Source organism: Phocoena phocoena, chromosome 20 (genome assembly GCF_963924675.1).
Source record: "Phocoena phocoena chromosome 20, mPhoPho1.1, whole genome shotgun sequence".
In the NCBI taxonomy this organism is placed as follows: Eukaryota; Metazoa; Chordata; class Mammalia; order Artiodactyla; family Phocoenidae; genus Phocoena; species Phocoena phocoena.
In genome coordinates this window covers 47,198,596-47,483,489 of record NC_089238.1, presented here as the reverse complement: position 1 = coordinate 47,483,489, position 284,894 = coordinate 47,198,596, and the positions used below count along the sequence as shown (strand labels likewise).

The 284,894-nt window shown below is 46.2% G+C and overlaps 8 protein-coding genes and 2 pseudogenes across 11 annotated transcripts; 7 read left to right on the top strand and 3 right to left on the bottom strand.

The window, feature by feature from the left end:
• The first annotated feature begins 2,588 nt into the window (after positions 1–2,588).
• Positions 2,589–22,964, top strand: TMEM231 (transmembrane protein 231). Its single transcript, XM_065899286.1, has 7 exons — positions 2,589–2,813; positions 2,914–3,083; positions 17,018–17,146; positions 17,467–17,610; positions 20,525–20,606; positions 22,317–22,422; positions 22,784–22,964. Exons 1-7 carry the CDS (start codon positions 2,675–2,677, stop codon positions 22,962–22,964), a joined length of 951 nt encoding a protein of 316 aa, XP_065755358.1. The 5' UTR covers positions 2,589–2,674.
• LOC136140832 (coiled-coil-helix-coiled-coil-helix domain-containing protein 2 pseudogene) lies at positions 5,224–8,709 on the top strand (annotated as a pseudogene).
• A 14,960-nt stretch (positions 22,965–37,924) lies between the features above and the next one.
• Positions 37,925–42,346, top strand: CHST6 (carbohydrate sulfotransferase 6). Its single transcript, XM_065899493.1, has 3 exons — positions 37,925–37,950; positions 40,241–40,316; positions 41,143–42,346. Exon 3 carries the CDS (start codon positions 41,159–41,161, stop codon positions 42,344–42,346), a length of 1,188 nt encoding a protein of 395 aa, XP_065755565.1. The 5' UTR covers positions 37,925–37,950; positions 40,241–40,316; positions 41,143–41,158.
• Positions 42,347–51,451: 9,105 nt separating this feature from the next.
• TMEM170A (transmembrane protein 170A) lies at positions 51,452–68,060 on the top strand. Of its 2 annotated transcripts, none has more exons than XM_065899516.1 (3): positions 51,452–51,739; positions 64,802–64,972; positions 67,394–68,060. In XM_065899516.1, the coding sequence occupies exons 1-3, from the start codon at positions 51,607–51,609 to the stop codon at positions 67,522–67,524; spliced, it is 435 nt and encodes a 144-aa protein (XP_065755588.1). In that variant the 5' UTR covers positions 51,452–51,606; the 3' UTR covers positions 67,525–68,060. The 2 variants fall into 2 exon arrangements, with proteins under 2 accessions (XP_065755588.1, XP_065755589.1); XM_065899517.1 differs by having other exon boundaries at positions 51,607–51,739; positions 64,802–64,903; positions 67,394–67,524.
• Positions 68,061–74,905: 6,845 nt separating this feature from the next.
• Positions 74,906–76,687, bottom strand: LOC136140329 (tigger transposable element-derived protein 1). Its single transcript, XM_065898399.1, has one exon. The coding sequence runs from the start codon at positions 76,685–76,687 to the stop codon at positions 74,906–74,908; it is 1,782 nt and encodes a 593-aa protein (XP_065754471.1).
• A 450-nt stretch (positions 76,688–77,137) lies between these two features.
• On the top strand, positions 77,138–213,835 carry CFDP1 (craniofacial development protein 1). Of its 2 annotated transcripts, XM_065898479.1 has the most exons (7): positions 77,138–77,378; positions 85,204–85,321; positions 87,077–87,296; positions 87,615–87,742; positions 104,730–104,849; positions 202,113–202,271; positions 213,521–213,835. In XM_065898479.1, the coding sequence occupies exons 1-7, from the start codon at positions 77,315–77,317 to the stop codon at positions 213,609–213,611; spliced, it is 900 nt and encodes a 299-aa protein (XP_065754551.1). In that variant the 5' UTR covers positions 77,138–77,314; the 3' UTR covers positions 213,612–213,835. The 2 variants fall into 2 exon arrangements, with proteins under 2 accessions (XP_065754551.1, XP_065754552.1); XM_065898480.1 differs by lacking the exon at positions 104,730–104,849 and having other exon boundaries at positions 77,315–77,378; positions 213,521–213,611.
• Positions 202,687–205,610, top strand: LOC136140831 (cytochrome c pseudogene; annotated as a pseudogene).
• Positions 213,836–244,209: 30,374 nt separating the features above from the next.
• Positions 244,210–266,492, top strand: BCAR1 (BCAR1 scaffold protein, Cas family member). 2 transcript variants are annotated; one of them, XM_065898541.1, is made up of 8 exons: positions 244,210–244,320; positions 253,870–254,388; positions 254,428–254,481; positions 259,669–259,830; positions 260,008–260,124; positions 261,003–262,100; positions 262,916–263,005; positions 265,980–266,492. In XM_065898541.1, the coding sequence occupies exons 1-8, from the start codon at positions 244,309–244,311 to the stop codon at positions 266,490–266,492; spliced, it is 2,565 nt and encodes an 854-aa protein (XP_065754613.1). In that variant the 5' UTR covers positions 244,210–244,308. The 2 variants fall into 2 exon arrangements, with proteins under 2 accessions (XP_065754613.1, XP_065754612.1); XM_065898540.1 differs by having other exon boundaries at positions 244,309–244,320; positions 253,870–254,481.
• Positions 266,493–267,906: 1,414 nt separating this feature from the next.
• Positions 267,907–271,643, bottom strand: LOC136140328 (chymotrypsinogen B-like). The gene is made up of 7 exons (XM_065898398.1): positions 271,592–271,643; positions 270,739–270,842; positions 270,570–270,649; positions 270,111–270,189; positions 269,521–269,701; positions 268,529–268,662; positions 267,907–268,068 (listed from the first exon to the last, which is right to left on the bottom strand). Exons 1-7 carry the CDS (start codon positions 271,641–271,643, stop codon positions 267,907–267,909), a joined length of 792 nt encoding a protein of 263 aa, XP_065754470.1.
• Positions 271,644–272,158: 515 nt separating this feature from the next.
• Positions 272,159–275,245, bottom strand: LOC136140538 (chymotrypsinogen 2). The gene is made up of 7 exons (XM_065898684.1): positions 275,194–275,245; positions 274,325–274,428; positions 274,124–274,203; positions 273,703–273,781; positions 273,184–273,364; positions 272,972–273,105; positions 272,159–272,320 (listed from the first exon to the last, which is right to left on the bottom strand). Exons 1-7 carry the CDS (start codon positions 275,243–275,245, stop codon positions 272,159–272,161), a joined length of 792 nt encoding a protein of 263 aa, XP_065754756.1.
• Between the last annotated feature and the right edge of the window lie 9,649 nt (positions 275,246–284,894).

The window sequence follows — 284,894 nt, the reverse complement described above, 5'->3', positions numbered from 1 at the left end:
GCGAGCGGGGGCTACTCTTGGTTGCTGTGCGCGGGCTTGTCATTGCTGTGGCTTCTCTTGCAGAGTACAGGCTCTAGAGTGCAGGCTCAGTAGTTGTGGCGCAGGGGCTTTTTTTCTCTGTGGCGTGTGGGATCTTCCCGGACCAGGACTCGAACCTGTGTCCCCTGCATTGGCAGGCAGATTCTTAACCACTGCGCCACCAGGGAAGCCGTAAAATATGATTAAAATGCATAGTTTTTAGAGAACGACTTTCTTTGTCCTTGGAGGTAAATTGCATAAAACACGAGAAAATTATGGAAATGGAAACTGAGACGTCAGTTCTTAGTCAAGAATGTGTGAAAATGACAAAATATAGACAAATCTTTAGCATTTAAAAAAAATTTAATATTCTGTCAAGAATTGAAATAAAACCACAAAAAGTAGTTTCCTCAAATCAGGGGAACAAAGAGTAAATATTAGTATCTGTTATTATTAAACACTTTTGCAAAGCTCATGGCATCTCAGAGGAGGCTGAAGCACTTCATACACCCAAATTCTTAGTAGTCACCTCCGTTTCAGCAGTGACTAAGCTGACACCAGCTACAGCATGTGTTTCCTTCTGAAAGAAGGAGCTTTGGAGGCAAACACCTCCTTCCTCACAGCACAGCCACCCTCAGGAAGCAACATCAGAACCATCTATTCTAAATTTTATTTTAATGGGTTTTTTTTAATATTTATTTTTTTATCTTGGCTGCACTGGGTCTTAGTTGCGGCACTCAGGATCTTCCTTGTAGCATCTTTAGTTGTGGCATGCAGGATCATTAGTTGCGGCATGTGGACTTCTTAGTTGCGGTGTGTGGGCTTCTTAGTTGTGGCATGTGAACTCTTAGTTGCAGCATGCACACGGGATCTAGTTCCCCGACCAGGGATTGAACCCCAGCCACCGATCTAGTTCCCCGACCAGGGATTGAACCCCAGCCACCGGCATTGGGAGTGCAGTCTTAACCTCTGGACCACTAGGGAAGTCTCCTGGTTATTTAAATAAATGAAAGACATTCACTTAAAGCATAAGTACAGTATAATGGCAGAATCATAACATAGATTTAAGCCTAACAGTTGTTGTATTTAAGAGCTGTGTTGCCACCCCAGAAAAGCTTTAAAGCAAAAATGAGTGGTAATGGACCAGATATGTCAAAAAAATGACTTATGGCTGATTACATTGTCATCTTGGACTGTGGTAAGGGCCCTGGATAGTTTCCCCTTATGGGACATCTTGACCTCTTTCTGTGTTGTTAGGATCTCGGCTGTTCTCTTCATCGGAAACCCACTTCTAGGTTATGGTGACTAAACTTATCATGGTGATCATTTTGAAATGTATAGAAATATTGAAACACTACGTTGTGTAACAGGAACTTACATAGTGTTGTAGGTCAATTATACTTCAAAAACAAACTCATAAAAAAGAGATCAGATTTGTGGTTATCAGAGGCAAGGTGGAGGGAGGGGGGAATTGGATGAAGGAAGTCAAAAGGTACAAACTTACAGTTATAAGATAAATAAGTACTAGGGATGTAATGTACAACATGATAAATATAATTAGCACTGCTCTATGTTATATATGAAAGAGTAAATCCTAGGAGTTCTTATCAGAAGGAAAAAATTTTTTTCTATTTAATTTTTAATCTATATGAGATAAGCAATATTCACTAAACTTATTGTGTAACCATTTCATGATGTAACTCAAATCATTATGCTGTACACCATAAACTTATACAGTGCTGTATGTCAATTAAACCTCAATAAAACTAGAAGGAAAAAAATCCTTCTAGGTTGCCTTCAAAATAGGAGCATCTACTACTGGACTCCATTCTGAGCACAAACCTCACACTATCTCTTGGAACTGCAATGTGATCCTTTTGGTGAAGAACTTGGCTATTGACCATGTTAAAAAAAAATTCCTTCTGCCATGTTCGAAATACTAGGGGGCGGGTGGAGTGGGGGGAAAGCATTCAATTAAGTGATACTCCAACATTATCTTTGGAGAGGAGCATAGCTTCCCCTAAAACAGGTAGCCAAGCTTGTGCCCAATTAAGGTAACAAAGTATAGTAGAGCTATATACTAATTATCCTTTCTCTCTCTTGAAGAGCAGGGAGATTTGTGTCCTGTTTCTGTCCGGCTATGGAATATAATGAAAGCGATAGAAAGTTTGGAGACAAAGAGCCATGGTTTGGTCTTGGCGCAGGATCAGGTCCAGGACCACGGCCACATTCATGTTCTCTGTGTTTTCCTCCAATGTAGGGTGTGCTGTGACTGGTTGGACTTAAGTACACAATGAACCATATTGGGGATTAACAGATGACACATATGCAAGTATTTACTTTAAGTCAACATTTATGAAAATCTTATTTTACAAAAATGTTAACACAGCCGATGGCTACGACTTTGGTACACATAAACAGTCCGCCTTTGGGAAAGCGCAAGTAATGCGTAAATCGACGACTACACTTCAGTTGCGGGCACCGTCCCGTTAGCCCCACCCCTACCGAAGCCCGTCTCCTTGCTATTGGTTCCTTTCCCTACCCCGTCGGTTGCCGTGGAGACCAAGGCTATGGCAACCAGGAGAAGCCAAAGTTTGTCGAATCTCTGGAACCGCCGAGGAATCCCGAGCTCTTGGCCCGACTCACCGCTGCCCTCATGGCTCTCTACGAGCTCTTCTCTCACCCAGTGGAGCGGGGCTACCGCGCGGGGCTCTGCTCTAAGGCCGCACTGTTCCTGATGCTGTCCGCCGCGCTCACGTACATCCCGCCGCTGCTGGTGGCCTTCCGGAGCCACGGTGAGCCTGCCCCCCGGCCGATGCGCGACGCGGCTCTCCGCGGCGACCGCGCCGGCTTCCCTGACCTCGGCCCCTCCGCCTCCCGCCCTTTTTACCTCAGGGTTTTGGCTGAAACGAAGCAGCTATGAGGAGCAGCCGACCGTGCGCTTCCAGCACCAGGTGCTGCTCGTGGCCTTGCTAGGACCCGAGCACGGTGGTTTCCTAGCCTGGAGCACGTTTCCCGCCTTCAACCGGCTGCAGGGGGATCACCTGCGCGTCCCGCTCGTTTCGGTGCGTGGTTCCCGCCTGGGCCCAGCCGCCCGCCGGTACTGGGCTGCGGTGGGGATGGGGGAAGGGGTGGGAGGGCGCGCCGCGGCCGGAGCCCCGGCCCCTGTGTCCGGGGGAGCCCGGCTTGGGTCTGAGGGAGTCACGAACCCACGGGAAGTTCTGTGCACAAGTTCACTGACCCGAGCTTATGTTTATTTTCCTGGGGAGCAAATTTGTTGTTTCATTCGACTTCTCCAAGCCGTCCGCCACCCCAATAAAGTTAGCTACAGCTGTCAGCGTCTGTGACCTATACAGAGGTTAGAAGCCTGGGGGGCAACCTATGTCCGACCCTGTCATTTCCGTGGGCCTGCCCCTTCCTAATGGAAGGGTGGTCGCGAAAGTTGCCTTATGAGTCGTGAAGGCCGAGTGGTGTTCTAGTTAACTACCCCGTCGTGCAGCTGCAGTAGTGCATCAGCACTCGGTAGGAACGGAAAGGTCAGGCATTTTTAGGCAGACTGACACGCGGAAGCCAACGTGCTGGTTGGTTAAGCAACCTCCGTAGAATGTGCTGCTGGCCCAGGCCCGCCTCCCTGGGCTCGCCTCCTTAGATGCCGCTCCATCCTGCCGCTGTCTGGGATGAAAATGAAGCATTTTACTGTCTGTAATCTAGTATCTGGTTCACGATAAGTGAGGGCTTCCTATACAATCACCCCCTTTACACTCATTTTCTGAAAACATTTTCCTTTAGAAGTAGGAAAATTCTGGATTTCCTTCTTCCAAAGTTGAATCTCTTTAGACATCTCTGAGATGATTGGCCTACAGTCAAATTTGTGCAGTGGAAAAAAAAATTGACTTTTTGCCCAGCAACTAAACAAAGTGACAAAAATTTTAAAATCTGATTGGTCATATGAATAACCGCAAACAAAATATGATTCCCATTATTTTTATGATTACTTTAAATTTCCTTTTTTTCCCTGACTATAAAAATGCATACTCATTGTAAAATATTAAAGACTTACAGGTATGTATAATGACGTAAAATTAAAGGCTCAGTTTGGTACATGTATCGATACTTGTTAGTTAACCTTCGTTTTAAGGTCTGCAAAGTATTTCATGATATGGAAAACTGCAGTGGATTTAACAGTTGCCTGTTGGTGGATTTTTGATTTGCTTTTACTTTTTCACTAGTAGAATACTGCAGTGAACAAGACTTTGAATAAGTCATACATCTTTAGACATCAGATTGTGAGGAATTGGAATAGAAGCTGTTTGTTGAAATTGTATAAATACATAGAAAACTAAGCAAGCAAATAAAATAATTATTAACTCCAGAAAAATAAAAGTAAGGAAAAGCAATCAGTTATGAATAGGATTTACATATCATAATTTGGTGAACACTGAATGTTAACTAACCAGAATAAGACTTTAACGCTACTGGGGGGATGGGAAGGTGGCGGTGCTGGCTGGAAGGGAGGGGGAAAGAAAACTAAATTATCCCTCCTTGTGGGAAGACAATAGAGGATGCCTGAAATGGAAGTTGAGAAGTACCAGCCAATGCCAAGGTTGTGTAAAGACATGGAGATACATTTCTAAATAATAAGGTAAATGAGGCAAAATTAGTTGCCCTGTGGGTGGAAGCCTGCAGGTTTTTGTAACAAACATTGTTGAACACTTTGATTCTTTAAATGATCAGGTCTTTTAAATTTATTTAAAAATAGAAGTTGAGTAGAGACAAATTTATTTTCGCAGCTCCTCCCTAATCGTGACATATTGCCCATTTTTATTCTCATTTGAGATTATAATGCCTCTGGGGAAGGGTGACTGCGGGTGAGAGGCCAGTATCGAGGTACGTTTCCTTTTCCCTGTAAACCCACTGTACTTCTGTTCCACCTGTGTTTCCTTTCCAAAAGTGGAAACAAAGGTGGTTGTTCTTGTTTGTGTTACAAACACACAAAAAATTAACTTGTTAGTTTTACTTTAGGTTAGCATTCCTTGTCTTTTAAATTTTTGGTAGAAATTTTTTCTTTACATTTGTATATTCCTATCTGTCATACTTTCTGGTTACTTGAGTCTAAGAAATAATCATGAAAACTTAAAATAATCATGAAAACAAGGATACAGCATTAGGTTTCATTCATGTGTTCTTTTCACTTGTTCATCCACCATGACCTGGGTTGGCTTCCCAGTTGGATTGCTAGTTAGCCTCTTATCTCTGTAACCAGAAACCACTCCCTTGAGAGCACTGCCCACCAACCCCCTACTTCTGGTGTGTGTGTGTTGCGATTTTGTGAAGCCAAGACTACCTCTTGTTTTTATGGTGTCCAGAGCTATCAATCCTCTTTAATACTGGGCAGTTTTACACTGTAAAACATAAAGCCAAAGCTCCTTTTTCTTAGTCTTTTTTTTCTCTCCATTCTAAGCCTCTATAAGTAATTTATGACCTTGTCTACAGTCTTTCTCAGTAAATTATTTGCTTCCTTGCTGGCTGAGCTCTTGGTTTGAGAATAGTTTAAAATCATGAGATACAAATAAATAGTTAGAAGATATAAAGGAAGTACAGAAAAAAAGTAAGCAAAAATTCTAGGAGAAAAAGGATAATATCAATACAAGGGAAAGAGGTCTACCAGATATTAAACTATACCTTAAAGCTCTAATAAGTAAAGTAGTGTGGTTTGGGGAATTATATAAAAAGTATGGAAATGGACCCTAATATGACAAAGGTGGCATTTTAAATCACTGCATAAAGATGGAGCTAGTCCTCAGAGACTGTACAGCAGAATTAAAGTCCAGATAGATCAAAATTAAATTTAAAATCATAGAAGTACTGAAACAAATGAGTGAAAGCTTTTTTGTTTGTTTGTTTTGTTTTTTGGTTTTTTTTGCGGTATGCGGGCCTCTCACTGTTGTGGCCTCTCCCGTTGCGGAGCACAGGCTCTGGACGCGCAGGCTCAGCGGCCATGGCTCACGGGCCCAGCCGCTCCGTGGCATGTGGGATCTTCCCGGCCCGGGGCACGAACCCGTGTCCCCTGCATCGGTAGGCGGACTCTCAACCACTGCCCCACCAGGGAAGCCCCCAAGAGTGAAAGCTTTTAAATCTCTGAGTATGACGTAAAATTTAGAAGGCATAAAAGAAACTTTTTTGATAAATGCAAGTATAAAATTTAAAAAATTATTGGCCTGGTGAAAACCATAAGCAAAGCCAAAACACAAATGACAACAAGGAAAAAAGTTTTACTATTTGTATCACTTGTAAAGGGCTAATTTTCCTAACAAAGTGCCTACAGATCTATAATTAAAAGACCAACTACCTAGTAAAAAAATGGGCAAAGAATATGCACAGTTTATAGAAGACAAAACACACTGTGAACTAAAAAAACACATGCACAGCCTAAAAGTTGAGTTATGTTTTATTAGGCAGACATACTGAGGACTTCAAGCCTAGGAGGCAGCATCTCTAGTAACCCTGAGAAAACTGCTCCAAGGAGGTGAGGTAGGATATACAGGAGTTTTGCAACAAAGGGCAGGTAGTAGGAACAAAAGATTACTGTTAGTACAAGAAAACTAGATCTCAAGTTAAGGAATTTAGCACTTTGCTATGTATGGGAAGATGCTAGAGATTTGGCTCACTGAAATCATTCCTTTGATATGCACCTCAGCGGTCTGGGGCCAGTATCCTGTGTTTTCACATCCTGAATTTCCTCAGGGTGCACCGTGGGGAGTGGCTGCAGTCTGATGGCTGCTAGATGGCAGGTATTCTTTGTTTCTGTCCTGAGTTCCCTCAGGGCTCGCCAGCTCACCATCAGCGTGGGTGTAATCGCTAATGACTGTGACATCCTTTGTTTACTGATGTGGCAGGCAGTATTCTATTTCTCAACACATAACTCTTAAACATATGAAATCGTGCTTGTAATTAGATGCAAATTAAGAATAATTGAGATATCATTTTTATCTATCAAATAGGCAAAAATTGAAGTTTCGTAGCACGGTGAGCAAGATGTAGGGAATTGTGCATACACTCCTGTATATCTCTGGTGGGAGTGTAGATTGATAAAACCTCTTTAAGGACCATATTTGTTTGTCCATATATGTCAAAATTACCAATTCATGTGCCTGCTTCTACTTATAGTAAGGTATCCTAAGGTTTGTGCACACATGTGAAATGACATATGTAAAAAGTTGCTCATTGCAGCATTGTCTGTAGCATCAAAAGATGGTAAACAGGGCTTCCCTGGTGGTCCAGTGGTTAAGCATCCGCCTGCCAATGAAGGGGACACGGGTTCAAGCCCTGGTCTGGGAAGATCCCACATACCGCGGAGCAACTAAGCCCGTGCGCCACAACTACTGAGCCTGCTTTCTAGAGCCCACGAGCCACAACTACTGAGCCCGAGTGCCACAGCTACTGAAGCCCACACGCCCAGAGCCCGTGCTCTGCAACAAGAGAAGCCACTGCAATGAGAAGCCCAAGCACCACAGCAAAGAGCAACCCCCGCTCGCCACAACTAGAGAAAAACCCACGCGCAGCAACGAAGACCCAGCGCAGCGAACAATAAATAAATAAAATACATTTTTAAAAAAATGGTAAACAACCTATGTAGCAATAGAAGACTCATTTAGAAAGTTGTTCTATCTACCTAGTGGAATGTTACATAGCTTTTTTTTTTTTAATGAAGTTGGATTTATATCTATTGATGTGGAATTACCTCCAAGAGAAATTGATAAGTGTAAAAAACAAAAATTGTATATAATATGCTTCCATTTGTATAAAAATAGAAAAAAAACCCCAAAATATACGAATGTGTGTATTTACATACACACACATGCATGCTTCAGCTATCTCTGGAAGAATTCAAAGGAAACTGACAACATTGATTGCTCTGGGGAAGGAGCTAGGTGGCTGAGGTTAAGGTGGGAGAGAAATTTTTCACTACGTAGCCTTTTGTACCATTATAATTTTGTAACATGGGAATGTAATACATATTCAAGATTTTAAAATTACAGTGACAACAATTTTAAAAGGAAAAATTTAGAAAGCGCCATGTAAAACAAAAGCAAACCAAAAAAACAGTAAAATTTTAAAAGCAGGTAAGTATATAAAATGCCACTTTGGAAAATAGTTGTCAGTTCCTCAAAAAGTTAAGCATAGAGTTATCCTCGCTCTTCTAGTCCCCGCTTTGCCGCGCATTTAAGATTCCTCGTGGAAGCTGAAGCCGCGCTTTCAGCGTGGCCCCTCCAGCCAGCCGGGCCCTTCAGATGAGAACCGTGCCCAGGCCAGCGCCCGCAGCTCAGCCACCAGCAGCGGCTCCACCATCTGCTGTTGGCTCCCCTGCTGCTGCTCCCCGGCAGCCAGGTCTGATGGCCCAGGTGGCAACCACTGCAGCCAGCGTCGGCCACACTCTGGGTCATGCCCTCCCTGGTGGCTTCAGTAAGAGGAAGTAATGCTGAGATCTCAAGGCCTGACGTCACTTACTGGGAGCCTCAGGGAACCCAGCCGGCACAGCAGCAGCAGAATGGCCCATGCTTTTTTCAGGTGAAATAGTTTTTGGAGTGTGCACTGAACCAGGGTGACCTTAAGCTTTGTGAAGGTTTCAGTGAGGTGCTAAAACAATGCAAATTGGTGAATGGGTTAGCTTCATCTAGAAGTTCCAACTGAAGACATGAAAAATCATCTCTCATGACCATGTTGATTTAGCATTAAAAATATAATTAATAGTGCAGATAAAAAATGTGAAGCCACCAGTTAAGCCTCTCCTCGATCATTAATAGCTTTTGTGCTTCAGAATTGCAGTGGAAGAGGGTATTCTCACCATGTAGAAGCTCATGAGATGGTATTGAGTTTGGGGCTGGGCGGATGTTTGGCCTCTTAAACAAGCTTTTGTTTGTGAATTAATTAGAATAAAGTGATTTTCTTTCCAAAAAAAAGAAAAAAAATAGAGTTATCATGTGTTCCAGCATCCCTACTCCTAGGCATATGTGTACCCCCCAAAATTGAGGACACATGTCTACACAGAAACTTGTGCACAAATGTTCATAGCAGCCTCATTCATAAGAGCAATAACAATTCAAAAAAAAAGTCCAAACAACCCAAACGTCCATCAATGAGTGAATGGATAACAAAATATGTTATATCCGTACAATAGAATATTACCCAACCATAAAAAGGAATGGAGTCATGATATGTGCTACAACATGGATGAACCTTTTTGCTAAGTAAAAGAATCCAACCACAAAACAGCACATGTTGTATGATTCCATTTAGATGAAATGTCCAGAATAGACAAATCTGTAGAGACAGAAGGTAGATTAGGGATTCCAGGAACTTGGGGAATTAACTGGTGGAGAGGAGAGATGGGTAGTGACTGCTAATGGGGATGGGTATATGGTTTCTTTGGGGGCTGATGGAAATGTTTTGAAATTGGAATCAGTGGTGATAGTCACACAACGTTGTGAATATACTAAAATCTACTGAATTGTAGCAAAAGCGTGAATTTTATGGTATGTGAATTATGTCTAAATTTTTTAAAAAGCACGTTGGTGATATCCTGGTGATATGCTCACAAGCCGTAGTAATAAAAATTGCTATTGGGAATTTCCAGGTTAGGACTTCGCGCTTTCACTGACTAGATCCCTGGTCTGGGAACTAAGATTCCGCAAGCTCCACAGCACGGTCAAATAAATGAATAAAATTGAAATTGCTATTGATTTACCATGCCTCTGGCATACGCTAAGCATTTCATCATTAGATAATACATTTAAATTCCTGTATGTGATACTTGGCCTTTAACAATCACTTAGTAAAGAGTTAGCCATTGATTTTTTACATATATTATCTCTTTAAGCCTCACAGTAACCTTGTGAGGTAGAGGTTATACCCCCATTTTACAGACGAAGAGAACAAGACTCATAGCTAAGTGACAGTTTCTAGCTCTCAGCTAAGCAGTCAGGTCTACAGCTCAAGGGTTTCTTGGGGATTTTTTAAGATTTATTTTTATTTATTTAGGCTGCTCCGGGTCTTAGTCGTGACACACAGGATCTTTTTTTTAGTTGAGGCATTCATGCAGGATCATGTTCCCCCACCAGGGATTAAACCCTGGCCCCCTGCGTTGGGAGCGCAGAGTCTTACCCACTGGACCACCAGGGAAGTCCCCAAGGTTTCTTGGTTTGTATCTTATACTCTTAACCCTAGTGCGGCAAAATACTCTTCTAACTCTAAACATAAAGCTAGACTGACTACGACCTGTCCAAGAAACTGCCCAGAGAGCCAAGGAAGCAGTGGTTTTAGGTCAAAGTTTGACCAAATGAGGGCTTCCCTGGTGGCGCAGTGGTTGGGAGTCCGCCTGCCGATGCAGGGGACACGGGTTCGTGTCCTGTTCCAGGAGGATCCCACATGCCGCGGAGCGGCTAGGCCCGTGAGCCATGGCCGCTGAGCCTGCTCGTCCGGAGCCTGTGCTCCGCAGCGGGAGAGGCCACGGCAGTGAGAGGCCCGCGTACCACAAAAAAAAAAAAAAAAAAGTTTGACCAAATGCTTGGAGGTGGCTTTGCAGTTGCTAATTTGGGAAACTGCCTTAGAAGTCAGAAACGGCCTTGTTTCTGCTTTAGTCAGCTCACCTTGGACAGCGTCTCTAAAGTCCCTATGCTTTCAATGCTTTAAAAGTCAAGTTTCTTGTTTCTAATGAAAGAAGAAAAAAAGCACAGAGTGACCTTTTTCCTCAATGAGCCTGACTTGGTTCTTTAAGCATGTGTGACCCAGAGAATATGGGGGCTGAAGACTACAAGAGGATGCAAGAAGATGAGCGGAGAGTACTGTGTGTCCAAGACATGTTTTTTCACCTCTCCGAAATCAGAGTGTGTCTGCCTGTCAGTGGTATCTTTTTTGTTTTGTTTTGTTTTTTACTCGGGCCTCTCACTGCTGTGGCCTCTCCCGCTGCGGAGCACAGGCTCCGGATGCACAGGCTCAGCGGCCATGGCTCACGGGCCCAGTCGCTCCGCGGCACGTGGGATCCTCCTTGACCTGGGCACGACCCGCGTCCCCTGCACCGGCAGGCGGACTCCCAACCACTGCACCACTAGGGAAGCCCTGTCAGTGGCATCTTACAATAGCTGTTGGCCAGAAGACAGGCTTGGCTAGTCCTCATTGACTACGTATGAAAACTCAAAAGTACCAGCACCAAAGCTTGCAGAAGGGACATCAGCAACTTGAAAGAAAACCCCAGAGACAATAATAAAACATTTTAACCCTAAGAACCAAGTGATAAGCAGGTAAGGGAAGGTTCAAGAGGCACTTAATAGTAGGATAAGTCCACAGAATTTTAAAGCCTGCTTATGAACCCAGACCAGTGAATTTTAGTTCCCTTTGTGAATGTTTTTTAAATGCTGTATAAAACCACCAGTGTGCTTCATGGCACAAAGGACAAACTTACATAGAAAAGTATGGATAATACTGAGTCAAAAAATGATACAAAGAGTCATGATGTAAAGAAGTTTTAAGAATCCCTGGATCAATTTATTTTGCATATATTTTTCTATGTGCATAAATAGGATATCTGATATTAATATGCCTCAGTCTAAAAGCTCTTTCAATAAGTATAACATAAATACCCTTAGTGATTAGAAAGCATTGTGTCATAGTTTAATTGGAAATATTTTTGCTTTCTTACTGGTATAGAAAATATTGGTACATTTTATAATTAATGATATCTTAGATTAATTGAAATACAGGTAGCAAGGATTTTATATGTCTAGGAGACATGGAGTGGTATACTGTTCCTACTTTGCTGGAGACCCAAAGACTGGTGTCAAAGAGTACTATCAGGGCTTCCCTGGTGGCGCAGTGGTTGAGAGTCCGCCTGGCGATGCAGGGGACACGGGTTCGTGCCCCGGTCCGGGAAGATCCCACATGACGCGGAGCGGCTGGGCCCGTGAGCCATGGCCACTGAGCCTGCGCGTCCGGAACCTATGCTCCGCAACGGGAGAGGCCACAACAGTGAGAGGTCCACGTACCACCAAAAACAAAAAGAGTACTATCAGCTTAAAAAGAAAAAAAGGGAAACCCCAATGATGACAAGTATATGGTAAAGTGGACACTGGTATAAACTAGGAAATTAACCTTCAGTAAAAGAATATGACTCTAGGGAATTCCCTGGTGGTCCAGTGGTTAGGACTCTGTGCTTTCACTGCCAGGAGCTGGGTTTGATTCCTGGTCAGGGAACTAATACCCTGCAAGCCACGTGGCACAGCAAAAAAAAAAAAAGAAAAAGAAAAAAAAGAGTATGACTAGAGAATAAAAGATATGAAAACAAACAGGAGCCAAATAAAATTCCAGCAAACTATCAAATACTGTAGAATCCCTGATGAGAAAAATGTTGCAAGTCAAGGCACTGTGGAAACAATGGCACTAGTGAAATTTACAGCTACTCTTACTGTCAGATGCTGTGCTGGTTATTAGGTCTTGTCTCAGCTCCAAACCTACCCTCCTATACTCTCCTTTGTGATGCTCATGCTGAGATACTGAAAACCACATTTTCCTCTGCCTACTGGCTCCCTGTTAGATTCTGCCAGTAGGAGGCATGGTGAGCCTTGTTCTGGGAGTGGCAGAAGACCAGAAATTGCAACCAGGTTGAAGAACCATTGCTGGGGTGATGCAAACAGCAAGGAGTACATCTTTCTTCCTGCCTTATTGACTCCCTCATGGGTTCTTCATCCCAGCTCCAAAGGTACCAGTACCAGCTGACAGCACTCCCTTTTTGAGGTCTGAGTTCTAGCTCCTTGAGGTAACGCCAGCCTCTTCCTTTTCTTCTCCGGCCCTAGGTAGTTATCCTGCAAAAAGTGTTCCCTGTTTGCTTTTTTAGTCCACTAATGCCTGTGTTATTAATTATCCCCTATACTACATTCCCCTGTTAAAATAACTGTTTATTTTCATTTCTTCCTTCCTTATTGGACCCTGATTGATACAGGTGGACTGATGGGCATTGACTAAATCCAACGATGCCTGTATTTATCCTATCTAGTATGTTAGAATTGATTTCACACATATCTGTAAAGGATTACCTGTTTTAACTCAAGAAATCTTTGAAATTAGGGTTCTTATGGGCTATTATAGAATCAGGAGTCAGTTAACTTAAGTTCTAGCCCCAGTTCTGTCATTGGATTCCATACCCTCTCTTGGTCTCAAAGTAATTATATAAAGAGGATGACAGTACCTACCTATCTAACTATTGCTAATTATTACTAGTAATAATACTTCTCTCCTGGGGTATGCAGAGGGACGAGACAGGATGAACTGTGGATATAAAAATTGCTCCAAATTGCACATATACCTTGTAGAAATAAGGTGATGGTGTGATTTATGAATTCTCTTAGCCAGACACACCCATTGGATTTTAGTTACTAATCCTAAACTTGTGTTAAAGAAGTATTAGCTCATTGAGGGGACTTCCCTGGTGGCGCAGAGGTTAAGAATCCACCTGCCAATGCAGGGGAAATGGGTTCAAGTACGGGTCCGGGAACATCCCACAGGCCTCGGAGCAACTAAGCCTGTGTGCCACAACTACTGAAGCCTGCACGCCTAGAGCCCGTATTCCGCAATGAGAAGCCCACGGACCACAACAAAGAGTAGCCCCTGCTCGCTGCAACTATGTGCAGCAACAAAGACCCAACACAGCCAAAAATAAACAAATAAATATTTTTAAAATGTTAAAAAAAAAAGTATTAGCTCATTGAACACCTGCCTTTGTAGCTGTTGCATTTTGTGTTAAGCTTGGTTTGAAGTAAATGGAATTAGCTAATTGATTCCATCAGTGGTCCAAGTGATAGCACAGCGATGTAACTCACCTTGCCAGCCCCAAGGGAGCGAGAGTCTTACTTGGTGACAGGTCCTCTGTGGGAGATGCACCATTTGCACCATCACTCATCCCCATGGGCCTGTCTGGGCCCTCATCTTCCACGGTCTCCAGCTCATGCACTCGGCCTCATCTCACTCCGTTAAACACTGACCCGCTCACCCAGGGTATGTGTGCTTTATCAGCTTGGCTCACTCTTCCCCAAGACATTTATGTGTCTTATCACCTCACTTCACCTGACTTCTCGGACAGTCAGGTATTCCTGAATACTTTGTGTAAAAATTTTTGTTCTGTCCTGGTCATTCTCTAATTTTAGTTTGCTTCATTTTTCTTTGTGACACTTAGCACTACCTGTTAGCACATACCTGTTTGTTGATTTACTTTCTGCCTCCCTGGCTGGGAATGTAAGCTCCGTTAGGGTGGGGACTTTGTCCATTTTGTTTGCCATTATATTCCCAGAACCTGAAGCAATGCCTGGCACATAGTAGGCCCTCAGAAAATATTTGACAGGTTGGGACTTCCCTTGTGGTCCAGTGGTTAAGACTCCATGTTCCCAGTGTAGGGGGCCTGGGTTTGATCCCTGAACAGTGAACTAGATCCTGCGTGCCGCAACTAAAAAAAGATCTCACGTGCCGTAACTAAGACCCAGCACAGCCAAATAAATAAACGTTTTAAAAAAAAAAAAGGAAAAGAAAATATTTGACAGGTTAATGAATGGATTTAACAAGTAGACACCAATTATGGTGCTGTGCTGGATCTCTGTCCTCTGTGAACATGGCGTAAAAGTGTGCTGGCTTCTTGCAAAAAGATCTTTCTTAACCGACATCTTCTTCTTGAGTTTAAGTCTGGACATTTTAGTCCTGGAAAGAGGATCAGATTTGAAGTCAAAGATGTGGTTTCATATCCTGTCTTTACCAATAGTAGCCGTACTCCATAAATCCCTTAATCTCTCTGAGCCTTGGTTTTCTCATATATACAATGGGGATAGTACTTGCTCTGCTTACCTTCGCCTTATTGTAAAGGTCAAATGAAACGTGTTTCTCTCCCTCTCAGACTGTGTTAGAGTCTGGATTCTTCTGGCATTTCCCTCCTGGTCACTCTCCTCTCTTGCAAGTTGTTGATCTTTGTCTTCCTATCCAACCCTAAAGATCCAGAAAAGCCATGGATCCACTACAGAGAGTTAACCTGATTTGTCTTCCAAATCTTCCCAGATACCAACTGAAAAAAATTCACAGGAAGACAAGCCTGTGAATTCACAAACTCTTTTCCATCCTACTCATAATTGCTAATACATAATTGCCTCGGTAACCTGATCGTCAGCCATGGTAACAGATATCCCTCGCCTACACCGGCAAAGCTGATGTAACAGGACAGAGAAAATAGTATCCAACAGAACAGAGAGGGTAGGTTTCTCTATAACAAGGCCTAGGATAAGGACATTATTGTCTAGAAGGAAAGAAATGATTGAAAGGTTCTGAAAACTGAGATATCTCCATCTCAAACGACCTTACTAGCCTGAAAAAGAACAAAGAATCTCTTCCCCCACATAAAGGTATGGTGGAAAACCAAATGAATCAGTACATGGGGAATTCAGATGGGAATGCTGATACCCCACAGCACAATCCTTCTGGGAACCTACAGTGGAAAAGGATCAGTTGTAGTAACAAGATCCCGAGTTGTGGCAAGGAATCATGTCACCAGTGATCACATTTCAGTGAGTCTTTCCTGCTAGTCATTTTAGGGTCACTTTAGGGTCACTATGAGGTGAGACTGGATTCTGGTGTTTTTTAAGGATCTGTGATTTGTGTTTTTCCCTCCTTGGATCTCTGTTTTCCCTACTTTTTTTTTTTTTTAGTATTTATTTATTTATTTTTGGCTGCGTCGGGTCTTAGTTGCGGCACTGGGGCTTCTCTCTAGTTGTGGCGTGTGGGCTCAGGAGTTGCGGCCCGAGGACTTAGTTGCCCCATGGCATGTGGGATCTTAGTTTCCCAACCAGGGATCAAACCCACGTCCCCTGCATTGGAAGGCGGATTCTTAACCACTGGACCACCAGGGAGGTCCCTTCCCTACTTTCATGGCCATAATTTATAAAGTACCTGTGTAGTTTTAATGCCTCACTGATTTTACTTAGCTTTCTTTTTCATTGTATTCATTGGTACTAAAAGATGCACTAGGCTATAAAGCCCTGACATCAGTCCAACACTGAGAATCTGAATCAAAGCACTGTGGTTAAAGAATATATAAATAGAGCTTGGTGTTTTTCTGCTGAGTCTGTTTGGGGAATGCATAATGATTAGGATTCTTTCTTTTCTGTTTTAAAAAGTTGACTTCTAGAGAAGTAGAAGTCTGCTTTGATATGCTATTTAAATGTTCCATACAAACTCAGGCATGTTTCTAAAAAGGAAAGAAAACACCAGCAATAAAACCAAAAAAGCAAATGAGGCAACTGAAAAAGAAAAATGCATCCAGATGTTTACACTGTTGTTACTGCCACTTCCAGGTCTTCTTCAGTTTGGCCCTAGAACATTTGAGAAGCCCAAGTATGCAGTTTAGGGGCCATGCATATGTGTCTCTTTCACCACGATTGATCCACTTATACCTATGTATTTTTCTCTTTTCTTTTTTTTCTTTTTTTTTAAAAAATAAATTTATTTATTTATTGGCTGCGTTTGGTCTTCATTGCTGTGTGCGGGCTTTCTCTAGTTGCGGCAAGCGGGGGCTACTCTTTGTTGTGGTGTGCGGGCTTCTCATTGCGGTGGCTTCTCTTTGTTGCAGAGCACAGGCTCTAGGCACGCGGGCTGCAGTAGTTGCGGCACGCGGGCTCAGTAGTTGTGGCTCGTGGGCTCAAGAACGCAGTCTCAGTAGTTGTGGTGCACGGGCTTAGTTGCTCTGCGGCATGTGGGATCTTCCCGGTCCAGGGCTCAAACCCATGTCCCCTGCATTGACAGGTGGATTTTTAACCACTGCGCCACCAGGGAAGTCCCTTTTTCTCTTTTCTTCCGGTGAGGAAGATAATGCCTCTGTGTGGCAGAGCTCTGAGTCACTGTGTACGTCCAACAGTGAGATGGATTCCTCCCAGACTTATTAAGGAGCGGGGTCACTGGCCTCTTTTGGCTTTCCTAGACTAGAGAAGAAGACAGGAACCAGGATGGGAAAATGGACATGTTACATTTTAAACTGGAGCTTCCCCTGCAGTCCACGGAGCACGTTTTTGGTGTGCAGGTCATCTTGACTTTCTCCTACCAACTGCACGTGAGTCCTCTCCCTTTTGTCTTTCAATAGAACAGAGCCCCCTTTCTGATTTCTGGGAAAACCCACACTGCAGAAGACTTTTCAGAGGTGTCGTTTGGGATTTCATTGCAGAAGTTAAATTTGAATGTTTTTCATTGAGGTCACATTAATTTACATGAGCTATTAATAGGTCAGAGGGTTCTGGGCAGAGTGCTTCCTGCATGGCTGAGTGAGGCATAGGAGGGATGGCTAGGCTTCAACCACAGACAGGCGACACTTAGAACCCAGAGCCCCTTGGATCTGGCCGAAATTGATACTGTCTCTCCTTCTAATGATTTCAGAGGATGTCGACATTCGTGATGCAGAGCATGGCGTTCTTCCAATCCTCCTTCGCTGTTCCGGGGTCCCAATTATATGTGAACGGAGACCTGAGGCTGCAGCAGAAGCAGCCCCTAAGCCATGGTGGCCTAGATGTTCGGTACAACGTAAGGATATTGCTTACTGTCCATCTCTTTTCTTTCTGTATGTTACTGTTGTGTGTGTGTGTGTGTGTGTGTGTGTGTGTGTGTGTGTGTGTGTGTTGGGGTGTTTTTTTTGGCCGCACCACGCGGCATGTGAGATCTTAGTTCCTGGACCAGGGATCGAGCCCGTGCCCCCTGCATTGGAAGCGTGGTGTCTTAACCACTGGACTGCCAGGGAAGTCCTTGTATGTTACTGTTTGTCAAGTTCTTTGAAGAGGGAGAAAGGAACGTTGGAAATAGCATGTCTTTGTGGGTAGCATAGAAAAGGATTTCTGAGGAATTCTTACCATGAGTTATTTTAAAATATGGAGACAGATACCCCTGTATTTACATGTAAGAAGAGAGGAAAAGAATAGTCTTTGTCTTCAAGAATTGAATTGCTTATAGTTTTTGGGTGTGTGCATGCGTGGGCACACACACACAGTGTATTTATTTCAGTTGATCTTTTTCAGTTCATGTAAAACATTTGAAAAATAATACTGGGACTTCCCTGGTGGGGCAGTGGTTGAGAGTCCGCCTGCCAATGCAGGGGACATGGGTTTGAGCCCTGGTCCAGGAAGATCCCACATGCCGCGGAGCCACTAAGCCCGTGCACCACAACTACTGAGCCTGCACTCTAGAGCCCGCGAGCCACAACTACTGAGCCTGAGTGCCACAGCTACTGAAGCCCGTGCTCCACAACAAGAGAAGCCAGCGCAGTGAGAAGCCTGCACACCGCAACGAAGAGTAGCCCCTGCTCGTGGCAACTAGAGAAAGCCCGCGCGCAGTAACAAAGACCCAATGCAGCCTAAATAAATAAATTTATTTTAAAAAAAGAAGAAGAAAAGAAAAAGAATACTCACCACCATTTGTTAAGCATATAACATGCCAGCCTGAGTTAAGAGGTTTAAATGTGTTATCTCATTTAATCATTACAGCAACCTCATGAGATGCCTTCTCTTCCAGCTTCCCTGCTCTCCAGCCGCTGGTCTTGTCATTGTCCCCCTATGCTCCTTTCTAGGTTGCTTATCCTATTGCCCCATTCTGGTCCCTGTTCAAAGCTCCTGAGCACAGTCCTTCCCTGGCACTCCTTCCAAAGAACATTTACCTGTCCCTCCATCATTCCTCACCCACGTTTACTCCCCTTACCTCCACCTGAAATATGAAAGAGAGGTTTTCAGTTTGTTCATTTGCCATCTCCCTCAGTGGTAAAAGCGCTGCCGTCTTCTGTCTTCTCTCACCCCAGCGCTTGAAACAGTGCCTGCCGCATTGTAAGCACTCAGAGTGGATGTGGGAATGAACTCTCATCTCACACATGAGGAAACTGGAGCTTACAGGGATTGATTAATTTTCCCAAAGTCCCACAGCTTGAAAGTAACGGAGCCACGAGTTGTCTCTCTGAGGCCAGAACTCATGCATCTGATCACTTTTTACTAACCTTTACATTATCACAGGGAGGCCCATATAAGTTGGGCTGGGCTACTTTTTTAGTATTTATTTATTTGGCTGCACTGGGTCTTAGTTGCAGCACAAGGGATCTTTGTTGCCACGTGTGGGATCTTTGGTGTGGTATGCAGGATCTTTTTTTCAGTTGCAGCATGCGGGATCTAGTTCCCTGACCAGAACCCAGGTCCCCTGTGTTGGGAGCACGGAGTCTTAACCACTGGACCACCAGGGAAGTCCCTGGCTGGGCTACTTTAGAAAACGAATATGAGATGTTATCATTTGTTATAGGCATAAGCCAGGACTGTTCCAGATAAATTGGGATTCGTGGTCACCTAGCTGTAATCAACATACATTTTGTTTTGTTTTGTTTTAATTAATTTATTTTTGGCTGCTTTGGGTCTTTGTTGCTGCACGTGGGCTTTCTCTAGTTGCGGTGAGTGGGGGCTACTCTTTGTTGCGGTACGCAGGCTTCTCATTGCTGTGGCTTCTCTTGTTGCGGAGCACGGGCTCTAGGCACGCGGGCTTCAGTAGTTGTGGCTCGCAGGCTCTAGAGTGCAGGCTCAGTAGTTGTGGCACACAGGCTTAGTTGCTCCACGGTGTGTGGGATCTTCCTGAACCAGGGCTCGAACCTATGTCCCTTGCATTGGCAGGTGGATTCTTAACCACTGCGCCACCAAGGAAGTCCCAACATGCGTATTTTAAAAAGGAGGAGACTATCAGATATAAACTTAATGTAGCACTTTTTATTTGAAGGTTTGTATATTACATTACGTCCACAGGAATATATTAGAGGGCAGATCTTTCTTTTCTTCAAAGGATTATGTGCTTACTGTTTGCGCTTTATCCTATTTCCATCTCTGTATTTCAAAGAGATCAATTAGAATCCAGGCAAGAGCAAGAAAAAGACAAAGGAGTTGAAAATGTGGTCTCTTAAAAAAAATTAATAGAAAGGGGTATTTTATAGCTTTTAACGTGTAGAAGGTGTAAAAGGTGGATATCGACCCCTTGTTTCCATCCCTGCAAAAAGAAAGACTGAGAGTAAATGACTTAAATTGTTGCAAAGGAGTTCTTTCATCCTTCAAGAAAAGATTATCAATACTGGAATGGGCCACCAAGCACAAGAGGGTTGTCTCTGAGGTCAGCCTGGGTGGGCAGGAGGGTAGAAAAACAAGAGGGGAGGGCTTCCCTGGTGGCGCAGTGGTTGAGAGTCCGCCTGCCGATGCAGGGGACACGGGTTCGTGCCCCGGTCCGGGAAGATCCCACATGCCGCGGAGCGGCTGGGCCCGTGAGCCATGGCCGCTGAGCCTGCGCGTCCGGAGCCTGTACTCCGCAACGGGAGAGGCCACAACAGTGAGAGGCCCGCGTACCGAAAAAAAAAAAAAAAAAAACACCAGGAAAAACAAGAGGGGAAGCCGCTTGGGTGCTCACATCACATCCTCCTGTCGAATCCCAGGTATCTGTAATCAACGGGACCAGCCCTTTTGCCCATGACTACGACCTCACCCACATTGTTGCTGCCTATCAGGAAAGGAACGGTGAGTCATGGGGAGAGTTCATTCAGCTGCTTCTCAAGGACTTTGCAGGTTAATGGCGTTATTGGAGAGAAACAGAATTAGAGCCCATGTCATATGAAAGTATCAAAACCAGTGAATGCTTGGGACTTCCCTGGTGACGCAGTGGTTAAGGATCCGCCTGCAAATGCAGGGGACACGGGTTTGAGCCCTGATCTGGGAAGATCCCACATGCGGCGGAGCAACTAAGCCCGTGCGCCACAACTACTGAGCCTGTGCTCTAGAGCCTGCAAGCCACAACTACTGAGCCTGCGTGCCACAACTACTGAAGCTCTCGCGCCTAGAGCCCATGCTCCGCAACAAGAGAAGCCACCACAATGAGAAGCCCACACACCACAACGGAGAATATTCCCTGCTTGCTGCAACTAGAGAGCGCCCTTGCACAGCAATGAAGACCCAATACAGCCATAAATAAATAAATACATTTATTTATTAAAAACAGTGAATGCTCAGTTATGGAAGGTGAACAGGTTGCTCAGGGTTTGTCCTTCTTCTCCTGATCTAAAGACCCACACGCTAACCATCCCCTCTACTGCTCCTATTGTCTGGCAGGTTAGTGCCAATTAACTGCCATATGTATCCCACCACTGACTTGATGGGTTTATATGTATAGATATGTGAGTTCCTCCCCACACCATACCTGTAAAAGAAGCCAAAGACAAGTTGCTGTCCATAGTTTTCAGATGGAAATAGGGACTGTGCATGACGCACCCCATGTCAGCAGCTGCAGTAGGAGAAAGCACCCAAGGTTCTAGCTGGAAGGCCGAGGGTATCCATCCCTTTCAAGAGGTGGGCTCTCAGGCTGTCCCTGAGTGTGTGCTTGACTCAGCACATCTGGCTGGTTGGTGGTCTGAGGTTTTCTCTAAAGGCATCTAAAGCATTACTTGGCAACCAGACATCATAGATACTATACAGAGACATTTAACAAGTGAGGGGACTGCAATTCCAGTATTTCTTTCTGATTTTATGTAATACTCTAGCAGCGTTATTCCAAAAATAAAGAATTTTAGAACGCAAAAACGTTTATCTACAAATCAACTTTTCTTTCTTAATTCCTTCCAGTCTTTGTACATGTGTAGATTTTTTTATACAGTTTCTATCATAGTTTATTATTTATTTATTTTGGCTGCACTGGGTCTTAGTTGCTGCATGCAGGATCTTTTTTTTTTTTTTAGTTGCAGCATGTGGACTTCTTAGTTGCGGCATGCATGTGGGATCTAGTTCCCTGACCAGGGATCTAACCCTGGCCCCCTGCATTGGGAGCACAAAGTCCTCCCCACTGGACCACAAGGGAAGTCCCAGCTCCTATCATAGTTTAGAGACACTTTATGATCTGACTTCTCTTTTGTACTTCGTAATATAAATATTTTCCCACACTGCTACAAAGTTCTAATTGGTTTTCTTTTCAGAGGTAGCATAGTATTCTTTTGCTTAGCCCTTCAACAATTGTAGAACACATAGACTGTTTCCAAGTTTTTAACTTATTTTAACAAGTATTTTAACAAATAATATGTGAGCAACTTTGAACATTCAGTTTCTCTTTCCTTTTGAATTATTTCTTTGCTATGAGTTCTGAAGTGCAGAATTTGCCCGAGAGGTCAGAGTATTTTTATAGCCCCCAATATTTTATTGCCGAAGAGAGTGTTCGTGGATTAACTCCCCATTTTGTTGCAGTAACCACCATCCTGACTGACCCCAACCCCATCTGGCTGGTGGGAAGGGCTGCAGAAGCTCCATTTGTTATTAATGCTGTCATCCGATACCCCATGGAAGTCATCTCATATCCTTTCTGTTAAAGGGCCAACAGTAGCTGGGTTTCAAAAAAGGAAGGGATTCCTCAGTTGTCCCAGGAAGGAACAGATGTGGGAAGCCTCAGACTGGAAATTGCTGCATTTGTAGCCCCCATGCAAATGACTGTCTGTTTGCAGTTCATACAGGAAAAAATATTCATTTCCTGTTCATATTTCTTCTTGAGTAATTCTTCTAGATCAGAATCATCCATATTTATGTCTTAATAATCTTTTATTATCTCTTTTATCTTAAGGGTATTTGAAACATTTTTGCCATTTTCTGTCTAAACTAACCCTTTGGTTTAACATTTCCTTAGAAAATGTCATCTGTGATTCCTTAACTGTTTGTACTTATCTACCAGGATTCTGGGAAATGATAAAGTTTGCTTGGATCCAGTATGTCAGTATCCTACTTATCTTCCTCTGGGTATTTGAAAGAATCAAAAGATTTGTGTTTCAAAATCAGGTGGTGACCACAATCCCTGTAACAGCAGTGCCCCAGGGAGAACTGTATAAGGAGCATTTATCTTAAGAAGACCCTGTCTGAAAACTGTAAGCTACCTCACTATTATAGTCTTCTGAGGACTGTCATCTTAACGAGATTTCTGAAAAGAGCCTGTGGACACTTGCCCACGTGTGTGCTTTTCCTATCAGAGACAAAGAACATTCCTTTCTAATTTCCCTCTACACAAATTCTATATTTTCTACGCGCCTACAAAAATAATCACGGACTAGGTTGTGGAAATGTTTCTGAGGGTTCCTGAAGGCTATAATTTGCTTTTGTTTTTTGTCTCTGACTTGAATTTCAGGAGAAAACTACAGTCAGTTCAGAGAGCTTGGAAAGAGTCCCATCTCTGGTCAAGCAAAGACTTTTCCTCTCTTGAACTGAGAAACATGCTATGTATTTCTTCCCCCTATTGTAAACCACGTTTTACTCTTTTCAGGGCTCTCTGGTGATAGATATGCAAATCATCAGCACTTTCCACTCCTGGGCATCTAAATTTCCCATTCAGAACTGATTTCCAGCACTGAGAGGCCTTTAACTGGAGATCTGGAGAGTGAGAAAGGGAGCGCTCCAGAGCACATGTGTGCACGTGCGGGAGGGTGGGCGACTTGAGGACACTAGGACCATCCATCCACCTGCCCCGAGTCTAACAGACAGTCATCTGTCGGTAGCTCAGCTGAACAGCCCTTTATCCCTGCCCTGCTGTGGCTGGCTCTTTGCCCTCTGTCTGGGCCCCTGGAATAGCAGGCTGCAGTCAGAAGTGCTGTTCCTTTCACAAGCCCCTCAGCAACAGTGGGGGAAGTAAGGAGTGTAACAACAGGTTCTTTCTCTTTGGCCCTCACCCAACACCCTGGACACTTGCCACTCCTTCTCCTTGACAGCCCTCCCCCTTCTTGAAAAGGACATGGGTGACAGAGGAGCTGTTGTTGGTATTGGCTCCCACTGCCTGACAACCACAGAGTTTACTTGGAGGGCTAGCGGGAAGCCCAGCTACTTGTGTTTCCCTCGACTAAGGAGCAGGGTGCCCATCAGAGTGGGCCGCTTTGGAGAGGACACACAAGGAGCAGGGAGGGGATAAAGAGGATGCTAGCCCAGGCAGCCCAATCCGGGCCTGGCCTTTAGCAGAATGACACGCAGTCCAGCCAGATTACCCTCAGGACTAAGTGAGTGTCTGCCGAAGAGACCGCTGGAACGGGCCTCTGTTGCAGAGAATTCTCCATTCTCGCCCTAAGGACGCCTGGACCTGCTTTATGATACCGAGATATCACTGGCACTGGAAGGACACGCCCTCTATGATCCACGCTTCACTCCCATCCACACACACACTCCTGAGTGCATGCCTCAGTTTACCCTGGAGACTCAGTTTTTATTTCCCAAGCACCTTTTCATTCAGACTGACTAAAATAAGAGTTTTGGAAACAAACCTGTTTTGAAGTATCCAAGCACCAAAATATCCTAATACTGACCCCTCTGCTTTTTCTTTTAATATTTTGGGCTGTTTATATGCCTAAAGTTTTTTTCTTGAGATTTAAATAAATGTTTCTGGTTTGAATCACCAAAAGGTAATGAGTATGGAAAGATAGCTGAAGATGTGTATAAACATGGCTTTGCATTTTATTACATTATTTTCATGCAAAATGTGTATAAAGAACCATGATGTTTTGTAACTTTATAATTAAAATGTTCAAACTGGAAGGTTGCATGTGGCTCTTCAGAGGGAGAGTATTTGGAAAGGGGAGGATGGGGAGGGCAGAGGTTGTGCACACTTCTTGGGGTTACTCACCAGCAGCCTTGCTTTGCCAGGGCTCTGCCCAAAAACCTTGGAGCTTTTGTTAGCTCTTCGCAAAACTCTTGTGGCCCTGCCCAAAGTAAATGCGAATTTTTGGTGAAATCCACATGGCGTGTGGAAACCACAGGCTGGAAAATTACAACTGCGTCTGGTGAATATTAGATTATTTACAGATCAGATGTTGGTAGCTTCTGAACCTGAATCACACCATATAGCTGAAAGAGGGGAAAAATGGAAATATACAGGATATTATCAATTGGACTGTAACCCATCACTACATCATGGTTTGAGATAATTAATATTTGGCAGGGGGGAATCCCTTATTTTGCCAAATGATTTTCCAGTTTCTGTTTGAATCAGGTTAGGTCCCATCATGTAAGATTGATAAAGCAATTAATAAAGCTTTCTTCCTTTCTCTTCATGTTCATGCTTTGTAAAAGAAGTTTTGGTTCTTTGTGACCACATAAGTTCTAAATGCCTATTGGGGGAAATGTGTAATTACAGAAACCTAAAGAAAATAAGTTGTCTGTAAATTGCTCCCTAGAAGTTATCACTGTTGGCTTTCTGATACACATCTTTTTACTCTTTTGTTTCTAATATTTTTTGCTATCATAAACAACACATCTATGAACCTTGCTTATAAATCCTTTTTGCTAGTTTATTTTCTTTAGATCCTAGAAAGAAATTATGAATTCAAAAGCTTATGATGTTCTCAGGATTTTTTTTAATATATTTACTTTATGTATTTATTTTTGGCTGCGTTAGGTCTTTGTTGCTGTGCGGGTCTCCTTGTGGCGAGCGGGGGTACTCTTCATTGCGGTGCTCGGGCTTCTCATTGCGGTGGCTTCTCTTGTTGCGGAGCACGGGCTCTAGGTGCGCGGACTTCAGTAGTTGTGGCTTGCCGGCTCTAGAGTACAGGCTCAGTAGTTGTGGCCCAGGGGCTTAGTTGCTCCGCAGCATGTGGGCTCTTCCCTGACCAGGGCTTGAACTCATGTCCCCTGCATTGGCAGGCGGATTCTTAACTACTGCACCACCAGGGAAGCCCGTTCATAAGGATTTTAATTCATCTTGCCAAACCGCATCCTGGAAAGAATGCACTAATTTATACTTCCAGCGGCAGAGATTTCTTTTAGATCCCACAGCTGATTACAAGAGGTCAGAATTCTCTTTCAGGTGCTTTGACTCTGCTCCGTTATTTGTAGGAGGAAATAGCATATTTATTTATTGAAACACACCCTGTATTTATCGGGACCTGCTATCAAGCTGAGGCTAGAGCAGGGAGGGGACAGAAAGAGGGGCACAGCCAGCTGCAGGCCTAGCTCCTGAGGGCCACCTGGTCTCCCGGCCCCCAGCTCGGCTACTACCCGGGGAGGCTGCGCGGATCCGCCTGGCATCAAGATGCCTGGGGCTTGGTTTAGGGCTGAGGCTGGGGGCTTGGGAAGCGGTTTGGATTCCAAGTCCTTTCGCTGTGAGGATGCCACCGAGAAGGAGGAGGGGCAAAATTAAGATTCGATTTCCTTCACAAGGGCCTTTTGTGTTCCCAGTAGCCTCCCTTCTCTGGGGATTGGAGGGGGAAGACAACTTTTTGGTCAATTAGTGGGATGAGAGCTGACTCTGCGAGCGCCCTCTGACATCCTTGGCCAAGCCGGGCGCCCCCGGCAGCCCCCCGGGCCCACCTGTGCCCTCCTTCCCCGGGGCTCGCCCGCCCCCGCCGCTGGACGGCCGCCCCTCCCCCGAGGCGTGGCCCCTCCGCCCGAGGTGGGCAGGGTAGCCGGGGCTGGGGGCCAACCGGCTTTTTCCTTCCTTCCCTCCCGCTCCGGCTCCCGCCCGCCGGCTCCGGGACCGCAGCCACGTCTGAAAGCGCCTCATTGTGCGCGCTCCGCTTGGGCCGGCAGCGCAGAGCAGCGCCGCGGGCCTCCGGCGGCCGCCCAGGTAGCGCGGGGCGCGGGGCCGGGCACCCAGGGGGCTCCGGGGCAGGAGGGCCCGAGTCTGTTTCTTGTCCTTACCCTGGGACTGCTCCGCCGACATCGCATTCTTACGACACCTCTCTTTTTTCAGGGGGAATCCTGCCCTGTTTGCTGGTTCCCGCCGCCTTGGGTCTCCAGGTGCCTCCAATATCTTGGTATCCGCTTCGCAAGTCCATGCCTCTTGGAGCCCTCTCCCTGGTGTCACTGGGTGCCCCTTCATAGCCTTGGGACCCTGCGGAACAAATCAGTCGCAGCGGACTCTCCCGGAGAGGAGACAGAGCGGCTGTGGAGAGGAGCTTGGAAAAGACGTCCAGGAGCCTTTGCTGAGACTGGGACCAGAGGCGTCTGCCTCCCGCCGCGCCAGTCGGACTGGGACGCCTCGCTTGGGGTACGTTGGTTCGTCCTCTCTCCGCTCGGGATGCCCACACCCTGCGCGGCCTGGGCCTAAGCCAGTGTGGCACAGCTGGGAAGGCCCTGATCTTGCAGCCGGGTCGGCTGTGCGAGTTGGGGCTGAGGGTGGTGGTTGTGGTTTTATCAGAACGTGAAAAGAGCATCGCCGCCCCGAGTGCGGGTTGGAAAGTGTCTTCCTGGGGCTTCAGCTGCCCAGGAGATCACTGCTTGGGGATCCCTTGTCTCTTGAAATTTGAGTTTCAAAGGGTATGGCTTTAATCTAGAAAATTCTCCGAGGGCTTTTTCCAGGGAACTCTGGAGGAAAAGCAGCTCGGTGAGTGAATTTGGAACCAGATCCAGCTGAATGTGAGTCTGGCGGCCCCTGCTTCTCGCTGCTGGATCTTGGGCAGCAATAGAGACCTCTCTCGGCCTCAGCGTAGGTGCCCAGCAAATGTTAACTGTCTTTCGTCTTCCCTCTTGTACGGGAGGCATGAGGATGGGAAAACTGAGGCCTCAAGAGCAGAAAGGACTTGGCTGAGGTGAAGCCATGAGCGAGTGAGCCAAGTACCGGAGCATAAGAGCATGCTACTCAGGGAGCGTTGGCTATGCTAAGGGTTGGATTGTTCCATTTACTCCTCCTGGACCCGTGTGGTAGGCGCTGTTAGAGCCTCGTTTACAAAGGAGCCAACTGAAGCACAGAGAGGTTAGGAGTGACCTGCTCAAAGTCACACACCTCGCTGGTGGTAGAGCGAGATTTTAACCCAATCTGGCTTCAGGAGCCAGGCTTTTAGCCATTATTCACTGTCTTCTGTTTTGTAGGTAATGCCCCTGCCTAGGCTTGCCACTTTCTGCGGCTAGGGTGCTAGGGTCACTTGGACCTGGTTAGGCTATTGTCCCTGAGCTTTGCTTATGAAAAGGCTTTCCCTTGGATTCACAGAATATAGTTGTGACCCAGGATTTGGGAGATTCCTGAACAAATACTTATAAGTGTACTATGTGCCAGACATTGTTCTGAGTGCTTTATAAATATTAATTCATTTACTCTTCAAATCAAGCCCATGAGTTAGGTTATATTATTTCCCCTATTTATAGATTTTTAAAAAGAGGCACAGAGAGGTTAAGTCACTTGCCCAAGATCACACAGTAAGTGATCAAGTGGAGTTCACACTCTTAGCCCCTGTGCTGCTCCTACGCCCTCTAATGAGATAGGGTCCCACTTCTAGTCTAGTAAGGGGAGTTAGGTACAGAAATGCATGAGCAAGAGTATTCTGGGTGGTGATAGTAGCATTAACAATGATTTCCCCATATCACCTAATACTCAGTCCACATTAAAATTTCTCTGATTACCTCACAGATATCTTTTTGCACTGGGTTTGTTCGAATCAGAATCCAAACAAGGTCCACATGTTGTCTTTGGCTGTTTTGTGTTTTGAGTTGTTTTCTTCTAAAACAGTCCCCTCCTTTTTTCATTTTATGTCATTGATTTATAAGAATGATTTACTTTTTAAAAATAAATGAATCAAAATAAGAGATTAAAAAATAAACCAGAGGACACTCCAGACTATCCCTGTATATATAAGAGAGCTCAGTCCACACCTGGGGGAACACAAAGGAATGTGCAAAACATGCACCCTCTACACCCATTCCCTGTGTGTGTTACTGCAGAGAAGAGGTGGGTGCCCCAGGCTTTAGGGTACTTCAGCCATCAGGTGCTGTGATTTAGACCAACTTAGGTGCTGTGTAAGGTGTGCTTTGAGAATCCCCAAAGCTCAGAGCCAGGGAAAAGGGATTTTATGCGTTGATATCTGCTCATCTGCTCTGAAATGCCCCCGGGGTGGCTCTGAGCCAAGGAGGCTTGAGGCTCCTTTCCCAGACTAATTTGATTTCATTTCCCAATAGATTCTTGCAGGCAGTTCTGTTTTCTCCAGCAGCATCCGGGTGTGCAACTGTAGCCTCCCTGCCTCTGGCTGATGCCACACAGCTGCTCCTCGGGGCAGGCGCAGAGACGGCAGATGTGGCCAGGGCTTAGGGCCAGGCACGTCTCCTGCCACAGCCTGGCTCAGCCCACAGCCCTGAGGCTGAGTGTGGGCTAGGGGCCCTTGACAAGCCCCTCAGGTAGTTCCTTCCCATGCCCCTCTCCTCTGGCCACCTGGGTACTCAGGTCAGGTGGGAGATGGTTTGCAGGCACCTCTCTCCCTGCAATGAAAGCTGAAGTAGGCAAACTCCACCCATGCCTCCTTGAACCAATGAAATAGAAGTGATAATTTATGATTGACAAAGTAATAAAAGTCTCTTGGAGACCACCTGGAAAATGCAGCAAAGCAATGACAAGAAAAAAAATTACCTGTAATCTGGCCATAAAAAGATAGCCACTGATATTCAGCATGCATCCTTCTGGATTTCTTTCTATACATAGTCATGACTTTTGTTTTTTAATAACAGCTTTATTGAGATATAATTCACATACTTTAAAGTTCACCCTTTTAAAGTTTCCAATTCATTGGTTTACAGTAGATTCAGTGTTGTGCGTTAATCACCTCAAGGTTCATCCATGTTGTAGCACATATCAGTATTCTTTTTATTGCCAGATAATATTCAATTATATGGGTACACCCCATTTTGTTTATCCATTCGTCGATTGATGGACGTGTAGGATGTTTCCACTTAGGGGCTATTATGATTAATGCTGCTGTGAAAGTTCATGAAGAAGTTTTTGTGTGGATATATGTTTTCAGTTCTCTTGGATTTATGGTACTGTAGAGTGGAATCACTGGATCACATGGTAGCTCTATGATTATCTGAGGGACTACCTGTTTTCCACAGCAACTGCACCATTTTACATTCCCACCAGCAGCATATGAGGGCTCCAGTTCTACCATGTTCTCAGTAATGCTTGCTATTATTCGTCTTTTCTCTTATAGTCAACCTAGTGGATGGGTATCTCATTGTAGTTTTTTTTTTTTTTTTGCGGAACGCGGGCCTCTCACTGTTGTGGCCTCTCCTGTTGCAGAGCGCAGGCTCCAGACGCGCAGGCTCAGCGGCCATGGCTCACGGGCCCAGCCGCTCCGTGGCATGTGGGATCTTCCCGGACCGGGGCACGAACCCGTGTCCCCTGCGCAGGCAGGCGGACTCTCAACCACTGCGCCACCAGGAAGCCCATCCTTTCAGTTTCTTGATGGTGTTCTTTGATGTTCATGTATTTTTAACACAATTGGATGTTTTGTTGTGTTTTTTCCACTTGATATTATATAGTGAAGTGCTCTAAAGTTAGACAGTTGGGGTTCATATTCTGACTTTGCTGCTGTGTGGGTCCTTTAGGCAAGTTCATAAATCTTTCTAAGCCTCAGTTTCCTCTTCTGTAAAATAGGGATGAGCATCAGATGCACTTCATAGGGTTGTTGTGGGGTAATCCTGATTTCATAATCAGAAGATGGGTGGGAAAGGCTTGGCATATAGGAAGCCCTCAACAGGTAGTATTAACTGGTGTTCCATGTTTCCCACTCCACTGTAGACACCCATCTTTCTCCTCCTCTCTCTCCCCTTTTCTCCCTTACTGCTTTTCCCTTGTCTCTTGCTTTTCTTTTCTCTTTCCCTCTTCGTCTCTCCTCCTCTTTCTTGCCCTCCTTGTCAGCCTTCTCCGTAACAGATGCCTTGGCCTCCACTAGAGCTGGTTTGTCTACAGGGATGGCCCTTGACGCCTAGAGTCCACGCATCCCTCATCCGGAATCTCTTTTCTTTAGCCTTTGGGATTCCTGAACAGGGATGGACTCCAGCTGATGCCAAAATGAGATAGATCTGAGCCAGGGATTTGTACCTAGTATTACCTTTCACTCCCTTAGATTCTGTGCCAGGGCTGGGAGAGGCTGGTGACCAGAGGAGCTGCTGAGTCAAGGGCAGGCAGAGCAGAGCTACAAGTGAGTGCTGCCCAGAGAGCTGGATCCCTGGGCTCCCGCTCGGGCCCTGCTGTGGCAAAGCCTCCCCTGTCCTGTAGCTCAGTGTTCCCATCTGCACATCAGGTAGGACAATAGCACCTTCCTGTGTCTCTCAGGCCAAGAATTAGTCAGGGATGGTTAGAAGCTATCGAAACTTTAAGATGCTCAGCAGAAAGAAATACGGGACAAGTGGGGAGTTACTCCCTTTGGATTTGGATAACAGAGGATATCAATTGGATATCAATTCAGCAAATATTTATTTTTATTTTGTTTATTTATTTATTTATTTTTGGCTGCACTGGGTCTTCACTGCTGCGCGTGAGCTTTCTCCAGTTGCAGGGAGCGGGGGCTACTCTTCCGCTGTGGTGCGCGGGCTTCTCATTGTGGTGGCTTCTCTTGTGGCAGAGCACCGGCTCTAGGTGTACGGCCTCAGTAGTTGTGGCTTGTGGGCTGTAGAGCGCAGACTCAGCAGTTGTGACACACGGGCTTAGTTGCTCCATGGCATGTGGGATCTTCCTGGACCAGGGCTCAAGCCCATGTCCCCTGCATTGGCAGGCGGATTCTTAACCATTGCGCCACCAGGGAAGCCCCAGCAAATACTTATTAGTATCATCGACTCACTCATGCTTTGGGACAATCCCTGACATGACACTTAACTATTTTATCAGGCAGGATTCTTTTTTTTTTTTTTCTGGTACGCAGGCCTCTCACTGTTGTGGCCTCTCCCGTTGCGGAGCACAGGCTCCGGACGCCCAGGCTCAGTGGCCATGGCTCACGGGCCCAGCCGCTCCATGGCATGTGGGATCTTCCCGGACTGGGACACAAACCCGTGTCCCCTGCATCAGCAGGCGGACTCTCAACCACCGCTCCACCAGGGAAGCCACGTCAGGCAGGATTCTTAACTTTTTTTTTTTAAAGCAATCCAGTGATTTTAATGTTAGGTTGTTTTTTGTTTGGAAAAAATAAGAGGTTACTTTACAGTCTCTGCTTCCTGAAGTGTGGCGTCAGCCTTAAATAGCTGGGTCTTTTTTTTTATTTTTTTTTTTATTTTTGTGGCTATGGTGGATCTTCATTGCTGCACACAGGCTTTCTCTAGTTGCGGTGAGCAGGGGCTACTCTTCGTTGCGGTGCGCGGGCTTCTCATTGTGGTGGCTTCTCTTGTTGCGGAGCACAGGCTCTAGGCACGTGGGCTTCAGTAGTTGTGGTGCATGGGTTCAGTTGCTCCGCGGCATGTGGGATCTTCCCGGACCAGGGCTCGAACCCATGTCCCCTGCATTGGCAGGCGGATTCTTAACCACCGCGCCACCAGGGAAGCTCCTGGATCATTTTTTTTTTTAATTGATCCCATTCTTTGAAAGCCTTATAGTTTGTAGGCACTGAATTTATGACTATACAGCTAGTGTTTCTGAAAGGACAGGAATTAAAAAGCTGCAGTGACCTCCCACCAGTGCAGGACCAGTTCCATATTCTCCCATGTGCCAATGGGCAACATGTCTTAGTGGCCTGAATACACAGGATCCCAGCTCTCTACTATGGGAGACCTAATCTTGCTGGTCTTGGATACAAAACAAGGTCTCCAGGCCTTTTGATAAAATTAATTAGCATTTCTCTCTGCCTTATCTTGTTCATTGAGATTTTACAGGCTATCATATTGGCCATTATTATAGAAAGCAGGACAGAGTGCTTTTCCTTCCTCTCAGTCCCTTTTCCTTCCCTCCAAATTACTGTATTTACGGAAACAATATGCTTCAGTAAGTAGGACACTTTCCTCTTTTTTTTTTTTTGGCTGCGTGACTTGTGGAATCTTAGTTCCATGACGAGGGGTTGAACCCGGAACCCAGGCCCTCGGTAATGAAAGCACCCAGTCCTAACCACTGGACCACCAGGGAAGTCCCGACACTTTTCCTCTTCACGTACTTCTTACTGAACCAAATCTGTTTCACATTCCTTGAGGCAGGTATTGTTTCTCTAATTATAATTTTACACAAATGATGTTCTATGTATAGTGAGGGCGAGGGAATAAAAGAGGTTTGGGGAAATTCAAGGAGCAGTTCTGGGTAGATTGTATAGAATAGGGCAAGTGCAAGTTGAAAATCCTCGGCTGTGGCCCTGTCAGCAGTGTCTAGCTGTGTGAGATCCAGGAAAGCATGTATCACTAGGTTTTGCTTTCTTTAACAGAAAATCTGCAATGAATGGGACTGGGTTCAATGGGATGATTTCTTTCTTTTCTTTTTCTTGAGACACTGTATGTACAGCCTGTTTGGCCTTCCTTCAGACCCTTGAACATGAAATGCTTCTTCTCAGAGCCTTTAGAGATGCTGCTTCATCTAACTGACTACTCCCAAACCCTTCTGTCTGTCCGTTCCTCACACAGCCCTTCCCATGGTTACTCATCCATCAGCAAGTACTTCCTAAGGAAAGATTTCCCTACTCGCCCTTAGCTATGGGCTCCCATAGCACTGTCCTTCCCCTTCGTTACACTTATTATGCTTGTGGTTAAATGATCACTTGTTTCATGGTGACCTTCTCAGCTAGAAATTAAGCTGAAGGCAGTGGCCACATGTCGATATTTAGTTTCATACTTTGCACATAATAGTCATGTAATAAATGTTTACAGAATGAAGTAGTATATGTAAATACACTAAAGAATTTCATATAAAATTTCAGGACATTTACAGATTTTCTAGTATCTATATACTTTACTTTTTCTTTTTCTTTTAGGTCCTATATATATATTTTTTTCTTTTTTTTTAAAATTTTGGCCATGCCAGGTCTTGGTTATAGCACGTGGGCTCTTAGTTGCAGCATGCAGACTCTTGGTCGCAGCATGCATGCAGGATCTAGTTCCCCAACCAGGGATCGAACCTGGGCCCCTTGCATTGGGAGCACAGAGTCTTACCCACTGGACCACCAGGGAAGTCCCGTAGGTCCCATATACTTTAAAATTATTTATTTATTTATTTATTTTTATTAAAGTACAGTTGATTTACAATGTTTCAGGTATACAGCAAAGTGATTCAATTATATATATATTATATATATTCAGTTATATATATATATAGTAGGTTATTGCAAGATATTCCCCGTGCTATACAGTAGGTCCTTGTTATTTATCTATTTTATATATAGTAGTGTGTATCTGTTAATCCCAAATTCCTAATTTATCCCCCCCCTTCCCCCTGGTAACTCTAAGTTTATTTTCTATGTCTGTGAGTCTATTTCTGTTTTGTAAATAAGTCCATTTGTATAATTTTTTTAGATTCCACATATAAGTGATATCATATGGTATTTGTCTTTCTCTGTCTGACTTACTTAGTATAATAATCTCTAGGCCCATCCATGTTGCTGCAAATAGCATTATTTTATTCTTTTTTATAGCTGGGTAATAGTCCATTGCATATATGTACCACATCTTCTGTATCCATTCATCTGTTGATGAGCATTTAGGTTGCTTCCATGTCTTGGCTAATGTAAATTATGCTGCTGTGAACACTGGGGTGGATGTATCTTTTTGAATCAGAGTTGTTGTCTTTTCGGATATATGCTCAGGAGTGGGACTGCTGGATCATATGGTAGCTCTATATTTAGTTTTTTGAGAAACCTCCATACTGTTCTCCATAGTGGCTGTACCAATTTACATTCCCACCAACAGTGTAGAAGCTTCCGAAAAGGAGAAAACTCCACACCCTCTCCAGCATTTATTATTTGTAGACTTTTTGATGATGGCCATTTTGACTGGTGTGAGGTGGTACCTCACTGTAGTTTTGAGCTGCATTTCTCTAATAATTAGTAACGTTGAGCATCTTTTCACGTGCCTGTTGGCCATCTGTATGTCTTCTTTGGAGAAATGTCTATTTTAGGTCTTCTGCCCATTTTTTGATTGGATTGTTTTGTTTTTTTTTTTGATATTGAGCTGTTTATACATTTTGGAAATTAATCCCTTGTCAATTGCATTGTTTGCAAATATTTTCTCCCATTCTGTAGGTTGTCTTTTCGTTTGTTTTTTTTTTTTTAACATCTTTATTGGAGTATAATTGCTTTACAATGGTGTGTTAGTTTCTGCTTTATAACAAAGTGAATAAGCTATACATATACATATATCCCCCTATCTCCTCCCTCTTGCGTCTCCCTCCTGTCTTTTTGTTTTATGATTTTCTTTGCTGAGCAAAAGCTTTTAAATTCAATTAGGTCCCATTTGTTTATTTTTGCTTTTGCTTGCAATACTCTAGGAGACAGATTTTTAAAAATTGCTGCAATTTACATCAGAGTGTTCTGCATATTTTTTTTCTAGGAGTTTTTTTTTTATAATTTATTTTTTGGCTGCATTGGGTCTTTGTTGCTGCGCACAGGCTTTCTCTAGTTGCAGCGGGCAGGGGCTACTCTCCGTTGTGGTGGGTAGGCTTCTCATTGCAATGGCTTTCTTGTGGTGGAGCACGGGCTCTGGGCACGCAGGCTTCAGTAGTTGTGGCTCTTGGGCTCCAGAGTACAGGCTCAGTAGTTGTGGCGCACGGACTTAGTTGCTCCGCAGCATGTGGGATCTTCCCGAACCACGTATCAAACCCGTGTCCCCTGCATTGGCAGGAGGATTCTTAACCACTGTGCCACCAGGGAAGTCCTTTTCTAGGAGTTTTATAGTATTCAGTGTGACATTTAGGTCTTTAATCCATTTTGAGTTTATTTTTGTATATGGTGTTAGAGGTTTCTTAACTTTTTATTGAAATATACATGCAGAAAAGAGCACAGTTCACATAAAAGTGACTTTTCACAAGTTGAACATGCTCATGTACTTAGTACCTCCATCAAGAAACAGGGCATAACCAGCCCCTAGAAGCTCTCTCTGCCCATGCTCCCTTACAGTTCTACCCTCAACCCATCCCACCAAGGGGATCCACTATCTAATCAGAACTCTTGGTTGTAAGTGACAGAAACTCAACTCATGCTGGCTTAAGCAAAAATGGAGTATTTTCCCCAACTGAAAAGTACATGGGTAAATCTTGGCACAGCTGGATCTGGTGCCGTCAGCTTGCTCATGGGCTCCCAGTCTTTCTTTTCTCTGCTCGTTTCTCTCCTGTTTTGGCTTTATACCCAGGCAATTTCCCTCTTCCCTTCAGATCTGCAAAAATCCTGGGATTAGACTTGGGGCTGATGTCCGTTCCTAAGCCAGTCGCTGTGGCAGGGAGATAGTGTGTGGAATATACAGATGAACCAGGCTTGAGACACAGGACTCCCTAAGAACCAGGGGGTGGTGGGTCAGCCCTACCCAAACCACACATGCTTTATGTGGGTGAGGGGTGGTTCCTCAAAGAAAAATCTAGAGGCTGTTACCAAAAGAAGGGGAAATAGGTTCTGAATGAACACAGACAGCCCTGTCCAATGCACCTGTGCAGTACCGAGCCCACACTAGGTACCTGAGAACAGATGCTCCCTTGCAAAAACCCACCATCCCAACCCTCAAGTTGCTCACAGGCAAGAAGGAGAGGCAAAGTGTCACACAGGGCAGAACGGTGTGTGCCTGGAGAGAGGCAGGGATGAGGTGTCTTCAGAGATGCTGAGATGACTTCTGGTGGGACTCAGGGCTGGGTACTCACGGTGGAGGGGTAGGAGAGCATGGAGCTTGCTGGAGGAACAGTAGTGATTCCAGATTATCTGAAATATAAGATGCTGGCTGGGAATAATGGGAAGTGAAGTTGGATAGCTGAAGGTTGCTGAGTAGGAGAATGGCACGATCAAATGATCAAATGTGGGGACTTCCCTGGCGGTCCAGTGGTTAAGACCCCACGCTTCCACTGCAAGGGGCATGGGTTCGATCCCGGGTTGGGGAACTAACTGCATGCCAAGCGGCTGGCTGAAAAAAAAAAAAAAAAAAGGATTTATTGTGAAATATCTTTTCCCAGCTATTTCACTCCCCTCCCAGGGGAAGCTAATATGGTCACTGTCTTGTATAAACTTCCAGGGATACCTAATGCTTATTCAAGCTCTGTGTATTATAAATGCTTTATGACAAAAAATCTTCAGTGACTTGAGAAAGACAGCTCTGTAAGGTGGTCCTGGTTATCAGGGTAGGAAGAGGAATTTTATATTCCTTCCGTGGCCTCTTGCACTTTACTCCTACCCGTCTCCCTTGAAATATATAATTAATTTAAACATCATCATCATCACCGTCAAAGACTTTGCAGAAATTGGAGACAGGGCTGCCTCTGAGGTGGGCTTGGGGGGAGGCAAAGGGGACAGAGAACATCACTTCCTGTTGACTGAATGGCCCTTTGCTCTCTGATGTGGGGCTGTGTCTGCCGGTGGATGGGGCCCCTTTTCTAATTTTGACAAATAAAACCTGAGCCCACGACTCCCTCGCCTGTACCTTTCAAATTTTATGCCGCCTCTTTGTATCACCTTTTCCAAAAATTAGACATATAAATAATATAGACCCACAAAAAATTAAAAAGAAAAGAATTCATATCAGAGGCAGATGGCCCTTCCAGGATAGGGGACTTCATTGAGCAAAGGCTTAGGAGAGGGGCCACCCAGAGCCCCACGCTGGGGGTCTGGCACTTGGATTTAAACCCCTGCCCTGCCCATTACCAGCTGCATATTCATGTCTCTGAGCCCCACTACCTCAACTAAAACAGACAGGGATAGTTTCTACCTCCTTAGGGATTTGGGGAGAATAAAATTCAATCATGAAGATGAAGTACCCATCACAGTGCCTGCCTGACATGTTCTTTGTAACTTGAACCCTGGGGCAGTTGGTGGGTGCGCTGAATATAAGGCACGTTCTCAGAAAACTCCCAGCTGAGACCTGGACTTCTCTGGACACTCTGCGTGGGTAGGATGTTTCCATCCCTTTTCTAGCTCTGGAGTTCCAATCACAGGATCAGATAACAGTTCCCGTATTGTGTGAGTCACTTAAGAAGACCCCTGGCATCCCTGGAGTGCACGTAACAAGCACCTTGGCCTGGGATCAAGATCCTCCTTACCCAGGGGAGGGCAGGGCTGGCTTGGGCAGCTGTGTTTGGGCCCAGGAATCAGGATCCTGTGTTCTGCAGGGATCTCCCAGGGATGGGAGAGGCCAGCAGTCTATGACAGAAAGTGCCAGGAACTTAGAAGTCCTGGGTTGGGGTCCCAGCTTCCCTGCTGTCTCTCCAAGCCTTGGGCCCTTCGTTAAAAAACTGAGATCATAATGCCCACCTCAGGGGCCGTTGAGTTAAATCACCTAGCACTTGAGGTAATTTATGTCAGCAAATATGTGTTCGAGTTTCCTCCCTCTCGTGCACCCTGTTCTCAGGAAGCACACCCTCGAGGAGAGGAGGTGACGTGTGCAGAGCAGGTGGGTGGCTGCTGTCCTCGTCTTCAATGTGATCCAGGAGTGGGCGAGGTATCCAGGAGGCAGTTCTGGACTCAGCAGGTGACAGAGCTGTTGGGCATCCTCCACCCGGTCCTGCAGCCTCCTGATAAAGGGAAGAGGTAGATATGGGCTCTGCTCACGGTTTAGATGCCAGCTTCCCTCAGTGGTGAGGTGGACAGTGAAAGTGGCTTGGTGGGGAGCAAAAGGAAAGAGGAAAGAAACTTCCAGGTCCTTCCCTTCCAAATTGGCTCATCCTTGAGATCATTGCAGGAGCAGCAATGCAAAGAAGAGAAAACTCTGGGGCCTCGGGGTGTGGGAGCTGGGCTCAGTGTTCCTTTCACTCTGTGGGACACTTATTTTTATTTTTATTTATTTTAACATCTTTATTAGAGTATAATTGCTTTACAATGGCGTGTCAGTTTCTGCTTTATAACAAAGTGAATCAGTTGTACATATACATATATCCCCATATCTCTTCCCTCTTGCGTCTCCCTCCCACCCTCCCTATCCCACCCCTCTAGGTGGTCACAAACCACCTAGCTGATTCCCTGTGCTATGCGGCTGCTTCCCACTAGCTATCTATTTTACGTTTGGTAGTGTATATATGTCCATGCCACTCTCTCATTTCATCCCAGCTTACCTTCCCCCTCCCCGTGTCCTCAAGTCCATTCTCTCGTCTGCGTCTTTATTCCTGTCCTGCCCCTAGGTTCTTCTGACCATTTTCTTTTTTTTAGATTCCATATATATGTGTTAGCATATGGTATTTGTTTTTCTCTTTCTGACTTACTTCACTCTGTATGACAGTCTCTAGGTCCTTCCACCTCACTACAAATAACTCAGTTTCATTCCACACTTTCTTTTTAAATTAAGTTTTATTGAAGTATAGTTGATTTACAATGTTGTGTTAGTTTCTGCTGTACAGCAAAGTGAATCAGTTATACGTATACATATATCCACTCTTTTTTAGATTCGATTTCCGTATAGGTCACTACAGAATATTGAGTAGAGTTCCCTGTGCTATACAGTAGGTCCTTGTTAGTTATCTACTTTTTTTTTTTTTTTGCGGTACTCGGGCCTCTCACTGTTGTGGTCTCTCCCGTTGCGGAGCACAGGCTCCAGACTCGCAGGCTCAGCGGCCATGGCTCATGGGCCCAGCCGCTCCGCGGCATGTGGCATCTTCCCGGACCAGGGCACGAACCCATGTCCCCTGCATTGGCAGGCGGACTCTCAACCACTGCGCCACCAGGGAAGCCCTAGTTATCTACTTTATATATAGTGTGTATACGTCAATCCCAATCTCCCAATTTATCCCTCCCCCCCGGGAGGGGTGACATTCTTCAGTTCCACTGAAGGACTCAGGGGTGGTTGGGGGCTACAGGGGGCCTGGGAGAAGCTGGGATTCCAAGCGTAGGTGACCTCAGGGGTCTTATCTGGGTGGAGACTTCCCATGGTTCCTCCTCTCCAGACACAGCTGAATGCTACAACAGTAACATGGGGCGTGTATGGCACTTTACCAAGCCCTTTCCTAGTATGTCTTTGTAGCAGCATCTCTCACAAGAACCCTAAGGTCAAATGTTATCATCCCCGTTTTACAGAGGAAGATATTGAGTCTTGGAGTAGTTAAGTCATTTGCCCCAGGGTTCACAGCTTCTGAGTGGCATCAGAGGAACTCAAACCCAGCAGGAGAGACGGTTATTTCACTCCCATCTGGAAAAATGTATCCAGCTGCCTGCTGGTCTGGGCCCAGCTCCAGCCAGGGGCAGGACAGCTACACTCCCACCCGTGGGGAACTTTCTGTCAGTCTGGGAAGGCAGAGCCCTCCCAGTGTGCAGGGCCATCTCCTCCTGTGGGACTCTGACCCAGCTTCCCTCCTGCTTTCCCAGGCCCTGAAAAACCTCCAGGCATCTCCCATGAATCTGTGACCGAGGTGGGCAGCTCTCCCAGCAGCCCTGGACAGCAGTGAGTAACCTCAGCATGGAAAGGGGTCTGACTCTGCCCTCATCTCTCCCTTTCTCTGTCTCCATCCTACCTCTCCCTTAACTGGTTTCTTCTGCAAACTTACACGAATCCAGAAAGATATCCTCCCTTGGGAATCCTGCAGCACTTCACTCTCCATGGGTGAGAGCAACAGTTGCTGTTCTTTGTCTATATGTTTATTTTTAATAACAGAAGTTGTATCTGCTTGTTTAAAAAGTCAAACAATGCAGAAGCACACTACGTAGAAAGTGCAAGTTTCCAGTTATGAGAAATGCCCCACCCCTCCATGCTCATCCCAATACTCCAGAGCCAGAATTAATCCCCTTTTTACAGATGGGTAAACTGAGTTACAGAGAGGTGAAGCGTTTGGTCCAAGATCATAGGCTAGGAAGTGGCGGAGCCAGGGAGGGTTCTGCCAAATCACCCATCAAGCTATTTAGCTAAACTACCTACAACTTTTCCCCTAAAAGGAATTTTAAGTGAAAAGCAGGAATTCTGTTTTAAATATATTTCCCCCTCTGGATAGAAAGAAAAGGGGGCGTGGGTAGAGAAAGAGAGAAAAGGGAAGAAACACTGCCCCATAGTATTGTGCAACTGGCCTTTAGCTCTGCAAAGGCTGGATCATGGCTCATGTCTTAAAGTCACATTCCCGGAAGGGCGCCCAACTGAGATGGCCGTGGCCTTGGGAGGCCTCCACAGGTGGGGTGGTCAAGTCCCGGGGCTGCTCCCTGGCAGCACCAGACAGGAGTTGAGGTGTGGGATGGGTGAGCGGGTCGCGGTCCCTGACGGCTGCACTCTCCCTCCGCAGGCCCCCGGCCGGCGGCATGTGGCTGCGGCGCATCTCCAGCACCGCGGTGACCGCGCTCCTGCTGGCGCAGACTGGCCTCCTGCTCTTCCTAGTCTCCCGGCCCAGGCCGCCGTCCCCGGTGGGTGGCGAGGAGAGGGTGCACGTGCTGGTACTCTCCTCGTGGCGCTCGGGCTCGTCCTTCGTGGGCCAGCTCTTCAGCCAGCACCCCAATGTCTTCTATCTGATGGAGCCTGCGTGGCACGTGTGGGCCGCTTTGTCGCAGGGCAGCGCGGTGGCGCTACACATGGCGGTGCGCGATCTGGTGCGCTCCGTCTTCCTGTGCGACATGGACGTGTTCGACGCCTACCTGCCGTGGCGGCGCAACCTGTCGGACCTCTTCCAGTGGGCAGAGAGCCGCGCGCTGTGCTCGCCGCCCGCCTGCAGCGCCTTCCCGCGCGGCGCCATCAGCAGCGAGGCAGTGTGCAAGCCGCTGTGCGCGCGACGGCCCTTCGGCCTGGCCCAGGAGGCCTGCCGCTCCTACAGCCACGTGGTGCTCAAGGAGGTGCGCTTCTTCAACCTGCAGGTGCTCTATCCGCTGCTCAACGACCCGGCGCTCAACCTGCGCATCGTGCACCTGGTGCGCGACCCGCGGGCTGTGCTGCGCTCGCGCGAGCGGACGGCCAAGGCACTGGCCCGTGACAACGGCATCGTGCTGGGTACCAACGGCAAGTGGGTGGAGGCCGACCCGGACCTGCGTGTGGTGCGCGAGGTGTGCCGCAGCCACGTGCGCATCGCCGAGGCCGCCATGCGCAAGCCACCGCCCTCCCTGCGCGGCCGCTACCGCCTGGTGCGCTTCGAGGACCTGGCACGGGCGCCTCTGCCCGAGATCCGCGCGCTCTACGCCTTTGCAGGCCTGAGCCTCACGCCACAGCTCGAGGCCTGGATCCACAACATCACCCACGGGGTTGGGCCAGGCGCCCGCCGTGAGGCCTTCAAGACTACGTCCAGGGACGCGCTCAACGTCTCGCAGGCCTGGCGCCACACGCTGCCCTTTGCCAAGATCCGCCGCGTGCAGGAGCTGTGTGCGGGCGCACTGCAGCTGCTGGGCTACCGGCCAGTGTTCTCTGAGGACGAGCAGCGCGACCTCGCCCTGGACCTCATGCTGCCGCGCGGCCCGAGCAGCTTTAGCTGGGCATCTTCCACTGCTGAGCGCTCCGGGCCGTAGCAGAGGCCCCCAGCTGTGGCTGGCGGTTGCCAGGAGACTCACGCGTGGTGGGGAAGGAGCTGGGGCGCACGAGGCCGGGAGTTTGGGAGGTCCCCCACGTAGTAGGAAAGGACCAAGTCCGCAGACTATGTTTCTTTCTCCCCACTTCTTGTTTTTCCTTTGACTCCTCTTTAGGAGCTGGATTCTCGCCACACACACCCTTCATGGAAAGCAGACTCGTGCCCCCACTTCCTCTGGGCGCAGGGAATAAGTTCAGATGACTTGGCTACTACTCCAGCACTTTCTTTCCCCTTAAGTCTCTGTTAGGATGCCTCATCCTGCAGCTGAGAAGGCTATCCCGGCCCTGCCTGGGAGTGGAGGGACACTGTGGTGAGCTGGTCCCTGAAGTCGGTACATCTCCCCCTACACACACCCCGTGCCTCTGGCACCACACACCACCAAAGCCAGTGCTTTTATATTCACCTGTATCTTCAGTAAGAAATCAGCCAAGGTGCCTCTATCTTGTGGTCTCCCCTTAGTCTCTCTCTACCCCAATCTCCTGGGAGCCCACATGCCCCCATCACCTGTCCAGGGAAGGTGAACTTTGATTTGTCCTGACAGGAAAGATCCTACCCACAGAAATAAACATAATTCACCTGTATGATACAGATTAGAGTTTACAGCCTGTAAAGTTTGACAAGCAAAACGCAAAAGCGAAGGGACTTGTCCAAGGCCACACGATGAGAAGGAGGATGAAGGGAGGAGGGGGGGTTTGCTCCGGGCCCGCAGTGGGGAGGAGAGAGTGAGTCAGGCTTGCAGAGGCCTGTCTCCTGGACAAAGAAGGGTCAGGTGTTCCCATCTTATTTGCTCAAGGGATCAGCCAGCAGCCATGGCTAGGGCCGCAGCTGCGAGGTGAGATGTGGGAAGTGGTGAGCTCTGGGTCCAGGGTGCCTCCTAGATAAGCCTGGAGGGAGGCGGTGAGGGGGAAAAGTGGAGAGAGAGAAGGCTGAGCAGGCCAGGGCAGCAAGCCAGGCAGAGCGTGTGGCAGAGCAAAAGGTTGGCAGCAAGATCAGTGCCTGGAGGGCAAGTCACGGGGTGAATGTAACTAGATAAAGCTTGCCAGGAGCTTGGAAGAAAAAAGGCTCTGGAGTGGTTGTCTTCCTGTGGTCCTTATGTGCCAGGCCCTGGAGAAGAGCAAAGTACGATTCCTAGCTGTGAGCCACAACACCTGGCTCTGGTGGCAAAGCGTCTTATTAAATGGATGCTGGATTTTAAAAAAGGAGGGGTGGGTAGGGGGTTGCCGGATGTGTCGAGGGCTAGTCCTGAGCTCAGGAAATGAAAGCCAGCCATGCTTTAAAAATGTTTAAAAGAAAGGGGGAAAACAGGTCACAGTACCTCTAGGAAGGACGGAGAAGCAGATTTGAGTCCACATGAATAGAATACCCCAAATCACACTGGGATACAGAGTTGGTCTGGGGACTGACAGTTGCCACCAGAACTCCTGTGCCCATTACCTCTGGAAGTGAGGGAGCTGCCCTCATCATTGTCATCAGTCACTGGAAGGGATCCTGGAGGTCTGGCTTCTGATTCTCAGCCTGGGTGTGGCCTTGGATTGGTGGGACCTGGATGGTAGACCCACATCCTCGCTGCAAAGCAGCAGGTCGAGGGCAATATGGCACTTTCCATTTCTTTTCTTGCAGGGAGCAGAGGTATACTGACCTTGAAGCTGAAGCTTCAGGATGCCTCAGTTGGGTATCCGTCAAGCTGTAGAAACTTCAGGCCCCATAAAGCCCCCATCTGCCCCTGCTCACAGTAGCATGGAGAAGGTATTTAAAACCCAGAATTTATTAATGGAGACTTTGGCTTAGAAAAACTAAGGTCACATAGCTTAATATATGGGGTGGAACTCAAACTCATATCTTTGGCTTCAATACTTACGATTCTAACAAGGAAACTGAACTGGGGATGCAGCAGAGGACTCCATCACAGGCTTGGAAAGCCAGATCATTACCCAGAGACGTGGGTCTCTGGGTCAGGGAGTGGTCCTGGCATTTTGTTTGTTTGTTTCCAGTTTTATTGAGAAAGAATTAACATACATCACTGTATAAGTTTAAGGTGTACAACATGATGGTTTGATTTACATGTATTGTGAAATGATTACAACACTAGGTTTAGTTAACATCAGTCATCTCATTTAGATACAATAAAAAGAAAAGAAAAACACAATTAAAAAATTTTTAGGGCTTCCCTGGTAGCACAGTGGTTGAGAGTCCGCCTGCCGATGCAGGGGATGCGGGTTCGTGCCCTGGTCTAGGAGGATCCCACGTGCTGCGGAGCGGCTGGGCCCGTAAGCCATGGCCGCTGAGCCTACGCGTCCGGAGCCTGTGCTCCGCAACGAGAGAGGCCACAACAGTGAGAGGCCCGCGTCCGGCAAAAAAAAAAAAAATTTAAGTTTATAACTGTTATAAGAGATGAAGATTTAATACCTCCATCTCACCTCATCTTCTCTCCAAACTTTTATTATACTTTTAATTATATAATTGACCTACAGTACTGCATTAGTTCCAGGTGCACAACATAGTTACTTGATGTTTCTATATGTTACAAAATGATCACCACCATCCTGGCATTTGTCTGCAGACATGTCAAGGACCAGAATGATGAATGGTGGGCAGTTGGCTGGGACAGTGGGGCCACTGGGGATAAAAGCAGCCTGCTGGCCCTGCCTGGAAGGAACGCATTGTTAGGTGGAGGAGTCGGCTAGGAAGTCTCCAGCAATGTGGTATGTTCAGGCAAAGAAGGTTGAGCAAGAGGTTCATGGAGCCAGAGGTTAAGAACAGGGAGACACTGATCCCTGGTGGGGTTCAGGAAGGCATTTGGGGTGGGGCTTAGAGCCCAGCCTGATAGTAGCATCCCACAAGTTTCATTTGCCCCTGCTTGGGTCACCAATGACACAATTAACGGCCTTTGTTATGTGACTCATCCGTTCTCACCTGTCTCCCAAGGTTCCATGATAGCGATGACTGGCTCTTGGATGTGGCTCCCTGCATATGGGGCCCTCTGGGCAAGTCTCTGCATGAGCTACAGGGCGCAGCAGGTTCCGAGCAAGCCTCTAGGTGTACCCACATCAGGTTTCAGGACAAAGATAGGCAGTGCCAGTCCAGTGTTTCAATGAGTCAGTCCAGGGCTAAGCCCTGGGGACATAGTCACAGCCCTTGCTCTTGTGGGGAGTGCAGATGTTAAATAAATAGTCCTACAGATAAATATGCAACCGTAAGTGTCGCTTGTGCTCTGAGAATAAATAAGAATGGGTAGAGGGTGACCTACTTTAGTATGGAGAGTCAGGAAAACATTTTCAAAAAGGAAACGTTTGGTTTGAATAGATAGGGACTTCCCTGGTGGTCCAGTGGGTAAGACTCTGCGCTCCCATGCAGGGTGTCCGGGTTCAATCCCTGGTTGGGTAATTAGATCCCTCATGCATGCCACAATTAAAGATCCTGTGTGCCACAACTAAGACCCTGCACAGCCTAAATAAATAAATATTTTTAAAAATACGTAGGAGTTAATTGAACATAGGATGAAGAGGCAGAGAGAGACTGAGGGATTGGTCTCTTTGGAATCAAGGTTCCTTGGCAAAAGAATCAGTCCTGGGAATCCAAGCTCATGGGATGGGAGAGGCCCCAGGACGTGGCTGAGTTTGTGTGTCTGTGGTAAAGAGTACTAGAAGTAGAACCGCTGGATCAAAGAGCATCCATGTTTTAAATATGGAATTGCCAAATTACTCTAAACATGGAGTACTGACTTATGTTCTCTGGAATGGTGTCAGGAAGGCCCTTGTCACCCTTTTCTATTGACCCCCTTCCCATCATCTGTACAGGGTAAATCATTTTCATTTTTACCTACCTGATGGAATATTATGCAGCAGTAAAATGAAATGAACTATCAAACCATGAAAAGACATTCAGGAGGGAACCTGAGTGAAAGAAGCCAACCTGAAGAAGCTACATTTAGTATGATTCCAACTATATGACATTCTGGAAAAGGCAAAACTATTCAGACAGTAAAAAGATTAGTGGTTGTGAGAAATGGAATATATCCTGCCATATCAGTAAACAAAGGATGTCACAGCCACCAGCGATTGCAACAAAGCTGGTGAGCCCTGAGGGAACTCAGGAAGGAAAGAATACCTGCCATCTAGCAGCCCTCAGACTGCAGCCACTCCCCATGGTGCACCCTGAGGAAACCCAGGATGTGAAAATACAGGATACTGGCCCCAGATAGCTGAGGTGCATATCAAAGGAATTATTTCAGTGAGCCCAGGCTCTTTCATCTTCCCATACATAGAAAAGCGCTAAATTCCTTAACTTGACATATCTGGTTTCCCAATTAACAGTAATCTTTTGATGTTCCCAACTACCTGCCCCTTGTTGCAAAACTCCTATGTATTCTAGCTCCACTCACCTCCTCGGAGCAGTTTCTCAGAGCTATCTGAAATGCTGTCTCCTGGGTTGCAGTCCTCATTTTGCCCCAAATAAAACTTAACTTGCAGCTCTCACATTGTGTAGTTTTTTTTTTTTTTTTGAGGTACGCGGGCCTCTCACTGTTGTGGCCTCTCCCGTTGCGGAGCACAGGCTCCGGACATGCAGGCCCAGCGGCCATGGCTCACGGGCCCAGCTGCTCCGTGGCACATGGGATCCTCCTGGACCGGGGCACGAACCTGCGTCCCCTGCATCGGCAGGTGGACTCTCAACCACTGCGCCACCAGGGAAGCCCTGTGCATTTTTTGTAAGTCAACAGTTGCCAGAGGTTGTGGGTGGAGGGGAGGGATAAATAGATGGAGCATAGAGGATTTTTAGGGCAGTGAAAATGCGCTCTATGGTGCTCTAATGATGGATATATGCCATGGATGACATGTACATATAATGATGGATATACATTTGTCCAAACCCATGGAATGTGCAACACCAGAACTGAACTCTAAGGTAAACTATGGACTTTGGCCGATTATGATGTGTCATTGTAGGTTCATCCTTGGTAACAAATGTACCATTCTGGCGGGAGATGTTAATGGAGGACGCTGTGAACTGTGTGAGTGCAGAAGGTATATGAGAAATCTCTGTAGTTGCCTCTCAATTTTGTTGTAAACCCAAAGCTTCTCTAAAAAATAAAGTTTTTAAAAAACAAAACAAAACTAGAGCAAAAGCCTTAGTAGCCTCAGGAGGGTATAGGAATGCTGCTGAAATGGGAGGAGTTGGCCAAGAACAGAGCCCACCACAGCCCGGACTTTGAATTTTCCCAGGGTGGCAAGCCCTTAGAGCCAGCTGAGTATTTTCTCTCTTGAGGTTAAATCTGGAGAACCTGGTTGACCATGCAAATCTGGTGCTGTCCTGATCCCAGTCTTCAGATCCTCCACATCTCCATTCATTCATTCAACACACATTATGGATTGAGCCCCAGCCAGTTGGTTTTTTTTTTACTTTTTTTTTTTTTTTTTTGCGGTACGCGGGCCTCTCACTGTTGTGGCCTCTCCCGTTGCGGAGCACAGGCTCTGGACGCGCAGGCCCAGCGGCCATGGCTCACGGGCCCAGCCGCTCCGCGGCATGTGGGATCTTCCTGGACCGGGGCACGAACCCGTGTCCCCTGTGTCGGCAGGCACTCTCAACCACTGCACCACCAGGAAAGCCCCAACCAGTTTTAAAGGGAAGGATCATGGGGATTAGGAATGTCTGCGTGCAGGGGTGTGAGTTGCAATTTTTAATGGCGTGATCAGTGTAGGTCTCATTGTGAAAGTGACACTTGAGCAAAGTCTTGAAGGAGGTAAAGCAGTTAATTTAGGGATAACTATGGGTAAATTGTACTGTAGAAAGAAATAGGTAATACAAAAATCCTAAGGAGGGAACATATCTGGAATATTGGAAGAACAGCAAGGGGCTACTGAGTCTGGTGTTGTAGGCCAAAGGAAGAATTCTAGGAGATGGGGAGAGAGGGGGTCAGATTATGTATGACCTTGCAGGCCTTGTGAGGACTTTGGCCTTTATTTGGAGTGAGATGAAGGGTGTCCAAAGCCACTTTTGTTCTATGGCCCTCCTTAGTTGAATAAATAAATATAATGTTATATATATGTGACATAATATATAATATTTATAATGTCATAGCTATTAAAAAAAATAGAACAAGTACCCAAAATATTTCATTATCATTTTACTGCCTTTGTTAATATCCTGAATTAGTATATTGTTAGTTTTGCAAGTTTTTGAACTGGATTTAAATTGAATCACAGTGTGGGCTTCTTTTTTCTGCAACTTAGATTTTCCCCTCAAGTTTACATTCCTGGGATTCATCATGTTGTTGCTTGCAGCTTTACGTCATTTCTTTCCACTACTGGATAGTATTTTATTGAAAATAATACAATTTTATTTATCCATCTCAATGAATACTTGGCTTGTTTTCAGTTATGTACTGTTACGGTGCTACTAGGAACAATCTTGTCTGTATCTCCTCGTATGAATGCTATAGGATATTTACCTGGGAGTGAAATTGCCGGATCATGAACATCTTCATTCAACATTATTCCAGATGGTTATATCTTTTTACACCTCCAGAGTTCCAGCTACCGTGCAACCTCAGTAACAATTGGATTCTCAGACTTTTAAATTTTTGGCTGTTGGGTGGTTGACAAATGATACCTCATTGTGATTCATTTTGTGTTTCACTGATTAATGAGGTTAAGCATGTTTTCCTGGGTTTTTTGGCCATTTGTATTTCTCTTTGAAGTACCTCTTCAGGTCTTTTGTCTCTTCATCATTTGCTTATTGATTTTTAGGAGTGCTAAATGCTATTCCTATGTCAGTTATATGTATTGCAAATATCTTCTTCCAGTTTGTGGCTTGTGTTTATACTTTCTTTGTGGTAACTCTTGAATAATACAAGGTCTTAATTTAAAGTAATTAAATTTATCCATCCTTTCCTTTATGGTCTTCGCTTTTTGTATCTAGTTTAAGAACTCTTTCACCATCATGAGACATGAGGATATTCAACATTGCCGTCTAAAAGATTTATAGTTCTGCATCTCACTATAAGTGAAACAAGGAGGGTGTGGATGTCTAAAAAACAAACAAAAACACCTAGTTTTTGTTTGCTTTATATTTGCTTCATAATTTTCTTGCAGGTTTGTGTCTTTGCTGGAGTTTGTATTGTTTTTCAGTGTTTTCCCATTGAGAGAAGAAACAGGTACCTTCTCCACCGTGTCCCTAAAATTTTGAGATTAACGATTTTGTCTATAGCTGAAATCAATTCCATTATTTTTCCTGAGGATACTCTTTCTTCTGTTCTAATCTGGTTAGGTGGCTGCTAAGACTTGCACAGAAGTCAATCTAACATTCCTGGTTAAATCCACCATTCCTTATACTGCCCATTTTTTCTTTCTTAGTCATCACTCTTTTACTTCGCTGGAGTACATACTCAGCTTCCTTAGAAAGGGCACATGTGGGACTTCCCTGGTGGCGCAGTGGATAAGACTCCACGCTCCCAATGCAGGAGGCCCGGGTTTGATCCCTGGTCAGGGAACTAGATCCCACATGCACACCGCAACTAAGAGTTCACATTGCCACAACTAAGGAGCCAGCAAGCTGCAACTAAGGAGCCCACCTGCTGCAACTAAGACTCAGCACAACCGAATAAATAAATAAATATATATATATTTTAAAAAAGGGCACATGAAACATACATTCTCTGAGTCCTGCAAGTCTAAATGGCTTTTCAGAAATTTCTCAATTCACAATTGGACTCAGGATAGAATTCTAAATTAAAAACAATGTTTCCTAATGTGATACATTATTGATGGTTATATAAGCTTAAAATAATTGGTTTTTCCACTTCTTATACAATCTGCTGGTCTGGGAAATGTACCAAAAGACAGCATTGTTAAATATTTCATGACTTTTTGAAATACTTACTATTTTTGTTTTAGAAAAGTTTCTTGGTTGATGCAAAATCCCAGTTGTAGGGTTAGAGAACTGGCATTAGAAAGCTTCCAAAACAAAGGCTTTCAAAAGGGAACTCTAATAAACAATGTTGCTAATGTTCTTGAATTAAAAGGAAATATTACATATTTTGTGCACGATGCTTTTTTTAAAAAAATAAATTTATTTATTTTTGGCTGTATTGGGTCTTCGTTGCTGCGTGGGGGGCTTTCTCTAGTTGTAGCGAGCGGGGGCTACTCCTGTGGTGCATGGACTTCTCATTAAGGTGGTTTCTCTTGTTGCAGAGCATGGGCTATAGGTGTGAGGGCTTCAGTAGTTGACACGCGGGCTTAGTAGTTGTGGCTCGCGGGCTCTAGAGTGCAGGCTCAGTAGTTGTGGCACACAGGCTTAGTTGCTCTGCAGCATGTGGGATCTTCCCGGACCAGGGCACGAACCCGTGTCTCCTGCATCGGCAGGCGGACTCTCAACAACTGCGCCACCAGGGAAGCCCCCACGATGCTTTTTAATTAATTATTTTTTAATTGAAATATAGTTGACCTACAATATTATGTCAGTTTCAGGTGTACTACATAGTTATTTGACATTTGCTTACGTTACAAAATGATCACCACTGTAAGTCTAGTAACCATCTGTCCCCAGTTATTACAATATTATTGACCATATTCCTTATGTCCTATACAATGTTTTTAAATTTAAAGTGAAGTTTTCCCCCAAAATCATTTCCTTCCAAATATTGAAGGTATTGCTGCATTGTCTTCCAGCTTCTTTCACCTGACTGCTGAACCATCTGATTCTCATTACCAGATGCATATGTATGTACGTATTTATCTTCCTACCTACTACCTACCTACCTACCTGTCTACTTGCATACCTACCGCTGTCTACCTATCTACCCACCCACCCACTCACCCACCCATCTCTCCCTCCCTATCTATACCTAATTTCCTTTACTTTCCTATAGGTGGCGCTGCAGAGGAGGGCAGAGCAGAGCGCGCCGCACTGTAGCAGGAGAGACTTCCCCAGTAGGGGGCGTAGGCCATAGGTGCTGGATCTCGGAAAGCCGTACGCAACGTCAGGGGCGGGAACAACTCTCGCCCCGCCCCTGCCATCTGAGGCGCCCTATGATTGGAGGGAGGAGCCATCACTTGGCAGTGCCGTTGGGGTGGAGGAAGAGGGCTTCGGCCGAAGGTGACGCTGAGGCGACGGAGGTGCGGAGAGCAGAGTGGGCCGTGAGTGAGGGTGAGCCACGGCAGCACTTCAGGCGCTCTCCCCCACCTCTCTGCGGTGAATGGCGGCGGGATGGAGCACGAGGGGAGCGGCGACAGCGGGGGATCGGCTGGGCTCCTGCAGCAGATCCTCAGCCTGAAGCTCGTGCCGCGCGTGGGCAACGGGACCTTGTGCCCTAACTCCACTTCTCTCTGCTCCTTCCCAGGTACCGGCCCCGCCCCGCGCCTGCGCACTGCGTGCCACTCCGCGGCCCCCCGGCTGCGCGGCGGCACCCCTAACGCAGCGAGCCGACTGGCATCCCGCGGTCCCGCCCGCTGGGGGCTGTTTTCCTCTTGGAAGAAGGTTCCCTCTCCCACGGCCGAGAGCTGGGGGCCTTAACCCCTCCCCTCGTCGCTTCCTTGCGGGCCCCTCGGGCCAGGCCACCCCGAGCCCGCGCTGGGGACCCGTCAGTGAAGGGAGCTCAGTCACCGCCCGAACTGATCTTGCTCTTAGGAGTTTCCAGACGCCCCAGGTTCAGACATGAACTCGGCAGAGCCCTGTAGGCGGCCGTCCCTTGTTTGGGGCACTGGAGGCGGTCATCCCCGCCCAGCCCCTTTCGTCCGCGCGGGCCTCTCGGCTATCCCAGCTCGGACAGCGCATGGTCCCGGCCGGGCTGAGGGCCGTCAGTCAGAACTCACACACCCTTTGTTTCTAGCGTAGCCCAACCCCTTTACGCGGGGAGGTGGTCTGCCGATCGCTACCGCCCAAGTTCAAATCCACCCCCTCCACCAGCGTCTCTTTCTAGGAATCATTTTCTGAGACCTGTTGCCGAGCCTCCCACTCATGCGTTCGAGGTCTTTGATGCAGCTTCTGTCTGACTCTTACCCACACTGGCGATTCTGCTGGGCCTGAGAGCAGAGTTTTTAAAAATTAGAAATCGAGATAGAAAGCTGTCGTGCTCAGAAAACTGAGAGGAGGAGAAAGTACTTGGGAAGGCCGAAAATAAAGCCTTTGACGGGAGAGCACGGTTGTGTGTTGGCCCTTTAAAGGCAAGAAGGCTGAGATAGGGGTGATTGAAGGGTGAGGTTGGGCTCTCCCGCAAAGCTGGCAGATACTTTGACTCAGTAAACAATGAGAGAACCGGCCTGAGACCTGCAAAGGAAGGAGGGTTGGGTTACTGACTGCAGTTGTAAACAAGGCACCTGTGATTTCTCTTTCGCTGGGCAGCGACTGCCAGGCGCCATTCAGCAGACACCAGGGACTTGATATGTATTACCTTCCTAGTATTTTCCCGGACAGGTTTGTGAAATAGTTAATAAGATAACCGTGTTGGGGCAGATGCAGATGTTAGCTTGAAATCATGCCTAAAACGATAATCTGGCAAAAGGTATCAAAAGTTACTAAGATCACATTTGACAGTGACAACAGAAATATATGGCATTCTGACGACACTGTCCAAAAAATGAAATGTTCATGCAGTCTGGAGGCAGTACTGAACTGGATCGGTCTGTTTTCATTGTTTCCTTACTTTCCCCACAATTCTTTATTTGGAAAATTTTCAAACCTACTGAAAAATTGAAATGATAGTATAACCAATATCTATATGCCCTTTACTTAGATTCATTATTAACATTTTGATTCTTTCGCTTCCTCTCTAAATATATATATGCATACACATAACGTTTTTACTTTCTGCGAGCCTTTTGAAAGGAAGTTACAGAAGTGACGATGCTTGACTCCTAATATTTCAGCACGTATCATTTAAAATGAAGACATTTTCTGCCACAACAAAAAAAAACACATCACACCCAAGAAATTAACATTGATAGAATATTATCTAATGTATTGGCCTTATTTAGATTTTCCCAATTTTCCCAGTTGTTCAAATAATGCCATTTTTAGCTTTTTTCCTTTATTTATTTATTTATTTTTTAATTTTGGTTGCGCCGGATCTTCATTGCAGTATGTGGGACTTCTTAGTTGCGGCATACAAACTCTTAGTTGCGGCATGCATGTGGGATCTAGTTCCCTGACCAGGGATCAAACCTGGGCCCTCTGCATTAAGAGCATGGAGTCTTACCCACTGGACCACCAGAGAAGTCCCTCCTTTGTTTTTTTAAAAATTCCAGGATCTAATCAAGGGTCCCACATTGCATTAAGTTGTCATGTCTCTTTAATCTTGTTGAATCTAGAACAGTTCCTCCATCCTTGTTTCAGTTTCTTGAGACAGACATTTTTTTTTTAAGTCCAGGCTAATTGTTTCATAGAATGTTCCATAATCTAAATTATCTCATTTTTTCTTCATGATTAGATTCAGATTAAATATTTTTGTTCAGAACGCTGCCTACACAGGTGATGTTGCCCACTTCCCAGGGCACCTCACCAGGAGACATTTAGTGTCAGTTTGTACCTTTATTGATAACACTAGGTTTAATCATTTGGTGAAGATGGTGTTTATCAGATCTGTCCACTGTAAGGGTACCTTAATCCTTTTGTAATAAATCATGTGAGGTGATAGTTTGAAACTGAATATTCTGTTCAATCTGTTTTGCTTTTAGTTGCCTTTTCCTTCTCTAAGAAAAGATTGAGATAAGTGGATTTGGAACAATAGTTTTAACATGTCACAGTAGAGAATCTGTAGCTAAGTGAATTGTTTTGCTTTCAGCAATTGTTCTGAAATATTCAACTGCAGTATGTATTTGAGTTTATGGGAACTTCTTTGAATATATAACTTGGGGGTGGTGATCACCGGGGATCATTCATTTAGCAGGTATACGTTGGTCAAGTGCAGGCTCTGGGCTGGGGGTATAAACATGCATGAGATAAAGACCTTGACCACAGCAAGCTGATCAGAATGGGATGGGTAAACACAGTGGGTAAACACACAACCTCCCTGCTGTATCTCTTCTTTAGCTGGAATGGACAGTAAGTACGTGAACTGTAATCCCTTTGGAGGCACCAAGGCCTGCTGACAGTGAATGTCGTTCACTGTCCTGATTCTGGAATTGTTTCTATTTTGGCCCCACAGAAAAGGTTCCTTGCATTTTATGCCAACTCGATATGGCAGAATCATTGCTCTGAAATAGTCTGTGGTTTATCACTGTCAGGAAGCTTTGAATTGATTGTTTTTTAAACCTGCATTTGCAATTTAGCTATTTAGATTTCTGCCTAACCCTCCTTATTGCAAGTTGTTCAGATTTCTTTTGTTGTTGTTGTCATTTTTAACAAATCTGAGTGCTATGAAAGGCAGAATTTTTTTTTCCTGTATCAGGAATAACATTTACTTTCTGAAGGTATGAATTTCATTATACCTTCAGCGTCAAAGTGTATCTTCTGATAAACTAAAACCCACTAATGTTTTGGTTGTGCCGTTGCTGGAATCAAGAATAGGTCACGGGCTTCCCTGGTGGCACAGTGGTTAAGAATCCGTCTGCCAATGCAGGGGACACGGGTTCGAGCCCTGGCCTGGGAAGATCCCACATGCCACAGAGCAACTAGAGCTCGTGTGCCACAACTGTGAAGCCCACGCACCTAGAGCCTGAGAAGCCCGCGCACCGCAACGAAGAGTAGCCCCTGCTCGCTGCAACCAGAGAAAGCCCTCACACAGCAACAAAGACCCAACTCAGCCAAAAATAAAAAAAAATACAAAATAAATAAATTTAAAAAAAAAAAAAAAAAAAAAAAAAAAAAAAGAATAGGTCACACTTGGATCAGTCATTTACTCATTCAGTCAACAAGTATTTACTCCGTGTCTATTGTGTGTCTGTTGTTTTCTAGGCACCAAGTAAAGGTGTGTTAGTAAACAAAAGAACTTTCATTCTAAAGGGGAGAGAGAAGACAAAATTTAAAAGTATGGAAAAGACTAACATAACATTGTGAAGCAACTATACTCCAATAACTTTTTTTTTTTAAAGTATGGAAAGGAACAGATGGTGGTGAGTGTAAGACAGGATAGGGGGATAGTAAGTGGCAGGTGTTGTGTGTCAAGTGGAATGCTGTTTTACTTAAGGTCACAAGGAAGCCCTCTATGATGGTGCCATTGGAGAAGAAATCTGAAGGGAATGAGGAACAAGCCACGCAGCTGTTGGGAGAAGAGCCTCGTGGGCGAGGGGCAGCAGGTTCAGAGGCCCTGGGACCAGAGCTTGTTAAGCAACATGAAGGAGGCCAGTGCAGTGGGTGGAACGGGGTGGGCAAGGCAGGGAGAGGAAGTGAGGTCATATCCCAGAAAGCCGTGTTAGAGGGTTTTGAGCAGAGGAAGGATGATCTGACTTACTTTTTTTTTTTTAAGTATACAATTTAATGAATTTTTGCAGTTTGCAACCATCACAAAAAGCAACTTTAGAATATTTTCATCACCCCAACAAGAAACCTTGTTCCCATTAGCACTGACTTTCTGTCTTTGTGTCGAGAATAGGTGGAAGACCAGATCAGGACAGATAAGATCTAGCCAGGCTAGGCCCAAGAGACCATTGGGATTGAGACAGGCCAGAGGGGCACACAGAAACAAGGGATGAGTGGGCAGCTAGGCAGTGGCCTCAGGAGAGAGGTGGCAGCCCACTGCTGGTAGTCCTGGTGGGTAAGTTAGCATTGTTTGGAGAGGAAGGGTGTCTAGGAAAACTCGCTGTTTTCCTTTTCTCTCACACTGCTGCTACACTCACAGCACTTCTGGAGCCGGATGTGTGGTTTTTTCCGTGCATCAAGCAATTCTGGGACACCAGTTGGGTGTCCTACAATTCAACTCAGTTCTGACACTGTCTACCTGGAGTTAGCATCCAATCCCACAGGTTAAAGGCTCAGTTCCACAAGCCTGCCCCAACCCCCAACTTCAGATGCCAGTCAGAAGTCCAGGTTGTCACATGTGCTTCTGACCAACTGAGCTTCCCGTGTCCTCCTCGTTCAGTTATTTTGCTAGAGCAGCTCATAGAATTCAGGAAAACAGTTTACTTATTAGGTTACTGGTATATTACCAAGGATATTAAAGGTTGGAAATGAACACCAGATAAAGAGGTACATAGGGTGAAGTCTGGAAGGGTCCCCGAGCAGAGGCGCTTCTGTCCCTTTGGAGCTGGGGTGGGCCACCCTCCCAGCACATAGATGTTTTCACCAACCCAGAAGCTCTCTGAACTCTGTACTTTTGGAATTTTTATGGAGGCTTCATCACTTAGGCATGACCAATTAATAACTCCCTCTAGCCTCTGTCCCCTCTCCAGAGAATGGAGGGTGGTGCTGAAAGTTCCAAGCTTATAATCATGGCTTGGTCTTTCTGGTAACCATCCAGGAGCCCACCAAGAGTTGCCTCATGAGAACAAAAGACACCTGGAAATTCCAAGGGATTTAGGAGCTCTGCATCAGGAACCAGGGTCAAAGACTAAGTATTAGAACAAAAGATTTTCCTAGCACCATTATCTACAAGGGTTTTAGGAGCTCTGTGTCAGGAATCAGGAGTAGAGACCAGTATATATATATTAGTATTTCACAAGGAGACAGATGGATCCCCTGGCAGGCAGGTGGGGTTGGGTAAGAGAGGGGTCTCACAGTGGGCAGTGTGGACAGATGCAGGCTGATGGGCAGTTAGCATCTAGGCAGTCCAGCATCGAGTTGCAGGACTGAGCAGGACTGCAGTTCCCAGGACCGAGGCAGTTTACTTAGCACCCTGGCATCAGAGGCACTGGCTGTGCCCATACAGTTGTTTGACCTGGAACATAAGGCAGAGTGGGGCCAGCTGAAAGGATGGCTGGGTGCCAAGCCTCACGATTCCCACTTCCATTTCTGCTGGTTGGAGCCAGGTTGGTCTTGAGGCCTGGCTTGGAAACGAGGTGACTCAGCTGTGGAGGCTAGAGGGCCGGGGAGCCAGCCGTTACAAACCCCTTTTGTTAACACAGGACTCACCTAGAGGATTCTGAAATCTGTGTGGCTTTTCTCTTTAACTCAAATATCTGTCTGAAAAATATTCTTAAAGATACACACACCCTGTGGGCAGGGATCTTTGTCTTTTTTAAAATTTTTGTTTTTGTTGTTCACTGATGTGCCCGGCATATGGAATGGTCTCAGTAAGTATTATATTTGCTGAATGAATGAACTCTCAGTGCTTGTATTAGTTTGCTATTGCTACTGAAACAATTTATGACAAATTTAGTGGCTTAACACAGCACAGATTTATCATCCTACGGTCCCGGAGGTCAGAAGTCCAAAATGGGTCAGCAGAGCTGCCTTCCTTCTGAAGGCTCTAGGGAGAATTTGTTTTCATGTCTTTTCCAGCTTCTAGAAGTCACCTGCATCCTTTGGCCTATGGCTCCTTCCTCTATCTTTAAAGCCAGCAGCATAGCATCTTCAAATCTCTCTGACTCTGACCCTCTTACAAGAACCCTTGATTACATTAGGCCCAACTGTAAAATCCAGGCTAACCCCCACCATCCCAAGATGCTTAATCTAATCACACCTGCACACTCCTTTTTGTTATGTAAGGTCACATTTTCATAGGCTCTGGGGTTGAGGATGTGGGCATCTTTGGGGCCTCTTCTGCCACCAGTGCTTCATCTGATTTCCCCTTATAATTTTTTTTTTTATGAAACCACCTCGATGACAGTTTCTCTTTTTTAAAATTTATTTATTTATTTATTTTTGGCTGTGTTGGGTCTTCGTTGCTACGTGCGGGCTTTCTCTAGTTGCGGCAAGGGGGGACTGCTTTTCATTGCGGTGCGTGGGCTTCTCATCGCGGTGGCTTCTCTTGTGCGCTCTAGGTGCATGGGCTCAGTAGTTGTGGCACACGGGCTTAGTTGCTCTGTGGCATGTGTGATCTTCCCAGACCAGGGCTGGAACCTGTGTCCCCTGCATTGGCAGGCAGATTCTTTTTTTTTGTTGTTGTTGTTGTTGTTGTACGCGGGCCTCTCACTGTTGTGGCCTCTGCCGTTGCGGAGCACAGGCTCCGGGCGCGCAGGCTCAGCAGCCACGGCTCACGGGCCCAGCCGCTCCGCGGCATGTGGGATCTTCCCGGACCGGGGCACGAACCCGTGTCCCCTGCATCGGCAGGTGGACTCTCAACCACTGCGCCACTAGGGAAGTCGCTCTCCTTATAATCTTTTATTTCAGATTAATATCCTGATTTATTCTTCAGCATAGGGAAATGATGTGACTTTAGCTGCCAGAGTAAACAAAGCTGAAGATAATGCACTTTATTTGAAACAGTGAACAAGGAAATACTGTAAGATATGTAGACAAAGATTTTAGACTGTGTGTTGACCCAGGGGAATGAAAAGTACTATATGATAATCAATAAATAGCTATTAAATAGATGGCAAATTAAGGCGCAGTAGATTAAAGGGAAATCACTTAGTTTTTTTAAAATGTTTTATTAATTGAGGTTTGCCTTAGCTGTTACAGTCCTGTAATAAACCCATCCATCTGAAAAGTGTTTTATAAATTGTACTACTCATCTAATGTAATATAGCCTTTTTTTCCTACTTTGAGTGACTTAAGTGATGCGATATAACATATGTAGGCAGCGCGCTAGCTGATGGATGTAGCTCAGGGTTATAGGAAGGTGCATACTGCTTCTCCTTCTCAGAGACTCAGGGAGGAGCTGGCCTGCTGTGCCAGATCTTGTTTGCAAACAGATTCCTTTCAGCTTTCAGGAAAATCGAGATGTGAGTTGATAGCCCAGCAGGCCTCCTTGGGCAGGTGCTGTGCTCCAGAGAAGTGGGAACAAGTGAGCGTTGATATCTGCTAGGGCTGCTAGAACAAAATACCACAGACTGAGCAGCTTAAACAACAGAAGTGTATTTTCTCACAGTTCTGGAGACTGGAAGTCCAAGATGAGGGTGCCGGCATGGTCAGGTTGTGGTGAGGGCCCTCTTGGGCCACCTTATTGATATGTCCTCACATGATGGGGAGAGAAAGAGAACAAGAGAGAGAGAGACATCTCTCTTCCTCTTATAAGGCCACAGTCCTGTCAGATTAGGGCTGCCGCACATGAATCCAGTCCATAGCAGTTGAGTAGAACACCCGAGTGTCCAGACCTACATTGAAGTTACCAACTTAGTGTGTCTCTGGCAGATCAAGGCCTCACCTGCCAGTTCACTGCCCCGATGGTTCTGTGGCAGCCAGTAAGAAGCCAAGCTCCAGCAGTGCCTTGAGTTGCTGCGGAAAGCAGTGCTTGTCTCTTAAATTTGGGGCGCTCCAGCAGAAGCCCCGTGACGGCAAGGCCCAGGAGTGGTCTCACGTCATTGGTGGCAGACAGCAGCCAGGACGGCAGCTGCTCTGGGGTCTTGGAGGCAGGTTTGTATCCTGTTTGTCCGCCCCTGGGTAGTTCTTATAGAGTTCTGTGCATACTGGGTGGTGTAATGGAGTTCAGAGTCTCTTAAGTGATTTGGGGAGGAGCTGGGAAGGACTGTGGGATTGAAGACGGGGTTACTGCTTTAGCAGGGAACTGCATGACGCTGTCCTGTGGCTTGGGGATGAGCTGGCAGTGGGTGGTACACAAGGGGGCCTTGGGCGGGGGAGGCCAGGGTTCAACAGCAGCGGCCCAGGCAGGAGGGATTTATCAGGGAGGGGCAGTACCTGAACACCAGACTCTGCAACCTCTGGAGCTGCTGCCAAGAAGAGAGGGCAAGTCTCCTGGGCCATGGAAGCAAGAAGGGCTGGTGCCAGAGGCTAGAAAGGAGCTTGCAGTGGTATCTGGTAGAGTAAGTCCCCTACGTAAGAACGAGTTCTGTTCCGAGAGCACGTTCTTCTTAAGTCTAATTTGTTCATAAGTCCAACAAAGTTAGCCTAGGTACCCAACTAACACAATTGGCTATGTAGTACCGTACTGTAATAGTTTTATAATAGTTTTCACACAAATAATACATAAAAAACAAACACAATAAAGACAACATTTCTAATCTTACAGTACAGTACCTTGAAAAGTACAGTAGTCCAGTACAACAGCTGGCATCCAGGGGCTGGCATCGAGGGAACAGGCAAGAAGAGTTACTGACTGCAGGAGGGAGAGGAGGTGGGAGATGGTAGAGCTGAAGGATCGTCAGCAACAGGAGACGGAGGGCAAGCTGCAGTTTCACTCACGCCTGACGTTGATGGAATGCATGTTCGCATCTTTGAAAGTTCGCAACTTGAAGGTTCTTGTGTAGGGGACTAACTGTACAGGTTTGTTCCTGAAGACGATGGGGACCCAAACCCTGAGGACTGAGAGCCCCGCCCACAATTTCTGATAGATGCTATTGACTGGGAAGGGCTTTTTTGTTTGTGTGTGTGATTTTTTTTGGTGGAGGAAGAGCAGTAGTTAGTATACATATATTTTTTTACATGTTATACATATATGTTTATGTTATATATATTTAAGCTTGGGACATTACTGTTTAATCACTTTATACTCCACATTGCATGATTTAGACTTGGTTTAACAATTTGCCAAACACCATCAAACAAAATAGACAAGATTTGACAGTATTGTAAAATTATTCTGAAGGTGTATCTTGTTCAGCAGAAAGGAAAAGAAAACTTATACCAGTGGTTTGAAACCTTTTGTAGCTATCTGATAATTTGTCACCAGAATGGAAGTACAAAAACATCCTCAGTCGTTTGTTATTTTTAATAAGCATTGAGCCCTAGATGAGGTGTCCCTGATTTTTTTATTGAGAGCATTCCATCCAAAACAAGAGCGAGGGACTTCCCTGGTGGCCTAGCAGTTAAGACTGCGCTCCCAATGCAGGGGGCCTGGGTTCGATCCCTGGTCAGGGAACTAGATCCCACATACTGCAACTAAGAGTTTGCATGCCGCAACTAAAGATCCCGCATGCCGCAACAAAAATCCCTCATGCTGCAACTAAGACCTGGAGCAGCCAAATAAATAAATATTAAAAAGGAAAAAAAGGGACTTCCCTGGTGGCACAGTGGTTGAGAATCCGCCTGCCAATGCAGGGGACACAGGTTCGAGCCCTGGTCCGGGAAGATCCCACATGCCGCAGAGCAACTAAGCCCATGCGCCACAACTACTGAGCCTGCGCTCTAGAGCCCAGGAGCCACAACTACTCTAGCCACATGCCTAGAGCCCTTGCTCCGCAGCAAGAGAAGCCACTGCGATAAGAAGGCCGCGCACCGCAACAAAGAGTAGCCCCACTCACCACAACTAAAGAAAGCCCGTGTGCAGCAACAAAGACCCAACGCAGCCAAAAAAATTAATTAATTAATTTTAAAAAACCAACAACAACCAGGAGCGAGACATCCTAATCTTGGTATATGTATAATATGGTATTAACCGAAACTTTGACTTAATATGTGCAGAGAATTAGTGCAGTCATCAGTGAGAGTGTGGAGGGTGCCCGGTGGGGATTTGGCCCCCCATCTAATCACCCCTGGCTCCCTAACTCCTCCTCCCCCTGCTCCCAACAAGAGTAAAAATAAAAAGAAATTGATTTGGGAAAAACCACACACTACAGTGTGCTTACAACTCAAATGCAACTTCAAGAAAAGCCCCTGGCCCTCCCCTTTGCCACTCTCCCTTCTCCCCCAGCTCACTGATGCTCCTCACTGGTCGCTCTCCCCCCCCACCCCCCGTTTTTTGGCTGTGCCCCATGGCATGTGGGATCTTAGTTCCCTGACCAGGGATTGATCGTGCACCCCCTGCATTGGGAACGAGGAGTCTTATTCACTGCACCACCAGAGAATTCCCAAGCTTTAAAAAAATTTTTTTTTAATTTTATTATTTATTTTTGGCCGCATTGGGTCTTTGTTGCTGTGCGCGGGCTTTTTCTAGTCACGGCGAACAGGGCTACTCTTCATTGTGGTGTTCAGGCTTCTCTCTCACTGCGGTGGCTTCTCTTGTTGAGGAGCACGGGCTCTAGGCACGAGGGCTTCAGTAGTTGTGGCACACAGGCTCAGTAGTTGTGGCTCGCGGGCTTAGTTGCTCCGCGGGATGTGGGATCTTCCCGGACCAGGGTTCAAACCCGTGTCCCCTGCATTGGCAGGCAGATTCTTAACCACTGCGCCACCAGGGAAGCCCCCGCTTTGTTTGTTTTATCAAAGTAAAAAGTGAATGGTCATAAACCCTATTCCCCAGAAATGACAGTTTTCTATATCTTAATATATATAAGAGGTGGCACAGAGGATGAGGGCATTGCTTCCAGCATGGGTCAACCCAGCCTATCCTATTCCCCAGAAATAACAATTTTCTATATCTTAATAAATATAAGAGGTGCACAGAGGATGAGGGCATTGCTTCCAGCATGGGTCAACCTGGGCTCTGCCTCGTGCTGCAGTGTGGGCTCCAGCAAGTTTCCTCACCTCCCTCTGCTTCTGTTTCCTCAACCAAGAGTCAGAGATATTAATATGTGCTTCATAGAGCTACTTTGAGAATTACGTGAGTTAATATTTGTCAAGCACTTAAAACAGTGCCTGTGTATGTTATAAATATTTATTAAATAAACATATGTCCAGACTCTTTTGAGTAGACAGAAGCATTTACACGCATTTGTTTCTTTTGTTTTTTGTTTTCACAAAAACAGGATCTTATTCTGCGTATTATTCTGAAGCTTAAGCTTTTTTACTTCGCACTGTGGGTTCGCGCTTACCCCCTCAGTATGTAAAGAGCTGCCCCTATTTTTGTTGATTGTGTAACGTTTCATTATGCGGATGCACCATAACAGGTTTCACAAGTCCTCCATTGACAGACATGCAGTTGGTGTCTAGTTTTTGCCAGTACAGACAGGGCTGCCAGGAACCTCGTGACCTTGTCCTTGCCCTTGTGTATTCCTGGAAGTAAAATCACTGTGGCAAAGGGTATGCACAGTTGACTGTTTTGGAGACACACTTCCAGTTTACCCTCCAGAGATGGCTTTCTAGTTTGTGTTCCTACTGGGAGTGTAAGATGCCACCTGTGAAGTACTGTGCTGACAACCCTTTACTGCTCAAAAAACCTTTGATGGTACCTTGTAGGGCTTACATGTTGAAGTCCTTAGTTTGGCCTTCAAAGCCCCCCGTAATGTGACCCCACCTATCTTTGCATCCTAACTACTGTTACTCTTATAAACCCTTTGCTTCAGGCAGGTCAGCGGTTTTTAACCAGGGTAATTATGCCCACAGGGGACGTGTGACAATGTCAGGATATTGTGGTTGCCACAACGGGAGAGAGCGCTACCAGCATCCAGAGGGTAGAGGCCAGGGGTGTTGCTCCACATCCTACAGCTGACAGCCTCCCACAACAAAGAGTTAAATGGTCCAGACGTCAATAGTGCTGTGGTGCAGAAACCCCAGTTGAGCTGTTGACTGATCTTTAAAATTGCCTGGTATTTACCTGCCTCAAGTGCAGGGATGGACAACAGATTTCATCTAGTGTGACACCTTCATTATATCCATATATGGGTAAAGAGCTCTCTTGAGAATTCTGAAGCCATGCCTGGGCCCACTGGGGGAAAATGTTATGTCTGCTAAATCGTAAAGTCATGAGGGCAGGATGGTATCTCCTCCTGTTTTTGTATTTTCCAAGATATCGCATGCATAGGTTTGTATACATAGTTGTTGGACAAATATCTTAATGTTTCCTGAGTTACTGTCATCCTAAGAGGGATAGAGGTTCTCTGAAGGAACCAGCTCCTCTTCTAACCTGCCCTCTCACTTGCCATTTGTCTTTAAGCGAAACATTTACATATTCTGGTATTTATTTCATGTCTTAAAGAGCTTTGATACCCTAATAGGAGGTGAGGGGTTGATATTTACTGCATTGTCTTGAAAATGATTGTTGAATGAATGTAATTGTATATAGAGCTTTTCCATTTGAGATGACTGAATAATCAAGAAGGCAGGGACGGTCATCAGGCATTGACTGCATAGCACCCAGTCAGTGGTACTTACATTTGTCCTTATGGGAGGGAAATCATTTAAGTGAATTTTCAAATCTGGGTGAACCTTTTCTTCAGTGTTTGGGAGTACAGGTAGCTTGTCAGGGGTTGGCCAACCTTTTCTGTAAAGGGCCAGATTGTAAATATTTTAGGCTTTGCAGGTCATATGGTCTCTGTCACTGTTTCAGCCCTGCTCTTGTAGCTTGAAAACAGCCATAGGCAAGACTTAAATGAATGGGCATGGCTGTGTTCCAGTAAGAGTTTATGTACACAGACAGGAGGTGGCCATAGTTTACTTATCCCTCGCAAACCATCAATGTTTGGATATTTGACTGATGAACCCCCATTGCAACTGAATGGTTTTGAAAAGGAAATAGCTGGGCATAGTGACTACCCCTTTGTAATGATTGCACTGGGAAAGGCAGTGATGTACGACCTTTCTTTGCTTTCCCTTGTAGAGATGTGGTATGGTGTGTTCCTGTGGGCACTGGTGTCCTCTCTCTTCTTTCATGTCCCTGCTGGATTACTGGCTCTCTTCACCCTCAGACATCACAAATATGGTAGGTTCATGTCTGTAAGCATCCTGTTGATGGGCATCGTGGGACCAATTACTGCTGGAATCTTGACAAGTATGTTAGACATTAAAATACAGTCAAAATGTTTCATTTGACTAGTTAGTTAATTTTAGGAACCAGTTTAGAAGCATGTCTCAATGAGATGAAGAAGAAAGAGTGATCTTTAACCACAGATCCTGTTTTTTTTCTCACCCCAGTCCCCCCTTATTTGGCTAACATCTTTGACTTACTGAGCCAGATTTTGTCTCGCTGGCTTCAGGGAAGTCATGTTAAGCTTTGTGAGATAGATCTTGTGAAATAGGTCACTAGCAAAAGAAGATATTTGTCTTTTTGGAAGCTGCTGCTCCTTTCTCTTCAGCTGTCACTTCACTGATTTGTGACCTTGCAAGCTGGTTAACAGAGCACTTCCACTCATCCAGGTGTAGTTATTTTAAGGATGGAAGAATAATTCTAATGACAAGAATTATTGTTTAGAAAAGTACCTGGTTGTTTTTTCCTCTCAGGACTTTCTGAATAAGAATTGGAGTAACATTCATAATTATAAATTATTTTTACCTGTCTGGTGTTTTTTTGGGGGGAAGGGTGGCTTTTGCTCATGTCAAGGGGATGAGAAGAAGTTTAAATCATTTTTAAGCTCATAATGAAATATAAATAATATGTATATTCTATATAAATTAAAAATTATAAGAAAGCAAAATTAAAAATCCTCCATTACTGCATTCCTAAGTGGTATCACAGTTTGCATTTTGGTATATGCTTTCAGACTTTTTTGTAGGTATACATGTAAACATAAATTTTTTTCACTGTGAATTTAAACCTTGAGCTTCAAGCAGAATTCTCCCTCTCTTTGACTTGAGGGATTTTTTGGGGACAGGGTGGCCTAGTTTCTCTGTGTTCCACAGATGATGAAACCTTTGTGATAACACGGGGGAGGAGGCCAGTTTTCTCCTGTTTGCATTAAGGAGTTTCCATAACGGGCCTTAAAAAATATTTTTAACTGTATCACCTACTGCTATCTTTAGAGACCCTCTGCGCCAGTTTCCTTGCAGGATTACTGGCCCCCAGGACCTGTTTCAGATTTCTCTTCAGTAAAATAGGGATGCTGTGTGATGACTAAATGAAAAAATGTGAATATAAAATACTTAACCAGAATATCTACCATAAAGTAATTGTGCAGTAAATGTCGTGTTCATGTCCTTCTTCGACTCTAGTGCATACAATCTGTTCCCTTCCCATTTTGCTGCTCCTTCTGGTTTGCTTTTTCCTGTCTTCCCTTAATCATCCAAATCCCACTTTGGGACCCAGTTCAACTTCTTTAAGCTTCTTCTGACTCAACCTACTTTTTTTGGAGACAAATTACAAAGAGGCCCAATGGAACATGTGCCTTTCAGATGTTAGGAGCACAGTGTTTGTGCATTGCCTCTGGCGGTGGGCATTTCAAAGTCACAAATGTTCCTGGCAACCAACACAGATATTGACTAGTATTGTTCTTTCTTCTCCTTAAAATATGTCAGTATAATGTCACATCACATTTGTAAAAGGTGTAGACACTTGATTGAAACACTATATTTCATCTTGCATTATTCAAAATCTACTTCATGTTTGTGTTTCTGTCTTGTGTCTCCAGCTAGCTTCTGTGACCAAGGAGAATTCTGTTTGGAGCATTTTGAGGTGGGGCGGGGGGCGGCAGGGCGGTCATCTGAGATGTTTGGATCTGTTATTTTCAAACTATTGAAATCTTGACTTTCTTTGTACAATGCTGAGTCCCTGTGAGCAAATCAGGGTACCTGAGTAGAGAGAGAGATGTTTGCTTTGTTTTGTTTACTCAATTTCTAGGAAGTTACAGTGACTAACATAATAAAAAAGATTAATGATTTGGGTAACAGAAAGGACTCCCCAAGTATCCCTCACCTCTTGCCCTTTGAATGAATAGCAACTTGATAGGCTTAGGGTCCCCCTCTTTTCCTTTTCCCACCCCTTTCTCCATCCATTTCTTGAGGGGAAATCTGAGTATAGTACACAGTAGAGTGGGGTTTCCCTGTGGCTGCTCCTGAAATATTTCTTGCTCAGTCCCACAGGGAAGATTCTTTGTCATTTATTGCCAAGAGTTTGTTAGGTACCTGTTAAATGCATGAGGAATAAGAGATGTTTTTGAGTTTGTAATCAGGTTATGTGGAAATCACCATCTTTGTGATTTCAGCTATGACTTCCAGGTGGTTTTATTCAGTAAATCTAAGAGACTCAGTTTAAAGGAGTCACTTTTCAACACCTAAAAACACTTGTCAGTGATTTGCAAACCATATAAGGAATACTTAAAACCTAGTCAGCAAAAAGAATAGACAAAACAAAACATTTCTGTAATGTCTAAATTTTAATGTAAAAAATTTAGAACATTCTACTGGTAGAATTTTAAGTGCTGTATTTTCCTGGTTATATTAACCTTTTTTAAAAAAATATTCTTGAATTTTTGAACAGGTGCAGCAATTGCTGGAGTGTACCGAGCAGCAGGAAAGGAAATGATTCCATTTGAAGCCCTCACCTTGGGCACTGGACAGACATTTTGTGTAGTGGTGGTCTCCTTTTTACGGATTTTAGCTACTCTATAGCACATACCCTTGTGCTATGATGGTGAACCTAAGTTTCATAGAATCCTCAAAAAGAATACAGTATGGAATGTGTTTTCTTAGTTCTTCAAACGGGAAGCAACTTGGATGGAAAGGTATATGAAGAACAACATTTCAGTCCTTTCTTCAATTTGAAGCTCCAGGAATTAAAGATCTTTTTGGACTCATTGTTCTCAACCAAAACAAATCAACTCTCTTTTCTTTCTTTCTTTTTTTTACATATTTAATTCAGGCAGTTTTACGGGTGTACCTTTACGCAAGCCAGGTCAGCAGTGCTTCTGGGTTGGCATCCTTCACACTGAAATTTATAATGTTCTGTGAGAAAATGCAACGTTGCATATTTCAGAGAAATTATGGATCATATTAGTTTATTTCTGAGCAGAATATACTATACTAAAATCTAACTTGATCTAATCTTGATTAAAATTTGGCAAACTCATCTCTTGCTACATCTTCATGACAGTAAGTGCCAAGTAGGTTTTGGTTGAATGTCGTGTTGAGAACAAATTTGGTGAAATCTGTTGCACACAAAAAAATCTATAACTCAAGTAGTGGCTTCGATTCCTTTGTTTAAAGAAAAAGGAGCTAACTACTGAATGATGTGACATTTTTATGGATAACTATCTTGACCTCTGATTATTTAATATATTTTAAGAGATGTGAATTTGTTTTTTGGTACATTTTATCAAAATAAGCTAGATAATTGAGACTTTTTCCCCTAAAGCTCCTGTACCACCTCTTCCTATTACTTTTATTCTATTGTTTTTATTTAGTTTAATTGGAAACATACTCTATTAAAGAGTTGGGAGTTGAAAATTTTCACCCAGATTGTTTAGGACACTCTTTGAACATTGAGGCACACGCACAAAAAGATACTTTAAGCGTTCTGTTACTGTTTTTCTTAGTGACTTTGGTTTACTCATGGCTCTTGAAAAATTGTATAAGTGCAGCTTAAACTAGAGTTAGTGGTTATGGATTTCCTAGTCTTAATGTGGTTACCTAGTGGTGGGTCTTCAGCTCACGTTCACAGTATTGGGTATCACTCCCAGAAAGTGCCTAAAGTTTAATTTTCAGATATGCCTTCCACTGTGCCCTTTACATTTTCCTTCAAGAGAATTTATATCCTTAAAGAGAATTAAATATCAGAGTTTTTTAAAACCCAATTTTAGCTATTTTAATTTTTCTTCTAATGCCTAACTTACTTTTTCATTTAAAGGCCTGAAAACTGTAACCTTCAAAAGAAAAAGGATTGCAAAAATTATCTAACTTTATCCTTACCACCTAAACTGTTCTGTATGAAATGCAATCGATGTTATCTGTTTTCAAAATAGTTTCTGGTAATTAAATCTGACATTTTTAAAGGAAAGTTTTCATTGTGAGTGTAAGGCTAACTGCCCATGAGGTCGTGTGCAATTCTATTTGATTTAAAGCAATATGCAGTCTGGCTTCTGATTAAAAACAGCCAGGAGGACCAATTTACCAGGGATAGTCAAAGGGAAAAATTACAAAGGATCACAAAAAGTAACTGGACATTTTCTTTTAACTAATCGGCCATTAGACCACTTATCAAAATTATAGTCTTATATACACATAGACTAGGTGGAAAATTACAGGAGTTGGAATGTAGGCAAATGTCTTTACAAATTCCCCAACAAGATTACTCTCCAATGCTCAAATCTTTCTTTCAAGCAAATTTTTAAGTCTTTAGTTGAAGACTCCATTTTTCAGTTCAGTGAGCTGGATTTGGAAAAGTAGCCCTTCAGTTTAAGAAATTTGTTGTAGGAAATGATTTTAATTATCTCTATTGAAGGATGCCTCTTAGCATTCTCACCTAAAACATTCCTTTGGATAGAATTTCACAAATTGAACATGGGCCAGTGGTCAGTGGGCTCCTCCCCCTAAATGCTAATTTTTGAACATACTGATCCATGATTTATTTGGTTTATTTTTCTTTTAGAGTCAAGACACAAAAATTAATGCATTTTGAAAGTTGTGTTTGTTTTCATCTGTTTTTTGTTTTATTATCCACTCTTTTTAAAAACTTCAAATATAAAAGGTATCTTCAAATTATTGAATGTTTCATTCATCCCAGTATGTGAACATTCTCCTGTGAATAAGTGTATATAGACTTTATATAGCTTGAGCTTTGTGGCTTGAAATGTTTTCAGGGAGAAACTATTTGAATGATAAGGAATGTCTATTCCTCCTTAGAGTTTATTTTTCTTTTTAATTTCTCATCTCAAATACACAATTAGTTGGGGGTGGTTGCCCAGATGAAAAAATATTGGCATTTGTGTTGAACATTTTAATCTTATCACATATAGCTTCTGAGAAGTTTTGCCAACTACTGACTTTCCTAGAGACATGTGCAACCACCCCTCCCTTAGCTGTGCATCCGCTTTTCCTTTTTTTTAATGAGTGGGAAGGAGGCAGCCCCAACCATAAAAAGCTGATTTCTGGATTCTTTAATATTGAGGTTTTAGGGTAAAGGCGTTTCATGTAAACTTAAATCCATATACAAATGAGTAATGAATATTCCAAGATAAAGATGTCTCTTTGTGCTGTTAACTCATTTTTTTTTCAGCAAAACATTACCTAGGAAATGTCTAAGCTAGGTGAGAAAAAGTTCATGCAAATAATTATCTTTAAGCCCTTATGTTTTCTAAGTCTTTAAATTGTATGTTAGCTTTTGATTCCAAAAGCTGCTCTGGTTTGAATTAAGTTCTTATTACAACTGCAGTGCATACCAACCTTCCCTAGGAGACCATTTCCTGGAATGTGAAGTCCTGGTGCCATTAGCTATCCACATGCAGAAGGTTCTGTGTACGTGCATTTCTTTTTTGTGCACTCTGTCAGGCTGGTTGTGGCTAAAATGAGCTCAGCTTTTTGTATTAGATTATTTCACCAAATGCTACAGTCAAAATGATCTAATCTTTGTACCATAGAAAATTATTTAAATTTTATTTTTCTACTGACATTTCTAATTCTGGTATATATGTTTATCAATAAAGAGTTACTTTTAATTCTGTGAACTAGAACTGTTATTTCTTTTTCAGTGGCCAATGAGTTTAATCTTTTGTAATAAGGTTTTCCAACTTAATTTTTTTTTTAGTACTTAACATATATGCTTAACTGTATTTCTTTTATGTTCAACTCACTAGTTTATGGTAAAATTTTTGTCCAAAGATCTGATTAAACTGTACTTACATGTGAACTTGAGTCTTATTAACTCCACTTTGTGAGCTATATATTACCATCAAGAAGCTTTTGTATGATTACACACTGGGATGGCTGAAAGCTGATATAGTTTGTGAAAAACATGTATTATTTCAGTAGTAAGTCCACATGAAGAGAGGCTCCGAGGTTGGTTTAGTATTCTGTGACATCATAAATCTTTTTCTGCTTTGCCATTTTCAGTAAATTGGATTGTCTGATTTGGGTAGCTTACCCCCTGTTCACAAGATAACTGCTGCAGTTCCAGGCATTGCAGACAGACATACAATATCTGGTAGGAAACTACCCATTCATTCTCTCTCTAATTTTTTTTTAAATTGAGGTGTAACATACAGTAAGGTGCACAAATCTTAAATGTATAGCTTGATGAATTTTTATGTATTTATACTCTTAATGCGAAGTGGTAGCACTTCGATCAAGATACAGGTTTCTAGTACCCCTGAAGGATACATGCAGAGTTCAGCCAGAAGCCCCCAAGATACGTATCCAGGACCAAACAGAGGAGGACCTTTTCTAAAAAGGTGATAACCCAAGACAGTGGAAAGAGACTATGGTGGATGAGGGGCTAAAGATGCTGAGTTTGGCAGGAAGGACCCCATAAATTATTACCAAGACAACATGGTAATAGTGAACCAGGAAACTTGTAGGGAGTTGGGATTTGTACTGTGGCCAGCTGGAGAGATTTGTCTAAAGGCATTGCTCAGTTCCAGCCTATTTCTATTGATATTTTGTGGGATTATGTGCCCAGTGTTGCCAGATTCTCCAGTTTTTCAAAGGAAATTGGAAATTAGCTTATTTGAAATCTCTTAATTTTTAAGTGCTGGTATATTGGGAGTTCCCCAAACCAACAAACAATTCTTGGACACCAGCAGTGTGTCCAACAATTCAACTCAATTCTGACACTACCCAGAGATAGCACCAGATTCTACAGGTTAAGGGCTCAATCTTACAAGACCGACTCCCACTGCACCCCCTGATTCGAGATGCCAGTTGCAAGTCCAGGCTGTTACCTGTGCTTCTCACCGACTGGCTATAAATTGGGTTCAATTAATTTGTTAAAGTGGCTTACAGAACTCAAACATTTTCCATACTAGATCACTGGTTTATCATGAGGATGTAATTCAGGAACAGCCGGATGGAAGAGATGCACAGGGCAAGGTATGAGGAAGGTGAGTGGAGCTTCCATGCCCCCTCCAAGGGTGCCACTCTCCCCGAATTTCCACGTGTTCACTAACTGGGAAGCTCTCAACCCTGTCCTTTTGGGGTTTTACGGAGACTTCATCACATATGCATGATTCGTTAAATCACTGGCCATTGGGAACTGATTCAACTTGTCGCCCCTCTCCCCTCTCCCGAGAGGTGGGGCAGGGGAGGGCTGTGTGGGGATGTGGGGACTGAAAGTTCCAATCCTCTAATCACACGGTAAGTTGTCCTGGCAACCAGCTCCATCCTTAGGTGCTTCTAAAAGTCATTCATACAACACAAGACACCTTTACCACTCTCAACACTTAGGAAATTCCAGGGGTTTTGGGAGCTGTGAGCCAGGAACTGTGGGTGAAGGCCAAATATATATGAGAAACACATTTTGGTCATCTGAATGACCAAAATGTATATGAAATGTATATTTCTGTGAAATCATAATATCACATCTGGCCGCTAATTTAACTTCATATAAAATGCTTTTCAGGTCAAACAATGCATGTCTTTATGCTGGATTTGGCCTGCTAACCAATTTTTTGACCTCTTTACTAAACTATTTGACACAACAGAAAATAGTTCCCTGGTTACCCATAAAGTGGTCAGAAACTTTGTAAATTTGAACAAATGTATGGAGTGCTAGTAATCTGTAAAGAGGAGAGTGGGAGAAGTAGGATAATGGAGGAGAAAGTCTGCTGAAGAACTCTGGGGTATCCTTTTCCCCATACTCAGCCCCCAGGGATGGGGCAAAAGGCTACATCCCAGTTTGTCACTGTAGGGTTTATTTATGCTGTCCAAGGAAAATGAGGCTAAGAATGGTGAAGTCCCAAATACTGGGTCCTAATTTCACATCTATTTTTCTGTTATTCTCACATAAGATTTACTGAAGTGGGTCATAGACCTAAATGTAAGAACTAAAACTATAAAACTCTTAGAAGAACACAGGAGTAAATTTTGTGTTGGGTTAGGCAAAGCCTACTTAGATACAACCCCCAAAGCAAGAGGGACATTAGACTAAAACTAGATAAACTGGACTTCATCAAAATTAAAACTTTTTATGCTTCAAAGGATGCCATCAAGAAAGTGAAAAGACACCTACAGGAGGAAATATTTTCAAATCATATACTTTATAAGAGACTTGCGTTTATAATATATAAAGAATTCTCTCTTAGAACTCAATAATAGAAAGACAACCCAATTTAAAAATCGGCAGAGGGGGACTTCCTTGGTGATCCAGTGGCTAGGATTCTGCACTTCCAATGCAGTGGGCGCGGGTTCAATCCCTGGTTGGGGAGCTAAGATCCCACGTGCCTCGCTGCCAAAAAACCAAAACATAAAACAGAAGCAATATTGTAACAAAGTCAATAAAGACTTTAAAAATGGTCCACATCAAAAAAGTCTTTAAAAAAATGGGCAAAGGACTTGAGTAGACATTTTTCCAAAACAACACATACCATGAACATATACCATGACCAATAAAGACATGAATAGATGCTTAACATCATTAGTCATCAGGGACGTGCAAATCAAAACTATAATGAAATGTCATTTCACACCCACTAGTATGGTTATAATCAAAAAGATAGAGTGCTGGCAAGGCTATGGAGAAATTGGAGACTTCAGAAATTGCTGGTGAGGGTATGAAATGGTTGCTTGGGGAAACAGTTTGACAGTTTCTTGAAAGGTAAAGCATAGAGTTACTATGTGGTCCAGCAGTTCCACAGGTATATACCTAAGACGAATGAACTTTGAAAATGTGCTAAGTGAAAGAAGACAGTCACAAAAGACCACATCTTGTATAATTCCATTTATATGAAATGTCTAGAATAAGAAAATAGAGACAGAAAGATTAGCCTAAAGCTGGGGATTGGGGAGAAATGGGGAGTGACTGCTAATTGGTCAGAGGTTCCTTCTTGGGGTGATGAAAATCTTCCAAAATTGACTGTGGTGATGGTTGCGCACGTCTGTGAATATACTAAAATGATTGAACTATGCACTTTAAATGAGTAAATTTTGTGGTGTGGGAACTATGTTGTAATCAGACTGTTTTAAAAAGCTTGTTGGCATAAAGCCACCATAATGTCCTTTTAATCACAGACATGTTTCATCTATTCCTTGATTTAGATAACACTAGACTGGGTGACACAGACCCTAGTCCAGAGTATCAACAGGGAGCAATTATCAGCTGAAAAAACCCAAACCTGAACAAATAGGATGTTAGTCAATGATATCTCATTTGCATCTGATTACTGCCTCTCAGAGTTGGATTATAATTAACATTTTTTAATCCGACCAAATGACAAGGATTATATATGGTTGTATTTCCATATGGATTAACTTGACTTGAAGGAAGGACTGGTGTGGATGATGTCTGAATTCCAGAATAGAGCTGATCCTTGTCGTTCGCAGTACTTATAACTGTAAGGTCACCGTGCACACTCAGTTAGCAGAAATACAGGGTTGAGTTCCTGTGGGTCTCTGGTTGTACCATTTTCGTCAACTGATCAGTACATAACCCTGCTTTATGTGTGTTTCTGTTCAAAGACACTGAATTTAATATCTCTTTCTTACAAATAATGATACGCAGTGTTTATAATGAAACAATTATTTCAGTGACGGCATGTTTGTGTAATGTACAAAACAGATTGTACTACTTTGACTCTCCCCCTCAGTCATACAGACACACACTACACATATAGTACTCATGTACAGTAAATGCATACAGTACTGTAAACACATACCATATAGTGTGCAGTAATGCAAATAAAGTCCTGAAAAAATGAAAGATGAAGCGTTTAAAGTTTTATAAAAATGTTAACTAAAATCTTACTGTTGATAGAGCTGCAGGCTGTGTGATGGTACAGTGCACAGTGTGGTTAAACCTCTCGACCTTGGCTTGCCCCACAAAAAGCAAGGGAGAGGTTGGTGGAACTCATTCTGCAGAAGAGGAAGAGGGTGGCAGGTTGACATCCGTCAGTTCAACCTCAGAGGTTTGGCTCTCACCACTTGTTGATGGAGTCGGCAATTTTCCCCCCCAAACTGGCTCCAAAAATTGGGTCAACCCCGTCTGCCTGGCTTTTTGCCTCAAATCTTTAAGCATCTCGGCATAGGGGGCAAATGCACAGGAGGCTAAGCGCTTAAATTTGAGGCTGCGATCAAGCATAGGGTCACACTCTTCCATGTCACTGAAAATTGTTTCCAAGGCAGAGTTCCATTCTGATATTTTGGCCGCTGTAAGAGGGACAATTCCTGGACTCTTAGGCTGACTTTCATCAACATCTTCATCATCACTGACTCCAACGCCTTGTTTTGCCATCTCGTCCAAGTCTTCGTTGGTGGGTTCTACTGCCTTCTCTGCCAAAATTTCCTCCACATCTTCTTCTCTCATGTCATCAAAGCCTTCTCCACTTATTTGCCATGCGATATGCATTATGTTTTTGACACTGTTCTTTATACTTTCTGTAACACCTTCAAAGCCTTCAAAATTTTCTACACAGTCCGGCCAAACATTTTTCCAACAATTATTGATAGTAGCCTGCTTGATGTTGTCCCATGCTGTGCCAACATAATCAATAACGTTGCGTATAGTGACTGACTTCCAATAGTCCATCATGGTAGTCTCCTTGTTGGCTTTGAGAGCCTCAAAAGCCTTGCTATAAAGCTCCCTAGTATAGTGCGCCTTGAAGGCTTTTATTATGCCCTGATCCAGGGGTTGGATGAGAGACGTAGTATTTGGGGGCATGAAAAGAACTTCTACGTTGGGGTGGGCATTTTTGAGTTCTTCACAGCAATGGACTGGGGCATTATCCAAAATTAACAAAATCTTGAAGGCAAGGTTTCTGCCCTGGAGATAGTATTCAACTTCTGGTATGAAGCAGCTGTGGAACCAATCAGAAGTCATCCATGCTTTTTTGTTCCACCTCCAATGGACCGGCATATGATTCACGCTTTTCCCTTTAAGTGCTTGTGAACTTGGAGCTCTGTACACCATTAGGGGTTTGCACTTAAAGTCGCCCTTGGCATTGGCGCACAAAAGCAGGGTTGCATAATCCTGGAATGATTTAAAGCCAGGGGCTTTGGAGGCCATTTGCGTTATATAGGTTCTTTTGCCAACGTCTTTGTAAAATAGGCCAGTCTCATCAGCATTGAAAACCTGCTCTTCCACGTACCCCTTTTCCTGAATAACACTTAGCAGGTATTTTTTAAATTCTTCCGCAGCCTCCTGATCTGCAGAACTTGCCTCACCTGCAAGCTTAACATTACTCACACCATATCGCCTTTTGAAACGTGCAAGCCAGCCAGCGCTAGCCGAGAAGGGTTTCACGTTTTTCTGACCCTGGGTAACGTGACCGTAAATTTCTTTGGCTTTCAGCCTCACAACAATGCTGTCCACCACACCTTTTTTATCGGTTGTCATCTCATGGATCCACAAATTGAGCCGCTTTTCCATCTTTTCCATAGCTTCCTCACGCACTATAGATGTCACTTTAGCACTCTCCGGAGCAGCCTCACGTACAGATCGGCGAATTTCCTTTTCCTTTTTCTTGATGTACCGGATTGTTGACTCATTAACGTTGAACTCACGGCCAACAGCACTACAACTCATGCCTGAACGAAGCTTATCCAACACACGTATTTTCTCCATAAGGCACATCACAGCCTTCTTGCGCTTAGGAACACTAGGCAGCACCGCAGCACTACGCTCAGGGGTCATTTTAAACAGCGAAATCACCAACAAAAAGAACAAAAAATGCAGAAAAACGCGGCACTAAACAGATTGCGAAGAGGACACTTATTTAGAGTACGAGAGCCGAAGCAAGATAGCGGATCATCTGCCTCCAACGTCGGTACAAGCCACCACTGGTTGACTCAAAACTTTCACTCTCTGCGCATGTCCGCGAATAACCCCAGAAAGCACCGCGAATATTGATTTTTGGGGTGACAGTAAATTTTAACAAGTAAGAGAATACAAAAATACCAACCGGTGAATAACGAAGGTCACCTGTATTCCCGTGGACAAAACAAATTTCGTTTAAGCATATTTACTAAATCAAAGCGTCTGGTAGCACTGGGGACTACAAGTTCCAGCATGCACCGCTTCAGCACGGAGCCCGTGTTCCGCCAACCGCCACAGCAGCGTCAAGCCCGGGGCTTTGGCCCGGAAGTGTCGCATTTTGATTACGGAGCACTCTTTGCGCCTTTGCGTACGCTGCGGGGGCCACCCCAGCTACCGCCACCCCAGCTACCGCCGCCCCTGCAGCAGCTCTATCTATGGTCTCTCCCTAGAGCTTTGCCGTTGGGGGTAGCTGCTGCGGCTGTGTTCGCCCCGCGCGGCAGCGACATGGAGGAATTCGACTCCGAAGACTTCTCCACCTCGGAGGAGGACGAAGACTACGTGCCATCCGGTGAGCGATTCCACCTGAGGCGAGGGGCGGCTTGTCCCGCCCCGCGCCTCACGTGAGGGGCGCTTTGCCCGGCGTTCGTGGGCCCGGTGGCCCAGTAGCCGCGTGGCGCGGGCCTCAAGCGTCCCCGCCCCGCGCCCTCGCCCGCCTGCTTGCACCGTGCGGGCCCCGTGGCCCAGGAAGTGTGCACGGGGACGTCTCTCGCAGCTGCTCCTCACGGCCTGGCTTCGGCCGCCGCCGCCTCTCGGAGCGCGGGAACCGGCACGTGAACTCCGCTCCGCCTCTGGTGAAGCTGGCGGTGGTCGGTCATCGCGTACCCTTACCAGCCCTGAAATCTTCTGAAAGGCAGTCTTATCGCCAGGCCTTCCGTCCCCAGAGAATTGCTAGCTAGCATCACGTTCCAGATAGGTCTCTTCACTTGCTGTTCTCAAAAGGGATCTGGTTGTTAAAAAGTTCACATAATGATGCCCTTTGCCTCTTTGCAACGTCTATACCCATTGCTCTCTGATCAGACCTTGGATTTTTTGTTTTTGTATAGGCTTCTAAAACCGAACCGGGCCAAAGTAAATGTCACCCAAACCTACCCCTTCCGCCCTCCTGCACCTTCCGCAGGCTTCCCCATCTCATTAGAAGTATCTGCCCGTACAGTAGCTCAGGTTAAAAACAAAACAAAACCTTGGGAGTTGTCCTTATTCTCACTGTTTTGGTCTAACCAATCATTAAGTTCTGTTTGCGTCTGCGTAGAAGGTTAATTTCTGATCAGTTCCTCACCAATCTCGCTCTTACTGAACTACCATTAACACTAAGACTCGCCATAGCTTCCCAGTTGGTTTCCTGGGTTCCATTCTTGTCCATCAACGTTGGTCTTCGGTATCGGCCAGTGTGATCATTTGAAAACTAGTTTTCATTTTAATCAGAGTTATGCATGCGCCTGTTTCAAAATAGTCAAATATTTTTGAAAGGCTTATTTTTGAAACAACCGTTTCCATCACCCCTCATACCTGTCAGTCCTCCCCAGAAGAAACTTTTTTTTTTTTTTTTTTAATTTATTTATTATTTATTTTTGGCTGTGTTCGGTCTTCGATTCTGTGCGAGGGCTTTCTCTAGTTGCGGCAAGCGGGGGCCCCTCTTCATCGCGATGCGCGGGCCTCTCACTACCGCGGCCTCTCTTGTTGCGGAGCACAGGCTCCAGACGTGCAGGCTCAGTAGTTGTGGCTCACGGGCCTAGTTGCTCCGCGGCATGTGGGATCTTCCCAGACCAGGGCTCGAACCCGTGTCCCCTGCATTGGCAGGCAGATTCTCAACCACTGCGCCACCAAGGAAGCCCATGAAACTGTTTTCTATGTTTAAAATTTGGTACTTCCATTGTCTGTTGACTTAACCCATCCATGTTAGGTGTTATTTTAACACCCTCTTTAGTCTCACCGTTTCACCTTCAGACCCTCCCCAACTCCCCAGCCTGCCAATGTTCCTATGTGAAATTTGGGTTAGACTGGTATTATTTCCTTTTTTTGTAATTACTTTGTGGACATCTTGTTCAGGCCTGACCATGTGGTATATACAGTTAGTTATTGCTTTTCCTGCACTAGTTTTCTGTGGAGTTAATAATTGCCATTTTGTTGTTGTTGCTTAGTCTATGTACTTACTACTGATTTGATCTGGAACTTTCAAAATTGTCTAAATCATCTCCCAAGATATTTAGATTCATTAGATAATCTTTCACTTTTTGAAGTCCATCTTTGCCGTCTGACCTGCTCCAATTTGTCTTGGTTTTTGAAACCTAAGATTTTCCATCATCACCACCACTCTGGATGTTCCTTTTACCTCCATTTTCTCTTGGATTCCCTGTTCCTTGGGTCCCATGATGTCTTCTTTCTTGGTGTGTTTCACCAAAATGAGGATAAATCCTCAAATAACTTCTTGAGGAAAGATGCATTTTTTTAGAAACTTCTTTTTTTTGAGACCTCGACTATCTAAAAATAGTGAAATATTGACCCCCAGGCATGATTACTAATTTGGTATAGAATTCTGTGTTCTGTAATAGTAATTCTGCATTCTATAATAATAATTTTCTATCTGAATTTTAAAGATATTCCTCCATTATTTTCTAAGTTTCCAGTGTTTTTATTAAAAAGTCTCTTGTCAGTAACTTTTCCTCATTTATATAAAATTTGTCTCTGGAAGTTGATAGAATTGTCTCTTTGTTTCTGATATTTTCTGATATTTCACAGTGATATACTGTACCTTGGTATGAGTCTGTTTTCATCTGTTCTGCTGGGCCTTCTGGAACTTTTTTTTTTTTTTTTTTTGGCTGCGTTGGGTCTTCGTTGCCTTGCGGGTGCTACTCTTTGTTGCGGAGCACAGGCCCTGCACGCAGCCTTCAGTAGTTGCGGCATATGGGCTCAATAGTTGTGGCTTGAGGGCTCTAGAGCACAGGCTCAGTAGTTGTGGCACCCCGGCTTAGTTGCTCTGCGGCATGTGGGATCTTCCGAGGCCAGGGATCGCACCTGTGTCCCCTGCGTTGGCAGGGGGATTCTCAACCACTGCGCCACCAGGGAAGTCACTTCTGGAACTTTTTAAATTTGGGGGGACAGTTTTCTCCATTTCATTTTTTTGGAATCATCATTATTTATGTGTTGAATCTTATGTTAGACCTTATGGACTGGTTCTATTTTCCTGTACTTTTTTTTTTTTGATAAACTTTAAAAAATTTTTTATTTATTTATGTATGTATGAAGTATGTATGTAAGTATGTATTTATTTAGCTGTGCCGGGTCTTAGCTACAGCACATGGGATCTTCGTCTCCGGGTGTGGGATCTTTTAGTTGTGGCATGTGGAATCTTTCAGTTGCAGCATGCGGAGTCTTTAGTTGCGGCATGTGTGATTTAGTTCCCTGACCAGGGATCGAACCCAGGCCCCCTCCATTGGGAGTGGGGAGTCTTAGCCACTGGACCACCAGGGAAGTCCCTTCCTCTATTTTTATTCTCTATTTTCTAACCCTTTGATTTCTGTTTCACTTTATGGGAATATTTCAGTATTTTACCATCTAACTCCTCTGTTGAGTTTTTTTTGTCTTTACATTTTTCCCCCAGAGTTTTATGGCTTTTATTAACACAAGTGCAGTGTGTACACGAGCTGTCTGTTCATTTTCTTTGCTGTGCAGCCTGGCATTGGGATTGGTGACTCAGATGGCCAGGTGGGCGGCTCTTTCCACAGTGACTTTGGGGTTCTTGGAGGAGATATTGGGAGTAGTCTCAGCACCGTAGGATTTGTTGCCCATCAGCAGCACTTCAAGCTCTTTGACCTAGTGGACCAGGAACTTCCAGAAGCCACTGGGCAGCATGTGCTTTGTTTTCTTGTATCAGTGTTGAATCTGGCCCTTGGATATTTTTAATTTTGAATAACTTTTTTGTTTTTTCACAAATTTTAAATAGCATCATGTTCTTGTTTCATGTGTGCAGTATCTTATTGCTCTGTGGATATTATTAATGCTTTAAGGCCTCTTCCCTTCTCAGCTGGCCCACACTCTGTGGAGCGTGTTTCTCCCATGACTGCTCTCACTTTCCAAGACGACGCCATGCCCTGGGACTGCTCTTGCCTTTAGAGACGGTCCGCATTCTCTCTATGGAATGTGTATCTCTCTAAATAAATCCACTTCTTACCTATCAAATAATAATAATGCTTTAAATTTTTTTACTTTTAACTTATGCATGGTAAAATTCATTCTTCATTATACTGTTCTGTGGATTTTTGACAAATGCTTAGAGTTATGTAACTGCCGCTAAAATTAACAGTTCCAAGGCCACCTTTACCCTCCCCTCCCCCCCCGAATTAGATCATATTGTCTGTGTATAGAAACAGTTTTATTTCCTCTTTTCCAATAAGCATACCTTTTATTTCTTTTGCTTGCCTTATTGTACTTAGTATAGACTTCCAAAGTAATATTGAATAGGACAGGTGAGAGTGGATATCCTTTACTTGTTCCCAGTCTTAAGGAGAAAGCATCACTGTTTTCACCACTTGGTATAATGTTAGCTATAGGTTTTTCATAGATGCCTTTTGTGTGTGTTTTAAGCACTTTACATTGTCTAACTCATTACTAACTCAATCACATAACGTTATCAAGTATGTGCTATTGTGCTCTCCATTTCACACATGAAGAAACTGAGGAACCCAAAGTCACTCAGCTAGATAGTAGCTGGGCTGGGATTTGAATCCTGGCAGTCTGCATATACTGCCCCTAATGTGTTTTATTAGGTTAAAGAAATTCCCTCTATTCTTAATCTGCTGAGAGGTGAATTTTGTCAAATGCTTTTTCTCCATCTGTTGATGTGTGGTTTTTCTTCTTTTATCTGTTAATGTGATGAATTACAGTGATTGATTTAAAATTTTTGAACAGCCTTTTATTTCTGGAATAAAACTTACTTGGTCCTGATGTATTATTCTTTTTCTACATTACTGAATTTTGTTGAGGAGTTTTGCATCTGTTTATGAGGGATGTTGGTCTGTAGTTTTCTTGTAATTTCCTTGCCTGGCTTTGGTATCAAATAATGCTAGCCTGATAGAATGAGGAAACAATCTCTTTCCTCTAAGGTGATTTTATTCACCCTGTACATATGTGTTGGGCATTATTATGTTAGACACTTTCTCAGATTTTTTTGGTGATTCAGTTTGACTCATATTTAAATTAAGCATGGGAGACTGAAAAGGTGATGGAAGCTCTGAGTCTTTGGAGTTTCAATTAAAAAAAGATTTGTTCATTTTGTGCTTTTTTTGTCTATAGGGTTGTTATTCTGTTTCTTACTCTTAGAGTAACTGCATGATTTTTGTGGTTGTTTGTGTAATTTAAAATTTGCTTTTTTCTTATCAGTGAGATTGAGCATCTTTTTTCATGTTTAAGATCCAGAGCCATATGCATCTCTTTGTCTCAACTGTCTACAACATTCACCCATTTTTATGAAGAAAAATAGCTATATATTATTACAAAAGCAGTGCATGAACTTTGTAGAAAATTAGAAAATGCAGGCAATTAAACATAAAAAATCAGAATCATTCCATTCCTACCACCCAGAGATTATCAGTATTGGTCCCTTAGTGAAACCCACTCTGATCTTTTTTCTATACCCGGGTGTAGTTATTTGTATTTTTCCCCAACCAGAAATCATAGTTTTTTCATGTTACTTTGTAACCTGCTCTTTTCAGTGAACATTCTGTCCCTGTCCATTTCAGTAAACTTTCAGCTCATTTAATATACAAACCATATTCAGGTTTTCCTTGTTGACTCAAAAATGGCTTTAGCTTTTTTGTTTAAATCACCGTTGAGTTCAGGACTACATGTATCATTCAGTTGTTCTATCCCTTAAATCTGTTTAAATCTAGCACACTCCTGTTTCTGTGACTTAGATTGGCTTAGGAGATCAGGCTGTATGTCCTGCAGAATGTCTCACCTTCTGATTTTGTCTGGTTGCTCCCTCATGGTATTAGGTTGTTCCTTCGTCCCTTGAATTTTCATTAAATTGGAAGTTAGATCTAAATACTTGGTGGATTCAAATGAAATAATTTTAGCTAAAATAAATTATAGATGACTTGAGTGTTTCATAATGCATAACATCAGAAAACACAAAATACCTGGTTAATTCCCATGGTTGTGACTTCTGGATCAGAATGATGAGAGTTTGGTCCTTCTGTTTTGTAATGATTTTTTCTTAGAATTGGAAAGTATTCTGTGTGGTAGTATACTTAATCGTTAAAACTTAAATTGTTTTTTAACATTACTTGATAATCCTTGCCTAAATTACTACTATCATTTGAGTGTGAGAGTGATGGTTTTCTAATTTTGTGGTTCTTCTACATTTATTGGTTGATGTTCTTCTGAAAGTGTAGCTTTTCCTCATTAGTGGGGCAGGATAAATGTTTAATTCATTTCCCTTAATTTCCAATTTTCAAAATAGGGAGTAATCTTAATAGTAACCTAAAATGGTGCAAATAATTTTTTAAATTAATTAATTAATTTATTTTTGGCTGTTGGGTCTTCGTTGCTGCGCATGGGCTTTCTCTAGTTGCGTCCAGCGGGGGCTATTCTTCACTGACGTGTGCAGGCTTCTCATTGTGGTGGCTTCTCTTGTTGAGGAGCACGGGCTCTAGGTGCACGGGCTTCAGTAGTTGTGGCACGTGGGCTCAGTAGTTGTGGCTCGCGGGCTGTAGAGTGCAGGCTCAGTAGTTGTGGTGCACGGGCTTAGTTGCTCCGCGGCATGTGGGATCTTCCTGCCAGGGCTCGAACCCGTGTTCCCTGCATTGGCAGGCGGATTCTTAACCACTGCGCCACCAGGGAAGCCCTGGTACAAATAATTTTTTCTGTCTTTTAAAAAAATATATCATAAAGGTGTCACAGTTTTTTATCGATTCAGTGTGTTTCAGTCTAACAGTTATTCGTTTTAATGGTCAGGTCATCACTTTTGGCCACTAAAAGTTCTTTCAAGCTGGATCTTATATCCTTTTAACGTGACCCATTATTCTTAAATAACTACCTGGCTTTCTGGCACAGCAAAATGCCCCCATTTCACCTTGTGCTTTCCTTCCCTCAGACCTGAAATTAGCTGGCCTTTTCAGGGAGCCATTTTTGTTTTGAGTCATATCAAAGAATACAATCTGAACTTTAAAGAAATGCTCGTTGCTACTAGAGTGACATTGCTTCTATGCCATTTAAGTGAACAGAGCTAGAAAATATTTATCTTAAAAAGAGTTAAGAGTTCTGAATTTTAAGTTCAGTTTTAACATTTGTTTTCACTTAATTTATTTGGTTTTATAATTGTGTGTCATTTCTTACTCTGAAGTTCTGGATTCCTAACAAGATTAGTATAATTACTTAACTTTCTTTTACCTATAATAAAAGGAACAGTTTCAAAATACCAACACCAATGTTACTACTAGGAATAGAACTTTTTTGGTCTTTAGAATGCATCTTGCTAAGGATGAACAGTCAAAATACTGTTTCTAAAGTTCTTGGAGGGGCTTCCCTAGTGGCGCAGTGGTTGAGAATCCGCCTGCCAATGCAGGGGACACGGGTTCGATCCCTGGTCTGGGAAGATGCCGCAGAGCAACTAAGCCCATGTGCCACAACTACTGAGCCTGTGCTCTAGAGCCTGTGAGCCACAACTACTGAGCCTGCAAGCTGCAACTACTGAAGCCTGTGTGGCTAGAGCCCGTGCTCTGCAACAAGAGAAGCCACCGCGATGAGAAGCCCGAGCACCGCAACGAAGCGTAGCCCCCGCTCACTGCAACTAGAGAAAGCCTGCACATAGCAACGAAGACCCAACACAGCCAAAAATAAATAAATAAATTCATTAAAAATAAATAAATAAATAAAATCCTTGGAGTAAATCCTTTCTTTGTGGCTTGTGTTATCAGTTTGGTTATGTTTGTTTATTTAAACTTTGCTCAATTTAAGAGATTTTTGGAATTCTGTGGAGCAATAAACACTGAGAACTCTTGCTTCTGCTGCCCCTGCTTACCACACTGTCTTCTGCCTTGACCCTTACAGATAGCGATTTTCATTAGTTTTCATGGTGTGTGGAGCGTAGCAGAAATTGCAAGCATTAAATATAAGTGGGGTGCGTTAAGGAGGGAAATATGGACTGCCCTGGAGGCCTAGAATAGGAGAACTTAGCCTAGTCTTCAGGAATAGGGAAGACGTCCCTCAGGAAATGCTATTTTAGTCTGGTGAAGAACAGAGGAAAGTACTACATTTTTTTCTTAATGAAAATGTCTCATCTTGGTGTGAAAACCTTTATTCCTGTCTGTCTGACCAACCCTGTTATGTGATTTCAGGTGGAGAGTATAGTGAAGATGATGTAAATGAATTAGTGAAGGAAGATGAAGTGGATGGTGAAGAGCAGACACAGAAAACCAAAGAGAGAAAAAGAAAGTCTCAGAGCATTCCGACCAGGTGATGCTGCCCTCAAGGCCCTTAGAAGTCAGGGGCTGTTGTCATAACCTTCCAGATTGCTGGGATTGGTCTCATGATAGATTTCTTACTGCCATGGTTTCTAACCTTTTTCTCATTGAGGGAAATATTTGGTGACATTTTAGGATTAAATTCTTATTCTCTGGCAAGCTTTAAAATTTTTTGAGCTTTAATTTAAAAAAGTTAATAGGTAATATGTGCACCTGGTTTAAAATTGAAAACCCGGGAATTCCCTGGCAGTCCAGGGGTTAGAACTCTGCCTTTCCAATGCCAGGGCCTGGGTTCAATCCCTGGTCAGGGAACTAAGATCCCACAAGCTGCGTGGTTCGACCAAAAGAAAAGAAAAAAGCAATTGCTACAAAAAATATGTACCCCATCTCTAGCCCTTGTTGCTTTGTCTCAGAAGAATTATGTTACCAGAGATAATTCTGTGTATGTACGATCATATATATATGTATTTCCTACTTTTTCTTTTTTTGGCCATGCGGCTCGCGGGATCTTACTTGACCTGACCAGGGATCGAACCCCCGCCCCCTGCAGTGGAAGCATGGGAAGTCCTAACAACTGGACCGCCAGGGAATTCCCTACTCTTAAAAAAAAAAAAAAAAATGAATAGCGTACTCTGCATATCATTTCTCACTTTCCTTATTTCACATCTTGGAGATGATACTATGGCAGTATATTTAGCTATACCTTTTTCTTTTCAGCGTAGTGTTACATTACTGGACAGACCTTACTTTATTTAAACATTCCTTTATTGAGAGACCTTTAGATTGTCCTCATCTTTACTACATCAAATAAGACTGCAGTGAATATTCTTCTTATGTGTCTTTGTACACATGTATATTTGTAAATTAGATCTGTAGAAGTAGAATTGTTTGACCCAGTGTTATATGTAGTTAAAAAAAAATTATAAGTATAGACAAATTACCTTCTATAAGCCTGGTACTGAATTGCACTCCCACCAAAAATTATGAAAATTCTGACAAGTTATTTAACTCAAAAAGGGAGTCTTTCAATACAAGTCTTTAATTCTCTTTGATTGGTGTTTCTGTCTTCCTGGACATTGAAGCAAAAATCAGATTGTAGAAAGAGAATTTTGAGAATTAGGTGATTCACTTGAAGTCAGAATAGTCTTAAGAAGCAGTTTACTCTTTTAAGTCTTGGACCCAGTTCTTTTATCCTTGGCTTTTGTATATTCCAGCTTTCATATCTTCAGAAGATGGGAAGGAACATGGATTCCCCATTCCCCACCCCCTCAGAACTCTGGGAAGAAACAGTGCAAATAAATCTGAGGCTCTCTTCAATCTCTGTTCCCCACATGGAGTGACTTTTTTTTTTTTTTTTTTTTTTTTTCATGGAGTGACTTTTAAAAAGTCAAAAATACCAGGAATATGTATGTTATTAGAACCTCTTTCTGAACAGATTGATTCTGTGAGGTGATTTTGGGTATTTTCTTGGTGAAAACAGCTGGTCCTAACTTAGAAGTAGAACACTGTATTTTGATTCTAAATGCTTTGGGAAAATGCTAACTGTAAGAGCTCAGTTCTTTTTTTCTTCCACAAAATCTCAGCTTACCTCTCCCACTTCCCCTATCAGGTGTGTTAACCAGTAGTCCCCAGATTTAAAAGTTTTCTGATACTTGCAACATTATGTTTGGAATTCAGGAAGGGATAACTGAAATTATTTTGCCTGTTTGTCTTGTCTTTCCTTTTCCTTGTGACTGTTGGTGATTAGGAAGAGAAAACAAGGTGGCCTCTCATTAGAAGAAGAGGACGAGGAGGATGCCAATGAGGAATCTGGAGGAAGTAGTAGTGAGGAAGAAGATGCAGCTGCAGAGCCAGAAAAAGGCATTGAGTCAGAGGATGCAAAGAAAAAGAAGGAAGATGAACTATGGGCCAGCTTCCTCAATGACGTAGGACCAAAATCAAAAGTGCCTCTGCGTACACAAGTTAAAGTAAGTTAATAGATGAATGGGATGAATGCTTTGCCAGAAATGCCGGAAGTTCCCCAGATAGATTTTTTAAATTTGGAAACTGAGATTTGAGGCTTACAACAGAAATCAGACTAGATGCCTTTTAATAGTAACTCTACTAAGTGAAAAGCAAAGCATTCCCTATGGTAGGAAACACAAGCCTTTCTAATTAAATAAAATTTCAATAAGCATTTAGCTGTTTAGAGATGAAATATTTAAGGATAGCTGGAAACAACATGTTTGGATGGATCTTTTAGTTTTCATCCTTATATGAAACTGATGACACTTCTTTTTTCATAGAGAGGAGAGGAGGCTGAAGAGACAAGTTCAAGTAAATTGTTGGTCAAAGCAGAAGAGCTAGAGAAACCTAAAGAAACAGAAAAAGTTAAAATTACCAAGGTGTTTGATTTTGCTGGTGAAGAAGTCAGGTAAGATGACATTCACAAACTTCAAAACTAGTACTTTTAAAAAGGAGCATCTTTCTAAATGGTGTTAGACATCTGTCCTCATTCCAACCCATCTTAATATTGTGGAAGATTTATATTTGAACTCAAGGAAAATAGTGGTTCCATTGATTATCAGGGAATATGAGAAAGGTCCTGTTACATATGGTAATGTAGTTGGGGGCACTATGAAGTGGTTGGCTGAACAGAAACAAGAAAATGTAAGAGTTAAGTATTTGGTTTCACTTACTCATGCCTTGCTTTGTGACTGGCTATTTCTCCCTTTATTACTTCCCTTAACTTTGGTGTATAAGCCCCAGTGAAACCTTTGAAATCAGGTGAGAATTGAAAGTACCTGGAGAGAAATTTGATTCTGATATTATTTCCTCATCTTAATATTATTTTTTTAATTGATTCATAGGTTTGTTACTAGTTTAGAAAAACATTATAGGCTTAATACTCTTGGCCGTTCTAGATGAGAGCCACATGACTGGAATTTCTTTTTCCCCATTTATTTAAAATTTTAATATGAAAACAGCAGATCTGTAATTTAGAGCTGGACAAGAACAGATGAAGTGCCTGCCAGTCAATTTTATAGATGGTCACATTTATTTTCCTTGACAGTAATTAATTAGACTTGTTTATTCTCTGTAAATATAATTTCCCCTAAAGTTGATACTCTTAAAAATAATTTCCAGTTTCCAACAATTATTTCATCTAGTGAAAATATATCTAAGAAAAAAGTTGGGTATTATTTGTTTGTTTTTAACATTTATTTATTTATTATTATTATTTTTTACATCTTTATTGGAGTATAATTGCTTTACAATGGTGTGTTAGTTTCTGCTTTATAACAAAGTGAATCAGTTATACATATACATATGTTCCCATATCTCTTCCCTCTTGCGTCTCCCTCCCTCCCACCCTCCCTATCCCACCCCTCCAGGCGGTCACAAAGCACCAAGCTGATCTCCCTGTGCTATTTATTTATTTATTTGGCTGTGCTGGGTTTTAGTTGCGGCATGCGGGATCCTCATTGCAGCGTGCGGGATCTTTGGTTGCAGTGTGTGGGAACTTTAGTTGCGGCATGTGGGATCTAGTTCCCTGTCCAGGGATCGAACCTGGGCCCCCTGCACTGGGAGCACGGAGTCTTAACTGCTGGATCACCAGGGAAGTCCCGGCATTATTAGTTTTATAAATGATGTGAAGCAAACTTTTTATTATTGTTATTATTTGTTGTTGTTGGTGGTGGCTTTTTTTATTTTTATTTTTTTATTGGAGTAGAGTTGATTTACAGTGTTGTGTTACTTTCTGCTCTACAGCACAGTGAATCGGTTATAGATACACATATTTCCACTTTTAGTCTTTTAGTATTACTTTTTAATCTCCCCCAATTTTTTTTTTCTGAAAAATTTTACACTTACAAAAATGTTGTGGGCTTCCCTGGTGGCGCAGTGGTTGAGAGTCTGCCTGCCGATGCAGGGGGCATGGGTTCGTGCCCCGGTCCGGGAGGATCCCGCATGCCGCGGAGCGGCTGGGCCCGTGGGCCATGGCCACTGGGCCTGTGCGTCCGGAGCCTGTGCTCCGCAATGGGAGAGGCCACAGCAGTGAGAGGCCCGCGTATCACAAAAAAAAAAAAAAAAAAAAAAAAAAAAAAATGTTGCAAGAATAGGGCTTCCCTGGTGGTGCAGTGGTTGAGAGTCTGCCAGCTGATGCAGGGGACACGGGTTCATGCCCCAGTCTGGGAGCATCCCGTGTGCCGCGGAGCGGCTGGGCCCGTGAGCCATGGCCGCTGTGCCTGTGCGTCCGCAGCCTGTGCTCCACAACAGGAGAGGCCACAGCAGTGAGAGCCCCGCATACCGCCCAAAAAAAAAAAAAAAAAAAAAAATGCTGCAAGAATAGTATTACACTGAACACCCATATACCTATCATACTGATTCACCACTTGTAAATGTTTTGCCCCTCTCTCCACCATGTTTCCGTATTTCTCTCTTTTTGTTTTGGCTGAACCATTTGAGAATTGTAGACATCATGACACTTCACTCTTTTTTTCTTTTTTTTTTTTTTTTTTTTTTTTGGGTTCGCGGGCCTCTCACTGCTGTGGCCTCTCTCGCTGCGGGGCACAGGCTTCAGACGTGCAGGCCCAGCGGCCGTGGCTCACGGGCCCAGCCGCTCCGCGGCATGCAGGATCCTCCTGGACCAGGACACGAACCCGTGTCCACTGCTTCGGCAGGCGGACTCTCAACCACTGCGCAACCAGGGAAGCCCAACACTTCACTCTTAAATACTTCATAACTGTTTCCTAAGAACAAGGATCTTCTCCTTTGTGACACGATATAACTCTCATATTCGGTAGATTACGCATTAATGCAGATTGTTATCTAAATTCTCTGTAGTGAAGGACCCTGATTTTAAATTTTCAACCTGTTGCAGACCAATACTTTTGTAAAACACAATAAATAGGAATTATTAGAAAAGTAAATTAAGAAGAGATACAAAATAGAAGACGCAAACTTAAAAAAAAATTTATTTAGGCTGTGGCGGCTCATGGGATCTTTGTTGTGGCATGCTGGCTCTTAGTTGTGGCATGCGGACTTCTTAGTTGGCAGTATGCATGTGGGATCTAGTTCCCTGACCAGGGGTCGAACCCAGGACCCCTGCATTGGGAGTGTGAAGTCTTACCCACTGGACCACCAGGGAAGTCCCCAAGCTCAAATTTTTAACAATAAGATTTAACAGACAGACGTAAAATTACATTTCAATAAATACAGTCAAAATGAGCACAAAATAAGAAAAGGAAAAGAATTACATAACTATCCTTTTTTGGAGAGGGGGCAGCAGGCACACCCTGTGACTTGCAGGATCTTAGTTCCGCAACCAGGGATTGAACCTGAGCCCCAGCACTGAAAGTGCTGAGTCCTAGCCACTGGACTGCCAGGAAATTCCCTATAACTATACATGTTGATCATTGAAAGTGTGAGTGTAAGTGATTAATAGAAGGAATCACCTTTTAATTCTATAATTGAAGCAAAAAACTAAAAGTATCAATTCCCAGTACTTAATATCTAGACACATACTTTGAATAAGTGCTGTTTATATTAATTTTTAAAGCTTTTAATGGGTCAAAATAGCTTATATCTTTCTTGTTAATTAATCTTAGTGGGATTGGTGACAGCCCTACTCCTGGAGGATGATGTATATGTAAATTATTTCTGTGTTGGTGCTCTTCCTCTTCTTTTTAATTTTTTAAAATAATACTCATAAACCCATCTCAAAGGGCTGTTTTTGTACCTCTTTTATTTATTTATTTAAATTTATTTGTTTATTTATTTATTGGCTGCATTGGGTCTTCGTTGCTGTGTGTGGGCTTTCTCTAGTTGCAGCAAGAGGGGGCTACTCTTCGTTGCAGCTCGCAGGCTTCTCATTGTGGTGGCTTCTCTTGTTGCCGAGCATGGGCTCTAGGCGTGCGGGCTTCAGTAGTTGTGGCATGTGGTCTCAATAGTGGTGGCTCATGGGCTCTAGAGCACAGGCTCAGTAGTTGTGGCACACGGGCTTAGCTGCTCTGTGGCATGTGGGATCTTCACAGACCTGGGCTCAAACCCGTGTCCCCTCCATTGGCAGGCAGATTCTTAACCACTGCGCCACCAGGGAAGTCCTGTACCTCTTTTTAATTTATTTTTCTAATAAATTCTTTCTGTTGCGTTTTACAAAAGTATTGGTCTGCACCAGGTTGGAGTTTTTAAATCATGGTCCTTCACTACAGATAATTTAGACAATGATCTGCAATAATGTGAAAGTAATGAGGATGGAAGTGTGGATTTTAAAGCAGTTTCATTAAGTTCAGGATTTTCATTTTTACTTTTTCCAAACGAAGCCAGTACTAATTACATTTTCTTTTTTTTTTCCTTCCAGTTTTATTGAGAAATAATTGACATACAGCACTGTATAAGTTTAAGGTGTACAGCAAAATGATTTGACCTAGGTACCTCATGAAATGATTAGTAGTAACTGTATTTTCAGAGTTCATCTTCAGTGCTTCATAAGTAGTCAGTTCCAGTAATTTATCCTGTCAAGTTATAATTAAATTTAAGTTATATTGGGCTTCCCTGGTGGCGCAGTGGTTGAGAGTCTGCCTGCCGATGCAGGGGACATGGGTTCGTGCCCCAGTCTGGGAAGATCCCACATGCCGTGGAGCGGCTGGGCCCATGAGCCATGGCCACTGAGCCTGTGCGTCTGGAGCCTGTGCGTCCGGAGCCTGTGCTCTGCAACGGGAGAGGCCACAACAGTAAGAGGCCCGCATACCGCAAAAAAAAAAAAAAAAAAGTTATATTTCAGTGGGAAAAAGGAATTCTGGATGCATGAATTTCCTATGTGTGGTTTTTTTTTTTTATGGAAAATATAATTCAAAACATTCTGTGAAACATGTTAACCTATAGGAACTGTTCTTCAGGCTTTTAACTTGCATTTTTACTCTTAGAGTTTATTTGTTTCTGAAAAATATGTTGAATTACTTCCTTGTGTGAAAGTACTAAGATTTTTAAAAACACCAAACTGGGAATTCCCTGGCAGTCCAGTGGTTAGGACTCCACAGTTTCACTGCTGGGCCTGGGTTCAATTCCTGGTTGGGGAATTAAGATCCCACAAGTTGCTCAGCATGGACAAAAAAATACCGAACAAAGCAGGCAAATAAGCATTTCTTACTTGTCCAATTGAGATCTTTAAAATTGGAGACCATATGGTTATTGTTTTTCTTTTAGAAGTACTAAGTTTATTCTGTAGTTCATCATTCTCAAGGCACTTTCTTCTTCATAATCATTGTACTTCAGCATGCATTATAACATATGCATATTTATGATCAACTTTCAGTTTATCAAAAATAGTCATTTAAATTTAATACATTAGCTTTACATAGTGCACAGTTTTTACTACTGTACTAAGAACAGTGGGGGGTTTTTTATGTAGTAAGAGTTTTCTCAATGAAGGAAGCAGTGTATTAATTTATGTTCTAGCACAGACTCCTTAATGTAAACTGTTTCCCTGTCTTGCAGCTGTGCCATTGGAACATATTCTTCCAAACACTTAAACTTCACATCTCATCTGTTGACATGTGATCCTACTTTTATTACACAGATCAGTGTCAGTTAATGTTTGTCAGCAAAAAACTGATAAAAAAGAATCTTTATATCACCCTCATGATTAAATCACATATACTAAAATAATTTTCATATTAGCAATAATCTGTCGTTCTTCAAATTGCATTGAAGAAACACTTTGCTAACTTTGTTAATAGTTTCTGCGTCATAAGCCAGATCCTGAATACTTTAAGCCATGGTGTCATTGGAAAGTTGTACTTGAACTACCTTCTTTGTCAAGATTTCCAAGCAGACACCTTTGATATAGTCTTTTACTAATGTCCTGGGAGTGGTATATGTTTTTCTTAGTTAGCAACCAAAAGTACTCCTTTCTCAGAAGGCCACAGTGCTAATGTAGGGAATTTTGTATCTGTTTTTATTGACTTTTTAGTTCAGTACTCTTTCTTTCAAATAATTCTTTTGATTTTGCACTTATTTCTTCATGTTTTATATGTAAATGCTGCAGAAGTTTTGGTGGATTTGTTGCTTTATTAGCCAAAACATCTCTGCAGAGAACTCACTGGTTTTAGTGCTGAGTGTATGAGGGCTCATAGAGTAAAAGTGGTTTGACCTTGATTGTCCTTCATTTCTTCGGAGTCACTTCCATTATCATCATGTGGTTTACTACTACTGATACATTCAGGAAACGTGGGTTTTTTTTGCAGAAGCATACAGTGTGGGTTGTTTTGCCATCAGTAAATGAGGATTAAAAAATAATACCAAATTTACTTTCTTAATTTAGTTATTAAACTATAAATTTTAAAAGTCACACTTGGTCAAAAATTAAAATGATTGTAAAAATTTATAAAAAGAAATGCTTAAATTTTATCACATTTTGGGGTTTTAATTGATAAAATAACCCTAAACTTTCATACACACTAATGTGGTCTTACTGCACAAGACTAATATCACATGTGACCACCTTGCAAGTTTGACGGTACCTGAATTGGTCTATGTTCTGTTTAATGCAGTGAGTCCATCATTCATGTCTTGAATATTGTGACATTGTCAAATTGCTAAGCAAGTTGCTAAATACTTATTCAAAATTTTTGTACCTATCTTGTCTTAGACCAATAACAGGTTTCGCAGGCCACATTTTTGGTAGCTACAGTTCTACGCAAATCTTTCCCTAGTTATTCTAAAATGTTCTTTTTTTTTAAATAAATTTTTTAATTTTAATTTTGGCTGCATTGGGTCTTCATTGGCTGTGCGTGGGCTTTCTCTGGTTGTAGCGAGTGGGGGCTACTCTTCATTGAGGTCCGCGGGCTTCTCATTGCAGTGGCCTCTCCTGTTGTGGACCATGGGCTCTAGGTGTGCAGGCCTCAGTAGTTGTGGCACGCAGGCTCAGCAGTTGTGGCATGCGAGCTCTAGAGAGCAGGCTCAGTAGTTGTGACGCACGGGCTTAGTTGCTCTGTGGCATGTGGGATCTTCCCAGACCAGCGCTCAAACCCATGTCCCCTGCATTGGCAGGCAGATTCTTAACTACTGTGCCACCAGGGAAGTCCCTGCATTTAGTCTTTTAAAAAAAATTTTTTTTAATGGCCTTTATTATGTTGAGGTAGGTTCCCTCTATGCCCACTTTCTGGAGAGTGTTTATCATAAATGGGTGTTGAATTTTGTCAAAAGCTTTTTCTGCATCTATTGAGATGACCATATGGTTTTATTCATCAATTTGATAATATGGTGTATCACATTGATTGATTTGTGTATGTTGAAGAATCCTTGCGTCCCTGGGATAAATCTCACTTGATCATGATGTATGATCCTTTTAATGTGTTGTTGGATTCTGTTTTGCTAGTATTTTGTTGAGGATTTTTGCATCCATATTCATCAGTGATATTGCTCTGTAATTTTCTGTTTTTGTAGTATCTTTGTCTGGTTTTGGTATCAGGGTGATGGTGACCTCATAGAATGTGTTTGGGAGTGTTCCTTCCTCTGCAGTTTTTTGGAAGAGTTTGAGAAGGATGGGTGTTAACTCTTCTCTAAATGTTGGATAGAATTCACCTGTGAAGCCGTCTGGTCCTGGACTTGTGTTTGTTGGAAGATTTTTAATCACAGTTTCAATTTCAGTACTTGTGATTGGTCTGTTCATATTTTCTATTTCTTCCTGGTTCAGTCTTGGAAGGTTATACCTTTCTAAGAATTTGGCCATTTTTTCCAGTTGTCCATTTTAGTAGCCTAGAATTGCTTGTAGTAGTGTCTTAGGATGCTTTGTATTTCTGCAGTGTCTGTTGTAACTTCTCCTTTTTCATTTCTAATTTTATTGATTTGAGCCCTCTCCCTCTTTTTCTTGATGAGTCTGGCTAAGGGTTTATCAATTTTGTTTATCTTCTCAAAGAACCAGCTTTTAGTTTTATTGATCTTTGCTATTGTTTTCTTTGTTTCTATTTCATTTATTTCTGCTCTGATCTTTATGATTTCTTCCCTTCTGCTAACTTTGGGTTTTGTTTGTTCTTCTTTCTCTAGTTCCTTTAGGTGTAAGGTTAGATTGTTTATTTGAGATTTTTCTTGTTTCTTGAGGTAGGCTTGTATAGCTATAAACTTCCCTCTTAGAAATGCTTTTGCTGTATCACATAGGGTTTGGATCGTTGTGTTTTCATTGTCATTTGTCTCTAGGTATTTTTTTATTTCCTCTTTGATTTCTTCAGTGATCTCTTGTTTATTTAGTAACGTATTGTTTAACCTCCATGTGTTTGTGTTTTTTACGTTTTTTCCCCCTGTAATTCATTTCTAATCTCATAGTGTTGTGGTCAGAAAAGATGCTTGATATGATTTCAATTTTCTTAAATTTACTGAGGCTTGATTTGTGACCCAAGATGTGATCTGTCCTGGAGAATGTTCCGTACGCACATGAGAAGAAAATGTAATATGCTGTTTTTGGATGGAATGTCCTATAAATATCAATTAAATCTATCTGGTCTGTTGTGTCATTTAAAGCTTCTGTTTCCTTATTTATTTTCATTTGGGATGATCTGTCCATTGGTGTAAGTGATGTGTTAAAGTCCCCCAGTATTATTGTGTTACTGTCAATTTCCTCTTTTACAGCTGTTAGCAGTTGCCTTATGTATTGAGGTGCTCCTATGTTGGGTGCATATATATTTATAATTGTTATATCTTCTTCTTGGATTGATCCCTTGATCATTATGTAGTGTCCTTCCTTGTGTCTTGTAACATTCTTTATTTTAAAGTCTATTTTATCTAATACGAGTATTGCTACTCCAGCTTTCTTTTGATTTCCCTTTGCATGGAATATCTTTTTCCATCCCGTCACTTTCAGTCTGTACGTGCCCCTAGGTCTGAAGTGGGTCTCTTGTAGACAGCATATAGATGGGTCTTATTTTTGTATCCATTCAGTAAGCCTGTGTCTTTTGGTTGGAGCATTTAATCTATTCACGTTTAAGGTAATTATCGATATGTATGTTCCTATGACCATTTTCTTAATTGTTTTGGGTTTGTTTTTGTAGGTCCTTTTCTTCTCTTGTGTTTCCCACTTAGAGAAGTTCCTTTAACATTTGTTGTAGAGCTGGTTTGGTGGTGCTGAATTCTCTTAGCTTTTGCTTGTCTCTAAAGCTTTTGATTTCTCCATCGAATCTGAATGAGATCCTTACTGGGTAGAGTAATCTTGGTTGTAGTTTCTTCCCTTTCATCACTTTAAGTATATCATGCCACTCCCTTCTGGCTTGTAGAGTTTCTGCTGAGAAATCAGCTGTTAACCTTCTGGGAGTTCCCTTATATGTTATTTGTTTTTTTTCCCTTGCTGCTTTCAATAATTTTTCTTTGTCTTTAACTTTTGCCAATTTGATTATTATGTGTCTCGGCATTTTTCTCCTTGGATTTATCCTGTATGGGACTCGATGCGCTTCCTGGACTTGGGTGGCTATTTCCTTTCCCATGTTAGGGAAGTTTTTGACTATAATCTCTTCAAATATTTTCTCGGGTCCTTTCTCTCTTCTCCTTCTGGGACCCCTATAATGTGAATGTTGTTGCGTTTAATGTTGTCCCAGAGGTCTCTTAGGCTGTCTTCATTTCTTTTCATTCTTTTTTCTTTATTTTCTGCAGCTGTGAATTCCACCATTCTGTCTTCCAAGTCATTTATCCGTTCTTCTGCCTCAGTTATTCTGCTATTGAGTCCTTCTAGTATAGTTTTCTTTTCAGTTATTGTATTGCTCATCTCTGTTTGTTCTTTAATTCTTCTAGGTCTTTGTTAAACATTTCTTGCATCTTCTCGATCTTTGCCTACATTCTTTTTCCAAGGTCCTGGATCATCTTCACTATCAGTATTCTGAATTCTTTTTCTGGAACGTTGCCTATCTCCATTTCATTTAGTTGTTTTTCTGGGGTTTTGTCTTGTTCCTTCATCTGGTACATAGCCCTCTGCCTTTTCATCTTGTCTGTCTTTCTGTGAATGTGGTTTTTGTTCCACAGGCTGCAGGATTGTAGTTCTGCTTGCTTCTGCTGTCTGCCCTCTGGTGGATGAGGCTATCTAAGAGGCTTGTGTAAGTGTCCTGATGGGAGGGACCGGTGGTGGGTAGAGCTGACTCTGCATTTAGTCATTTAGTCTTAAGAGTCCCTCTGTGTTGTAGAGTGTCTCTCAGTTTGGGTTGTTGCATTGTTTCCTCATGGTTAACTTCATATTAATCACTTTAGACAAAAATACTACATTGATGATGTTTTGTCCTCGTCACTACATCACATCATTAACACTGATTATTGGTGGCAGTAAGTTAGACTACTTAGGCAATATGAGTCAGAATTCTCCATTGCAAAGACACCCTTTTCCCATATAATCATTTTAGGGATCCATTAAATAAATCTTGATGATGTGAATTAAGAATGTATTTTGCTGGGCTTCCCTGGTGGCGCAGTGGTTAAGAATCCGCCTGCCAATGCAGGGGACGTGGGTTCGAGCCCTGGTCTGGGAAGATCCCACATGCTGCGGAGCATCTAGGCCTGTAAGCTACAACTACTGCGCCTGAGCTCTAGAGCCTTCGAGCCACAGCTACTGAAGCCCACGTGCCTAGAGCCCCTGCTCCGCAACAAGAGAAGCCACCGCAATGAGAAGCCCGCGCACAGCAAGGAAGACCCAACGCAGCCATAAGTAAATAAATTAATTAATTAATTTTAAAAAATAAAAGGGGGCTTCCCTGGTGGTGCAGTGGTTGAGAGTCCGCCTGCCGATGCAGGGGACTCGGGTTCGTGCCCTGATCCGGGAAGATCCCACATGCTGCGGAGCAGCTGGGCCCGTGAGCCATGGCCGCTGAGCCTGCGCGTCTGGACCCTGTGCTCCGCAGCGGGTGAGGCCACAACAGTGAGAGCCCCGTGTACCTCAAGAAACAAACAAACAAACAAACGAAAACAGAAAATAAAAGGGAAATCTCTTTAAAAAAAGAATGTGTTTTGCTGCCAGAAATCATACTGGGAAGTATTGAGCTATCCAAGAGAGGTTAGTAGAACACTGATAGTGAACTGAAGTCCTACAAAAATAATACAGAAAGTGTTTAATATACCGTTGGGAATATAGGTTTTAAATTTTTGGAAATTTTTCTTGGCTCGCATTATTTCCTCTGTGTCATATAGGATATCTAAGAAAGATTTATTATAACTTTACCATTGACTTTACATAGAGAGTAATAAGAAAAGCTGGTGAATAACTGTTGTTATGATAAATCTTTAAATTTCCTGATCAAATTAAATTTTGTGGATTTATTAATATTTATAAATATAGTTGACTGACACAAATTTTCTATTTTTCCTTTTTAAATTTTTTTCTCTTTCATTTTTTTAAAGCAAATGGATGATTGTTTTAAATACTGGATGAGTATTCAGAGAACCTGCTGTTTCTATCATTTGTCAGAAGAGGGCAGCACCATGTCTATCAAAAAAACAGCAGTTGAATAAAGAACTTTTTTTCCATAAATATACACACTCACGCACATATGTTTTATACTCAAAAGTAATATATGCTTATTACTTTAAACACATACGTGCAGAGATGTATAACATGACAAGTGAAAGTTCTATGTAACGCCTTCTCCCTAAAAAAAACCCAAAAATTCTGTTAATAATTGTCATGTTGGCAGGATTTTTTTAAGAAGTTCAATTATTTATACTTAAATTTAAGTATTATAAGGAGCCCTCATGTAGGAACTTGGAGGGCCTGAATTTTGACAATAAGATGCAAAGTTGAAATTGGATTTTGAGCATATCTTTTAATCTCTTGATGTCATTATTCTGCTTTTCCTTTTTGTCTTTGTATCAAGTTAAGAAATGTGAGAAAGAGCTACTGATGACTGGGAGGAATTTGTAAGTATAAGTATAAGGTAGTGTTAGCACAGTTAGTCTTTTGGGGTTTTTTCTAATTATGTTTTAATTGTTAAATTTAGGATTTTTACCTTTTTGTTTCGGTTTTCTCCCACTTGAAAAATGTATAACTTATTAACCTTGGTGAATGAGGAAATACAGTATTTTTTATCCTTCCCTATCATATAACCAGCTGAGCCAGTTAGCTCAGAATTTCCTAAATGATTCACCTTTTGGAAGAGGCCAGTCATGGAAAGTTTCTGCCTAAATAAAGACTTTTCAGGAAGTTCTGATTAAGTGAAAATGAAGTTAAGATGGAATTCCTTCTGCTAGCACTTGAATTAACTGTTGCTAATGATGGGCCTTTTCCTGTCAGGATTCCCTCTTGTACATTAGGAGTGGTCTATAATTTAGCTGTTCTCCTACTTAAAGATATTTTGATAGCAAATCCCCCCACCAACCCCACCCCGTCTGCATCTAGGTCAACGCCTGACTTGCAGGATCTTAGTTGCCTGAACAGGGATTGAACCCAGGCCCCGGCAGTGAAAGCACCGAGTCCTAACCACTGGACCGCCAGGGAATTCCTGCAAATCTGTTCTTATTGCTTGTTAAAAGTGGAGTTCTTCTAGGCGTATTTTCAATATACAGTAATCTGCTTATTTTTACTTTGTGTCATTTATCAAAGTCCCTGAGAGAAATACTCCAGTTTAAAGAACTTGTTTCCTAGTGAATATGAATAAGACTTTTTTTAAAAAAATTAATTAATTAATTTATTTTATTTTTGGCTGCATTGGGTCTTCGTTGCTGCACGTAGGCTTCCTCTGGTCGCAGCGAGCAGGGGCTACTCTTGGTTGTGGCGCGCAGGTTTCTCACTGTGGTGGCTTCTCTTGTTGCGGAGCAGGGCTCTAGGGGCGCGGGCTTCAGTAATTGGGGCTCGTAGGCTCTAGAGCGCAGGCTCAGTAGTTGTGGCAGACGGGCTTAGTTGCTCCACGGCATGTGGGATCTTCTCGGACCAGGGCTTGAACCCGTGTCCCCTGCATTGGCAGGAGGATTCTTAACCACTGCGCCACCAGGGAAGTCCATGAATAAGACTTTGGCAGTAAGAAATTAATAGAGATATTCCCACAACTTATACTTTTTTCCATGCTTCCTTTATGCCACTTACTATATATCATGTTTTGTTATGATTTGTTTTCATGGTTGGCTGTCCTGATGGACTGTGAGCCAGTCAGGGCAGAGACAATGTCATATCTTTTTATATGTCTCATGTTCAACACAGTGCTTGCATCTAGGTCGCTTTTCAGAAAATGTCCACTGAATTGTCTTAGGTTGCTGGTAGAAAAGTTTTGTTGGTACTGTGGTAAAACAAGTAAACAAAACATACTTCGCAGAAAGTCTTCTTTTACTTTCCCTATGACTTGGGCTACTTGATCTTTATCTTCTCTCATCACCTGCATTCTAAAGTTTCATAATGACGTACCTTTTTGTAGATCTTTTTTTTTTTTTTTTCCGGTATGTGGGCCTCTCACTGTTGTGGCTTCTTCCGTTAGCGGAGCACAGGCTCCGGACGCGCAGGTTCAGTGGCCATGGCTCACGGGCCCAGCCGCTCTGTGGCATGTGGGATCCTCCCAGACCGGGGCACGAACCCTTGTCCCCTGCATTGGCAAGCGAACTCTCAACCACTGCGCCACCAGGGAAGCCCTGTAGATCTTTTTAAATTGCTGGCTCATGGGAGTTCCTCGGTGGCCTAGTGGTTAGGATTCAGCACTGTCACTGCTGTGGCCTGCATTTGATCCCTGGTCGGGGAACTGAGATCCCGCAAGCTGCGTGGTACGGCTAAAATAATTTTAAAAATAAATAAATAAAATAAATTGCTGGGTCACATATCCTGTGGAACACTCATATTGTGGAAACTTCTAGGAAATTTTTCTTTTTGTTCATAACTTCCCATGTTTTCTTATTCTGAAATTCCTGTTAGTTAAATTGATGTAATAGTAAGGCTCTGCTAGGCTATGCTGGGGTAACAAATAAACCCAGAAAGTCTGTAGCATAACACATATTTATTTCTTACTGGTACACAGTCCAACACAGGTTGGGTAGCCCTACATCTTACAACTCAGCCGTCTGAAACACGTAGGAAACACATAGCCCTTGAGATTGCTGTGGCAAAGGAAGAGTGAATAGATACATCTTCATTTAATTTGTCCGTTTTGAGAATGAGACTTCGGCCCTGCCATCTGAGTCTGGAACTTATGTGATTTTCATTTCTCCAACGAGTAATGAGTTCTGGGTTGGGTAGGGGTCAGTAGCCTGTGGTATAAGGTAGAGAAGGGGAACTGGGACCTAGACGCTCCTGATACAAACTTTCAACTAGTTTTAGCCCCACTCCTCTCCCCAACCTTCAAAGTTTCCTGGTATCTCCATTTACTGAGCCTTTCTAGGATACTGCTTGCTTGTTGGCCATTTCACGTGGCTACCAGCTTGAGAGATTAGAGCAAACAAAGACCTAAGTCAACTTTTACTTGTGTGTTTGCTTTCTACCTTCAAAAATTTTGATTGACATCTTTCTCCTATTATACCTGTTCTTATCCTTGTGTAGTTCTGCCTTTGTAAATTTGTTTACCACTGTTTGGCAGGGTTTTGGTAGGGAGTAGAGTTCAAACCACCATTTCCAAGTGGAAGTTTCCACTTGTTCTTCACAAGCCATCTCAGTTCTGCTCCAGATTCTACCCAGGGCAAGGAGATTTAAAGCAACTTTCTAGGCCAGTACTCTGGGACTCTGCATTAAGCCTCAGGTTTGGATGTAGGTTTATGTTGGTTGTCTCTATAGCAGCTTAAAACAGTTGTTTTATTGTAATTTCTCCTAGTTCTGGGGTGGCTGGACTCAGCTAGATGGTTCTTGTGCAGAACCTCTCATGCAGTTGTAGTTAGTGGCTGGGTCTGGGGCCATCTTGAAAGTTTATTTACTCCCATGTCTGGTGCCTGGGCCAGGAAGAAACACCTGGGGTCTGGAACGGGCTCCTTAGGTATCTCTCTCTCAGTGGTATTCCCATGTATTCTCTCCAGCATGGTGGCTTCGGGGCAGCCAGGCTTCTTGTGTGGTAACTTGGGGTTTCAGAGGTACATTCTTGAGAGAGAGCCACCTGGAAGCTCTATCACCTTTTCTCAGTGAGCTTTTTAAGTCATGTAGTGCCCCTTCCACTGAATCTTGTGAGTCGAGGCAGCCGCAAAGGCCCACCCAGTTTCAAGGGGGGTGACATATACTCTCCCTTTCACTGGGGTAGTGTCAGGTTCTGGAAGAGCATGGAGGTTGGGAAATTTGTGGCAACCATCTTTGGGAAATAGAATTTACTGAAGGGCTCTCTGTAGCATTGCTACTTAATCTCTAGATGAGAAAAAGTAACTTAACCCCTTAGATATCAGTGTTCTCACTCATGAAATGTAAATGTGTTAGCGGCTACTACAGGAATGCTACAGACCATCCCAAAACACAGTGGTGTACACCAATAAGAATTTATTTGTTGAACATGTGTTTCTGGATATCTGGGGTTCAGCTAATCTAGGCTGGTCTCCAAGCTGCTTGTTGGGTTCAGATCTGCAGCATGTGTTTTTCAGCCATCTTAGACCAGCAGCTCCCTGAGGCATACTGTTCTTATGGCTAAAGGGAGGAACTCAAGGGGCAAGTGAAACAGCACAAATACATTTAAAGCTTCTTTTCCTGTCAAATCAGCTAACATCTCATTGACTGTTGAAGCAAGTCATGTATCCAAGCTCAGCATCGGTAGGGTAGGGGACTATCTTCTTGGTCCACAGGGAAGGTGTGAATATTTGCTGAATGGTGGTCTAATCTATCATATAAATTCTTCCTCTTGTTTTTGACTCTTAGTACTGAGAGGTTTACTTAGGAGAATAGAGGGACACACAAATTAAGCCCAATACAGAGTAGGACCAGATTTGGGGGGGACCTTGATTTGGGGGGTTCAGCAGTTTCTATTTGATCCTCTGAGTAATAGTGAGCCATCATAAGAACTTGAGTAGGGGAGTAACAGATTGTTCGTTTGTTTGTTTGAAGTCATCCTTCAGGATTAAGGTAGTCTTTGCCAGTGAAGATTCTTAATGTAAAACTCTCAGCCTCTTATTTTGTGCCACTTGTGTGGGTGACACAGTACTGAGTGCAGGAGTGAGATGGTTCTTAAAGAGAAATTTTGGTTTTGGTCCTAAGAAGCGTAGAAGGAAGAAGAGAAAAGATAGAGACTTCTATTCCTGCAAATCTGGAATTTATAGGATTCATCTGTCATTATGCTGAATGACCTGTTTGAACACTCGTGATAACACAGTGACCATAATCTTGGACCCTCTGACAGACAGATTGTCATTTAAACAAAATTCCTCAAATGTTTTTATTGACTTGGCAAACCCAGGCTGGCATTAGGCATTTCCCTTCTTTATCTGAAATTTCAGGCACCATTAATACTTTTATTTGTTGCTTTAGGACTCAGTTTTTTTGTTTTTTTGTTTTTTTTTTTTTTGGAGAATTACGTTTTATTTGACGGGCTTGATGAGGACTTAAGCCTGGAAGACAACCTCTCAGATGACTCTGAGGGACTGCTCTGAAGAGGTCAGGGAGGAACCAGGATATATAGAAGTTTTTGCAAACCAGGTAGTAGGAACCTCAAAAGATTATTGTTAATTAAAGAAAAACAGGGACTTCCCTGGAGAGGACTTAGTTTTTTTTTTTTGCGGTACGCGGGCCTCTCACTGTTGTGGCCTCTCCCGTTGCGGAGCACAGCCTCCGGACGTGCAGGCTCAGAAGCCATGGCTCACGGGCCCAGCCGCTCCGCGGCATGTGGGATCTTCCCAGACAGGGGCACGAACCCATGTCCCCTGCATCGGCAGGCGGACTCTCAACCACTGCACCACCAGGGAAGCCTGGAACTTAGTTTTATTGAGGGCATTTTTTCCAGTTTTGAAACTGGACAGGATTCTCAATCGTGTTGCTTTCTTCCACCCTTAAATCACTGCCTGTTTGGCCGGTTTTAAGGAATTTTGTTTCATGTTTGGGCAGTTAGGTATAGAGCAGGAGCCTTCTTTAGAGTATTCCCAATTGTTTATACTGTTGCTTTTCTCCTTGAAATAATGCCAGTGTTTTTCTCCCAAATACTCCATCTCCCCATTCCAACTTTTACTTAAGTGTGAGCGCTCATCTGCGTGTGAGGTGCAGTGGAAGAGCCCTTTTCAGCCTTCACATCGGTGACCCACGTGGACTGTGATTCAGTGGTGACTGTCATGCTGACAGAAGTAACGGAGGGGACTTGAGAGACATCAGACTTACATATGCTGTTGTTTCATTTGTTAAATTAATAAGGGGAAAATGTCTTTATCTAGAACTGTTACAGTACACTTTAATCATAAAGCTCAGCAGCCAGAATTTACAGAAAGCCCAGTGGGTTTTTCCTTGTTGTTATTTATACCCTTTTCTTAGATTTTGTTTCTTTCTTTTCATTCCTCTTGTAAAGTTGGTGTCTCCTTCCTTGGTACAGGGTGACTAAGGAAGTGGATGCTACATCTAAAGAAGCCAAATCCTTCTTCAAGCAAAATGAGAAAGAAAAACCCCAGGCTAATGTCCCTTCAGCTCTGCCATCACTTCCTGCCGGATCAGGGTGAGTAGTCTAGTCTCAGGTCCAGGTGTACCTGGCACGTTGGAGAAGCTGTTTTCGGTACAAGGACACCCTTTACCTGTAGCTCTCGTGACTCCTTTCCTGAGAGAAGGAATTCTGCTGCTGTTGTGCCTTTGCTGAAATATTTACCAAAACGGGGGAGGCAGAGGAAAATTAGCCACAGGCTTCTTGTTTGATTCTGAAAAAAGTCCTGATATACAGTGTTGGCCACAGAGCTGAACACATAGTAGACTTTACATTTAAAAAATAATTTTTTTAAAGCATGACATTTATTTATTTTTGGTTGCGTTGGGTCTTCGTTGCTTTCTCTAGTTGCGGCGAGCGGGGGCTACTCTTCGTTGCGGTGCTCGGGGCTTCTCATCGCTGTGGCTTCTCTTGTTGGGGAGCATGGGCTGTAGGCACCTGGGCTTCAGTAGTTATGGCACATGGGCTCTGTAGTTGTGGCTTGCGGGCTCTAGAGCTCAGGCTCAGTAGTTGTGGTGCATGGGCTTAGTTGCTCTGCAGCATGTGGGATCCTCCCAGACCAGGGCTTGAACCCGTGTCCCCTGCTTTGGCAGGCGGATTCTTAACCACTGTGCCACCAGGGAAGTCCCTAAAAAATAATTTTTGAATGAAAATATCAGCAGATTATCAGAACTTGTAATAAAGATTTGGGTTGAGTACTTGCTTCCACCCCCAAAGACCTCATAGGAACAGAAAAAGGTCAAAGCTGACTTGCAAATAATTTTGTTAACACATCATCAAGAACTTAATAGTTTTTCTCCCTTCATATTTTCCATACTACATGGGTTATTTTATTTTTAGCTGAAGACTAGAATTGTTTCTTTGGAGGAAATAAAAATTCCTTTCTTCTTAACCTGTATGTAAGATGGAAACATCACAGTTAGTATGAGGAACCAGGGCACTAGCCTACAGAGAAGTGAACATGGACCACACCCATTGTAACACTGATCACCTGCTGATTCCTGAGGGGGAGCTCTCTGTCCTTGAGGTGTTTGGGGTAGAACAAGTCATCTATAGGGGCTTCGCTGATCCTTAAGTCAGTTTGTTGCTTCATCCTTTCCTCCCAAAACAGTGAAGTTTTGTTTTGTGTTTTTACATTAAAAAAAAAAAATCATTGGTTTTCCTGTCAGGTTCTGAGCTTTTATAGGACAGGCCTTTCTCATCTTTGCAGCCCTGGCTCCAAACAACACTGTGTTACACTGGTGTGCATTTACCCAAAAGCAAACCCTGAGACAAAGGTTTGAATGCAAGTCATTAGTGTGGGAGGTGACTCCAGGAAACCTGAGCAGGGAAGTGAAAAGGTGTGGGAAGGTAGCCAGTGCAGGGTGTATTTTCCAGCCGCTGCTGGTGGTGGCTGCTAATCAGTCCTGCTGGTGGACTTGGCAAGGGCAAGGAGGCTGGGATATTTATCCTCCAACTCCCATCTGTGCTGGCTCAGCTGCTTCCACGGCGCTCAGGCCATGAGCTGCGGGTGTTTGCAGTGACGCTGCTCTCAGGGTGTCATGGCAGTGAGTGCAGGGATGTGTGGATGGCCTGTGTCCACATCTGCTTCATACTTTTTATCTGCTTAATCCAAGCATTTCTCTCCCACTGGAGCAACTAGGTGGCAGAAGTCATGTAGTAGTTACACAGGAACCTGAGAAGGAAAAGGATTTGAGTGCTTGCTACCACAGTGGAAATTAGGTAAACACCGAGGAAGGCATCTGTGAGAGGAACAGAGTAATGTGAACAGAGTTCTCCAGACTGACGCTCTTAATACTCTAGGCCAGTACATTTCAAGCTGTGGTTTGCAATCATCATTTAAGAGAAATGAAATAGAATACGTGTCATAGTACATCATGTGGTAAGAATAAATATTGTTTTCACAAAATTTTTATTTCAGTGTGGGTTTTGTTTGTTTGTTTGTTTTCGGTTGTGCCCGCGGCTTGCAACATCTTAGTTCCCTGACCAGGGATCGAACCCGGGCCCCCAGCAGTGAAAGCACCGAGTCCTAACCACGGGACTGCCAGGGAATTCCCTATTTCAGTTATAAAAGTGCTTGTACAGGGTGATGAAATAAACTATATTTTTTATGAGGGCTGAGATAAAAAATATGAGGCTCTTGGCTGAAGCAACATGCTTTTAGCCTTCTAATCATTATATTGTTTGAAAGGGATTTTCTTCATACCAATGACTTTCAAACTTTATTGACTGCAACTCACAATAAGGAATACATTTTACATCATGACTTAGTATACCCATAAATATAGGTATGTTAAAAAGTGAAATAAAAATTTGGTGAAATTATATTTACCTTTACTATGTATGGTGAACTCTTCTCTTTTATTTCCATTATTATGTAATTATTATGTATAGTATGTGTCATTTAAAAAAATGTTATGACCCATTGATTTCACAATCTGTTACAACCTGAAATTGACAAATACTGCTCTAGATTACTTACAGAAGTAGCCTTCTGCAGGCTTGTCTTTGGGTTACCAGGCTTGTATCTGGTATTATTAAACAGTGTCTCTTGGCATTTATTGGAAGTGTTACTGTAAATTAAGTACTAGATAGAAATAAAGGCAGCATTTCTTCTGCCTTAGGTTTCTAGCATAGTTAGTTTCAACTAGCATAATTTTTACTTCTAGCTTCCTTGGGTGTTTCTTAAAATAATCCCTATTAATGCTTAGAGATTCTACTTGGAAGCAATGTGTTTCAGAAAACACTGTTACCGTAGTTATGAAGATAACCAGAGGAGGGAGAAGTGGTAGCTTGGCAAGGTCACCTTGTTGAAGTCACTAAGTCACTCATGGAAATCTCACTGTATTCTGTATTCATGCCTTCTTTTCTTAGAAAGAGCTAATAGCCTTTAGAAGATAAGAAATCTGCTATGATGATATCTGTATTAGGGGAACCCAGCAGGAAACAGATGGCATCCTCAAATTAGGATACCTTGAGGAGAGTTTAATAACTCACAAAATAATGAAAAACCACAGGGAGAGGGACAGTATGGTATCTCTGGGCCTAGTAATAATGAGGCTCCATCACCAACCTGAAGGGACAAGACAGGGAGCAGTTTATGGCAGTGAAGATAGGGAGGGCCTCCTGTCAGGAGCTGAGAACTTCACTTGAGTGATGGACCATCTAGGGGGAAGCCAGGGGAATAAATATCCAAGTATTCCATTCCTCCTTCCATCCCATCTCTTGCTAGGGCACTCCATTGGCCACTGAGGCTTATGAAAGAAAAAAATTATTCTGGTACTTGTTAAAATGGTAAGGAAGACTTATTCAGGATTATTGCAGTAGTTGTTAATGACTATCACAATGGGGGGAAAGATCAGACTTAACTTTGAATACAGCAAAGACAGCTGGGGATTTATAGCTAGGGAACAGAATTGGGGGTGAGAGGATGATCAGTGGATGGAACAGTGCTAAGGGGAGACATGAGAAGTAGGGAGATTCTTTTTTTTTTTTTTTTTGCAGTACGCGGGCCTCTCACTGCTATGGCCTCTCCCGTTGCGGAGCGCAGGCTCAGCGGCCATGGCTCACAGGCCCAGCCGCTCCGCGACATGTGGGATCCTCCCAGACCGGGGCACGAACCCGCATCCCCTGCATCGGCAGGCAGACTCTCAACCACTGCGCCACCAGAGATTCTTGCTGAACTGACCTAACAGGGTTCTTGCTGAAGATAGGCCAAGGACTTATACATCAGAGGTGGCAAATGAAGAACTTGATCATATGTTAAGAGTGATCAGATATGAGTGGGCAGTTCTGTTTAAACTGATTTAGCAGGATTCTTGCTGAACTGAGCTATGCAAGCCCATCAAGGATGGGGCCAAGATTGAGGCTTAGGCGAGAAGAGGTCTCAAAGGAGCCTAAGGTTGGATAAAGAAGAGAGTCTTTTGTCCGTACAGGACAGCATTTGGGGCAGAGAGCAGCGTGGAGGACATAGAGGGTATCTAGAGGGGTCAACCAATGACATACCTTTTAGTAGATTAATGAACTACTGACTCCATTATAAAGGGGTAAAGTGAAATTTGAGCAAAATCAGTTTCTTTGAAAGCTATAATGGAACATAACAGATTACAAGGATATGTCTGCCTCAGTAAAAAAGTCCTCACAGTTTGTACATGCAAATGGGGACACATTTAGTTGTGATACATGTACCTTGAATTTCTGAATAAATCCAGAAGATGACCTTCAAGGTTGGCATGATCATTTTTCTGAAATTCATCTCAAAAAGCTTCGACAGTTGTAATTATGCTTGGGAAAAGACAGGCTCAAGAGGAATTCATTTGATCTGGGGTGTCTAAGTGTACACATTTTATCAGTGCAGACATTAGTATGTGCTGCAGGCTGCACACGTGGTATGCAAAGTTTTCAGGGGAAGAATCTACAGGAAATATCTAATTTATTAAAAGAAAATTATTTTAATGCAGTAAAATATTTTTTCCACAGACTTTTTTCATTTTTGGAGTTGCTTCAGTTTATAGAAATTGCCCAGCAGAAACACTTTGTTTATTTTTCCTCTCTCTAAACAGATTTAAGCAATACAGGAAAACCAGAGCAGGAGAGTAAAACATCCTGTCCCATGTCCTTTGCTAGCAAATAAGAATCACAGGAGGGCTTCCCTGGTGGCGCAGTTGTTGAGAGTCTGCCTGCCGATGCAGGGGACGTGGTTCGTGCCCCCGTCTGGGAAGACCCCACATGCCGCAGAGCGGCTAGGCCCATGAGCCATGGCCACTGAGCCTGCGCGTCCGGAGCCTGTGCTCCGCAACGGGAGAGGCCACAACAGTGAGAGGCCTGCGTACCGCAAAAAAAAAAAAAAAAAAAAAAAAAATCACAGGAGCAAATGTTTGTAACTGACAGTGCATTTCCGCCACATGTTTAAAATAGCACACTGCTTTGGCTATAAAAAGCCAAAGTTTATGCTTTGCGGATGGAGTAAACAAAACACCCAATTTCATTAGCGGCCGGAGTCAGAAATGCCAAGAAACTACGATTGGTAGAAAAAAGCACCGTGCTCAGCATAATGTGTCTGAATTCCTGTAGTTCTGTTAGTCTAAGCTCTCGATCCACTTCTCACCCGCCACTCCCCTCCAGCCATTGCTACCAATACTGTTGGCCACTTGAATCCAGCTTCTACGAGTGTTTGTGGGGGTCTGGCTGGTACATTTACTGCTTGCCTTCAACCCAACATTTATTACTTACTTTATTCCAACAGTGGGTGGCCGTTAGTTCCGTTCAAGTTTATAATCCTACCCATAAGCGTTAACTTGTTTAATGAAGGGCTTACTATTTAGTTGCCTCCTTATAGATTGAGAGTGACCTAAAGCAATAAAACCTAAGGGTGAAAAACATCATTTTCCCATGTAATTTTGTCTTGTCTTCTCGGTCTATTGAGCAAAAAAAAAAGAGGCTTTATTGTTGAGTCTCAGACAACATCTTGGGTGGTGTCAGTTTAGCAATGTTTGCCCCAAAGATAGAAGAGATAGAATTCCTTACAGTGTCACACTGAAGGTAGAAGACCTGTTGGTACTCAGTGTATTTGAGCAATCAGTCCCCAGGACCTTTAATTTGTACAACAGAGTCTTGCTGTCTGAGCAGTTGATCTGATGTCTCCCAAGCTCCTCGGACATGAGTTAATATGACTTTGTTGGCTTTTAAGTTTCAATATATAGTCTTTTTTATACAGAGATCATTGAGCATTTCACTTAAAGTAACAGAAACCGGGGCTTCCCTGGTGGCGCAATGGTTAAGAATCTGCCTGCTAATGCAGGGGACGCGGGTTCGAGTCTTGGGCCGGGAAGATCCCACATGCCGCAGAGCAGCTAAGCCCGTATGCCACAACTACTGAGCCTGTGCTCTAGAGCCCGCGAGCCATAACTACTGAAGCCCACATGCCTAGGGCCCGTGCTCCACAACAAGAGGAGCCACTGCAATGAGAAGCCCACCTACCGCAACGAAGAGTAGCCCCCGCTCGCTGCAACTAGAGAAAGCCCACGCACAGCATTGAAGACCCAAGGCAGCCCAAAATAACTGAATAAATTCATTTAAAAAATAAAAATAAAAACACTGACGAGTATTGCATACACAGCAGCCCTTAAAAAAAAAAATGTAACAAAAACCGATATAGCCACAGTACTGGGTGGAAATGTTTCTTTTTCTTTTTTGGGTTCGTGGGCCTCTCACTGTTGTGGCCTCTCCCATTGCGGAGCACAGGCTCCGGACGCGCAGGCTCAGCGGCCATGGCTCACGGACCCAGCTGTCATAATTAATGTTAGAAGTAAGGAGAGGGAGTTAAGCCTTTTGATTTGTTCCCACAGCCAGCTCTAAGTTTTCTACTTTAGTGAGATTTCCTGTTTGATGATAATTTGGGGTTTTAGTTTAGTTGACTCAGGGCTGGCCCTGTCCTTATTTTGTTACTGTTCATAAGTAGATGTTCATGAGTCTCATTAACTTTTTTTTTTTAAGAGATACACTTATTTATTTATTTTTTGGCTGCATTGTGTTGGGTCTTCATTGATGCGCATGGGCTTTTTCCCTAGTTGTGGCGAACGGGGGCTACTCTTCATTGCAGAGCACAGGCTCTAGGTGCACGGGCTTGGTAGTTGTGGCTCACGGGCTCTAGAGCACTGGCTCAGTAGTTGTGGCACACAGGCTTAGTTGCTCTTCCCGGACCAGGGCTCGAACCTGCGTCCCCTGCATTGGCAGGCGGATTCTTAACCACTGCGCCACCAGGGAAGTCCTCCTCAAAGAGTAACTTTGTTACTCTTAGCGAATGTGGTGCTGCCAGTAGGAGGTGTTCAGAAACGTGTGGTGAGATATTTTGGTGTCACATGACTTGAGACCATTGGTACTTAGTGGGTGGGTTTCAGGAATACTAAATATCCTGCAGTGCTTAGGACAGTTTGTACAGCGAATTTGCTTTTCCAGAATGCTAGCTTTGTGACATGCTGTTTTAAGGGAGCTGGGGTCCTTCAGTTTCCAGTTTGAGACTCTGCTCCAGGTTAGACATTCACAAACTGGAAGTTGATGGATCAGATCTGTCCTTGGATGTTTTTATTCGGTCAGTATTTAAAAATCAGGAGAGTTGACATAAACTCTGGATTACTGGTTTTTCTTCAGAAATGAGAAGTTGTGCCGCTGCCCTCCCTCTTTCCTTAGAGCAGTAAGGAGCTGGAGCAGAGTAGGTGGGTTGTGTCTGTTCCTGTCCCTGCTCCTCATTTATGCTACCCGCTTGCTTCCTGTAGTCAGGTGTTTCTCACATGCTAGAATGCCATGTTTCCCTTTAATGACCAGGTTAATTTCCTTTTGGAACCAGTTTGTTCTCTAGATTAAGTATGACATACTGTCTTCTCATGCTGTAGGTTAAATGTTTCTATATCCATTTTAAAAGAATAGTTTCTGTTTATTGACAGTTTGCCAAATTTAAGGCACAGTGCTAAGTGTTTTACATGTATTATTTCATTTATTCCACATCAACATTTCAAGAGTTCAGGAAACTGAGGCTCAGGGAGGGGCCCTTAATTTGTTAGAATTGTATAGCTGATGGATGGTGGAGCCTGGATTCCAGTCCAGTTCTATTTGAGACCAAAGTCTGGGCTCTCAGCCCCTGCGCCTTACAACCACTCTTTCTTACCCTCCTAATTGGCCTTTTTTGTTAAAAGTATCTCTTCAGCTTTATAACCTATGAAGGACTTTCTGAAAGCTATTTTGTGTTTTGTTATTTTTGAAGGAAGTGAGATGACTATTTACTCCCATTTCCTTTGTAAGCCTTTCCCTCATTAACCATGACTAGTCTGGGTTTCCTGTACTATATATTTTTTTTCTTTTTCTTTTTTTTTTGCGGTACGCGGGACTCTCACTGCTGTGGCCTCTCCGGTTGCGGAGAACAGGCTCCGGACACGCAGGCTCAGCAGCCATGGCTCACGGGCCCAGCCGCTCCGCGGCATGTGGGATCTTCCCGGACTGGGGCATGAACCCGTGTCCCCTGCATCGGCAGGAGGACTCTCAACCACTGTGCCACCAGGGAAGCCCTCCTGTACTATATTTTAATCTCATCCTTATCTCATGAAATTGAAGGAGCTAGCACATTTTAAAATTTTTTTTTACTTTTTAAGAAATTAATTTATTCGAGTTGAGATATTTTTGAAATATAAAAATTGGTTGTGTTTTGAAAAGGTATAATTCTTGTAGACATTCTGTGGTTAAAAATTTGACTCTGCTTTTTAAAAATGGTCGTCTGTGTTTTGCACTTGAGAGTTGTGAAAAATAAAGTTTCTGTGGGAAGGTGACCTCTGGTTTCCTGATCATGGGAGGGAGGTGGTTGTCTGGCGCTTGGCAGCTCGGGACTAGGTTCCTGGGCCACCTGCCCGCCCCGGGTTGGGGGAAGGGGACCTCGTCTCCCACCTGTCCAGGTGCTGAGAGCGGACTCCCACCGAGCTGGGTGGCACCTGAATAGACGCGTCTCACTTGTCATTCTGATTGAAAGCACAGCAGAAGCACCAGGATGCTCCCTCCTCATTTGTGAAGGTCATAACTGAATCCTCCTTTGGCGCCCACCAGGGAACAGATAGCAACGGGCAGCTCTTCCAAGCTCAAACTTGGGTACTTCTGTCTGCCGCAGCAAGTCGGGGAAGCCCAGGGACTCTTAAGAGCAGAGTAAAATTACTGGCATCCTCACTGTAGCCCTGCCCTCCACCAGTCTGGATAATTAAGGCTGAATGGCTAAATTTATTTCATTTTTCCAGAATAACTGTATATGTAGCTGTGAGAAAATGAGGCTCAGATTTAAACTCCTTAATAACTTGTCCCAGAATGACTAACAGGGAGCCTTAAATAAATGTTGATTTGTGAAGAAGGTTAAAAAAGTAGCAAAGTCCAAAAATAGCACATTTAAAAAATGAGTTCGAGGTGTGTTTGTACTTTGATAATCTGCCAGCAGTCAACAGTGAAGCTGTGGACAACATGTGATACTGGGGAGTAATGGCTGTTACCATTTCTATCTGGTAATGGACTCTTTTTTTTTTTTTAAGCCCTCTTTTTTTTTTTTTTAACATCTTTATTGGAGTATGGTAATGGACTCTTACTGAGGTCTGAATTCTACGTTGTAGAAAGCTTATGTGAGGGTGTTGCTAGGGGACTCAAATAGGAAATATCCTTGCCCAGCTTGTTTTAAGGTCATTTCTTCTAGCAGCCATTTGTTCCAGAATAGGACTAGCTAGAAATAGCTTTTAAGAGGAAATGATTGATTCTGGCAGTCTCAGTGGTACTGCTGTTACTTTACTTATCAGCTCCAGAATGATGCTGTGTGTTGGGGCAAGAAAACCCTGTACTGACTTTCACCTTCATGTTCTTCCATGGATGCTTATACTCTGCCTCATTTGCTTTTAACTTATTCTTTTTATTCTTTTTATTTTTTTACTTTTGGCCGTGTTGGTCTTTGTTGCTGTGTGCGGGCTTTCTCTAGTTGCGACCAGCAGGGGCTACTCTTTGTTGCGGTGTGCAGGCTTCTCATTGCAGTGGCTTCTCTTGTTGCAGAGCACAGGCTCTAGGCACGTAGGCTTCAGTAGTTGGGGCACATGGGCTCAGTAGTTGTGGCTCGTGGGCTCTAGAGCACAGGCTCTGTAGTTATGGTGCATGAGCTTAGTTGCTCCGCGGCATGTGGGATCTTCCTGGACCAGAGCTCGAACCCGTGTCCCCTGCATCAGGGAAGTCCCTTAAATTATTCTTCAATTGTTGTTGTGTTGTTTTTTTTTCTCGGTACACGGGCCTCTCACTGTTGTGGCCTCTCCTGTTGCGGAGCACAGGCTCCGGACGTGCAGGCTTAGCGACCATGGCTCACGGGCGCAGCCGCCCCGCGGCATGTGGGATCTTCCCGGACCGGGGCACGAACTTGCATCCCCTGCATCAGCAGGTGGACTCTCAACCACTGCACCACCAGGGAAGCCCTCAATTGTTTTTTAAGTATACCTCTACAGTTGTTGCAGGTACAGAGTAAGTGGATTTGAAATTGAAATTAAATAATTCTTTAAAGATTTCCCCATGAATACTTGGAATATTTTCAATTTATTAAAGGTGATCTCATCTCATTTATTCTTTTTTTAAAAATGAATTATTTTTGGCTGTGTTGGGTCTTTGTTGCTGTACGGGGGCTTCCTCTAGTTGCAGCGAGTGGGGGCTACTCTTGTTTGCAGTGCACAGGCTTCTCACTGTGGTGGCTTCTCTTGTTGCGGAGCACGGGCTCTAGGTGCACAGGCTTCAGTAGTTGTGGCTGGCGGGCTCAGTAGTTGCAGTGCACGGGCTTTGCTCCGCGGCATGTGGGATCTTCCCAGACCAGGGCTCGAGCCCGTGTCCCCCTGCATTGTCAGTCGGATTCTTTTTTTTTTTTTTTTTTGCGGTACGTGGGTCTCTCACTGCTGTGGCCTCTGCTGTTGCGGCACACAGGCTCCGGACGCGCAGGCTCAGCGGCCATGGCTCACGGGCCTAGCCACTCCGTGGCACTTGGGATCTTCCTGGACCGGGGCATGAACCCGTGTCCCCTGCATTGGCAGGTGGACTCTCAACCACTGCGCCACCAGGGAAGCCCCTCATTCACATTCTTGATTTGAAGAGATTGTTCCAGGCCGAGCTAGAAAGTGAAAGAATTATGAATGGAGAGATTAGTGATTATTCCCCGCCCCCGCCCCCCCCTCCGCTTTTTTTGGAGACTCTTTGACATTTGGATCAAGCAATGTAGGCGTCTAAATGAGATCCCAAACATAGAAGAGCTTTCAAAGTAAGAACATTTTTCATTTGCAGTCACCAGGATGGGATTGAATACCTACAGCAAATACTATGAATCTAGGAAATGTCCCTTGTGGTTTTCAGTGTTGCCCAGAGTTGAACAAATTCTAGTCTTTTTAGAAAATCCTATGAGGAGTTGAACTTTATTACACAGAGCAGCCTTCTTTTTTCCTTTGCCCTTACCCTTGAGTTAAAGTGCCAACAAGTTTCAACAATCTGTGAGTTTAAGAGCCAGGTGCCTGTATGTGTTATAAAATTTTAAACTTTTATTTTGCTATATTCCTGTACCCTTGGTTGTGCCAACTTTTTCTTGGTGTGAAATAGGTCTCAGGAAAGTACTTTGGGTGCTTCTTGGTAGTGTAGGGAAGAATGGAAAGAATAGGTAGCTGAAGCTATAACTTTCATAAAGTTTACTCAGTACGATAATAGGAAATCGATTTGGAAATATGGAGACATATTTGGATATGGAGACATTCATTTAAGGAGAAGATTGTGATGCTCTAGAAATGAAGTGGAAATATTTTGGTTATAACACGAATTTATTGATTTACTTTGAGTGCTTTAGCTTCTTTTAGGGTACACTAGAGGGCAGAGTCTCCCTGAAAAGATAGCTTGTCTTTGGCAAGATCCCAGGAACACGAAGCATCCCTAAGATTTGGTATATAAGTGCTATACATTTTTCTCTAATTAGATTATTCTCTTGGTATGAGATTTCTGTGTGTTATACAATTTCTACATCTTTCTTTTATTAGAATTTGTTTTGTTTTAAACTTTACCATTGTGCTTAGAAAGTGGAAGATGATTTTTCTTCTCTCATTTTTTCCCTTGAGATCTAAAAGCTTTTACCGTTGTTGTTTGAATTACAAATAAGAAAGTAAAAAATGACCTATAGTCCTAACACTTAAATTTTTTTCAGAAAGAAGGAAGTGAAATTTCCTTGCTACCTGCCTGTTCTTTCATTCCCAGCCCCAGAGGCTAATAATTTTAGCTGGTTATCAGTTATGTTCCAGTCCTTCCCTTACTATGCTAGTATATTGTAATCATATAACATTAAAACAAAAATCGACTCACTCTTCTCCATTAATCTGCAACGTGTATTTTTGCTTAAACAGTCTATCTTAGGCATCTTTCCAGGTCCAGTATAAACGTCTACATTTTTTTATGCCTGCATGATATTCTGTTGTGTGAACATTCTATAATTTGAATAACCATTCCCTTATTGGTGAACATTTAGTTTTCCAAATTTTACAGTTATGAATAGTTCCGTAATAATCCTTGCACATATATTTTTTTATGTTCTCATGCTGTTATTTCTGGAGGACAGAATCTTAGAAGTGGGATTGCTGGCTCATCAACTGTGTGCACCTTAAATCATAATAAATGCTGCCAAATAGACAAGAAAAATTTGAAATCTCTCCAGTGTTAACATGAGAGGGAGGGCCCATTTCTGCACGCCATTACTAGTATTCGGGGTTTCTCCACAATCATTATGTTAACTGAGTCTTCATAACCTGCTGGTTTGCATTGTGGCTTAAAATTTCCCCTCCTTTGAAAACCTTTACCGAAAACTTTTTTTTCAAGAATTAATCTATTGCTACATTTTTGTGCATTTGGCAAATGTTAAAGAACTAATTAAGGTTTGGGTATCACCTATAGGTAGTCTCCATATTGTATCAAATCATGAAAGTTAATTATTTCTCAGTTATTTAAGAGTTCAGGTAAAAATCTGAGTTTTATAAACACACTGAGAGCAATCGTGAGCCAATTTAGAGACTGTATATTATAGATTCTTTAAAATGCTGTGTGTTATTTCTCTCTGTATGTCCATAGTGTTGGAAGTTACTACCCCCCAATTTTTAAATTTAATTTAATTTTTTTTTTTTTCGCGGTACGCGGGCCTCTCACTGCTGCGGCCTCTCCTTTCGCGGAGCACAGGCTCCAGACGCGCAGGCCCAGCGGCCACGGCTCATGGGCCCAGCCGCTCCGTGGCACGTCGGATCCTCCCGGACCGGGGCACGAACCCGCGTTCCCTGCATCGGCAGGCGGACTTGCAACCACTGTGCCACCAGGGAAGCCCTGTTTTTAAAACATCTTGATTGGAGTATAATTGCTTTACAATTGTGTGTTAGTTTCTGACTTATAACGAAGTGAATCAGCTGTACATATACATATATCCCCATATCCGAAATGTTTTAATGTCAGTAAAGCATGTCATTTGTCCTAAGTATAGCAGTCAGTGATTCTTATGTTCTGATCACGTTTTTTGTGTGTTTTTTTAACATCTTTATTGGAGTATAATTGCTTTACAATGGTTTGTTAGTTTCTGCTTTATAAGAAAGTGAATCAGTTATACATATACATGTTTTCCCGTATCTCTTCCCTCTTGCGTCTCCCTCCCTCCCACCCTCCCTATCCCACCCCTCTAGGTGGTCACAAACCACCTAGCTGATCTCCCTGTGCTATGCGGCTACTTCCCACTAGTTATCTATTTTACGTTTGGTAGTGTATATATGTCCATGACACTCTCTCACTCACTTTATCACAGCTTCCCCCTCCCTATATCCTCAAGTCCATGCTCTAGTAGGTCTGTGTCTTTATTCCTGCCTTACCCCTAGGTTCTTCATGACTTTTTTTTTTCTTAGATTCCATATATATGTGTTAGCATACGGTATTTGTTTTTCTCTTTCTGCTTTACTTCACTATGTATGACAGACTCTAGGTCCATCCACCTCACTACAAATAACTCAATTTCGTTTCTTTTTATGGCTAAGTAATATTCCATTGTATATATGTGCCACATCTTCTTTATCCATTCATCTGTCGATGGACACTTAGGTTGCTTCCATCTCCTGGCTATTGTAAATAGAGCTGCAATGAACATTTTGGTACATGACTCTTTTTGAATTATGGTTTTCTCAGGGTATATGCCCAGTAGTGGGATTGCTGGGTCATATGGTAGTTCTATTTGTAGTTTATTAAGGAACCTCCATACTGTTCTCCATAGTGGCTGTATCAATTTACATTCCCGCCAACAGTGCAGGAGGGTTCCCTTTTTGCCACACCCTCTCCAGCATTTATTGTTTCTAGATTTTTTGATGATGGTCATTCTGAGTGGTGTGAGATGATACCTCATTGTAGTTTTTTTTTTCTCTGTTTTTTTTTTTTTTGCGGTATGCGGGCCTCTCACTGTTGTGGTTTCTTCTGTTGTGGAGCACAGGCTCCGGACGCCCAGGCTCAGCAGCCATGGCTCACAGGCGCAGCTGCTCCGTGGCACGTGGGATCTTCCTGGACTGGGGCACAAACCCGTGTCCCCTGCATCGGCAGGTGGACTCTCAACCACTGTGCCACCAGGGAAGCCCTCATTGTAGTTTTGATTTGCATTTCTCTAATGATTAATGATGTTGAGCATTCTTTCATGTGTTTGTTGGCAGTCTGTATATCTTCTTTGGAGAAATGTCTATTTAGGTCTTCTGCCCATCTTTGGATTGGGTTGTTTGTGTTTTTGTTATTGAGCTGCATGAGCTGCTTGTAAATTTTGGAGATTAATCCTTTGTCAGTTGCTTCATTTGCAAATATTTTCTCCCATTCTGAGGGTTGTCTTTTGGTCTTGTTTATGGTTTCCTTTGCTGTGCAAAAGCTTTGAAGTTTCATTAGGTCCCATTTGTTTATTTTTGTTTTTATTTCCATTTCTCTAGGAGGTGGGTCAAAAAGGATCTTGCTGTGATTTATGTCATAGAGTGTTCTGCCTATGTTTTCCTCTAAGAGTTTGATAGTGTCTGGTCTTACATTTAGGTCTTTAATCCATTTTGAGTTTATTTTTGCGTATGGTGTTAGGGAGTGTTCTAATTTCATACTTTTACATGTACCTGTCTAATTTTCCCAGCACCACTTATTGAAGAGGCTGTCTTTTCTCCACTGTATATTCTTGCCTCCTTTATCAAAGATAAGGTGACCATATGTTCGTGGGTTTATCTCTGAGCTTTCTATCTTGTTCCATTGATCTATATTTCTGTTTTTGTGCCAGTACCATACTATCTTGATTACTGTAGCTTTGTAGTATAGTCTGAAGTCAGGGAGCCTGATTCCTACAGCTCATTTTTCGTTCTCAAGATTGCTTTGGCTGTGTGGGGTCTTTTGTGTTTCCATGCAAATTGTGAAATTTTTTGTTCTAGTTCTGTGAAAAATGCCAGTGGTAGTTTGATAGGGATTGCATTGAATCTGTAGATTGCTTTGGGTAGTAGAGTCATTTTCACAATGTTGATTCTTCCAATGCAAGAACATGGTATATCTCTCCATCTGTTTGTATCATCTTTAATTTCTTTCATCAGTGCCTTATAATTTTCTGCATACAGGTCTTTTGTCTCCTTACGTAGGTTTATTCCTAGATATTTTATTCTTTTTTTTGCAATGGTAAATGGGAGTGTTTTCTTAATTTCACTTTCAGATTTTTCATCATTAATGCATAAGAATGCCAGAGATTTCTGTGCATTAATTTTGTATCTTGCTACTTTACCAATTCATTGATTAGCTCTAGTAGTTTTCTGGTAGCATCTTTAGGGTTCTCTATGTATAGTATCATGTGATCTGCAAACAGTGACAGCTTTACTTCTTCTTTTCCGATTTGGATTCCTTTTGTTTCTTTTTCTTCTCTGATTGCTGTGGCTAAAACTTCCAAAACTATGTTGAATAAGAGTGGTGAGAGTGGGCAACCTTGTCTTGTTCCTAATCTTAGTGGAAATGGTTTCAGTTTTTCACCGTTGAGGACGATGTTGGCTGTGGTTTTGTCATATATGGCCTTTATTATGTTGAGGAAAGTTCCCTCTATGGCTACTTTCTGCAAGGTTTTTATCATAAATGGATGTTGAATTTTGTCGAAAGCTTTCTCTGCATCTATTGAGTTGATCATATGGTTTTTCTCCTTCAATTTGTTAATATGGTGTATCACGTTGATTGATTTGCATATATTGAAGAATCCTTGCATTCCGGAATAAACCCCACTTGATCATGGTGTATGACCCTTTTAATGTGCTGTTGGATTCTGTTTGCTAGTATTTTGTTGAGGATTTTTGCATCTACGTTCATCAGTGATATTGGCCTGTAGTTTTCTTTTTTTGTGACATCTTTGTCTGATTTTGGTATCAGGATGATGGTGGCCTCGTAGAATGAGTTTGGGAGTGTTCCTCCCTCTGCTATATATTGGAAGAGTTTGAGAAGGATAGGTGTTAGCTCTTCTCTAAATGTTTGATAGAATTTGCCTGTGAAGCCATCTGGTCCTGGGCTTTTGTTTGTTGGAAGATTTTTAATCACAGTTTCAATTTCAGTGCTTGTGATTGGTCTGTTCATATTTTCTTTTTCTTCCTGGTCTGATCACGTTTTTTTTTTTTTTTTTTTTTGCGTTACGCGGGCCTCTCAATGCTGTGGCCTCTCCCGCCGCGGAGCACAGGCTCCGGACGCGCAGGCCCAGCGGCCATGGCTCACGGGCCTAGCCGCTCCGCGGCATGTGGGATCTTCCCGGACTGGGGCACGAACCCGCGTCCCCTGCATCGGCAGGCGGACTCCCAACCACTGCGCCACCAGGGAAGCCCTGATCACGTTTTGATACAGGCATCTTGCTGCTGTTTGGTGGAAGGTTATGATTATATAGAAAGATACATATTTGATAAATAATTTAATTTGGATTGGGGGATTTTTCTTACGGGAGAGGCTGAGAAGCTGTGTTCTGATTATTTTGGTCAGGGATTGAAAATCAGGCTGATTTGAGGTGCAGCACTTACTATATTCAGTTACTAGCTCTGGATTCTTGCCAAAACCCTGTTATCCAAGGGAACCTATGATAAATTTCAGCTGAAATAATTTAAAATTTGTAACCTAGGCTAATATTTCTGTATCATTAAGAAAATGGAAGATTCTGAAAATCATTAATCTTTAGATACAGTAATTCTGGATGCTTATGACCATAAAAAGCAGTCACAGCCTTTTGAATGTTAGACTTTACTTGAATTTGCAATATTTACAATTAGTAGCTGCTTATTTAGAATGAGCAAGAAAAACCCACACTTTGCATTGGCTTTTGCTTTAAACCAGGATCATTTTGCCCCAGCTGCGTGCAGAATGGTGAACTATAGGGGGCAGGAACCAAAAGAGAAGAGTGTGACATAACTTATTTGGACCAGAAATGAGAATTAGAAAGATGTAAGGGATCCCATTTACAAAACATTCTTGATCTTGGGCTCTTGTCTAGTGTAACTAGTTTCAAAGAAAAGATTTGAGGAAGTTCCCTTTAGAGCACAGTAACCACAAGCATCATGTCTGCCTCCCAGCCATGTTTCTGTATGTGCTGTGGGTTAACTAAATCCAAGTTTTTGATAGCCTTTCAGAAAGTTATTCTGATGTAGCTTACATTGGACCTGTTTGGACCTCAATTTCTCAGTCTTGTTGTGGTGAAGCCAACTTTCCTATTGGGCTAACTTGGTGGATTAGCTGTGTGTTTTATAGTATCATACAAGAATGAGCCAGGCAGAATTTCAGCATGAAGCCTTAGATTATGGAGTATCTGTCTTTATAAAACTGGAGTTATATATACATTTTTTTTGTTTTTGTGGTACGCGGACCTCTCACTGCTGTGGCCTCTCCTGTTGCCGGAGCACAGCCTCCGGACACGCAGGCCCAGCGGCCATGGCTCACGGGCCCAGCTGCTCCGCGGCATGTGGGATCTTCCCAGACCGGGGCACGAACCCGTGTCCCCTGCATCGGCAGGCAGACTCTCAACCACTGCGTTACCAGGGAAGCCCCCGGAGTTATATATTTTTAAAACTCCTTTGAAATAGGACTTTGGTTAGCACCGTAATGAAAGCAAAGGATCTGTGCTTCCCAGATAGTAGGGAAAGTTCATGATAAAGGCTTGTATTTTCCTTACATTTTATCAATCCTTGGGGAAATTGATTAGCAATGGAAAATGGCACACAACTTCATTCTCTCAGTATGGTATGTCATCTAATTATGATACACTATCTCAGGACACCCCTTCCTGATAAGACTCTAAGGTACCTTTTCTGCATTTGTGTATCTCAAGATTCACAGGCCTCTTCTCTTTATGCATTTAAATAATGTCATTCATCTACTCCAACAGCTTTAACCATCTCTTCTATGTTGGTGGTTCTCTGTCCTTTCAGAACTGCCTTTCTCCTGAGCTCCAGACCCTCACTGCATATTTCTCACTGCTTGCTGAAAGTTTATTCTGAATCCCCTTGACACCACAGTGGTCCAACATTTAATTCATTTTCTCTTAACTTGTTTCATTTTACAGTGCTGGAGAAATGGAGTCTGTGTAGTTAAGTAGCTTGTCAGAGAGAGTCCTAAACTAAAGCTTCTTTGTATTCCAGTGTTCTTTTCTGCTGGGTCACACTGCCTGTCTCTGGAGAAAAAATATACCACCACTATTTCCTGACTCACTCAGTCTCAACCTCAGTGCTGTCTTCTTCCCTTTCTTTTTCCTGCCCACTGCCCACCCCACCCCCACCCCTCTGCCCACAGCCCAATCCTTGAAGTCCTTTTAATTCCACCATCAAAATGTCTATAAATATTCATTTATATTCTTACCTCCCTCTCCTCCCCCTCTTCTCTCTATATTTCATCTTCATTCCCATTGCCTTTTTTCTGGGTCTTTCTGCAGATTCTCTCTGTGGTAATTGGAATATTTTCTAAAGTCTTTTGAAAAGCTTAGACTATTAGAATTGTTTCCTAAGTTTACTTAAAGGTAACAGTCCTTCTTCCTATATGCACCCGGAATGCTGCTGCTGGGATAAGAGATTTGTGGCAGAAGTTCAGTTTAGATCCTATCACTTGCTCAAAAATTTGATCCTTGTTACCTACTATTAAGTTCAAATGCTTTAGCCTAATATTAGTGAACAACATACTACTTTAGTTCCAGCCAACCACACTTTTTTCTGTTACTCTGTTTGGCAGCCAGAAAGAAGTCCTTCCCTTTGCCCCATATTTTCCTCCCTCAGCTTATTCAGACAACCCACTCCCACCCCCAGGTGCTCTCATCTCTCCCCATCTATGGGAATCCTACCCATTTTTCAAGCCCAGCTCTGCCCTCCCACACTCTTTCCTGATACAGGTCCTCTCTCTCTACTGCTGTTCCACTAATGGCCCTTTAAATATTGGACCATGAAGTATAGTTATTTTATTCTTTCTTATTCATGCCTTAAGAAGAATAAAGCTCTTTTAAGATCTTTTCTTTGACTTTGGATTTCTGCAGTTTCAATACAATGTAGATGGTATGGATCTAGTTTTGTTTCTTAAATCTGAGGCTTCATGCCTTTTGAAAGTTCTGAAAATTTCTGAGGCATTATCTCTTTGAATATTGTCTGTTTGCATTTTATTATCTCCTTTTAGAACTCCTATATGTCAGATCTTTTCATTTAGTCCTCAGTATCACTTCACTTTTCTTTGGTATTTTTCATCTCACTATTTCTCTGAGTTGCCTTCTGGCTGTTTCCTGTGTTCTAGTTTTTTACTTTTTCTTCAGCTGTGTCTGATCTATTTTAACTTGTTCATTGAGTTTCATTTCAGTGACTGCGTTTTTTATTTTTAGAATTTTTAGTTGATTTGTTTTCAAATCTGCCGGTTATTTTTTTCATGGTATCTCATTCATATGGTTTTGAGGTTTTCTTTTATATTCATAATCATTTTAAGTGTATTTCCTTTATAGTGTCTGTCTGATGGTTCTTTTATCAGACGTTCTTTGAGTTCTAAAGCTGTCTTTATTTCATTTGTTGTCTCTTTTATAGTGGATTATTTCCTTTTGTGTTTAGTATTCTTTACTCATCTTTAGTAAGGTTTTGTCTTGGAGTGATCTCATGGCCTAGTGAAACTGTATTTCTCAAAAGTGGAGATGAATTCTCTACTAGATGCCCTGGCTTGGGCTAATATTTATGTTAATTTTTTTTTGCTTTGAAGTTTCTAAAACACTCAGCTATTATAATTAAAGTAACTGTGAACCCCAACTCCATGTGATTGCAGGCCCAGGGTTCCAGTTCTCAGGGGATACTTTTTTCCCCCTTTTCCCTACTGCCCAAGCAGAGAGGTGTTTTCTTGTCTGCTCCATGGGCTGTTAGGTGAATTTTTCCTAGTGTGTCCTTTCCCTGAGGATAAAGTAGCTTCTACTTTATTTGAGGTTTTGGTTCTAGTGTTCCACCTTTTATAAGTCCAAGACCAGCCCTGTTATCATGTGGATAACAAAACCCAGGGCGGAAGTTATTGAAACTTCTTCCCCATCCCATTCACCCCCTTGTAGCCACTATATCAACTTACATGCTACCACTGTGGTTTTCAGTTCCTTCTTTGATCCAGGCACCCTGGGGGTTTCCCTTTCTTTCTTGTGGGTTCAGCTATACATTTAAAATAATTTTTGTTATATTTTAATCTAGCATTTCTAGGTCTTTATCTGGAAAATGTTTAGGTTATATTAAACATTCATCTTGCCTGAAATGGAGTGAGTTCTTTAAGGGCAGATACCCTGTATTGCTCTTTTAAAAGTGTTTCCCTGCAACTAGTACCAAGTTGTTCATTACAAGTGGTGAATTTGAGTAACTCAAAGGAAATATTTCTGATCACTCTGAGCATAGGAAGAAATACCCAATACTCTTTAAAAATACATTTGATGACTTATCTTTCATATCAGATATGAACTGGTGCTTCTCCTAAAACCTGTTGATTTTCACCATTAAAATACTTTGTATCTTGGGGCTTCCCTGGTGGTGCAGTGGTTGAGAGTCCGCCTGCCGATGCAGGGAACATGGGTTCGTGCCCCGGTCCAGGATGACCCCACATGCCACAGAGCGGCTAGGCCTGTGAGCCATGGCCGCTGAGCCTGCACGTCCAGAGCCTGTGCTCTGCGACGGGAGAGGCCACAACAGTGAGAGTCCCATGTACCTGAAAAAAACAAAAAAAAAAAACTTTGTATCTTAAATATCTGATGCTTTTCTTTTCTCTTTTGAGCTATTTACTGCATTGTTCCCATTGTTGGTTTTCCCTGTTCTGTTCAGAAACAAAATATCTGGGAATATTTTTTTATATAATTTCTAAAACATCCATGAATTTTCTTGTGTGAAATTCCCTCATATCTGTATCAGTCTATTTGTAACTCCCTGTTTCAGCTCCGTCTTTTTTTGTTGTTTTTTTTGGCTGCGTTGGGTCTTTGTTGCTGCATGTGGGCTTTCTCTAGTCGTGGCGAGTGGAGGCTACTCTTTGTTGCAGTGCGCGGGATTCTCATTGCGGTGGCTTCTGTTGTTGTGGAGCACGGCCTCTAGGTGCACAGGCTTCAGTAGTTGCAGCACGCGGGCTCAGTAGTTGTGGCTCACGGGCTCTAGAGTGCAGGCTCAGTAGTTGTGGTGCACGGGCTTAGTTGCTCCGAGGCATGTGGGATCTTCCCGGACCAGGGTTCGAACCCATGTCCCCTGCATTGGCAGGCAGATTCTTAACCATTGCACTGCCAGGGAAGACCCTGGACCTTCTTTTTGTCTGTCTGGTCTGACCTCCTCAGAGATCTGCAAGAAGTTTCATAAATGCCACCCTTCATGGGAGGCAAGGAGCTGAATATTCAAAACCCTTGATTTCCCAGCACCCTTTGTAGCTAGTTTTCAGTCAGGAACCTGGGCTTCATGAATCAGCTATGTGCCCAGCATTTTGAGTCCAGGCCTAATGAGGCAGAGGCAGGGAATTCCACAAATCTTCTTGGGCCTACGTAGGGGTGCCAGCTGCAGTATGTGGATGGTGTCCATGACAGCAGCGTCCTCATCAGTCTAGGTTTGCAGTGTGATTTGGGGGCATTGTTTCTGGCCTCTGAACTTTGTTCTTGAATCCTCCTGGATTTTGATGAGTAACCCAATACCTTTTTTTTTTTAATTAAACTTTGTAATTTGAGAGATTGTAGACTCACATGCAGTTGTATAAAATAACACAGTTTTCTTGACTCTTTGACCCAGATTCCCCTTATGGTAACATCTTGCAGTATCATAAATAAAGTTTTACAAATATTTGTGTACAGGTTTTTGTGTGAATGTAAGTGTGTGAGCTTGTGTGGGGTTTTTTTGGGGGGCGAGGGTGGGCCTTGTCGTGCATCTTGCAGGATCTTAGTTCCCCAACCAGAGATTGAACCCTATCCACAGCAATGAAAGCACTGAGTCGTAACCACTGGACGACCAGGGAATTCCCATAAGTGTGTCGTTTTTGTGTGAACAAGTTTTCTATTGCTACTGTAATAAATTACTACAAGTGTAGCTGCTTACATAGCACAAGTTTATTGTCTTACAGTTTTGCAGACTGGAAGTCCAACACTGTGGTCTCACCATGCTAAAATCAAAGCAGGTCTATGTTCCTAGTGAGTGTAGGACTAAGGTCCTCATTTTGTTGCTTTCAGCTATGGACCTTCCCAGCTTCTAGAGATCATCCACATTGCTTGGCTCATGGCGCCCTACTGTTTTCAAAGCCAGCAGCAACTGGTTGATTTCCCTCTCAAACTGTGAAGGTCTACTCCTTCCTTCATCTCATCTCTAACCCAGCTGAGAAGGGGTCTCCACTTTTAAGGACTCCTTTGATTAGATTGGGCCCAGATTGATAATCGAGGATAATCTCCCCTATCTCAAGGTCCATATCCTTAATCACATCTGCAAAGTCCTTTTTGCATGTAAGGTGAGATAACTAATTCATAGATTCCAGGAGGGTAGGAAGTAAGTATTTTTTGGGGGGGGGTGGTAGTCATTATTCTGCTCACCACAATTAAAATTTCATTTCTCAGAGGTAAATGTTCTGAGAGGGGTCAGTTGCTGGGTCATGTGGTAATTGAATGTGTAGTTTTTATAAGAAACTGCCGAACTTTTCCAAAGGGGCTGTACTATTTCACATTTCCAGCAGCAGTGTGTAAGGGATTTTAGTTTCTCTGCATCCTTGTCAACATTGGGCATGGTCATTATTTTTTATTTTAGCCACTCCAGTAGGTGTGTAGTGATATATATTTCCCTAAGGTGTTAAATACCTTTTCATGTGCTCTTCTGCCATATATATATCCTCTTTGGTGAAATGACTGTTCATGTCTTTTGCCCATTTTCTAACCGGATTGTTTGGACTTTCGAGTTTTAAGAGTTGTCTGTAAATTCTAGATATTTGTCCTTTATCAGATATGTGGTTTGCAAATCCTTTCTTCCAGTGTGTAGCTTGTCTTATCCTTTTAAGAGGATCTTTCACAGGGCATATATTTTTAATTATGATGAAGTCCAATTTATCAGTTTCTCCTTTTATGGATTTTACTTCCAGTGTCAAGTCTAAGAATTTTTGTATAAGGCATGATTTTTAATTATTTTATTTTATTTTATTTATTTTTTCCTATGCTGTCCTACTTCTAGCACCATTTATTGAAAAGGCTGTCTTTGAATTGCTTTTGCCCTTTTGTCAAAAATCAGTTTGGCTTATGGTTCTGTTTCTGGGTTCTCTGTTCCATTGACATGTGTCTATCCCACAATCTTGATTACTGACCTATAAAATAAATCTTGAAATCTGGTAGGCTGATTTCTCCCACTTTATTATTTCTATTCAGAAGTATTTTTTTAAACAATTTTAGTTCCTTTACCTTTTCTTATGAATTTTAGAATAATTTTGTCTGTATCTACAAAAACTCTGGGATTTTGATAGGAATTGCATTAAACCTTATTATGGACTGAATTGTGTCCCCCTCCCCCCCAAAATTTATATTTTGAAGCCTTAACCCCCAATGTGACTGTATTTTGGGATAAGGTATTAAGGAGGTAACTAAGGTTAAATGAGGTCATAAAGGGTGGGTCCTAATCCAGTAGGACCCCTCTCCTTATAAGAAGAGGAAGAGGGACTTCCCTGGTGGTCCAGTGGTTAAGACTCCGGCTCCCAATGCAGTGGGCCTGGGTTCAATCCCTGGTCAGGGAGCTAGATCCCACATGATGCAACTAAGATCCTGTGTGCCATGCAACTAGGACCTGGTGCAGTCAAATAAATAAATAAATATTAAAAAAAAAAAAAAGAAAAAAAAGAGGGAGAGACACCAGAAACCTCTCTTTCCAAACATTCACAGAGAAGAGGCCATGTGAAGACACAGCAAGAAGGTACCTGTTTGCCAGCCAGGAAGAGAGGTCTTACCTTGATCTTGGATTTGCAGCCTCCAGAACTGTGAGGAAATGCCTCTCTGTTGTTTTAAATCACCTGTCTATGGTATTCTGTTATGGCAGCCCAAGCAGACTAATACAAACCTATACGTCAATCCAAGGGGAATCGATATCTTTACTATACTGAGTCTTCCAATCAGTGAACATTGTATGTATCTCCATTTATTTAGAGCTTTGTTTTTTTATCAGCATTTTGCAGTTTTTAGCATTTAAGTTCTGTACGTGTTTTGTTAGATTTGTACCTAATTTTCATTTTCTTTTGATTGATTATAAATGGTATTGTATTTTTTAAGTCAATCTTTATCTTCAGTAACATTTTTCTGTTCTACAGTCTATGTTGTCTGATAACAGTAAAGCCATTCCAGCTCTCTCTTTTTAATTGACTTTATTTATTATTTTTAAAAATATGGCCGTGCTGCGTGGCTTGCAGGATCTTAATTCCCCAACCAGGGATTGAACCTGTGCCCTCAGTAGTGCAAGTATGGAGTCTTAATCACTGGACTGCCCCGGGAATTCCCTGGTATTGTTTTTTTTTTAAATATTTATTTATTTTTTTATATCTGGCCGCATTGGGTCTTAGTTACGGCACACGCGATCTTCCATTGCAGCATGCAGGCTCTTCGTTGAGGCATGTGGGCTTCTCTCTAGTTGTGGCATGCAGGCTCAGTAGTTGTGGCGCAGGGGCTCTCTAGTTGTGGCACTCGGGTTCCAGAACGCGTGGGCTCTGTAGTTGTGGTGCATGAGCTCAGTAATTGTGGCGCGCAGGCTTAGGTGCTCCGTGGCATGTGGGATCCTAGTTCCCCTATCAGGGATCGAACCTGCGTCCCCTGCATTAGAAGGTGGATTCTTAACCACCGGACCACCAGGAAAGTCCACTGGTGTTGTGTTTTTAATTTCAGTGTCCACATGTTCATTGCTAGTATATAGAAATATAATTGATTTTTGTGTGTTTATCTTATATCCTGTAACCTGTCTGAACTCACATATTACTTCTAGGATTTTTAAAAATAGACTCCTTGGGGTTTTTAGGTAGTTAATCATTATTGCAAATAGGGACAGTTTTATCCTTTATTCTCTCTGTATGCTTTTTCCTTTTCTTGCCTTATTACTCTGGCACAAACTTATAGCGCTGTGTTGAATAAGAGCAATGAGAGCAGACATCCTTGTTTTGTTCCCAGTCTGAGGGAGAAACATTCAGTCTTTCACTATAATGTATAAGTTAGCTGTAGGCTTTTTGTAGATGCTTTTTAATCAAGTTGAGTAAGTGCCCCTCTGTTTCTGATTTTTTTCAGGGTTTTTATCTTTCACTATAATGTATAAGTTAGCTGTAGGCTTTTTGTAGATGCTTTTAATCAAGTTGAGTAAGTGCCCCTCTGTTTCTGATTTTTTTCAGGGTTTTTATCTTTCACTATACTGTATGAGTTAGCTGTAGGCTTTTTGTAGATGCTTTTAATCAAGTTGAGTAAGTGCCCCTCTGTTTCTGATTTTTTTCAGGGTTTTTATCATGGGTGGGTGTTAAATTTTGTCAATTGCTTTTTCTGTATATATTGATATAGTCAAGTGATTTGTTTTCCTTTAGCTTGTTAATATGGATAATGTTGATTTATTTTTTTTATTGAGCCTTATTGTCATGCAATTCACATACCATACACTTCACCCATTTAAAGTGTACACATCAGTGTTTTTTAGTAGAGTCACAGAGTTTTGCAAACATCACTGTGACCAATGTGAGATAATTTTCATCTCCTCAGAAAGAAATCCTGTACCCGTTAGCTGTCACTTCCCATTTCCTCCCCCCACCCCCCCATTCCTTCCACTTCCAGCTTAGGCAACCACCAGTCTGTTTCTTTCTCTATGGATTTGCCTATTCTGAACATTTCATGTAATTGGAATGTATAATACATGGTCTTTTGTTTCTGGCTTTTTCACTTAGCATATTTTCAAGTTTCATTCATTTTGTAGCATATTTCAGTATTTCATTTCTTTTTATTGCCACATAATAGTCCATTGTATGGATATCCATTCATCAGTTGATGGACATTCAAGTCAGTTTCCACTTTTTGGCAATTGTGAATAATGCTATAAACATTTGTGTACAAGTTTTTCTGTGGACGTGTGTTTTCATTTCTCTTGGGTGGGAGTGAGTGGGATCATATGGTAACTGTGTTTAACTATTTGAGGAGCTTCCAGACTGTCTTCCAAAGCAATTGCATTGTTTTACATTTCCACAAAGGTTCTATTTTCTACATCCTCATCAGCACTGTCTTTTTGATCATAGCCATCTTTGGGGGTGTGAAGTGCTGTCTTATTGTAATTTTGATTTGCAGTTCCCAGGTGGCTGGTAATGTTGATCATCTTCATGTGCTTATTAGCCATTTGTATATCTTTTTTTGAGAAGTCTATTCAAATCTGTTCCCCATTTTTAAAAAAAATAAATTTATTTATTTATTAAATAAATTTATTTATTTTATTTTTGGCTGTGTTGGGTCTTTGTTGCTGCGCATGGGCTTTCTGTAGTTGCAGCGAGTGGGGGCTACTCTTCGTTGTGGTGTGCAGGCTTCTCATGGCAGTGGCCTCTCTTGTTGCAGAGCATGGGCTCTAGGCGAGTGGGCTTCAGTAGTTGTGGCACACGGGCTCAGTAGTTGTGGCTCGTGGGCTCTAAAGCACAGGCTCAGTAGTTGTGGCGCACGGGCTTAGTTGCTCTGCGGCATGTGAGATCTTCCTGGATGAGGGCTTGAACCCGTGTCCCCTGCATTGGCAGGCAGACTCCTAACCACTGCGCCACCAGAGCAACCCCTAATAAATTTATTTTATTTATTTTATTTTGGGCTGCATTGGGTCTTCGTTGCTGCGTGAGAGCTTTCTCTAGTTGCAGTGAGCGGGGGCTACTCTTTGTTGCAGTGTGCTGGCTTCTCATTGCGTTGGCTTCTCTTTTTGCAGAGCATGGGCTCTAGGTGCACAGGCTTCAACAGTTGTGGCTTGCGGGTTCTAGAGCGCAGGCTCAGTAGTTGTGGTGCACGGGCTTAGTTGCTATGTGGCATGTGGGATCTTCCCGGACCAGGGCTCGAACCCACATCCCCTGCATTGGCAGTCGGATTCTTAACCATTGTGCCACCAGGGAAGCCCCATTCCCCATTTTTAATTGTGTTGTCTTTTTATTATTGAGTTGTAAGAGTTCTTTATATATTCTAAATACAGGCTTCTTATCAGATATATTATTTATAAATACTTTCCCTCATTCTGTGGGTTATCTTTTCACTTTCATGTCCTTCGCAGCATAGTTGTGTTTTTTTTTTTTTAAATGAAATCCTTAATCTTTGTTATTTTTTTGTCACTTGTGCTTTTGGTGTCTTAGCTAAGAAACTGTTGCCTAACCCAAGATCACAAATATTAATGCTTATGTTTTCTTCCAAAAGTTTTATAGCTTTAGTGCTTACATTTAGGTTTTGCATAATTTTGAGTTAATTTTTGTGTATGGTATGATGTAGGAGTCCAGCTTCCTTCTTTGGCCTGTGGATATCTAGTTGTTTCAGTTGTTAGCATTTTTGAAAAAAGGTATTTCCCCATTGAATTGTATTGGTACTTTGGTCAAAAATTAATTGACCTTAATTAGGTTTATCTCTGGGTTCTGTTCTGTTGATGTATATATCTGTCCTTATGCTAGTATACACTGATTAATTTTCAAATGTTGAGCTTTTATCCCTGGAATAAACCCCACTTGGTCATGGTGTATAATTCTTATATATATATATATATATATATATATATATATATATATACATATATATATATATATATATGTATATATATATATATATATAATTGAATTCTATTGGCTAATATTTTGTTAAGGATTTATGAGGGAATGTTGGTATTTGTTTTCTCTTCTTTACTCTCTTTATCTGGTTTTGGTATCATAAAATGAATTTGAGAAGTGTTCCCTTCTTTTCTGTTTTCCAGAAGAGATTGTGTAAAACTGATGTTAATTCTTGTTTAAATGTTTGGTAGATTCTCCAGTGAAACCATCTGGGCCTAGAGATTTTCTTTTAAGTTCTATTTCCTTAATATTTACAGGGCTTGTCAAATTATCTCTTTCATAGTGGGTGAGTTGTGGTAGTTTGTGTTTTTAGAGGAATTGGCCCATTTTTGTCTAAGTTGTTAAATTTATGTGGGTAGGGTTCTTTGTGGCATTGTCTTATTATTCCTTTGATGTATGTGAGGTTTGTAGTGATAACCAATTTCATTCCCAGTATTGTAATTTGTGTCTTCTATATATGTTAATCTTGCTAGAGGTTTGTTGATTTTATGGATCCTTTCAAAGAAGTAGCTCTTTTTTTGTTTCCTTGACTTTTTTTCTCTATTGTCTTTCTGTCTTCAATTTCATTGACTTCTGCTTGTTATTATTTCCTTACTTCTTCTTGCTTTGCATATATATGACTCTTTTTCTTTTTTTTGGCCACACTGCACCCCTTGTGGGATCTTAGTTCCCCGACCAGGGATTGAACCCAGGCCCTCAGCAGTGAGAGCGCAGAGTCCTAACCACTGGACCGCCAGGCAAGTCCCTATATTACTCTTCTTTTACTAGATTTTTGAGGTGAGAGCTTTAGATTGATGATTTAGACTTTCCCTCTTTATAATGTATGTATTTAGTACTAGAAATTTCTCTCCTGCACTGCTTTAGCTGTACCCCATGAATTTTGTCATGCTGTATTCTGATTTTCATTCAGTTAAATATATTTTTAAATTTCCCTTGAGACCTCCTCTTCGACGCATGCATTATTTAGAAGTGTATTGTTTTGTTTCCATGTGTTTGGAGGTTTTCCTGTTGTCTTTCTGTTGTTGATTCTCATTTGATTGCATTGTTGTTAAGGAACACACTCCTTTTGATTTCACCTCTTTTATTTATTGATTGATTGATTGCTGTTCTGATCTATCTATGAATCTATCTATGTATTTAGGCCACGTCATGTGGCACACGGGATCTTACCTCCCTGACCAGAGACCTAACCCATGCCCCCTGCAGTGGAAGCACAGAGTCTTAACCACTGGACCACCAGAGAAGTCCATCCCCCTCACCTCTTTTAAATTTGTTGACATTAGTTTTATGGCCCTGGATATGGCCTAGCTTGGTATGTGTCCTGTGGACACTTGCAAAGCCCGGTATCTTTTTTTTTTTTAATTTATTTTTGGCTGCATTGGGTCTTTGTTGTGGTGAGCTGGGGCTACTCTTTGTTGTGGTACGTGGGCTTCTCATTGTGGTGTGTTCTTTCGTTGCGGAACACGGGCTCTAGGTGTGTGGGCTTCAGTAGTTGTGGCACGTGGGCTCAGTAGTTGTGGCACACAGGCTTAGTTGCTCCATGGCATGTGGGATCTTCCCAGACCGGGGCTTGAACCCGTGTCCCCTGCATTGGCAGGAGGATTCTTAACCACTGCACCACCAGGGAAGCCCCCCGTATCTTTTCTTTTCCCCCAATATTTAAAAAATAAATTTCTTTTCTGTCATTATCAGCTAGAGTCAGTGTCTGTGTCTCATCTAAAAACTTTAACTGATATCCCTTTCCAGTGCATCTGTTAAAAGCCTTTATTGCTGCACTTGCTGTACTGTACTCGGTCAGTTTACATGTTGGTGTGTACCACTACACTGTGAGCTTGAAGGCATAGGCCTTGTATCTTTTTTTTTTTTTTATGTCCACTCTGGTACATGGAAAATAATTTATAGGCATTTATTGGATGCATTAATAAATAAATAGCTTTTATTAATGATCACCATTTTTAAAAAGCCTTAGGTAAACTCAGATCTAAGGAGATTTCATTCTTATCTTTTTGGTTATTTGTATTCTCCTCTCAGTCTTTTTTTTTTTTTTTTTTTTTTTTTTTGCGGTACGTAGGCTACTCCCGTTGCGGAGCACAGGCTCCAGATGCGCAGGCTCAGCGGCCATGGCTCACGGGCCCAGCCGCTCCGTGGCATGTGGGATCTTCCCGGACCGGGGCACTAACCCGTGTCCCCTGCATTCGCAGGCGGACTCTCAACCACTGCGCCACCAAGGAAGCCCCTCTCCTCTCAGTCTTAATCTTAAAAGCAGAGTGTTTTTGGTTCCACAAGCTTGTGTTCAGCAAGTAACTGACCCCGGAAACAGACTGTAATGTCTATTATGTGATTAGAATGACATTTCATTTCAGCTTAATCATGCCATACTTCAAGCATAGACATGTGGGAAGTTCCTTACTCATTACACAAAACTTATTTCACCACTCCTGCTATTTCCTTTATTTGAGGTTGACTTGTCCTCTTGTTATAGAAGTGTTGTTTCCACAGCAGTACATTTCACAATGCACATCTTAAGGGAATATATATATATTTTTTTGGCTGCGTTGGGTCTTTGTTTCTGTATGTGGGCTTTCTCTAGATGTGGCGAGCGGGGGCTACTCTTCACTGCGGTGCGCGGGCTTCTCATTGTGGTGGATTCTCTTGTGGCTCACGGGCTCTAGAGCACAGGCTCAGTAGTTGTGGCACACAGGCTTAGTTGCTCCGCGGCATGTAGGATCTTCCCAGACCAGGGATCAAACCCGTGTCCCCTGCATTAGCAGGCGGATTCTTAACCACTGCTCCACCAGGGAAGTCAACACAATGCACATGTTTGCAGAGTGAGCAAAAGCTCTGATATGTGCCTAGAAGCCTTGTTTTCTAGTCAGGAAGTACATGGTATTCCCTCAGCCTTTCCTGCACTTAACTTTGTGTTTCCTTTTGGATAACTGTTTGGTGGTTTTCTCCATTTAGTATAGGTGCTGGGTTAAAATGTACCTAAGGGATTTTGCTGTATAATATGCACCATTATTAAAGTGTTCAGGCTGTGGCTGGTGACTGCCAGCGAAGTTGCTGTGTGCTGCAGTAAATGGAGTAGATGTAGGAGATGTTATAGAGACATGAGCTAAACATTCTGTCACTTGGCACAATATCCAGTTTATTGCTAAGACAGTTTGGGGCGACTACCTCTTTGTTGCTTTCAGGGACTTTCTTACAGCTTTTACTGCAAGAAAAAAAAAAAGAACTGAATGAACTGGGGATGGCCAGTGGGGAAAAGACTTTTTGAAACATTTCCCTGACTTTCAATTATGAGCATATTTAATGGCTTCATGTTTTTCCTTCTTTCGAACTAAATTTAGATTGTACTTGAACACAGGAAGTCCTTTCTCTATCTTTTCTCATATTTAGTTTCTTCACTTCTTTGCCATCTTTTTTCTTTTCTTTTTTTTTTGTTATTTCAGCTAGATGCCTTATTATATGGATATACATTGAAAATATTCAAGAAAGGGGTGAGATGTAAATAAGGCAAGATTGCAGAGAGATAGGATATCATTTTAGTTGTGGTTAGCATCCCTTCATCTCATTTATAAATAATAAAACTAGAAGAAAATACGTTGAAGAGATTCATGTGGACTCACATCAAGAATTATAGAGGACATTTTAGTGATAATTCCCCATGTTCCAAGCTTCATTATTTTCTCAGTCTTCATCTATTCTGAAGATGTATTAAACAGCATCCATTGAGTGCTTTTTGGTTCCCCATAACATTTGACTTTTTTGACAGGGAGTAGGTTAGTTATCACAGGAGCCTTAGTGTCAGTTCAGTGAGTTTTAATGATTGTATATATCCATGTAGCCACCATCTGAATTAAGGTGTAGTATGATTCCATCACCCCAGAAAGCTTCCTCATGCCTTTTTCTAGTTGGTTCTCTTCCCCAGCCCCCTCGCACCCTCTGCCCCAGGCAACCACTCATTTTTATTAATGATAGATTCGTTTTCCTACTCCAGAACTTCATGTAAATCAAATATGTTGTGTAACTCTTTTGTGCTTGGCTTCTTTTACTCAGCATAATGTGTTTTAGACTCACCCAAGCTGCTGTGTCATATTCATTCCTTTTTATTTCCATTGTATGAGAATATACCAGGTTATCCATCCTGTTGATGGGTTGTTTCCAAATCTTTTTGAAGACATATGTTTTTATTTCTCTTGGGTAAATAAATACCTAGGAATAGGATTTCTAGGTCATAGGGTAGATGTGTGTTTAATGTAAAAACAGACTGCCAAACAAATCTCCAAAATGATTGTATTATTTTATATTCCTGCCAGCAGTGTATGAGAGTTCCACTTGGTACATATCCTGGTACGTGTTTGGTTTTGTCAGTCTTTATTTTAGTGGGTGTGAAATGGTATTTCCTTCAGTTTTCATTTGCATTGCTCTGAAAACTGATAATACTGACGTCTTTCCATGTGCTTATTGGCCATTTGTATATATTCTTTTATGAAATGTCTCCTCCAGTCTCATTTTTTATTCGGTTGTTCATCAGTTTGTTGTTGAATTGTAGGAGTTCGTTATATATTCTGGATATGTGTGCTTTGTCAGATATAAATGCTATTATTGAGTATTTCTTTTTATGGTGTGTTTTGATGAGCAGAAATTTAAAATTTTGTTCAAATTTATCTCTTATTTTTTCTTTTATGGTTAGTGCTTTTTGTGTCCTAAGAAGTCTACCTAACCTGAGGTTGAGATAATTTCTCCTTTCCTTCTTTCCTTTTTTTTTTTAAAGAACCCGTATCATTCTGGCTTGTATGTTTAGGTTTTTGATGTCTTGATCATTTTTATATTTAAACAGTTGCTTAAAAAATTCAAACAATGCAGAAAAATATAGAAAACAAAATGAAAGTTAATAGTTTGATGTTTCTCTTTCTAGGCCTCCTCTGTCCAGTACAGTCCTCACTAACCATATGTGACTGCTGAGCATTAAAATGTGGCTAGTCTAAATTGAGATGTGTTTTAAGTGTAATGTATGCACTAATTTTTGAACAGTTAGTAAGAAAAAAATAAGCAAACTATCTCAATTTTTGTACCAATTTCATTATTGAAATGGTGACATTTTTAATTTATTGGGTTAAATAGAATAAATGATTAAAATTCACTTCACCTTTACATTTTTAATATGGATACTATAAAATTTTAAATTATATATGTGACTCTCATTTGTTGCTTCCATTATATTTCAATTGAATAGCTCTGTTCTAGACCTTTCCCTAAGCATTTAGTAATGTTTGTATCTGTGCTGGGAATTTTTTTTTCACATATAAAAGGTAGTTTTACTTACACAAATGGAGTCATCCAAGCCTGTTTTCCTGAAATTTGTCATTTTTGCTTAAAAACATAAATACCCACTGACACATATCATGTTAGTGCCTGTATTGATAGATTTATCTGATATTCCTGTTAATGGCTGCATAGTGTTCTGTATTGGATGTTCTGTAACTTATACAACCATTTCTCTATAGGGACGTTTAGTTTATTTACCGTTTTGCTTTTTTTTTTTTTTTTTTTTTTTTGTGGTACGCGGGCCTCTCACTGTTGTGGCCTCTCCTGTTGCGGAGCACAGGCTCCGGATGCACAGGCTTAGCGGCCATGGCTCACGGGCCCAGCCGCTCCACGGCACGTGGGATCTTCCCCGACTGGGACACGAACCTGTGTCCCCTGCATCGGCAGGTGGACTCTCAACCACTGCGCCACCAGGGAAGCCCTACCATTTTGCTTTATGGTAAATAGTGTGTTCGTAGACGCTGCTTCATATTTAGAAAAGTGATAAAAACTCATTAGAGTTTTCTTCTCAAATAGAAATGGTTATCGCAGCTAGGATGGGTGAATTGTGTAGAGGAAGTCAGGGTTCCCTTGTAAAGGACAAAATGGCTTCAGAGCTCTAATCAGAACAGTCTTAGGGGAGCAGACCCTTTAAATATAGTGTATTTCTCCTGCTGGAGTTCAAACTGCCTCTGTTTTGTTCATGATCAGTTAGTTACACAGCAAGTTTAGGCTGGATGGAGGGTCACAAAGAAAAAGAAGCCAGAATTCTGTGCCTTGGCTTAGGAGAGTTTTTAATGCCCACTGTGTAAAAGTTCTTTTGAAAAACTCTTCTCTTCTGCAATTATTTTCCTTTTTGTCTGAGCAAAACAACTTTCCTAATATTTATAAAACTTAGTATATGGACAGTCATTTTGTGGGAAGAAAGTCCCATAAGAGAACCAAATTAGTAAGCGTTAGCAAGAACAAGTGAGATGAGATTATTCAAATATACTTTGGTCAGTTTAACATCTGTTTGTGAGTGTTGAAATGGGCCAGCATGTTATTTCCATAAATGTGACCTGGGAAATGTGCCTTCTTTTCAATTAGCACATGTAACTGATAAATCCAGACCTTGAAGTAGCTTTTAGAGGAAGGGAGGGAAGTGGACAGATGGGAGCAGCTGCTCCAGCAGAGGTGTGTCAAGCAATTCATCACCGTTTTATCTCCAGGCCAGAATTGTTTCAGTTCCTAAACTGGGAATTGAGTCTATGATCTGACTCCATGCCTAGGAATTCCTTTAAAACAGCAAGGTCATGAACTTTATCTTAAGACTGCTAAAGTTAATTTCCCTTTTCAGTTAGCAGTTTGCCTTTAGAATTTTGGAACTAAAATGTTTCCTTGCTGAGGCTTTTATTTTCCCCTTCCCTGACAAATGTTTTGGCTTATTTAGGATTCAAAAAGGCTTTTGAAGGGTGTTTGAATGTGTGTGTTCTTTTAAATTTGTGGGGTACAGAGGTGCCAGGAATAAAAGTTAGCACTCCTTGTGTTAAAATATGATGATTTTATTGTATTTTTCCATGAAACAAAACCTGGAAGGAAGTTTTTGTCTTGTTTTATTTTTTAAATTTCTTGGCTGCTCTGCACAGTGTGTGGGATCGTAGTTCCCTGACCAGGGTTCAGATCTGCACCCACTGCAGTGGAAGCGTGGAGTCTTAACCACTGGACCGCCAGGGAAATCCCTGGAAGGAAGAGTTGAATGAACTTTGCAAGCAGTTTAAAAAGTAGAATTATTTCCAGATCTTAAACCCTGGATTGAGGCACAACTAGAGTGCTGCTCTTAGATTTTCTGTTGATTCTTTCATGAAGTTATTTGATGTTCAGAGCCTGGTCTGAGTCTTTTTAAAATTTCTAGTTATGATTGGATTTTGGAACCATTTTGCAGGCAACTATATATTGCTTCCTTAGAGAACTGGAAAGTTCCACTGATCTGGGTCCTTTGGCAGTAAGTTGACACTTTGTTGAGGCTAGTCAGCACTCCTGGCTGGAGGCTTGAAATTGCCGGTGTGTGCCTCCTGCCAGTGTTGAGTTATTCGTGAACAAATATAAAAACCATATATATCTGAATTTTGTTACCACTAGATTGTGTTCACTTTTCTTTTTATTTATTTGAGGATTCTTAGCTCTTGGTCAGACTCTTCTTATAGCTTTTTTTTTTTGGCTGCGTTGTGCCTTCGTTGCTGCGCGTGAGCTCTCTCTAGTTGTGGTGAACGGGGGCTACTCTTTGTGGCGGTGTGCAGGCTTCTCATTGTGGTGGCTTCTCTTGTTGCGGAGCACGGGCTCTAGGTGCGTGGGCTTCAGTAGTTGTGGCACATGGGCTCAGTAGTTGGGGCTCGCAGGCGCTAGAGCGCTGGCTCAGTAGTTGTGGTGCACGGGGCTTAGTTGCTCTGCAACTTGTGGGATCTTCCTGGACCAGGGCTCGAACCCGTGTCCCCTGCATTGGCAGGCGGATTCTTAACCACTGTGCCACCAGGGAAGCCCTATAGCTATTATTTTGAGCATCTTGTGTTTATAATAGAGGGAAGAAAATACTGTCGTGAATATTCCTGTTGCTGGCTCCTTCTTTGCAAGTAGGTAGAGTATAATCATGTGCTTTTGACTTGGGCAGTTCTGCCATGAAAATGCAGTTTTCCGCTTGAGTTGTAGCCACTCCATGCCACAGGGACTGGCGCGTGCCCACAGGCAAAGCAATATAACTGGGCTCTCTCAGCCGCCTCCCTTCTTCTGGCATTTGACTCCACTCCAATGTCTGGCTGGTTTTTGTTGCTCTTTAGTGCCTTTAAATACTTGTTTTTCATGTTTTGTCCAGAGTTTATCATTGTTACCTGACTGTGGGAGGGTTAGTCCAAAAAAGACACTCCACTATTACTGTGTTATTTCATTTAAAAATAGCTTGTCTCTTTACTCTCCTACCACAGGTATGTGTTTAACCTTGCCATTCAGCTTCATCTATGACAGGGACTTCCCAGGCGGTCCAGTGGTTAAGGCTCCATGCTTCCAATGCAGGGGGTGCGGGTTCGATCCCTGGTTGGAGAACTAAGATCCCACCTGCCACATGGTATGGCCAAAAAAAACAAAAACAAAAGCAAAAAATAACTTCAGCTATGACATATACATTATAATTACTTTCTGAAAATTCTTTTTTTTTTTTTTTTTTTTTTGCCGTACATGGGCCTCTCACTGCTGTGGCCTCTCCCGTTGCGGAGCACAGGCTCCGGACGCGCAGGCTCAGGGGCCATGGCTCACGGGCCCAGCCGCTCCGCGGCATGTGGGATCTTCCCAGACCAGGGCACGAACCCGCGTCCCCTGCATCGGCAGGCAGACGCTCAACCACTGCGCCACCAGGGAAGCCCTGAAAATTCTTTATGGGCTTTGAGTAGTACTACATACTAATACATTAAATGTTTAAGGTGCTAATAGAAAAATAACTAGCCAGTCACCATGATGAAATTTGTGTTGTGTTGATGGCCAAATAACCCACAGCACATTGTAGCCACAAGTAAGTAACTTGGTTTCCATCTCATTGCCAGTATACTCAAAACACACTGTAAAACATTTACCAAAATGATAAAAAAAAAAAAAAAAAAAAAAGATGGTATTGATGAACCTAGTGGCAGGGCAGGAATAAAGACGTAGACAGAGAATGGACTTGAGGACACGGGTGGTGGGGAAGGGGAAGCTGGGGCAAAGGGAGAGTGGCATGGACATATATACACTACGAAATGTAAAATAGCTAGTGGGAAGCAGCTGCATAGCACAGGGAGATCAGCTCGGTGCTTTGTGATCACCTAGAGGGGTGGGATAGGGAGGGTGGGAGGGAGACTCAAGAGGGAGGAGATATGGGGATATATATATATGTATAGCTGATTCACTTTGTAATAAAGCAGAAACTAACACACCATTGTAAAGCAATTATACTCCAATAAAGATGTATTTAAGAAAAACGATGCAGTAGATGACCAGGGTTTAGTAGGGTTAAAAGTGAACAATTGACGTACATTTATAAATGCCTAGATTAGTGGTTTTCAAACTATTTGGTCTTAGGACTTCTTTACATTCCTAAAAATTACTGAGAACCCAAAGAGCTTTTGATATCTGTTACTGTATTAGAAATTAAAACTAAGAAATTTAAAACATTTATTTTCAAGTAGTAATAAACTCATTACATGTTAGTAAAACTAACATTTTTATGGAAAATAAGTATATTTTCCAAAACAAAAAAAAAGAATTCAGAAGAATGGCCTTGTTTTACATTTAGTTTAGTATTATCTCTAGAAAGATACTTAGGCAACTAATAACAGTATTTGTCTCAGGGGAGACAGGATTTGGTAACTGGAAGACAGGAGAGAGAAGGGAGACATATTTTCAAATACTTTTTGAATGTTGTGCCTTGTACATTGATTACCATTTTTTAAAAAGTAAATTATTAAATAAAGCCCTTATCTTCTGGCAGAAAGGTGCTTAAAATAATAGATTTTTAAAAATTATTTTAGGTACATTTATTTAGAGGGGAGAAGAGCCTCAGGAGACACTTCTTCAATCTAAATTCGGTTCCCACTGTCTTTATCTCTCATAGCCCCTTTTCTAACTAAAGAATCTTACAAAACATTCTTTTCTTTTGTAGCACTTACCTGAATTTGTAATTACATGGGTTTTCTTGTATATTTTATTTTTTCAGCTCTCTGCTCCCTCACTAGACTGTTAGCTCCCTGAGGGCATGAATCAAATCTGTTCACTATTCTCAATCTAGTACTTGGTTTATAATGGTTTGTCAGTATATATTTATAAAATGAATGAATGAGGATCTGTGGGAAACTCACATCAGTTTCCCATTTGTCAATGCTGAGCAGTTCTGGACAGTTGCCAGAATATAGATATCCTGCCCAAATACCGTTTTTGTGTGGGTAAAAAGCTTCCTGCATTTGTTCAGGCTCCCCATAGATTGTATACTAGATGAGCAGTAAGTATTTAGTAAGCATTTTAAAGGTGAGTGTCACAAGAGGGGGCCACAAAAAGGTTTTGTGTTCAGACTTTCATACGTGAAACCATTTTGCTATTTTAAAGATTTTCTTCTCCATCTCATTCTTTGATTTGTTATGTTTTTCTCTAAAGAAAATAAACATTAAAAAACCAAATCTCACTCTAATGCTGGAATAAAGAGCATTACACCAAACATTTCTTCATGCCTAGATGAAGTTGGCCAAATGTTTCATCTGTTTCCTTGTGGTGGTTCTTATAGTATTCTTAGCTCATTCACCGCTGGGTTGTCAGAGGCAAGCAGCTGGATTTCAAAGCCAGCAGTTGTTCATAGAGCTACAAGACCCTCCATTGCCGCAAGATCTCCCACTGCCATAGTAATAAGAGCTAGTGCTCTTGCTGTAGCCATTGAGGTCCACTCCTGCCCTTGCCTCAGGTTCCGTGTAGTTTCATTATTTATAAAAAGAATTATCGCCTCTTCTGTGCAAAACAGTGGAGCAGAAGGTTTATAATCATTACTAGGAAGATGCACAGTGAAGGGTAGTTTCATAGTAAAGTAATTTGTTTCCCTTTTATAAACAGATCTTTAGCTTGGGTTTGCTTAATAAGTATAGGAATGAAGAGCAGAGTGTACTCTTCTGGAAGGTACCTCAGCTCATAGCTTGTTTTATAGATTGTGCCAAACTTTTTTTTTGAGCTATGGTGAACATATTTTCCAAACCAAAAATCAGCATACCTGCTCCGCCATTTTTTTTTAATTGTAGATTTACTTACCAGAAGAGTTGTACAGTGGTATAAAAAATAAGTCAACAACATGGATGAACCTGAAAGGCATTATGCTACGTGAAATAAGCTTCATGGGTTTTTGTTTTCTTTTTTTTCCTAAATGAACACCTTTGCCCCACCCTCCAAAGAAAAGTCAAATGTAGTTATACTTTAAGGAGTAAAGTAAAAGTTGGGATGGGATTGTCCAGGAAAATCCAGGGCATAGGGATGCCTTTCCTAGAAGGAAGACGGGAGGTTGACTCTTCAGGAGAGTAGAAAGCTGTATTTTAATTTCCACTTTACTGATCTTTCAGCACAATGTTGGCATCAACACTCCTAGAGCTGCAGCCTGGCCCCACCTCTCCACCCAAAGTAGGATGCTACACCACAGACTAAGCAAAAACCATTGGTCCATATAGAGACTTCCTTTTGGTTATGAAGATCATTTTTGCATTGAAGCCTGTATAGCAGAGAAGTAAAAATAGAGTATAGTAGTGACCCAGGACTGTCCCACGACTGTCATCACCTAATTTGTAGAGATCATACACTCTAGGAAATAGCAGGTGTTTGATGGCGGCAAAAGCACCTCTGGGAAAGAATAACTTCGTTGAATACTTGGGTTTTTCTGAGTTTCTTCATCTAATACAAATAACTTCCTGTAGGTATGGGAATTATTGGTCAAGACAGGCTCTTTTGGTTGTTTTTCTAGGCCTTGCTTCCAGTCCATGCCATAGTTGCACATTGCAGAATAGGAGAAGGAAGAGGGCAACGAAGTAACAAAAGTTCTGAAAACAAATACAAGGAAACTAGGGGAACCAAAGAGGAAACAGACATGAGAAATTCAGAAAGAACCCAGACTAGTAGAGAACATGCCCATGTGTTATTTTCCATGGTATATTTATGGAGGCTACAGGTGCCTTGGGAGTTCTATTGTGTATTGTAAATGTTTCATTCTCTGAGCTTTTCTAATCGTTATCCCTTTCTAAGTCTTTGTAATATCTGACCTAACATTCTGTTTGAGATGGGATTTTTAGTTCCTGCTGGACCTCTTCTTGTCCCAAAGTAGCAAAGTCTAACACTGATAGCAGTATCACTCTGGGAGCATTTATGGGGACCTGAATCTATGACTTAAACCCAGAATTTCACCTGTGAAAGTTCTCATTACTGGGTAGTGGTTGGGTATTTTCATTGTGCAGAGGGCCATGTTTATATGATGAGGTCATAAGCCCCAAGACAGTGGGAACCCAGTCTGCTAGGTTGACTCACCTCTGTATCAGCAGCACCCAGAAGAATTTATGTTAGAAATAGGCACTCAATAAATATTTGTTGAATTAATGAATGATTTTAGGAAGGAGATTAGGGAATGGGTGGTAGGATATTTGAAAGGAGAGCCAAAAATGAATCTTAACACTAAAGAATTTGGATTAATATTACTGGAAACCATGTGGACAATCAACTGCTATTTCTTACTTTTTAATAAAGAAGTCTTAGGACTTCCCCGGTGGCGCAGTGGTTAAGAATCCGCCTACCAATGCAGGGGACACAGGTTCGAGCCCTGGTCCGGGAAGATCCCACATGCTGCAGAACAGCTAAGCCTGTGTGCCACAACTACTGATCCTGTGCTCTAGAGCCCGTGAGCCACAACTACTGAAGCCCGCACGCCTAGAGCCTGTGCTCTGCAACAAGAGAAGCCACCGCATTGAGAAGCCTGTGTACCGCAACGAAGAGTAGCCCCCGCTCGACGCAACTAGAGAAAGCCCGTGCACAGCAACGAAGACCCAACACAGCCAAAAATAAATAAATAAATATATTATTTTTTTTAAAAAAAGACTGCCATCTCTAGATCCTCTTTAAAAAAAAAAAAAGAAGTCTTATATGTGACATTTTAACTATTTTACCTGTAATATTTCTGTGGTTTCATAGTAAATTATTTAATTTCTCTATTGACAATGTTGTTTAAATATTAAACGTTAACTAAAATTTAATGTGGCTTGTTCTTTTAAACACCTTAAACAACTTAACATAAAATATATTATAAATGTGATTATTATAAAACTTACTGGGACTTCCCTGGTGATCCAGTGGTAAAGAATCTGCCTTCCAGTGCAGGGGACATGAGTTTGATCCCTGGTTGGGGAAGTAAGATTCCTCTTGCTTTTGGGCAACTAAGCCCGCATGCCACAACTACTGAGCTCGACCACCTCAACTAGAGAGCCTGCGTGCCGCAGACTACAGAGCCCATGCGCCCTGGAGCCCACACGCCACAAATAGAAGCCCGCGTGCTGCAGCTAAGACCCAACACAGCCAAATAAATAAATAAAAACACCGAGATTTTAAAAAAACAACAACAACTTATAACTATCTGGTTTGGAGTAAACTGCTGGCTAATTTCCAGTTATCTTGATTTTTTGCACTTAATAGAAAACTAAGAAAGGGGGATTTTGATCAGCCACAGAGAAGTTATTGTCAATGTCTGCTATTTTTGTCTTTACCTTACACTCCCTATGGGTGTTAGAAGAAGGAAAGGAGTTACTACTATTCCTTTCCATGTACAGAAACCCATTTTAGACCCTCTGGACGTTCCATTTGTAATGCTAAATTATTTTTACAAAATTAGTTTGATTTATGCAGTGTCGCAGTCTGGCTAACAACATAGTCTTTAAGCTGACTGTTTAATCCTTTCAGCACAACTCTGACAGACTTAAAAATATCCTTGCTTTCTGTCAATGCTAGAAAGTACCAGAACAGTATTGACTGTTATCTTGCCCCAGGACATGGAGTCATCTCCCATTCGGTCCTGGTTCTTTTTAGTGGAGAGTAATAGTAGAGATCAAAACCTGGGCTTATGAATGGTGGTGACCAGCAAAAGTACTGCTGTTGCTGTTACACTAATTTTAGTGACAGAGCTTTGTTTTCCTATTCATTGTAAGATATTGCCTGCATACAAAAAACATACGTAATGTATACCTAAGAAATACAAACAAAACAAACATCCATACACTCATTACCCAGCTTAAGAAAGGAAGTATTATTATTATTATTATTTTTGCGGTACGCGGGCCTCTCACTGTTGTGGCCTCTCCTGTTGCGGACCATAGGCTCCGGACGTGCAGGCACAGCGGCCATGGCTCACAGGCCCAGCTACTCCGTGGCACGTGGGATCTTCCTGGACCGGGACACGAACCCATGTCGCCTACATTGGCAGGCGGACTCTCAACCACTGTGCCACCAGGGAAGCCCAGAAAGCATTATTAAACTTTAGAAATTCCCTGTGTATCCTTCTGTTTTGCATCCCCTTTCAACCCCAAAGAGGTAACTACCATCTTAACTTTTATTTTTATCATTCTCTTACTTTTCTTTAGTTTTTTTTTGTTACCATGTATGTACCCTGAAACATTTATTATTTCGTTTTGCTCATTTTTGAACTTGAAATATGTTGTCTTACAGTATGTATTCTTCTTTGACTGATTTTTTTTCAGTCAACCTTACTTTGAGATCCACATTGATGTGGTAGCGTTAGTTCAGTCATATTCACTGCTTTATTATATTCCATAGTATGCCACAATTTTTGCATTTTCCTCTATTGTTTCCCATTTTTTGCTCTTGGAAAAATATTGCTGTGAGCATTCCCATACACGTTTCCTTATGCACGTGTGTAGGTGTTTCTCCAGGTCATTGTTTTGGGACATGTTTTTAACCATGACCCCCATAGTAAGAAATATAATAAGGCAAAATGCACTGTTTATGTGTAATGAGGTAAAAATATAACATTTTATTCCATTCACTTTCATTAAAATAAAATACTGGTTGTGACCCACTAAATTGATTCATGATCCATTGGGTTAAAACCAGCAGTTTGAGAACTGCCCTAAGAGTGAATTTGCTGGGTCTAGAATATGTTTAAATGTTAACCTAAGAAGATTATGTCTTTGTTTTTCTAAGTGGTTGAACCCGTCTAGCAGCAAGTGAGAGTTCCTATTGCTCCAATCCTTGGCATTGGCAAACTTCGGAATTGCCAGTTTCATGAGTGTGAAATGGTATGTCCTGTGGCTTTAATTTGCATTTCCCCATTACTGATTGAATTAATCTAGTGGGGAGACAATTTTGTTTACTATTAGAGTGCACTTTGATGTTCATCTAAATATAAAGTACATCTTCACTGTTCTTGGATCTTGAGGCTTTTGAAAATCTGATGAAAGTTAAGGACCTACCTCCTAGAAAAATTACACATATACAATTTTCTGTAAATTTGACATACAATACCAGAGAGTTCTTGACCATTTTAGGACCTTTAGAGGAAGAGATAGGTGGTAAAAAGTTCCCAGGGACTCCCAGCAACACAGATGGCTGATTTCTCTGTTCCATCTGAGTCATTTACTGTGCTGGGTTGAGGCTTCCCTCCTCCACACCAACACCCCCACCTCCATCCTGAGGCTTTCTGGAAAAGTGTGATATGGCCTGCAGCTTTGCATTGATGGCAGAATTCGTTGTTGTCCATCATGGGGTACCAGCATGCGTAACACTGTGTGTATAGACAGTGTGTGCTAAAGATGAGTGACAGAGCAGAGGCTATAAATTCAACACAACCCAAAAAATTGAAGCTGAAAGCAACTAATAAAAGACTCTAAGAATATACAGAAGAGAGTGGGCGGGAACATGTTTTTTCTCTGTGAGATGATAGATTGAACCAATTTTATTTAAATCTTAATAGGATAGTCCAGTAGCCTTGAGGCTTTGGTGACGCCTTGGTAACTGATAAGAGTTACATGGACCCCACTTATAGTTAAAATTATTTGTATTATGACACAGTAAATAAGTGGATATAATTCTACATGTATAAATTGATCTTCAGAGAAAAATGGTTTTACTTTCCTTATCTTCCAGTACCATAGATATTTTTCTGCTTGATTTTCCCTAGGGCTTTTCTTACTCATCTAATGCAGGATTTAGAATTTATCCCACTACTTTGGCTCCAAGGAACTTTATTCACTCACTACCCAGCCATGTGCCTCAACACCCAGTCAGTGGTTAAGACTAATTAGACGCATTATGCTCTTCAGAGACACTGCCAGCTCTTCCCTGACTTCCACTCCAAAGTCCCCAAGTCTGTGAAATAAAGCTGTCTTGTATAAGGGACCTCCTTCCAGAAGACGTTTTTTATTTGATTGGATAAGAGGTATGTGTGGGTAAGTCACAAAATGGCTATTCCAAGCTCTATTGGGAGACCAGCATCTGAAAAGGTAGAAAGTACACAAGATTCAGCCAAGTAGAAAACTAGTTCTCTCTCTGGCAGATCGTTTTCAGCTTTCTTTGGAGTGTATCCGTTAGCAATGCAAACGTGGGGTTTGATAGCACAGTAAACAAAACATTGAAAACTTTAGATGGTACTTACGAAATTGACTCTAGTCAAGTAGACAGTGAAGCACATCCCTGTTAGGCCAGAGGTAGTTATCCCTTTATTCTGAATTCAAAACCAGTTACTTTTAATGGTGCTGAATATGTCTCCAAATTTGCTTAGGACTGTTATCCCCGGAGAAAAGATAGGAGAATCTGATAGAAGGCAAGCCACTTGCCTTAGTACTAAGTGGAGGTGGTAATGGTCAGGGAAACTGCTAACAGGCTGCAAAGGCATGGAGTCTCAGGAAAGACTGGCTTCGTGGTTTGGCAAATCCAAGGCATGAGATTTGGTGGTTTTGTTGTTTTGTCTTACTTTTTTGCTCTTTAAGAGTCTTTGGGTGGGGGCGGGGGGTGGGGGTTACTTCCCTGGTGGCGCAGTGGTTAAGAATCCATCTGCCAGTGCAGGGGACACGGGTTCGAGCCCTCGTCCGGGAAGATCCCACATGCTGTGGAGCAACTAAGCCCGGGTGCCACAACTACTGAGCCTGTCCTCTAGAGCCTGCAAGCCACAGTTACGGAGCCCGAGTGCCACAAGTATTGAAGCCCACGTGCGTAGAGCCTGTGCTCCACAACAAAGAGAAGCCACCAGAATGAGAAGACCACGCACCACAATGAAGAGCAGCCCCTGCTCGCAGCAACTAGAGAAAGTCCATGCGCAGCAATGAAGACCCAACTCAGCCAAAAATAAAAATAAAGAAATAAAATTTTTAAAAAAGAGTCTTTGGGGGTAAAAATTAAATGCACGGACTAACTAAAACTTCAACGCTTGATTCACTGCACAGCATATCAGCCTCTGCAGAGCTTTGCTATTTTGGAGCCAGTGGTGTGAATGATTCCCTGTTAATAAGAATCTGGCTTTTTTTTTTTTCCCTATTGGAGAAAAGGAGCTTGTATGCATGTTACCCTACCTCAGCAGTTCTCAAGCTTTATGTTCTCAGGACCTCTTAGCACTCTTCAAAATTATTGAGTGCTAGTGGGGGGCGGGGGATGAATTGGCAGATTGGAATTGACATATAAATACTGATGATACTATGTGTAAAATAGATAACTAATGAGAACCTACTGTATAACATAGGAAACTCTACTCAATGCTGTGTGATGACCTAAATGGGAAGGAAATCCAAAAAAGAGGGGATATATGTATACATATAGCTGATTCATTTTGCTGTGCAGTAGAAACTAACAGCATTGAAAGCAAAAAAAAAAAAAAATTTACTGAGTTGGTTATAACTGTCATTTGTAGTATAAAAGGTTAAAACTGAGAACAATTTTAAATACTTATTAACTCATTTTCAAATAACAATAATGAACTCTGATACATGTTAACATAATATAAACAAGTAACTACATACTACTACTAAAAATTGTTTTTATCGTGGTAAAAGACATAATATATAACATATTATTTTAACCTTATTTAACTGTACAGTTAAGTGGCACTAAGTACATTCACATTGTTAGGCAACTCTCACCATCATCCATCTCCTAAATTTTTCACCTTCCTATACTGAAACTCTGTCCCTGTTAAACACTAACTCCCCATTCCCCTCCCCGGGGGGCACCTACCAATATACTTTCTGACTCTGAATTTGACTATTCTAGGTACCTTGTATAAGTGGAATCAAACAGTTTTTGTCTGCACCTAATGTATATGGGAATGCGTTTTTAAGGTTAACTTAATATATGTCTTGCAAACAGATTGTATCTTCTTTTTTTTTCCCCCTGTGCTATACAGTAGGCTGTCACCAGCCATCTACTTTGTACACAGTAGTGTACGTACATCAATCCCAGTCTCCCAGTCCATCCCACCCACCCCCCTCCTTGGTGTTCATACGTTTGTTCTCTACATCTGTGTCTCTATTTCTGCTTTGCAAATAGGTTTGTCTGTACCATTTTTTTTAATTACACATATGTGTTAATATACGATATTTCTTTTTCTCTTTCTGACTTATTTTGCTCTGTATGACAGTCTCTCAGTTCATCCACGTCTCTGCAAATGGCACAATTTCGTTCCTTTTTATGGCTGAGTAATATTCTATTGTATATATGTACCACATCTTCTTTATCCATTCCTTTGTTGATGGGCATTTAGGTTGCTTAATAAGTATATTTACCAACAGATTAGAGTCATGGTGTGATTTTCTCTCTTTAATGTCTGGTTTAATAGAGGATAGCTGGATTCTCAGGTCTGCTGCTCCGTTCAGTCTTTTTTTTTTTTTGGCTGTGTTTGGTCTTCATTGCTGCCCGCAGGCTTTCTCTAGTTGCAGCGAGTGGGGGCTACTCTTCATTGCAGTGTGCTGGCTTCTCATTGCAGTGGCTTCTCTTGTTGCAGAGCACGGGCTCTAGGCACGCAGGCTTCAGTCGTTGTGGCACGTGGGCTCAGTAGTTGTGGCTCACGGGCTCTAGAGTGCAGGCTCAGTAGTTGTGCTGCATGGGCTTCATTGCTCTGTGGCATGTGGGATCTTCCCGGACCAGGGCTCAAACCCATGTACCCTGTATTGGCAGGCGGATTCTAAACCACTGTCCCACCAGGGAAGCCCTGTTCAGTCTGTTTTAATATGTTATATTGGTTGAATGATATGAAGAAAAGCCAGCCTCATACAGATACGTAGTTGGAAAAGGAAGGCATATTTTAATAGCTGTTTAGATAATTTTGGATATCATTTTGTGGTACTACACCAAAATATGAATGATGGTAGTTTCTTTTCTTTAAGAAAGTTTATTACAACTTTTTTTTTGTTATAGCAAAACTGAAGAGTCTAAATACCAATCAATATGTGACTAATGAAATATAGTATATCTACACAATAGAATATAATGCAGCCATTAAACACTGAGATCAGTATGTACTTATGGGGAAAGCCTCTGAAGTACATAATTTTAAAAAATACAGGAGACTAGAAGTAGCAGTTTAATGAGAGGTTAAGCCAGCAGGAGCCTAGCTTCTTGGCTTCAAAGTCCCGATCTGCTACTTCCTAATTATAGAATACTGAGAAGTGTCTTAATTTCTCTGTGCCTCTCCTATTATGCTTTGGATGAACTCTCTAGCTGAGCCTTATTTTTCTGAGATCTTTAACTCTAAATAATGGTCTCAATTCAGTAATTTAAAATGTCCAGAACTCCCACATTCCCAGTACCTACAACAAAAGGAAGAGGGAGAGAAGGTTCTTTTGCCTTTGGTAACTAGGACATCATTGGCGACCTCCACCAGGTGGTTTCAAAGGAGGAGTAAGCCAGAGCCCAAATGGCAGTGGGAGAAGGAAGGAGTGAGGGCTGTGGAAGGGGTAGAGCAAGTGAGGTCAGACTTTTGGAGCAGCTACAGAGGGAAAAGCTAAAATAGAGGAAAGAGGTGTATTTAAACAAGTGACGTTGCTGAGGAGGTGGGAAAAGATGGATGGAATTCTCAGCTCAGGGGCATGCATTAGTTTTGGAATAGAAGCTACGAGAATACACACTTAGAGCCTCCACGTAGGGAAATGACCTGGAAGTTAAAAGAGTTCCTGCTTGATAGCTCCTATTTACTCCCTACAGGAAAGAGGAGGTGATGTTAGGGACTCAAGGAGTGTGGTGGTGGTTGGGATGGTCTCTGGGAAATGGGAAAGGGGAGCTTCCTAAACAGTCACTCCCTAGGATTTCTGAGCAAGCAGGTCTGAGTTTGGAAATGATAGGTTTGTGGGATCTGTGTAGCTCTGTGATTTTCCCTGGAAGCCTTAGAAGCAGGGTTGCAGGCATAGAGCATGCCTTCAGGGACATGCTGCAGGCTGTCTCAGAGGAACTCCAACAGCAAAAGGGCCAAAGACAACATCAGCCCTTCCTCCTTATTTTGCTGCAGGCATGCTTCATTAGGTAGCACAATCCATCAAATAAAGAGAATATTTTATATAACTCCCCTCTTGAAAAAGCAGCGCCTTGATTTCCCTGTTTAAAAACATAATACTAAACATCAACTAGCTTAACAAAACACAGCCACTGTGGGTGGCTTTATGCATTAGCACCTAATTCATCAGCACACCAAATTCAAACACTTGAGTGTCTTTATTTAATACATGAAGTTCTCCAGTGGTAGTTTCTTATTTTTTTCCTACGGTTGATTTGTTTGTTTTGTTTTCTTTATTTTTTTGGCTGTACTCGGTCTTCATTGCTGAGCGCAGGCTTTCTCTAGTTGCAGCGAGCAGGGGCTGCTCTTTGTTGAGGTGCACGAGCATCTCATTGTGTTGACTTCTCTTGTGGAGCACGGGCTTCAGTAGTTGCAGCATGCGGGCTCTAGAGCGCAGGCTCTGTAGTTGCGGCGCACGGGCTTAGTTGCTCCGCAGCATGTGGGATCTTCCCAGACCAGGGCTCAAACCCGTGTCCCCTGCATTGGCAGGTAGACTCTTTTTTTTTTTTAATTTATTTTCGACCGCGTTGGGTCTTCGTTGCTGTGTGCAGGCTTTCTCTAGTTGCAGTGAGTGGGGGCTACTCTTCATTGCAGTGCACGGGATTCTCACTGCGGTGGCTTCTCTTGTTGCGGAGCACAGGCTTCAGGCACGTGGGCTTCAGTAGTTGTGGCACGCGGGCTCAGTAGTTGTGGCACGCGGGCTCTAGAGCACAGGCTCAGTAGTTTTGGCGCACGGGTTTAGTTGCTCCATAGCACATGGGATCCTTCCAGACCAGGGCTCAAACCCATGTCCCCTGCATTGGCAGGCAGATTCTTAACCACTGTGCCACCAGAGAAGTCCTGGCAGGTGGATTTTTAACCACTGGACCACCAGGGAAGTCCCTCCAATGGTAGTATCTTAAACTTTAATTGCGATGTGGAATCTGAAAACTGATCAGATTTTGTACTATTACATTAAAATCTTTGGTCTTGCATTTTGAATGAATTTCTTTTTTTTTACCAATATGCATGATTTGTAACACCATGCATTAGTTATTTGGAAAATACTAGTTCACTGGGTTGTACAGTTCTAATGTTGACTGATTTCATTAACAAGTTATATTCATTAGTATCACCACCAATCTCATCAGAAAGTCTTCAAGTACCGGGAAGCTGTCCAGCTAACAGTGGTAGATACAAGTTTTCCAGAATTTTAAAGCTCAGAATTATCATTGGCAGCAAATACTGTCAGTTGTTCTCCTTCAAATGACAGACTTCTTTCATTTCTCAGAAATGAGAAGATGTCTGCCAAGTACCCAAGTATGAATAACCATAGTTTATCTGGGAAAGCAGATTTAGCTTGCAACTCAGTTGCACAAATGCTTTTCCTGGAGACCACCACTCTTGGCAGGAGAGCTTTATGCTTACTTCCCATTTCATAAAATAGAATATGAAAAGATATCTATTTAAGAATTAAGATTTAATAAATTAACCTCATTTTTAATAAAATTGTATTTCATTACAAATACAATTATAAATATGGTATATAGAATATTTACTTCACTTAATTTTTATTTATTTATTTATTTTTGGCTGCGTTGGGTCTTTGTTCCTACACATGGGCTTTCTCTAGTTGCAGCAAGCAGGGACTACTCTTCGTTGCAGTGCGTGGGCTTCTCATTGCAGTGGCTTCTCTTGTTGCAGAACACGGGTTCTAGACACGTGAGCTTCAGTAGTTGCAGGACATGGGCTCAGTAGTTGTGGCACGTGGGCCCTAGAGCACACGGGCTTCAGTAGTTGTGGCGCAAGGGATCTAGGGCGCATGGGCTTCAGTAGTTGTGGCTCGCAGGCTCTAGAGTTCAGGCTCAGTGTTGCGGCACACAGGCTTAGTTGCTCCGTGGATGTGGGATCTTCCTGGACCAGGGATCGAACCTGTGTCCCCTGCATTGGCAGGTGGATTCTTAACCACTGCGCCGCCAGGGAAGTCCTCACTTAATTTTTTACTGCTTTAGGTTTTTTAATAAAAGCAAGGGTCTTATTTTAGAATAATTTTATAGTGAATAACCTGAATAGTTTATTTCAGACAAGTTGCTAAAATGATAGAGTTCTCATGTATTTTTCATCCAGCTTCCCCTAATTTTAACATCTTACATGACCATGGAACATTTGTCAAAATTAAGATATCAACAGTGGGACAGAACTCTTAACCAAACCCTAAACTTTATTCCAGTTTTCCTTTGAATGTCCTTTTGCTATTCCAGGATCCAATCCAGACTATCCCATTGCATTTAGGCAGCAATTTTTTAAATAATACTTTCTCCTTTTCTCTGCCACATTTAAGGAAATAAATAAACGTAAGATTTATGGAAGAGTTGCAGAGATAGAACAGAGAATACCATGTACCCTCCACCCAGGTTCCCCTAATGTGAACATCTTGCATAATGACAGTGTGTTTGTCCAAAAGTAATAGACCAACAACGCCGCCATGTTTTTATACCATCATGGAGACACCTCCCCTGTAGATATGTCTTAGATTTGGGGGGACCTCCACATCTGTGAGCTTCTCACTCTCATGATTTCAAGCTTGGAGTCAGGCAGACCAGGGCTTTGCACCCCACCACAGCCATGTCCTGGAGTGTGACCACCCTAATTTCAGCTTCCTCCTCCACAAATGGGCAAATGTAGTGCTCGTGGCAGACTCTCAGCAAACTGCTGCTTTGTTCTTAAGTGAAGTTGCCTTTTTTTTTCTTTTCCTTCCTTCCTGCCTGCCTGCCTACCTTCCTTTCTTTTCTTCCTTTTCTTTCTTTTTGTTCTTCCTTTCTTTTTTTATTCTTTTTTTTGAATTTTTTTTTTTTTTATACAGCAGGTTCTTATTAGTTATCTATTTTATACATATTAGTGTATATATGTCGATCCCAATCTCCCAGTTCATCCCACCACCACTACCCAGCTCCCGCCGCTTTCCCGTCTTGGTGTCTATACGATTGTTCTCTACATCAGTGTCTCAATTTCTGCCCTGCAAACCGGTTTATCTGTACCATTTTTCTAGGTTCCACATATATACGTTAATATACGATATTTGTTTTTCTCTTTCTGACTTACTTCACTCTGTATGACAGTCTCTTCTTTATCCATTCATCTCTTGATGGGCATTTAGGTTGCTTCCATGACCTGGCTATTTTAAATAGTGCTGCAATGAACATTGTGGTACATGACTCTTTGAATTATGGTTTTCTCAAGGGTATATGCCCAGTAGTGGGATTGCTGGGTCATATGATAGTTCTATTTTTAGTTTCTTAAGGAACCTCCATACTATTCTCCACAGTGGCTGTATCAATTTACATTCCCACCAACAGTGCAGGAGGGTTCCCTTTTCTCCACACCCTCTCCAGCATTTGTTGTTTGTAGATATTCTGATGATGCCCATTCTAACTGGTGTGAGGTGATACCTCATTGTAGTGTTGATTAGCATTTCTCTAATAATTAGTGATGTTGAGCAGCTTTTCATGTGCTTCTTGGCCATCTGTATGTCTTTTTTGGAGAAATGTCTATTTAGGTCTTCTGCCCATTTTTGGATTGGGTTTCTTTTTTTTGCGGTACGCGGGCCTCTCACTGTTGTGGCCTCTCCCGTTGCAGAGCACAGGCTCCGGACGCAGATGCACAGGCTCAGCGGCCATGCCTCATGGGCCCAGCCGCTCTGCGGCATGTGGGATCTTCCCAGACCGGGCCACAAACCCGTGTCCCCTGTATCAGCAGGCGGACTCTCAACCACTGTGCCACCAGGGAAGCCCTGTTTGTTTTTTTAATATTGAGCTGCATGAGCTGTTTATATATTTTGGAGGTTAATCCTTTGTCCATTGATTCATTTGCAAATATTTTTCCCATTCTGAGGGTTGTCTTTCCGTCTTGTTTATGGTTTCCTTTGCTGTGCAAAAGCTTTGAAGTTTCATTAGGTCCCATTTGTTTATTTTTGTTTTTATTTCCATTTCTCTAGGAGGTGGGTCAAAAAGATCTTGCAGTGATTTATGTCAAAGAATGTTCTTCCTGTGTTTTTCTCTAAGAGTTTTACAGTGTCCGGTCTTACATTTAGGTCTCTAATCCATTTTGAGTTTATTTTTGTGTATGGTGTTAGGGAGTGTTCTAATTTCATTCTTTTACATGTAGCTGTCCAGTTTTCCCAGCACTACTTATTGAAGAGACTGTCTTTTCTCCATTGTATATCCTTGCCTCCTTTCTCATAGGTTAGTTGACCATACATGTGTGGGTTTATCTCTCAGTCTTCTATCCTGTTCCATTGATCTATATTTCTGTTTTTATGCCAGTCCTATGTTGTCTTGATTACTGTAGCTTTGTAGTATAGTCTGAAGTCTGGGAGGCTGATTCCTCCAGCTCTGTTGTTTTCCTTCAATACTGCTTTGGCTATTCGGGGTCTTTTGTGTCTCCATACAAATTTTAAGATTTTTTGTTCTGGTTCTGTAAAAAATGCCACTGGTAATTTGATAGGGATTGCATTGAATCTGTAGATTGCTTTGGGTTGTATAGTCATCTTTAGAATATTGATTCTTCCAATCCAAGAACATGTTATATCTCTCCATCTTTTTGTGTCAGCTTTGATTTCTTTCATCAGTGTCATATAGTTTTCTGAGTACACGTCTTTTGCCTCCTTAGGTAGGTTTATTCCTGGGTATTTTATTCTTTTTGTTGCAATGGTGAATGGGATTGTGTCCTTAATTTCTCTTTCTTATCTTTTGTTGTTAGTGTGTAGGAATGCAAGAGATTTCTGTGCATTAATTTTGTATCCTGCAACTTTATAAAATTCACTGATTAACTCTAGTAGTTTCCTGGTGGCATCTTTAGGATTCTCTATGTATAGTATCATGTCATCTGCAAACAGTGACAGTTTTACTTCTTTTCCAATTTGGATTCCGTTTATTTCTTTTTCTTCTCTGATTGCCATGGCTACGACTTACAAAACTATGTTGAATAATAGTGGCAAGAGTAGACATCCTTGTCTTGTTCCTGATCGTAGAAGAAATGCTTTCAGTTTTTCACCATTGAGAATGATGTTTGCTGTGGGTTTGTCGTATATGGCCTTTATTATGTTCAAGTAGGTTCCCTCTATTACCACTTTCTGGAGAGTTTTTTTTATCATAAATGGGTGTTGAATTTTGTCAGAAGCTTTTTCTGCATCTATTGAGATGATCCTGTGGTTTTCTTCTTCAATTTGTTAATATGGTGTATCACATTGATTGATTTGCATATATTGAAGAAACCTTGCATCCTTGGGATAAATCCCATTTGATCATGGTGTATGATCCTTTTAATGTGTTGTTTGATTCTGTTTGCTAGTGTTTTGTTGAGGATTTTTGTATCTATATTCATCAGCGATATTGGTCTGTAATTTTCTTTTTTTGTTGTATCTTTGTCTTGTTTTGGTATCAGGGTGATGGTGGCCTTGTAATATGAGTTTGGGAGTGTTCTGTCCTCTGCAATTTTTTGGAAGAGTTTGAGAAGGATGGGTGTTAGCTTTTCTCTAGATGTTTGATAGAATTCACCTGTGAAGCCATCTGGTCCTGGACTTTTGTTTGTTGGAAGATTTTTTTTTTTTTTTGCACTAAGTGAGCCTCTCATTGTTGTGGCCTCTCCCGCTGTGGAGCACAGGCTCCGGACGTGCAGCCTCAGTGGCCAGGGCTCGTGGGCCCGGCCGCTCTGTGGCATGTGAGATCCTCCTGGACCTCAATTTCATTACTTGTGATTGGTCTGTTCATATTTTCTATTTCTTCCTGGTTCAGTCTTGGAAGGTTATACCTGTCTAAGAATTTGTCTGTTTCTTCCAGGTTGTCCATTTTAGTGGCATAGAGTTGCTTGTAGTAGTCTCTTAACGATGCTTTGTATTTCTGCAGTGTCTGTTGTAACTTATCCTTTTTCATTTCTAATTTTATCGATTTGAGTCCTCTCACTCTTTTTCTTGATGAGTCTGGATAAAGGTTTATCAATTTTGTTTATCTTCTCAAAGAACCAGCTTTTAGTTTTATTGATCTTTGCTATTATTTCCTTTGTTCCTTTTTCATTTATTTCTGATCTGTTCTTTATGGTTTCTTTCATTCTGCTAACTTTGGGTTTTGTTTGTTCTTCTTTCTCTAGTTCCTTTAGGTGTAAGGTTAGATTGTTTATTTGAGATTTTTCTTGTTTCTTGAGGTAGGCTTGTATTGCTATAAACCTCCCTCTTAGAACTGCTTTTGTACATCCCATAGGTTTGGGATCGTCGTGTTTTCATTGTCATTTGTCTCTAGGTTTTTTTAAATTTCCTCTTTGATTTCTTCAGTGATCTCTTGATTATTTAGTAACGTATTGTTTAGCCTCATGTGTTTGCGTTTTTTACATTTTTTTCCCTGTAATTGATTTCTAATCTCATAGTGTTGTGGTCAGAAAAGATGCTTGATATGATTTCAGTTTTCTTAAATTTACTGATGCTTGATTTGTGACCCAAGATGTAATGTATCCTGCAGAATGTTCTTTGTGCAGTTGAGAAAGTGTAATTTGCTGTTTTTGGATGGAATGTCCTATAAATATCAGTTAAATCTTATCTGGTCTATTGTGTCATTTAAAGCTTGTGTTTCCTTATTAATTTTCTGTCTGGATGATCTGTCCATTGGTGTAAGTGAGGTGTTAAAGTTCCCCACTATTACTGTGTTACTGTCAATTTCCTGTTTTATACCTCTTAGCAGTTGTCGTATGTATTACTGAGGTGCTCCTGTGTTGGGTGCATATAAATTTAAAATTGTTATATCTTCTTTTTGGATTGATTCCTTGATCATTATGTAGCGTCTTTCCTCGTCTCTTGTAACATTCTTTATTTTAAAGTCTATTTCATCTGATATGAGTATTGCTACTCCAGCTTTCTTTTGATTTCCATTTGCATGGAATATCTTTTTCTATCCTGTCACTTTCAGTCTGTATGTGTCCCTAGGTCTGAAGTGGGTCTCTTGTAGACAGCATATAGATGGGTCTTGTTTTTGTATCCATTCAGCGAGCCTCTGTCTTTTGTTTGGAGCATTTAATCCATTCACGTTGAAGGTAATTATCAATATGTATGTTCCTATTACCATTTTCTTAATTGTCATGGGTTTGTTTTTGTAGACCCTTTTCTTCTCTTGTGTTTCCCACTTAGAGAAGTTCCTTTAGCATTTGTTGTAGAGCTGGTTTGGTGATGGTGAATTCTCTTAGCTTTTGCTTGTCTGTAAAGCTTTTGATTTCTCAATCTAATCTGAATGAAATCCTTGCCGGGTAGAGTAATCTTGGTTGTAGTTTCTTCCCTTTCATCACTTTAAGTATATCATGCCACTCCCTTCTGGCTTGTAGAGTTTCTGCTGAGAAATCAGCTGTTAACCTTATGGGAGTTCCCTTGTATGTTATTTGTCATTTTTCCCTTGCTGCTTTCAATAATTTTTCTATGTTTTTAATTTTTGCCAGTTTGATTTCTTTGTGTCTCAATGTGTTTCTCCTTGGGTTTATCCTGTATGGGCCTCTCTGTGCTTCCTGGACTTGGGTGGCTATTTCCTTTCCCATGTTAGGGGAGTTTTTGCCTATAATCTTTTCAAATATTTTCTCGGGTCCTTTCTCTCTCTTCTCCTTCTGGGACCCCTATAACGTGAATGTTGTTGCGTTTAATGTTGTCCCAGAGGTCTCTTAGGCTGTCTTCATTTCTTTTCATTCTTTTTTCTTCATTCTGTTCCACAGCAGTAAATTCCACCATTCTGTCTTCCAGGTCATTTATCCGTTCTTCTGCCTCAGTTATTCTGCTGTTGATTCCTTCTAGTGTAATTTTCATTTCAGGTATTGTATTGTTCATCTCTGTTTGTTTGTTCTTTAATTCTTGTAGATCTTTGTTAAACATTTCTTGCATCTTCTCGATCTTTGCCTACATTCTTTTTCCGAGGTCCTGGATCATCTTCACTATCATTATTCTGAATTCTTTTTCTGGAAGGTTGCCTATCTCCACTTCATTTAGTTGTTTTTCTGGCGTTTTATCTTGTTCCTTCATCTGGTACATAGCCCTCTGCCTTTTCATCTTCTCTGTCTTTCTGTGAATGTGGTTTTTGTTCCTCAGGCTGCAGGATTGTATAGTTCTTCTTGCTTCTGCTGTCTGCCCTCTGGTGGATGAGGCTATCTAAGAGGCTTGTGCAAGTTTCCTGATGGGAGGGACTGGTGGTGGGTAGAGTTGGCTGTTGCTCTGGTGAGCAGAGCTCAGTAAAACTTTATCCACTTGTCTGCTGGTGGGTGGGGCTGGGTTACCTCCCTGTTGGTTGTTTGGCCTGAGGCGACCCAACACTGGACCCTACCTGGCTCTTTGGTGGAACCAATGCAGACTCTAGGAGGGCTCACACCAAGGAATACTTCCCAGAACTTCTGCTGCCAGTGTCCTTGTACCCACGGTGAGCTGCAGCCACCCCCCGCCTCTGCAGGAGACCCTCCAACAGCAGCAGGTAGGTCTGGTTCAGTCTCCTGTGGGGTCACTGCTCCTTTCCCTGGGTCCCGATACGCACACTACTTTGTGTGTGCCCTCCAAGAGTGGAGTCTGTTTCCCCCAGTCTTCTCAAAGTCCTGCAATCAAATCCTGCTAGCCTTCAGAGTCTGATTCTCTAGGAATTCCTCCTCCCATTGCCTGTCCCCCAGGTTGGGAAGCCTGACATGGGGCTCAGAACCTTCATTCCAGTGGGTGGACTTCTGTGGTAAAAGTGTTCTCCAGTTTGTGAGTCACCCACCCAGTGGTCATGGGATTTGATTTTATTGTGATTGCGCCCCCTGTACCGTCTCATTGCAGCTTCTCCTTTGTCTTTGGATGTGGGGTATCATTTTTGGTGAGTTCCAGTGTCTTCCTGTCGATGATTGTTCAGCAGTTAGTTGTGATTCCGGTCCTCTTGCAACAGGGTGTGAGCACACATCCTTCTACTCCACCATCTTGAACCAGTCAGTGTCAATATTCCCTTTCCTTCCTTCCTTCCATCCATCCATCCTTCCTGCCTCCCTCCCTCCCTTCCTCCCTTTCTTTCTCTTTTTCTTTCTCTCTCTCTCTCTCTCTTTCTCTCTTTCCCTTTTAACTGCCTGGCAGTGAAGAATATTTTTGGCAAAGTGTTGTGCTAGGGATACAGAGAAGGAAGAAAAGGGTATCTGTCCTCAAAGGACTGAAATCCTAGTGGGGAAAGAGAAGTGCCCCTACAACTAACTCTGTAACAAGTTATTCTTAGTTGTTAATCTGGAGCAATCATCTCTAGCCCAGTTAAAGGGTGACTTGGCTTGTGTACACCCCTATCTGCTCTTTCATCACAGATCGCCACAGTTCACAGCAGAGCTTCCCCATATTACTCCTCCGTAGGACTGCCTCTTAAAGACAATAGTTTACTGTTTCTTTGTGGGCCAGTATGCCTTTCCCCAGCTCTAGTAGACATTCTGCCATCCCTCAGGTAGTGGAAGCTGTAACGGCTTTATATCCTGTATTCCTTCAGCAAGCCTCGGGAGAGGGTGGTAATGATAGTTATCATTTGGTGAACCCCCACCATGGCTGCTTCATGTATATCATCTCTAATCCTAGGGAATTGTTTTATTTTACAGATAAAGAAACAGGTTTAGATAGGTTTGTTCATTTGCTCAAAGTAATAAGAGGCAGAAACCAGATTCCCACCCAGGTTTATCTGAGTCCAAAGTCTGAGCTCCTTCCACTCTATCGTGATGCTTTTCCAAGGAGATGGAAGTGAAGAAGGAAAGATAAACAAGGGTGGCAAATAGGTTTCCTGACACCTAATAATACTAATTGGTTATCATATTGCCATGAAGCTCTGTGGAGATTCAGAAGGAAAGAAGTGGTTGATTACTGATGTCTGCTGTGGTTGCGGGAGGAGGGACCATGGACATGTTGTGAGGTGCCTGTTGTTCCCAGTATAGGCAGGAATTTTCCCTTTGTATATTTGCTCTGGCAGTTTTCTAAATGAAGGCTTTCGTTCTGTCTGGACTTTAAATATTCTTTGAGAAAGAGGAATTACATGAAGGCTAAGATCCACATTTAACTCTTCTTATACAGTTGGCTCTCCGTATCCACAGGTTCGAAAATATGCAGAAAAAAGATTCCAGAAAGTTCCAATAAACAAAACTTGAATTTGCTTAGGGCCAGCAACTATTTACATAGCATTTACATTGTATTAGGTATTAAGTAATCTAGAGATGATTTAAAGTATTCAGGAGATTGTGTATAGGTTATATACATATACTCTGCCATTTTATATAAAGGACTTGATCATCCACGGATTTTGGTATACAAAGAAGGTCCTGGAACCATTCCCTTATACTGAAGGACAACTGTATATTTAAATAGTTCACGTTTTATATTACTTCATTGGAGACATGATTGGTATAATTAAGATTCTTTAGAGTGGGTTTTTATGGTAGTTTCTGTGGAAATTCTTCTTTTAGACATAAAAATTAGTTATAGTAGAGGGTATAAGCATTCTACTTCAATTAAAATAGTCTCTTCTGTTCCCAGAAAGAGGCATAGAACAGAGATTCAGTAAAACGATAAAAATCTTCAAAACTGAAAAAAGAAAGAAAGAAAGGTTTAAAACTTTGTTGGTAGGGAATTTTTAAATTATTATCTCTCTAATAGCATGGTCCTTTTTTTTTCTTTTTTTAGCCCAGCTTCAATAATTAACCATTAGTACCCAGTCTTACTTCGTCTGTACCCCTGTCTAGGCTCATCATATTATTTTGAAGCATATCTCAGATATGTGAGTTTACTCATAAATATTATTATATATATATCTCTAAAATAAAAATATTTACCGATAAATATTTCAATATGTTTCTCTTCTTTTTAAACAGAATCATAATACCATGTCACACCTGAAAAAAGTAAGTGTTTTCATAATATTACCAAATATTCAATCATTGTTTAAATATCCAATTTGTCTCATATGTTTTAGTTTGTTTGAATCAGGATTCAGTAAGGTTCAGGCATGATAATTGGTTGATATATCTCTTAGTCCCTTTTATTTTATTTTTAAAATAAATTTATTTATTTGTTTTTAATTTGTGGCTGCATTGGGTCTTCGTTGCTGTGTGTGGGCTTTCTCTAGTTGCGGCAAGCGGGGGCTGCTTTTTGTTACAGTGCACGGGCTTCTCATTGTGGTGGCTTCTCTTCTTGTGGAGCACAGGCTCTAGGCGTGTGGGCTTCAGTAGTTGTGGCACACAGGCTCAGTAGTTGCAGCATGCGGGCTCTAGAGCGCAGACTCAGTAGTTGTGGTGCACAGGCTTAGTGGCTCCGCGGCATGTGGGATCTTCCCGGACCAGGGCTCAAACCCATGTCCCCTGCATTGGCAGGCAGATTCTTAACCACTGCTCTTCTTAGTCCCTTTTAATCTTTAGGTCTCCATTCCATCTATTTTTCTTATGTTTTTGTTGAAGAAAGTAGTTTGTCCTGTAGAGTTTCCCACATCCTGTTTTATATTCAAAACTGTATCAGAGTGATGTTGTATTAGGAGACACATAATGTCTGGCTTTCTCTTTTTATGGTGTTATGATCCTAGATCCTAGATCCATCCACGATTGCAAACTGGAAACTGTTTTAGTCCATTCAGGCTGCTGTGACAGATTACTATACACTGGGTGGCTTATAAACATTTCTGGAGGCTGGGAATCCTAAGACGAAGACTCGGGCAGGTTCCGTATCTGGTGAGAACCCGCTTCCTGGCTCATGGACAGATGTCTTCTCACTGTCCTCTCACAATGGAAGAGGTAAGGGAGTTCCCTAGGGCCTCTTTTTTAAAGTATACTAATAATCCCACTCGTGAGGGCTTCACCCTCATGACCTAATCATCTCCCAAAAGCCCCACCTCCAAATACCAACACACTGGGATTGTTTCAGTGTGCATTGGAGAGAGCAGGGAGACAAAGTCAACCTATAGCAGTGACGGTGTCATTCTCTCTTCATTTATTAGCTGTAATACTCATATACATATCAACTCTTCCTCATCTGTTTGGTCCCAATTCATATAGGAAAGACAGGATAAATGCTTGTTTCTTTTTTATGTACCCGTTTTCAGTATGAGTTGATTCACTAACATCCTCCAGTTAAATACAAATTAGTATTTTTTATTATGAACTCATGAATTTAAACATTTGATATTATTTCAAATCAATCAAGGATATTGCAGTCATTACCCTTATTGATTCCCAAATTGTTTCATCTGGTCAGTGAGTACTTCCTCAAGTAAGGTCACAAGTCCTTTTGACAATAACCCTAATACTCTTTGATAGCTTCCGGGTTATCTGGTATGACAAAATATCCCAGGCTCATTTTGTACATTTGACGCAGACCTGGTGTAGGTTATCTAACCTAGGACCCCTGTTGCCTTTTAGTGGGGAGCATTATTTCAAGACACTAGGGATAAGGAATGTTAGTTGCTAGTGTTACAGAACAAAATTCAGCAGAGTAAATTTGAAGATCTTAATGACTTTATTAAGCAATTCATGAATCAAGCAGCATCCCATCTACCAGATATTGATAGAAAGGTGCTCCTTACAAAATGGAAAGTTTTTATAAGCAGAAAGAGGGTGGAACAAGGAAATTTAAAAACTGGATTTTTTCAAGTAAGGTATACCTTCCTTTAGGGGAAGGCAGGGCATTTTAGGTAGATTATCTCTCTAGTGCTGACTAAGAAATTTCAGACTGGTTGGTTTATAATTCCACTCCTGGGAGAGGTGAAACTGCAGTTACGTTAGTAGTATTAAGTATTTATGGGGCTTAGCATAAGTGACTCCATTTTGGGCCTGTTGTTTCTTTTTAGCACTACTGAGTTGGTCGTTGTCCCAAGGACTTTTCAGTACACAAAGAGTTTTGTTTTGTTTTATTTTTATTTCCTTTCTGTAAAGGCAGTACTGCTCCGTCTGAAACAAATTTAGGACTCTCGGGTTATCTTAAATCTGAAACTTTTATCTTCCTAAACTGAGAACAAACAGCAGGATTGATAGAATATCACACAAATACCCATTTGCTTTATTTCACAATATACACATAATAGTCTTAGTACCACCACCAAGTGGGATTAGTACAAATAGTGTAAGTTAGGTTTTTTGTTTTGTTTTTGCAGTTTTTTTTGTCCTTAGGGTATATTTCACTTGAAATGTATAGCTAAATTACTGTGATCTAAAGTCACCTGGAATAGTATTTCTTTTTGTGATGCTACCAAGTAGATACATATTAAGTTAGTTTGTTTTATTTCATTTTTAATTTTTAGAGATTGCTTTTGTTTCTATTTAAATTTTATTTTGTACTTAATGCAAAATCTATAAAAGCAAATTTTCAAATAAGTTCAATTTCTGTCTCTATTCCCTCTACCTATTCTCTCTTTATAGTATAAGTAATCTTTTTTTAATGATTTATCCTTCCATTGACAAAAAAAGATACATTTATTTCTCTTTACTTAGATTAACACACACATAGTATCCTATATACAGTTTTCTCTGCCTTGCATTTTTACTTAGTACATTCTGGAGATCACTTGATAGTAGTGCTTAGAGAGTTTCCTCTTTCGTTTTTTTTCAGATGCAAGGTATTTCATCGTATGAATGTACCAGAGTTTATTCAGTTAATTTTGTTCATTAAACATTTGGGTTGTTTCTAGTCTTCTGGGTTTTTTGTTTGTTTGTTTTAATCTTTTTATTTAGCTTCATTGGGTCTCCATTGGGGCACGCAGGCTTCTCTGTAGTTGTGATGAGAAGGTTCTAGAACATGCAGGCTTAGTTGCCCTAATCCCATGTGGGATCCTAGTTCCCCGACCAGGGATTGAACACACGTCCCCTGCACTGGAAGGCGGACTCTTAACTATTGGACCACCAGGGAAGTCCCTCTAGTCTTCTGTTATTATAAAAGAGTCCCACAATGAATAGTTTTATGCATATGTGTTTTTGTGGTTTCCGGCAAGGATTTCTACATGATTTAAGGCTATCCTTGCTTAAGTTGCATCCAATTAAATGTCTGCAATAATTTTAAAATAACATTTAATTAAAAACTTGCAGTGCATAATTATTCATTAGGGACATGGAAATCAAACCACAGTGAGATACCACTTCACACCTATTAGGATGGCTATAATCAAAAAGATGGAAATAAATGTTGGTGAGGGTGTGGAGAAATTGAAACCCTTGTATGTTACTGGTGGGATACAGCATGCTATAATTGCTTTGGAAAAGATTTTGACAGTTCCTCAAAAAGTTAAACATAAACTTACCATTTAAACCTACAGTTCTATTCCAAAGTATATACTCAAGAGAGCTGAAAACAATATGTCCACACAAAAACGTACACAAATGTTCATAGCAGCATTATCATGGTACCCAAAAAGTGGAAACAACCCAATGTCCATCATCTGATGAACAGATAAACAAAACGTACATCCATTCTGGGGTGTTTTCCAACACCAACCAATACTGTGATTCTCCAGACACCACCTAAGTGTTCATCAATTTAATTCAGTTCTGACACTGCCCGGAGTTAATGTACACCTCACAGCATAAGGGCTCAGTCCCATAAGAATAGCCCCCCTTGAGATACCAAGTGCAAAACCCGGGCTATCCATGCTTCTGACTAAATAATTATAAACCAGGGACTTCCCTGGTGGCACAGTGGTTAAGAATCCGTCTGCCAGTGCAGGGGACACGAGTTCGAGCCCTGGTCCAGAAAGATCCCACATGCCACAGAGCAACTAAGTCCGTGCGCCACTACTACTGAGCCTGCGCTCTAGAGCCTGCGAGCCACAACTGCTGAAGCCCCAGCGCCTAGAACCCATGCTCTGCATCAAGAGAAGCCACCGCAGTGAGAAGCCCGCGCACTGCAACAAAGAGTAGCCCTCACTCACCGCAACTAGAGAAAGCCCATGCGCAGCAACGAAGACCCAACTCAGCCAAAAATAAATAAATTTATTTTTTAAAAAAGATTAAAAAAAATTATAAATCAGGAGTTACATGACCCCCTCCTAAAGTTTAGTAATTGGCTAGGATGGCTCACAGAACTCAGGAAAGCATTTTACTTATGTTGACCAGTTTATTATTAAGAGTACAACTCAGAAACAGGCAAATGGAAGAGATGCATAGGGTAAGGTATTGGGAGCACTCGCCCAACACCTCAGTGTGTTTACTAACCCAGAAGCTCATCACATTTTGCTCTTTAGAGGTTTTTATAGAGCTTCATCTCTGTCCCTCCTCCCCTTCCCAGAGGTTGATGGCCTCTAACCATTTGGTCGTTCTTGTGACCAGCTCTGTCCTGAAGCTATCTATGGGCACTATTCTAAGTCACCTCGTTCAGCATAAACTCCAGTGTGATCATAAGGAGCTCTTGCTATGAATAACAAAAGATGCTGTTAGCACTCAGGAAATCCCAAGGGGTTTGGGAGCTGTGTTCCAGGAAACTGGGGCCAAATACATTTCTTATTATACTGTATCCATACAGTGGAATATTAATCACTTGTGAAAAACAATAAAGGAGTGAAGTATACTCAACAAACTAAGAATAGAAGGGAACTTCCTCAACCCAATAAAAGGGCATCTATGAAAAACCAGACCGCAGCTAACATCATACTTAATCATGAAAGACTGGCTGTTTTCCCCCTAAGATAGGAAGAAGTCAAGGATGTCCCCTCATGCTATTTCTATTTGGCATTGTGTTGGGGGTTCTAGCCAGGGCACTTAGACAAGAAAATGAAGTAAGAGGCAACCAAATTGGAAAGAAAGAAGGTAAATCTCTATTCACAAATGACATGATCTTTTTATATAGAATATCCTCATTAATCATCTAAAAACTATGAGAAGTAGTAGACAGATTCATCAAGGTTGCAGGATACAAATCAGTATACTACAAAAATCAATTGTATTTCAATAAATTAGCAATGGACAATCCAAAAACAAAATGAAGAAGACAATTCTACTTACAAAAGCATCTAAAAGAGTAAAATACTTAGGAGTAAATTTAACAAAAGATGTTTAAGACTTGTACACTGAAATCTATAAAATATTATTGAAAGAAATTAAAGATCTAAATAAATGGAAAGACATCCATTTTCACTGATTGGGAGACTTCATATTGTTAAGGTGACTGTACTCCCAAAATTGATCTACAGATTCAGTGCAACTCCTATCAGAATCCCAGCTGGCTTCTTTATAGAAATTGATAAGCTGATTCTAAAAATCATATGGAAACTTAAGGGACCCACAAGAGCCAAAACAGTTTTGAAAAAGAACAACAAAGTTGAAGGACTCTCATTTCCCAACTTCAAAACTTAGTACAGGCGGCTTCCCTGGTGGCGCAGTGGTTGAGAATCTCTGCCTGCCAATGCAGGGGACACGGGTTCGAGCCCTGGTCTGGGAAGATCCCACATGCTGCAGAGCAGCTAGGCCCGTGAGCCACAATTACTGAGCCTGCGCGTCTGGAGCCTGTGCTCCGCAACAAGAGAGGCCGCGATAGTGAGTGGCCCCCGCTTGCCACAACTAGAGAAAGCCCTCGCACAGAAACGAAGACCCAACAAAGCCATAAATAAATAAATAAATAATTTTTAAAAAATTTATAAAAAAAAAAAACAACTTAGTACAGGGACTTCTCTGGTGGTCCAGTGGTTAGGAATCCTCCTTCCAATGCAGGGTACATGGGTTTGATCCCTGGTCAGGGAACTAGGATCCCTCATGCCACGGGACAACTAAGCCTGTGTGCCACAGCTACTGAGCCCACGTGCTCTGGGGCCTGTGAGCCGCAACTACTGAGCCTGTGCACACTGGAGCTCGTGCGCCACAACTACTGAGCCCTGCGCACCCTAGAGCCCGAGTGCCACAACTAGAGAGAAACCCACATGCTGCAACAAAAGATTCCGCATGCTGCAGTGAACATCCTGTGTGCCGCAACTAAGATCCAACACAGCCAAATAAATAAATACATAAATAAACAAAATTTTTAAAAACTTACTACAAAGCTACAATAGTCAAGACATTGTGGTAGTGGCATAAGGACAGATGTATAGGTCAGTGGAATTGAATTGAGAGTTCAGAAATACACCCTCACATTTATAGTCAGTTGATTTTTGGCCAGAATGCCAAGACAGCTACATGGGGAAGGTGTAATCACTTTGACAGATGGTACCGGGACAATTGGATATCTCTTGTCCACACAAGTACATATTCATAGCAGCCAAAGGGTGGAAACAACCCAAATGTCTATCAACTGATGAATGGATAAATAAAATGTGTAAAACCCATACAATGGAATATTATTTGGCCTTGAAAATGAGTACAGTACTGATTTGGGCTACAATGTAGATGAACCTTGAAAACTTTGTGGTAAATGAAAGAAGCCAAACACAAAAGACCACATATTGTATGGTTCTACTTATAGGAAATGTCCAGACTAAGCAGTTATAGAAACAGAAAGTAGGTTAAAGGTTGTCTGCGGCTGGACAGGATAAGGAAGGGCGGGTGACTGCTAATGGGTACAGGGTTTTGTTTGGGTTTCTTTTTTGGCAGGGGGAAGGTCAGTGGAAATGTTGTAGAATTAGATAGTGATGGTTATACAGCTTTGTGTCTTTACTAATAACCACAGAAAGGTACACTTTAAAAGAGTACATACATCTTTTGACATGCACATTATATCTCAATATCAAAAAAAGAGCTTGCAGTAAATTATTACCTCGGTAAAGGTTTTTTGTTTGTTTTTTTTGTTTGTTTGTTTTTGGCTGCGTTGGGTCTTCATTGCTGCGCACAGGCTTTTTCTCTAGTTGCGGTGAGCGGGAACTACTCTTTGTTGCGGTTTGCGGGCTTCTCACTGCAGTGGCTTCTCTTGTTGCAGAACACGAGCTCTAGGCGCACGGGCTTCAGTAGTTGCAGCACGCAGGCTCAGGAGTTGTGGCTTGCGGGCTCTAGAGCACAAGTTCAGTAGTTGTGGCACATCAGCTTAGTTTGCTCTGCGGCACGTGGGATCTTCCCGGACCAGGGCTCAAACCCGTGTCCCCTGCATTGGCAGACAGATTCTTAACTACTGTGCCACCAGGGAAGTCCCCTCAGTAAAGCTTTTTTTAATATATAAATTTATTTATTTTATTTATGGCTGTATTGGGTCTTCATTGCTGTGTGCGGGCTCTCTCTAGTTGCAGCAAGCGGGGGCTATTCTTTGTTGTGGTGTGCAGGCTTCTCATTGTGGTGGCTTCTCTTGCTGCAGAGCATGGGCTCTAGGCATGTGGGCTTCAGTAGTTGCAGCACGTGGGCTCAGTAGCTGTGGCTCGTGGGCTCTAGAGGCTCAGTTGTTGTGCCGCACGGGCTTAGTTGCTCCGCGGCATGTGGGATCTTCCAGGATCAGAGCTCAAACTTGTGTCCTCTGCACTGGCAGGCGGATTCTTAACTGCTGTGCCACCAGGGAAGTCCCATGCTCAGTAAAGTTTTAATGAAGGTAAGCCAGAAAGGAAAAAACAATGTACAGTTTACTCCAGTCTTCCACTTGTTCATGTTAGATGAGCATTTCTTTCCCATTTAAGACAAGACAGTGACCACCAAAGCAGAGCTGAAGAAATTTTAGGCTTTGGGCTTAAATTGTTGTTGTTATTTAATTTTTATTTTGAAATAATTTTAGATTTACAGAAGAGTTGTAAAGACAGTACAGAGTTTCCCTGAACCCTTCATCCAGCTTCCTGTAATATTAAAACGTCTTACATAACCCTGATTCATTTATCAAAATTAAGAAATTAATCAAAAGTGAATGCTAATGAGTCAAAACATATCTGGAAGGATAAACAATAATAACAGATCATAAACTCAGTGTCATGTGAGTTTAGGGAAGTGGGAGAGTGAAGGAGAAAAGAATCATTTGTGTATGTCCATATGTATCTGTTCAAATATTACTTAGGAAAAAAATAGAAGGATTTATAATACCAATTGAAAAATTTAGGAAATCACTGGTAGAATTTAAAACATAGGGACTTTTCTGGTGGTGCAGTGTTTAGGACTCCACACTCCCAATGCAGGGGGCCTGGGTTCAATCCCTGGTTAGGGAGCTAGATATCACATGCGTGCTGCAGCTAAGAGTTTGCATGCCACAAGTAAGAAGCCCTCAGGCCACAACTGAGGAACCAGTGAGCTGCAACTAAGACCCGGCATAACCAAATAAATAAATAAATAAATAAATTTAAAACACACACACACACGCGCGCGCGCGCGCGCGTTAGAAGTTGATTAACAAATACAAATAAGAGAAAGAAATATGAGGATTGCCCATGAATTAAAAAAAAAAAAGAAAGAAAACTTTAAGAAATTAACATTGGGGGCTTCCCTGGTGGCTCAGTGGTTGAGAATCCGCCTGCTAATGCAGGGACACGGGTTGGAGCCCTGCTCCGGGAAGATCCCACATGCCACAGAGCAACCAAGCCGATGTGCCACAACTACTGAGCCCGCATGCCACAACTACTGAAGCCTGCACTCCTAGAATCCATGCTCCACAACAAGAGAAACCACCTAAATGAGAAGACCACACACCACGACAAAGAGTAGCCCCTGCTCACTGCAACTAGAGGAAGCCTGCAAACAGCAACAAAGACCCAATGCAGCCGATAAATAAATAAATAAATAAATTTATAGAGGGAAAAGGAAAGACGTTAACATTGGTATACGATTAACTAAGAAACAGACATTATTTGGATTTCACCAGTTTTCCCACTAATGTCCCTTCTTTGTTCCTGAATCCAAACCTAGATTCTACCTTGCAGTTAGTTGCCATCTCTACACAGTCTCCTCTAATCTGTGACAGCTTCTAAGTCTTTATTTTTCTTGAGCTTGACACTTCTGAAGAGTATTGATCAGGTATTTTGTAGTGTCCCTCCATTTGAGTTCTCTTCATGATGAGACTGGGATTATGGATGTTTGGAAAGACTGTCAGAGAGGAAACGTGCCCTTCTTATCACACATGGTATCAACTTGCTGCTAGTGATGTTAACTTTGATCATTTGGTTAAAGGAGAGTCTGCCACGTTTCTCTACTGTAAAGTTGCTATTTTTTCTCTTTCTCTTTTTTTTTTTTTTTTGCGGTACGCGGGCCTCTCACTGTTGTGGCCTCTCCCATTGCGGAGCATAGGCTCCAGATGCACAGGCTCAGCGGCCATGGCTCATGGACCCAGCCGCTCCGCGGCATGTGGGATCTTCCCGGACCGGGGCACGAACCCGTGTCCCCTGCATCGGCAGGCGGGCTCTCAACCACTGCGCTACCAGGGATGCCCTCTTTATCTTTTTAATTTTATTTTATTTTTATTGCTTTGTTCTTTTCAGTTTTTCCAAGTCACTTTGGATTTGTGTTCTATTGATTAACAAAGGAATACTGACACCTGTTACTGAACTTGAGCTCCCAAAATGCATTGTGGCACCAACTACTTGCTGTTACTCAGCAAGGATAGATGAGACCATCTGCATTTTTCCAAGAAAAGCTCAGTCACTTTTTGGGAGTGGGGTGGGGAAGTCCTGATGACTGACTGGATTTTCAAGTCTTTATTAGGCAGCAAAATACTACCTCAGAAGAGAGGAATGGAGCAGGGTTATTTCCAGAGTTTGGATGGCATACCAATCTCTTTCGTAGGGAGTGTTGACTTTTTTTTTTGAGTGGAAGTTTTTAGAGTTATCTTGGAACATCAAAGTATGCACCGTGTAGAATATCTAGAAACCTTGTAGTTTATTCTTACTTCCTTCATCCTATCTGTACATCTGCTACTATGTGCAGTAGGTCATGTACTCCAAGAGAACTTTGGCAAATTAAAATTACTGGTCCTTGGGCAACTTAATTTACATTTCATCAGGAGCTTTCATGTCAGAATCCAGGGCATAATCTCACTACCATTCTGTTCTTAACACTAGACAGGTACTAGTAAGCACTGTGTACAGTGGAATTTAAGCAAGGCGAGTCCTCATGGGAGATGCATTGTGAACACTGAACCTTTACATTTGAGCTATCATTCAGTGTTGCTCACACTATCATCCATTTCTGTTATTTTTCTCTTAATGGACATTTCCGCTTTCTTCTTGGGTGGAAACCCGGAAGCCTCCAGACCTCATTGCAAGAAGGCCTTGATTATTCCCTGGTGCAGCTTCAGTGCAGTCACTGATTACTTGACCAGGTCTTCTGGCAGCTGGACACCAACTTAGGACCAAATAACGTGTGTCTTAAAGAGATCTAACAGTTCCCAAGATTTTAACGTTCACTCTGTCACATTCCTTATATTCCTACTTCCACATTAGTCTACCTCAAACCAGTCACAAGAGGGACAAATGATTTTAATCTCCTATTACCAAAATCTCTCACAGCTTTTAGGGATATTCTTTGTAAATTATATTGCTCCTGGGCTCTTCTTAAAGATCATTATTTTCATTCAGAGATTTACTTTGAGTAGTCTTTCATTCAGCTTTCCTTCTTTTTTTGCTATTCTTCTCATGTGAATATATGTCTACTATAAAACATCATCTGTACATGAGCTATAATATGATTGTTTGGTTCTGAATTGTATCATTAATGTTATAGGTATTTATCTAATAGGCATTCTCTCCATGATTTTGTTTTCTAAAGTAATTAAAGTGGTTTAAGTCCTGATTCCTCTGTTTACTTATTGAGGTGAAATTCATGTAACATAAAATGAGATATCTTAAAGCATACAATTCAGTGGTATTTAGTACATTCTCATTTTTGTGCAGCCATCACCCTGATTCCTTTTTATGTTTGTGTATAGCAATGAAAAACCTTATATAGGCCCCAAAAGCCTTGTATATACTGACAGGGTAAGCTTTTCATTGGCTTCAGAATTTGTGTGCCACTGCTGGAGGTTAGTTTCCTCCAACAGTGAAACAGTGGTCCATTGGGTTTTGTTTGTTTGTTTGTTTTTTGCGGTACGCAGCCCTCTCACTATTGTGGCCTCTCCCGTTCTGGAGCACAGGCTCCGGATGCGCAGGCTCAGCGGCCATGGCTCACGGGCCTAGCCACTACGCGGCATGCAGGATCTTCCCGGACCGGGGCACAAACCTGTGTCCCCTGCATTGGCAGGCGGACTCTCAACCACTGCACCACCAGGGAAGCCCCAGTCCATTGGGTTCTAAGTAACTATGGCTTATTACGGCATATTCTACCATACCATAATTATACTAAATAAGAGTGCTAAAATTATTCATGCTGCTTTAATTTGGGGATAAGGGGGAAATTGTTTGTTACTGAGATTCTTTTTTCTTTTTTAATAAATTTATTTATCTTTGGCTGCATTGGGTCTTCGTTGCTGTGCGCAGGCTTTCTCTAGTTGCGGTGAGAGGAGGCTACTCTTCGTTGCGGTGTGCGAGCTTCTCATTGCAGTGGCCTCTCGTTGCGGAGCACAGGCTCTAGGCGTGCAGGCTTCAGTAGTTGTGGCACACAGGCTCAGTAGTTGTGGCTTGCAGGCTCTAGAGCGCAGCCTCAGTAGATGTGGCACACGGGCTTGGTTGCTCCACGGCATATGGGATCTTCCTGGACCAGGGCTCGAACCTGTGTCCCCTGCATTGTCAGGCAGATTCTTAAGCACTGCGCCAGCAGGGAAGCCCCCTTACTGAGATTCTTGAAATGTCCTTATAATTAAACAAATGCTTTTTTAAAATTCTGCAGAAAATGTCACACACTCATCTGTTGCCCAGTCTACACAAATATCAAATCATCCACCGAATTATTCCCTTTTCTTTGCCTTCTTAGGAAATTAACCTGGCATGAGCTGATCTTTCATTGATTAACTGATTTAAAGTGATATAGCAGGAAGTAGTAGGGTTAGTCAATATTAGGATATTGATGATTTTTAGCTCATCAGGCCACCTTTGAGAATTCTACTTAGCGTATGTACTAGCTAACGCAGTTCCAAAGCTTATTGCTTAGTGTCTATTTGGAAGCTTTTAAAATAATTGAACTAGTGATGAAGTCATGAACTCCCTCCCAGGCTTTCCTCATGTGCTCTGGGGCCTCATTCTTCCTTCAAGACTGTGGGAATTGCCCCAGCTGTTTTGTCATATACATATACTTTCTCTAAAATTCCTTTCCTTCTTGGAACAGTTCCATTAGCATTTGCTTCCCATCTACATGATGCGGATCAGCGCCTTTTTTGCTGGAGAAAAATGGAGTCAACACATTAGTGTGAAGGAATTGTAGCCAGGCTGTACCCAGGCCACTTGAGGACTGCTCAAAGGTAGAATCCTCAACAAAGGAACTGCCGTGAAACAAGAGAGAACATGTGCACACAGAGAAAACTGGCTATCTAGTGCCACCCTCGTTTTGTTCTCTAACCAGCTAAAATGTGAAAGGGTTTTGCTGAATGTTATTTAGAAATGTTTAGTATCATGCAGTAGATTCTAAATTCAGTCTAGAGACTTTTTTGTTCTCCCAAGCGAGTCTCCATCTTCCCAAGAACAACCAGAAGTTAGAGCTCATAGGGAATGTTCACTGATGGACCAGATGTTAAATCTTGTATGTTTCCAAGGAGCTCAGTGCGCCATGTCAGGGAGACTGCTGTCGTTGTTGCAGCAGAGCTGCTTCCTGGGATGGAAGGAGTGCTGTTTCACCTCTGGCAGGGCTTCTCAGCCCCTGCTCCCCTCACATTTGGGCTGGATAGTCCTTTGTTGTGGAGAACTGTCCTGTACATTGCAGGCTGTTCAGCAGCATCCCCAGCCTCTGCCCCCTAGGTGCCAGTCATACCTCTTCCTCTCTCCCCAAGTTATGACTACCCGGATGTCTCCACACATTGCTAAATGTTCCCTGGGGGCAGAATTGCCCATGATTGAGAGTCACTGATCTTAGGTTTCTTCCAAAGGCAAGATGAGGTTCCTGACTCTTAACCAAACCGCCTAACCGCTAAGTGTTTTTTCTTCTTCTCCCAAGTTAGAGCCTAGAGAAAGAATTCTTCTGCTTTCATGTGCAGATAGAGAAACAGGTACTCTGATAACATAGGAATCGGTCAGAACCTGAACTGCATTTGGCGTTGGCAGCCACTGGGGATGGCAACTGATGAGCCAGCAGTGACCTCCTTACTACCTGCCCCTCTTGTTCTAATTAAACAAACTTTTACTGTCTTTCTGTTAATGAGTCAGCTGGTAAAGAAAACACTCTTCTTTTGCCAAAGCTTTTAGGAAGCAGATACATGGCAGAGTTTTGTACACATAAGTTCCTGTTGTACTGACTTTTTCCTCCTGGGGAGTGGGGAAGGATATCAGTGAAAATAGAAGTGCCAACATGGATGTGTAGCTATAGTGAGTAATGGTTTTTCAAAAATCCAAGATTTTCTTCCCAAAAATAACAATTAGAAAGCACCAGTATTCTCTACATTTTATAATAAAAAGTAAATTCTGATGTCAACAGAGGATTATAAAACCTCTAGTGCAGCAAACTCCACAAATTGGTCCTGGCAGTGGATTTTGTGGCAGCGTGCTAGCAACTGGGAACATCCTTGGCATGGCCTGTGATATTCAGTCACCTGAAGTGCGTATTTGAAGTGTTTAGCGTGGAATTTGTGTGCTGTACAAGTATTAGCAATTAAGAAAACGCCAGTAGAGTTTTAGAAATGAAAAAGACCATGGGAAAGGGAGTTCAGAGAGGCTAAGGACCAGAGCAAAGTCCGAAGACCTAGAGCTTTTGATGCCTCCAGCCAGGTCTTTTCAGTTGTACCATACTGCCTCCCAGACTAGCTGCTGGAGAAGAGCAGTAGAACGAACACAGACGGGGAGCCTTAGAAATGGTGGCAGATGCAAAATGCTAGAGGTGGAGAGAAAGCGCAACAGCTTTAACTCCTCCAGAAATGCTGTGGCTGCCTTTTCTTGGAGCTGTGGAAGGTATGTCAGCATTGCTGGTTCAGGGCTATGAGGGGAGGGTGAGAAATCAGGTCTTGTTTTCGTCCCCCTCTTCCCTGCTGCAACCTGCAGTTTGCAGCAAGCCTTCCCAAAGCTTAATTGCCAGAGCAATGCCAAGTGCACAGAAGCTCTACTTACAGTTCCCCCACTGAGAGATTTTAGTTTGGAGTTTTGCTTTAAGCTCTCTGCTAATCCAACCAGTCACGTATTTTGGAGAGAAACTACCAGTCTTCTTTTGAGAGCACAGTGATTGCTCAGTTTTTCATGGTTTTCTTCCTCAAAGTAGATGCCAACCTCAACGTTACAGAAGAAAGCCTTTCTGAACATTATAGCAAAACTAGTTGGGTTTCCATAGGGTTATTAATAGCTTTGAATCCATTGTGGGCTATGAACAGTAGTTCACAGTCAAGAACAGCAGCCACCGAAGAGAACTGTAGCTGATGGTATATGTGGTTCAGGTGGATGGGCAGGCAGTTACTGCTACAGCTTGCCTAATTTATAGGTATTAACACATAAAAATTCATTTAAAAACTAGTGCCTCATTGGTGAAACCCAGTGAGGTTATACATAGTATCATTACAACGTAATTAACTGGGAACAAAAAAGCATTAGAAAGTGCTGTGGGATTAGAAGCCCCAGCTTGCCCATTGTGCCTTTGAGCCAAATGTAACACCAGCCTGAGAAAAGAATAGTCATCATGAAAATATTTTCTTTCCTTCCAAGTCAGGAAACAGACTCACAATGGAGTCTACTTCTCCATTCTGAATTTTGAGATGTGCAGGAAACAACCAGCCATTACCAGCTGAGGTTTTCCTGCTGATAAATGAACTCTGAGGCCACAGTGACCTGTCTTGTTAATGAGTTAATGAAGAATCTGGTCCTTGCATTGACCCTCTCCTTAAAAGCTTTCTTTGGAGCTGAAACAACATTCCTCTAATTTATGAGTTAACTCTTTCTTACTTAGCAAATGAGAAAGAGAAGGGGAGGAAAGAACCAAGTGGCAGAGAAGTGGAGAGTCTACCAGGGGGCTTTGATTTCTGAAATTTTTTAATTTGAACATTAACTTCACTTGCAGATAGAAATATCATTCAAAGAAATATTTTCCTCTTATTGAAGAACCTTAATAGAAGTGGTCTTGTATTTTTTATGTTGCATTTTACCCCAAGGCAATGACATTTTATTGAAGGATTTCCCCACCCATTACTCTGACAAGAAACTGCTTTGAATTGAGCAACGGAAGTATTTGATTTTTGTGTAAACATTTCAGTATAGGAAAAAGCAAAGGAATGTTTACTTCTGTAAGTAAATGTTATGAACCCAGCATTTATTAACGGAGGCAGATCCTGTCTTCAGCTTATTGGAGAAAGAATAGTCTCCTTTAAATTAGGTTATTTTTAAGAGCCAGACATTATTTCTTCCTCCAAATTATTTTTTCTTTTAGCGATTGATTGTGATGTTCTATGATTTGAAGGTTGTTGTAGATACCTCTGTTACAGGGTCATTTCTCAGCTTTGCAATTCTAGAAATGTGATTTTACTAGTTGATTAGATTCTGAAGAACTGATTCATGACTCATTAGGCAGGTGTTACATTTGGTTTAGAAAACCAAAGTGCTTGTTGATTAACTTACAGTTATTATTTCATTAACCAGAAGAGTTTGTCCTATTGAGGCATCCCCAAACCAGTACCCGGAAAATCATAAAAAGTGATAGGAGGCTTTGTAAGGAGGTAAGCAAAGAAAAGAAAAGAGATCAATCATCTTCTCCATATGCCACTTAGAGACTTCTAAGGAATCTCTCTTCTACTGTAAGGCATTTATCTGTCAGGTACTTGGTATTGGTGGTTCGTATTTAAACACTCTCTACCTGGTCAGTGCTAAATGGTCACTGCTAAGACGGCTCAGGATGGTAAATTGAACACATGCTGCCACACATTTGCCCCAAATTCCTAAATATATCAGAAAGATACATGTTTTTAACAATGTTGGAAAAAAAGAATGTTCTGGATAATCTGGAAGTTTGAGGAATTCCTGAAGGACAGAAGGCAGATGGAATCATATTAAAGGTAGAAACCGGAATCCAGAAGTCCTGAATGTCCCACCTCTCCCATGTAATTACTGGACACGGCTGTGGTGAATGGTTGCAGCATTTACACACTGGGGAGCTAGAACATCACTTGAACTAGCACAAATCAAACCACAAGAAAACCAGAGTCATGAGAGAAGCTCCAAACTCAAGAAATTGAAAAGCTAACATTGGAGGCTCCAAATACTATAAATAGAATGTAAAGGAGACTTAAAGGGAAGTGTGTTTATACCCTGAAAGGAATAAAAAGAAAATATTTCGGGCTTCCCTGGTGGCACAGTGGCTGAGAGTCCGCCTGCCGATGCAGGAGACATGGGTTCGTGCCCCGGTCCAAGAAGATCCCACATGCCGCGGAGCGGCTGGGCCCGTGAGCCATGGCCGCTGGGCCTGCGTGTCCGGAGCCTGTGCTCCATGGCGGGAGAGGTCACAACAATGAGAGGCCCACGCACCACAAAAAAAAAAAAAAGTTTCATTCATGAAACAAGAACAGACTCTTATGGGAAAGAATGAATTTTATTTCCTAGATCTTGGAAATAAAACATGATTGTTTAGCTAGAACCTCATTGAAGGGACTCCATAGTCTAATAGATACAGTTAAAGGGAATTAGTAGTGAGCAGAGGAAAGAGCCAAAGAATTTTCCTAGGTTATAAAATAATAAAGAGATAGGCTGACAGAAAAGTAACTATAACAAAGGGAGTCATTTCAGAAGTTTTGGGATTCATAGAATATGAGTTCTGGGGGTAAAAGAGAAGAAATGGAGGGGGGAATAAATACCCAAAGAAATAAAGGAAGAAAGTTTCCCAAACAGAAGAAAATAAGACCCTTAGAATGAAATGGCCCACTGTGAATATATCAAGTTAAGAGGGCTTACTTATATGTTTTACACGTATAATGGAAGTCTCAAAGACTAGGATAAGGAAAAATCCTAAAAGCTTCCAGATAGAGAAAACAGTCCAGCCTATAAAGAAGCAAGAATCGTGTTGGTATCAGAGTCTTATTGGCAACTCTGGATGCAAGAGGATGATGAAACAACATATTCATAGTTCTGAGAGAAAATACTGTAGAACCTAAGAGCCCATACCCAGGGAAGCTATCCCTCAGGTATTAAGGGCCAGTGAAGGCATTTTTCACGTGTGCAAGACCTCAGTTTCCCGCTCATGATTCCTATTTTATAGAATTACCAGAGAGATGTTGTCCAGAAAAATTAAAGGGGGAAACAAAAGAAGCATTAATAAAGGGGGAGAAAACTCAGCAGAAAATGCCTTAGGCCAGTAATCCGGAACTTGAGCAGCTGTATGCTCCTGACAGCAGTGACATCTGTAGACACAGGCAAAAGCAGCCGCCCAGAGCCCTCAGTCACGGTCTACTCTGACATCCACTGTGGATGCCACCACAAGTCCAGGTCTCCAGATTATGCTCATCTTTAAGATTCTTATCCCCACCATGTCCCTCCCTATCCTTTCATACCCGCATGTAGTTTGAGCTCAGTGACCTCCCTTCAGTTTTGTAGGAGTGGAAAAAATCTCCCTTCTTCCCTCCTAGATCCTTTGGCTAGTCTAATAATTAAATTGACATAAGACTGATTAACAGGAGAAAAACAAATCTAATTTTGTATGTACCAGTGCCCCACAAAAATATGAGACTTAAAAGAAGTGACCAAAACAGGAAGCTTTTATACCCTTTAGATAAAGAAACAATAAATTTGTGAAGAACTGACAAGACAAAGGGGTTTGGGCTTGGGGTAGTAAATTGGTGAAGAAGTAACAAGTTTGGTTTATTCAGCATTCTTGGCTATATCTGGTGATAAGGATGCCCTCTACCCCTGTGGTACCTTTCCTGTGGGAGGTTATCTCCTGCTGATTACTGGGACAAAGGAGGATCAGTGTCCTTCTTTTACTGGCTATTTCTCAAGTACCTTTAATTCAAAATATCAATAGGCTGAAGTGGCATATTTTGGGGTGATACATTCTGAGCCCCTGCTGATTCAACTTCCTTGATGAATAATCCCTTTACCTTATGCCTTCACTGAAACTGGGCCAAGTGGTCCCCTGGAAACACTGCTTCCCCTACAGCAACCTCAGGGGGCTGCTGTTTTTTCTCCTACACTTTTCATTTCCCAAAACCTGGAGTTGAAATAAATATCTTCCTTGTACCCCATCACTGCTTCCAAATTCTCTTTCCTCCTCCTTCCTGGATTTGCTGTTGAAGTTAGTGGAAGTACTAAAGTATTTGAGCCAAGAACGGTAAGAGGAAATGATCAGAGAGTAGAACCTTTGAAGTAAAGGTTGTGGAGGTTTGTTGGATTGTCAGAGAAAGCCTATGCAAATAGGTGGCTGAGTTGGACTAAAAAAGTTACCTGACTCTGAGAAATTTGAAAAATTGAGAGAACAAGTTTGGATCATCTGTGGATATTGAAATCATCTGATAGAGGCTAAGAACAAACAAGCTGTCAGTGACAAGGGAGTGACTGGAGAAGGCTGTAGCTGGTGACAATAAGGAGGGACAAGGGGCAGTAAAGCCTCAGGACCTGTGCTTCAAAGTAGGACAGTTTGCCCCCCCCACCCAAAAAAAAAAAAGGAGAAAGTTTAGAAGCAGCAGCTCCGCCATCTGTCCAGCGCCTGTACCTGTGGATCCTGCCCTTCCTAGTACCGTATTCGTCCCCCATCCACTGCGTGCCCTGCTCCTCTCAGTGACCTTGCCTTTTCCTGCATTTATCCCCTTAATCCCGCACCTTCATCTTCTCACTTCAGCTGGATCATTCCCCTCGGCAAACAGACCATTCTGATGTCACCTGCCTTAGTAGGGAAGTCCATTTTAACTAAGACACAGCACAGTTGAAGTCTTTTTAATTTATTTTATTTTTATTGAGGTATAGTTGATTTACAATGTTGTGTTAGTTTCATGTGTAGAGCAAAGTGATTCAGTTATACATATATATATATTCTTTTTCAGATTCTTTTCCCTTATAGGTTATTACAAAATATTGAGTATAGTTCCCTGTGCTTGTTGCTTATCTGTCTTATATATAGTAGTGTGTATCTGCTGATCCCAAACTCCTAATTTATCCCTCCCCCCCTTTGCCCTTTGGTAGCTGTAAGTTTGTTTTCTATGTCTGTGGGTCTGTTTCTGTTTTGTATATAAGTTCATTTGTGTCATATTTTAGATTCTATATATAAGCTGTACCATATGATAGTTGTCTTTCTCTGTCTGTCTTACTTCACTTAGTATGATAATCTCTAGGTCCATCCATGTTGCTGCAAATAGCATTATTTCATTCTTTTTTATGGCTGAGTAATATTCTACTATACACATATACACACACACACACCACATCTTTATCCATTCATCTGTCGATGGACATTTAGTTTGATTGAAGCCTTTTTAAAAGAATGCTGATATATTCCTTAAAAAAAAAAAAAAAGCCAAGAAAAACCCATGGCAAAGACCACCATAAACAAGGACAAATAACAAACTAGGAGAAATCCATTTGCAACTAAATCCAAACAAGGTACAAATTTCCCTAGTAAGAGCCTCTACAAATCAATAAGAAACATATCAACCACCCAGTTTTTAAAAGGGCAAAGAAAACTCACCAGAACGGAAATATAAATGGCTCTTACACATTAGAAAAGATGCTGAATTTCCCTCATAAAAAGGGAAACAAATTTAAATGACAAGGAGATGCTATTTTTCACAAGATTGGCAGAGATCCCAAAGTTAGATAATAGTGCTTTGACAAGGATGTGGCTCTCCGTGTTTGTAATGGTAAAAGATTGTCATCGAAGTCCATAGTAGTGACTGCCTGATAAATTATGGTTCTTCCATACAATAGAACAACATGCAGCTTGGAAAAGAGAAAGTGCTCTATGTACTGATACACAATGATCCCTGGAATACATAAATAAGTTAAAAAAGCCAGGAGCAGGATAGTGTAGAGGTATACAATCATTTATGTGCAGGATGGGGAGAGAATATATACAAATGTACATTGCTTGGATATGCATGAAATAGCTCTGGCAGGAAGAAACAGATTTTAAAACTCTGACTTGCAGAGTTTTATTTCCAGACCCCAATAAAAACTAAATATATGGAGATTTAAGTGTTCAGATAGGAAATTAGGTCCTACCTACAGCTCTAGGAAATCAGCTTCTGGAGGAGATAACCTGTGGACTGTCAGTGATTGCATATGCAGAGAACACTGCACAAGGACACCAGAAACTGGTAAACAGTTGTTGCTTCAGAGAAAAAGAATCGGTGGCTAGGGGATTATTTTGGTCATTTTGTATTTTGACCATATGCATAAACTAAATTAATTTTTTTCCCCCAAATGGCAAAGAGTCACTGGCAAGACTTATGGCAAATACATACTTCATGTTCTGATAGTCAACGTTTCATTGTAAATCAAGAGAGCTAGGAGTATTTGAAACCTGACTAGGGGGTAGGTTACAGCATTTATGAGATGGGAGGCCAACATGAAATAGATGGCTGGCTCCAGAAGGATCACTGAATTAGTTGAGTCCATGGAATGTATTCACAGGGAGACTGATTTTAGGGGCAGCTGAGCCATTTCTCATCCTCCATACGCATTCCCTTAGCCCATCAACTGACCTGCTGAATAGGAGGTCTTCTTTTCTCCAGACTTTTTTCAGTTTGGTGGGGTTTAGATTGTGCTGGGAGTGTTCCACCTTTTGTTTTTGTTTTTTAGCCTTATTTTTAACAGTTTAGTGAGAGTAATTAAAAAGTGGGTCAAGAAGCTTCTTACTGTGCTTTACCTGGCCTTTTCTCCCTCTCTCTCCTTCGTTCTGGTGGAAACCTCCTCCACCCACTGCACCACTTCCAGCCGATGGTTTCTCCCATACAACACCAGGCTAGGTCTGCTGGCCAGCAAGCAGCCTTTTCCTGGTATTTACATCCCAGGGAAATACAGATAGATGTTTTTCAGAGCATTTCAGGCTTGGCAAGATTGGCTGGACAGGTGGGATTGTTGCAACAGTTTGTCCTTATTATTACCCTCTTTCCTGTTCCTTTTCACATGTTTCAGTTGTTTTAAAGGGTTTTGTTTGGATTAATTAATTACAGGAGGAGAAAAAGCAAACCTTTTCACAGCTATGGTGGGCCAGGTGCTTTAAGAGGAGGCAAGTCATGGATGATTGTTGGCCTTTCCAGATGATCATGAGTAACTGATGCTGCAGTACCTCTCTTCCACAGAGGCTCTTGCAGAGTATTAATGATTAACAATGTTCACGGCCTCTCACAGAGTTAAATTGGTCTCTCTACGTCTCAGTCACTGAAGTAAAAAATGTGACGGAGTGATTTATCCAAAGTGGGGCAAGCCCACACAGCAGGTGAATTAGGAGTGCAGCCCAGAAGTCAGACCATCTTATTACTGCCCTGCTCTAACCACCATAACTTCCTTCCTTATTTTTTTAATCAGCTTGTGGAGAGAGCGAAAGAAGGAATGGGCTGTATTAATAATGGCTGTATTCTACCAGAATATAGAATGAAAGGCTTTAAAGACTTCCTTTCATTGCCTTTTTTACTTCCCTCCCCCTATTTAAAACAAACTTTCTGGCTTGATGACAATCTCAGTGACATTTCAGACTTCCCTTCCTAATTCTCATTTGACAGAGGCATGTCCCTTTTTAGCCATTTCCCCTGATTTTCTTTGACTCTGCAGCACAGCATATATCTGAAGGGGCAGGCATCTAAGCTTTTTGTCTTTCTAAAATTTAACAGCGTACAAACCCTACTGAGAAATAAATATGATCCTGCAAAACCTTTTCTATTAAGTGCGGGAAGAGTGTTCTAGCTTTCATCTCTTTCATCATTTCAGCAGTGCACTCACTGGGGAACAGATCATTTCACCAGCTTTTCCAATGGAGAAATAGCCAGACTGATGACTTCTCAGAAGAATTCCTTTCTTTTCTTTTTCTGCTAAAAGGCACATTAAGATTTATTAACCCAGGTTGGTTATCAGTTCAAAGTCATACAGATGCATAGTGTGAAAAGGCAAAGTATATTAGGACTTCCCTGGTGGCCCAGTGGTTAAGAATCTGCCTGCCAATGCGGGGGAACACAGGTTCGAGCCCTGGTCTGGGAAGATCCCACATGCTGTGGAGCAGCTAAGCCTGTGCGCCACAACTGCTGAGCCTGTGCGCTAGAGCCTGCGAGCCACAACTACTGAGCCTGTGCACCACAACTACTGAGCCCTTGCGCCTAGAGCCCGTGCTCTGCAACAAGAGAAGCCACTGCATTGAGAAGCCCGCGCACCGCAACGAAAAGTAGCCCCCGCTCGCCGCAACTAGAGAAAGCCCACGTGCAGCAGCGAAGACCCAACACAGCCAAAGATGAAATAAACAAAATAAAAATTTTAAAAATCTATAAAAACAAAATGTATTATGCAGTCTCCTGACCCAGGCCTGGGTCCTGCTTTCCAGAGGCAACCACTTTAAACTCTTTTAGCTAGTTCTTCTGGTATTATTTTGTTTGTGATTTAAACTACTGTGTTTAGTATACTGTTATTTATTGTTTTTTCAATATTACACATTTTTAAAAAGACATCATTTATTAACTTCCTGTTAATTCTTGTCTTTAAGAAGCACCAACTCCTGTTTTGGAAGAGGAGGAATTAACACTCTTGTACTGCCCCTCCCCTGAGCCCGGGTGTGGACTACCCTTGTATTTCCTTTTATGTATGAATGTTATTTGTTAGTTTGCTTCATTTTCTGTGTCCCTATCACATTTTTCCCAAACTCTCCAACAGGGCTGTGAAATCCATCTCAGTATTTGTCTCCACTATGTCAGATAATCTGTCATTTACATCCCATCCCCAGTCCCTTCTGGAGCCTTCCATCCTCCTGCTCAGGTCTGGGCTCCTTGTCCTCTCGGCTTCCTGTGCAGCTGTTGTTCTGGGCCTGCCTTTCATCCCTCTTTGTGTGGCTCCCCTGTTTCTTGGATCCTTTGTCTTACTCTTTCTAGGTTTATTCCCTCGTTTTGATAGAGCTCATCCTCCAGTTACATCCTGAAGAAATGATTTATGGGAGATAAATTTTTGAAACTTGGAGTGTCTGAAAATGACTTTGTTCTGTCTTCACATTTTACTAATTGTTTTGCTGGGTATAACATTATAGGTGGAAAATGATTTTCCTTCAGAATTGTGAGGACATTACTCCATGGTCAGAAGCCATTTGGAAGTCTTGAGTCTTCACATATGACCTCATCCTCCCCGCCCCCCTCTGCCCCCCGCCTTGGAAGTTTTTAGGATCTTCTCACCAGGCACCCAGACCCCCAGCAGTGAGAAGAACCCACTCCTTTTTGCATCTTTTTCTAGGTGCTCTTCACTATCTGATCCCTTCCACTGGGTACACCAACTCAGTTGCCCACTGAACAAGCGAGAAAGTCGTATCTGCATGATTCTCTTACCTTGACATAGTTGGTTGTGACAGCTGGAGGGAGTGGTCGTCTTTGCTGCAGCTCAGTTTGCTGCCTGTAGCAAATCCGTACACCTGAATAATTCTTTCTGGCAGCTTCTGACAAGAAGTTGTTCAGTTGGCTGATTATTGAGTTAGCTAATTGCTCCAATTACATCCATCCAGTATTGGTTTTAGCTTCAAGGCTGGACTCAGGCATTGCTTCTGGCTCATAACGTAGTAGAGTTTATGACTTTAAAACTAGCCCCCAAGAGCAAACAGACAAAAGTAGCCTGGCTGTGAGGTAGCCAGTGACAAGAGAAAAAAACTCATTTGCCACCCTCAGCTAAGTCCATCCTTAGGTCTCTTGACCTGGTTGTTCCAGGGCTTCATTATCACAAAATATGAATGCAAATATCACTTTTTTTAAATTTTATTTTATTTATTTATTTTTGGCTGCGTTGGGTCTTCGTTGCTGCACGCGGGGTTTCTCTAGTTGCTGCGAGCAGGGGGCTATTCTTCGTTGCGGTGCGTGGACTTCTCATTGCATTGGCTTCTCTTGTTGTGGAGCATGGGCTCTAGGTGCGCGGGCTTCAGTAGTTGTGGCTTGAGGGCTCTAGAGAGCAGGCTCAGTAGTTCTGGCGCATGGGCTTAGTTGCTCCGCGGCACGTGGGATCTTCCCGGACCAGGCTTGAACCCGTGTTCCCTGCATTGGCAGGCGGATTCTTAACCACCACGCCACCAGGGAAGCCCCACTTTTTTTTTTTTATTGCAAATTCTATTGTCATAGACCAAAAAAAGCAAAGATTCATCCAGCATTCCCCTTAATCCTGTCCCTTATTTGCGTTTCAATTAGGACCGCTTAGCCTGTGTACCCCAGATTACAGTTTATGGCAAGGATGTTGAGCATTCTGCAGGCTCTCATCCAGTGGTGCCGAGGCCAGCCTAAGACAGATTCCAGGCTCCTGACAGCCATTCACGGAGGGGTCTGCCATCTGTTGCAATGAACAAATGCTTTTCCTGTGCCTGCTCTGAAGTACTTACGTCTCCTGTAGAAGAAAACCCAGTGAAGGATGGACAGCAGCTATGAGATGAGCCAACATCGAGAGTTGTTATTTTAGTAGATATCATTATTGGAATCTATTTATAATATACGAAGTTGATACATTTTCCCAATATTCATACATTCTTTTAACAAATGTTTACTGAGTGCCTAGCAAGTGCCAGGCACTGTGCCGGGTGTTTGAGTTATATCAGTGATCAAAACAGATGTTGGCTCAAGCCTTTGTGGAGTTTCCATTCCAGCAGGGAGATAGACATTAAACGTAATAAATAAATTATGTGGTGTGTTAGAAAATGCTGAATGTTACGAAGAAAAGGAAATCCGAGGAGGGTAGGGAAATCAGGACTGTGGGGTGAGAGTTAAGTTTAGAGTATTGAATAGGATGATAAGCGTTAAGTGTCAGTGAGAAGTTTGAGATTTGAGCACAGACTTGAGGGAGGTAAGGAAGTTAACAAGATGTTATGTGGGAAGAGAGTATTTCAGGTGGAAGGAATGGCTTGCAAAGGTGTTGCACGCCTGAAGCGGAATGAGTCGGGCAGTTAGTTACGAGAGGAGATCGGAGAGGTAAGTACCTGGCGGGTGCTGTTGCCCTCTACTAAGGTGTGGAAAGCTGCTGCAGGCGAGGTCTACTGGGCATCCAAGTGGAGATGCCCACTGGGCAGTTGAGTGAAATTCTGGAGTTAGGGAGAGAGGTCTGGACTGAAAATAGGACATTTGGAGGTCAGAGGCAAATGAATGGTATTTAAGCTTTAGGACTGGGTGAAATCAGTCAGGCAGTGAGTGTACATGGAGAAAAGCAGTCCAGGGTTCGAGTGCCAGAAGACTCCCAGATACCCTCAAAGAAGCCAACATTAACAATCAGACAAGTCCAAATAGTGGGCCATTCTATAGGCAAGGGGAGTGTTCTAGACAAGGGAGATCAACTTTTCTTGGTTTGAAACTTTTCAAAATTGGAAGTTTGTGGGGGGAAAATGTCAAAATTTTAAATATACTTTGCTGCCAGAGGTGAATTAGCCTCAGGAACAGATAGAACAAGCAACTCCTAAAGTCTCAGATCAATCATTTTTCTGTAGCAGCAAGATTTTAATTTCTTTCTGTATTCTAGAGAAGCATCTTTTCAAGGACATGAGAGGGTAAGAGCAGGAACAACAGGAAGTGTTGACTTTCTGCTGTGTGCCAGGTATTATGCTGCTCAGTGCGCTCACATACGTTGAGCATGTAATTATCTCTTTCTGGACTTCCTATCCCACGTTGTCCCCTTGGCAAATTCTTTCTCATCCTTCACGTTTCAGACACCTCCCCCTCCCTTTCTACAGCCTTCCGCAATTCACACTCTTAGGCTCCTACTGCACTTGCTGTGTAGCGCTTTTCTCATAATCTAATTCTTGTTTGCATATCTGTCTCAAGCAAGTGAATTAAATGAGGATAAGAAATTTGTGTTTCTATCTTCAGTGGCCAGCAGAGTCTGGCACACTGAAGGCACTCAATGAATAAAGGCTGAGTTGATGAATATCTCATTTAATCATCATGCTTCAAGGTAGTTATTATTATCCTCATTTTATTAATTGGTTACTTGAGGCTCAGATAAATTTACTCACCCAGGGTTTTAAAAGAAAAAAAACCTTAAGTGGCAGGGGCAGGTTTCTGCACGGAATGCTAAGCCACTATGTCTCACTGCTTTAAAAACACAGTTCCAAAGTAGTACTGTTGATATGCAGGACTTAGCTATATAAGCAGTGCTCAGATATTCCAGTATTCCTGTCTGAAGTCTAGATTTCTGATTTTCCTCAGCCTTATGAAACTTACATATGACTATCAACATAGGGGACAAGTTGAAAGTTTAAATGTATTTCTCATAGGAAGCTACAGCAGATACCAACTGTATAATCTTAAACTTAAGATTTAAAAATATTAGCTGTCTGGGACTTCCCTGGCAGTCCAGTGGTTAAGACTCTGTGCTTCCACTGCAGGGGTCACACGTTCGATCCCTGGTCTGGGAACTAAGATCGTGCATGCCACGCCGAGTGGCCAAAAAATAATTTTAAAAAATAAAAATAATAGTAAATAAAACTATTAATATTAGAATAGGCAGATCTGTAGAGACAGAAAATAGATTAGTGGTTGCCTGGAGCTAGAGGAATGGGGGTGACTGCTAATGGGTATGAGGGGGTTTTTTCTGAGAGGGTGATAAAATGTTCCAAAATTAGATTGTGGTAATGGCTGTACAACTGAATATACTAAAAAGCATTGACTTGCATGCTTTAAATGAGTGAATTCTTTAGTATATGAACTATATCTCAGTAAAGCTGTTTTTAAAAGTATTAAGTGAGAATAAAAAATGATGTGTCATCAGATTTTCCAGCATTCTTTTAGAATACAAATCATTTCAGTAGCGCATATATTTGGGTTATCGTCTCTATTATCTTCACTCTTAGAGAAAAGCTCTTCCTCGTTACAACTAGGTAAATTTTCGTTTTGTGTGTTTTTGCGTGGGTGCCCTTTTAGTTTTAGCTATATCATTCAGATGAGATCATCAGTGTCGACACCCCTAGCTCCGAACCTCCTTCCTTCGTCTGGGCAGTGAGAATGGTGAACATGCTCACTCAGTCTTTGCTGAATTACCAGCTGGGCCTCACAGTGATGAGAGCAGCATCGTGAAGCCACTTGCCCCCAAGGAGAGGGCCACAGACTCCCCCAGGCTGCTCCTGGCTTCTGGGCAAGGAGCCACAGGTCAGAGGCCTTGCTCTCACAGCAGGGAGAGAGTGATGCCAAGTTTCCCAGGACAAATGGTTAATATACAAGGATGAATCAGAGAACTGAACAGTCCACCGTTCACATCTTTAGTTGGTGGAATTTGCTTTGATTTGTTTTCATTTTCTTGAACCATCTGTGCGTGGCAACATTGGCTAGCTTTGTTTCACCACACCTTCATCTCCCAGCCAGTAGTCGCTAAAGCTCCTTTTTCAAACTTATTGATTGTGATCCATAGTCATACATTTACGTTATGACCCATTGTGGATCATGGTCATAAAGGCTCTGAGGGGATCCCAGCGTGCAAAGAAACTGGGTTTGTTCAAGGTTCATCCATCACTCAGCAGTAGGGTTGGATGACAGGAACCTTGTAGAACAATCTACATTTCTGAATGAAAAAGCTACTTTAGCAACCCCTAGCTGGCAGATTAAGGAAAGGGACTCTACTTATCCTTATCATTTTTTTCTTGCCTTAGAGATGGAGGGTGGGAATTCTTTTTGGTAGTCAGTGATGCAGTGGGTAAAAATCTTCCATTTATTAAAGAGAAACTATGTTGTGGTTATACAGATTACCCAGCTGCGGTTAACATCTATGAAAACCATTTCCTGAGTGCAGTAAAAAGAAAGTTTTCTGCTTTCTGTACCAGACTCCGTGGGAACAGATATTTTTCTTTGTTGAAATCCATTGCATTGCTTTAGCAAAGTGACACCTAGGGCTCAGGCTTGAAACAGCCCCCTTCTTTTGATCATGCTTGTGCAGGTAATTGCTTCCCAAGGACTCTTTAAATCCTAGATTGTAAAGGGGTCCTGTGACAATGGGAAAACTGTGGATAATGGTGTGTCCTGGCTTTTTGAGGATAGATGGGAGCTGCCCTGGAGTGGGGCAGGTTGGGATCTGGGCCTCGTTGACTTGCCCCCTGAGTTACCAGGATAGCGGCTTCTAGGAAGCCAGAGAAGACGCCCTGGCAAGCGAGCGAGCGAGTGACAGCGCAGATGCCGCCCCGAGAGGGATTTGGAGTCGGGGCCCCAGGAGGAGTGTCACGTGCTGGCAATTACCTTTCTTACTATTCAGCCCCATCTAATGAAAGGACCATAAAGTGCGCGCGCGCGCGCACACACACACACACACACACACACACACACACGCACGGCAGAACTGTGAGGTGTCGGGAATCACTGCATGCTTATTTAGTAGTGGTAAGAAGTTGAGTCATGGAGGGGAGTAATTTTGCAAAATGTGTGCTAGCTAACTCCTGTGTGTTCAAAGCCTTGTGCCTACCCATTTCTAGAAAGGAGCGCAGGCATGACTCATCTGGTCTGACTGAGGACACCCCCCACATCCTGAAACTTCGACCTGATCTCAGCCTGGGAGGTGGCCAAGAATTTAAAAATGTATTTTAAAGTTGACAGCCTCAGACATTTTCATGAGGAGATGGAGACCTGCCTGAGAAAAAACAAGCTGGGAGTCAAACAACAGAATGAGGTTTGAGAAAACATGCCAACTCCTAAATCAGCAATTAGCCAAAACAAGCCAGTCGGAGCACATGTATCTTCTGGGCTTTGCTTCTCATGTTGGCTGGTGTCTCTGACAGATGTGATCTTTTCCTGATGGGATCGATCAGGGTGAGTGTGGCTCCTGCCCTCAGACCAGGCAGGTAGTCCGCAGAGCCGCCCTGGCCTGGTGCAGTCACAGGACGAAACCAACAGAGCTCTCCTTTGGAAGGGCCTTGATGTGTTAGCCGCCAGATCCTGATTCTGCCTCATCTCTCCTTTGCCTCTGTGGCTGTGATTGGTTGGAGCCCATATGGAAGCAGTATCAGGAAAAACAAGCTGTGCCTTCCTCAGTTGAGCTCCCAGGGTTCTGCATAAAGAAAAATGTCATTATGGGCTTTGTTAGAAGCTGTATTTAATAATTCCTTTAAAATTCGGTCTCAGAAATGTAAATGGCCTGTTTGTGTTGGTCAATACATTATTCTCCCCAACTTTACCTGATCATACAAATTAAAGCAACAGCAGTTTGCACCTCAAGGGGAAAGTGTCCCTCCCCTCCCCAGGCATAACCCTCATTCCCAATAAACTAAACATTTCCTCCTTGGAGAGCCCCCAGGCCTCCTTCACTCCCCAACTGCTGTGAAATGGTGGAGGCCCTTCCCTGCTTTGCCCTGAGCCCCCATCATGGGAATGGTGTGAGGAAGGAAGTTGCTGGAGCAGAGGCAGGAAGGGATGTGGCATTATCACTTCCCCAGGGAATGAGATACAACCACAGGGGAGTGGGACAAAGGAGAAGGGAAATTCAGTAGTATTTCCTAGAGGTCTGGTGGGTAGGCCAGAGGGTTTTGCTTTGCCACTGACTTCATGTCACTTAACCCTACGCGCACCAGGCCTCCAGCCCTTGAGAAGAGTATCCAGGTATCGAGGTGAATGCTTCCGTGTTGGCCAGAGACCTCTGTGCTCACCATTGGCAGATCTAGTCTAGGACTCTGCTGATGATCTCATAACCATTGGCCATTCTCCAGTTACTGCTTTTTCCCTTTTTAGAGACTTTCTTACAGCCAGAGCTTTTTGATCCCTTTGGGATTTTCTGCATATTTATCCTTCAAATAGGGTCCTTCACTATTCATTCACCCCAGTCTGTCCTTAGACATGGCCAAGGCATTATAGGTGAGGAATGAAATAAGCAGTCAGAACTTCCTGAAGGTATTATTCTACATATTACACATTAATTACAAATTAATCACAGAGAAGAGAATGTACGTTTACAAATGAGTCACCACATTACCCAAGGGGCCACACTTAGCATCATGAGTCCTGGGCTGACCTGACACTGTGTGTCCATTACTATGTGATGGTGCAGTAAGAAGTACCCTACCTCATGGACATGGCACATTTGGCATAGGAAAGAGACAAATCCTAAACAAGCAATATTCTGTAAAACAACCAACCTAGACTCAAAAGACTATCAAAGACCAAAAAACAAACAAAAGGCAGAAGACTGTGCTAGATTAAAGGAGGCTAAGGGAACCCCAGATGTGGTGCCTGATTGGAGGCAATGGAGAACAAATGTGAAGGCCGTTGGGGAGGCATTGAGGGAAATGTGAATATGAACTTTAAGTTAGATTACACCATTCTATCAATGTGAGATTTCTTGGGTATAATATAAGGTGTTGTTTACGTAGAAGAATGTCCTTAGGAGACACACACAAAGTATTTAGAGGTGAAGGAGCATGAATCATCCCCCCCCAAAAAAAGATAAGTACATGTGGCAAAATGTTAATAATTGGTGAATCTAAGTGAAGAGTGTTTAGGTAATAGTCGTTCCCTGCTTTCAACTTTTCTGTCAGTTTGACATTTTTCAAACAGGAAAGTTGAGGGAAATTTCTTAGTAGACCACACTGCTGTTCTGGTGCCATCACATTCCATACCGCAGAAGCAGGAGTGCACTGGATGCTCGCATACCCTAAAGCTCACCCACCCACCTGGCAACGCAAGCCCTTTTGCATCTTCATACAGCATTTTTCTCTGCATTAAGTGTGTGAACCAAGCATTGCAGAGGCCTCACGTGCACCAAGGAATGGTGTGGGAAAGGACCCATTCTTTCCTAATGCTTGTCTAAATTTGACCCTCTCTGGAAGGTCTGAACTAGGCAGATTAATAAAGACAAACAACAATAAAAACAAACAATTGCCTTCTGTGGCAAGGGGCGCAAGCCCACTGAGCTGGTTTCAGCAGAACAATAGACCAGTGGACGACTGTTCTTCACAAAGAGGGGCATTAACTTTCTCTTGGCATATGATGCAAATAAACTGCTGCCCAGCAGATGAGTTAGTTTGTCCCAGAGAAAAAGTCCATTTCAGTCACTTGAGAGTCCCTAACCCCAAGTTACTTGTCTCAAAAATAAATGACCTTTATCGCAAGAGAGACCAGAAACTGTGCAGTTAGAAGATCCCTACTGCTCTGGGGAGAACTGACTGTGAATGAATGTCTTCTATAGGAAGAGCCGTCCATTTAAACAGAACCAAGTCAGCTAGAATAGTCCTCCCAGCAGCAGCTCAAAGGCCAAAGCAGGCAAAATAGACCTCTGTGCTTAACAGGTAGGGAAGGAAGAGTTGAAAGGGGCTTTTTCTATAATATAGTGTTTTAGAAGCTTAGAATTCAGGGCTTTTGCAACCAGAATCATCAGGTATGTTTCATAGACATGCTATAAAGATGCAGAGCGGTGGAAATCAAATCAGACAAACTTACGTTCCCTTCACTGTTTTTTTTAAAAATTTATTTACTTATTTATTTACATTTGGCTGCGTGGGGTCTTTGTTGCTGCACGTGCGCTTTCTCTAGTTGCGGCGAGTGGGGGCTACTCTTCATTGTGGTACGCGGGCTTCTCATTGCGGTGGTTTCTCTTGTTGTGGAGCACGGGCTCTAGGCACACGAGCTTCAGTAGTTGTGGCACACAGGCTCAGTAGTTGTGGCTCGCGGGTTCTAGAGCGCAGGCTCAGTAGTTGTGGCGCACGGGCTTAGTTGCCGCATGGCATGTGGGATCTTCGCAGACCAGGGCGCCAACCTGTGTCCCCTGCATTGGCAGGCGGGTCCTTAACCACTGCGCTACCAGGGAAGTCCCTCCCTTTGCTCTTGGATTGGCATAAGATCGATAACTGAGTAGCAGATCGTTTTCTATTTGTACAAAAACGGAAGCTGCTGCTGTTTGCCAGCTTTTATTTCACCTTTTGCTGATAGATGCCTTTTTTTGGCTGGCAGTGTATCAATGTCAATATTTCTGGTTTTCCACTTTCCTGAGTCCCGATGTCCCATAGAATACTGTCAATACAATGTTGGGAAGTGAATGGGATTTAAACTCTTTTCCTAATTTACCACTGGCTTCCAGTCCATTTCCTTGAGTCATCTTGTCTTGGGCTTTGCGGAGATTACTTAGAGACTTACACAGGTGGGGAGTGAAATTGGCCCAGAGACTAGGGCTTTACATTTCATTCTTCGGGATTTCAGCTTAATCCAAAGAAGATCTGAAAGAGAATAGTGGTTTCAATCAGACAGCTCTCACTGAAGAATTTCATCATAAACTTTCTTCCCATTTCTCAGGAAGTACCATGCCAGTTCCAGACCCTTGTATGGCTCTGGAAAGTAGTCCATGGGTAAGCTACAAATAAGTCCACTCCTGCCTTGTAAACAGATGACAAACACTAAGGAAACTGCATATCTCTGCCAAAGAATCTTTGTTCCAAATAATATGCCTGTTAGTGGTTAAGCAGGTTGTGAGAGAGAAGGCGTAGGCTTGAGCTGGGTTCTGTATGTTGAAGTTCTAAGTAAAGGTCAGTAGTGCTTCCATGCACATGTGTTGACCCTATCCTTGCTTGTCTAATTGTGGCGTTTCCTTTTCTTTCCTGTTGGTCCAAGTGCAGTGTTAAATCCTTCTGTTATAAGATTCACTTGGATAAGTCCATTATCGAATCATATTAAACATGTAGTGGTCACGTACCATGGCAAGGCTTTGTACTATGCTGGGTGAGCCAAGAATGAGTAAGACATGGGCCCTGTGTACAGTAACCTCCAGGACAACAGGGAAAATAAGAATATCCTCCCCAACCCCAAAATCAGCAGTGAAATTGGTGTGTGGAAGGGATCTCCAAAGGTTATCTGTCCTCAGCTCTAGTATCAGCAAGGTGGAGAAGACAGGCCAGGTGTCAAAAGCACTGAGTACCAGACCCAAGTCTCCCACGGTGAACTTGGGCAGATTTCTTAACCTTCTTAGACTTTAGTTAACTCATGTCTAAAATAAAGAGGTTGCATTAAACAGCCTCTCAGCCGCTCCCTGTTTTGTGTCCTGATAGTATTTGGTCACAGTTTTTTTGGATGATGATCTCCTCTACTAGATTTTCTCCTGGAAGCCAAAGATTATGCTTTATATATTTTTGTATCCCCAGTTCCAAGCGCATTGTCTGGTGTACAGTAATTTCTGATTAATCTTTGTTGGATGAGTCCAATGAATGAATGACTCTAAATTCATTCCCGAACCTCAAATTCTATTCTGTGAGACAGCTGAGTGCCTGAGGCTGATTTTAAAGATTATGGGAAAGATGTTCCCACCTTTTCTTCACAACCAGTTGTTGTGTCCTCTCATCCTTTCTGTTTCTGTTTAAGAAGTTATTTTCCCAGCTCCTTTCCAGTACCTCTCATAAATAAACAGCAGGATCCAGAGCATCACTGAGCATGGCCAGATAAAGCAGTGCTTTTGCTACGAAACAAATCATTTTAGTGACTCTGTGTCCATGCTCTTGGGACTGGAGCAAAGAAAACATGTTACTTTAATCTCTTTATAATAGACTCAACAGGATGGAGTTTATCATTTAGTTGCAGTGAATTTTGTTAAACTTCCATTCTGGGGGCTAAAAGGCAGCATAATTTCTAGCAAATTATCATTGTAAACTTTGAATTCAGCAAGGAAAAAGACAATGGTCATTTTGCCCTTTTTGTCCCTCTTACTCTTCTGAGATTCTGAATATTTTTTTGTGAGGTCTTGGTTGGTGTCTGGTGTTGGGACACGTCATCGGGCTTGGTACAGTGGGAAGGGAATTGGGATAATTGCTGATTGATGGAGAACAGGACAGAAAGCACGAGAAAAAAGGCTTAGTAAGAGGCTCTTTCACAAGTGTGCTGTGCACTCAGCCGTGCTCTCTGATGGCACGGAAGCCACCTGCTTAGAGTGAAGGCCGTGCTCCTCAGACAGGATTAGACCTCACATCTTACGAACTTACGGTCGTAAGATCAGTAGAGTAGGAGGAGGCGGTTGAAATGTCACTGTTACATTGAAAACACCTCGGCAGCAGTAGTCTGGATATGTCTGAGTATAACCTTCTGGATGCGGTCTGTGAGGGAGCAAGTGCAGGGTGCCTTCCTGTGAACTTTGACCTCTAACAGGTGGGTGAAGGTTCTCTTGAATGTGGTTTCTGTGACACAGCTCATCCCACTTTAGAACCAAGACTGGAAAATCTGCAGCTGGGGGAGGGGTTGGGCTGTCAAAGCCGACTTTCTGGTAGTCCCTTGCCATTATGGCTTAGGATCCAGACCAAAGAGAAGTCAGTGTTGCTGTTGCTCTGATGCCTGTAACTGCACTGGTTCCTGCTGACAGCGGAGAGGTCTCCAAGGGCATTCGGACCTTCCCCTTGCCCCCGTTTTCCAGTGTACACACCTGCTAAATGCCTGTGGGATGCCAGTGCTGAAGTTGCTCCCTCCTGGCCTAGCTGCAGTTCTGAGAGGGGGAGCCGTAGGCTGAGGCGCTCTCTGCAGTTTCCTTCACAGCAGAATAGAGACAGCCAGCAGCCGCTGCCCAGAATCTGGCTCTTTCCTGCCTGCCTCAGCTTTCCCGAAAGCCTGATGGATGAACTTTAACAGCAGAGATGGGTCCAAGGTCAGGGTAAATCTGCCTTCCTGAAAATTGCAATGGAATGATGCCAGGATTATGCCACTAAAGCCCCATTTCAAGGTGGGGAGTGAGTGTGAGACCCCACATTCCAGGTTCCAGGAACCAAGTGCTGGTCTCTCCGTGATGATGAGCCTCCGCATGTTTTGGCTGCTACTATAAATGTGTCGTTCACTTTGATTTAGCCTCAAATACAAGATGGGTAATTTTGCTTTTGAGGCCATCAAATTAGGAAATCATACACCGTGTTAATGATCCAATGCAAGCAGACATAGAAGCTTTCTCCTAAAGCATAATAGCACAGGTGAAATTTTGCTGATATTCATTTAAAGGGGGATTACGACTTTTCCTTTTCTAGAACCTTTTTCACTGCTATGCGGCAAAAATCATTTTCCCATAGACTTCTCGAAGTGACTTGTTGAAAAGATGGTATATTCTGGTAATACTGTCAGAGCTGTAGGCTGTCGGGGAGAGGTGGCGTACAGAGCCGTGGTGCTGCCCAGATAAAATGGGGAACCCTGAGTTGCTGAGAGGTGATTGGCAAATATAAGTGGAAATTACTCCCCTTAGAATTCCCCAATTTAGAAGTGTTCTGAACACCTTTATTCTACAAAAATCTGATTCTCTCCCACTAATTGGTTCTGTCATCCAGGTGACATTGTTGAGTTTATCGAGTGTCCACTGTTTACAGAACTATATCCATGTGCTAGAGAGAGATTTGGAGACCCAGAACTTAAGTATCCACACGATATAGAGCCTGCAAAGGGAAAGTCATGTTTCTCCTCAACATCTTTGCTAGATCCCCCTCAAAGCAGAACCTTAGGTAAGGCTTTGAGTGCAGGTGGTTTAGTTGGGGAGGTGTCCCAAGAAGCAAGCGTTGAGGGGGTGGGAAAAGTGAGGCAGGGAAGGCAGAAAAGCCAATACAAGAGTGCACGCATTTCCAAGGCCACGAGCCATCAGGACTTCTGAGAAGCATTCAGTGTACCTCCCAGGACTGCGTATGTGAGGACAAGAGGTTGGGCCATTTAGCCACCAGCTCCTGTCCGCCACAACCACTCCACCACAGTGCTTCTGGCATGTAGGCAGGGTCAAGGGACACCCTGTGGCCAGAAATGGAAAGCCTCCAGACGTGTGGTTTTGGTGAGATGTTGTCCGCAGTGGCTCTGAGCTTCCTCAGAGCTGACCAGTGCAGCAGCAGCTGAACGTAGAGCCCTCAAAGCACCTGTTACGGAGAGGAGCAGTGCCGTAATGGGAAAAGAACAGGGGTGCAGTAGAAACACCAGCAGGAGGTATCTAGTTCAGAGACTGGGGGAAGGGTCTGGGAAAGCCTCCTGCAGGAAGCGGTTTCTAAGCTAAGGCAGGACCAGATGAATGGGAGGGGGACCGGGAGAGGTGAACTGCAGATGTGGCTGGAGTGTAGGTTGCAAGGGGAGATGTGGCGAGAGAAGATCAGGAAGAACTCTGCGAGCGAAGGAGTTTAGACTTTATTGTAAGAGTAATTAGGGGTCAAGGAGGAGACATTAACCAGAAAGACGTGATAAGCTTCATATTTTCAAAAATTCACGGTGAAGACAGCATGTAGGATAGATGCCAGGATGGAGCAGGTGAGTGATGGTGGGACAAGACAGAAGCAGGGAGACAAGTGAAGAGCCTGCTTAATCATCCAGGTGAGAATATAAAAATGAGAACCAGGACAGTAGCAGTGAAGCAGGTAAGAAGGGGAAAGATTTGAGCCATATTAAGTTTCTGCCTCCCCACTTATGCTCTGTTCCTGGTAAAATATAGTCTGTGTGTGTTGATGGAGAGATTGTTGTAGGGACTGTTATCCGGAAAAGAATTAGAAGATATGAATCAAAAGCTCATAAAGAGCTCTTTGGAAAATCCTTAAGCAAATTGGGAATAAAATAGCCGTCAGAAAATCTCTCGAGTAAATTCTCACGTTAGAAGTGAGACAGCACAGTGCACCACACCGAGGGTCAGAAAAGCCTTGTTTTGCCCTGGATCTGCATCTTCTGTTGGTTTGACCTTTGTTGTATCATTTAACCTCTCTGCACTTCATTTGTTCAACTCCAAATGAGGGCAGTGATGCCTGCCCAGCCTCTTCTGAGTTGATCTTAAGCTGATAGCCTGTAGTAGGGTATGACCACAACAGGGAAGCTAATGAGAGTGTGGAGGGTAATGGTTCAGCACTAGGAGTCTTGTGTTCAGTGTGGACACTGGCCTATCGGCTTTTTCCAGGGCAGGGGTAGTGAGCCACCCCTCACTGGCCCTGTGCTGCAGGAAGGTGGGATTTCAGAATGGTTGGTGAGACACAAGATCATCTTGAAGTTCCTCCTCCAACTCTGAGACTCAGTGGTCCTCTTTCACGGCACTAGGGAGAGTAAGATGAGAAATGGCTATGAAACACTTGAGCCTTCTAGGCAAGTGAGAGGTATTAGTATTGATGTTGTCAGTAGGCCTTGTGATGTTAGCTCAGAGAGGTTTTAAATGTTTTAACCCTCTTGCATATCCCAGTAAAGCAGAAAATGACTTCTAGTTTCCTGTATGCTGGTATATAACTTGTTTTACTTTCTAAAGAGACCAAAAGCCATGTTCATTCCATACTTCCTTCCCCTAGTACCACCTTCTTACTAGCTACATTCTGTCTTGCTTATTTTATCTCATACATTTAACATTGACTAGAAACATTTGACCTGCCAGGACTTGAACTTGGACATATGGGGTTTCTCCCACCGTCCACGACAGCATAACCAGCAAGTAGAGCACAGGCTGTACATTCCCTGCTTTCAGGATGAGGAATGTTCTCCACCTCCTGGGAAAAACCAGGGTCCTGACTCACAGGAGTTGAAAGGAAACTGATCTTAGGGTCTTTTTAAGATCCTGTAACTCTTGCTCATCAGTGTTGGGATCTGGTTCTCTTTCTCTTGAAGGGACTCCCTGGGGCTTTAGTGCACAGATGATGACCGTGATTCAGGATGGATAACATTTATTGCCCCTTTGCTCTGTGCCAGCTGCTGTTTTAAGCACTTTTTATAGAGGATACACTACAGCCCTGTGAGTAAGCATTCACTTTGTAGATTAGGAAACCGAGGCAGATGTAGTTAAATACCTAGCCTAAAGTCACATGGTTCGAGCTGGAATATGAAGCAAGGCATGTGATTGTAAAACCATGTCTGAATCATGCTGCACTTCTCCCTCCTTGCAAGCAGAGACCTGTCTGTCATACAGAGCAGACAGAGGTCTTCAGGATTTCCTATCCCCAGGTCGTTAGAGTGGTCAGAGGTATTGAGCAGGAAGAGTGCATTAGGATTCTGGTCTCCTTACTGTGCTCTCCACAGCGACAGGAAGTACCCTGGATGCAAACATGGCTCCCATTAAGATAAATCGCTTGAATCTAGGGAGGCCCGTGCCAATCAGAAAAACCATTAATCAAGAGATTAGAGTTGTTACCTGCTACATGTTTCATGTTTTTGCTTTCTCTAGGTTAAAAAGATCAAGTGGCATGAGCAGCCTTCTGGGGAAGATAGGAGCCAAGAAGCAGAAGATGAGCACCCTAGAGAAGTCCAAGCTGGACTGGGAGAGCTTCAAGGAGGAGGAGGGCATTGGCGAGGAACTAGCCATCCACAACCGGGGGAAGGAGGGGTAAGAAGTAGTGCGTTCTGTTCTCTGAAAATCCTCCAAACCCTGGGCTAGTTCATTGCACGTGCGCCACCCAATTTAAGTAGGCAGGAGCTTTTCACGGTAAAACAAAAAACATGAGTTCTCTGGTTTGTTGTTGAAGCTGTGTTCTAATGTGGGCAGGTCCTGTCGGTGAGGAAAACATTGGGGTGACAGGAAGGGGGTGGGAGGGCACGTGAGCAGCACTTCTCTCGGGGAGAGGCACGTCTGCCAAGCTGAATTTGCTGAATTGCAGCTCCCGTGAACTGTAAGTCACCTCGTTTGTTCATGTGGTCAGATCTGGCTCACCGTATCAGCCTCGGCCTCATCTGAATGATTTGGCCTTCTGAGAAGCCAGACAAGCTCAGTGCATCAAACGCAGAGTCAACAGAGCGCCTAGATGTTGTCGGGTATTGTGGGATATTTTGTCCGTGTCATTGTGGCCCGGGGTGGGGCTTCACCTTTGGCTTCAACCTATGTGACACACCAGCCCTCAGACAGCATCTGGGCCATCACATGCACCCTCTTCCTCTTCACTTTGGAATACAAAGAGGGTGTCCATAAACTGTGTACAGGAATGTCCTGAGAGAAACGGTGTTCACTGAGTACTTAGGAACCTCAGAAGGAGCCAAGAACAAAGTTACGACAGAAGTGGGTCCATGGCTCAAGGTCCACACTCCCCACCCCTAACAGTGAAAGGAAGTGTGCATGGCCCATCAGACAGCCCTGGTACTCCACATGCCTGCCCCTCTCCAGCAGGGGCTCTCCCTGCAGTCGCTGTGCATCCCTGAGGCTCAGCTCCTTCACCAGTAAAACTGAGATAGTAATACCACCCTTAGGGTGGTTGTGAGGCTCTCATGAGACAAAACATGTGATATATATATCATGCATATATGTATATAGCACAGGCAGACCTCAGAGAGATTGCAGGTTCTGTTCCAGACCACCGCGATGAAGCAAATATCGCAATAAAGTGAGTCATAGGAATTTCTTGGTTTCCCAGTGCATATAAAAGTTATGTTTATACGATACTGTAGTCTATTAAGGATGCAAGCATTATATCTAAAACACAATGTACAAGCCTTAATTAAAAAATACTTTATTGCTAAAAAATGCTGACAATCATCTGACAACACAAGATTGCCACAGTCCTTCAATTTGTTAAAAAACACAGTATCTGCAAAGTGCAATAAAGTGGAGCACGATAAGAAAGGCATAAAGCCCTGTCCACATAAAGCCCTTTGCAGAACTGCCTGTCACTGTCACTTAAAGGTGTGTATTAAGTGGTAGTCATTCAGGTTACTTACAAGCTAAATTATAATTAAGATAGGTGAGGGATTTGTTTGGGGGGTCATTTTTCTAGATTAGGTTTCACGAGTATTTGAATGAACGTAGAAGCTGATCAGTAGATTAAAAAAAAAATGTCTTTAGTGACTTTATGAGCTTGTTTAACTACCAGACTTCTAAGTCCGTCTGTCAAAGATGGTTTGCCACAGGACAGAGGTAGAAGTACCATAGCCATCTGGGGAAGGGCCCACAAGAAAGCACAAGCAGGAGTCAGTGTTACCTGCAGAAGGCCTCTGATGCATGCCCTGAACCTCCCCACTCTGACTCAGCTCTAGTAACTCAGCCCCGCCACTTCTCCATGTTTGCCTGGTGATCTCAGGCAGCAGAGGAACTGCCAGTGCGTGCCACACTTTACTGCTTCTCTGAGGATTGATTATATGGGTTAGACAGTGTTGTTCTGTTAATAGAGGTCTTATAAAAGTAAGGAGTGGTGCTGTCGAAGATAAGGGAGAGATAAGAAAATGTAGGCTGGAAGAGAAAACAAGATTAAAAAGGACATCTGCCCAATGAGGACTTTTCAGGCAGTGGAAAATCACATAACTGGGTTAGGGAACAGCTAATAGCATACAACCTTTAAGCTCTTTGCTTTTCCCTCTGTCTCTGAGCCTCTTCTGCCTGGCCAGATGATTCCACGGATCTGATTGTATTTTTCCAATGCAGATCTGATGACTTCTGTGCTCTGCCTTTGGCTCTTCTCACCTGCCCTCTCTAGTGCCCACCCCATACCTCCACTCACTGCCTTTCCTAGCTCCTGGCAGATTAAAGGGCCCAACCCCTAGTCCAGGGAGGGAACTATTACTCTGGTTCTTACCTTGGCTAAGCATGAGAATCTTCTGGGGGTTTTTCCAGAGTTACATGACAAGGGCACCCCTGTGCACCGCTGAATCAAGAGTCACAGATATCTGTGTGGTGTGTATATGTACACACAAACACACACACACACACACACACACACACACACACACACACTGGAATATTACTCAGCCACAAAAAAAGAATGAAATTTTGCCATTTGCAACAACATGGATGGACTTGGAGGGTATATGCTTAGTGAAATAAGTCAGACAGAGAAAGACAAATACTATATGATATCACTTACATGTGGAATCTAAAAAATATAACAAACGAGTGAATGAAACAAAAAACAGATACAGAGAACAAACTTAGTGGTTACGAATGGGGAGAAGGAAGGGAGAAGGGGCAAGACAGGGGTAGAGGATTAAGAGGTACAAACTACTACGTATAAAATAAATAAGCTATATGGGAATATAGCCAGTATTTTATAACTATATGGAGTATAACCTTTAACAATTGTGAATTACTTGGGAATTCTCTGGCGGTCCAGTGGTTAGGAACTCCACGCTTCCATTGCAGGGGGCATGGGTTCAATTCTTGGTCAGGGAACTAAGATCCCACAAGCTTTGCAGCTGGGCCAAAAAAAAAAAAATTGCGAATTACTACCTTGTACACCTGAAACGGATATAATATTGTACAGCAACTATACCTCAATTTTTAAAAAAAGAGTCACAGATACCTGTATCTTTAAATCACTCCTCAGGTGCTTCTTGTGCACAGCCTGGATTGAGACTCACTAGACCACAGCAACTAAATTCTAGAAATGAGAGCAAGACAGTCAGCTGCTGGGTGAGCCTTTCCAGCACGTATGTAACTTAGAGAGCTGACTTCAAAACAGGGACTGTCGAGAAGGGCAAGAAGATTTCTACTGAGAAGTGTGCCCAGTGCCACAGTGTCAGAGGGTGGGAAGCACAAGCCAAACCTGAAAGGTCTGTTTGGTCAGGCCCCCAAATTCTCTTACACAGTTGCCAACGAGAGCAGAGGCCACCTGGGGAGAGTCTGCTCTGAGGGAATATGTGGAGAATCCCAAGAAGTATTACCATGGAACAAAAGTGATCTCTGCTGAAACTAAGGGGGAAAGGTCCTATTTGATAACATCTCAAAAAAGCTACTTATGAGTAATGATTGGCCTCTACCATATTTATTATGAGACTGTGACATTTTTACAGACACCATACTTAAATTGTTCTCCTATACAAGAATCCAAATCATGGATAGTGATAAAAAATATTCCTGTAATACAGTCCTGACTAAAATAAGATGGAATTGAGGTTAAAAGATTATGTTGTGCATTTTGTGTTTTGATAGTAATTCTACTTCAGTAAGTGCTATCCCATCTTTCCCTTTATAAAGCTTTAATAGAATTTGAAACTACATTGGTCAATATTGGATTATTATTGTCCAATTTTTAAATTTTATTTAGTTTATTTATTTTTGGCTGCATTGGGTCTTCGTTGCTGCGTGCGGGCTTTCTCTAGTTGTGATGAGCGGGGGCTGCTCTTCATTGTGGTGCGCAGTCTTCTCATTGCGGTGGCTTCTCTTGTTGCGGAGCGTGAGCTGTAGGCACGTGGGCTTCAGTAGTTGCAGTATGTGGGCTCAGTAGTTGCGGCACGCGGGCCCTAGAGCATGCGGGCTTCAGTAGCTGTGGCACACAAGCTCATTAGTTGTGGCGCACGGGCTTAGTTGCTCCACGGCATGTGGGATCTTCCTAGACCAGGGCTGCATTAGCAGGCGGATTCTTAACCACTGCGCCACCAGGGAAGCCCTACTGTCCAATTTTTTAAAAGCAGTTTTGCTGTGTGAAAATATTCACATAAAGAAGCAAAGCACCTTAAGAAACAGCAGGCACAGGACCAGATCTGAAGAATTTAGACAATGGAAATATCAGAGACAGGTTTTAATACAATTATGCCTACTGTATTTAAAGAAGTAGACAAACTTGAAAATATTTGCAAGAAGAAGAAACTATAAAACGTGGCCTAAAAGACCCAAACAAAATTTCTAGAAATGAAAAATTTAATAACCATAATTAAAAACGAGAGGGATAGATTTAATAGTAGTTAGACCAGCAGAAAAGAGAAATACATGCACTGGAAAAGAGCCAGAAGAAATCATCCAGAATATTGTTCAGAGAGACAAAAAATAAGGAAGAGGGAAGTTAAGCCTCCTGGAGGACAGCGTGGGAAGAGATGAGAGACACCTCTTTACAGACTTTTCAAAACTCAAAGAATCCCAAGATAAATAAAATAGAAATCCACACTGCAGAGTGAAGTTTCAGGAAACCTGTGACAAAGAGAAAAATCTTAAGAGCAGCCAGAAAAAAGAGATTTCTTTGAAAGGAGGGGCAGTTAGACTGACAGGTAGCTTCTCAATTAACAGTACTTTTCGTAACATCCCCAAATTGGAAACAACTCCGATGTCTATTTGTAATAGACAAATAAAGTGTGATGTGTTCACACACCGGGATACTCTTTACCAATTGGAATGAACATGGGTAAATTTCAGTAACATAATAACACAAAGAAGTTCATGCAGTATGGTTCCATGTATTATATTTATTTGTTTTAATTCCATTTATAAGAAGGTCAAAAATGGGCAAAAACAATGCGTCCATTAGGTCAATTTGTGAAGAAGCAAGCCACGAAAGAACGCACACAGTATATGTCTATTTATGTTGAGTTCTCAGGCTGTCACCAGGTCAAGGAGCCGAATGCTGCCAGCCTTCAGGAGGCACGTTCATAACTTTCACTCAACACCCAAGCCCAGCCAGGTGTGAGCCTGCCCACATTTCCACTTCCCTTTCAAGTTTCTGTTCCTCTGACATTACAATCTAGTTGTGCTTAATTGCGAATCATTATAAAGCAAGCTCTCCCAGTCCGGCTTGGACTTCTCTAGGGTGCTCATCTTCTGCTTCTTGGCTTGCTATATAATGATTCATCTGCCTTGCCCATTTTATACTCTGTGTGTGTGCGTGTTTGTTATATTTTACAGTAAACTGAAGTGCAGTTGAATTCAAATCCTGGCTCTTCTACCAGCCTGCCATGTGCTCTAGCCCCAGTTTCTTCATCTGTGAAGTAGAAACTCTTCAGTGTACTCCTAGGTTTATAATGGGAATTAAATAAGTAGGGGAAATGTCTGGCATGTTTATAGATAGGATTCCCCCCACCCCACCCCAAGTCTCCGCCCCCTCTTCTTTCTTCTGTCTGCCATTACTGACCACGCCAAGCTTAGGGCCTTACTGGAAGGCTAGGTGCTCTGTTCCTCTAAATCCCTTCCTGGTGTATTCCTGCCAAGCCTTCAGGAACACTTCCCACAGCCGTGGCCAGTACAGCTTGGGGGCATCTCCTCTCTGTCTCCCAGGCTGGCCTCTCTTCCTTCTCTGGGCTTTTAAAGTAGGGAAGTCCCAGGGCTGAGTGATGGGCAGCCGTCGTTCCTCATATTCTCTCCCCCAGGAAAGCTAATTCCATGGCTTAAGTACTATTTTCTGCTGACGACTCGCAAAAAAGCTCTCTCCTGCCTGACCATCCCACTGAGCTGCAGACTCCCGTAGCAGCTGTTTAGTTGACATCTCCATTTGCATGTCCAAGACATTACATCAAACTTAACATCCGAAACCAAATACGGATATCCCCCACTGTTCAAAAGCTTGCTTACACCACTTTGCTTTTGCGAAAGACCTCTACATTTTCTCCCTAACTGAAAGAAATCTGGAGAGGATTTTCGTTTTCACCAAAAGGCAATTGCTTCTTCACTTCACGCCATTTCAGCTAAGAGAGGTGTTATAGGGACGCTCTACTTTCGGATAGCTTGAGATACCTCTGCTTGCTTTCTTTCCATAAACAGACTCCTTCCTCAGACTTCTCAGAAAATGGCACCGTCACCATCCACCCAACTGATGAAAGAAAGCCCTAGGAGCATCCTTTTTCCACTCAATCCTGAAAGTCCAGTAGACAGTTCTGTCATGAAGTATTTTGGTCCATCCCAGCTGCCTGCAGTCCGGTACAAGCTCTGCTCCCTGCTTCTGTATCTGTACCTTCCCTCCATTCTTCTCTACATCACAGCCAAAATGATTTTTTGAAAGTACAAACCATTTTTCCTCTCTTCCCTGCTGATTTTAAGTAGCACTTAAACGAGTGTTCACCTCCTTACCCTGGTGTTTGCAGGCCCCCCGAGCCGTCCCCTGCCCACCTCTGACCCTCTCCCCTGCTCCAGGCGGCCCAGCCCCTGCACTGCTCCTCCGGGTCCTCCTCCACGGTGGGCTCTTGTTGTGTCACTCAGATGCCACTCTCACTCTCTCAGAGTAGCCCCACCTTAGGAAGCCTCCATCAAATCACCCTCTTTGACCTTCTTCATCTCATTTATTGTCAATTGATACATGTTGTCATGTTTTGTTTCATGTACGGTAAGCCCGGAAGGGCAGGGTCTGGTTCACCACCCCGCCACCAGCGGGGTGCTAGAAGAGCATCTGTCCCAGAGCAGGCGCTGAGCCATTGCACTGTCTAAATGCACATCCCACTAGCTGTCAGGCAGCCATGGCTTTGTTTTGGAACCTAGTAAGATTGGAATTAACCACCCAGAAAATAAGGGCATGAGAAGTCAGAATGACACCTCCACCTAGGCACCATTTTCAGACAGCAAAGTTGGTTAAAATGCCTGTTCCAAAGAGGTCAGCTGCACAGCAAAGAATCGCTGCCTTTCCTCTGAGCCGTGGACTCCAGGGCGCAGTCCAGCATTTCAGGATCAGTGTCCCCAGTCGGCACTCAAGGCCTTTAACATTGCTTCCCTCTATTCCTATAACTGATCGCACTAGGTTCCCTGGCAGTGTTCGCCATCAGCAGCGCGTCTCTCCAACACTGCTGAGGTAGAGGCCAGCAGGTTTGGGGGGAGGGATCAACACAGAGAAAATCAGAGGAATACGGGCTTGGTCTCGGCTGCTGCTGGCAATCAAATTGAAGGTCATGGAGCTTGATGATTGGAGACCAGGTGTGCTTGTGATTCGGAGAGGCATGAAGGAGAGAGAAAATAATTTTCTTTCTCCAAAGAATCTATCTTCATGACCCCCAAGAGTCACTCTTTCAGAACGAGCACAATCTTGAGGTGAGATGGGAGGAAAGCAGTGGACAAGAAAATTAAAATCACCACCCTTTCACTTTGGCCCTCGAGGTGTTTGCGAGTCATCCTCTTGCACAGGCCTTGTGTGATGTTGAGCAGATTGCTTCTTTCACTTGCACTTCTCAGGGCAAAGAAATGCACCTCTTAGTACTTCCATCACAGAGCTTTGTTCCAGCCCCAGACGGCCTGCACTGCCTGTGGCTTTCTGGTGTTGGTCCACTTTCCTTCTCAGGTTTATGCTGTACAGAACGCCTGCTGGCTCTGCTGGGGGCATAGTGATAACGCAGCCCTGAAACGTCCTCCGTTATGTGCCTGCTTCGGATTTCCCTGCACCTCCCTGTGCTCTTTCTTTTCTTGACCAGTGGGCAGGACGCCTCTCGTGGGCGGATGTGACTGTTTGGCGGAGCTTTTGGGGATCAGCTGCCCCACAGAACTCTGCCTTCTTGTGGGGGTGGATGGGCGTCCTTTCACTTGCAGCCTGGTTTCCCAGAAGTAGGTACTAACATGTTCTCTGGAAGCATTTTCTACCCTTCTCGTCCTCTTCTTCTATTTTTCCTTCCCTCCACATTGGCCTAGATCTCAAGAAAATTGGTGGCAGAAAAGTAATTTGGGTTGCAGGATCAAAAAGATGACCGAGCCTATTGTGTCTAACCTGGTTCTGAAAGGGAAAGCTTAGAAAATCCCTTAGGTTTTGGTGCTATTAGCTTATTTTATTAATGACAGTGAAGAGCTGCAGCCTCTTAAATGGGCCACATAAGGCAGTAGTGGTGGGAAGGGATGATCCCCTCTGCCCTTCCCAGTAGACTGGGCTGAATCAGTCTGGGTCCCCAGGAGTGCTGGGCACAGACCAGAAAAGAAGCCTTGCACTTGTCAGCTGGTGGTTCTCTTCTGGGACTGTAACCCGCTTAAGGTGCCTGAAAACTTTCTGAGGCTCAGTTTAAATAGGTCGTCCACTCGGGCCACCTTGGAGGAGGCAGCCTTCCCCACAAGCCCTTCCTCTTTCTGGGGCATTTGGTCTCTTGGTCCCTGTTCCAGCTGTCCCAGTTTCTGAGGCTTTATAGTGATACAGTCAGGTCAGAAATGGGAAGCAAGAACCGCACAACACTCATAGCCATTTCTGGTTTTATTGTTTACAGAGTACTTCTCACAGTTTCATTGTAGTGTCAGAGGGGTGTTATAATTTTTATTCCTGTTTTACAGAGAAGAAAAATAAAGTATCTTGCCCACAGTCACACACATAGTAAATGTCAGAGCCACCCTCATCCTTGGCACCTTTTCTGTCTTGAGGGTGGGAGGAGGATGTCGAGTAGAAGTGTTGTTCCTGGTCAGCTCTTGGCCGCAAACCAAAGCCATCGCAAGGATCCGGTTAGCAGCTGCAGATGCTGTGAACGGGGGAATGAAGTCGCCAAACCTGCCTTGATGGCCTTTGTCTGGGTTGCCCTTGAGAATTGCATTCTGCATATGTGCCCCTCTTTGCTGCCTGAGGCGTTCCCTAAACCTGAACTCTGCCTGCACCTGCTTGTTTAGCACCCAGCCTGGCTTCGCTCTCGATAGTCTCAAAGTCAGCCGGACCCGGCACCAGCACCGCTTCCGGGAACCTGCAAGGCATTATTCATGCTCAGTGAGCATCTTAATTTAAGTATCACTTCCTCTTCTTTAAAGGAAAGTCAAGAAGAAAGACCACAAATGCTCAAAGCCACATACTTCCTCTTCTTTGCGCCCCCAGGCCCGCTCTCTCAGGTATCCCTAGGTAATGGCTCTCTTGAAACATGCCCTAAAGTTGTCTTAAACCACGGCTCCCGCATTTGATCTTTGGGAACTTCCAGAGAGGCAGTTAAAGCGCAGGCTGTCAGAACACTGATCTCCGTCGTGGTCTTCACCAGGGCCTGTGGGCTGGGGTGGGGAGGGGTGACGGTTGTAGTGTGACAAAGCCCGTCAGTGATCTCGGTTAACAGTCCCCACTGGGGAATCATGGGTCCCTTGGTAGTAGACAGAAGATGAATTTGTTCTGTCATGTGTCTACTTACCGGCCACAGTCTCTCCTGCTTTCACACTTTATCAAAAGGGGTCCACAGTGTCTGTGGCTTCCCCATCTGCCGGGGAATCTGAAATTGAAATTTAACCAGACATCCTGGATTTCATTTGCGAAATTTGATGACCTGACCTTGAGGGCTTATGTCAAGCCTACAAGCAGGCCCTGCCCTTGTGTTTCCAGCCATTCTGGCCCCTCCTTGGCAATTTTGACACAGCAGCTGAGTTCCTGATCCCAGACCAGGTGGTAGCTAGTAGTTGCTGATGACGTGCGTCAAGAGAGCTGACTGTTCCCCTTGGATTGATTGTCCTCAGAACCCTGACAGAAGCTGGCTTCCCGAAATGATGGTGACAACTCTGCCATTTTATCGAGCACCTGCTCTGTGCTAGGCATAATATGTACACTATTGCATTTAATCCCCACAACAGCCCTTCAGAGTAGGAATGATTAAGGATGATTACCTTTTTGGGGGGGGGGGCGGGCAAATTAGGAAGCAGAATTAGCAAGGTCACGTGGCTTACCCAGAGACACAGCTAGCAAGCCGCAGGGTCGGGATTCAAGCTGAGAGCTGCCACCCTGTCTGTAGTGAGGTATAGGGTTAGTGGCCGCAGGCCTGGCTGGAGAGCGGATGGGCTGGGCTGAGTTGCTCCTCACAGGGTGCTGTGGGCAGGCAAGCGAGGCCCTGAACTCAGCAAAGGAACACAGGGTCCTGAACCTGCTAACGTTCTCACCCTAAACGTAATGACCTTGTAATGACAGATGCACATTTTCCACAGTGCAACAAAGGAAAGATTAGTGCAGAGATTCAATTCTGCCTCCCGTTTTCAGTGGCAGTTTTGCTCTCTCAACAGATTAATTAGCAGCAGAGATCCCCTCCCCCCAGGCAAGCGGCAGCACAGTTCAGGCCAGAAGGTGCACGAAAATGCAGCTGTGTCTCATTCAGCGGCCAGCCTTCTCCTCGCAGTGCCTGCTGCTTCAACCCTGTGCTTCCTTCTCACCCTGCCTGGGAGGCCGACAGAAGCCTTGTCTGCTGAGCCTGGCCAAGATGAGGGGCAAACCACCAGCTTTTAGGGGACCCTGTGTGTGAGCCGTGGATGGCAGAGGTGCTTGACCTCGTTCCCTTGGAGGAATTTAAGGAAAGGCCTCTTCTGTCGTCCTCGCAGAAGCACCCTGGCTGCATCTGGGTGGAGGACACAAGGAAAGGTGGGAAGGGTGAGGGGAAGGAAGGAGCTGCAGGTAAATACCTTCGACGGTGAGCGCTCTGCGCACCTCAGCCCACTTCACCTTCCCTGCAGCCCCAGGAGGTAGTTCTTACTGGGTTTCTTCCATTTGTAGAGGCACCTTTTCCCACATTTTGATACGTGTGTGCAGGGTACATAGCTTTCTCTCCCCACCAACTCAGCTCACCGCCAAGGCCAGGAAATGTGGTGTCACTATTTCGCTGCTGAGAAAAGTGATGCTCCTTGACCAGCATGGTCTGCTAATGTCTAACCAAGCCAGGCTCTGAACCTGGGCTTGAGGGAGCCCCTGTTCTTTCCTTAAAACCTGGTTACAAAATTGCGACATTTTCTTGCCTTCAGCCTCTAATGTACTTCCCCTTGATAAGTTGTTGGTTTCTCTTTTTCATTCTATTTTCACTCACATCTGAACCAGAAACGTGCTTGTTTAGACTAAATGGGAGTGGTCTGGATGTTCCTGAAATAGTCGTGTTGTCTACTCTGGGCACCACCTGTGGTCATCCGTTTATGTTTGCTGTAACCTGATAATCCCACAGGCCAAGTGAACCCCTTTACACCGGGGTGAGGGATGCGGGGGACAGGACAGGACAGTGCAGGGGAGGCATTTTCTTTTACTGCATCTGCTGACAGATACCTTCATTTTCTTCCAGGTACATTGAACGGAAAGCTTTTCTAGACCGAGTGGATCACAGGCAGTTTGAAATCGAGCGAGATCTCAGGCTGAGCAAAATGAAACCCTGATGTGATGAGGAACCTACAGCAGCTTAATCCTGTTTACAACGTGAGCTTTTTGTGCGTCTTTGAAATGTTTCCCGTGTTTCCCATTGACTGTTTCCCAGCAAGGTCTTTTTTTCTACATTGAATTTCTGTCTTTGTATCTTGATCTCATGTGATTTCATTCATTTTACTTTTAATAGTTTGTCTTTTAAAAAATAAAAATAAAAAAGTACAGGTTGGTCCTGTGAGAGGCTGGTGAAGATGACAGCACTCACCTTTCCTTTGTTCTGCTACAAAGTCCACCAGGCCAAGCCAGCACCTCCCAGGCCTGTCCTGGCCACCATGGTGGAGAGAGTGACCAGCCTGCACACACGTGAACCCCCAGAGGCTGTAGGGCTCCCTGTGAAGAGGCTTGCCAGTGTTGGTGGAACACCAAGTCCCCGGGCAGCTCTGTTCTCAGTTCCACTCCTGCTTCTCTCCTGATCTCCTTCTCTCTCCTGAATGGGATTCCTATTTGCTGGTATAATGTGAGGCTGAAAATAAGGATACACTATTGCTGCATTAGGGATTTTTCTTTTCCTTCAGCCATTTTCATGTTCTCAAAGTCAACTTCACGTGTGCTCTCACCTCAGTAATGCTTTAATTTTTGGTTTGTCAAAGAAGACTCCAAAGGACTTTTTTTTTTAACTCTTTAGGAAAATTTAAATTCCAAACTTCATATTAATAAAGCAGTAAACAGCACATCCTGCCCCTGTGGGCTGGCGGTGGGGATGTCCTGAGTAACACGGACAGGTTTGGGGGAGGTAGGCTTCCAAAGACTGGAATTCAGAATCCTGCCTGAACATCTACCAGCTCTGTGACCTTGAGCACAGTTCAGCTTTCTGAACCTTCATTTTGTGGTCTGTAAGTGGCCTGAGTAATACCAGAACCTCACAGGGTCGAGATGAGCAGGGAACATGCACAGGTCTCCCCCTCCAGTCCTCTAATATGTGGGCAGAACCTCATGCAACCAAGACCTGATTGTCAGCCCTGCATGGCTGTGAGGTTATGACCCTCATTACTCACTGAGGCCAGGCTGGGTGGCCGGGCTGACTGAGGTGTATGCATCTTCAGTTGAGAATCATCTTTTCTGTCAGAGTCTTCTTTGAACCATAGCCCACAGTTTTTAAGAACAAGTGGATAATATTTTATCTAGCTCTTCACATCCACACTTAGTGAAAACTAATCTGCCTTACTCCCAAAGGAAGTGACATCTCTTTATCTAGGAGTTGGGAATTGCCAAGGAAAATGTTTGCAGGAAGTGGGGGCCTGAGTCAGCGCTGGGAGGCAGCTCAGTAGCCCTTTGCCGGGCACCGTGCGCCTCCCTTGTCCGTGGCGTGGATGACTGAGGAGGGTAGCCAAGGATACTTCCTGCTGGTCTGTGGAGTCCAGAGAATCCCTGAGAGATGAGTTTCCTGGCCTTGCTCCTGCCATCAGTCTTTGTCTTCTTGTCCCAGATAAACGCATCACATTTCCAGAGCATCTGTTACCTTCCCATTACTGAAAAAAACTGCCCTAAAACAGCATAAGGTCAAAGAATAAGAACAGCCTTCTCTATGTGTTCTGTTCACCTATTTCCCAAGGAGCGCAGTCCTCTAATTAGGAGCGTTGCATGAGGTCCCTAGGGGAGAAAGGCCGCATTAAGAGCTAAGTCTTGAGTGAGGCGTGCGCCACTGGGGCTGAGGAGGGGAACAGGACTAGGCGCCCAGGGCCCGATTTCCTGAGAACTGACAGGTCCAGCAGGCCAGCTGGTAGCTGGTGCTGCAGGAGGGTGCAGAAAACCTCCCTAGAGAAGAATGGCGTGATGGTGCTGCTGGTAGCCAGGCAGGGACCAGGAAGGCCAGGTGACAGGGCTCTCCAGGTGCTGTGCTGCCTCTTGGCCTCAGCAGGACAGAGACGGTGTGTGCGGCGTGGCTCTCTGGAGTGCAGTCTTCTTCTGGTATTTGGTATCAGTCTTTAGCCGGAACTGGAATTGCTCAGGCATGTTGGGTAAGAGTCCATGACTCTTTTTTTTTTTTTTTTAATTACCAAAAAACCAGTAACAGATAGGAATTGGTGTAAGATGGTGGACTCCTGGGGAAGGATTCAGAAGCTCTTAGCTTCATCAATAAATGATGCAGTGGTTCCATGTGCCTGGTGCTTCCTCACAAGTTATCTGACCAGAAGAGGAAACTTGCCTGAGATCAGACTGCGAGACTGCCAGTGGTCACACCTGTGTCTTATGCCTAGAGGACAGAAGGCGGGGGGCCCTGCCGGCGAGATGAAACAGCCTCTCATCACCTTCTGGATCCCAGCTCCTAGTTGGAGGATTCACGTTGGAAAGGAAAGATTTGAGTGCAAGGGGACAGAGCAGCCAAAGATGAAGAGATGCTTCCAGTTGAGAAGAATGGCAGCTGGCACACTCCAGTGCCAGAAGCTTGCGTCAGAAGTACACCAAAGGCTTGGGCACACGGGCTTCAGCTTCCAGTCCTCTGTGCCCTGGGGCAGCATCTGAACCTCTCTTTGGGGAAGAGTGTGCTGCCTCACCTAGACACACTCAGGCCTTGGGCAGACAGGCCGGTGGGGAGGCATAAGCCCTGCCCCAGAACCAAGTTTCTGTGCTACACGGTGTAGGCAGTGTTGCCCTCTCCTCTTTGGGATGCTGCCTGGTTTCAGCGAGTGAGGGGAGGAGGGGCTGGTGCCCAGGTGACAGTACCTCGGAGAGTCGAGGTATCTTAAATGCCATCCCACTGCACCTCCTTCCTTGGGCACACAGGTGTACCCAGGGTTCCTGCTTCAGGCTTTCCTTTTTTTCTGCAGCTTTTTTTTCATGCCCTCTTAAGGCAACTTAGATCCAACAGGACCACCAGATGCAATCTTTGTGCACACGAAGTTGACCACAGAGGGAAAGTGGGCTGTGGAAGTCTGGAAGATTCCACCCTGGTTCCCTGCAGCCTGGAATTGCCCAGTCCCCAGAGACTCTCCTTTCCAGAGCCCCTCTCCATGGTCTGCCGGTGATCCTTCATTGTTGTACCCTCAGAAAGCTGATGGTGTAGACAGATCTCCGCTCAAGTAAGGGACAAGGTGACTGTGTCAGGGAGGGAAGGGAGAAATGTAACATGAGGAGAACACTGGCAACATCTTACAGCGGGTTTGGCGTCCTGCCTCTAACCTTAGATTGTAGCCCTGCCATCCGGGTTGAGTCCCTCCCTCTGTGTCTCAGATTCCTTGTCTTCAAAAGGTTTCTGAGAATGCTTAATAATCCTGCTCTGCCCACCTCACAGTATTTTGTTAAATGAAATACATTATCCAAGTGTTAAGTTACTCTAATTAAATCGCACACTAAAGGCTCCCAGCTCCCCAAGACAGCCAGGCTTCTGCGAGTATACATTAGCACCGCCTTGAAGAACACTTTGGCGATGTCTCATGAATCTGGAGCTGCACTCGGCCTGTGACACAGCAGCTCTGCTCTTGGCTTGACATCCTAGAGAAGCACCAGCATGTGCACAAGGAGGCAGGCTCATTGGTGATAGTAAAAACCTGGAAACCACCCAGTGCCCATCAGGAGAAGGGGCCAGCTGTGAAATAGCCACACAGTGGAGTACAGTACAGCAGTGAGACGACTGGGCCAGGGCCACATGCCTCAACACAGATGAACCTCTTAAGCAGCATTGATGCGAAACACCTGACGTACAGTCCCAGTTATACAAGTTCAAAAGCATGCGAACATAGAGGTGATGGTTGCCCAACATCATGAATGCAGTAAATGCCACTGAATTGTACACTTTAAAATGGTTAATTTTACGTTATGTGAATTTCACCTCAATAAAATTTTTAAAACATGAGAAAGACATTGTCCTTTGACTCAGAGTAATATATATACTATATAATTATATATATTCATATATTCATTCAATATAAATATATATAAACAAATGGGTGATAAACACTAAATTCAGCATAGTGGTTACCTCTCATGGGATTGGGAAGGTTATACAAGAAAGGTAACAGAGGAGCTTCGTTTAATGATGTGGGTTTATATCTTCAGTTGGGAGTTGGGGACACAGATATTTATGTTATTCATTATACCTTTCTACTCTATTTATCTGTAATATTTCAAGATAAATTTTTTTGAAAGAAAGACAAGCCCACATTTAAATTTGCATCACCTCAGTCAGTCTCCTTAGGGAGAGATAGCCAAGGGATGGGCAGTTCAGGGATGGAGGGTTGCCATGGTGATGAGCTTGCTAGGTGTCGAGGAGCTTTTTCTGCCTCCTTTTCTGGGCCAGCAGGCATTCCAGAATGATCCCTCCAAGCTGCTTTTGAGACATTCTCCAGGAGATGAGTGATTCACATAGGTGAACTACTACATGCCCAACCCCTCCAGCCCCAGCTCCCCTTTCTCTGAAAAGCAGGTTGGGTGGCTGGGGGAGCTGAGGGGTCTGTACCAGGCCACGTGCCCTGTCCCAGCACAGCTGATGGTGTGATCCCTGCCGATCAGCCTTCCCCTCACCCACAAGGCTGCACAGGTGCACACAAACAGGCCATATGTTAGAAAGATGCTACCGTAGGCCTTGACTTGTTAGATGCAAACAAATGGTTCCTGACCTGGATAAATGAGCTTGAAATTTAAAGACACCAAAATGAATTACAGTCAATGTCTGAGTTTTCTAGTGGAAGTTATGGAGCTGCCTGTGTTCAAACTCTGCCCAGCATCCTGAGCTCACCCCGGGGCCCTGGGCCACAGCTGTGACATGAGGTCGCTGTGGAGGTGTGGCCGTCTCCTCAGGGTGTGGAGGAGTGTTGCTGGGCCTCTGCAGGGAGGGAGGGAACTATCCTCTGACTAACCTTACTAATGTCTGGTAATGATGTAATGCCTTACTTCTTCCAGTTAACACCTCTACATTAATAACCGAAGCCTGCCCGAGTTTGAGGCACCCTGACTGACAAATAAGAGACTTCTTTTTAAAAATAAATTTATTTATTTGCTCATTTATTTTTGGCTGTGGTGGGTCTTCATTGCTGCGCTTGGGCTTCCCCTACTTGCGGTCCGTGGGCTTCTCACTGCAGTGGCTTCTCTTGTTACAGAGCACGGGCTCTAGGCACGCGGGCTTCACTAGTTGTGGCACGTGGGCTCAGTAGTTGTGGCGTGCAGGCACTAGAATGCAGGTTCAGTAGTTGTGGCTCACGGGCTTGGTTGCTCTACGGCATGTGGGATCTTCCTGGACCAGGGCTCGAATCCGTGTACCCTGTACTTGCAGGCAGATTCTTAACTGCTGCGCCACCAGGGAAGTCTCTGGGAGACATTTTTTAAGTCTGGAAGCTCTTTGGGTGCCTGAGGTTGCATCTGTGGCGGGGTGGACCCTCTCTGTCCCAGACACCTCATCAGATTGCCTCATCTTTGCTGTTGTCTCTAGCTGGACCTCACAGTTCTGTTACAGCCCTGCCACTGAGCTCCATTACAGGGCCTTTGAATTTGAGGTTTGAGGTTGGCATCCTGAGACACAGGGAGGGGAGCCTGCCCATCCCCGAGTCACACACACACACACCCAGCCCTCCTGCACCAACAGTGTCTGGTGTGACCTGTGTGTGCCCTTGAGACCTCTATAGACAGCTGGGGGTAGAAATGGTGTGAATAAGCATCATTGTAGAGGCCTATTCTGTCTTTGCAGTACAACTGTATTTTTTTTTTTTTTTTTTTTTTTTTTATTTATTTTTGGCTGTGTTGGGTCTTCATTTCTGTGCGAGGGCTTCCTCTAGTTGCGGCGAGCGGGGGCTACTCTTCATCGCGGTGCGCAGGCCCTTCACAGTCGTGGCCTCTCATGTTGCGGAGCACAGGCTCCAGACGCGCAGGCTCAGTAGTTGTGGCGCATGGGCCCAGTTGCTCCGTGGCATGTGGGATCTTCCCAGACCAGGGCTCGAACCCCTGTCCCCTGCATTGGCAGGCAGATACTCAACCACTGTGCCACCAGGGAAGCCCTACAACTGTATTTTTAAAAATATTGCAAATACCCCACGTGGTCCAAGAAATACATACTTTGTTTTTTGTGCAGTTCCTGGCACAAAACCCTTGGAATTTACTCTCTTTGTGTGCTAATGAGAGGACTCCTGGGGGAGCCCGAGCCCAAGTGTTGGGCTGGCCAAAAAGTTCGTTCGGGTTTTTCCGTAAGATGTTATGGAATAGCTTCCAACTCAACAGCTTCAAGATGGGATCTGGTCACCAGGAAAACCACACCTTTGACCCCTTAGAACTTCCATCCCCACCCTCCACCACCACCCACCACCCATCCCTCCCTCTGGAGAGGGAGGCCAGAGATCAGTCAATCACCAATGGCTAAGGACTTCCCTGGTAGCGCAGTGGTAGGAATCCACCTGCCAATGCAGGGGACACGGGTTTGAGCCCTGGTCTGGGAAGATCCCACATGCCACGGAGCAACTAAGCCTGTGCGCCACAACTACTGAGCCTGCACTCTAGAGCCCACGTGCCACAACTACTGAAGCCCGCGCAGCTAGAGCCCGTGCTCCGCAACAAGAGAAGCCACCGCAATGAGAAGCCCGCTCACCGCAACGAAGAGGAGCCCCTGCTCACCGCAATTAGAGAAAGCCCGTGCACAGCAACAAAGACCCAACGCAGCCAAAAATAAATAATTTAAAAAAAGAATCACCAATGGCAATGATTTAATCAATCATGCCAACATAATGGAACCTAAATAAAAACCCCGTAAGCAGAGTTTGGGGAGCTTCTAAGTTGCTGACCACATCCACTTGCTGGGCACAGAGGCTTCTGCTCAGGACCCCTCTGGACCATTTTCATTTCACTGTAGCCTTTATAACATTTTTCGTAAGGAGAGCATCTTCTTGAGTCGGTGAGTTCTAGCAAATTATCACACGTGATGGGTGGTTGTGAGCTGGGCGGCAGCATGGGCAGCAGCCTCGGCAGCCCGTTCTCAGCTGGCGTCTGAAGCGGGGCAGTCTTGTGTGGCTGAGCCCATACTATGGGGTCTGCGCTAACTCTGGGTAGATAGTGAATGAACTGAACTGAGTTGTTGGACATCTTGTTGGTGACATTTGGTTGGAACCCACATTTGTCTAACTCTTACGTTAACGCCAAGCATCTGCCACAGGTGACTGAGACGCAGTGCGATATAGTCAAGACACCCTTGCTGGAGAATCAGGACACCCTAATCCCAGCTCTGCTGACCAGCTGGTGCCCTCAGGCATATGGCTTGGCCTCCTCTGCCCCCATTTCTGCATCTGTAAAAGGAGGGGGGTTAATAACTTTGGGCATTTAACACTAGGAATCTGCATTTTGTTTTGTTTTGTTTTTTTGCGGTACGCGGGCCTTTCACTGTTGTGGCCTCTCCCGTTGCGGAGCACAGGCTCCGGACACGCAGGACCAGTGGCCACGGCTCACGGGCCCAGCCGCTCCGTGGCACGCGGGATCTTCCCGGACCGGGGCACGAACCCGTGTCCCCTGCATCGGCAGGCGGACTCCCAACCACTGCGCCACCACGGAAGCCCGGAATCTGCATTTTGAACAGGAACCCCATGATTTTATGCACTCTGAAGTTTGAGAACCGCTGCTTATGGCCTCCCTACCTAGAAAAAATGTAAAAGCCTCCAGCTATGTATTTAGGAAAATTCCATTTCCTTTATTCTTACCACTTCAAATAATTCAAACTCCTGAATTCCTGATGCACCAGCAAACCATAATGAGTAAGCCCAGGTTTCCTCCCTGACATCTGCTGAGACCCACCTGCAGGAACTTTCTCCTACCTTCAGAGGCCTTTGCAGGGAAGCCCCTTAAAGTCATCAGTAACTTGGAGAAGCAGCTGAAGTAAGGCCTGGGAAACAAGCGAGAAATTCACACAACAAAATCCACCCAAGTCCCAGCAAACACGTCTGAAGAGGCAATACTCAGCTGCCAGGTTGGCAACAGATGGCAGGACCCATGTGCGCGCGCACACGTGCTCACCCCGGCTAAGCCGAGCGTCTAGTGTGTCAGCGAGGTTGCCCGGCAGCTTGGAGAAGACCCAAGTCACCAGAGGCACACCACTTCTGTCAAATCAGCCCTGCATGAGACAGATGGCCCCAGCTCCCAGGCCAACTCGGCCAGCGCGAGGCCTTCCTGCCAGTGGGAGCTTTGTCTGCACGGGGCTTGACCTCTCTCTTCCCCCTCCTGATGTACCTCTTTTTTCTTCTGATTATCGAAGGCAACCATTCATTGTTGGAAAATTTGGAAGCAGAAAAATTAAAACATAAATCTCGCATAGTCTTACTAACAGAGAAAACTGCTGTGTACATTTTGGGATACTTTCAGTCTATTTCCCTATATTTTTACATAGTTTTTCTTTCTTTCTTTTTTTTTTTTTGCGGTACACGGGCCTCTCACTGTTGTGGCCTCTCCCGTTGTGGAGCGTAGGCTCAGCGGCCATGGTTCACGGGCCCAGCTGCTCTGCGGCATGTGGGATCTTCCCGGACCGGGGCACGAACCTGTGTCCCCTGCATCGGCAGGCGGACTCTCAACTACTGTGCCACCAGGGAAGCCCTACATAGCTTTTCTTAACACAACTGGAATTATACTCTACCCGTGAAGCTCAATACAGAAGCTAGCAACCATGTGTGGATATTTTGATTTAAATTTTAAATTCATTAGAATTCATAATTCAGTTCTTTGGTCACACTAGCCAAAGATTTCAACTGCTCAGCAGTCACGTGACCAGGGGCTACACTACTGGAAAGTGCAGGTATTGAACGTTTCAATCAGCACAGAATTCTGTTGGACCGCACTGGTGTATGTAGTTTTGTATTCTTTTTTTAACTTATGGTATGTACTATGAGCACGTCCCCATTTATTCAAACATTCTTTGAGAAAACGATTTTTAACGGCTGCATAATGTACCATTACATGCTTGTACCACAATTTGTTTCATCAGTCCTCAACCATTGGCCACTAAGGTTACCCACTTTTTGTCATTATACATGATGCTGTGGTGAACTGCCTAGTCCTGAGATCTGGACCTGCATCCCTGATCATTTCCAGATCACTGCTACAAGTGGAAGTGTCATGTCAGGGAAGGTGACATTTTCAAGGCCTTGAAATATAATGCCCAGTTACCTCCCAAAAGGGGTCTTCCTCTGTCCAGCAGGGCGGTTGTGCCCCTCTCTTCCTATGTAAACCCTCTGAGAAGACAAGATTCGGCAAGGAAGACCTGTCTGCCTGTCTCTGAACACAGAGCCCAGTGCTTTGGGGGAGACATGTCCGGAAGTAGGAGGAGAACGCCACCCATGGAGAAGACTGGACTAAATCGTCCCTGAGACCTACTAGCATCTTCTGCAGTGCCAGCCCAGGGCTCTGTCTCTGGAAGAAGCATTTGGACGGGGCAGGTGTGATGGTTAATTTTTTGTGCAAACTTGACTGGGCTAAGGGATGCCCAGGTAGCTGGTAAAACATGTCTGTAAGGGGTTTTCTAGAAACAGCATTCGAATGGGTAGACTGAGAAGAAGATCATAGTCACCAATGTCGATAGGCATCATCCAACCCACTGAGGGCCTGAATAGAACAAAAGTTGGAGGAAGGGCGAATCTGCTCTCTCCTTAAGCTCAGACACCCATTTCCTCCTGTCCATCTGCGCTCACGCCTGCAGGCTTGGACTAGGACTTACACCGTCAGCTCCCCAGGGTCTCCAGCCTGCAGACAGCAGAACCCTCAGCCTGTCTATGTCCTACTGGTTCTTCTTCTCTGGAGAACCCTAATGCAGCGGGAATATGCCCCAATGACCCTTGATTCATCTAAACCTGGATTAATCTGTTTTGTATTTTTTTAACCTATGTGATTAACATCACATTGATCTGTGAGTCCCTCTAAATGTTTTCTGAATCCATTTATCCTCTCCCTGCTCAGGGTAAGTGAGTTTTGTTCAGTTAGAGGTGGGGCTTCACTTCACTTCTCCCATGCTTCCCAAGTCGTTCTGAGGTTTGGTAAGCCGGTCTACATTCATCTTAAATTATCATTCACAACCACCTAGCCTCCCATCTCATCCCCTCTCGGTCGGTCTTCATCTTTCCTAACAAGGGCTCCTCTTCTAAGCCTTTCCATGGCTTGCCCATCCCCTTTCTCATGTCAGTTGCCCCTTTGTGTGTCCTCCAGGTCTCCCACGTCAGCCCTGACTTGGACAGCCAGACCTGCTCACGGGATTCCAGACTTGGGGTTCAGACCTCAAGCGTCAATTCTGGCACCCCTCTCTCCTTTGTAATTTGGGCGGCTGCTTGCGGCCTCACTTTTGCTCTCTATAAGATGGGGGTTGACAGTTATGAAGCAGCACAGCCAGACTGGACTTGGTGGCATCTGCTCCATTCAGTGCATCCTTAGACAAAGGGGAGCCATCAAGGATGGAACCGTGTGAGAGCCAGAGCTGGCCTGGCTTCTGTGCTTGCAGATGGAGAACTGGCCCCTGCTGTCAGTTACAGCAAGACCCTGGACCTCCTGGGATGAGCTGGGCTTAGGTCACCATAGGCCTCAGGGTTGGTGAAGACTCCTACCGTGGAGATGGGTGAAGGGATTATCTACGAGGAAACCACTTAAGGCCAAAAGTTACATCCTTCTGGAGAGCCTGAGACGCTGGCCACAAGAACAACACCCCACAACGTTCAAAGCCTCTGGGGCAGCTGCCCTGGCCTCTTTCCAAGCTGAGTCATGGCATTTAGTGTATTCAACAACCACCCTAAACCAATAGGCCCAGAGGCCAGAGAATAAAGAAGTGAGCCTGCCTCTGTTCACAGAGGGAGCTTTCCCACCCTCACCCCTCTTTACAGTACATTCTGTCATGGGCTGTCTCAGAAGACTGAGGTCCTAGCTGCAACTCTGTGGTGTCTTCGTGAAGCCTCTTCCTCTCCCCTGGGGTGCCTTCCTGAACAGGGAAAGGTTTGGGCCTCCAGGGAGGAGCAGCGGCTCCTGCCTCAGGGGAGCCTGAGAAGTAGAAAGCTGGGGCCCAGCAAGGCAAGCTGGTAGGTGGAGGGTGGAGAGACTCGAGTCAGGGATTCTGACAGCAACAGCATATAACTGCTGTAACTGGGAGTCACACCAGCCCTTCTAGCCCAGCCTGATATCCCAGTCCTTCCAGGACTTTTGAATCAAGGCCACGGCACTGCATGACTCTGGTGGGGGGAGAGGGGCTGGTCACAAGAATAAAATAGGGATGGGGCTCCGCTTTATTAATCCCCATTTGACAGACTGGGATGAAAACATGCTTAGTATAGATACTGTGCTGAAGTTCACACAGCCAGCCTGGTACCCAGACCTGGCCGCCCCGCCCTGCCGCTGGACGTCAGAGGTGACAGGGAGTCCAGTTCTGGCCAAAGTACAGACCTCCCTCCCTACAGTGAGTTCCTTCCGTTTCCATGAGAGTCAGCCTTGCTCCCTGGGAGCAGGGAGACTTTCTCAGTGCCCCTGGTGCAGACCCTTGGCCTCCGGACAGCACAGCAGTGATGGGCGTGGGGGCCTGGTGTGCCTGCTGCGCTGAGAACCGAGCTGCTGCTCTGGGGACCTGCACTGGTGACCCCAGTGTGGCAGCAGCTGTTTAATAATTTAGAGAATGTATACTATTCAGCCGGGCGGCTTCATCCCTGGGTTCAGAAACACAATGCCCTGGGGATTGTTTCCAGTGGAGAGTGAAATTCCACTTGTCACGGGCACTGAGAACACAGGCCTGTTCCTGGAAGGGGCTCTGGTCCCTGGGTGTTTACAAACATCCTAGGAGACCAGGAGGCCAGCAGCCAGGGCCCTGGGGCTGGGGTGGGGCTGCGGGTCTCCCAGCTCAGCTGTCTGCTGCTGGGGACCTGTGAGTCCCTTCCCCTCTGTCTCCTGCCTGCTCGGAGGCGACGGGACTGCATGGGAACCTGTTCAGGGTGGCTTTGTATTTCCTAGAACTCAGCGATTGCATTTTCCCCTCCCTGGTGGCGCAATGGTTGAGGGTCCGCCTGCCGATGTGGGGGACATGGGTTCGTGCCCTGGTCCGGGAAGATCCCACATGCCGCGGAGCGGCTGGGCCCGTGAGTCATGGCCGCTGAGCCTGCGCGTCCAGAGCCTGTGCTCCGCAGCGGGAGAGGCCACAACAGTGAGAGGCCCTCGTACCGCAAAAAAAAAAAAAAAAAAAAAAAAAGGTGTTTTTATATTTAAAAAAAAACCAAACTTAACACTTGAAAACGTTTTGCTAAGTGCAATAAGCCAGACCCAGAAGGATCAATATTGTATGACTGCACTTATGTGAGGGACTAGAATAGGCAAATTCATAGAGACAGAAAGCATGGTGGTTGCTGCGGCTGGGAGGAGGGCAGGGGAGTTATTGTTTAATGGGTGCAGAGCTGCTTGAGATGAGAAAGTTCTGGAAATGGGTAGTGGTAATGGTTTCAGGTCACTGCGAATGTACTTCTTGCCACTGAATTGTACACTTAAAAATAGTTAAAACAGTAAATTTAATGTTATGTATGTTTTACCACAATTTTAAAAAGTGTTTACTATAAAAAAAAGGGTTGCACAAATAATGAATGTTCACTCAAGAAACATTAGAAAATAGAGGAAATAATTTTAGTTAACCAAAACCCCCTCTTTTTCTCCAAACAGCAAACAAACTAGTCTCCTGTGAAATTTTAATCTGTAAAGACAGAAAAGGCTCTACTTATTAATCCGTAGAGTACCAAGCACTGAATAGGCCTTCCCTAAATATGACACAATGGTGAAAAAAATCCTACCCCTTCCCCAAGATAACCACAGCTGATATTTGGTATCTATCCTTCCACACTTTTCCCAGTGCAAACATATGACATAAATATAAATATGTGAATTTTTATGAAAATAGGATCCATCTGGACCTATTATTTGGAAGCCTATTTTTCCTTGCTTTACAGTGTATTGTAAACGTGTTTTCATGTCATTCCGTATCATTTGTGGTGGAGCCCAAGATTGAATTCTGTCCTGGGAATGTTGCGTGAATTGTTTCACTAGTGCCTATTACTGAACTTGTAAGTTGTTCCCATGTTTTCCTGATCATAAGGAAAGCTACAAGTTACATCCTTGCATGTATATCTTTGGCTACTTGTGAGTGTATTTTTTTTAGGATAAGTTCGTGGCATTGCTGAGTCAAAGGGTCCCTGCCTGTTAGGGGTTTTTGCCAGACTGTATGCTGGAGCCACACATCACCTATAGCTGTTCCCATGAACAATGAGACATGTCTCTTAAACTGAGTGAGAGGATTCCCGGGCTGGCCAAATGCAGCCATGGCGGAAGTTTAGGCTGTAGTGCCCAGTGGGGGAGCAGCTTTGGGGGGCCCAGGGTCCCCCCCATACACATCTGAATCCCCAGAATTTATGACTAGGTTACCGTACAAGGCAAAAGGTGCTTTGCAGGTGTGATTAAATTAATGATCTTGAGATGCAGAGATTTTCCTGGATTACTTGAGTGGGCCCAACGTAATCACAAGCTTCTTATAAGAGGGAGTCTGGAGAAGGAGATGTGATGTGATGATGGAAGCAGAGGTTGGAGTGATGCAGGGCCACAAGCCAAGGAGTGCAGGTGAAACCGCAAAAAGGTGAAAAGGGCAAGGAAACGATTCTCCTCAGAGCCTCCAGAAGGAATGCAGCCCTGCCAACCCATTTTGGACTTCTGACCTCAAGAACTGTAGGGTAATAAATTCATGTTGTTTAGCCACTACGTTTGGGGTAATTTTTTTTTTTTTTTTTAATGGCTGTGTTGGGTCTTCGTTGCAGTGCGTGGGCTTTCTCTCTAGTTGTGGAGAGCAGGGGCTAGTCTTCGTTGTGGTGCACGTGCTTCTCATTGCAGTGGCTTCTCTTGTTGTGGAGTGCGGGCTCAGTGGTTGTGGCTCACAGGCTCTAGAGCGCAGGCTCAGTAGTTGTGGCACACGGGCTCAGTAGTTGTGGCTTGTGGGCTCTAGAGCGCAGGCTCAGTAGTTGTGGTGCACGGGCTTAGTCGCTCTGCAGCATGTGGGATCTTCCTGGACCAGGGCTCGAACCTGTGACCCCTGCATTGGCAGGAGGATTCTTAACCACTGCGCCACCAGGGAAGTCCTGGAGTAATTTGTTACAGCAGCAATAAGGAACTAATACATCTCCCTCCTGCTACCAGGCCTTGAAACCTCATTGTCTAAGGTCTCCCTCTGCGCCTAGCAGCCTGATGACCTGAACATCATCCTCTCCCTTAACCAGAGGCCCTCCAGGCAAAGCATACCCAAGGTTCTGTGCATGGGGGACAGAAAAGGAGGTGCCCCAGCCCCCAGGGCCCATCCTTGACCAGACTGTGAAATTATCCTCAAGGATGTTGGAAACTGGACTTGCTTAAGGTCATAGGGTAAGTGTGAGGTGGTGCCAGGACTGAACCCCAGGGTCTTGCCTGGCAGGCCAGTGAGGTCCCCATCCACTCCACTAAGCTGAGCCTCTTTCTTTGCCAGTCTGACTTGCCCTCCTGGAGAGAGGTAGTCATTCACACTTTAGCATGAGTAAGATAGGACAGCTGCCTGTGCATACACCACCTGTCAGTATTGTATTACTACAGAGTAGCAGAGTTCCACTCTCATGTTGAAAACCAGGCTTGGGGTGGGTAGTTTCCCTTCTCATCCTCTCCAGGGCTCACAGAGTCCTGCTGGCCACCTCCAACCCTGAAGTCTCCTTCTAGGCCTCCCCAAAACAAACTCAGTTCTTGCCTTCCACAGGGAGTTGCTCATGCCTGTGGTCATGATGGCCCCTGCTGTTTAATAAGAATTCTGTGTCAGGTCCAGTGCCCTGAACTTTACCTGAGCCATTCAACAGAGTCCTCTCAACCACTCAGAGGATATTATCCTCCCATTTCACAGATAAGGAAACTGAGCCCCAGGCAGGTTAACTCACATGAACAAGATCATTCAGCTGCAAGCAGAGGAGCAGGGTTCAAAGCAGGTAATCTGACCCCAGGGCCTAGAGCTGCCAGGGTTGGCCTGTAGAAGCACTGGCTTACACAGTCAATGTTTCAAAACCTAGAGATTTTATAAAAAATCTTGATTTCTAGATTCACTTGAAAAATCTGACTCACCAACTGAAAGAACTCAAACAGCCGAAGCAGGAACTATTTGAGCAAGAAAATAAAGTAATATAATTCAAATTATAAAATAAATACCCATGAATTCATACTGATATAAATGATTGAATAAATAAATAAGTGAAGGAGAAGAGACAAATTTCCCATACAGAATAAATCCAAATAATTGATATACTCTATCCTCAAGGAGGTGGAACATAACTCCTCACTTCTTCAAAAGGTACATTGTAGAAAGCTGGAGGAAAAAAGAGTCACTTTATAGCAGAGTAACCTGACAAACACTATTTCAGCCAGGTCATCAAGGTCAGCATCACATCGGCAAACGGTCACAGTCCAGAGGAGCCCAGGAAGACATGACGACTACATGTAATGTGGAATTCGGGATGGGATCCTGGAACAGGAAAAGGACAGTAGGGAAAACTAAGGATATCTGAATAGAGTGTGGACAGTAGTTAATAAGGATGTATCAATGTTGGCTCATCAACAGTGACCGAAGCAACATGCTAATGTAGGACTATTACACATTGCCTGTAGGCGCCTCCAAAGGCTCACTGCATTCTCCTCAGCCAGGGGCTCCTCTGGCAAAGCCCAGGGGATAGAGGCTGGGTTTGGGTGTCTGAAGCTTGTCTCCGCCCAGATTTACTCTGTGGCCATGTCCAAATTCCCTTCCCTCCCAGTGCCAGGTGTGACAATAAACCCTGTCTCCCTGGGGCCCTTGTAGCCCTCGAGGACCCTCTCAGGGTGCTGGTGCCTGCTCAGGCAGCCCAGCTGTTACCTGTGGTGTAATTGCTAGTCCTGAGGTGCCCAGAGCCTGTTTTTTGCAGCACTGAGTGAGTCATCCTGGGATCATTTGCCTGCTGGGCAGTGGGGGATGTTTGGTGATGGTAAGGGAGGAGCATCTGCTGTTTTTCACAGACACCTGGTCGTGCTGGGGAGGATGCTCAGTGCCCTGACGGGGCTCCTCTGGCTGCCCCCAACCCCACACCCAAGGCCCTGGGTCCCTGCCTCAGAGTGAGTGAGGGTCTGGCTGAGCCATCCCTCCTCCTGGGCTAAGGGATGAGTTAGTGATGGCCTTCCCGAGTAAGCAGTCGTTGGGGGTCAGTTGGAGGCAAGGACTGATGGTTTGGAGGTTGTGGCCCCAACCACACCCCTCTGTTGGGTTCCCATTTCCCTATATCCAGGAGTGTGGAAGGAGTCCTTCCCCACTGCTCACCCAGCTCTGGCCTGGGCACTGAGAGATGGGGCCGATGGGAGAGAAGACAGGAGCAGTGGGCGATAAGAATCCAGACGGGGCTTCCCTGGTGGTGCAGTGGTTGAGAATCTGCCTGCTAATGCAGGGGACACGGGTTTGAGCCCTGGTCTGGGAGGATCCCACGTGCCGCAGAGCAACTAGGCCCGTGCGCCACAACTACTGAGCCTGTGCGTCTGGAGCTTGTGCTCCACAACAAGAGAGGCCACGATAGTGAGAGGCCCGCGCACCGCGATGAAGAGTGGCCCCCGCTTGCCACAACTAGAGAAAGCCCCCGCACAGAAATGAAGACCCAACACAGCAAAAATAAATTAATTAATTAATAAACTCCTACCCCCAACATCTTAAAAAAAAAAAAAAAAAAGAAAAGAATCCAGACGAAGTAGGAGAGAAAGGAGGGTTGGAGCCTGGGCTCCAGGAGGAAGGCTCAGTGTGGTAGGGGGAGAGGGTGGCAGAGGAGGGATGTCTGAGACAGCGGGCATGTGTGGCCTGGAGCCCGGGCACTAGGCTGAACTGCTGCTCCCAGCTAAGGAGACCCTGTGCCAGCTGGATGCAGGCAAGTGGGCACGGGCAGGGCTGCCTGCCAGACAAACACAGAGAGCCCTTTGAGTGGGTGGCAGCTGTCACCCCAGACTCCCCTCTGTTTGCTGTGGCCCTGCCTGCCCCCTGTAGCCCAGGAAAGGCCCCCAGGAAGCAGGGACAGTTTGTATGTGATGGGCAGCATAACAAAGTGGTCAGACCCTTGGTACTGCCTTCTGGTAGCCGAGGGGTCTCAGAGCCTCAATCTGTTCGATGTAACATGGGAACAGCAAGGCCTACCTGGCAGGGGGCGGGGCAATTAGGATGCACAGGTATGTGCACAGTGCTTGGACACCATGTCAGATGTGGAAGAGCTGAAGAAATCGGGGGTTTAACCCGGAGAAAAGAAGGCTCAGGCCCTGGAATGCCTGTCTTCCAGTGTCTGAAGGCTGGTCTCTGGTGCAGGGACGGCCTGGTTATGGGTGGCCCTTGAGTGGGGGTTACCAGGAGACAGGATCCTCCCTAAAAGCCCGTCCAGCTCTGTCAGGGTGACCTGACGATCAGCCAGGCTGTTCCCGGGGAGGGGCAGTCAGGGGAGCGCAGAGCAGGCGGAGGAGCTCTGGGCAGAGCTGTGTGTGGGGTTTTGGTGAGGGCGGGGGGGGGGGGGGGGGGGGGGGGGGGGAGGAGGCGGGGGTGTCGCTGGGCTTTCAGCTGGGTGAGTGGGAAGGGTTTCTAGGAGCCCTGCTCCGCTGACTTGCAGTAGCCCTCAGACAGAGATTGGGAGCCCAGCCAGACCACCGGGCAGGCGCCCAGCACCCTGGGCTGGGCAACGTGAGGGTGGGGGTGGGGGGGTTCTGGCCTCCAGACCTAGCGGGCGCGCAGGAGATGCTGCGACTCGAGGTGGCCCCTGAAGGACGGGTAAAGGGTGGAGGCCGAGCCTCGTCGCCGCGTTGGGCCGACAGAAAAATGCCGGGGTCCGGGGTCCTCGCCTTTAACGCGGCCCCGGGCGGAGGAGACGGGAGGGGGAGGGGCGGCACGGGGCGGCGCATGCGCGGCGTGGGCTGGAGCGGCTGGACAGTCCGGCTGCCGGGAGATCGCAGGAGCCAGTCGGGAGCCCCGAGAGCGCCGGGACCCCGCGCGGGGGGCTCTGAGCGGCGCGGCAGACCGGCGTCCGCAGCTTGCCGGCGCTGCTGCCCGCCCGGGCCCCGAGAGCGGCGGCCAAGATGTCCGTGCCGGTGAGTACTGACCGCCGGCCGGGACCGCGACCTCGCGCCGCCCGCTGCAGGCCTAATGCCGCCGGGGCTCCGGGCTGGGGGTCACCCCACCTGGGTCTTCTCGCGTCGGGGGATGGGGGCAGCCTGGGGTTTCTCCTCGAAGCCGGCCTCTCCGCCCCCGCCTTTCTTTCCGTCCTCTCCCTGGAGAGCCGGGTCGGGCTGGGGTCCGTGCTGTCCCCCAGGAATCCCTCCACCACCAGGACGGCTAGGCCTAGTGGGGAGAGGTCTCTGCCGCTCCCCGGGAACCCTCCTACAGGATGGTTGGGCTGGGTGAGGGGGCGGGGTCTGCGTAGTACCCCTGGGAATCACCTAGGACAGCTGCCCTGTTGTGCTCAGGGACCTCACGGGGATGGCCAGGCCTGGAGCCCGGTCTGTACCTCTCCCAAGACCGAGACACCCTTCACCCGGGGCAGCCTGGCGGGGTGGAGATCTGCGCCTACCCCCCAGAACCGGCGGATGCACTCACTTTCCCGGGAAGTTTACCTCTGCGGCTGAACCCCCAAGGGTTCAGGGCCCAGCCTTTTCTTCCCTCCTAGCCATGGGGGCTTCTCTTCTCACCCGACACCCACTCCTCCTAGCCCAGCAGGCAGGCTTGGGCAGCCCCCCAGGGCTCCACACTTTGGCCGGCAACTGGAGGCATCTGAGTCCCACCTCCTGAGGGTGGCAAGTGATCCTGGCCACCGCTGGTCACCAAGCCTCAAGCGCAGGCCCTAGCCCGCTTTACAGATGCACAGACTGAGGTGGGGGCTGACACCCTGCTTCCTTCCTTCCCGGAAGGGGCACCTTCTGCTGGAAAGCTGTGGCCTCCAGCCATTGTTTCTCTGCTGCGTTAGGGGCTTTCCCTCTGACAGGAAGGGGCAGTGGCCCAGTGCGCCTGTCCCCTGACCTGTTTCTGGAACTGCTTGTAACTTGGGGGACCCCGTCCTTACGGTGAAGCAGACAGCTGGGGCTTCCTGGCAGGGCAAGTGGACTTTTAATTACCCACCGTAGAGTGTATGGAGATTACTGGAGGAGAGATGCTGTGTACGTGCAAAGCATTGTTATTATGGAATTAAAGATCCCAGCTCCTGCCCGCCTCCAGAAGCAGTAATGCAGAGTTACTGAAGAAAAAATTAGGGCTTCCAGACCGTACTGATGTGAAGTCCCCACCCCCATCTGTTCTGGTTCAGAGCATAATTGCCTCATCTTTAGAAAGAAAGAAGACAGAAAATGCCTGCCAAGCCCTTCTCCTGCCCTGCTTTCCTGCAAAGCTCTGGGTCTCTTCTGGCTCGGGGCATTGGGGGACCTGCCCTGATCCTATGGGCACTGACCAGAGAGATGAGGTGGGCCACCTGAGCCTGCCTGAGGACCTGAGTCTCCAGGGCAGTAGTGAACGGGGCATGTGACTCCGGCCACATAAGAGGCTGGACAGCCTAAGTTTGGGACGTCTGCGCTTGATTTGGTGTGGCCTCCACAATCACAGCAGAGGTGCGGATCTGGAGTCTGGGATGGCACCCAGACCCCTTGCCTTATAGAACTTTGGGCAGCCTTCCTGGGCTCTGTGCCTCAGTGGCCCCATCTGTAACAAGAGAGGGATGGTGGGAGGGCCAGGCTCTGGGTGTGATTTGGACAGACAGGCACTGCTGTGGACACCTGCTGTGGAGACCTGCAGTCCAGCTCTGCTCTGTCTCTACACACCATTGCCGGCTCCACGTCGCTTCCCACCCTCCCATCTGCAGCCAGCCCTTGGAGATTCTGCAGAGGGGAGTGGGGGGGGGGTCTCACCCTCTGCCCCCTACATGCTGGGCTGTCAGATCACCCTGGCTGTCTCCTGGGACCTTGAGCAATGTGTGAACTGGTGGCACTGGGAGAGGAAGTTCATTTTGGGAGCAGCCATGAAATGTTCAGAAAATTGCTTTCATGTGCTGATGAGTGGTGAGGCCAGCCAGCCTCCTGCTCAAGCCCTGCTTTGCGAGCCCAGAATGGTGACCGCCCATGTGGTGCTCACGGACACATTTGGGTTTTAAGCATACCCCTTCATTTGGGCAGTCTTTTCCTGGATGGGGCTGACGCAGGCACTTTGGCCCACAGCAATTATAAAATGCTTCAGAATGGGATGGGAGGTGATGGCGGTGAGAGAAGAGGCTGGGGCGAACCAGGTTGGGACAGGAGTGACCTCCTGAGTGTTAGAGCTGGGGGGCCCTGCAGGGATCAGCTTGTCTCCCTCTGTCATTTGACTCGCGTGGGGTCTGGGGCCCAGAGAGGGGAAGGCACATGGGGTCCTCCTGACTCCCTGCTTCGTGCTTCTTCCTCTGCCCAGAGCTGAGGCACAGTTCACACAGCACCTGGAGGTGCACTTCCTGGGTGCTCTCTGACATCCGCCTTCTTCTTGGGTATGGCTGGTCAGCACCCAGGACTGTCTCTTCTCTCTGGGCAGGCAGGAAGCATTTGGAAGGAAGATGGCTGTGCCACCCCCTTCAGACCCCTGGTGGACATTGGAGTGACACTGACCCCCGGCACTGTCAGGCAGGAAGCCAGCTTCCAGCTTGTAGAGAAGCTGCCTGCTCTCTGTTCCTGCCTCTTGTTTCCTGTCTGGGAAATGGGCACAGCCATTCCAGCCCCTCCTTTGCTCCTTTGTTAAGTGAGGAATGGGTCCTTTCAAGGAGCTAAGTGCTGACGTGTGTTGAGTGCATTCTGTGTGCCAGGCGGTGGGCTCGGGGAGGACCTGTAGTCTTGCCAGGGTCGCCTGGCCACTGAGAGATGGAGCCAGGGTGGGAACCAAGTCTGGCAGGATCCAAAGCCAGAAAGTGAGTGTGGCCTCTCTAATTGTAGGGGCTGTGGCCTGTTGAGCCATCCACAGAGGCCAAGGCTGCTGAGAGAGCGACCCTCTGCTCGTGGCTTTCTGAGCATGAGTTTGGGTAACCCCTTCAGCACCCCTGGACATGAGGCAGCTGGGCCTCTGGGCAGCCAGGCAGCTCGCCCGGGGCTGTAGCCCTGTGGGCCCCAGCAGCAGTCAGTGGAGATCAGCGGGGCAGGAGTGGCACCTGGTTGAACCTCTGCCAGTGGTCCCAGGGTGCCCTTTGTGCCTGGCTCTGTGCCAGCCACCACTGTGACTGGAGAGCTGGCCAGGGAGCTGGGAGGCTCTGCCCTGGGCTCACCACTGGCCTGGGCAGCCAGGCCATGGACAGCTGGGGCCTGGTAGAACAGGCTCAAAAGAGGACAGTGGGAAGAGGCAGTGTCCAAGTCCAAGGTCCTCAGTTCAGTCTCCAAAGGCCCTGGCACGCCCCTGCTGCCACACTCCTCCCGCTGGCCTTGGACTCTGCCCGGCCCTCCCTCGGCAGGAAGGTCTTCAGCTGCTGCCGTGCTCACCTCGTCACTCCCGCTCGCTCAGGCAGAGGGCAGCGTGCCAGGAAGCCATCCAGGATTCCCATCTGTGATAGTGCGTTCATCCTTGGGGTTATCTGGTGCCTGCTAGGTTCCTCAGGGCAGGACCAGGCCTGCTTGGTTCCTCTCTCTCCAGCCTATCCTGGCCACCTGCCAAGGAAGTGGCCCTGGGAGCACCGAGGAGCCCACCGCCATATAGGAGTCTATGTCCCTGTGCAGAGAGCCTGCATCCCAGCCACTGTCCTGGAAGCCTTGTTGGGGGCTGAGTGGGTTCCCAGAGAGGCTAAGTCTGGGTGGGGAGGATTTGTGGTGGGTTGAGGGCAAGGGCTCCGGAGTGAATGGTGCTGGCTCGTCTGAGCCAGTTACTGAACCTCTCTGAGCCTGTGTCCTCTGTGTTGTGGGGATGTTAACAGCACTGAGCTCTTGGGATTTTATGAGAACTTGGTGAGGTCTGCAGAAGGCTTTTACTAAGAGGCTAATAAGTCATAGCAGCTACTGCTGTTGAGGTTATTATCTTTATCCTGCCACTGTTGACTGGTGCAGTGGCCGAGACCCACTCCTGGTACCGGCACGACCAGCTTGGGAAGAGATCAGCTCCCTGCCCCCATAATGTTCCACGCCGCCCAGCCTGCCTCCAGTAGCTTTCTCTTTATGGTCGGTTCCGGCCAGGGCCTTAGCAGTGGAATGACCCCAGCCCCTCCCCTGCCTCTTGAGCCTTGGATGGACAGGTACGTGTCCTCACCTCACAGATAGAGTGGCCTCCAGTGGGGCCACCGTCTGGTCCACTGTGCTTCAGACCAGCTGCATGCCCTGCCCTGAGGGCCCCCAGGAGCGGGTGCAGGGCTGCCGGCTTTGGGAGCTGTTGGATTGGTGGGTACAAGCCTGACTTCAGATGTGGTCAGCAGTGGCCTGGCCAGCATGGAACAGGCAGGGTCGTGGGTGGGAAGAAGAGCACGCCAGAGGTGGGTCCTGGCACTTTAAGGGAGGGGGCTCAAGCTTGTGGGTGAGGCTGGTGGGCCGCAAGGCTGTGAGGGTGGCACCTTGTGACCCCCCACCTCCCATGGCCTGGCATGAGGCCTGAGGTGCACCTGCCCTCACGTCTCCTGCCCTTTCTGTGCTCTTCTTTGCCTCCCCAGCCTCTGACTTGGCTTCATCACAACCGCTTGCTTTGATTGCATCGTAGTCTAACCCTGTTGTTTCTTTGGCTTTCTTTAGTTTGCTGGGCCTTTGTCTCCCTCTCTTCAAGAAAAAGACCTGGAGGGGGGACTTCCCTGGCAGTCCAGTGGTTAGGACTCTACGCTCCCACTGCAGGGGGCTCAGGGTTTGGTCCCTGGTCGGGGTAAGATCCTGCATGCTGCTCAGCCCGGCCAAAAAAGAAAAAAAGAAAAAGACCTGGGGACAGGTTGGGGACCTTGGAGGTGGTGATGCATGCCTGCTCTGCCAGGAGAGGTGGTCACAAGTTGTGGCTCTAAAGTTAATCCCTTCTCTAAGGGGAATTAGAGGCTGAGGGAACTTTTTAGTAATTTTAATTTATTATTTAAACCCTGCTGAGTTCCAGTAAGGAGTTGAAGCAGATTATAGTGAAAGACACAAACAGTCTGGGATCATCAAAAGATGATGGGGAAGGTAGGCATGCAGGTTTAACTTGAAGCTCCCTGACAGCCAGGGCAAAAAGGGTAACACGGTGGGTTTAGGATTGCAGTACCTATTTTTTGGTATTCCTAATGCTATGTATTGTTTCCTCTGTGCTTTGTTTTATTTTTACCAGTTGAGACTCTCTTGTTGAGGTAGATTTTCTTTTTTTTTTTTATTTTATTTATTTTTGGCTGTGTTGGGTCTTCATTGCTGCATGCGGGCGGCTGTCTCTAGTTGCGGCTAGCGGGGACTACTCTTTGTTGCGGTGCGCAGACTTCTCATTGCGGTGGCTTCTCTTGTTGCGAAGCACGGGTTCTAGGGTGCGCAGCCTCAGTAGTTGTGGCACGCGGGCTCAGTAGTTGTGGCGCATGGGCTTGGTTGCCCCGTGGCATGTGGGATCTTTCCAGACCAGGGATTGAACCCATAACCCCAGCAGTGACAGGTGGATTCTTAACCACTGCGCCACCAGGGAAGTCCCTGAGGTAGATTTTCTATGTAGTGAAATTGAAAGATGTTAGGAATACAGTTGAATAAGTTTTGACTAATGTAGACCCCATGTAATCATCAGTCAAATCAAGGTAATGAACCTCTCCATCATCTCAGAAAATTCACAAGTACCCCCTTCACAGTCAAGTGTGCCCTACCCCCTGTAAGGTGGTCAACATTCTTTTTTTTTTTAAAGGAAAAGCTATGATTATCCTGTGATCTTTTTTTTAAATTGATTTTTATTGGCGTATAGTTGATTTACAATGTTGTGTTAGTTTCTAAGGTGGCCAGCATTCTGATTTCTCTCATCATGGCATGGTTTCGCCTGTTCTTGAACTTGAACTTGAACTTGATGTAAGTGGAAGCATATAGTATATACTCTGGGGTCTGGCTTTTTTCATTCAGCAAAATGATTTTGAGATTTTCATGCACGTGGTGTGTATCAGTCGTTCTCTTTTCGTTGCTTCGCTGAGTGTTCCACTTTTGACTATGAATTTATGTACTTATCCATTCTCTTGCTGATGGATACCTGTCTCTAGTCTTTCTGTGCTGTGTATTTTTAATACTGGAACATACTAATGTTAGTGGTGGTGTAATACCCTATTTCAGTATTTTATAAAACCTGATATCCAATCACGTGTGCGTTGAGGCATGCCCAGAGAGTCGTCTGTGCCCCCAAATCCTGGATTCCCCAAAGTTACACGATTGTCAGAGTGGTGTGACCACATGCCTTCTTGTTCACAGCCCTCCACAGGTATCCAGGGTTTGAATTCCCTCTTCCCATGTTGGCCATGAGGTGAAGCGTCTTAGGTTTTTGAGTCACCTGTGTTTTTCCCAGGCCTCTGTGCCCACCAGAGGTCCTAGTGGGGAGAGGCTTCTAGGAGAGGATGGAGCCTGTCTTGGGAGCTGACCCTATACCTCCACCCTCCCTGGTCGGGACAGATTCCTGGTCTCCCCGCTTTGTCCCTGGCTGCCCGCCAAGACACCCCACCAGGCAGACACTCCTGGCTGCTCCCAGTTAACTCTGGATGCCCCCAGCCTGCAGGACACCCGCACCACTCAAGAAGCTAAGAGCAGGGAGGGGTTGCTTGAGAGCCACTCCCTGCTCCCCTAACACCTCTGTGCTCTGCTCTTCACACTGAGGGAATTGGCTGCCTGTGCTGTTCTTACAAACCTTTACTATTATTTTTTTCTGCATAATGAACCTTAGCAAAAGATTCACACATCTGCTCAAATGCTACCTCATCAGAGAGGAGCCCCCAGGCACCTTGTATAAAGTAGCTCCTGCCTCCAGTCTGCTCTCTGCTGTCGGCTTGGTTCTCCCACAGGTGCTCCCATGTTTATCTGTTTGTCCCCCTCACACGCCCTGGAGTGTAAGTTCCTTGAGGACACGACTTGTTTTCCTGGCAGCCTATCCCAGCAAGGAGTGGGTGCTATAGTATGTGTAGTGATAGGCCCAGCCACTGCCCACTCCCCCCGGCTGAGGGGAGACCCTGCCCAGCACCCAGTGTTGGCTGGTGGAGCTGGGGGCAACAGGGCTTCGCAGAACGATTTTTGCTGCAGGATCTCAGACGAGGTTGAGGTTTTGTTCCTCGTGTGGTTCAGGGGCTAGGGAAGCTCAGGGCCCTTGAGCAGCAGCTGGGAGGACAGGGAGGGCTTACTGGAGCGCACTTGTGCATGAGCTGTGGGCCCAAGGGAGTGTGCTTGGCAGGGCAGGGGAGGTGCGTGGGTGTGCTGCTGACACCAGGGTGCCGCCATGCACTGCGCCTGCACGTGCCTGCAGTCTCGTGGCCTGGTGGTGGGCAGGGCTCCTGGCGGCGGTTACATTTAGCAGATGCACTAACCAAGGCTCTGAAAGATGCAGTGACCACTGAGGGCCCATGCCAGGTGGAATCTTTAATGGGCTCTACTCCTGTCCTTGTAGGCTACACCTGGGTGAGGATTGGGCCTGGGTCTCCTGGGGCACATGGAGCCTTTCTCTGTCGGTTGGAGCAGGCTCAGGTGGGAGGCCCCCAGTGCGGTTCGAGGAGGGAGAAAAAGCCACACTTCCTCGGTGGCTGCTGTAGCTGTGCTCTCTTTGTTTTCACGCCTTCCTGTACTCCCACCCCACTGACCCCAGAGCTCCCAGGGTCCCTCCTGTGACTCCACTGACCTCCTGACCCCAGCTGAGGTCTGGCCAACACTGCTGCCCCTCTGGGGGTCTCTGTGGGTGTGGGCACCTGTGCTGCTATGGAAGCAGGCTCGGGGGGGCAGCAGATGGCATGTGAAGTCGCCCCCTCTCCCTGCCCTGATATGCTGGAGCTGGCTGCCATGGGGAGAGGCAGGTGCAGATGGCTGGGACTGCTTCTTGACCACACCCCGGGCCCTGCCCACCCAGGCTGTCAGCGTGAGCTGGGCCTCCAGCGGCTAAGCTTTCTCTCTGAGGACAGGGTCTTGTCCCCAGCCCTTCCTTCCCCCACCCCCGTGTCCTCCCTCAGGCAGTGCTGAGGTGGCTGCCGCTGGGTGAGGACCCAGGGAGTGGTGTCCCAGTGCCATCAGGGAGGGCAGCCTTCTCATTATGCACATGTGGGGCCTGGTTTTTGCTTCTCTGAGGCACATGGGGAGGGGGGTTCGAAGAGAAGGGAGGACTCAGGCCATGGGGGCAGCACCCTGGGCTGGGGCAAAGAGTTCCTGGGAAGTGCCCCAGCCTTGTGAACCGAGCTGCTCGCTCACTGAAGCAGGCACCTCCCCGCAGGTGCCTCTGCTGCTCTTTCATTTCCAGGTTAGAAAAGCAATTAAAAGAATCGGGAGACTGTTGCTCCTTCCAGTTCCCCGTTCTTGAAAGAGCCAGAGCGGGAGGGGAGGGAGCTGCGGGAATGTGGGGGGCAGTGGATTTGCTGGGATCCAGGCCCATCTACCCGCCTCCGCCACCCCTAGGCTCTGTCCCCACACCTTCGGTCCTGGTTGTGCCCTTGTACCCTGGTCTCTGGGGACTGGCCTGGGACGATGCTAAACGGACTCGAAGGCTGGGGACTAGAGCCCACCCCCCTACAGTCCGAGTCACCACTGCAGTGACAAACAGACTGCCCCATGGTTACTCCGCCCTTGGAGAGCACGGGAGGACGGGAGAGCTCTTCATGGCTCTGACGGGAGAGCTCTTTATGGCTCTGACGCCCGCCCTAAGCGTGCAGACTCTGCTCTGTCTGAGATCACCTGGGGTGCTGTTCTGTGGGCACACCCCTGGGTAGCCAGGTATGGTTACATTTTTAGTTTGTAGCTTTGTCACTTCCTGGAGGTGTGACCTGGGCAAGGCACTGCCCCTCTCTGAGCCTCTGGGTGGTGGTAGTTCTGTCCTGGTCCCCAGGAGGGCAGTGAGGGCTGGCTGACACTGGGTGTGTGGGGTGTCCGGCCTGTGTGACAGTGGTTCTCGATGCAGCGGGCTGGCCTCTTCTCCAGGCCATCCACAGGGGTTCCTCCACCCTTGCCCAGGCAGGGCTGGCTCCGGCTTGCAGGCTGGCTTGGAGCTTGCCAGTGTGCGTGGCCAGCCCAGGGGCAAGGCGTCAACACCCATAGCCCTACAGATACATCATTTCTTCCTGTCCCTGGGCTGGCAGCACTCACCTCCGGCCTCAGGAAATCCTTTCCTGCTGCTGCTCCCAGAGCCGGCCATCGGCTGACCCATCCAGCCACCCTCTGTGCTGCTGGGAAAACCAAGGCTTTAGGAGGGGAAGGGGGCTGTCTGAGTCACACTGTGCAAGCCATTTTAGCCCACTCGTTTCACTGCTCGTCAGCATTTTCTTGCATGATTTTAGTCTCTGAAAGTGGCCATCTTAATATCTGCACAGTCTTGCATTGAGAGGCTCTGGTTGCCCAGCCAGTCCCCTGTAGCTGGGCATGTAGGTTATGCCCCACCTTTGTTTGCTGTTATAAATGCTGCCACAGACATTGTTGGGGCGAAAGCAAGAATAGTTCTTTGTGTTGTGTGTCTGACCTAGAGAATAAGACCCCAAAAGCCCAGAGAGCAGGAGCCGGGTCTCCCCACTTAGGGTCTAGGACCAGCAGCAGCCCTCACCCCAGTGGACACGTTAATGGACAGATGAGAGCCAGCGTCCCTGTGTGAGTCTTAACCACTGGACCAGCAGGGAAGTCCCTGGGCCCCAGTTCTGAACTGGGTTGTGTTTGAGGGTGGTGCTTGGGTCTCAGATGCCTGTCCTTTGGAGTCTCTGAGTGCGGCAGGGTCCTTGGCTTTCCTGAGTGTCCCTGCCTCTTGATTCCCTTTCTGCCCTGTCCTGAAGTTGCCTGCCACAGGGGAGTCAGGGTGGACTGCACTCTAGCATCCCCACTGTCCCTTCTTTGGCCACCAGTTCTTTCCCTTCTGTGGCTGAAGTCTGTGGGATGGGGCAAGGGACAGTAAACTGGGTCTCAACCTCTTCGTCTGGAAGACGGGGCTAATCGTGAAGGCTGTTTTGCAGGATCACTGCGGGCATGGAATGAGCACGTGGTCATAGAGACCTTGGCCCAGGGCCAGCCTGTATGCTGTCCTGGGGGCTGTGTCACTTGGCAGTGGCCCGGGAGGGTCTGCTCCCCCATACACCCCAGCCAGAGCCTGCCCAGTGGGTGCCCCTCCCCCACTCCCCCATGGCAGGCCTGGGAGGGGGCATTCCTGTCCCCCTCCAGCTACTCCCCTTGCAGCACAGTGGGGCACAGATCCTGGGGCCTTGATTCCAAAGCGGAAATGCCATTCTGGGAGGCACAGTCTTGGGTGGTGGGGGGGGGGGCGGGGAGTTTAAGTGGAAAAGCAGCAAATTTTTGAAATGCCTGGGCCAGAGCTGGGTTCTCCTCCCCCGCCTGCCCGCCCACAGGAGCAACCCCGCCCCCAGCGCTGCTTTAATCCAGCCCCAGAGAGGGAGGGTCTCCGGTCCTCCTCCTCCCAGGCAGCCTCCTCCTGTCTCCCAAGGCCAGCTAGGACGGAGTAAGGCCAGCCCTTTGGCGTCCCTGCCCATTCCTGCAGAGACCTCCTGCCGTCTGGCTGTGAAGCCTGGTCCCCACCCCACTCCCCACCGGAGTGGAGACCTGGGGAAAACCTAGGGACTTCCTCCAGCTCCCAGCATGGACAGATGTTCACACACAGCCCAGCTGGTTCTGATCTGATTCCTTGGAACCTGGAATGCCAGCCAGGCTGAGGACATGGGCAGGGGCAGGGTTTCGGAGGGGCTGAGCCCGCAGTTTCCTTTCTGACTTTGGGGCACAGCTTTGGGAACAAGCAGGAGAGGATACACTAGGTAGTGTTGCCCTGAGAGCTGGCTCTTCTGTGGGAGAACTGGGCTGTTTTGAAGGTTACAGGAGGTCCCGTCTTGAGGAGGGCAGAGGGTAGCAGCTAGTTGTCCCATTCCTTCTTGAGGACTGTGGGTCACACTGAGTCCAAATCCCATTGCTCCTTACCCACACCCTATGCTGGGAGTTCTGTCCAGTGGTTCCCTGAGAAACTTTGGGGGAAATGCAGATGTCCAGATTCCCCCCACACCCGGGATTTCTGGAGGAGGGGACCTGTGGGAGGGGTTTTTTAGGAGGGGATTCCTAAAAAACAGGAATCTGTTTTTTGACAAGCTCTCCAGGGGACCTGTAACCAGCCAGACTTGGGGTTCCCTAGCCCAGCTCCTTCCTTTTACAGATGGGAGAGGGCCTGGCCAAGGTAGCACACCTGGTGAGAGGCTGAGTCGGCCATCCCTGGGTGTCAGGTGGAGGGGCACCTGTGAGTGCACCGTGGGCTTGTATGTATTTTATAGGCCGTGCCCGAGGGTTCTCTGCAGGGTGTGCCCCCATGCTTCCCTGGAATTTTGAGCTGCCTGATGGTGTCCACACACCCAGCAAATGGGACAGTCTAGTTCTGGAGAGGTCCCATCCTAGATCTCTCTGCAGACCACTGTGCAAACCTGAACTGTGCTCAGGGACTCTGGCTGGCTACGTGGGGTGACAGTCACCAACTTGCCCCCCTAGGGAGGGGGAGCTCAGGAGAACCAAGGCACCCTCCACTCAGTTTCCCTGTCGTGCTTCTTCCCTCCCCCTCATTCTCATCAGCATCCCTCCTACCCCCTGTTGCTGAAACAGGAGTCTCTTGGGGCACAGGCGTTAGCCCTGGACAGGGCTGATTGAGGGAGGGATTGGGGTAGGGGCACATCTCCTAGAGCAGCACCGAGACAGTGGGGGACACTTCGAGGAGACTGAATTCAATTCCGAGGAGAAGGTGGGAGATGGCAAGCTTCTTGTCCCTGGGTGCACTGGAACCTCCCGCGCACGGCTAGTAGAACATGATGCGCTCCGGTTCTACTCTGCCTAGATTACAGGGACAGCCGCAGTCCCCAGCTTCCTTGCTGTGTCTTCATAACCTGGGGCTCTTACACCGAAGGCCTGACCAGAGTCGGTGCGGTGGTCGTATTATTAGTTTTCTGCCAGCTGGGACATGCCCCTCTAGATGCAGATCTGAGTCGGACTGCCAGATGGACACGCGTGAAATGCCCCAGGTTGGTGGGCGGGGAAGGCAGACTTGAGGCTGGTGCCTCCGGGGCTGCAACGGCCACGGGGGAGGAGGGCAATCCCGGCAGTCTTCCCAGAAGAAGAAGGCTTAGGCCTTTGAGGAGGGGCGCGTTCTCGCCCACAGTGGAGGGCAGGGACGGGCGTGAGGAGAAAAGGCGATATCCCGCGTGTCCGGCAGGCGCCTGGAGCCTAGCGCGGGTGCAAGGGTGGGGGTGGGGGTGGACGGTCCCCCTGGGCGGCGCGTGCCCGCGCGCTCCCGCAGCCAGCCGCGCCCCCGAGCCGGCGGCTCATTTGCATGGGGAGCCAGAGCGGCCAATGGGCGCGCGCGACCGGGCATGCCGGGAGCCGGGCTGGGCCCGCCGGCCTTGGCGGCGGTGGCGGGCGGGGCGAGATGGGACCGGCTCTGTACGGCGACGGCGGCGGCTGCGGTGGCGGCAGCGGCAGTGGCCTGCGAGGTGACTGAGGCGGCCGGACCAGGACCCGGGCGGCTTCGGGGCTCTCGGGAATCCGAGAGCGCGCGGCGCGGGCAGTTCGCTGTGAGCCCTGCGGGGAGCCGGGGCCCCAGGCCGACCCGACACGATGAACTACCTGGTGAGTGCGGTCAGCGCAGCCAGTGTGGCCCGGAGTCCACTCGCGGTGGCCGGGGCGGCGTCCGCGCGCCAGGGAGTGTCGGCCGAGGTCCGCGTACCGGCTTGGAGGCGACCCAGTTCTACCCGCGCCCGGGGCGGTCCCAGGCGGGAAAGAGTTAAGTGAGTGGCATTTCCTGCCGGACCTGCGGGTCCTGGGAACTACGGGCCGCTGGAGCCTCCGCGGGGGCGTGACCGGGCCGGGGTCCGAGGTCCTGGAAAACCCCCCTTCTGCCCTGGCCGGGGCTCCCGGAGGCCAGGACTGCGGAGGATCCCAGAGCCTGCGCACCCCGGGGGCGGCTGGAAGGACCGGACTCGGGGGCCGCCGGCCGGTAGGAGAGTTCCTGGATCCGGGAAAGTTGCTGGCCGGAGGCCCGCTCTCCCTCTGCCGGCCGCTGCCTGCTGGGTGACCTTGGGCCTGTGAGCCCTGTCTCCGAGCCTCACTTTCCATCGCTACGAGGAGCGGTCCGAGGTCCTTTGGACCGTGAATTTCCAGGAAGCAGGGTGGCGATCCGTGTGTTTTGGAGTGAGGGCTGCCCATGCCCCCAGGTTAGGGATTGAGGGGTGGGTGAGCAAGCGCGGGTGTCCACGGAGAAGTTAATAATTAATCCCCGGCCCGCCCGCGCTGGATTCCGGGACCCAGGGCGGGAGATTCTCGGTTATTACCTACCGTGGTTGCAAAAACGGTTGTAGGAGCCGGGTCTTGGCAGGGGAGTCCAGGGCCGCGCCGCGATCCCGTGGTCCTAGCCTCCGCGGGTAGAGCGTGGGAGCTGGGGAGGGGCGGGGCCGCTGCCCGGGTGGCCGCAGCCCCGGCGCCCAGCCCCTCATTGCTGCTGCAGAGCCCAGAGCGGTGTTGAAAGATTCGGAGAAGCTGAGATTTGCTGAGGGCCGGGCGTGGTCAGGGGGTGTGAGGGGGTTAGAGTCTGGGGAGATGTTGGGGTCTCCCATCCCTCGGTAAGAGCAGTGGCTCCCTAACTGGTCTTGAGAACAGGGAGTTTATTTCCTTGGCACTCTTAGCATGAGGAAGAGTTACTTCCTTGGCACTCTTAGCGTGAGGAAGAGTCTAAGCTGGGAGGTACTCTGGGTTTGCTGTGCAGATTTCAGCCAGGCAGGGAGATGTTCCTCATCCCCCTGGGCTGGGGGACACGCCTCCTGCCCATGACTCTTTCCTTTCCAGGGTGGAGAGCTGATGGTGGGAGTGGAGGGATGGCAGGGCTAACAGGCTTAGAAAAGCAGGAGAAGGGCCCAGGTGCAGGTGGAGACTGGCAGGAAGGGAGGTCTGGGAGGACCTGCCGGCAAGCTCTCCTGGCACTAGCACCCATTACCCGCTTGCTGTGGGCAAGGAAGGAGTCCTGTAGGTGCCGGGTGGAGGTAGGGCAGGGCAGCCCCAGCTTCTGCCAAGGCAGTCACCCTCAGCTCCCGGTGATTTTAAAAGAGGGTGACTTTTACGCTTGTGCTGAACAGAGACGTTAGCGTTGTGGGCTGGCATCATCTCCCCAGGCTTGGGCAAGGGATTGAAGCAAGGGCAGTGCCACTAGGGAATCCTTCCTAATCAGGAAGGGCCCCTAAGACACCTGCTCTCCCCATGAGTCATATAGATGGTACCAGTGGGGAGACTGAGGCACAGAGAGGGGCAGTTACTTGTCCTCACAGAACCGTGTCCAGAACATAGTCTCCTGGTATGGCCCCACGCTCTAGCCATGTGCTCCCCCTGCTCTGGGGTTGAGGGCGCTCTGGCCCTTGGGGTGCTGCCATGCTCCACTGGGGCTGCCAACTTGGTGGGGTCTCTCTGGCTCCAGAACTGTTCCTTAGTAGCCCCCTCCTGGCCTCCATTATTCTTTTAGGAGATCCCACCACCCTTTGTCTCTCAGGCCTGGAGAACTCCCTCCACCATGCCCCAGGAGCCCACAGCCAGTTGGGGCAGCCAGAACCAGCCAGCAGGTGGAAGGGGGAGGAGCAGTGTTAGAGTCATGCTTGGAGGGCAGGCTGTAGGGTAGGGCAGGGACAGGGTCGTTCTCCAGCAGAGACACTGGCCAAATTCCTCCTCCTCTGGATCCTTAAGGCCCCCAAATAAGGGGCTACAGAGTGGCCTCCCTCCAGGGGGCAGGCTGGGCCCTCTAGCACTGGGGAGAGGCCCTGGCTCTATCTCTGTCTCCTTGTGCTAACTTCCTCCCACCTCTGAGTGAGGAGTGGGGCAGAGTACCAGCCTGCCGTGGAAGGAGCTCAGAGGGTGGAGGGGCAGGGCCCTGTCTCAGTCCCCTGTTTCCATTGCGTATCCTGAAGTCAGGGGCTTGGTACTTTTTTTGAGCTGGAGAACCCTGCTTTTTGTGCCAGTGTGTCCTCCTCCATCCCTGCGGAAGCAGACGGTGCTGCTCTAAGGGCTGCTGAAAGCTATCATTTAGGGCTGGAGAGGGGCAGAGCTGAGGAGGCTTTAGATGTCCAGGTGGGGAAACTAAGGCTTCGTAAGGAGTGAAGTCCCTGCTGTCCCACCCGGGCTTCTGCCTCTGCCCCTCCAGTGGCATATCTGGGGCTGGCCACGGTGGGTTACCAGGGCCTGGTACTGTCCCTGAAGTGAAGGTCAACCTCATGCTGGGCCCTCTGCTGAGAGACCAAATCCCAAGACTGAACAAGCCGGTCTACTCAAACATGTCTGGGGTCTGTCAGCCTGGGTCGGTTCCCTGGGCTGGGTGGCAGTGGTGAGGGTTCTAAGGGGTTGAGGACCACTCCCAAGCTGTCAGAAGTTAGGGTGGGCTGGAGGGTGGAGGGCTCTGCTCTCGTGTCACCTGCATGGGCTCCTTGGTGCCGTGGCCCCAGGCCCACCTGTTCCCACCGTCCGAGGTGTGTTGGGGGCTGCAGATGCCATGTCCTGCAGTAGGAGGGCCCTCCCCATGCCACCTCTCTTCCTCTGCCCAGCCTCGCAGGGACAGTGCCTGGGATGCCCTGGCAGGAGTGGGGCCAGGGGCCTGCTTCGGCCCAAGAGCTGGGCACAAAGACATCTGCTCTTTCCACTGTAGCAAGGCCAGCTCGGGGCTCCTGATTGTCTGAGGGAGCTGCTGGCGGTGGCCACCCACAGGTGGGTTTTTAGTCCTTTGTTCTGTAGACCTGTCCTCTGGGTGCTGTCAGGCATGGGGCTGAGGACCCCCACACGGCCCCTGCTCTGTCCTCTGAGCCTCAGGCACTGCCAAAGCAGGCAGGGAAGGAGCCATGCTCCCCTTGTCCCCTTGGAGTGGCTCCGGAATGGGAGGCTCATCCACGCTTGTCACGCTGAGCACTGAGGACTTGAGCCCAGACCCTGGTCACTCAGTTGTCCTGGAAGAATTAAGGGGAGGGTGATGCCAAGGCCTGCTGTTGTGGAGTTCCACCCAGGATGAGGGTGTGGGGCCTCCTGGGAAGGGAAGAGGCACTGCCCTCCCAGCCCCATCGCAGCCGGGAGGCGGAGCAGAGGATTGTCAGGACCCTGGCCAGTGGGCCTGTAGCCGCTGCCCCTCCGGCGGGACTCCCAGGGCACAAGTGAGCAGCGGCTGTGGGTGTAGACTGCCACTTGGGCACACGTACGTCAGGCTGTATCCAGTGGCCACGGGGGCTCCTTGGGACAAGCAACCAGAATACCCCAGAAATAAACTTGGCCCAGGTTTGAGATGGTTCTTTGTATGAAGAGAACTAGAGTTTCCCTAGTGACTGCTGTGTGTGGGGCTCTGTGCCTGGGCTGGGGTGTATGTCAGGGTAGGGGACAGGGAGGGACGGAAAAGCCCTGTGAAATTTCCACTCCTGGCTTCCGTGGACCTAAGCAGTACCCGGGAGCTACCCAGCTGCACTTTGTCACACAGCAGATCTGCCGCTGCCACTTCCTGACCACGACCCTGGCGAGTCGTGTCTGTTGTGCACCTCAGTCTCTCCATCCGTAGGTGGGGGCAATCACAGTGTCTCACAGGGTTGAAAGAGATAATTGAGGTACACAGAAGAGCCCTGTCTCTCACTGCCGGCGTTATCGTCATCATTGTGAACTGTCAGTCTCCCCACCACCAGGTAGCACCGTCCCGCAGAGTCGGGGTTTGGGGATACCCAGAGCACATCCGGGGCTCTCTGGGGCAGCAGACCGAGGGAGAACCCGTCAGATGGCCGCTGACACGTGCCCGTTGGCGGCCAAGGCCCAGCTGCTCCGTGTCTGAGGGCCCGGGTGAGTCTGGCGCACACAATGAGGGCCATTCTCAGACCCGGCAGGGCCGTGGGGCAGCCCTCTCAGCTCCCGTGTGCAACAACCAGGGTGTTGTTCTTGGCAGGCCTGGCTGGCAGGCCGCTGCCTGGGGGGTGTTGGCGTTGGGCAGGGGGCTCTCCTCTGTCCCCTCCCTCTGGGGTGAGTGAGCCCAAAGGGCCTTTCCTGGCTTTCTCAGGCGTGGCCGCGCGGCTCCCAGGGAGGGCAGGGCACCACCTTCCGCAAGGGGGGCTTTTGCCTGAACCCCGCCCATCCAGCAGCCCCACGCTCAGCCCTGCTCTGGGCCAGGCCTGGCGTGCATGTGTGGTGGAGGGACGTTCCCTGCCCAAGCAGACAGGTCCCTCCCATTCTGGGCGCCCGGGTTGGGGGCACGAAGTGGGCAGTAACAAGAGCTGTTGATCAGCACTTCGAGGTGGGGACAGTGAGGTGTGGGTGCCCGGGGAGGGATGTGGGAGCTTTCTTGGCGGGGTGGGGGGTTGACACCCAAGTCACGTCCTGAAGGAGGAGTAGGACACAGAGACAGGTTTCCTAGGGTCGCGGGTGAGGCGGCCAGAGACTCGGGCGAGTCAGCAGCAGTCTCCGTGGTGCCTTGGACCCAGGTGGCTGGCAGAGTTGGCCTGGACTGCGATGGTGCCCTGGTGGTGTGCCCCTCCCAGAGGTCACAGCTGTGTCCTCTTGTGAGCTTGGGGGAAGCACTTGATGGGCCCAACAGTGAGGAAGGCTGGAAAGCCAGGTTTCTGGCTTTCTGACCCCGCTCTTCCAAGCTGGGACAAGACACTGGGTCCTGGGGAGCATGGCCAGAGCAGGAATGCTCAGGTGGTGTGGGTTTTGCCGTATTCTGCCATGGGATGCCACCATTTGGACGACATGGACTGAGCTCTCCTTGCAGCATCCCAAGGCACCCTGCAGTGTGACCGGCCCAGCCTGCCTGCTGGTCCAGGGCCACAGTCCTGTCTCCCCTCCAGCCTTTCCCTATTTCAGTGTCTTGGCTCAGCCTGCGCTCTGCCCACATGCCCTTCCCTGGCTGATTTCATGGTCACCTAGTTTTCGGTCTTCATGAGTCATCTGAAATGTCCTCCTTGGGGGAGGCCACCTCTGACCGTCCTATGTGTAGTGGCCCTGTTGCACATGCCACATTTCCCCCTGCCCTGGCAAATCGTTTTGTGTCTGCCTGCCCTGCTGGGATGCAAGCCCCGTGCAGACAAGGGCCTGGTCGACCTAGACTTGCACCGTCTTGCAGGGCCTGGCCCAGCACCTGGCAGAGGGCAGATGCCAGGTGAATCTTTTATTAAACAAAAGAACTTCCCTATGAAACCAGGATTGTCACCTTAACACAAGGGATCTGGGTGCTCAGAGAGGCTAAGGGACTTGCCCAAGGTCCCCAGCAGTGGGAGGGAGAGCCAGGCCCAGGTCTGGTCTTAGCTGCTGCTCAGCACTGGAGGGAGAAGTGTGTCCGGAGCAGCTGGAGAGGCTTAGGGGCCCAAAGGGGCGGGTGCTTGGCCAGCTGGAGCGCTGTGGCGCCAGCAGTGCCCAGGACTGCGGAGAGCCTGCCTTGGGGGCTCGGCGGGGGGAGGGGGCACCAGCTGACGCAGGCAGAGGAGCTCCTGGTGCCAGGCGCCTGGTGCCACGTGCCCACCCTGAGAGGTGCTTCCCAGCCTGGCTCCGGCCTCCCCGACTATACAGTTGCAGTTGGAATTGGCCTTGACTGCTCATCGAGCTCATACCCAGGAGGTGAGAGCTGGCCACCCTGGGCACGAGAGGCCCCGGTAGCTCCCTGGGCAGCTCTCCTGGGTCCAGGGGACCCTCCCTCCACCCCCTTCCCCCTCCCGCTGGACCTTGCCCTTGGCAGAGCTCTCCAGCCTCCCTGAGAGCCCAGCCCTGCCCAGCAGGGCCTGGCCGAAGCCCCTCTGCCAGCCTTCCCTGGGCTGCCCTCCTCTAAGAGGTGAGGGGCCTCTGAGGGGCATTCCCCTCTGTCTGCACCCTGCCCCCTTTGACTGGGCTGGAGGGGAATTTTCCTGTGACTCACTCTGCTGGCACTTCCTGTGGTCACCAGGGCAGGGGCTGAGGGGACCCAGAGGGGTGGCTCTGTGTTCTGGGGTCATTGGGGGAGGGTGGGTTGGGTGTCCCGCCCCCCTGACGGGGTGTGATTCCCTGAGCAGGCTGCAGACCATATTTGGGAAACTTGCTTTTCCTGCAGGCAGCCTGGGGATGGGACCCGTGAGTCCAGTGGGCAGCAGGGCAGCCCCCGCCCCATCTGTTCCTCCTGGGGCTTTGGCCTCTGACCTGCTTCGGCCTTGTCCGTCCCATCCTGCCTTGGAGCCTAGGAGGTAGTCCACTGTTTTCTTTTTCAGGGTGTATATTTTTTCAACCCCCAAACCAAGAAATGCTCATTAAATACAAATTGAAAATTTCTGAGAAGCAGGAAGAAAAAGCATCCCCCATTGTCTCAAACGTTACCCTCTCCCCAGTTGTTAAGTTCAAGTGACATTTTATTGAGGACTCATTTATGCCTCAGTGCAGTGATAACCGTCCTGACTGTGGTGTGGACAGTGCTGGCGCCGCCAGTAGTTCCGAGGGCCCTTGTCCTGGCGCTCACCTTGGTGCAGGGTGAATTCGCTTGCTCTGCTCTCTGTGCACTGCCTGCCTGGGCTGGCTTCTCCCCTGGGCCTTGTCCCTCCTGGCTCCCAGCTTTCTGGCCTCTGGGTCCTTCTGAGCTGCCCTGGAGGAGCGGGCTTCCCGCCATTGCGCCCCCGAGTCTGAGCGTGTAGTCCTGGGCCTGGAGCACGCACTGCCTGCCCCGGCTTCCCCCGTGGGCTGCCGTCCCCCTTGATGGTGTTCCGTCCTCTTCCCTAATCCTCACTGTGACGGGCAGGGGAGACGGAGCTCAGAGGGGCTCCTTCCGGCTCCTGATGCTGGTGTGGAGGTGGGCCCTCCTAGACTTGGGTGAGGCCTCACCCCGACTTCTCTCTGCCCCAAGTTGGAATCCAGGGGATGAGACCCAGGCCCACGTGGGGAAGGGTGGTCCGAACCCAGGTCCCATTTCCGAGTCAGATCTAGACCAGGCTCTTTATCTTCAGTCCCCAGGAGACTCAGAGGAGGGCGACCAGAGCTGAGGCTGGGCTGGTGGGGCCGGTGCCCAGCTGGCCTGGCACTGTCCTCTCCACAGGCCTGGCCTTCCCACCCAGGCACCTGCTTTGCTCCTGGCCTCTGCTGGACTGACCTTGGCCCTCTGGCTGGGGCCCCCCTGTGCTATCTCTGGGCCCAGCCTGAGCCCTCACCCGCGCAAGCAGCAGAGGCCAAGGACTGAAAATGTGGGGCCTGTCCACCCGGTTCTCTGTCCCCGGTGAGGTTCTGGGCCTGCCGGCACAGTGCCTGCCAATGCTGGGGTCCTCCTGTCTGTCCCCACAGCCTCGCCAAGGCCCGCACAGGCTGCTGGGCTACTGGGCCTCCGCACAGAGCGTGTGTCCCGGCTCCAGGAGGGTTTGCCGACTCACGGAACCCATAGCAGCGGTTCTGCGGTGCCTGTGAGAATTAACAGGAGAATTACAGGAGTAAAGAGCGGGGCTGGGCGTGGGGTGCTGTCCTTCTGTGGCCATCCTCAGTCTGTATGGGTCTGCTTCCTTGTTTTGCTTTATTCTCCCCATTTATTCCTGATGCCTGTCTCATTTCCGTCCCTCTTCCAGAAGCACCCATGCAAATGTAATGTGTCTGGAATCTGCCCTTGGACAAGTGTCTGTGAAAAATACATAGAGTTCTTTTGTAGGTATTCGTAGCATTTACGTAAAGCGTTCTGGGCTGTAGATCTCCTGTTTGTTCCTCTGACTCGGGAGGGTGTGGCTGGTGTTCCTCACCAGACACCTGGGCACCTGCTGGAGCACAGAGCAGAGTCGCAGGTCTGTCCCGCTTTGCTGGCTGGATCCCTGAACGTCCTTTGTGGCCATCTTGGCCATTCTGGTCTCCCCTTCAGAAAACTCTTCATATTTTATTGGTTTTCTGTTGGTGTTCTTGTTTTTTCCTCGCTTGTTTGTAGGAGAACCTCCAGATTCTAGATCAGTGACTCTTGTCATTTGGTGGCCTGTCACCCTGTCAGCTTTCTGTTGTTCCCCCACCCAACTGAAACCGTTCACTTTGATGAGGTTGAATCCATCTCTTTGTTTCTGTTGTTGTTACCTTATGTTTTATGCTTTTTGTGGTCTTTTTTTCTAGGGTTTCGTTTATAATTTTTTTCCACCTCAAGGTCACAGAGATATTCTCCCACAATTCTTTTCTTTTATCAGCTCTAAGGTTATAACTTTCACATGTAGGTGTTTGATTGCCCTTTGTTTATAACATGAGGCGAAGTGTCCAAATTGACTTTTCTTCCTATGGTGAGTTTTCCTGGTAGCATCTCGGTTACAGTCCTGCCCCCTTCATCGCTGCGTGGTTCCCAGCCGCTGCTGCCTGTCCTGCTTAGGGATTGGAGTTGTGGCCTGTCCTCACGGCAGGAAGGAAGTGCCTCTTGGCATTTCATTTTCAGAATTGACCTGCTTATTTGTGGACCTCTATTCCTCTGCTTAATTCTAGAAGGATTTTTTTCCTTTGGTTGAATTCCTCCAAAAAAAAAAAAAGTTCGGCTGGCATTTTTATTGCAGTTGTAACTTATTAAGTAAGCTTGGCCCAGTTGTTACATTTTCTCCTCTGGAGTCTTGCTTCATTAACTCCTGGATAACTTGTAGTTTCTGTTATCTGGTGACGTCTTTTCTGCTCAGCACTGTTGATTCTTCTCGTCTGTTGGAATCTGTCTGTAGATGACATATGGTCTGCAGATGATGACTGTTCTGTCCCTGTGTGTCCCCTCCCCACTCTCTGGTCTTTTCCTCCTGGCTGATTGCACTGGCGGGGCAGCCGGGAGTTGAGTTGAAGCTGGGAGGGTGTGCATCCTGTTTTCTCCCCAGGACGTGGTGGCCATTATTGTCATTATCGCTGCCTTCCCCAGCGTTAGGTCCAGCTTATAGCGTGACTCCGGGAGTATTTTTTAGAGTATCTTGAGTACCATCCTGGAGTGCAGGTGATGGCTGTGGTCAAGAGGATTTTGAGACGCTATCCAGGCTCATTTGAAAAACTGCCGGGATCAGCTGGGCCTTTTTGCCAGGGGCAGCGGGGGCAGAGGCGCGGGGATCTCGCCAAACCCTACTTAGTTCCTTTCTCGGTGCCAAGGCCAGGTGCCTCCCCAGTCCTGGAGGGGGTGGGAGCTGGGCGGGACGCCGAGCCCCCAGCGCACGTCCCCCTGCCCTCACGCCCACCTGTGTCCTCTTCCCCCAGAACGTGCTGGCCAAAGCCCTCTACGACAATGTGGCCGAGTCCCCAGATGAGCTCTCCTTCCGCAAGGGCGACATCATGACGGTGCTGGAGCGGGACACGCAGGGCCTAGATGGCTGGTGGCTCTGCTCGCTGCACGGGCGCCAAGGCATCGTGCCCGGGAACCGCCTCAAGATCCTGGTGGGCATGCATGACAAGAAGCCCGTGGGGCCCGGCCCCGGCCCGCCCGCCAGCTCGGCCCTGCCTCAGCCCAGCCTCCACCCCCCGGCAGCCCAGTACACACCCATGCTGCCTGCCACGTACCAGCCCCAGCCGGACAGTGTCTACCTGGTGCCCACCCCCAGCAAGACTCAGCAAGGCCTCTACCAAGCCCCTGGGCCCAGCCCCCAGTTCCAGTCTCCCCCGGCCCAGCAGACAGCCACATTCTCCAAGCAGATGCCCCGTCACCCGTTTCCCAGCCCAGCGCCAGACCTTTACCAGGTGCCCCCGGGGCCTGGCAGCCCTGCCCAGGACATCTACCAGGTGCCGCCTTCCGCTGGGATAGGACACGACATCTACCAGGTCCCCCCATCCATGGATGCACGGAGCTGGGAGGGGACGAAGCCACCAGCCAAGGTAAGGCCTCCCTGGGTGGCCAGGCAGCCCTCCTGGTGGGTTTTGGCTGGGCCCAATTTTTGGATGCAGCAGGGCCCAGCCAGGCACCCTTGCTTGGGACCTCCGGGACTCCAGCAGCGGCTCCGCGTTTGGTCTGGGGTCGAGGTGGGAGGTGAGTGTCTGGGGAATGTGTTTATATGTCTGCTGACGTGGGTGTGAGCAGCCCGAGAGGAGACACCGAGCTGGCCGTGGACCGTGAAGTGGCCTTTAGCTGACAAGCCCCAGTGGAAGGGTGTCGGCAGCAGAGGACACAGCCTGTCAAAGACTGTTGTGGCAGGTGGGGCCTGACCATGGAGGCCTGAGCAGCAGCTGGGAATGGACCCCCAGGGGCCTGGAACCTTCGTGAGGGCGGAGGGTGTTGGGTAGGAGTGACCTGCCCAACCACATCCTGGTGAAGCCATTCTGCCCAGAGGGGAGGGTGCAGGGAGCCCAGGAAAGGGGATCTGGGAGGCACTTGGAAGTGCAGAAATGGAGTATGGAGCACAGGGCCGCAGTTGGGCCAGAGTGGCTGGAAACCCAGAAGATTGGACTGGATGACAGAGTCATTTCTCTCTCACGTAGCACGGCTGGGGGTGAGCGGTGTGGCGCTGGTGGCACCTCCGAGACTGTCGGAGCCTGTGGTTCCTCCTGGAGCGCCGGTGGTGGAGGGCAGGTCCTCCGTCTTCTTGCTCTGCTGCCTCGTCACGGGGCTCGCGGGCCAGAACAGTGGCCGTGTGAGTTCCAGCCGGCAGAGAAGGGAGGAAGGGACAAGGGGCGAGGCCAGCCAACGCGTGCCCAGGGACTCCCACGGTCCCCCTGTGGGTGCAGCTCATCTAGATCCACACGCACCCAACCCTCTCCTCTCCTGGGCCGTGTTTGTGGGTTGTGGGCGCCTGCAGGGTGCCCTGCTCGTGACTCCTAAACCGCGGGGAGGACGCTGCCTGCGGGATTGTAGGGTCACCGTGAAAGGGGCTCTTGTTCAAGTCCCTTGTGGGCTGTTACCAGTGGGAGGCTGGGCGGGGGGCAAGGCTCTGAGCCCAGCGCCTCAGCTCCACACAGACCTGCATATGTGTCCTCACACCCAGGGCTGTCTGCCTAGGAAGGAGGCAGGACTGGAGAGTGCCATGTCTAGTGTAGAGCAGCTGGTGTCTGAGGACACTCACCGCGTGGCGCTGAGCCTCTCCTCAGAGCCGGCCCAAGGCTCAGATGCCAGCTGGGCAGCGGTTCAGCATGCAGTGTTGCCCTGCCCCGCCACAGGCAGAGCTTGGAGCGGGAGACCTGGACACAGGTCATTGGCTGGCTCAGGGTGGGGCTCCATGGACACTGGCCACCAGGGGACTCTGGGTCACTGGCTCCACTTCCCTACCTGCTCCTTCAACCGCCTGGCCAGAGACAGGCCAGTGGCAGAAGTGAGCCATGCTGGACTGGGATAGCCCAGACTGGGCAGCTCTCAAGATGGCTTTGGGGGAGGAGGAGTGACTGGTGGTTAGCCTTGGGACAGGCCATAGGCCATCCTTCTGCACCCATACCCACACACAGCTCACATTGTGCACACTCCCCAGGGAGGCATGCCCTTCCCCTTTCTATCCTCTCCTTTCCTGAGTCCACGCAAGCTTGCTTTGGTGCAGCTCCAAGGCCAGGACAGGCCCTGGAAGCCCTGTGGCCCAGGAAGCAGCAGTGAGGCCTTTACTCCGGGCTGTGGATTTGAGCCCACGTTTTGGTCATTGGTACTGTTTCCCTCCCATACGAGGGGCTTTGCTCTCAGACTGCTTCTGAGCTCACCTGGCTGGTGCGTGCTCTGCACATGCCCACTGGTGGGGTTGCCCAGGCCCTGTGTCCCTGAGGACCCAGACCGGGCTGATGGCCCCAGGAGGAAAGCTCTGTGTGCTGGGACCTGGTTGCCCTCCCCTGAGAAGCCTCATGGCTCCTGGCCTGGGCAGCCTCCATCGCGGCTGCTTTCATGTTATGATCCATGGAAGTGTGCTTGCTTGTCACGGGAATGTGTAATGTATGAGGAGGCCTGGAGGTGAGCTTCCCCAGTCAAGACGGGATCGCTGGGGGATTTCAGCATGTTTTGTCTAGCGTGTTCCCTATTCATCTTTCACAGATCTGTACACATACTTTTGCATTTTGAGGTTGTAAATCCAACGTCAGATATCAGAAGCATTTTGGGTCCCTGAGCGTGATCATGACGATCACCACTGGTTTTGCTGGGTGGCCCCTTCTGCTGCGGGCAGGCTCCAGGCGGTTTCTAACGGCAGTAAGGCCGTAAATGTCTTGGAGCGTGCATGTGTGCCCACCTTTCAGGCTGTGCTTTCAGAAGCCTGGGCAACTGAGGCCCCTGGTTCCAGGGCTGGAGGTCGGCTCTGCTGAGGGGAAACCCTGCCAAGACCGTGGGGTGGGTGGGTGCGGCCTTGGGTCCAGCAAAGCAGAGGGCGAGTGACAAGGCTGGTGGCCAGGAGGGGTCAGCCTCCTGGAGCCTGGAGCAGGGTGGCCCGCGTGGCTGCCGGGGGGGAGGTCAGGGCCACACCGGGTGTCAGCACCCTTTGGGGCTGGGCCACGCTTTTAGGGAGCTGAGGGCAGAAGCACGTGGGGCCCCCGGAGGAGGAGGTGTTTTGTGAGGTCACTCTTGGGGGAGCTCTGGGTCAGGGCTGCAGCTGTGCCTGAGGGAGCAGCTGTGGCACTGGGTCAGGCTGGGGGGAGACACAGCTCAGATCAGCCTTGTTCCTTCTGGAGGACAGCAGCTTGGGAGGGAGGGGACCCACATCAGGCGTGTGCCTCCATCCCCCAGGTCCCCCAGCGGTGCTCCGTTTTCCAGAGCAGGAACCCCAGGCTCTCAGAGGGGGGGCGGGGGGGGCAGTGACAGAGCAAGCCGGCCTGGGTCACGAGGGGAGATGCCCATTTCTCAGAAGGGCGACAGGCAGCCAGGCGGCCCGGAGGTGGTCAGGGGCCCAGGCAGAAGGCAGCAGGCGGCCTGCCCCGTCCCTGGGGTCTTGGGAGCCTTCAGCCTCCCTTCTCACTCCTGCAGGCGCCCTGATGAGCCTGCCCTGCCTGGGTCTGTGTGTCCGGGTGTGCGTCTGGCAGTGGGCATTGTGCGCGTTTTCTCTGCCTCTGCGTGTCTGCCTTCTGCGCCCTTGAGACGTGTGTGTGAGAGAGCTTGTGGGTCTTGGGTTGGGCTCTGTGTCTCCTCCCAGACTCTGGCTTTGTCCCCCAGCCCCAGGGGGCTCCAGGTTCTGCTAATGGGGCCCCAGGTGTGGAGCAGGGTGGCCTGTGATTAGTGGGCTCAGCGGCTCTCTGGAGAGTTGGTTTCCCTAACAAGCTTTTCCCCCCGCTGGTGGCTGCCTGCCTTTTTTTCTAACAGAAAACATTTGTTGGCCATGATGGCTGCTTACTGTCACTGACTCAGCCACGTGAGTGGCCAGCTGCCCACGGCCCAGGCCTGGGGTCCGGCCCCAGCGCCCCTCCGCCTGCGCCCCGCCCTCTCTCACCAGCGTCGGGGCGTGGAGAGGGCGGCACACACCCCTCGTCCTGGGCTGGGTCCCCACCTGCCTTCCGAGGCCAGCAGGGCCTGGAGACACCTCAGGCCTCGCCTCAAGGCCCCGCCAACCTGCCACGTCCCGCCAGCCCCCGCCAGCCCCCGCCCCCCACCCCTGCTGTTGGCAGGTTCCAGGGTCTAAAAATAGCTCTGGAGGAGACTCAAGTCTGGGGCTTGAGGAGAGAAATGAGTCTGGGAAGGGCTGCCAGCACCACTCCCAGACACGCCGGGGGTGGGGTGCAGTGGACCTGGAACACCCCCTGGCGGCGCTCACCCCAGCAGCTGACAGGGAGCCAACTCTGCCGGCCTGCCTGGGAGGCCACCAGGGGCTGCATCAGCAGGAGGCTCTGCCGAGCCCTGGGCTGATCAGAAAGTGATGGTGCCTGCACTTCAGCGGGGTCGTTGCTGCTCCTGGGGTGCTCGGTGCGTGCACACAGCCTGTGCCCTCCAGGGCCCATGGGCCTGCAGAGCTGGCTGTTGGTGTCCTGGGGGCTGCGCAAGGCACGGGATGCAGGGTTCTGGGGGCATGAGCCCCAGGGCAGTCCCTGCCTCCGCCTTGCTGTCCCCAGGGATGTGTGTGGGGGAGCGCCTGAGTCACCACTGTCCCAGACCTCCCATTTGATTAGGGAACAAAAGGGCTTTTTGTCAGAGAAGAGCTGAACCAGGAGCCTTGTGGAGGAGGTGTACCCTGAGCTGGGTTAGAAGATCCTGCCAGCCCCTCCTACAGGGCTGACCCCTCCCACAGGGCCGGGTGCCCACAGGGAAGGAAGCTGCCCACCCAACACTGCCTGCAAGCGAGCGGTCTCGCCCTGCACCTCGGGACAGGGGAGGGGCACCGGGGAGGGAAGGGGCTGGCCTCCTCTCCGGGCCAACATCCCCCCACGAAGGCCTTATCCTGTTAGGTGAGGGGTGGTCCCCGTGGCCCCGAGGGTGTGGTGCGGTGGGGAATACAGGTCTTGGTTCTGGTCTTGGTCAGTCCCTCACACCCACACACAACCTGCCAAAACAGCTTCCCTCCTTCCATTTGCGGGAGGGCTGGCCCTGAGGGGCTGGGGGCTCTTGGTGGCCCCGTTCTCAGGAATCTCCCCAAGAGTGCTGGGGGGACGAGGAGGGCAGGGCTTGGAGCCCCCAGGCCCTGACTGTCAGGATCTCCTGCAGGCCACCTCCTCTGGGTCCAGCCCGAGGAGGGCACAGCCCACCACTGCCACCTCCATCTGTCCTGGAGCCTGAAGGTGGCTGCTGGGTCATATGGTAGGGACAGCCCCTTGCTGGGCAGGCCTCTCGCAGGGGGGTGCAACTGGAGGTGCCATCCAGCAGGGGCACCTCAGTCAAGGGTGGCCCCTTCTCCATCAGCCCACATGTCCTCTCCTCTGGAACCTTCTGGGTCATTCAGCTGTAGAGACCACTTCTGTTTCCTGCCAGAACCAGACGGCTCTAAACAAATAGTGGGGGTCCTTGTATTCCCCACGTGCTGCATTTCATTGAAGAGAGAGAGGGCAGGGAATACGAAGGGATGCGGACACCCTTGCCTCTGAGCCCACCCTTGGGGAGCCCCCTTACGTATGTCCTGCTCACCTCACGGGGCGGTGGAATCTCTCCAGGGCCGGTGGTGACGGTTGGCTGTCTGCCCCCAGGTGGCGGTGTCCACCCGCGTGGGGCAAGGCTATGTGTTCGAGGCCCCCCAGCCCGAGCAGGACGAGTACGACATCCCACGCCACCTGCTGGCCCCGGAGCCCCAGGACATCTACGACGTGCCCCCTGTTCGGGGGCTGCTTCCCAGCCAGTATGGCCAGGAGGTAGGTGTCGGGGCCGGTGGGCACGGGGAGGGGGGAGCCTCAGCCTGGCCCTGCATGGAGAGCTGGGCTTTCTTGGCCCCAGCATGGGTGGTCCTGGGGTAGAGCTGCGGGTTTCTGCTCTTTCTGTCCCCTCAGATGGCCCTGGCACTTGTATTACTGCACCTTTTCTGCCCTCAGGTATATGACACGCCCCCCATGGCTGTCAAGGGTCCTAATGGCCGGGACCCATCGCTGGACGTGTATGATGTGCCCCCCAGTGTGGAGAAGGGCCTGCCGCTGTCCAGCCATCATGCGGTAAGCATTTAGGGGATGCTGGGCCCTCACAGGTTGAGGCCTGATCTGTGCACGGGGTTCTGGGTGTGAGTGTGTGTGCGTGCCCTGGGGTGGGGACTCAGGTCTGCAGAGCCAGGGGCATCGAGAGACCTGCCTCCAAACCCCGGCTCTGCCCCTCACTCGCTTTGTGATGGAGGTGGAAACTGAGCCCCTCTGAGTCTCAGCTTCCTCGTCTGTAAAAGGGTCCCTTGTAAGGCCTTCTTCAGAAGGTTCTTGAGAGGATCACACAGGATATCAGCAAGGTGACCACAGGACTTATCATCCAAACCAGGATACTTCTGAGAGAGAAAGGAGAATGACAAGATAGTTATGAGGGGGCATCAGGCACAAACCAGGACTGTCCTGGGTGAACCAGGGTGTCGTCACCCTGAATACAGCCTGCACATAGCTCAGCCAGGTACCTGCCACAGAGTAGAGAATATGCACGTGGTGGTGATGGTGATGCTGGTGGTCACGTGGGTGGTGATGGTGGTGACGGTGGTGCTGATGGTGGCGGCAGTCGTGGTATGATAGCTGACCTCTCACTGAGCGTTTGCAGTGAATTAGCTCACGTAATCCTCACAACAAACCTGTGAGGGAGTTTTCCCATCTTACAGGTGAGCAGACAGGCACAGAGAGGTGGAGTCACTTGCCTTAGGTCTCACAGGTGGTAAGCAGTGGAGCCAGGATTTCGTACCCTGGTCTGGCCCCAGAGTCGGGCTCTCAACCGTAGCCTGCACGAATAAGAATCATGACAAATGTGCACGCGGGGCTGTGTCTGTGTGTGTCTGGGTCCTGCCCGTAGGCTCCCGGGTGGGCAGATGGGCTGGCAGCCTTGACCACTTCTTCTTGGCCCCCAGGTATACGATGTTCCTCCATCGGTGAGCAAAGACGTGCCCGACGGCCCACTGCTGCGTGAGGAGACCTATGACGTGCCCCCCGCCTTCGCCAAGGCCAAGCCCTTTGACCCGACCCGCCACCCGCTGGTGCTCGCCGCACCCCCTCCGGACTCGCCACCAGCTGAGGACGTGTACGACGTGCCACCCCCAGCTCCTGACCTCTACGACGTGCCCCCCGGTTTGCGGCGGCCTGGCCCGGGCACCCTCTACGACGTGCCCCGAGAGCGGGTCCTTCCTCCCGAGGCAGCCAACGGCAGCGTGGCCGACGACGGTGTGTACGCGGTGCCCCCCGCCGCCGAGCGAGAGGCCCCGGCCGACGCCAAGCGCCTGTCAGCCTCCAGCACGGGCAGCACACGCAGCAGCCAGTCGGCCTCCTCCCTGGAGGCAGCGGTGCCGGGCCGTGAGCCCCTGGAGCTGGAGGTGGCCGTGGAGGCCCTGGCACGGCTACAGCAGGGCGTGAGCGCCACCGTGGCCCACCTCTTGGACCTGGCAGGCAGTGCGGGCGGGTGTGGGGGCTGGCGCAGCACCTCTGAGCCTCAGGAGCCTCCGGCACAGGACCTGCGGGCTGCCGTGGCCGCTGTCCACGGGGCCGTCCACGAGCTGCTGGAGTTTGCCCGCAGCGCCGTGGGCAATGCCGCCCACACTTCCGACCGCACGCTGCATGCCAAGCTTAGCCGGCAACTGCAGAAGATGGAGGACGTGTACCAGACGCTGGTGGCCCACGGTCAGGCCCTTGACAGTAGCCGGGGAGCCCTGGGGGCCACTCCCGAGGACCTGGACCGCCTGGTGGCCTGCTCGCGGGCTGTGCCCGAGGATGTCAAGCAGCTGGCCTCCTTCTTGCATGGCAACGCCTCGCTGCTCTTCAGACGGACCAAGGCCTCTGTCCCAGGGCCTGAGGGGGGTGGCCCCCTGCACCTCAACCCCACCGACAAGGCCAGCAGCATCCAGTCCCGGCCCCTGCCCTCACCCCCCAGGTTCACCTCCCAGGACTCGCCTGATGGGCAGTATGAGAACAGTGAGGGAGGCTGGATGGAGGATTACGACTACGTCCACCTGCAGGTGGGTGCCCGCTCTGCCCAGGTTCCCTGGGCCCCTGGGGAAGTCCCCTGGTCCTCTCGGGGCTCTGACTTTGCCACCCTGTCGTGGGCACCCTGATTCCCCCCCACAGAGGGCTCTTGTGGCCAAAGGAAGGTGTGGTCCCCAGCAAGACCTTGCTGAGTCCCTGTGCCCTCCTCACTTGGACCTTCCAGGCCATACGGGTCCCTGGAAGCCCATCCTCAGCCTGTCTCAGGCCTTTGGACCCATGTGGCCCTGACATCAGGGATCCTGCAGTGCCAGCCAGGGAGGGCCCCTGAACACCTGCAAGGGCTGGGCCTCTTGTGGCCAGGGCAGAGGTTAGGGATTTGGAGAGGTGAATTCTGAAGTACAAGCAAAGACAGAGATAGTAGCAGGTGTGGGGAAAACAAGCAAGGTGATTGATAGGTGGGGTGGGGTGGGCCTCTGGACAGAGGCCAGGGTGCCAGCCGATTGGGCATCCCGGTGAGTGGCATTCCGGGCCGAGAGCCAGCAGGTGCCAAGGCCCAGTGGTCAGGGATGGGTGGGCAGACCCTGTATGCCGAGGGGAGGGGCCTGGATGTGATTCCTGCCATGGGAGCTGGGGCTGGGAAGATTGACATGGCCGTGTGGAGTGTGCCTAGCCCCTTCCTGGGGTCAGGAGGTGAAGGAGGCCCGGAAGCTGCCCCCACCCTGGGCCTGAGGCCGCAGCGGGAGCCTGGGTGCAGCTGCAGCGCCACCTGGTGGCCGCTGGTCTCACTGCACCCCGCTGGGCCTCGGGGGGCTTCCGGCTCAGCCGCATCCTTGTGTCTACCCTCCAGGGGAAGGAAGAGTTTGAGAAGACCCAGAAGGAGTTGCTGGAAAAGGGCAACATAATGCGGCAGGGGAAGGGCCAGCTGGAGCTGCAGCAGGTGAGGACACTCAGGTTCCCCAGCCTCTCCCAGCACAGGCGTCCCTAAGAATCTGTCGCCTAAGCTGAGCCTGCCAGGGCCCTCCCTGCTCAGCCCGTCCCTACTCGACTGCATGACGGTCTCCGTGTGTTCGTTGGATTTATGTTTAGGTTATTATCAGAGTAATCACGGTTAGGTATCTCAGCGCACACAGAGAAGTGTGAAGACAGAAAAGAAGCCATTCACCCTCAGGGGTGGTCACCGTGCTCTGGGGCTGGTTTCCGGGCTTGCTCCTGCCTCGGAAGGGGCCTCTGTCCGTGTTTGAGATGCTACTTTGTGAACGGTTATGTCTGCTTTTATCGCGAGGCGTTTCCATGGCATTAAATATTCGTCATAAGTTGTTTTTAACGTCAACCTATGTCTGTTATGGTTGAATGTTTACGTTGTACCCAGTTTTTCTTATTGTAAATAATGCTACTGTGTTTATCTAAGGACATTGGATTTTCTTCATATTTTGGTTTGTTTACATAGAGTAGGAGAGGGATTTTTTTTAAAATTTATTTATTTACTTATTTTCGGCTGCACTGGGTCTTCGTTGCAGCGCACGGGCTCTCTCTAGTTGCTGTGAGCGGGGGTGCGCGGGCTTCTCATTGCGGTGGCCTCTCTTGTTGCGGAGCACGGGCTCTAGGCGCGTGGGCTTTAGTAGTTGTGGCACGTGGGCTCAGTAGTTGTGGCTCGTGGGCTGTAGAGCACAGGCTCAGTAGTTGTGGCGCACAGGCTTAGTTGCCCCGCGGCATGTGGGATCTTGCCGGACCAGGGCTCAGACCCGTGTCCCCTGCATTGGCAGGTGCATTCCTAACCACTGCGCCACTAGGGGAGTCTGGAATTTTCTTTTTTTAAGGGAGTTTTATTTTGATTATGAAGATTTAAAAAATTAAAATATAGTCTAATACAAAATAAACACAGAAATATCACCCGGAAAGTTTTCCTCACCCCACCTTCCCTGGGCATGGGGAAGGATGGTGTAGGAGAGAGCCTACCAGGTTCACCCTGAGACCTGGGCCATGGTGTGCGTTTTTCAAAGCCACGTTTCCCCAGCTGTCAAGCGGGAAGCGTAGTTGCATCCGTCTTGGGGTCGATGTGAGAATTAAATGAGTAAACAATATGTAATACTTAGGAGGTGCTGGGCACATAGAACATGTCCAATAAAGGTACAGATGTTAATAATTATATATGTATGGAATCTCCACCGACTTAGGAAATGGGCATGTGCTTTATCTTCTTTGTCTTCCTCTGGACTGTCGCAGCATTTATTTAACCAGTCCCGTGTCTGTGGACACTTCGTTTGTTCCCAGAGCTACTTTTGTAAACAAAGCTGTACTGACTAAATCTCTTCACATATCTGGTCAGTCACTTAGATAAATTACTAGAAGCTGGAGTAAGAGGAATGTGAGTGAGAAACTAAAGATCTAGAGTTCCTAAGCGAGGGACATCAAGTACAAATAAAATACAAGAACATAAAATACCCTGACAGGGACGTTTGTCACTCCATTTCTGCATCAGTGAAAAATCTGGAAACAGCCCCTGGCTGCCACCACCAAATACCTCACAGTAGAGTACTGGTTGAATACAGTGTGAGCATTCGTACAGTAGAATATTGTGTAGCTACCAAGAATTTGTCAAAGAATGCAGAAGACCCACTGAAGGTAAAACAGAACAAAAACGAGTGTATTCTCCCGCTGGACAGGAGAACCAAGCAAGTTTCACCCGGTAGCCCAGGAGGGAAAGAAAGAGGGTTTCACATGCTAGGAAGGGACAGTTTCACGCTGGTTTGCTAATTAAAGTAAAGCCTGAAACCTTGGTTAGACAAGTACCTGAGTTCCTGAGTCTTTGTGCACGGCTGGTCCCAACGACCCAGTCAGAACCAGCTTGTGGTGAGGATGTGTCAGTCCACACTGCTGACGCCTAGGCAAGGCTGCTGCTGGTGGAAACTTTTACCACGTGCTTTATACGTTCTCACTGATAGGAAATGAATGACCCGTTGTTGGGTGCTAAAGGTAGCCTATAAAATATTATATATTGTGTGTTTCCGGTTTTCTAATTATAAAAGAAGTAGGAATATTCCTGTTTAAAGGAAGATGTCTTTGAGGAATATTCACTGGTTTTTGCTGTGAATATTTGTTTTCTGAAATTTGCAAATACCATGACCTTTTTGCTTTTGTTTAAAATTCTTATTATGGGGAATTTAATACATGTATAAAATTGAGGAAAATAGTCTCCCAGGTACCCACTGGAGAAAAGGAACCCCGAGTACAATTCACCCAGCCCCAGCCATTCTCAGCACACCCAATCCAGTGTATGTAGCCCTCTTTCCCGCCCGGTGACACCCCCACCCCCTCCGCCCGATCATTTTGAAGACGTTACATCATTTCATCTGCAAATAGGTCAGTGTATATTTCTAAAAGACGATTTACCAGAGATTTAACAGATTTCTGGGTGCATGGGATTCCAGTTGATAACTATCTTTCTTTCTGCTTGGTGTCTGTGAATCTTTTTACACTGCATATGTTAAGGAGAAAAATATTTTTTTTAACTTTTCATTTTGAAATATTTGTAGATTCATAGAAAGTTTGAAGGAAAGTACAAAGCAGTCCTGTGTCCCCTTCTCCCAGCTTCCCCCAGTGACCGCATCTGAAGTCACTAGATAACAGCACCCAAACCAAGAGACTGACATCCCTCACCCCTGCCGCTGCTCATCTGTTCCCATTTCTAGCATTTTGTCATTTCAAAAATGTTATATAAATGGAATTATTTGAGATTGGTGGGAAAGTTGTTTGGAGGCAGGCAGGGACATGTGCTTGGCCAGCAGGACAGAGGTGGCCTGTTCCCCTGCCCACTGACTCTGAGCTTTGTCACTCAGAGGGCCAGAAGGGCCCCCTCGCTGTCCCTTTTGCTCTGTGGCCGTGGTTTTCACTCTGTTCTCCCTCTTCCCCAGCTGAAGCAGTTTGAACGGCTGGAGCAGGAGGTGTCACGGCCCATAGACCATGACCTGGCCAACTGGATGCCAGCCCAGCCCCTGGCCCCGGGCCGGACAGGCGGCCTGGGGCCCTCGGACCGGCAGCTGCTGCTCTTCTACCTGGAGCAGTGCGAGGCAAACCTGACCACGCTCACCAACGCCGTGGACGCCTTCTTCACCGCTGTGGCCACCAACCAGCCCCCCAAAATCTTCGTGGCACACAGCAAGTTTGTCATCCTCAGCGCCCACAAGCTGGTATTCATCGGGGACACACTGTCACGGCAGGCTAAGGCGGCTGACGTCCGCAGTCAGGTGACCCACTACAGCAACCTGCTGTGTGACCTCCTGCGCGGCATCGTGGCCACCACCAAGGCCGCTGCCCTCCAGTACCCGTCGCCTGCCGCCGCCCAGGACATGGTGGACAGGGTCAAGGAGCTGGGCCACAGCACCCAGCAGTTCCGCCGGGTCCTGGGCCAGCTGGCAGCTGCCTGAGAGCCGTCACCAGAGGGACGGAGGGCAAGAGGAGGAGGGTGGCGATGGGCGTGGGGACAGGCGACCCCAGCTCCACCCGGGCCTGGTGCCCCAGACTGTACAGGGAGTTGTGTATATTTATGGCGGGGCAGGGTGTGGGACGGTGCCTCCTCAAAGGAGCCCGAGCAGAGCTGGGCCCCGGAGCCCAGGCCAGGAGTGGCTGGCCGTCTTTCCTGAGCGTGCTGAGGGCGCGGGGGGGCCCAACATTCGGGGCTGGCCTGGGGGCTCGCAGACCGCTTGACCCACATGGCCTCCGGTGACCCCTCGGGCTGACCATGAGGGTGCCGTGTCCCCCTGGCAGGGCAAGTGTGGCTGTGGTGTACTCTCTCTGCACCAGGAGAAAACCCTAAAAAACTATTTTTCATTATTGATTTTCCAATCATTTGACTAATAGTCTACATTTAAATAAAATTTAAAAAATGAAAAGCATTCTCCTGAGGTGTGAGAGGCAAGAGGACCTGTGAGCGGGAGGGCCGGTGTTTGCCAGTCTGGATGCCACAGGTGGAGTCACGCGTTGGGGAGATCTGTGGCGAGGCTATGGGCAGCGCCTCGGGAGGGTGAGGAGAAGGTGGGTCCCTTCAGCAGAAAAGGAAGGCTTGGGGAAGCGGGGCTGGGCCGGGAGCTGAGGTGGGGGGAGCCTGGGCAGCTGGGGTGAGGCTGAAGAGCAGCCGTCAGAATCCAGGGCTTGAGGCCAGAAAGGCTCAGCGTGAGCACAGTGGCCAAGGGCGCAGCCGTTGCCGAGGTTCAATGAAAATCCAGCACGGTCCCTGGGCAGGCGGCCGAGGCGAAGGCAGATGCAGGGTGATGTGCGGGTGGGAGCAGCTCCAGGAGCCAGTGAGCCCTGCTGGGGCCCCTGCATCCCGAGGCAGAGGGCGCCCCGCTGGGGGGACCGCTGGGAGATACACTGTTCCACGCAGAGAAACTTCCTTTCACAGGCCTTATCTAGAACGTAGCTCTTAGAAAGAAGCTCTTAATTTCAGCTTGTGGAACTTCTCCACAAGTGTCCATTTGAATTACACATGGACTTGGACTCCCAGTTGGGAGGTAGGGGACAGGAGGGGCCCTCACCCTGGGTCAGTGGTCCCCTTTCCGGCAGTCGGGGGTATGTCTGGCAGCCCAAGTAAGGTGAGGGCTCTGGGGACCAGCGGTCCTGCTCTGAGCTCTCACCATTCTGTGTGTGAACTTGAGTCTCATTTCCCCCATCTCTGTGAAGAAGGGAATAGGGCTGGGTATCTGCCGGCTCTCTCCACTCTGAGCTCCAGAGGGTGCCTCAGTGAAGGCAGCCATCCTCCCGCCCCGGCGAAGGCACAGAAGTGAAGATGCGAGCAGTTTTATTTGGGTTTTACACACATGGGGGCTGGGGCGGGGCAGAGGCTCAGTTGGCCTCCAGAACTTCGAGAACCCAGGGAATAAACTTGGTGACCCGGGTGTACACGCCTGGAGAGAACGGGCCACACCGGCCGCTGCCCCAGGACACGATGCCCACCAGGGTCCAGGCTCCATCCTTCTGGCAGACCAGGGGGCCACCAGAGTCGCCCTGCAGGAGGAGATAGGACTTGTGTTCAAGCCTGAAAGGGAGTACCAGGGCCCTGGTGTGCCCTGACCTGGCAAGTCCAGGGGTGCAGACAAAGCGCAAGTGGGGGCCCAGTGGTTGTGCACAAGAGACTCAGATCTGCTCAGACGGCAGCCCCAGCCCTGCCACCTACTCCTGGACGGCCTGGGGCAGGTGGCTTATCCTCTCAGCCTCCCCATCAGCTGTAAAACAGGCTGAAGCGTCCGGCTCGTGGGGTTGGTGTGAGATTAAATACGCCTGGGAAGCCCCACACCACACCTGGCCAGAGCCGGCCCTCACCAGGGGCATCTGGTCCAGCCCTTCACTGGGGCACTGGGCAGGGCATGAAGTTAGACAGGTCATGGCAGAGAGGAGTGGGCCTCCTGGCCTGGCCAGGGGAGGCACGGTCAGTGAGGGCGGGCAGGGTGGCGGAGCCAGGCCGTACCATGCAGGAGGAGACGCCGCTGGCGCCCGCACAGATCATCACGTCGGTGATCTTGCTGCCCCAGTACTTCCTGCAGTCGGCGTTGGACACGATGGGCAGGGTCGCCTGCTGCAGCTTGTCGGGGGTCTTGAGAGCTGGAAGGACAGAGGGCGTGGGGTCAGGGCCCCTCATGCCACCAGCCCGCCCCTGGGGAGAAGAGACCAGGGGCCGCCTGAGCCCCGCCCTCCCCCTGCAGGGTCCCAGTCTTCCTCCGTCGCGATGATCGTGGACACCGAGCTTCGAACCTTCCCTGACACCTTCAGGGAGTCTGGGACGCGGCTCCTCTGCGATTCCACACCAGGCAGCGGGGACTGTGCTTCCAGCAGCTGCTGCAACAGGTCCTGCCTCGGAGCCCCGTGCGCCCTGGGCCCTGGCGGCCACTGTGTGTGGGTGGAGGGGCCGTCCTTCCCCCCCAGGGAAGGGGATGCACGTCCTTCTGACCGGGGACACCGGAGGGGACCCCCGAGGGAGCACCTCCCTCCTGCTGCCCTTTCCCGGCTGCTTCTGTCCTGTTACGGGACCAGCCGGGGGCCGTGGCCGGGGCAGAAGAACTCAGGACACCGAGGAAGAACCTGCGGATGGAGCAGCGCTGGGGGGCAGTGGGGGGCACCTGGGCGCTCAGGCCCGAACCCGACCAGGACACTGGACTCCGGGCCCAGACTTCAGGGGCTTTGGATGCACCGCCCTCCTCAGTCTGGAGGGAAATCCGGGCTGTCCCTCTCCTTGCAGGTGAGAGGGGGCGAGACTTGCTGGTACTTAGGTGTTTCTTCAGAAACTGTTTACGTATATATTATTAACCCTCATTTTTATTCATGTTTGGTAGGGTTTTCATTAAGAGGGTTTTAAGTAAAGAAATGGAAGATTTATTGACTGTTGCAATTTATGATTGTGTTTGGAATTTAGACCAAAAAACAGAATGAGTCTCACTCCTGAAAAGTCCTCAGGGCACTCACCGTTGTACCGGGTCTTGCCCCAGCCCGTGGTGGTGCACAGGGAGCCCGCAGGGAAGCTGGCGTTGGCGCTGGGCAGGCACACGGCGGACACGGTCCTGGAGAGGCTCACGGGCGTGGCCAGCTTCAGCAGGGCGATGTCATTTTGGACCGTGCGCAGGTCCCACAGGGGGTGTTCCAAGACCTGTGTGGAAAGGGTGGGGGCTCGGTGGGCCACAGAGGGAGGACTTGGGAGATTTTAGGGACACACAGACCTGCAGACTGGGAGGGGCAGGTGGTGCTAAAGGGGCAGAGTGTTGAAAAGGGAACCCAGATGAGGCTGAACAGACCAAATCTCTGGGGTGCTGGGGAGATGGCATGTGACGTTATTTTGCGGTTTTCTACAATGAGCAAAGCTTATAATCAGAAACAACATTCAGTGTTTGTAAAGGAGCTTTATTATGTGGGAAAGAGAAGAAAGCTCAGACTGGAGGGGTGCCAGTGGGGTGAGGCCTGAGCCGCCGGCCGGGGTCGTCTGCCCACTCCCCCCCTGCCCTCCTTTTCCTTTGTGCCTCAGGGGCCCACCTCCTGGCTGCCCGCCCGGCCGTCTGTACCTCAGCGATCCTCAGCACCTGGACAGCCTCCTCCTCGGAGCTGTGATCAGATACCCCGGCCACCACGAGGTGACTCTTCCTGGAGAGAAAGGAGGTGGCAGACGGAGCTCAGGCTCACGGCCACCTCCTCAGAGGAGCGCCCGGAGAGCGTGCCAGGCAGGGTGAGCCCCGGCTGGGCCACTGAATCGCGTGGTGACCTTGGAGCCTCAGTTTCCCCATCTGTACAGTGAAGGCAGAGGCGCAGGCCAGCTGCCCCGGACCAAGCTGGGGTCTGGGGAGGTGGGGCGCTAGGGCTGGGGTTTTCTGCTGACTGGCTGTGCCTGCAGCCTGGGGACAGAGCAGCTTCTGCCAGACTCTTTCCCACTCGCTGGCAGCGCCTGGTTGGGGTTAGGGGCGAGTGAAGGTGGTCTCTTCAGGCAGGTGAGGTGGGGGCCCCTCCTGCCCCAGCCCAGGCCTCACCTGACCCCGCAGTGGGCGGCGGTGACCACCCAGTCCGCACTGATGAGGGAGCCCCCACAGAAGTGGAAGCCGGAGCTAGTCTGCGGAGACGGGGGGAGGGAGAGTCAGCCTTGCCTCTCCTGCCTGAGCCCTCCCTGTCTAACCTGCCCCTCCCCAGACTCCCCCTCACCTGCAGGGACACCTGCCAGGGCCAGGAACCGGGGACAGCGTCCTCCCCGTTGACGATCCTGGACAGGCCGCTCAGCACAGGGTCGATGGTGGGGACTCCGCAGCCTGAGGGACAAGGACAGTGGCTGGTCAGTGGGTGGTGCCCCAAGGGGGTCAGGCGAAGACTCAGCACTTCCAGGCCTCTGTGGCACCCTGGCACTCAGAGTTTTGTCCGCTGCAAGGAATTCAGCCCTCCACCAGTCCAGCTGACAGCTGCCCTTAGAAGGCGCCCTTGTGGACGGTCCCCGAGGCTGAGGGTATCTGGAGTCGGGGCCCAGGCTCCCCAGCCTGCTCTGTGCCCTGAGGGGAGTGTCCATGCCACTGTGAGCCCAGGATTCTGTCCTGGGGGCTCTCATGGCCTCTGAGTCTGCAGGGGGAGCAGGTTTGGGTGAGGTTGTTAGCCCAGTTGGGGTGGCACACACGCAGGAGGCTGTCCAGATCCAGAGGGTGGAGGTGCAGGGCAAGATGGATGGACCTGAGGGACGTTCTCGAGGCAGCATTCACACAGCTTGGTGGCACATTTGGAGGGTGGAGGAGCCCAGACCACCCCAGCTTCTGAGTGAATGGAGCAGACCAAATTAGGCAGGGCCCACGGGACCTCCAGGCAGTGGAGGGGGCTCCAGGAGCGCCCAGTGGAGGAGTGGGGGGCTGGGCAGAGCAGCCCAAGGAGGCTCAGGGGGCAGCTGGAGGGGCAGGTGGCAGGGGTGTTAGAGGTACGAGGACTAGGGCCCTCCTGTTCCCTGCCTCTGGGTGGGGGGTCGGGGCGGGCGAGGCTCGGCCTGGGGCTGCCGGGCCTGCCTGAGCCTCGCACTTACCGAAGCTGCTGCCAAAGAGGAAGAAGCCAAGGACAACCCAGAGAAGGGCCATGGTACGTGACTCAGCAGGTGAGATGGGGTCTGCCCGAGGGACCGCCCAATATATTCCCTCAAGCCACCAATCCTAGCCTGCCTCGCCATCCCCTCCTTATCATGAGACCTTGGGCTGAGAGGCACCTGGCTCCAGCGCGGGCCTGAGCCCTTGGGGGCCACTCCTGGGAAGGTTTCCTGGAATCACAGGTGTGTGGGCAGGCCCTGGGCACACAGAGCTGGGGGCAGATGGTGAGGACCCCGAAGTTGGAGGTGGAAGCATGAGGTGAGAGGTGGGGGTCACGGTCCCCCTTTATCTGCCTGTGCCCCTCCTGGCCACTCTTGGGAGGTGGACTAAGGAGGGGCCCTCCTGGACACCCCCGGACACCTGGTTCAGTGAAGGTCCAAATTCAGGAGCAGAGTGGACTCTCAGAAGCCCCCAAAACAGGTCACAGACACCATCAGCATGTCTGCCACTGGTTTATTGGGGCTTTGTGGAAACAAGGTCAGCAGGGAGGCCAGGGTGAAGCCTGGTCATCAGTTGGCGGCCAGGATCTGCTGCACCCAGGGGATGAGTGCAGTGACGCGGGCGTACACGCCGGGGCTGGAGGTGGAGCAGGTGCCGCTGCCCCAGGACACGATGCCCACCAGGGTCCAGGCTCCGTCCTGCTGGCAGACCAGGGGGCCACCAGAGTCGCCCTGCAGGACAGGGAGGATGGGGCTTGGCTCTGGCAGGCCAGGTGGCCTGGCCCAGAGGCCACTGAACGTTGTTCCCAGAGCCCATTCCCAGGCCTGATAGCCAGTAGAAGCTCAGAACATGCATATGAGAAGGATTATGAAAGAAACTTCAGCAGCTCCTGTGGTCTGTGTCCCTGGAAGTCTGGGCTACCCCCTGGGGTGGGGTCCTATAACGGAGGCTCAATAGAGCAGGTTTCATTGATAGGAGGAAAGCATGGGTGGTGCTGGCCGTGGGGCTACTGTGAGGGAGGAAGGGCTGCCAGACCCCTCTGGAGCCCTTTTGGGCCACCATGCTCTGCTGCCCAGGCTGTGCACTGCACAATTCCAGGAGGTGCCATTACTCAGACTTTGATATTAGTGGAATCTTGCAATATGGCAGCTCTGAGACCAGAGCCCCTTGCTCTGGTACCTCTCTGCTGAGGTCACTGATGACCTTCCAGGAGCCCTATCTTCCCAACTACTCAGGCAGGAATGCCCAGGGAGAGAGTGGCAGGCCCTAGAAAGAGGTCTGCCTGCTACTTCCATTTCTTCTCTCTTTGCCCAAGCCCTTGGCCTGGGCTTTGGCCTGAACCCACCCCAGGCTGGGAGGGAAGGGAGCCTAGGAGGCCATACCATGCAGGAGGACACGCCGCTGGCGCCGGCGCAGACCATGCTCTTGGTGATCTTGCTGCCCCAGTATTTCTTGCAGTCGGTGTTGGACAGGAGGGGCAGAGTCGCCTGCTGCAGCCTGTCGGGGGTGTTGGCATCTGGAAGGGCAGGGTGGGTGGTTAGTGACTGCTGCCCCTACCTCCCACCTGGCCAGCCAGTGGTCTCTCATCACTCACTGGTGTGTTTGGTCAGGCCCCAGCCAGTCGTGGCGCACAGCGTCCCAGCGGGGAAGTCATCGTTGGCGCTGGGCAGGCACACGGCGGACACGGTCTTGGAGAAGCGCGCGGGCGTGGCCAACTTCAGCAGGGTGATGTCGTTGCTGTTGGTGAACGGGTTGTACCTGGGGTTCTTGAAAACCTGTGGGGCAGGGCCAGACAGCTGCCTTTGGGGTCTGGGAAGAAGCCGACCGGGGCAGAACCTGGCACCAGGCTACCCCTCACGGCCTCAGTGCTCCTCCGTGGACAATGGCCTATTCAACCCGGCAGCTCCTTCCATGGCCCCAGGAGCCCGAGGCCCAAGGTGCAGACCTTCCCCTCATGGAGCCTTGCATACCCTGCTTTCTGCTTCGCCCCATTATGATATGATGGGGTATTGGGGTGACTGGGAGGAGCTGGGGCCCTGGGGGTTAGCTTGGGCTACACTCCCGAGGGTCCACCCTGCCTGGGGTCACACCTGGACCCTGGGGGCTGCCATACCTTGGCAATCTTCAACACCTGGATGTCCTCGGCATCTGAGCCCTGGTCAAACTCCCCGGCCACGACCAGATGGGATCTTCTGGAGAGGGCCAGAGAAAGGAGTGGTTCCTGCCGTGAGGGGGGCATTTGGGATACAGGGTGCTTATGTGTGTGAGTACACGCGTGTGCAGGCGTAATGCGCACGCGTGTCTTTGTGCGTCTGCACACACGGCTGTGGTGTCGATCAGAGATGGAAGCTCAGAATCTCAACTGGGCCTACAGCCCACCATGTGTTTTCCCAGGGACCCCTAGGTCACTGGAAGGACCTGGGTTTGCTACACACTTCCAAATAAGAAACTGGGAAATGAAGGCGTTAAAGGGCAAGTCCTCAGTGCTGGACGAAACCACCCCAAGGGGTTTCTTGGGGACCCCGGGCTCTCACCTGACACTGCAGTGGGCGGCGGTGACCACCCAGTCCTCGCTGATGAGGGAGCCCCCGCAGAAGTGGAAGCCGGTGCTGTCCTAGAGGAAGATCGGAGGGTTAGCCCCGCCCGGGCACCAGCAAAACCAATCTGGGCAGCAGCCCCCAGCTGGGCTGATATCCCAGTGCGTCCCCCTACTCGTGTGCAGAATCCTCCCTCACCTGCAGGGACACCTGCCAGGGCCAGGAGCCGGGGACAGCCTCCTCCCCGTTGACGATCCTGGACAGGCCGCTCAGCACAGGGTCGATGGCAGGGACCCCACAGCCTGAGGGTGGAAGTATGGAGTGAGGGGTGGAGGCCAAGGTCCCACCCAGGACTCACCGCCCCAGGAATACTCCGGGGACAATTCAGGCTGACATGTGCTCCAGCCCAGACAAGCCCAACAGGCTGAGCTTGAGGTGGTGGCAGGGCCAAAGCCTGGGCTGGGAGGCCCTATCACTGCCTACCTTAACCACTCTGAGTCTCAGTTTTCCCACCAGCAAAATGGGGATCTTACAGTTGGCTAACCTCACAGAGTTGGTATAATAAGGATGAAAGATGCTTTGCCTTAGTAGACAAAGCAGGCAAAGCAGGAACTCGCTCAGTTCCTGGCACACAGTGAACAAAAGAGGAAAAGTTTAAAAGGGCTGGTTCAAGGGCATGAAAGGGCTGATGGGGGCCAAGCCACGCTTGCTCATCATCTGAGCCTGCTTGGGAGCCACCAACTATTCACAGAGCTTTCTGTCCCTCTGGAATTGCTGCCCCTACTTGCACACGATGCGAGGCCCCAGGAAGGTCCACCTCCACCCCGGGGGCCTCACACTGGCTGGTCTGGTCCAGTCCTCCCAGCATCCTCATTGTAGAGATGGAGCTGGTGAGGCTCAGAGAGGGAGAAAGACTCGCTCGGGCTCACACCACCACACACAACTGAACTGGGAGCGGGGACCCCGCTGCTCCTTGCTGGCCTTGGGGTTGGTGGGGCCAGCACCCCTTCCAGCAGTTGGTGGAAGGGTAGACAGCCTTCCCGGCCTCTGCCTGCCCTGGTGCTCACCAAAGGCCGTGCCCAGGAGGGCGCAGCAGGAGAGAAGCCAGAGGAAGGTCATGGTGCCGCAGTCAGGGAAGTGTAGGACGCCTGCCTGGAGGGCTCCCCATTATATCCCTGTGCACCAGGCTGTTATCTGAAGACCTTGAAGTGATAATCCCTTTCCTGGGCATGTGTCCCAGTGGGCAGGATATGCTAGAGCAGGGCTGGCATCAGGGCCTGGGATGGCAGCAGCTGGGGCCAGGATCTAGGGCAAAGTTGGGGCCAAACAAGGCGGCCCTGCACCCACAGCTAAGGGGAAGGGGACATTCAGGTTTCCTCCTCCAGGTCCTACCTCTAGAGGGGCCCTGTGGGCAGCAGCCAGGCCTGGGCTGGATTTGAGCCCCAGCCAAGTCTCTCATGGTCTGGAGGACCTTGGACAAGTAATTTAGTTGGTCTGCAGTTGTTCAAAACCCCATGGGCAGTGTGGTCAAGTAGGGGGAGGGGCAGGGACCAAAGCATGGTGAGGGCACAGGTGACCAGTGGGCTGAGGGTGCTCCCCTAGTCTTAGGATGGCCAAGAAGGCTCAGTGGCTCAGTTCAATATCAGGGGCAGTCACGTGGGCTGGTTCAGAGGGCAAGCCGCCCACTGCCCGTTCTCGCAGAGTCAGGCCCCTCCACCCAGGCATCCTGCCCTTGGAATTGAGTACATGGCATTCAGGTGCAGGACTGGGCCCAGGGCCAGCCAGGGGGCCTCTGCTATCATCCCAGCAAGAGCTTCTGGAGGCTACACCAGGCGGGAAAGCAGGGGGCAAGGAGGCCTGTTTCGGGTGGGCAGCAGGGCCCTTTCCCAGCAACTGGGAAACTGGGGAGGGAGAAGTTTGAAGGTGAGGCTGCCAGGCACAGGGCAAGTACCCCAAAACACATAGGTAAAACGATATCTTACAGCTATTTTTTTTTTTTTTTTTTGCGGTATGTGGGCCTTTCACTGCTGTGGCCTCTCCTGTTGCGGAGCACAGGCTCCAGACACGCAGGCCCAGCGGCCATGGCTCACGGGCCCAGACACTCCGCGGCATGTGGAATCCTCCCAGACTGGGGCACGAACCCGTGTCCCCTGCATCGGCAGGCGGACTCTCAACCACTGCGCCACCAGGGAAGCCCACTTATGGCTATTTTTAATTTCCATTGCATTGATGATCATTGTGTGGTGGGTCACAGGTTTCAGCACAAAACAGCTGTGGGGCCTTGGGCAAGTTACCCTCTCTGATCCCATTTCTAAATATGTAAAATGGGGATCCTTAGAGCAAGGGTCCCGCTTTATGAAAGGGCACAGTCCATACTGAGTGTGCTGGGACCAGGCCTAACACAGTCCATGCTGGTCAGACCTGGTACTTCTCCTTCTTGACTTGCCTGTGGGGTCCCTTTGTGCGTTCTAGAAGACTGCCAATAACAGGGAGGGATGGCCACAGTGCATTAGGTGGGAAAGCAGGGCCCGAAACAGGATGCAGAGTGTGGCGCCATCTGTGTGAAACCCACCACTTGTGCAATTCCATCCATCCCATCAACCAGCGCTTACCAGGCCCCTGCTGGAACAGAACAAACGAAAGAAAGAAACACAAATTCCTGACTTACAAGCTTAGGTGGGAAAGGGGTGGGGAGTTTATGGAAAAGAGTTAAAAAAAAAAAAAAAGTAAAATATACATTACTACCAGCTAAGGAGTTATCATTATCATTGTTATTATTAATACCGAGGCAGGAGGGCCTCACTCCGAAGGGGACATTGAGTTGCTACCCAAGAGTTCGCCAAGCTATCTGGGTGGAGACAGTGTCCAGGGAGAGGGAACAGGGAGGGCAAAGGCCTGGTGGAGGGAGCCTGGGTGGCACCAAGAGCCGAGAGGACACGAGGCAGGGCGGAGAGGCCAAGGGTCCGAGGGTGGGCCCTGGTGAAGGTACAGGGCTGTCCCGAGTGTCTGCCAAGATGCGAGGTGGCAGCCGCCGGGCCTGAGTGGGGGAGGGGCGTGGCCGGTGAGGGAGGGCACGCGGCGGCTCGAACCCACCCGTGGCTGTGGCCTTGGGAGCCGACAGCTGTCCCGAGTCCTGCCCGCCCAGCGCCCCCTGCTCACGGTTGCCAGAGACCTGGGAACTCGCGCAGCTGCGGGTGGGGGCGGGGAAGGCGGCCCCCGCAGGTGCTAGACTCCTGCTGGGGGCGGGGCCAAAGCTGACTGCGGCCGGGCGCGCAGACCTCCACCCGCCCCGCCCCCTCGCCTGGCGTTTCGACCAGAGAGACTGCGCACTCCGCAGAACGCCCGACCCCGAGGAAGAACGCTTAAGCTCAGAGTGTTAGGTGCCCCCCATTCTCCAAAACGCCGGGCCCTGAACTTCCTGCCTCTGGGCCTTTGCCCGCTCTGTTCGCTCCCTTTAGAAAGTCCACCGCCCTTCCGGCCCCGGCCCTGGCCGTGAGCGCCTCCTTGTAGGCAGCAGTTCAGCCTTGGCTGTGGCTGACCAGCGGCAGAGCCGGCATCAATCAGAGGCCATGGATGAGTCGATAGATCCCTGGACCCAGAAGTTGTTTAGCCAATCAAGTTTACAGTAAAGAGCATTTTCCTGGGTTCACTTTGTCGCTGATACTTTTCTCTCCCATCCTCGGGTTTGGAACCCTGCCTCATCTCTAGACGCCTGGAGCCCAGCCATCTCTACTCATGCAAACTCCCAGAGAGAAGGTACAGCCTTGTTCGCGGGTTGTCTGCCACGTCAGAAAACCTTCACTCTGCACCTGTTACCTCGTTGCAGGTATGTGGCGTCTAGTGTGTTTAATGGGCAGTGCTGAAATCAGCCCACGAACAGGTGTAAATCAAAGAAAGTCACTCAGGAGATGACCCAATACACGGGGACCCTCATGGGGTCGGCTCTCTCCCAGGAAGCCTGGGTTTGGGGAAAGAGCTTTGCTTGGAGTAGGGGGCCCTAATCCAATCCCTGCCCAGCCACCTCCTGGGATTTGGCCTTGGGAGTGGTGGTGTGTCAGGGTTCCAGGTCCTGACTGGGTGGCGGGGCAGTGCGCATGCGTCCCTCCAGGACCCGCATCTCTGAGACTGTGCCATCTTCTTCGAGGCAGGAACTCAGAAGTCAGTTTTCTTAGATGAAGGAGCTACTACTCCTCTTGAAGTCGTGCCACTGAGGGGGTCAAATCCCAACCCTCTGTTTTACTAAAAATAAGATATATTGAAAGTATAATTTACACATGGTGAAATGCACAGATCTTAGTGAAGAGATGGATAAATTTTGACATATACATACCATAGTGTAACAAACGCCACAACCACGATATAAAGTATCATCACCCCCACCATACAGTATGCTGTCTTTGTGTCTGGATTCTTTCACTCCACCAAATGGCTTTGCGATTCACTTGTGTTCCTGCGTGTATCAGCAGTGTGTTCCTTCTTATTGCTGAGTGGTGTTTCACTTCATAAGCACACCACACTTTGTGCACCCATTCTCCGGCTAGGACATTTGGGCTGTTACCCCTCCCCCACCGCACTCCCTTTTTGCTTCTTGTAATGAAGTGATTCTCAGCCCTAAACATAGGCAGGCAAGAAATGTAGGTTTCTTTATTTTTCTATTAGAGAATGAAATTTGAATTTCGATCCTTTATTCTGCCAGGAGTCTCAGTGGAGAGTCTAACAAAGAGACTGTTTCTAAAGGTGTGGCCAGGGCTTAGGGAAACCATAAGGAGGTGCAGGTCAGCTTAGGGCTAGGGTCAGTGGGCCTGGAAACGCAAGAGTGGTTACCTGGCCCCTGGGGAGGGCGATATGCAAGGGGGAGGCCGCCAACAGGAGCTTGGCCTTTGTGGAAATCAATGAAGACCACCCAAATGAGAACGAGTAGAGGCTGTTCATTCGGAGCTTGCTATAGCCTGGGAGTCAGGCAGCATCACTTGTAGCATCACTTTTCCATTCCCACCAGTAATGTATGAGAATTCCAATTTCTCCACAACCTTGCCAAAACTTATTTTCCATTTAAAAAATTATAGGTGTGAAGGGATACCTCACTGTTTTTTTTTTCAATTTTCAAAATTGTGCTAAAATACATATAATATAAAATTTACCATCTTAATCATTGTAAGTGGACAGCTCGGAATGTACTAAGTGCATTCATATTGTCGTGCAACCATCACCGCCATCCATCTCCAGAACTCTTTTTTAATTGAAGTGCAGTTGAGGTACAATATTGTATGTTACAGGTGTACAATATAGTGAGTCACAATTTTTAAAGGTTATGCTCCATTTATAGTTATTGTAAAATATTGGTTGTATTTCTCATGTTGTACAATGTGTCCTTGTAGCTTTTTTGTTTTTTCTTCCCCCCGACCTCCCTGCCACGGCATGGGGGGAGGGTCTTAGTTCCCCTGACCAAGGATTGAACCTGTGCCCCCTGCAGTGGGAGCGAGGAGTCTTAACCACTGGACCAGCAGGGAAATCCCCCATGGAACTTATTTTATACATAATAGTTTGTACCTCTTAATCCTCTACCCCTATATTGCCCCTCCCCCCAGAACTCTTCTCATCTTGCAAAACTGAAACTCTATATCCGTTAATCTATAACTCTCCTACCCCCAGCCCCAGGCAACTAGCATTGATTTGACTATCCTCAGTACCTGGTATAAGTGGAACCATTCAGTATTTGTCTTTTTGTGATTAGCTTATTTCACTTGGCATAATGTCCTCCAGGTTCATCCATGATGTAGCATATGTCAGAATTTTCTTTCTTTTTGGGTCTGAATAATACCCCATTGTTTATATATATATTGTTCATATATACCACATTTGGTTTATTCATTCATTGGTCAATGGATACTTGGGTTGCTTCCTTGTTTTAGCTACTGTAAATAATACTGCTATAAATATGGGTGTACAAATATCTTTTTGTAATATTTATTTAATTTTTTAAGTGAAGTAGACTTGATTTACAATGTTGTGTTAATGTTGCTGTACAGCAAAGCGACTCAGTTATACACATATGTACATTCTTTTTTAAAAATTAATGAATTAATTAATTTATGGCCGCGTTGGGTCTTCGTTGCTGCACACGGGCTTTCTCTAGTTGTGGCGAGCTGTGGCTGCTCTTCGTTGCAGTGCACGGGCTTCTCATTGTGGTGGCTTCTCTTGTTGTGGAGCTCGGGCTCTAGGCACGCGGGCCTCAGTCGTTGCGGCATGCGGGCTCAGTAGCTGTGGCTCGTGGGGTCTAGAGCGCAGGCTCAGTAGTTGTGGCGCACGGGCTTAGTTGCTGTGTGGCATGTGGGATCTTCCCGGACCAGGGCTCAAACCCACGTCCCCTGCACTGGCAGGTGGATTCTTAACCACTGTGCCACCAGGGAAATCCCTATACATTCTGTTTTTATATTCTTTCCATTATGGTTTATCCCAGGATATTGAATATAGTTCCCTGTGTTATACAGTAGGACCTTGTTGTTTATCCATTCTATATGTAATAGTTTGAATTTACTAACCCCAAACTCCCACTCCATCCCTCCCCCATCCCCTCCCCCTCGGCAACCACAGGTCTGTTCTCTATGTCTGTGAGTCTGCTTCTCTTTTGTAGATAGGTTCATTTGTGGCATATTTTAGATTCCACGTATAAGTGATAGCATATGGTAGTTATTTGTCTTTCTCTTTCTGACTTATTTCACTTAGTATGGTAATCTCTAGCTGCATCCATGTTACTGCAAATGGAATTTTTTATGGCTGAGCAATATTCCATTGTATATATGTACCACATCTTCTTTATCCATTCATCTGTCTTTGGACACTTAGGTTGTTTCCATGTCTTGGCTATCGTGAATAGTGCTGCTATAAACACAGAGGTGCATATATCGTTTTGAATTATAGTTTTGTCCGGATATATGCCCAGGAGTTGGATTGCTGGATCATATGGAAATTCTATTTTTAGTTTTCTGAGGAGCCTCCATACTGTTCTCCATAGTGGCTGCACCAGTTTACATTCCCACCAGCAGTGTAGGAGGGTTCCCTTTTCTCTACACCCTCTCCAGCATTTGTCATTTGTAGACTTTTTAATGATGGCCATTCTGACCAGTGTGAGGTGGTACCTCTTGTAGTTTTGATTTGCATTTCTCTAATAATTATCGATGTTGTGCATCTTTTTTTTTTTTATTGGCGGTACGCGCGGGCCTCTCACTGTTGTGGCCTCTCCCGTTGCGGAGCACAGGCTCCGGACGCGCAGGCTCAGCGGCCATGGCTCACGGGCCCAGCCGCTCTGTGGCATGTGGGATCTTCCCGGACCGGGGCACGAACCCGTGTCCCCTGCATCGGCAGGCGGACTCTCAACCACTGTGCCACCAGGGAAGCCCTATTTTGAATTTTTTGAGGAATTACCATATTGTTTTCCAAAGTGGCTGCACCATTTTACATTCTCATCAACAGTGCACAAGGGTTCCAATATCTCCACATTCTCTCCAATTCTTATTAATTTGTTTTCTTTTTCTTTTTTGTTGTTTATATTAACCATCCTGATGAGTGTGAATTGATACCGCGCTGTGGTTTTGATTTGCATTTCCCTAAAGACTGGTGATTTTGATCACTTTTTTATGTGCTCATTGGCCATCTGTATGACTCCTCAATATTTATAATCACCACTGATGCTGTAGGAACTTAGTGCCCCAGCCACATGACCGCCAGGGCCTGTTTCCACCTGCACTTCAGCCTCTGCCGCCTCCCATGTTAATTTGAGTAATTGTGATGCCACCGCGTGCCATGGGCCACCGGGTCTCATCTTCCCCGGCAAAGTTGTCCATGGACCACTCCAGTGTGTGAGCTAACTAATCCCAGAATCCTGTGTTCAGTGGTCCTGGGGCCACAGTTACTGTATCAGTCATGGTCGTGCCTGAGAAAAGGTGGCACGTTCAAACTGGGTTATTTGAGGAAAGTTTGAATAAAGGGAATTTTTACAAAGGTGTGGGCAGGGTTTAGGGAACCAACAAAGGATGGTGAGGTGCACAGGGTTCTAGCAACAATGGGGACACACCTAGAGCTGAAGGGACACAGCGGGAGTAGTTGTGGAACCCAGCAAGGGTGGCGGTGCAGACAGGGCCACCTGAAAGGAGCTGAGCCGTCCGTGGCCTCTGCAGAGGAAGACAGCCAGCCCACAGCAGCCTCCCAGGGAGGGAACCCAGAGAATAAATACCCGACTTCTCTCTCCTCCCCCATCTCTGGCTCTGACCCCAACAGGAAGCCTGAGAGCCTGGAAGCTGTTCTGCAGTCTTGTCCCTGAGGGTCAGTCTTGCTGTAGGCCAGCAAGGTGGAGAAGGATGGAGAGTGGATCTGAAGGGGAAAACGGAAGACATCCACAACCATTCTTACAGCTATTCTGTATCACTTCAGATGCTGTTAGTAATAAAGCAGGTGGCTAACAGTGGCTAAACAACAGTGGTTTGCTTTTCTCACACAGCAGGGATCTGGAAGTGTGCAGTTGTAGGCTTTTCGCTCAGCAGTGGGCGATGGTGTGGTTCTGGTCAGGGTCTTTCTTCTCTGGTCTCAAGATGGCGGCCAAGGAGCCAAACCCCGCCTCCCCTCAGGACTTAGCCAAAGTGCAGGAGGAGAAGGGCTGGGTTTCTCCTCACCTCTTTGCCTCCACGGGATTATGTTCATCAGAGCTCTCCCCCCTGCCTCCCCCAGAGCTGGGGTGGCGTGACCCTCCAGGGGAACCCTCCACGGGGACAAGAAGGGGGAGATGGCTCTAGGTGAGTGGCAAAGGCTGTCCCTCCTTGTGACGGGACGGTCACCCTGCTCCCAGGGAGTACTCACCTCGTGGTCTGGTTTGAACGAGGGGATGGGTGGGGCAAAAAGGGATCCTTCAAGGTAAGAAACACACCAGCAAATGTGCACAAATCTCTGTGGGCCAGGGAAACGCTCCCTCCCCTGTGACATACCCTCCAAGGCCATATCCCTCCTGTACTCTGCTCGCCAAGAGTTTACTTTCCCAACAGACCTCAAGAGCCAGTGGCCTCAGGCTGCTTCCGTTTCCTGCTCTGGAAAAGTCCTCGAGGCGAGGAAAATACAAATGTCTTTTCTACCTGCTTGGAATGAGTGAAGGAAAAACAAAACGAAACAGCAAATGTTCATATTTACATAAATTACCTTGGCCTGGAATTCAATATGGATTCCTTATGCTCAAAGCCAGGGCTGACATCCCTGGCCTGAACCCAGTCTGTTAAAATATCACAAAGCTTCAGACCCGGTTACCAAGCAGCTGCTGGCCCCAGTCTGTTTGCCCCCTCAAATTTGGCTGTCTCCGCCCTCCCCCAAGAGAACAGGGTTCGGGGCCTCTGCGGGCCAGTCCCTGCCGAAGACACTGTTCTCCCTGGTCAGAGCTTCTGCTCAACAGTGGTTAAATAGTTTGAACATCCCCCTGCAGAGAACACACGACTCTAAAACAAAATTAAATTTACAACTCAGAAACAAAACTGAAGTTACAACTCAGAGACGAAACTTCAAAACTAATCAAGTCCAAATCAAGACCTGTGACATTGTCCTGTTTGCTCTGACCCACTTCTCCCTAGATGACCATGGCCCTGTGGCCACAGAGCCCCGGAGGCCTTGGAAGCAGATGCAGTTCACCCAGTCAGCACATTTTCCTTCTCAAACTGGCTCAGCAGTGAGGCCCAGGCTGGACTGTCCAGGGCAGCAGCTCTCCAGACCCTCTCCAGGTTTCTCAGACTCATCATGTACTTTTCTTGTTTGTTTCCTGTCTGTGTCTCTCACTGGGGTCTTGGACCCATGAGGGCAGGAGTGCCCGGTGCTCTGTTCCCGTGGGTGCTCCAGTGTCCAGATCAGGCGCTGTCCCAGGGGAGAGAAGGAACTTGTGCCCATGGTGCTGACAAGTCTTCTGGCCTCCACTTACGGCAAATGCATCACTGGTGTATTACCTACATCTGTCCTCTTCTCATTGTTCTGTGACAAGTAAAATCGTTTTTCTGTTTTCTCCATGTGTCATTTGATGGTGTGAAATCAAAGCCCCATTTTACATGAAACTCAAGCGTTATGCGGTGACCAGTTCCTTAAGTTGAGAATGGTCACAGGAGAAGAGAACTCGGGTGAGCTCAGCGGCAGATAAGGGACAGCCAGTCAGCATGTTTGCCAGCCTGGGACCCGCCCACAGCCGCCCATGGGGGCGATTCCTTCATGCCTACATGTGTCCTCATGCAGGCTCTGAAGCTGCTTGGCTGGGCTGGTTTCAAGGTGACCCTCTGGAGGACACGGCGTCTCTGTATGATACTATACTTCAAAAAAGATTATTTATTTATTTGCCGCGCTGCGAGGCATGTAGGGTCACAGCGTGTGGGATCTTAGCTCCCCGACCAGGGATCGAACCCGTGCCCCCTGCAGTGGAAGCACGGAGTCCTAACCACCGGGCCACCAGGGAAGTCCCATCCCGAGTCTCACATTGAAAACCCTCTGCGATGAGAACGCGAGGCCCCCCAGTGATGACCACCTGGGATTCTTTGGACCCCATGGTGGGGTTGCCTGTACTGAGGAGCTGGGAATCCTCCCTGGTGCACTGGGAGTGGCAGAGCCCCCGGCCCTGCGTTCTGGTTGCAGAGCTGGGCTATGCAGGGCCTGAGCTCCCAGCCTGGACACTGGCCTTGCCCGCAGTGTCCTGGGGATGCCAGGCGTTGCCAAGTCTCCTGGGTGACATTGTGCCAGGGCAGTTACCCTTTTT

Coding starts and splice junctions, on each gene's coding strand:
- LOC136140328 (XM_065898398.1), bottom strand. CDS start 271,643: ATGGCCCTTCTCTGGGTTGTCCTTGGCTTCTTCCTCTTTGGCAGCAGC. Junction 269,702..270,110: donor AGGTGCTGAGGATCGCTGAG/GTACAGACGGCC, acceptor CTTTCCACACAG/GTCTTGGAACACCCCCTGTG. Junction 268,663..269,520: donor GGGCAAGACCCGGTACAACG/GTGAGTGCCCTG, acceptor CTGTCCTTCCAG/CTCTCAAGACCCCCGACAAG.
- LOC136140538 (XM_065898684.1), bottom strand. CDS start 275,245: ATGACCTTCCTCTGGCTTCTCTCCTGCTGCGCCCTCCTGGGCACGGCC. Junction 273,106..273,183: donor GGGCCTGACCAAACACACCA/GTGAGTGATGAG, acceptor CTGCCCTTCCAG/ATGCCAACACCCCCGACAGG. Junction 272,321..272,971: donor GCGGCGTGTCCTCCTGCATG/GTATGGCCTCCT, acceptor CCTGTCCTGCAG/GGCGACTCTGGTGGCCCCCT.
- TMEM231 (XM_065899286.1), top strand. CDS start 2,675: ATGGCTCTCTACGAGCTCTTCTCTCACCCAGTGGAGCGGGGCTACCGC. Junction 17,147..17,466: donor CTTTCTCCTACCAACTGCAC/GTGAGTCCTCTC, acceptor TAATGATTTCAG/AGGATGTCGACATTCGTGAT. Junction 20,607..22,316: donor TGCCTATCAGGAAAGGAACG/GTGAGTCATGGG, acceptor ATTTTGTTGCAG/TAACCACCATCCTGACTGAC.
- LOC136140329 (XM_065898399.1), bottom strand. CDS start 76,687: ATGACCCCTGAGCGTAGTGCTGCGGTGCTGCCTAGTGTTCCTAAGCGC.
- CFDP1 (XM_065898479.1), top strand. CDS start 77,315: ATGGAGGAATTCGACTCCGAAGACTTCTCCACCTCGGAGGAGGACGAA. Junction 104,850..202,112: donor TCACTTCCTGCCGGATCAGG/GTGAGTAGTCTA, acceptor TGCTTTCTCTAG/GTTAAAAAGATCAAGTGGCA. Junction 202,272..213,520: donor CACAACCGGGGGAAGGAGGG/GTAAGAAGTAGT, acceptor ATTTTCTTCCAG/GTACATTGAACGGAAAGCTT.
- TMEM170A (XM_065899516.1), top strand. CDS start 51,607: ATGGAGCACGAGGGGAGCGGCGACAGCGGGGGATCGGCTGGGCTCCTG. Junction 51,740..64,801: donor TTCTCTCTGCTCCTTCCCAG/GTACCGGCCCCG, acceptor TTTCCCTTGTAG/AGATGTGGTATGGTGTGTTC. Junction 64,973..67,393: donor TACTGCTGGAATCTTGACAA/GTATGTTAGACA, acceptor ATTTTTGAACAG/GTGCAGCAATTGCTGGAGTG.
- BCAR1 (XM_065898540.1), top strand. Junction 260,125..261,002: donor CGCTGTCCAGCCATCATGCG/GTAAGCATTTAG, acceptor CTTGGCCCCCAG/GTATACGATGTTCCTCCATC. Junction 263,006..265,979: donor GCCAGCTGGAGCTGCAGCAG/GTGAGGACACTC, acceptor CCTCTTCCCCAG/CTGAAGCAGTTTGAACGGCT.
- CHST6 (XM_065899493.1), top strand. CDS start 41,159: ATGTGGCTGCGGCGCATCTCCAGCACCGCGGTGACCGCGCTCCTGCTG.